At 39.2% G+C, this 288,358-nt stretch overlaps 1 protein-coding gene and 1 non-coding gene across 2 annotated transcripts; both read left to right on the plus strand.

Annotated features, from left to right (window-relative positions):
- The first annotated feature begins 10,227 nt into the window (after positions 1–10,227).
- LOC129241873 (mucin-5AC) lies at positions 10,228–214,932 on the plus strand. The gene is made up of 7 exons (XM_054878450.1): positions 10,228–10,413; positions 152,486–152,669; positions 170,117–171,825; positions 192,597–192,831; positions 193,791–194,563; positions 195,192–195,297; positions 213,418–214,932. Exons 1-7 carry the CDS (start codon positions 10,228–10,230, stop codon positions 213,957–213,959), a joined length of 3,735 nt encoding a protein of 1,244 aa, XP_054734425.1. The 3' UTR covers positions 213,960–214,932.
- LOC129236639 (U2 spliceosomal RNA) lies at positions 21,370–21,567 on the plus strand. The gene has a single exon (XR_008581696.1). It is a non-coding gene; the product is annotated as a U2 spliceosomal RNA (small nuclear RNA).
- Positions 214,933–288,358: the final 73,426 nt, after the last annotated feature.

Here is a 288,358-nt window from a genome sequence, read left to right on the forward strand (position 1 = left end):
ATCTATGTTTGTGGGATAGCAGAGACAGAAAGAATCACTATGTGAAAAAAGAATGGCCTACGGGAGTGCAGTTAAATGTCGGTACTCAAAATATAATACGAACACCATTAATTCAGCCTTCAAGCTATCTGCTACCGCCACTTCACATCAAATAAGGTCTCATGAAACAATATGTCAAGGATGGTGACTGTTTTCAATACTTGAGAGAAAAGTTTCCTGCAATAAGTGATTCCAAATTAAAACATTGAATTTTTAATGAACCCCATATTAGGACTCTATTTCAGGATGCTAATTTTATAGGTAACATGAATGATACGGAGGAAATAATAAAAGTGAAAATTACAGGACAATAGTCGAAGAATTAGTGACAAATTACAAAAATTTTGGATGCTTAATGAATCTAAAATTACACTTCCTAGATTCTCACATCGACTACTTTCATCGACGCTTTCATCAAGACATAAGTGAAATGGAGACTAGGTATCAAGGAAATTGGAGTATCAACATGATGGCAGACTATTCCTGGTTACTCAAAAGAGATATACCAAGAGATAATAACGAACGAAAGAGAAATTCTCTCCGTAGATCATTTGAAAATAAAAGAGTTCGATACCACCGGACAACAGTTTGAAAGTTAGGAAAATCATTCTTCTAACTCTTTTTATACGTCATTTTCATAGATTTTACAATTTTTTTGCATTTTCAGATTTTAATCTTGTATTTTTTTTAATAAAAAATACAATAAAATTTATTTAATTGTGTTTAAAAGATTTTTTCAATTTTTTCAGCAGCAATTTCTGCTATTTTATCCATTTTTTGCTATTTTTGCTATTTTATTCGAATTTTCGCTAATTTTTGGGGTTTTTTGCAATTTACTCGTAATTGAAGGCTGGACGGCCCAAACTGACTTGAAATTCGTTTTCAGCGGGTCGAAAACAACAACAGAAACATACCACTTTTTTTTTGTGTGCCAGTGTAATTAAATGATTCGAAAGGTAAGCATTTCAAGCTTATCAAATCCAGCTTATCAAAATCTCTTTCTCTCTCTCTATCTCTATCTCTCTCTTTCTCTGTCTCTCTCTCTTAGCAATAAGAACTAAGTAGGCAAAATTAAGGCTCTCATCATGCTCGTCCTATCGTATGGCGCAGAAGTTTGAACGACGACAACATCCGATGAAGCGTCCCTTGGAGTGTTTGAGAGAAAGATTCTGTGGAAGATTTTTGGGGATCTGTGGAAGAACCTATAGTTTTAAGCCGACTCCGAACGGCAGATATTTTTCTATGAGGAGCTTTTTCATGGCATAAATACACTCGAAGGTGTGCCACTGCCTGCTATTAGAAAAAACTTTTTCTACATTTTGGTGTTTTACGGAGATTCTAACCCATTCGGCTACGGCGGCAGAACGACGCAAGCATAGCGCACCGAATAAAGATACAGCGGCTTCATTTGCTGGGCTATGTCGTCCCAATGGATACAACAGCTCTGGCTCTGAAAGTATTTCAGGAAGGAAAGAGGAAGGCCTCTTCTGTGTTTGGAGGATCAGGTGGAGAAGGACTTGGCTTTACTTGATGTGTCCAAGAGAAAGAGAAAGACGAAGGATCAGGTGGAAAAGGATTTGGTGTGTCCAACTGGCGCCGGTTAGCACGAGAAAGAAACGACCGGCGCGCTGTGCTAAACTCGGCCTAAATCACGTAAACGTTTATCACGCCAATCAAGAAGAAGAAGAAGTCTAAAGGGCCTACATTGAAGGCAATAAATTAAATGGGAAGGAATGGTTAACAGATATTTCAGGTTTCGTTGAATAATTTTGTGTAATTTTTTGACAGAATGTATGCATAAGGCAAAAGAGTTTAGATGTATGTAAGTACTAATTCTGCTGTATTGAAAGCTTCGAGCGAGTGGAATATAGACAGTTTGTACTGCTTTGCGATTCATTTCAGCAAATTCTGAAAACTTCTCCACCTCTTTTATCACCTTCTTTCTGTTTGCTTGGTTTATTGCTTACATTTGTGTAGTTTTGCTTTTACTGCAATGAGTTTGTCGGAATTTTCTGTTTCAATAAATAATATTTTTTTGCTGTTTGTGTGGCCAATAAAAATATTTCTTGTATCTTTCTCAGGTTAACTTTGTGTTGCGTATCGTTGTGGTGGTGCGCCTGTTAGCATGCAAGGCCTTAGTGTGTTTGCTGCTTCTGTTGGTGGCCGATTGCAATTTACGTGTGTGTGTGAGGGTATGTGCTCATGTGTGCGTTTCGAAATAGCAGGCATCAGAAAACGCATGAACAATTCGAAGCTAGTGTATTTATCCAGACGTGTTTGCACGGATTCAGCGCACAAATTGAATTCTACCTTTCCTTTTCGCTTTACCCTCCTACGTTTCCCTTCACTTTGCCAACAGTACGGAAAATTCAGTTTAGTGTGTAATCAAACGCACTTGCCACAGTCTTTGCCACTTACATGCACTCGTTGAATGCCACCTTTTCGAAGCCAGTAGGAAAGAAGAAATCAATAATCGAAACTAGTTGTACGGCTGCTGTTAAACTACATGCAGATATTCATTCACTTTCTAAAATAAAAATGTGGGTTTTCAATCATTACTAAGTTATGCCAGTTATGATAAATGAATTAACTGGTGGAGTAGTAAGATTTTACCGGAGCATAGTTTGCCTTGTGCATGTATTCAGGTTAAGGTCGCTAATAGTGAATGGTGACTACTGACCAGTGACAAGTGACCAGTGACCAGTGACTAGTGCCCCGTGACTAAACCTCAAACTACCCAACAAATGTTAGTTGACAGTGACTAGTGACTTATGACCAGTGACAAGTGACAAGTGACAAGTTACCAGTGACCAGTGACTAGTGATCAGTGACTAAGCCCCAAAGTAACCAATAAATGTTAGTGACCAGTGACTAGTGACCCGTGACTAAACCTCAAAGTACCCAACAAATGTTAGTTGCCAGTGACTGGTGACTTATGACCAGTGACAAGTGACAAGTTACCAGTGACCAGTGACCAGTGACTAGTGATCAGTGACTAAGCCCTAATGTAACCAATAAATGTTAGTGACCAGTGACTAGTGCCCCGTGACTAAACCTCAAACTACCCAACAAATGTTAGTTGACAGTGACTAGTGACTTATGACCAGTGACAAGTGACAAGTTACCAGTGATCAGTGACCAGTGACTAGTGATCAGTGACTAAGCCCCAAAGTAACCAATAAATGTTAGTGACCAGTGACTAGTGCCCCGTGACTAAACCTCAAACTACCCAACAAATGTTAGTTGACAGTGACTAGTGACTTATGACCAGTGACAAGTGACAAGTGACAAGTGACAAGTGACAAGTTACCAGTGACCAGTGACTAGTGATCAGTGACTAAGCCCCAAAGTAACCAATAAATGTTAGTGACCAGTGACTAGTGCCCCGTGACTAAACCTCAAAGTACCCAACAAATGTTAGTGGCCAGTGACTACTGACTTATGAACAGTGACAAGTGACAAGTGACAAATGACTAGTGATTAAGCCTCAAAGTACCCAATAAATCTTAGTGACCAGTGACTAGTGGCTAGTGACCAGTGACAAGTGACTAGTGACCCGTGACTAGTGACTAAACTTCAAAGTGTCCAATAAATGTTGTCCGTCCGTAAATCTTTATACTAAACTTCCTATACTATATATCAATGACGAAATATAATTTTAGTATTTTTTTTTGGTGCATAGTGCAACTAACTTTTATTTACAGTTTTACGCATCGACGTTCTCAGTTCACCCTCATTTTCCACGAGGGTAAATGATCAAATCGCCATGTTTTACACCAACGTTGTTGAAAGCTCTTCATCCACTGCATGCACAGACACCCACCACCTATGTAATCGTATGGTTGCCTGCAACAGTGATTGAAAATGGCTAGCGGCATTGCAGCTGCCATGCACTCCAAAGCTGCCATCTAAATACTGAGAATGGCCAACATCAACTCTAGTTTGCCACACGCCACGCACAGCTTCGCTTACGTCTTATTGGTTTGCGTAGGGGATTTTGCTCGTGCCCTTTTATAAACTCGTAACTCAAAATTCAACTAAGTCCACTTTTGCTGCTTCTTCATTTAATTTGTGGCACTTCATTCTAAATGTACTTACATATGTATATTGTGTTAGAGATCATCCCCCGACTTTGGCGCCAGCTGTCATGTGTTGGGTTTCATATGCGACGACCGTTCACAGTCGCCCGCACAACAGCCGCCACTCCTGCTGTCGCAAATTCCATGCAACTTGATAAAACTGTCAACTGCAACTTGTTCTCGCGTCAGTTCGTGTGCATGTACTTTCATTTTTTCCTGTTTTCTATATACATATATTTTTTTTTTGATTTTTGGTTGGCACGTCAGGTTGAAGTTTTTAATACCATGCAACGCTTGCGACGTGACACCTCGTGCGCTCAGCGAAAGCACAAAGCTAAAACATGTGCTTTAACTATGTATATGGGCACATGCATACCTACATGCATACATACATGCACTTGGATGACAACAAAGCCAATAGCAACAGCAACAGCAAAAGCTGCACCAATACAGCGGCAGCGAGAAATGTTGCAGTTGCCGAAATTTTCATGGATTATGCGTGTGCAACACTATAGCTTTGCCACTGTTACCGCTTTCTCGTCACTGACTCCTTTTATCGGATTTCTCAGTACTTTTTTCCCATTTTCGTTGCTGCATTCATTTGTCCTAGTCTCGGTGCCATCGTTGGTGGTTTTTCATTTTCCACACGTCACGATGACATCACATGCGCTATGTGTGCGTGCATTTGGATGTGTGGGAGTCGTGGCGTATCACCTTGTCATTTGCATTTTTCGGTTGCTGGAAGAATTCCCTTGTATGTGACTGTAATTTGCCCTTCACTGCTTTCACTGTTCAGTTGGTTCGTTTGTTGATTGGTGTCAGTTTCTGGCACTAATTGTGGGCACTGCCTCGCTCGCTATTGTCAACATTTCTCACCAAACTATTCCTAACCACATACATATACACTTATGCACATACATACGTATCGATTTGCCAGCTTCAAGCCAGCAGGCTAAGGTTTCTTGTGCATTTTTTCTGGATTTGGGCCTCTGTGAAATTTGGGTAGATTCTCTTAAATATAAATTGCGATGCTTTAATATGCCTGCTATAAAACGTTTGACTGATTCAAATCAAAAAACTAAGAAGGGAAAAATAAATGGCAAACCACTTCTGTATTAGAAACAAAATGGCCATAGATTTCGGACACTATTCATAAAATTCCCATCGTTCCACTCTGATGGCTAAAGAGAATAAATAATGAATCTGCAAATTACAGTAATGCAACCAGGAAGCTATGTTTTCGCTTTAAGCTTCGCCTATATGGATTTCGGTCTCCGTTGGGCACCTGGGTCTGGCCAGACGTTTTCGACTCCGGGCATGAATTCAACATATTTCCATTATAACTAACGACTTGAGCTTCCAGATAGCTTCGGAAAATTAAATCTTCTTTCGATTCATGGATATAACTTTTTAAAAAGAATCCTCGAACCAGACGAAAAAAGGCCAGACCCAGGTGCCCAGCCGAAGGTTTTAAAAAAGGTGTCCAACGGAGGCTTGATGTGGGTACGTTGACCAGTACATATCGATGATGGAGAGCTCTACAAGTCAAATGTAAACACCAACGGCATTCCTCACTTGCCTCTAATAGGTGACTAAAAAGTTATAATAATTCATGAAGAAAATGTGGAACTTACAACTGTATTGTATGAAGTAAATGATGTGGGTTGAAAGTGGCGAAAATATCTAGAGTAGAATGGGGTAAGATAGGTATGGGGTCACAATAAGTAGGTGGGGTTTTCGTCGCACTGTTTTTGCGTAGGTCACTCGTCTTATGTGAATTGAATACGTGGTGGGGAACAACGTTCGCGACTGTCATTTCGGCCGTCACCATTGATTAGTTATCCTAGTTCTGGCGTCGTTTAGTTTTTTTGTGAGCTTTTCTCCGACATAGCATTTTTTTTATTCTACGGTGCAGTGCATTTAATGTATGTAAATATTTGTCAGGTGAGTTTTATTTTACGGAGAAAATAATGCTGAACACGAATAATGTGTTAGTTTTTTGATATTTTTGTTTTAAAAAAAATATCGACACGAACATAAAACATGTGCTTGGGGGCACTATAGGTCAGCCGTCTGGGGGCATTATAGGTCACTACTTTTAATTGAATAAAATAAATTTTAATTGTTTTTGCAGCAAAATTGTGCGTAATTATGTGTGAAAAACGCCGAAACGAAGTGAAGAGGACGTAAAAAACGCGATCGCGGCAGTCCGAGATGGCGCTAGTGTTCGATCAGCCTCTAAACAATTTAAAATTCCGTTCGAAACATTACGTGCTCGCGTGATGAATTAAAGAAAAATTCCTAACTTTTATAACATGTGCAGTGTTCATACTTTATAAATAAAAGTTAAAACGTTAATTTCCAAGCCATGTACATTGTTCTTTTCCCCTCACATATAGTGACCTATCGTGCCCCGATTTTGAAAATATCGAAAAACGTATCTTTGTCTTATTGAATGCAGCTTCCAAAATATTTAGCAAAACATAAGTCAGTATAATGAAAATGTTAGCAGATAAATAACCTTTCAAAATCTTGCTTATTTTTCAAAATCAATGCAAAAACACCGTAGCAAGAGCTCTCCAAAAAAAATGACCTATCTTACCTCATTCTACTCTACTTGATAAAAAGAAGTATAGAAGTCGAGAAGTGGTCCTGTCTTGCAATCGGTATTTTGAATACTGACCTCAATTTTCATAAAGATTTGTTTATTTCAAGGCTTGATTATAATACGAAGTAAACTAAAATGTTTCGAAAAATTTTTTTTTTAATTTTTAGAGTCTTCAAAAGTTAAAAAATATTCGCTTCTTTGTAATATCCTTAATAGACTATCCTAAAGTTGCTCCTTTGGACTCCAGACCAGTGTAGTTGTCTTCCAAGCTGAGATCGGCGCTATAGACAAAGCGGCAAAAACGATAAGACTACTTGACTGACCTCCAGCAAACCTTACCATTTTTATCGATAGTCAAGCAGCGACCAGGACACTGGCCTCCATCCAAGATGTGTTAAAGAACTCGCTTATCCAAAAGCACAAGGACACACTTTGTTGGGTTCCCTGGCACTCTGAAATGGTAGGAAATGAAAGAGCGGACGAGTGTGCAAGCCAAAGCTCTATGCTTCACCTTCAGCATGTGGTAAAAGTCATAAGCATTTCTCTAAACGAACTGTAAAATGCGATTGACTTGAGCAGTCTTGGTTCGTGCGGTAACTTCTATTGAGATGATTGAGCTTTGGTTGCCACGTCATAACCATAAACCCACGATTCGTCACCAGTTATGAAAATCAGTCCAACAGAGTCCAACATCTCATTAGCAATGTTCATGCGATGCTGCTTTTGGTCGAAATTGAGCAGTTTTGACTCAAATTTTGCGGCGACCCGTTTCATGCCCAAATCATTAAAAAAAATTAAATGGCACGAGCCAATCGATATGTATAGGTCCTCAGCAACTTCTCTAACGGTGATTCAACGATTGGCCAATCCCAATTTCTTCGCTTCATTAATTTTTTCGTCTGTTGTTGAAGTGCTCGGGCGTCCGGCACGCCGGCACACTTTTCGTCGTTCACATCTTCTCGATCTTCTGAGAACATTTTGCACCACCGATAAACGTTGCTTTGGTCCAAAGTAGCTTCTCCGTATAACACCGCACTGAGTCAACATTCGGAATGCATCTGCGCACTTCATTTCGTTTTTCACACAAAATTTGATACCGGTTCTTTGATCCATCTTTTTGAATAGGTAAAAATCGAAGACGAGCCGAAACACGTGCAAGCAAAGCAGCTGGCAACAATTAACTGAATATTCAAAATGGCCGAACTCGTCGGCATGAGTGAGAGGCATGAATACCAACATATCGCCATAAAAAAATCGAAACTCGAATATACGTAATCTGCGAAAATTCAAAATGCGCGATACTTTTTGAATACACCTCGTATGCACAATAACTGGATGTATCTCAATAACTCGGTGTATCTCACAACAACTTCTGCAGGTAGGAAGGGCTCGAATTCACACATTTATATTTTTGTCAAAGCCTGCTTTTTGGAAACAGGTTTTGCCCAATCTTCTTTTACGAAATGTATTGCCTCTAAGCCATTTATAATTTTTTTACCCGAGCCAGTCTGTCAGCTTACCAAGATGTGCTTAACTTGAAGTTTTTGAGTTTTGAATTTGAAAGTTTCGAGCCACTCCTTGATCTGAAGGCTGGCAAACTGAAGTCGTAATACTACGTAGTAAATATTTCAAGATTCTTTAAACCTATGCCACGATAGAAAGATGCTGTGTTGTCCAGAAACAATAGTATTTTTCTGTTTTGCAACTCGATTTTTCGATTGAATTCCATCAGCCTCCTTCTTCCATCCCTCACTTCACATGTCATCCATGCCTTCTTACTTGATTACCAACTTATAGGAAGTTTTTAATATCAACTGACGCAAATAAAATTGGACGGTAAGCCTTTCCTTTGCTAATTTGCCTCTATAGCATTTTTTAAAGCTAAAGTTTAGTTGGGCAATGCTTTGAAGGAAATGCCTGTCCTGTCAATATTTTACAGCGAGATATGTGCGCAACCAGCGGTAAGTGGGAGGCAACGCAAACGTTTGCAGGTAAGATTATGACGCGACTTCGCCATATTGATTGGGAACGCAAAGCGTTTCAGCAACAGAGAAGGCGGACAGTCTCTGACGAACCGACAACAAGCACAGACGTTTGAGTGAAACACTCAATACAGTATTATACAGAAGACAAGACGGTAGTGAATTAAAATAACACTACTGCAAGCTTTCCGATGCCTCCTTTACTTTGGACCACCTATAAACATAGTGGGAGTAATTGAGACTATCGACGGTGTATAGCCTTCATACGCCTACAGGAGAGGAACCTGGACGCGGGTACCTGTTGTGTCTTCGAACATAAAAGCGGCTCTACCCAGAAGTTATACTTTTGTGGTCCCAGGGTACAACTAGCCGAGGTGTGACGGCACCTTTGAGATGTTTCTGACATTTTGATTTCAACCTCCATAAAAAAAAAAAAAAAAAAAACAGCGTTGATATTATACCAAATTTACTGACTTCATTATTATTTATCTGGAAAAAATATGTTTGCAAGATTTGTTTGGTAAAACTTACCTACTGGCTAATACCCAGAAAAACAAATTGTTTTCTTCGTAAACGTTAATAGTTTAAATTTTCTCGAATATCAGACTTTATCCATGAAGTCTCCTTTTTCCATTTTTTATCTACATATAATACAAAAATTTGTCGGGTTTTCCTTCCTGTCGCTATAACTCCAGAACGCACGAATCGATTTCGACGGTTTTGCATTCGTTGGAAAGGTCCCGGCTCCGTGAGGTTTATAGCATGTAGCCTGCTCAGTTAATTTCATGTGACTTTTATTATGCGCACGTTCTTTCAAACGCTATCTTAAAACCAGTATTGTGTTCACTGTGAAATTGTGAAATTGAAATTAAAGTTATTCGTTTCCTAATAGTTCAATTGGAAACCATCAAATCAACAACGCGTATTGCGCAAACTTTTATTTAACTTCATCTTGCATCACTTGCGCATTCGAACGAATAATCCCGACATGCAAATGACCGATGAAATCTACAATGAGAAATTGATTCTTACTGAGGATCAATGCTTGACTATTGCAAACAAACTACTGATTGAAGTAGGAATGATTGCGCCAAATCGATCGATGCACGATGCATTCAACCAAGAATTAAATCGAGAGCTGCAACACAATGTTGATACATTGCAGGAATTCGGTCGAAATAATGTGCCTTTGCTGAATGAACAGCAAAAACAAGTATACGAAACATTAATGCAAGCGGTGAACAATAATACTGGTGGTCTATTCCTCATGGACGCACATGGAGGAACAGGGAAAACGTTGACATTTCATTGATTTTGGCCACTGTTCGATCAAGATGTGACATAGCTTTGGCGTTAGCATCATCTGGAATTGCGGCGACTCTTCTAGATGACGGTCGTACGGCACATTCTGCCACTCAATTTAAACACAATTGATACTCCAACATGCAATATTTCCCGATCCAGTGCAATGGAAAAATTGTTGATGCAATGCAAGCTCATTGTTTGGGATGAGTCCACAATGGCACATAAGAAATCACTTGAAGCACTTAACTTCACACTGAAGGATCTTCGGCGAAATAACATCTTTGGCGGCTTGATGAAATTGTTGGCAGGCGATTTCAGCAAGACGTTGCGAGTAATTCCCCGTGAAACGCCTGCAGATGAATTGAATGCTTGCCTGAAGGCATCACCTTTGTGGAATAACGTAAAAACATTAATTTGAGAGTTCAACTTCAAAATGATCAAAGTGCTGCACAATTTTTCAAACAATTGTTAGCTGTTGGAAATTGAAAAGCCCCAGTTGATGCGACAGCTGGATTAATTACTCTTACCAACGACTTTTGCCGATTTGCAGACTCTCAATTAGCTCTTATTGAAAATGTTTTCCCCAACATTAGTGAGAATTATCGGAATTATGCTGGGCTAAGTCAACGAGTAATTCTCCCCGCAAAGAATAATGATATATGTACACGCACTGAATTTCACAATTTAATCAAAAATCGATGGCGATTTGGTGACATACAAATCCGTTGATTCCATAACAAATCCCGATGATGTAGTAAATTATCCAACGGAGTTTTTGAACTCTCTGGAGTTACCAAGATTTCCACCACATAACTTACAACTTAAAGTTGGTTCAGTTATTATGATATTGCGTCATTTGAATCCACCGCGACTTTGCAAAGGTACTCGACTAGTGAAAAGACTTATGCCGAATTTGATTGAGGCAACCATTATTAACGGAAAGTACGCAAGTGAAAATGTCTGTATTCCTCGAATACCAATGATTCCGACTGATCTTCCGTTTGACTTCAAACGATTGCAATTTCCGGTTCGCCTTGCGTTCGCAATGACAATTAACAAGTCGCAAGGCCAATCGCTTAGTATTTGCGGAATAAATTTAGATAATCATTGTTTTTCACATGGGCAGCTATACGTTGCGTGTTCACGAGTTGGGAAACCATCCGCTTTGTTTGTGTTAACGTCAGACCAAAGAACAAAAAATGTGGTTTACCAAAGAGCACTTCAATGAAATAGATAATTTGCGGACACGTATAACGCCTCGATTCAGTATTTACTTCGCATTCACTTTCATTTTTTATTTAGAGAAGTTCAATTAAATTACACTTCATTTTTGTAATCGAAATGAATTCATTATTGTTGTGAAATGAAATGAAATTTTTCCTTTTCAAATATTATAAAACAAAAAAATTATTTTTCTTCATCTTTTAATCGCCAAACGAAGCCATCTGGTGGCGAAATCGAGTTCGCCGGGCTTGCTAGTACTTACATATATTTTGTCCGCCTGTGTTCACGCCTTTGGTTTTGTTTGGTTTGTTATGAAAAGAAATCGTAGCATCTTTTGATAAGGGGTTCGGGTCCACTTAATAGAGATTTTTGAGTAAATTTTATGTAAAATAACTCTCCACGGCCGGCCAAGAGAGTGTTCGCTTAAGAGATAATTTGTTTCGAAATTTATACTTAAAACTTGGTATAGGAAAAAATGTTTGCCTAAGTGAGATGCCCATCTAATTTACGTGTCCGTTAGGAGAGGTTTCACTGCATACATGCACATACACATATATGCAATTAGTTCGTACTTCCTTTGTGAAATATTTGGCCAAGCAACTCCTGCAGTATGTGGTTTGCGTCTCTACGTTGTCTCAATGAAATGTTGTTTTTTTTTGTACACAGATAAATTTTCACACAATCCAAATTTTAGAATTTTTCCAACCAAATGTTTGTCGGCAACTTTCGCTTCTACTCTGCGTTAACATACGCACTTATTTTCTAATATCAAAAACAACTTTGCAAAGAGAATTTGAAATGGAAGCTGACTTGGCTCAATTTGACGCATTTTCATACTGGCGCATCCATCTCCAAAAGGAAAATGTTAAAAAGATGATGTGAGAAGTATGTTTTTCTTTTTAGTTAAGTCGAAACTTAGAAAGAAGCCAGCGCTAAGGCTCTCAGTGCAATAGCAGACTTTGCATATTCTGGCATAAGTTTTATTGACGCAATTTCTGGATAGTGACCCACCTCATCCCTTGGGCGCACTCTTACCTAGAAACTCACGGCCGTCTATGCTGCGCTATGATTTTGCTATTTTGCTTTATATTAAAATTTTCTCCTTATTACATTTTATTTATTTAATTTTCACTTTTGTTATTTTTTTTAACGCATCTTGCCTTGAAAATTGTCACTATTGTTATAAATTTGTAAAGTAGCTATGAATAAGCGAAGTTTCACTGATTTCTTTCCAAGTTTTCTGTTTATTTTGCCAGCTCTTCAAGAGGCCCGTGTCGAGCATACAAACAACATAACGTAGCGGAAATGAGAATTTCTGTGGAGTGGCGTGTGAAAATTTGTAAGAAAAAATTTACATTTAAAAAGGTGGCAATCTGTCGCAGCGCCTGACTTGACCTTCCAACAACTTACACTTTGCGCTCATAAACTTTCTTCATATTAGCCAACTGTGCCGCGTTGCCGTTGTTGAGTGCGGATTAGGCTGTTTGTGTATTTGTGCGTCAGACTCAATAAGGCAGCAATGGAAACTTTCTGACAAACGACATTTTAATGAGCTGTGCAAACCCAATTTTGGCTACTGGAAAAATGTTCGCTCGCAAATATATATAAAATATTCCAACTCGAAACGTCACACATGCACACACACACACACACAAACATGCGTGAGAAGTATTACCTAATGGTCGTCCCGCGGGAGGGAAACGGGGCTGGGTTGGGTTTTTAGTGGGTGAGTCGAAAGAAAAGTCTCACACTTTTCGGCTTTCAATGCTTTTTGCCACCTCCATAAAAAAAAACACACACATGCATTCGCACACATATGTAACACACCACTTTAAATGCACTCTAAACTAAATTTTTGGCAAAAACCCACCAAAGGAGGAGCAAATCTGTTTTGACATGAAAAAAAAAACGCAAAAAAAAAACTACTAAAATATAAATTTTTTGTCAAGCAACATTTTGCTGCAACATAATTGAGTGCATGTTGCGGCAGACACACAAACACTCGCACGACATGAATACAAATGGGGTCATAAGTGCTTACAAGAATCGCACGGAACATCGGGCATATTTTATTGTGGCACCACCGATCGCTGATAGTCGCTCTCGCTCTGACATTTCAACATAAAATCCATTAGGTCTCAACAACAGACGTTGCCGTTGCCGTCGTCGTTGATGTGTAGTAGTTGTTGTTGTAGTTGTTAGTGTTGTTGTTGGTGTTCCTGGTGTGCCTTAACTTTTAGTATGCAAAATGCAACAAGTCGCAGCTGTTCTTGCTGTAAGCTGTTTGTTTGTTGTTGTCGACACAGCAAGAAAAATTGCCACAAAGTTGCCTTGTCATGTTGTGCCATTACTGTGTTTTACCTCGCCTCCCTCTTCCTCTGTGACTTCCCATTACAGTTACCCGGCAAACAAGCCGCAAGTGCCGCCACGAACTCTTAACTACTTGCAACTACATGCATGCAAACACACACACACACGCGTATGCATTTATAAGTACAAGTATGTGTATGTGCGTGTGTGCAGTCGCAATATTTTCATGCGTTTGTTGGTATGCTGCTTGTACTCGTGGCGGTGGCATGTCACCAAGAGGGAGGGCTCCTTTTATTTGGAAGTGATTTACATAAAATATTCATATAAAGTCAAATTAAATTCAATTGAATTTGTTGCGCTTTTATGTTGCACTCGCATTCATAACTCACAAAGCGACGCACCCCGTCCTGGTTCATTTCCTGTGCAGTAACTGTTCATAAAGCGCAGTTGATTGTGCTACTTGCCACACACGCATACCAGTGCGTTCTCGATGACTTTGTGACACATTCGATGTTGCATTTCGCCGCAATAATTTTCTCCCTCGACGTGCATGTATGAAGTTGCAAATCGGCGTGCTACTGGCATCTGTGTGTGTGTGCGTGTGGTTGCCTTTGTGAGACAGAACTTATTTTCTTACATTCCACGAGCTTATCAAACTGTGGCACCGCCGGTTTACTGCATAAAAGACATGGAAATTTAAAAAGCACACAAAGAGGTGGTTTTTTTTTAAATGGCAAGCGATTTGTTGCTCTCTAAAGCTAACTAAGAGTTCCAATTTATGTAGATATGCATGAAACTACGGGTGAACGATATGAAGTGTTACCTATTCAAAACACCATAACTTTTTTGTGTGAAATTAGTTTTTATTGATTTCAAAGACAAAATTGTTCAAAAATGATTACAATTTTAACATACGATTCACTTTAGCTCGATATGACCACCTTTTGCCTTGACTATAGCCTTCAAACGGTCAAAAAATGAGTTTCATGCTGCACGAATGTGATCTTGAGGTATTTCGGCCCACTCTCGTATAATCGCTTTCGTCAGCGCATCCATACTGGCATATTATTTAGTCCTCACCTTGCTCTCCAAAGTGGACCAGATGGAATAGTTCATCGGATTTGCGTCTGCCGAATTCGAAAGCCATTGTGTGGACGAAAGGAAGTGTGAAACATGATTTTTTAACCATTCTTGGTTCACACGAGCTTTATGAGACGGGCCCAGTCCTGTTGGAGCGGCCATGGTCTACGACCGAAATGTTTGCATGTCCACGGCTCTAAACTAGCTTCTGAAACATTTTCCCGATAATAAGTCGCATTCACTTTGACACCAAGCTCGATAAAAACGATTGGAGAGCGTCCATCAGCGGTCACTGCGGCCCAAACCATTACTTGCGATGGGAAATTGCTTCGAGTGGCCATACGTAGGCTCAAATTCTCGTATGAGCGTTCGGTAAAGTAAGCACGATCGGTTTGAGTGTTTATGAACTGCTCAATTGGGAAATTTTTTTCATCAGAAAACACAATTTTAGGAAATTCGCCACGTTCGTGCAAGCGCAACAACTCCTTTGCTCTTTCGCACTGAACTTTTTTTGCTGGGGTGTGAGATCGTGTGCTTTTTGGAACTTGTAAGCCTTGACCTTGAGCTCATTTTTCAATATGCGGCGAACGCTGTCTTGCGATATTTTCAGTTCTTTGGCCATTTTTCTTCCACTTCGACGTGGATTTCGTTCAAGTCGAGTCTTCACTTTCCGAACCATTTCTGGCGTTGTTGCGTTTTTTTTTGGTCCACCTCCATAGCGTTTTGCAATGCTACCAGTATCGTTGTAACATTTTATAGTGCGATACAAAAACATTTTATTCACTTTGAGGGGACTGAGCTCACGAACAATGGCTGGTTGTGATTTTCCAGCCAAAAATAGGGTGGGCCATGTAAAATTTGCTTTTTGAATCGGCTATAAAAAAAATAATCAATATTTTTTCAAACCTTTTTTTTTTATTTTGAAGATTGAACATTGTCATATATGAATGAAAAATAATATCGCTCAAATGACTGCCACGACTGGCTTTACAATAGGCCATTCGATCAACCCAATTTTTAAGCACATTTTCGATTGTTTGGGCTCCAATTTCATGAATGGCAACTTCGATTTGGTGTTTTAAAGCATCAATCGTCTCTGGATGGTTCGCATAGCATTTGTCCTTAACGGCTCCCCATAAAAAATAGTCCAACGGGCTTAAATCACAGCTCCGAGGCGGCCAATTGATATCGGAATTTCGGCTGATTATTCGGTTTTCAAAAACGGTAGCCAAAAGTTCGAGTGTAACTTTGGCAGTGTGACAAGTTGCACCGTCCTGTTGAAACCAAATGTCGTCCATGGAAAGAAAAACTCGTTGAGCATGTCACGGTAACGCTCGCCATTTACTGTAACCGCGGCTCCTCGCTCATTTTCGAAAAAAAAAATGGCCCGATGATGCCGCCAGATCAAAAACCGCACCAAACAGGGACTCGTTGTGGATGCATTTGCTTCTCTACAGTAACGTGTGGATTTTCTGAGCCGCAAATCCGACAATTTTGCTTATTGACGTAGCCACCGATGTGAAAATCAGAAAAGAAGAAGAAGACTCACCACTTTGGAAATAGGTTTTCAATATTTCTCAATTTTGTTCAAGCGTATAGCGTCCCATTTCGTAAATGTCAAACCTTTAAGTAAATTATGAACACATTTGACATGTCATTTGTGTTACCATTCTCAAAAAAATAGGTGGTTCAAAAAGCAAAGGCTATATGGCCCACCCTGTATAACGCAACCACACTATTACGTTTGAATTCCATCACATCATATCGTTCACCCTGTAACAGAAGGCGCTAAAGTAGTCCTCCTATCAGAAAATTCTATAAATTTTGCGATTCTGTTTTGACATTTGTGTAGTAAACACATGCGAAATACACGTTAATAAACAATATTACGCTACACTGCTCCAGAACGCGGAATATTGCTGACTATTTATTTGACCAATAATCAGTCGGTGACTTTGGCACAACGTGAATTTCGTCGCAGATTTCCTCGCCGTCCAACGCCTACTGGTGAAACACTGCGACGTTTAGCCGCTCGCCTCGAAGAGACTGGCACAACACGAGATGCTGCCAGGCGTGGCAGACCCCGGAGTAGCCGTTCTGCTGTAGCCGAGGATGCCATGGAAGCGCCGTCGACATCGACCAGACGACGTGCCACGCAAATGGGTATCAGTCGACGGTCCTTACAGCGAATTTTGGTACAAGACTTAAAGATGTTTGCGTACAAAGTCCAGACGGTGCATCAGCTGTTAGCTGCTGATCCCCAATCGCGTCTAATATACGCTCAAGCCATCCTTAATCACCACCAAGAGGAAGATGAATTTTCATCAAAAATAATCATGAGTGGTGAGGCCCATTTCCATCTTAGCGGGTACGTAAATAAGCAAAATTTACGCTTCTGGGGCACTGTAAATCCGCGTGTAACCCACGAAGAGCCATTACACCCGCTCAAAGTCACTGTATGGTGTGCTGTTTTCGCTAGAGGAGTCATCGGACCTTTTTTCTTCGAAGACGTCGCGGGCCAAACGGTTACTGTGAATGATGAGCGCTACAGAGCAATGATCAACGAGTTCTTTTTGCCGCAACTTGATGAATTGGGATTGGAAAACATGTAGTTCCAACAGGACGGTGCAACGACACACACTGCACGTGTGCTGAAGGATGCATTTCCCAGGCGCCTAACCTCCCGTTTTGGCGATTTGCACTGGCCAGCAAGATCGCCTGATTTGACCGCTCCAAACTTCTTTTTGTGGGGCTTTTTGAAGTCGCGGGCTTATGTCAACAAGCCTCAGACTCTTGCAGCTCTTAAAGACAATATCCGTCAAGAATGTGAGGACCTATCGCCGGAAGTTTTGGCCAAAGTGATGGAAAATGCTATAAAAAGGGCTCAAATGGCAATCAACTGTGGCGGCGGCCATTTACATGACATCATATTCTCGACTTGATGTAAAAAAAATTAAAAGACCAAATAAAAATAATCCACAAGAAGAATCAAAGTTTTTCATTTTTTTTTTAAATTACAGCCAAAAATCATCGCAAGGTTACTTTTGCGCCACCTTGTATATGAAACTCTCTCTGCTCTTTGTATTGAACCAAGTATTTTTAAGTCTTTGTTGGGTGCTTCGTATTATACTTTAAAACCATTTTTCAGCACGAAATGAAATCAAAGTTTAACGAAAACGATGAGATGGATGAGGGTTTTTATATGAATTATTGAATTCTCTTTATTTCACAGCGAGCACCCATCTGAGGATCTGTCATATCTTCACACTCAGTTGCACAGCTGTTGCGGCTTTAAAAACTTTGGCAGTTGCATTCAGAGGCACCAAAAGCGCATTAACAAGTTCCCAGCACAAAAGAAAAGAAAGCAGCAGCAACAGCAACACGGACAGCAACAACAAGTGGAAGCACATGTAAAAATATTTGAATAGACATTAAAAAGTTTTGAATAACGATTTGAAAAGAACGCGCGCGAGTCTGAAGCGCTGACAAATAAATGAGAAAAAGTTGCGACACAGCTGCGAAAACTTATTCACGCTGCTACTCGCAGGAAATAGTAAAGGAAAGCATAAAAGAAAAGCATAAGACCATCTGTGAAGGAAATGAAATGAAGGATGTGCCATTAAGTAGTATAAATGATAATGCCAGCGAAATGTTGGCTTTAAGTATAACGGGACGCTGCGTATTCAACTAACTGTGTCGGAAGTCAAAGAAAATCGTTGTTTGCTAATAGTTTAGCGTTGTTAACAAGTTGAAAGGGATTATGGGATATCAAATTGGATGAATAGAATTACCTGTGGCAAAATGTAATCAGAAAGTAGCGCGCGTTTGCATTCAATGCTTGAACAGCGCGCGTAAAGGCAAACTTTGAATTTGATTTTGAGATTTTCATAATTTTGTAAACCATCTGCGTTCAGCAGCAATATATAATAATATTGCAATTTTGAATCCTTTTTCAAACTAACGCCGCTTTTCACAAGGTTTTTACTCACATTTGGTCAGCATACAGACATCAACTTTGACAGATATACCAATCAGAGTAACAGTGGCGGACATTTACACGATTCATTGGCATGCGTCCATGTCAATATGTCAACATGCATGCACACATACATAAATAATATATGTATATATATAACTGTAAATCTGTGCAATAATCATTTGTCAAAATTGACACAAACAGCGACGAATGCAGTGGCAGCACTGAGAGAGGATGTCAGCAACAACAACACCAAACTGCGTAAGCAAAATAATAACTTTAACACGAATGACAACAATGAGGTTAGCTTGTTGGCAGCGAAATGTTTATTATTTTCAATAAATTGCAATTGCAATGATGAGTTTTGACACCCGAAAAGCCGCAATTGCGCGACTATGCAGTTTCTGTGCGGTTCGCCTGCTGCACACTCGCATTTACTGACTCACATCCGCGGTTGATATGCCAGTATTTGCAAATACTCGTACATACGTACACACGCGTACACTCAAGCCCGTGCATGTTTACATATTTATCTTACATGAAAGTGCATATGAAGCGCATTAAAGGGTGGTTAAGTTTCAAGGGCCGGTGTTGATTTTGAATAAAATACAATTTTTTTAGGAAATTATTGTCACTTCTCTTTATTATGATAATATTGGTATGGCTCAATTACGCACGGAACAAAATATCGGCCAAATGGCCGCCGCGGCTTCGGCTGCACACTTCCATCCAATGGTCCAAATTTTCGATGACGCTGAGGCATTGAGGTTCTATGCCGTTAATATGCCGAATTATCTCATCCTTTAGCTCTTAAATTGTTGCTGGCTTATCGACGTACACCTTTTCTTTCAAATAACCCCAAAGAAAGAAGTCCCACGGTGTCAAATCACATGATCTTGGCGACCAATTGTCATAGTCGCGACGTGAGATTATTCGGCCATCAAATTTTTCGCGCAAAAGAGCCATTGTTTCGTTAGCTGTGTTGCAAGTGGCATCGTCCTGTTGAAACCACATATCGTCCACATCCATATCTTCCAATTCGGGTCATAAAAAGTTCGTTATCATCTCACGATGGCGAACACTATTCACAGTCACTGCCTGACCGGCCTCATTTTGGAAAAAATACGATGATGGCGCCGGCCCATAAACTGCACCAAGCAGTCACTCTTTGTGGGTGCATTGGTTTTTCGGCAATCACTCTTGGATTATCATTCGCCCAAATGCGGCAATTCTGCTTATTGACGAATCCACTATACTATTTTGGTCCAGTACATTGCTTAAGATTGTACATGCTTAAGAGTTAATCTTAAGCGTAATCGTAGTATGATTAAGTTCTTTCACTAATTCGTTCGAAAGAAAATAATTTCATTCATACTTCGACGTTATACATTACTGCTGTCAAACCACCATATTTGTTTTATACCAAATAGCTCAATTTAATCTGAATTTACGGTACAGTGTAGCCCGTCGTTTGTTTTCGCGCCACTATCAGCCGAACGCGCGACTCGATGAACAAGAGCGTACGAGCTGAGTGGCAGCGACACACGGACGGGTTCCAACCTTCTTTGTTTAGAGAGAGCCAATATTTACTCCAGGTACATTGCAGTTGATTCATATCAAATTTTTATGCGTGCCTATTTTTTTTTTTTTTTAGTTTTTTAACGAGCGCGAATGTCAACAAATTTTTATTAAGAGTTACAAAGGGAAATTGTTTTTAATTTTTTTTTAGGTTGTGAAATGCGTTGATCAGAACTGCTGCAGCCCACGCCGGAGTGATCTGCATATGATTCTTCACGACCGTTTTCTGCCACCTCCATACCCTATCACTTAGGTTGATTGACGCTTGATAATTCCGGACTTTAAAGAACATGACGGAAAGTCATTTGCTCCATTTCTAATACGCCTACCGATTCAACCGCTGAATGCCTTTATCAGCACGCCTTATGATCTCTATAGCGAAAGTATAGGTACGTGATGATTTAGAGAAAATATGCTGCAGTACATGCGGTATTTACTTCGCATCTATCACAAGAGCTGCAGAGCACAGGCGAGCAGCTCACATTGCACCAGCTAAGCAAGCGCGTATGTACCGCAAAGTGCGACCCTCACGGATTGTCGCAAGACGAGCTAATGAGTTACTGTGCGCAAGCGTCAACGGCTTAGAGTGGCTAGATCAGAACGAAGTTGAAGGAGTAGATGATTTTACTGAAAATCATATGGACATGTGATCCCAATAGTCTCTCTTGAAACCGCGCATGATTCTCCATGGACTAAATTAGAGTAGATATTCTTCTTTTAATCGCAGTAGTTACGATTTAAGTCTTCTACTCGTATTGTAAAATTTTTATTACACTTATAACTCTCAGAAATATTGATAACTAGTCTTAACTAGTCGTAAATAAAAGCACGAAGCAATTTTTTTTGAAGTGAAAACTTCTTTAGAATCGTTGGGAGTGATTTGAGAAAAAGTGAAACGAAAAACCGACCCTCTTGGCTACGAAGCGTTATATTATATGTTGATATAAACGTAGCGACGAACTAAATAACTTTTATTTTTTCTTGTGATTCGAACCAAGGATTTTGGATCGGAAGCTCACTTTGCTAGTCGCTCGACTACCGCGCCATGCTGTCGGCGCTGGCCTAAAAGTTATTTAGTTACGAAGCGTTATATTATATGTTGATATAAATAATTTTTGTGAGCGTGTAATTCTCAAAAGGTTTATTAGAAAATGTATTGACTAGGTAGTTTGTTGGTTGTGTATGGTTATCGCTTCTCGGCCTTATGGCTAAGATCAAAGTGTGGTATCTGTTCTTATCAGCTTAACATCTGATAGATCCTCCATCGGAGGACAACAAATGTTAAACTGATTTTTGGAAATGGGCGGAGTGTTTTAAGGGCTTGCTCCACCTCTGCCACGGGTTGGCCCGGTATTGCAGTACCGCCGGGATTTCAGCCTTGAATAAATACAAGAAGAAATATACTAATACATTTAGCTTTGGTGGGAAGAGACATAAATTTTTATATGAATACAAGTAGACGAAAATGGAAGAAATTTGTAAGTCTGTTTCTTCGGTCCGTTTGGGTATTTTTTTTGACAACATCGAAACCAAAGCATTTGTATCATATTTTATCTATCATAAGCCACTCGTATCATTTGTTGAAATTGAAAACATTGAGGATGAATAATAATAAAATAAAGAAAATAAAATATGAACTTTATAGCAATATTATTAATGAACCTATAATTTCCCGCCCCTAATGCTGCTTTCGTCTCATTCTCTCTCAGTTTGTTTTACGGAAGGTTTCACTTCTATCGCGTCTAACCGTTAGACTGGTATTTTTTCTTTTTACAATAACAATCTAACGCGTTTACATAAGGAACCTACATTTTGAAGTGAGATTGGGGGATGGGGGAGGGGGTTGAAAAAAATCTCACGACATCTCATCAGCGGGGGAGGGAGGTACAGAAAATTGAAAAAAACACCTCACGTAATTTATGGACGCCCCCTTTCCTGCCACCATTCTGACCATTGACGACGCTTGAAATGGTCAAGAGACTTTAGTTCTTGAGTCAATAAGCGTGTAAATGCAACTCTTTATGCATAATGTTCATCAACGACGAGCGTGAGAGGTGCAATTGTTGGGCACGACGACGAGTTGAGGTGGATGGCTCTTCAACCACACCATCGCGAACAGCAGCAATATTTTCTGCAGCACGAGCTGTACGAGCATGCACTGGTGTTTTCACATCTCCTACAGACTTGGTTTGCTCAAAGTTTTGCACAATTTTTCCGATTGTACGCACATTTGGACGATTAAATTGACTGAAAAAATCACGAAGTGCGCGATATGTATTTTGATTTCAACGCCCGTTTTCATAATAAGCCTGAATAACTTTAACCCGTTGCTCGATTATGTGTCCTTCAATGGTTCAAAAATGAATTAGTCTGAAATTAAAAAATATTAATTGAATTTCAAAAACAACTTGACGTTTAGGTGTGGTTCACATTCTACATCGGCCCTTAAAATTTAACCACCCTTTAGTATAAAAATTTGCGCAGCGTTGTGTGTAATATCAGCAGGGATTTGGTTTTTAAATATCCCGAAATTAATTTGAAGCCGTTGATAATAAGCGCCATTTGCAGTTGTATCATACTTAAATAAACACACGTGTGACACATGCATATGTGTCAAATGTGTGCAACTGGCATGCAGTTTTGCCGGGGATCAAGTACAAATGTGCAAAATAATTGGTGGTGAATAACGGAGAGGGCCGGTGCGCTTATGTGGCTTTGGAAAATGTTTAATTGAAAGCGCGCCAGCATAATTCAGCATTTACGTGCATATCTGCGTGCTTCATTAGTAATTCCTATATGGCACTCGAACTATTGCATAATGAGATAGTGAAAATAGATAACCATGGGGAAGAGAGTTCTCAGTATGGGCATATTGCAGTACACTCCACGAGGAGCCCCATAGTCAGCGATTAGTTTTCGACTGAGCGTCTGGCTCTTCAGTCCGTGTAGGGTTATTATTAATACAGATGCGCAAATAAGTTCCCACTGTTTGTCAATAGATGCCGCCAGCAGTGTGTGCTAGTCGATTCTAACATAGCCTAAACGTCATAAATCAAGCCTAGACATATGGGAAACAAACTGCTTCGACACATTAGTGATTTTGTTTTGGTATCATCTACTTTTGGTTTTGTGAAAATGTCTGATTTTGTGCCGAATAATTGTCATTTGCGGAAGCGTTGATTTTCCTCTTTCATTCGAAAAAAACGGTGGCTGAAGCGCATCGAGAGCTACAAAAAGTTTATGGAGATGCTGCTTTAAGTGAAACAACGTACCGAGAATGGTTCCGTCACTTCAAAGACGGTGATTTTAATGTTGACGACCGTCCGCGTAAAGGAAGGCCAAAAACCTTCGAAGACGCTGAATTGGAGATATTGCTTCAGTATTAGGAGTTACCCGCCAATCCATTTCCAAGCGATTGCTTACTTTGGGAATGATTGGGTTCCTTATGAGTTAAAACCAAGGAATGTTGAACGTCACATTTTCGCCTGTGAACAGCTGCTCCAGCGGCAAAAAAAGGAATGGTTTTCTTCATCGCATCGTGACGCGTGATGAAAAATGGATTCATTACAGCAATCCAAAGAAAAAAAGTCATGGCGACATTCACGCTGCGAAGGTTATCCTATGTATTTGGTGGGACTAAGTTGGTGTTATTTTCTATAAACTTTTAAAACCATGCGAAACCATTACTGGGGATTGGTATCGACTTCAATTGATGCGATTGAGTCGAGTACTGCGCGAGAAGCGGCCGCAATACGCGGAGAGGCATGAAAAAGTGATTCTACATCATGACAACGCTCGGCCTCACGTTGCCAAACCCCCTAAAACCTACCTGGAAACACTGAAATGGAAAATCCTACCGCACCCGCCATATTCTCCAGACCTAGATCTTATCACCTCTTCCGATCGATGGCACATGGTCTAGTTGACCGGCAGTTTCATTCATATGAAGACATCAAAAATGGCTTGATCCGTGGATAGCCTCAAAAGATGAAGAGTTTTGCCGCGATGGTATATGAGATCTACCAGAAAGATGGGAAAAAGTAGTAGCCAGCGATGGGCAATACTTTCAATGATTCACTTGTAACCATGTTTTCAGAATAAAGTTGTATTTTCATCAAAAAAACACCGAGAACTTAGTTGCGCACCTAATACATTTTTTTTCTAGTCCTATACTGAAACGTTTTATATTACCAAGTGTTTCATTGGGAGAAACTGATGTGGTACAGTTTGAATGACTTATGATACAATAGTATCTTTAGGCACAGCACATGGGCTCTTAGGCCAAAAGATGTGATGTTTTGACGACAGAGGCGAGCCGCTTAGTTTTGGTGTATGAAAACTTTATGCCAGAAGCTGCTAAGTACACTTGAATAAGTTGTTGAGGGTAAATTGCTGAGGCTGGTTTGGGATTTTTCAAATACCGCATATATCAAGAAATACTTATGGAAATGTACTTCGTAGAAGGTCAATGCTGAATGAGGCCTTTAACACCACATTTCCGTGCGATATTTCCAACCCCTTTTAATTGCATTGAAATCTTTTCCATAAAACACATTACAAGACAAACAAATCACATGAATATGAAATTTTTTTAATGGTCGCTTTTTCGCAAATACGTAGCATTTAGAATTAAAAATGCGTTAGCTGACGTGAAAAAAGAGAACGAATCCGACAAACGCATTGGACTTTCTTGAAAGTCTATAAAAGTCTATTCTTGGCTAAATAGGATTTTTATAAATATTTTGAATATAGAGCCAGTTAGCATCGCCATGTTTTACAAAAATATTTCCTCTAAGGTATGACTCAAATCTGACCATACTTATCTTTTCGGAATATCTCGACCACACATGGGCTGAAAAGCCCTGGCTCTAACAAAGAAAACACGTTTTTTTGTTAAAAATTTGCTCTACTCATCAATGTAATTTCCATCAAGAACAATGCAATCATTGCAGCGTCCCTACAACATTTAAATACCACTTTTGTAGAACAGTTTATATTTTGCCTCAAAATAGGCCTCAGTCTCTGAGATAACCTCTTCATTCGAGCAAAACTTCTTACTGAAAAGCATTTTTTTAGGTATGTGGATAGCCAGTAGTCGCTGGGAGCCAAATGTTGTGAATCCTGTGGATGTGGGAGCAATTCGAAGTTCAATTCAAGTCGTTTTGCCATTATTTTGATTGACTTGTGACACGGTGCGTTGTCTTGAAAGTACGCGAACTCGGCACCTACTTTAAAGAGAGCTTTCTCGTAGTCACCTGCTCATGCAATATAAAGTCAACACGTTTCTTTGATATTTTGACGTTGTCCGCTAACTCTCGAAATTTCACTTTTCTCTACGACCACGTTTGAAGTTAGCAAACCATCGTTTTATTGTTGTGTCTGATGGAGCGGAGTCCCCGTCCATTATCCACAAGACCCCTACTCAAATTTACCAGCGAAACAATTTTTGGAACTTAATATTTTTAAGATTTAAAAAACTCTTCACTGGGTATGAATTCTTGTTCTTCTTGATTAGCGCGATAACCGCTCAAGCGATTCTTTCTCTGCTAATTGGCACCGGTTGGATACACGAAGTGAAGCCAAGCCCGTCTCCACATGATCCTTCCAATGCGCAGGAAGCCTTCCTCTTCCTCTGTTACCACCAACTGGTACCTCATCGAATACTTTCTGAACCGGAGCGTTTGTTTCAAACGAAGCCACAGGATGTTCATTCCCTGCTCTACGTCTATGGCGTCGTAGAGCTCATACAGCTCATAGTTCCACTCACGCTTTTCAACGTGCAAAGGTATTTCCCATCAAGAAGCTATGTATGTAAAATTAAAACACCAAATTCTTTGTGATCCATTGTTTTGAAAATAACAAAAGTAACGTTGCTCTTAGCACAATAACTCACGAACTAATGAATAGAATATCAGCTGTTTTTTAGGGTTAGTACTAACTGAAAGATAGATGTCAATAGGCAATAAACTAGTGCCACCTATGTATTTGGCCCGGGGCTCTTCAGCCAATGTATTATGCCATACGACCACAGATTTTGCATGTCATTTGACCAACTATGAATACTGAATGTACGCCAGCCGACTTAGAGGGCAGTTCTACAAATAGAAATAATCAGTACGCAAAAAAACATTTTGCACCTTCATTCACAGTTGACCTCAAAGAGCCACCACGCATTTAACTGTACATACATATACGCATATGGCCATTAAAATAGGTACGCTGGTTTTGCGTGGTAAGCACCTAAAATAGGCTTTGCGCATAACTCTTGCATTTTAACTAATGAAGTGAAAAATATCGAATGTACCCTCAGGAGCGAATTAGACGGTTCATTTAATAATTAAAAATTAATATGAGTTACTTTCAAATAGGGTCGTGCGAAGCATTACACAGTTAAGGAGTGGAGGCTTATTGACAATCTTCAAAAACAAAAAAAAACATACAAATCTATCGCTGCCTCACTTGAACAGTCCGAAAATGTTGTAAATGCAATTAAGCCCAAAAAAACTCACAGAACGATGTGGTGGCAAAAAGAAAACGACTTGCACTACCGATACTTTAATGGTGACTCTTGTCAAGTGAGATCGTTTTAAGGCAGCAAAGGCCATTGCAGCTGAAATCAACAACGTAGTATCAGTGAGAACTGTACGGCGTCGATTGCACAACATGAACCTACCAAGCAGAATAGCTCGCAAAGTTCCGATGTTAAAACAAGCATTTTTAAGGAAGAGGAAAAGTTTTGCTCAAGAGCACAAGCCATTGTGTGGAGCAGAGGGTATGAAAAAATGGTAAAACATACTTTGTAGCAATGAAAAAAAAAAAAAAATTATTTGGAAAAGATGCTCGGCGAAATTTCGGACGTCTTAAAGGACAAGAGTTGGCACCGCGGTTCACAAGAAAAAAAAGTCAAGCAACGGTGGCGGCAACACAATCGTTACCCGCGATACCCACGTGTCTCGGGACCCATGTCAGCATCAGGCTATTATGTCTACCAACATAGTTCAGCATGGATTTACAGGACTCGACTACTCTTGAAGTGGTTGGGGGGCTGTCTAAGGCCATGAGCGCAGTTTGACTGTCGCTGCAGGCACATATATTTATGTATTTAGATCTGCCTCTCCATCTGTGTTCTACAACAAAGTTCATTACTTCTTGAACTGCATACACCTCCGCTTCAAACACAGATGCATGCATTCCAAGAGCAAAGTGCAGGTTTGTCCCGCTGTATTCCACGTACACCCCAGAGCCGGAACCGTGCTCGGCCCTGGAGCCATCCGTGAAAATGCGAAAACAGGGTTTGCTGGGCTCATTTTCAGAGTTGGACCTCACTTGAGCCTCTGGCAGCACCACACTGTATCTCTTGTCAAGCACGACTCTGGATGGCATGGAGTCAAGGGGCATGGCGAGGATCGTTGCATCGAAGCTCACGTCTACTTTGTTTTCTAATGCCGGACACGCGCCGTACCAATTCCCATTGTGCTTCAGCCTGCAGATGGCCTTCAAGGCCTCTCCATGGATGAAAACATCAAATGGTGGTAGACTAATCAGAGCATCTTATGCCGGGCCTGAAGTAGTCGAAAAACCTCCAAAGCAACAGATGGCCACAGTGCGTTGTAGTCTCGATAAGGTCCTCCTGACTACCACGAGAGAGAGAGTCTACTCATCCAGACCACCGATGCTTAGTTGATAATAAGTCTTATCATAGCCGTGTGGATCCATGGGAACTTGCTAGGAGAAAGGTCCCACGTTTTCCCAAAAACACTCCTGCGCTGCCAGAAGGCTTTCAGTGCTTTGGATTTCTTTGTTTCAACGTGTGATTTCCAGAGGAGTTTGCTATCGAGGATTACTCCAAGTTATTTAATTTCTTTGGATAGCTGGATTGTGATTCCTTTTAGCTTAAGCAGAACATGACCATCAAGCTTCCTCCTTCTGGTGAAGAGGACAATTCCAGTCTTGGTGGGATTTGCCGATAGCCATTCGCACAGCACCAAGTCTCAATCATATCCAGAGTTTTCTGCAGTTTCCTACAGATGTTCATAAGGGGAGGGCTTGTTAATAAATAGGCAACGTCGTCCGTATATGCTTGTGCGTAGACTCCCGAGTCGTTTAAGGTGGTGAGCAGAGGATCGATCACCATGCACCAGAGCAATGGAGACAGCACTCACCTTGAGGGCAGCCTTTATTAACCCCGGATAACACCAGCAGATCTTCCTCCGCTCGCACCGGGACGATTCTTTGCGCCAGCATCGAACGAAACCAATTCACTAGCACCCGGTCTACGCGGTGCCTACTAGCAGAGCTGCACGTACCATCAAAAGTGGCATTATCAAACGCCCCTTCGGTAACTTTTATGCATGATAAGGACCCAAACACTGCTTACTGTTAGTACTTCAATGGCATTTGCAAAATAATGCTAAAGTTAAGGATTTTCCAAGCCAGTACTCATTTAAGACCTTTGGGTAGGTTTAAGATGACAACTTGGAAGCAGACATTAAAAAATAAGAAAGATTTATGGCAAAATATCAAAGAACTATGGTATTCCACTTCCACAGAAACCTGCCGTAGGATTATCTGTTCTATGCAAAATCGAAGACAAGAAGTCATTGACGATCATGGCGCACACAGTGGCTATTGATTAAACTTCTATAATTTAAACAACATTTTTCATAAAATCTCTAAGTTCTTTTTGTGTCTTGTCTATTTCTATTTCGTACCCATTTTAATGACCACCTGCATATTTCATTTTGTTCCTATTGTCACTCGTTTAAGTTTTAAAAGATCCTTCAATTATTAGTGGGTATGGGAATAAGTTTCCGCACTCGTAGAAGAAGTGTCGCTGCTGATGCTATTTTTGGGTTCGCTCCAGTAATGTATTGGTGATTTGAAGGCGTATATGTGAGGTCTCGATCGCAGTAGTTGACATTCGTTTTAAACGTAAATATCCTTTTCTTCCGGGAAAAACAGCATTTGGATTATTACCGTTTAAAGAAAAGTGCAGCTGAAACGTAAACGTGTCGTGTTTCGATCAATATTAACGGTAATCACACTCCATCAAATACAAATTTCAAAGCGTGGCTTGGACGCCTCCAAAGTGACAATTTGGACGTGAGTGATAAAGATCGCGAAGGGGCATCGAAAAAATTCAACTACAACAATTATTTAATCAGGACGTATGTCGAACCATTGATGATATGTCTAAAGAGTTGGATGTTGATAGGTCAACCATCGGTAAACCTTTGCACGCGATGGGAATGGTCCAGAAAGCAGGTCACTGAGTGCCACATCAATTGAAGGAGAGGGATATCGAGAGACATTTGGTGACGTTTGAGATGCCTCTTGAACGGTAGAAAAGAAGGGGTTTCTGCATCGCATCTTCAATGGCGCTGAAAAATGGATCTACTATTATAACCCTAAGCGTCGAAAATGTTGGAGCCTATCAAGTGAACCAGGTCCATCTACAGTGAAAAAAATGTTCTTGCTTCAAAGGATATGTTGTGCATCTGGTGGGATCAGAAGAGTGTCCTCTATTATGACCTCCTTAAAACTTCTGAAACCATCACTGGCGATCGTTACCAACTGCAGTTAATGCGTTTGAATCGAGCTCTCAAAGAAAAGCGCTCGGAATGGGACGGCAGACATGACAAATTGATTTTGCTGCATGACAAGGCCAATAGAAATATTTAGAGGGACTGTATTGGAGGATCTTGCGCCACCTGCCGTATTCCCCAGACATTGCACCTGCGTATTACCATCTGTTCCCCTAAATGCAGTCAGCTCTTATTGGAGAGCGGCTCACTTCTTACGAGAGCATCGCGAACTGGCTCAATGAATGGACAAGTCAAAAGAACACGAATTTTTTGTCAGAGGAGTCAGTATGCTGCCTTAAAGATGGAGTAAAGTTTTAATTTCAAGGCACTTACTTCACATAATATCATTTATTGATTAATTCTTTTAAATTAGCCGTAACTTTGGCTAAGAAAGGACGCAAACTTATTCTCATACCCAATATTTATGTTTGTTATATTAATCTGCGAAATAAAAACTGCATAAAAGGCATTTAATATGTTATTATTAATTTAAAACACTTGTATTTTCCGCATGAACATGAGTGTACCTATTTGAATGGCCGTATGTGTATGTAGAAAATATAATTCAATTACATAAAAAACATCAAATCAATCAAAGACAAAATGAATAAATGAATGGATCCAGCAAAGCCTAGAAAGCATCAACAATACAACCTCATTACGTAACATTACCCACAAATTGAATAACTGACAATTCTGGACATATACAGACACACACAATTGAGCATCCCGTAGGTATCCCCACACGAGCTGTGCATAGCTGCAGCCACAGATGACCAAATGAACAGTTACCTATTCATGCAACAGTTTGCGTAATACTTGGATTTATAAATATAAATGAAGCAAATGTGAGCACAATACATACGCAGATGCTCGTGTGTATGTGTATGTATGTAATTGCAACACAGCTGTTGCCGCTACTGGGCAATAGCAACAAAAGTGAGTGGGTGATCGAATGAATGTGCGTGTATGTGTGTGTGTGTGTTATATGATTGATATGCACAAAATCATGAGTTTATTCGCATTGAACATAATTTTGTGGGTTAAGGTGGCGTTAGGTAGTGCGACTGGCAGGTTGATAAACAAAATTCCTAATTAAAAATGGCAAAAACATTTAGAAATTGTACGAAAATGAAATGAAATGCGATTGAAAGATTTCCCTGAGTATAGTTTTTTGTCATTTATTACATTGGGAATTGAACAAAAGCTATGCCCAAATGCGTAAAAATTTTTCTTTTTTGTGAAAGCACTTCACAATTAATTTCATTGTTTTCTGAAATATTTACAAAATCAGATTTAAGGACATCAAAGCTTTTTTATCGAATTTTCATTTTATTTTATGTGAATAATTTATAGAAAGTAATTTAGCAAGCACTTTTGCATAAAATTATAGAAAAAATTGTATAAAGTACTGTGAAACAATTTCAGTTTTGTTTCGAATTTAATTTTGTGTAAGTCGAAACATGACAAAATGAAAAATCTGTTTTTGGGTACAGTTTTTAAGAATATTATATCATACTACACCAGATTCAGGAGCTAATTCTGGTTCATTACATCTTTGAACTGGTTTTAAGAAGAAAAAGAAAACTACGCGCGCCTTACTTTTTAGCATCGTTTTGGTACTGTGGCAGCTGGACTGCAAACTCTTTGAGAAATGTTAATTTGAAAAATTCGAATTTCCAATAATGCGTTGGGCTTCGTTCGAAATTGCATGAAAAAACTCAAGTCCACATCAAAAATTGTGGATTTTTTATTAGCAAGTTTTGCAAAATTGTAGTTAAAATCGCCCAACAGGGCCCAAAATAACACAATCAATCTAAAAATTCGAGTAAACTATATTGAAAATCGCGAGAAGTGTGATTTCGTCAATACTTTGTTTTTTTCTGTCCGTCTTTGGAATGATTTACCGCTGAAAATTAAATTTAAGTTAATATCAAGTCAAATCCTTGATCTCATTGTTTTTGTGGCTCGATTTTGAAATTATTAAATAAAACACCTTTTCTTAATTTACGACTTCATATTTTATTCCAACCTTTTGTTCCTCACTTAAATTTTTCTGGATTTTTCTAAATTCATTTTTCTGAATTTATCTAAATTATTTTTCTGAATTTATCTAAATTATTTTTTCCGAATTTCTAATTTTATTTTTCTGAATTTTTTCTAAATTTAGTTTTCTGAATTTTTTTATAAATTCATTTTTTTGAATTTTTCTATATTAATTTTTATGAATTTTTCTGAATTTTTCTAAGTTTTTTAAAAACTTTTTCTAAATAAATTTTTCTAACTTTATTTTTCTGAATTTATTTAAATTAATTTTTCCGAGTTTTTCTAAATAAATTTACATTTCTGAATTTATCTAAATTATTTTTTCTGAAATTTTTCTAAAATTATTTTTATGCGTTTTTCAAAATTTATTTTTCTGAACTTTTCTAAATTTATTTTTCTGAATTTTTCTAAATTAATTTTTTCTGAATTTATGTAATTTATTTTTTCCGAATCCATTTAAATTATTTATTTTGAATTTTTCTAATATAAATTAATTTTATTTAACTAAATAATAAAGAAAACTTGAGAATTCTAAATTAATATTTCTGAATTTTACTAAATTAAATTTTTCTCAATTTATCAAAATTATTTTTTCTGAATTTTTTCTAAAATTATTTGTATGATTTTTTTTAAATTTATTTTAATGAATTTTTCTAAATTTATTTTTCTGAACTTTTCTAAATTTATTTTTTCTGAATATATCTAATTTTTCTTTATTTTTTCCTAAATTTAATTTTCTGAATTTTTTTCTAAATTAATTTTTCTGAATTTTTCAAAATTTATTTGAAAACTTTTTCTAAATAAATTTTTCTAACTTTATTTTTCTGAGTTTATTTAAATTAATTTTTCTGTGTTTTTCTAAATTTATATTTCTGAATTTATTTAAATTAATTTTTTCTGAGTTTTTCCAGATAAATTTTTCTAAATTTGTTTTAAAGAATTTTTCTGAATTAATTTTTCTGAATTAATTTTTCTGAATTTTTCTAAATTTTTCTAATTTTATTCTTCTGAATTTTTTCTAAATTTATTTTTATGAATTTGATTAATTTTTCTGAATTTTTCAAGATAAATTTTTCTGAATTTTTCAAAATTAATGTTTTTAGAATTTTTCTAAATTTATTTTTTCTGAATCTATCTAAATTATTTTTTCTGAATTCTTCGAAATTTATTTTAATTGATTTTTCTAAATTTATGTGAAAATTTGTTCTAAATAAATTTTCTTAAATTTAATTTTCTGAATTTATTTAAATTAGTTTTTCTGAGTTTTTCTAAATTTATTTTTCTGAATTTATTTTTCTGAATTTATTTAAATTATTTGTTCTGAATTTTTCAAAATTTATTTTTCCGAATTTTTCCATATTAATTTTTCTAAATTTATTTTGAAGAATTTTTCTAAATTAATTTTTCTGAATTTTTCTAAACTAACTTTTCTGAATTTTTCTAATTTTATTTTTCTGAATTTTTCTAAATTATTTTTTCTGACTTTTTCCAAATTAATTTTTATGAGTTTTTCTAAGTCTATTTTTCTAAATTAATTTTTATGAATTTTTCTAAGTTTATTTTTCTGAATTTTTCTAAATTTATTTCTTTCAAATTTGTCTAATAATTTTTGTAAATTTATTTTTATGAATTTTTCTAAATTTGTTTGTAAACTGTAGTATGTTTTTATCTTTTCTTTAATGCCTTCTACAACAAAAACCATTTTACTACTATGTTCATTAAGATTCCCATTTAATTTTATTGCTATTTTTTATCTATTTAAATATGTAAGCTATTCTTAAGGTCACTGATTGTAAAAAAACCTTTGGTTGTATGTTTGACTAAAATAAAGTAAAATAAATAAATAAAAATAAATATTCGACATGAAATTTACTTTCAGTGGCCACATTAATGTCTATCTTTCCAACTTGTACTCGGTTCTGGGCTTCATTCGTCGCAATGCATCTGAATTTTCTCTGCCGGATACCTACAAACTGCTGTTTACGGCTCCTGTTCGTTCGCACTTAGAGTTCGCTGTTATCATCTGGAGACCTTACGACCAGCTTGCGATTAATGTAATAGAGCGCGCGTAAAAATAATATTTCTTAAGCAGGCATTACTTTTCTTACAATTTGAGTCTGCTGTGCCATCCTATAATTCTCGGCTAAAGCTAATTAATGTTGAATCTCTAGAAAAAAGAAGGACAGTCCTTTCACTTTCGTTTATTTTCAGTGTCAACTGTCCAGTTCTGCTTCCACAAAGAAGTCTTCGCAATGTTTACCCTTTTTATGGGGTAAGCTTCAAGACTAAATTTGCGATTGATGCACCCATTGCTCGCGCACTTCGAGACTATAATTCATTATCCAATTCAAACCTGCTTGATTTCGCTGTATCTATGTAGATCTACTTTTGTACAAATTTTATTTTTAGTTGCTTGATATCGATTGTTTTTCTTTGCATTTTTCTCTAGTCTCTAACGTTATTCGTACTGCTGATTATTAAAATAGAATAAACAAAATAAATAAATAAAAGATTATTCGACTTAACTCTTTTACACCATTTTCTATTGGTCTCAATGGATGGACCATCCCAGTGATAGAATATATGGGGAAAATCAGAAATAATTAAAGATATAGTAAAAAACATTCGCCGCAAGATTGCCGCGATAGAGCGCAAATTTTGGCTGAATGCCTGCGAAGGTTCCTCTAAATGAAATAACATCTGTATGCGTGGACATTTCGGAAAATATTATATATCATTTATCATTGATAGAAAAAGTGTTTTGTAAATGTATGGTTAGCGAATATCTGTCAGTTAACTTCTGATAAAGTTTATCGGAAGATTAGCTGTTGGTTGGACGCTACCCAAAAAAAACTGGCTGCTGGCTGTTGCGCAAATATGAAATATATGTAGTTTTGCTATCATTTAAAAATTTATAAAATGTTTTTATTTGAAGAATAAAGAATTTGTGGCAAAACGGCCTTCTATGTATAAAAATATAATAAAGTTGTAAATGCTATTGCAAGCCTTTCTAAAGATTTCTTTAAAATACTTTTCCAGCGAGAAATCGCTTCCATTCTTGTAAGTATTTTTCGCAGCTTTGGAGTATCAGGGTGCTCTTAGGATAGGTTAGGTAGTGATGGTTGCCCAGAGAATAGGCTCACTTGGACGAAAAAGTTTGGTTAAGTCTTTTTTGGGACACCATTGTAAGAGGGGGAAAAGAGGTGAAGGAAAAGGACTATAGGACGAAAGGGAAAGGGGTGGGGAGGGTTGAGTGTTTGTGGACCATGAACGGTGACTAGTTTGCGGTTGTGTTAGCCTCTTTATGCTGCCGATGAAGTTCGTCAGATTTTTGTTATATCAGCAGGCGCGGAAAAGAAGTGAGAACCAAGATGCTTGAATCTTAGTCCCGCGAGAGCTGGGCAGCTGAGGAGCAGGTGCTGAGATGATTCCACGTCATCCTCCATACAGCTGACGCAAAAAGAACTCGAAGTGATTCCGAGTCTCACGGCTTGTGTACCCCGCGGGCAGGGCCCCGTGAAGATGCCCGCGAAATTTGAGAGATGAGATTTTGTCATCCTCAGAATATCCCTCGAACGCCTTCTATCCAACCGTGGCCAGAAGGACTTCGCGACCCTACACGTTCGTGTACTTCCCCAGCGCTCGCTGAGGTGGTGCAAAGGAGTAGAGCGCAGGAGTAGAGCGCAGGTTGTCAAGGGGATCCCGATCCTCTCCTTTTGTGGGCACACCGCTTCACGGGTCCTTTGTCTGGCCAGCTCGTCGGCTTTGCAGTTTCCAGCAATGTCACCGTGACCAGGTAACCAAATTATTTTTATATCGAAGAATTCTGCTGCAATCGGGAGAGAGACCAGGCAGTCCCTGACCAGTTTCGAATGCACCATAATAGAGCCTAGGGCCCTAATTGGCGCTTGGCTATCGGAGTAAATATTTATCTTCTTAACAGTTATTGCGCAAGTGAGTAGCCAGTCAGCTACTTCTTTAATTGCGGCCACCTCGGCTTGGAACACACTGCAGTGATGCGGTAACCTGAATTTGAGTTTGATGGGGAGCTCTTTGCAGAATACTGCTCCTCCAACCCTACCGTCCAACTTCAAGCCATCCGTGAACAGGTTAACTAGGCGCTGTCCCCAAGTGTTGCCGCCGGTCCACTCCTCCCTTGATGGAATATGGGTGGTCGGGGTGCTCTTAATAAATGATGTAAATTTGGTAGACCGTTTTCGGTTTTTTCTTCTGTTATAATTAACTGTTATAATACAAGTAAAAATACGGGGGCCATAGGTAAGCTCGCAAAGCTGGAAGTGCAAACCTCCAATAAATCTAAATCTAAGCTCGCAAAGCGGCAGCCGCCGTAGCCGAATGGGTGGGTGCGTTACTCCCATTCGGAATTCAGAGAGAAGGTAGGTTCGAATCTCGGTAAAACACCAAGAATAAGAAAATTTGTTTCTTTTTAAATAGTGGTCACTCCTCGGCTGGCAGCAGCAAACCTCCGAGTGCATTTCTACCATGAAAAAGCTCCTCATCAAAAATATCTGCCGTTCGGAGATAGCATAATTGGAAAAAGACTCTGCTGAGTGTGATTGTCATTTATTCGCAATTGACTTTTGTTAATTCTCTTCTAAAATATTCACAATGACCAAACTAACCGGATGTGAGGAAAGCAGCCATAAAGAGAGTGGCCCTAAGAGCAAGAGGGAAGATAATTTTATTATAATTGAAATATCGATTTTTACTGCACATTAATGCGAACCAATAGTAAATAAAGTCAATTCAAAATATTTGCCAATTTTGTATTGTAACTTTCATCAAACTATAGAATTTACAACAGTTTTAGGTGGATTTAAAAGGAAAAAGACAATTAAAGACATGCGCCTTGCTGATTGTTCATGGCACATTTGGCATTTGGCATTCGAAAGTTCACTGCAAATTAAGTTATCAGCTATGTTTTTGTGGTGACAGCAACAACTGGCAGATTACAGTAATATTAAGTTGTGCACTGATACCGGATTCGTTGGCAGTTCTTACTCCCAACGGCTGCTGTAGTCGACAAGTGTCAACAGTTTAACATAACACACGCAGCATAGCATTTATTTGCAAGTCATTCCCAACACACAACAGTGAAAATCAATTCCTTTTGTAATTTTCACTAAATTCTTCCTGCAATTGCATTTAATTATAGCAAATTGACATTTGATGTGTTTGTGCAACTGGCAGCCCGCCGGCACAAGGTGATCCGTACATTCGAGCACATACATCCACACGCACACACACATTTCCGTGCTTAAGCGCATCTGTACGAGTATTTACACACTGTAAACATTAACCAGTTTAGTGTAGACAGCAACGTTAATGCGAACCCTTTGGCTATGATTGTCTATTTGTATGTGCAAGTGAATATAAACTCCAATTGCTTCTCCACGTACGCGTGTATGTGTGTGTGTGTGTTTGTGATGCTGTTATTCATTATCGTACATACTTATCATATTTTATAGAAACTAAACGCTTTACTAATCACTCAACAGTCCACTGGCAAAGTGTCAGGTATGTATGTATATTACTACATGTATTTGTATATGTGTATGTGTCTGTGAATGTATAAGTGTGTATGTATATTTGTGTTTCTACGTATTTAGGGTGACATGTACGTGCCCAAGTGCAAGTGAGTACAATTTCTAAAATAATGCCAACAGCATCGTTCGGTTCGGTGTCACTGGTGTCAACTACTTTGTCACATTACAATACTCCACTGTCATTTACACTTTAATTACGAGTGTTTCGTGCACCGACTATTAACCGAAAAGCATGTCAACATATTGCTATCATCGAATGGGAAAAGAGACTTCAGCAATTTCCGTACACTTGAACATCCGCCTTTAAAGATAATATTGCCATTTAAGTAGTTCGAAATGTACATAGATACGATGAATGTGGAAATAATTCTAACTGCCTACTTACGGTTGATAGTAATTAGAAATTAAGAAGGTATCAGGTCAGTCCATAAGTTCCGAAGTGGTAACTGCAACGTAGAGGATGCCCCGCGCGCTGGTCGTCCTGAAGTCTTTAACTCCGACGACTTGCTCGAACTCGTGGAAGCTGAGCCAAATTTCACAGTCGATATGATAGCTCAGAGGTTAAATTCATCGCATGGAACAGTTCACAGACACCTGATTCAGTTGAAAAAGGTTTCAGAGCTAAAAAAATCGGTTCCGCATAGACTTTCCGTCGCCAACCTTCAGCAGATACATTTTCTGGCAATCGGTTGGAAATTGGATGTAAAACAATCACAAATTGTCTCAGCTGCTGCAACGGCGTGAAAATTAAAGTTTTTGGAACCGTATCGTTACGGGTGATGAAAAACGGGTCCTTTACAATAATCCTCCTCGGAAACGCCAATGGTTAGCTAAAGATGAAACACCAGAACCGACCCCTAGAGATGGCCTTCACCCCAAGACGATGCTCCTGTCTATTTGGTGGGGTATGGCCGGTATTGTTTATTACGAACTTCTGGAACCAAACCAAACAATAACTGCTGATTATTATTCCCATCAGCTATCAAACCTGAATGAGGCACTTAACAAAAATCGACCGTCTTTGTGAATAGACGCAAAGTTTTGTTTCACCACGACAACTCAAGACCTCATACCGCAAGACAAACATTAGGCAAGCTGAACGAGCTCGGATGGGAGCTAATGCCGCATCCACCATACTCCGCGGATGTTGCACCTTGTGATTATCACCTTTTCCGTGGACTTCAATCCCATATGAGTAACAAGAACTACTCCTCAAAAGAAGCTATAAAAAGGGATATCGAAGCGTATTTTGGCTCCAAGGACAAACATTTTTTTGAGCAGGGAATTGAAAATTTGCCGAAACGTTGGGAAGATATTCTAAAAATGTTGAAGGAAAATATATTATTGATTAATAAATACTTTAAACACCTTTTTTATTAATTTTAAAATCACCTTTAAAAAACGCACGAACTTATAGGCTGACCTGATATAATCAATACATACATACCGATCGTGGAGACATGGGTCGTAGTCATCATGTTCATCATAGTTCTACGAGCTCTATCTCAGAGCATAGGACCAAAGCAAAATTTTTGCCATCCATTCTCCTCCCTGTTTCTGCTTTTACTTGCTGCCACGTCTGCTTTTTGGATCACAACTTTTATTTCACTTTCCATGCAATGACACCATGAGCCTCTAGATCTTCCTCGCTTCCGTTGACCCTCGGGATTCCGGTCTAGTGCTTGTCTGCTGATCTCTGTTATGCCTGCCATGCGTAGTGTATGGCCGAGTCACCTCCACTTGCGCTCTCTGATCAGAGACTGACTTGCGCGAGCGGTGTTTGTTGGCATCGTCGATGTAAGTCGGCGTGCGATATCCAATTGTACGTCCACCAAATGCGCAGGATGTACCTCAGGCTGCGGTTTACAAACATTTGCAGCTTTTGTATGCTTTCCGCTGATAGACACCATGTTTTGCAAGCATAAAGAAGGATAGACTTCGCATTTGAGGTAAAGATTCCAAGTTTCGTACGCCCGCTGATTTGTTTGGACCGCCACACTGGTCGAAGATAAGCAAATGCGTTTCTTGCTTTCTGCAACCTTGCGAAAACATCAGTTTTGCATATCCCATCTGCCGTGAATTGGCTTCCAAGATATTAAGAGTTGCTCCCTTTATTAATGCTTTTCCCACCAATATTGGAGGACGCGTCATTCGCCTTTACTGCCAAATATTTAGCTTTCTTTAAATTTACTTTGAGTCCAGCAGTGCTAGAGTTTCTTAGAAGGACGTTCAGTTTGGTTGGCATGTCTGATCTGCCACAATAATTCCATTCTTTCGACATTATCTATTGAAGTCGTTAGAATTTGATCAATGATGGCCAGGAAAAGAAGTGGTGATAAGATGCTTCCCTGCCTCAGATTCCGTAATGCAAAATTCAATATTCAAAAGTCTTGCTTAGCGCCTTAATTAAGTTGACAATATTTTTAGGGACTTCGCTCCGTTGTAGGGCATACCATATAGTACTGCGTTTTAGTCGATCAAATGCTTTCTTTTAGTCAATAAAAACGAGTGTTGTTAGTACTAAATAACAAAACCGTCGAATGGAAATCCGCCATGAAGATGCTTCTCATAAAAACCATCTGCCGCTCGGAAGAAGAAGAACTCTCCATTTGTATGGCAGCATCAGGGCATGCTCCACAAAAGACAATATTTATAAGCTAATGCCGAACGGCAGATATTTTTTGTATGAGGAGCTTTTTCATGGCAAAAATACTCTCGGAGGTTTGTCATTGACTGCCGAGGGGCGACCGCTATTAGAAAACAACTTTTTCGTCATTTTGGTCTCCTCACCGAGATTCGAACCTACGTTCTCTCTCTAAATTCCGCACACAAATATCGTAGGCATTAGTAAAAGGATTATTTGAAAAGGGCCATCTAAAATCGAAAATATTTTACGGTAAACTTGAATATCTGCGAACATTACAAAAGGAAAGCATTTTGATTTTACTTATTTGTATTCTGAGAGTATTAACGCCTAACACAAAAAATGAAATAAAAATATATCAGCATACTGGTAATTCATCAGCAATATCAGCATACCGGCAATGTCAGCATACTGGTTTTCTTTCATTACCTAATCCATGTGTTGTAGGGTTGCCACATATATGATATAAAGTTAAGAAATTTCGCAAAAAATACAGTAGTAAGCAAGAAGAGCAATTAAATGAAAAAAATTATTTCGGTTTATTGCCAAAGAGGCTGCTCGGCTACCTGCAAACCTTCTGAGACCAGAAGCCTTATATCAATGAACTCGGATGTGATTGAAAGAAAAGTCAGCTCCAATTGCCGCTTGGCTGTAGATATTTACTTCGCTGACAGTAGTTACAAAAGTTAGAGCTACCTCAGTTTAAACTACTGCGGTATTCTGGTAGTCTGTACGTGAGCTTGATGATGAGCTCCTCGCGGAATACCCTGTATCAATTTTTGTTCAAGTTTGAGTCAGCCGCAAAAAGGACTTCCAAGTTCTGTCTCCAAGTGCGGCACCTCGCCCAGAATTGCGTTGAGGGGATGTGAATGGAAGCAAGGAGAGTGGGTACTGATCAGTCACCACGGGGGTTAACTCAAGGCTCAAGTCAAATTTAAGTCAAAACTAAAGTCACTTAGTCTGATTGCGACCCGTACAGCGGCATTTTTTTCTGCGATCTCCACGGCTACCACATTCAGCATTGGCCCCATTGAGGGCACAATTTTGGACTTTTTTCAACTTCTTAACCACGTCGCTTTCTTTAGCGAATTCTACGAGGAGTGCGTGAAATTTTAAGAATACATTTGAAACAATAATTCATATACATTCTTATTTTCAAGCCAGATGGTTCGGTTTGAAGGATAAGCTAAATGAAAAATGTCCTAAAGCACACGGCGCAAGATGTCAAAGGCGAAACCCAGAATAAAAAAATTCTTAATTTGTGGTGGATTTCTGTATCCCCAGAAAACCATGCCAAATCACGGTTTGCAAAAGAAAATTGTTAAAGAAAAATAATATAAACTGAAATATAGTGCAGATGAGTCTTTATTAAATTCTCAAAGGTCAAAGGGTTAACTGTTTTCAGTAAAATAAAATGGTTCGGTTACTTCATCTGGTTTGGTGCAAAGTATAAGTACATTAGGCGGGCAATACGCTCGTCCATTCCGTGTTTTTCCTGCATACATCGATCAAACGTACTTTATCATGACAGAAATTTACTCGGATATTTGCTTTTGCTTGCCGATAATCGACCGCTATTAGAGATACAAGGTGAAGTCCAAAATAAACAAGACTGAGCTAAAATGGAAACTACAGAAGCTTTGTTCTGATAACTTGAGTTCATTTATTCCAAATAGTCCCTCTGTCCTCGATGCACTGTCTCGCGCGATCTAAAAGCTTTTCGAAAGAGTGTTTCAGGTCATGACCGGAATGTCCTTCAGGATGTCGGTACAAGCCTTTTGGATGGCCTCTGCGGACGCAAAACGTTTTCCTTTCATGGCCAAATGCAACTTTCCGAATAGGTAGTAGTCACAGGGAGCCATATCAGGCGCATGCGGTGAGTGAATAATGGTTAAAATGCGATTTCTAGTCAAAAATCAGTCACAAGAGCGGAAAGAGTGGATCAATAAGATGGTGTATTCTCATGCAATAAGAGCCAACTTCTACCTTCGCGATATTCAAGGAGATTTCGACAACAAACGTTTCAAAACGGCAAGCTTGAAAATTGCATTGACGGTTTGGCCAGTTGATACGAAGTCCTTGTGAACAATTCCTTTGAAATCGTAAAAAGAAATGAGCATCAACTTGATTTTTGACTTCTCTAAACGCGATTTTATGGGTGGTGACTCGTCTGGGGCCTTCCATTCGGCACTTTGACGCTTAATTTCAGGTTCATGTTGGAAAAAACACTTGTCATCACCAATTACAATGTTGTAAAGGAGGTTCTCGTCTTTTCTCGCCTCTTTAATGAGGCCTTTCGAATGTTGAATTACGAGCAATTTTTGGTTCTCAGTTAACTTGAGCGGAATGAAACGTGTACGGACCTTTAGCCCAATGATCAGTTAAAATATGATAAATCGATGTTTTGGAGATATTAAACCCCCGATTTTATGAATTTCAACAATAATTTCGATTCATTTTTCATAAATTTACGAACGATTTCAATGGAGTTTTCGGTGATTACTGATTTTGGGCGGCCCCTATGTTCATTGTCATTTATATCATCACAACCATCTCTGAAACGTGTAAACCTCTCATAAACTCTGGCACGAGAGAGGCAATCATCGCCATAAACGTTCTTCATCAATTCAAATGTTTCGGTGAATGTTTTACCGATTTTAAAACAAAATTTAATATCAGCTCTTTGTTCGAAACTCATTTTTGTACCGATGACACAAACATACTGACACTTTAGACGCAATAACTTCGCTTGCACCGAACCGAATGTCGCCAAACTTTTATTGCAGTGGAAGTCAACTACGAATGTAACTTTCAACACACTAACTCATCGAAAACATTTTTATGACGTGAGTCTTGTTTATTTTGGACTTCACCTTGTACATTGCCGAAAACGATAATTTAGCCGCTTGGAATTAATTATCTTTCATGTAACACTTAAAATTATAAAATCTTCTGTATAAAAATTCACAACCTAATAATATTTCTTCCCTTCAATACAAAATTTAAAATAAGGAATATAATATATGAGACCGAAATATTTTTGCTCTGTCTTGTATAGGTGATTCTGCCATCAATTTGTTGGTACCTAAAGAAAAACTAACATATTCTCAATTAGACCAGCCATTTGCTCTTACACATTTTAGCACCTAAGCCCGCCAATTAAATTTATTAATTAAAGTTTTGCATGAAAGCAACCGAGGTGTGTGGCTGCCTGCTTGTCAGGTCTAATAAACTGAGCCGCTCATTTGCCATTGCACTTTTCTTTTAGCCATCTTCTTCCAGTCATGCACTAATTTTTGCTGCTTCGAAGTGTGGCAAGAGTTTTTCACACTTTTTACTTTAAGTTTGCTTTCTTTTGCCATTTTTTGCCAGTTTAAATATTTACAACGAATTAATTTCATCTACTTCGCACTAAGTAACACAATTCCTCCAGATGCAGCAGTACTTGGCTTCTCGCTTGCCGCTGCCTTGGGCCGATCTTTTGTTATTGTTGCTATGCACTTAGTGCACTTTTTGCGGGAGCTCAAGTCATTACGAGCACTTTTTTTAATTCTCCTTCGCTTAAGATGCTGGCGTCGATGTAGAGGTCTAAGTGTTTTCCGCACGTTTGTCATTGAGGACGTGGCATAAGTGGCTGAGCCCACTTGAAACAAAGCCAAAATGACACTTCTTTGCCGCTCAATTCGATTCTTTAGCTTTCATTAAAATTTCCCAGTTCAAAATAACACTGAACTATACGCAAAGAGTAAGTCGAGCGCAACCCAAGGGGGAGAGAGAGCTTTAGAACATTTGCAAGTTGGATTTGACTCGCGCACACGAGCCAACAGACAGTCAGATAATTTTGAAGCGTAATTAAAATACAATTTTTATGGAAATTTCGTGCACAAGTGAACTTGTAATTAATTCATCGCAAAATAAATGAGAATTTCTCATAATTATGCTTTGTTCTAAGCTTCGCGAGCGAGTCTGCACAGCGCGACAACGCGACATCGTGACATGGCGACCTTGTGCCAGCGCATCTCTGCTTCTCACCTACCACCACCAGTGGGTACGCGTCGTGTTCGCCATACGCTCCGTATACCCAAATGTTTACTTCTGATTGCACGAGTTGCAGCAGCTGCCGGCAGGCCCAACGGTAGCCCAATGTGTGAAATAATTTAATATCGCCCGGTGCAAAAGTGATTGTTATTAATACTGCGCTACACGTCAGGTTTGCTTGGCGTCGATGTTGCTCGCACTTGTGTGCTTTCCGTTTCCAGTTTGTGCACATATCACTGCACATCGTTAGCATTTGGGTGTAGCGACTGTTTGTTAGTGCGTCCACGAATTTGTTTATATTTTTAACCATTTTTTGTCACCATTTCCGCTCAGGGTGGTAACATCCCCAGCCTCAACGTCACCGCCTGTTGTCTGGCAACCTTTCTGCTTGCTGCTGCTGCCGGCACTGCGTTCATCAGTAGCTGTTTATATGCAGTCCGTCGACGTTTTTTATTTGCCAATAAATGTGAGCTCATTTATTTCAACACCACTTTTTTACTTCATCATCCGACCCCTTTCACTTTACTCTGCCATTCTCGTTTTTTGCTGTGCTTTCTTATATTCCGCAACAAATTTGGTCGCCTTCACTTTTTCTCATAAATGCACAGTGGGCAGCCTTAGTGTAGTGTGTATGTGTGTGGTATGCATACACTTGGTCCTCGGTTTGATTCCCAATTCCCACATTAGATAGCCGAAAATTGTTTCTAATAGCGGCCGTTCCTTGGCCATGAAAAATCGTCTCATAGGAAACTATTCGCCGATCGGTGGCAACGTTGAACTGTAGGTCCAGCCAATAGCGGAACAACACCAATACGCGCACCACAAATTGGTGGATAAGCTTGGCCTAAGCACCTATTAAGGATGTAAATGTGTGCCATGATGCCTTTTATTTAAATGTTCAGATGTGTGTGTGTGTATGTGTTTATCGCTTTGTATGTATGTTCAGCTGCCGGTTGTATCGCTTGACAGTTGCTTTTGCTGTTGTTGATGCTGTTTGTCTTTGCCTTGTTTGTTGTTTTTGTAGCTGTACTTTAGCATGCTGTTGACATTATTGTCGCACAATAAATGTGTGCTGCTTTTTGCGACACTGCATTGTTGTTGTACATATCGTAATTTTGCATTGGACTTTGTGCTGATGACGTCTATTTGCCATGTTTTTTCGTGTACGTACACAAGTCACGATTCTACTGTTGCTGGTGCTTTTTGCATACGAACAAAAAAAAAAAAAAAAACAAAAAAAAACCAAAACAAAAAAAAATACAAATCGGATTAATGGTAAACAATGACTAAAGTTTACTGCACAAATATTCAACTCGGTTATGGATAACAGCAATAAACTTTGCGAATTTGGTTGAATCTATTTTAAACTCTTTCAAGAGTGAAATACAAATACCTCAAACTCCATTTTGCTCTTGCTTGATGGGGTGTGAAAAAGTGCAAATTTAAAATTCCATTAATGGAAATTTTTAATAAAAATTTACAAAAGCATAAGCAGTCAAGTATTACACAAAGTCTTTAAAGAAAAAAGATTCGCTCTGAAAGAAATCGTCTTAATAGGACAGTTGAGACTCAAGAAGTGAGTGCATATGAATGAGCAGTCAAAATTGAAAATATATTAAAAAATATACCTATGAAATGAGATTTTTTTTCAATTTCAAACGTTTGTTAACAAAAAATGGTTACAAATTTAATCTTCAAAATAATAGCCATCGCTAGCGATACATTTTTCTCATCGCTCAGGCAATTTGTGGATGCCGCGCCAAAAAAATTGGCCTTCTTTGGCAGCAAACCAACCATCGAGCCATTTCTTGGCTTCTTCGTGAGAATTGAAGCGCTGCTCGGAAAGTGCGTAGCCGATGCAAGCAAATGATAATCGGAAGGCGTCAAGTCTGGTGAGTAAGCCGCATGCACCAGCGGTTCCCAATTGTACGTCTCCACCAATTCCTGGGTCGCTCTTGTTCGATGTGGCGGTGCATTGTCATCAAAAAAAATTACTTTGTGACGCCAATCGGCATATTCTGGGATCGCACCAAATCATACCACGCTGATCCCAGAAAACACACACATTGCCTTGCGGCCGAAGCGATTTGGGTTTGTCATTGTTTTTGGCTTGTGGCCGGGACCATACGATGTTTCACGCTTGGGATTGGAGAAATTCACCCATTTTTCATCATCCGTAACGATTCGATGCAAAAAAGACTTCCTTTTGAACCGGGAGATCAGTATTTCACAAGTGGTTTCACGATGTCTGGACATCGTCGTTTGAAGACACGAAATTCGACATTTTCAAGAGCGACAAAAATGCATTGTTGTATGAAAAGTAGCAAACAATGAACTGAATATTGTTGACAGATGACAAACGGAAAAAACAAGACATTTGGGAAGGTTTAAAAATACTCCTAGCGAAACCTAAAATGGCTTGCAATACCACATATTTGTTCATTTTTTAAGCTGCTTTGCCTTTCTGCAGCAATAATAAACCTCCATTGATGGACGATAGTAAAGTTTACATCACAAATTGGAGGAAAAACTCAATTCAGAAAATTCGATGTGCCATACAATTATAAATATGCGGACAGCAATACTGCACTCTGTCGATGGCTGTCGGCTGCTATGAATTCAAGAGCTCAGCTCAGAAGGTTATTAGGTCAGCTGGCTCTCTTGTTAACTGCACTTTACCTGGCCTCTCTCTGGCCATTGACTCGCATTGGCTTTCGCACCCATAAATAACAAATTAGTTCAAATTATTTAATTCCATAATTTGTTTTTTTTTTACTGGCAAGCAATTATTTTGAATTCTTGAGCATGTACAATGCTTTCCATTTCGTAATTGAGCCGAACCCTGGAAAAAGTTCGTGGAAAACTTAAAGCGGACACAAATGTGACTCAAATTAGCCACAGAGAAAACGGAGCTAATACTTCTAACCGAGAAGCACATCCCGTTAGAAGTTAGAATGCAAACTTTCTCAAATACGCTAACTACAGAAAGGGTCGTAAAGCACCTAGGCATAAGACTGGACCAAAGACTAATATCTGAGGCCAAATAAAACACGTAGCAGAGAAAGCTCCCAAGATGGCTTCCCTACTCAGTAGATTGATGACAAGCATAGGAGGACCAACCCAAAGAAAACTGGAAATAATGATGGCTACCACACTCTCTCGATCTCTTACACGGAGACGAATGGGCACATGCACCAAAGGCAAAGCTCCTAGCATCAGTACAACGAACGACAGCCCTGATAGTTGTGTCCGCATAAAATAAGGAATATTTCAAACCGAAATATTTTGCTCTGTCTTGTATAGGTGATTCTGCCATCAAGAATGCATCGTTGCGTTCATACAACTCGGCGGCGCGCGGAAATTTCAGTGCTTCGGCAGACGGTCTTCCCATCGCTATAAAGGCAGCTGACCATCATTATTATATTTTCATATGTGTCCAAAATTATATCAAATATTTCAATCGGCATAAAGTAGAATTATTTTTTAATTTATTTTACAAGTTTGCCTGCTCAGCTGACGTATTTTCCCCCCTCTACGGCGCAGCTGACTATTTTTTTTATTCTACTAAATGTCAACAATACACAAAAAAAATTTCAGCCGGTATTAAATGAGTTGTTAAAAATTTTTTTTCGACACGTTTCGCAGCATCCCACGCACGTACCCACCGCTACTGGACCAGCTGACGGTTGATTTCGTCATTCATTGAATGGCGGCTGCCTTCAGTATTAAAATCAGTCGGCATGAAATGATGAGGTCAAAATGACCCCTGGCTCCCGGATTATAATCCCGCCAATTAAATTTATTAATTAAAGTTTTACATGAAAGTAACCGAGGTGTGTGGCTGCCTGCTTGTCAAGTCTTATAAACTGAGCCGCTCATTTGCCACTGAACTCTTCTTTTAGCCATCTTCTTCCAGTCATGCACTAATTTTTGTTGCTTCGAAGTGTGGCACTACACAGTATCTGGACCAGCTGTTCAACTAATAAGCGGCTCCACACCGATAGATTTACATGCGAACGAAAGGGATGGAAGAAGGACCAGACAGTGGTTACATAGAAAATAAACGACATTCATCAGGAGACCGTCACCACCTTTATAAGCTCCCACCTACAACAGATGAAGAGCTCCAGCTTCCCCGTGGGACTCGTGTAACACTGGCGCAACTACGTTCTGGATACTGTAGCAGGTTAAACTACTACATATCCAGAATTGACCCCGACATTCCAAACATATGTCCTGCATGTGAAGGCACGCCGCACAACACTAACCACCGTAGCCTAATGGGTTGGTGCGTGACTATCATTCGGAATCCAGGGAGAACGTAGGTTCGAATCTCGGTGCAACACCAAAATGAAGAAAAAGTTTTTTCCAATAGCGGTCGCCCCTCGGCAGGCAATGGCAAACCTCGGAGTGTATTTGTGCCATGAAAAAGCTCCTCATAAAAAATATCTGCCGTTCGGAGTCAGCTTGAACTTCAGGTGCCTCCATTTGTGGAACAACATCAAGACGCACTCCACAAATAGGAGGGGAGCGCGGCCAAACACCGAAAAAGGGTATGCGCACCAATTATATATATATTCCACAAATATTTCATATATTTCTGGGATAGCAAATACGTTTTTTTTCCTCTTTTAAATAAAATCTATTGAATTAAGGGAAAATGGCTTCACGATATTTTTAATTTTCTTTTTCATCCAAGGCGTTTGTATTTTGTAAACAAAACATTCAAGTATAACAAACTGCAAATTTAGAGGAATTAAGTAAATAAAGTCATGTCGTTCGAATGAATACAGACGCGCCAGTTCTGGAAGTATTCGATGCTGTAGCAGCTGCTGGTAGCAGAGGAAGAGGAATACCGCAGAGAGAACAAGTGGAGAAGGACTTGGCCTTACTTGGTGTGCCCTACTGGTGCGGGTTAGCATGAGAAGGAAACGACTGGCGCGCTTTGTTAAACTCGTTCAAAGTCGCTTAAGTGGTTATCGCAAGAAGAAGAAGAAAGAAAAAATTGTTTACATGCAAAAAAGCTGTTATTTCAATTTAAATGAATTTTTTGCTTTAAACGAATGCAGAAAATTTAAAACAGTGCCGCCTAGGAAATCCACGATGGAGAGAATAATGAGGTGACGCCTATCTTGGTACCGTTACTTTGCTGTCAGCGAATTTGAGAATATCAGCTGATTTTCGCGAGTCATACTAGTAAAATTGGTGATCAGTGTGACCAGATTATCATTTTCGTAATTTGATTTACAATCTATGTCAGAAGAAAAGACCCGTTTTTTTTCTTGTAACTTCTTCGTTCTGCGTTTTGCTGCGTAATAGTCCCACTCGAGGGCTACGACGCCAGTGCTAACTCAGATTAGTGTCTTTCGAAACTTTCCCGTAAACGCAACCAAACAAAAATGAGTGAGAAGTACGCGAAGCGTTTCGAGGTGGTATTTTTAGGCACGCATTCGAAAGGGCCGAAATTATCTTACGTCATGGCTGCAAAAAAAATAAGTGAACAGTAGGCGGGGTCGATTTGTGGGGAGGCAAAAAAATCGCCCATTGCTCTGTGAAAATCATATTCTAGGGATCAAAATAAGAAACTTTGCCGAAGGAACCTTACCTCTACAACGAATTCTGATGTCCCCCAATTTGGGTCGAACTTTTAGTGTCTTTTGTGGGGAGGCAAAAAAATCGCCCATTGCTCTGTGAAAATCATATTCTAGGGATCAAAATAAGAAACTTTGCCGAAGGAACCATACCTCTAAAACGAATTCTGATATCCCCCAATTTGGGTCGAACTTTTTAGTTTCTTTTCTCAGTAAAGGCCAAAAATGGTGATATTTTAAAATGATTGTTTGGGGAACCCCCCAGGGGAGTTCCAGGGGGTATGCCACTTACATGGGTGGATCGGCCGTCCAAAGTTAGTGGGGGTCGGTCATACATTTGAACTCGATTGGATCACTCTAAATGGGTCAAAGTGGGATTTTTCGTTCGACCCAAATTGGGGGACATCAGAATTCGTTTTAGAGGTATGGTTCCTTCGGAAAAGTTTCTTATTTTGATCCTTAGAATACGATTTTCACAGAGCAATGAGGGATTTTTAAAGCGACCCGCCCTAGTGAATATATAACTGGTTTACACGTCCTTTTTGTGCAGCCGTAGTTCGAGGGTACCCACAAATATAACTGGGCCACACATTTCTTGAGCCTGTAGTCGTAATCAAATGTGGAGTTTGTGCTCCGAATGGTGGTGATGTTTGACAATAAACCACAATTTTCACAATTTCATTTCTTTCCCAGCGGCATAGAAAATTTTCAAATGCAATTTAAAATGAAATAATTGTGTGGCACTGACCTTGAATCCAGAATGAATGTACATGTTTTCACTCACTTTAATAGTTTGCTTTTTTTTACCTTAGAATTTTTTCTTCTACTTACTCGATTTCTACTACATTCGCATAGAATTTTTTTATTGCCTTCTCTTTTATTAATATCAGAGTTCACATTTCACCCCTTTTAGTGCAGCTTTGAAGCAGCGAAATATGAGTTTGTACTTTTAAATCGCGAATAGCACTTAGCTTTTTTTATGTTTACGCGCACAAAAGTACGTTGATGGGCTTTTGAGTATTTTGCACAAAGTATGTGATTTTTTTGCCCTTTTGAACTTTGCTGCTCATACTATTTTTCCAGTAATTTGCACGTCAACCAACCCGTGACCATAGACTCACATATTCGTGCACCGAATCCGCGTTTGTGGAAAGGATTTACACACGCGAACATACATTTGAGCATTCAATTATGTTCATAAGTGTGAGAGCTTTTTTGTGGAAAAAGTTTTACGGCTAAAAATCGGAAATTGAATTTTTGAGTTGGTTTCACATGCATAGCACAAGTGGCTCACCATCAACCTGAAGGACCTCAACGCAACTAACTAAAACTAAATACATATATTTCGGGTTGCACATGCACACATACATAAATACATGCAAACATAGAAAACACAAAAACTAACAAATTTTACAATCGTACATTTTTACTAAGCCTATGCATTCATTATTATTCTCCGTTTTAGGAATTCTACGAATACTGAAATGCGACAACTCGCATGAACAGAAAGCCCGAACTCCAGGCGGCGCGAGCGACCAACTCCAACTCAGCTGATAACTAGAAACTTTAAATGTTATGTACATACATTGCAAGCTCACACAAGTACTCAACCAAAGTATAACATTAATAATGATTACTCATGAAATCCAAGCTGCAAAAAGAAATACTTAGTGTCACAAGACAGGTGTAATTAAAAACGGAAGCAAAAAAAAAAAAACAAACGCATTATGTAGGCGAATGTTTTTAATTTAAAAGGTAAAAAAATAAGTCTCGAAATATTGTTCCTATAGCCCAGCGCCATGAATGGATGGCGTTTTTATTAAAAATGCAACATATGCACTTTCCTTTGACTAGAAGAATGCTGTGGCATTTGAGTGGTCAAAACTGTGATTGATTTGCTCATCACCTTGTCACCCTGCAGCAAAAATGACATCATGACGATTCTTCTCATAATAGAATTTAAGCAGAATCCTCTCTTATTCGAAAGAAATTCCAGCACTACGAATAGTTGATGAAGCTTAGCATAAAACTATCATCTGAAAGAGCTGGAACTCGCGTAGTTAGATTAAATTCATTTATTATCGAGTATACGAGGGGTGTCTTTTATATTTCGGGATTAGAGAGAGATTGTTTTTCAAAATATTCTCCATGAAGATCTATACACTTTTGCGTGCGTTTGAACCAATTGTCGAAGCACTTTTGCCACTCTGAATGAGGTACCTCCAAAACATGCATTCTGAATGCCGCAACCGCTTCTTCATGTGTCGAAAAACCTTGACCTCTCAGTTTGTTTTTTACGTACGGGAATAAAAAAAAGTCATTCGGTGCCAAGTCAGGACTATACGGCGGATGACCCATTAATTCGATGTTTTGGGTGCTCAAAAATGCAGTTGTTTGAGCCGGTGTGTGAGAGCTCGCATTGTCCTGGTGAAGAGTGATCCGTCTTTGGCGATTGGTTTTCCTAATTTCTTGGAAGACAACTGGCAAACAAATGGTTGTGTACCACTCAGAATTTACTGTTCTGCGTTGTTCTAGTGGTACGGCTGCGACATGTCCAGTTTTTCCGAAAAAACAGGCGACCATTTGCTTGGAAGTGCTTCGTGCGCGAACAACTTTTGTTGGATTTGGCTCATCTTGAAACCACCCATACAGTCGACTGCTCTTTACTTTCGGGCTCATACGCGTAAATCCATGATTCATCACCTGTCACGATGTCATAGACGTGTTTCGAAGCCCCGCGATCGTATTTTTTGAGCATTTCCTTCGACCAATCGACACGAGCCTTTTTTTGAGCGATTGACAAATTATGTGGGATCCAACGCGAACAAATTTTTTTGACAGTCAAATGCTTATGCAATATTGAATGTATGCTGGTCCCACTAATGCCTGAGATTGTCTCAATCTCACGATAGGTCACATGACGATCTTGCAATATCAGTTCGCGCACAGCATCATTGGTTTTCGGAACAACAACTGATTTTGGACGACCTTCACGAAATTCGTCTTGGAGTGAACTACGACCACGATTGAATTCACCATACCATAGATAAACACTGGTCCTTGATGGAGCTTCATCCCAAAGAAATGAATTAAGTTCATCCATGCAATGTTGCTGAGTTAATCCACGTCGAAAGTTGTAAAAAATAATCGCACGAAAATGTTCACGATTTAATTCCATTTTTGAACCGAGATGAATCTTTTAAGTTACTGTAAACAACCAATAGCGCTTGTATTTCAAAACGTTCTGAGTACGTAAAAGCCAAAAAATGTCAAACTTTGCGATACAGCTGTCAGTTGCCAGATTGCAACACCGAGGTTGCCAAATCCCGACAAATAAAAGGCACCCCTCGTATAATAACACAATCGAATTATTTTAATTTGTACTGCTTGTGTTTTTCTGTAAGAAAAATGCTATTAAAATTGTAAGTTAAAAAAAAAACTTGTATAATAAAAGAAAGACTTTTTTCCGTTTCCTCTCATTCCTTCCCAACAATAAGCGCAATCGCCGATAGTGTGACTAGATGATAAAGAAAGAAAAGCTAATTTTACTTTTTAAAAAGTTTTTATTATAAATAATTATAAACATCACACTTTAATTGAAAAGGCTAAGAAAATGTCAGAAAGAAATAACTAAAACTCCGAGGCTAGAAAAAAAAATGCTACATTCCGTGTCAAAAAAAAGAACCGCGATTATTCGTGAAGTATAAAAGATATATATTTTAAATATTTTTACATGAAATTATATACAAAACTGCGAGCCGCAATTACTCAATAAGCCGTGTAGTCTTCATCGTTGTCGAGTATAGCCTGGCATCTTCTCGGCTTGCTTTGAATCAGCCTTCCTGCGTAGCTCGTCGACAAACAGGACTAGATTTTGCGAACTTGGCGCACGAGTTGTTGTAAATCATGGACTGGCCTTCTGGCAAGATGAATTTTCATAGGTTCCCACACATTTTCAATGGGATTGGCGTCTGGTGACTGGAAACGCCAGTCCAATACTGTGACGCCATTTTCTTGTTTTGTTGTTTCTCAATGTGTTTTTTTGAGTCGACGTTCGATGATGTTGATACTCACATCTATTCCCTGTTTAGCAAAAACTGATCGTGCTTAGCGTAGTCGCAAAGAAGAGTTCCGCTTAAAAAGTTGGACGATCACTTAAACCTGCTTTTTTGTCGTCACTCGCTTCAAGTCGCGCTCGGAAAAGTCATCAACATTTTTGTACACTTTAACCGCTGATTTTACATCATAAAAAACTTTTTTGATTTTTTAATGAATTTTGGCCCTTTCGTATGCGTGCATAAAAATACCGCCTCGAAACGCTTCGCGTACATCTCGGGAAAGTTTCGAACGACACTAACCTGAGTTAGCACTGGCATCGTAGCCCTTGAGTGGGACTATTATGCAGCAAAAAACAGAACGAAATGTTTCTTGAAGTTACAAGAAAAAAAGGTTCTTTTCTTCTGACACAGACTGTATGTATTATTCTCAATAAAACATTTTATAGTATGATATATGGTTTGCCTTGCAAAACCCTTGCCCAACATATCTTCAAACAATTTACCCCTCCACCACTGATATTTTTATGTGTAGAAACAGAACCAGCGTCATTCATTTCATGCAAAATAAACTTTTTACAATATATTTTGGGCATTGTTTTATGATAGTATAATAGCCTTAAAGGACATACAATAAATCCATTTTCTTATAGTACTCTCGATAGTTCCAAAATCGGTATCAGTTGGTAGTTAACGGTGCGTAAAATATAAAAATTTATGTTCGCTCATTTCTACCCGTTCTTGGGGGGTTAAACAACATTAAGCCATATTAAAGCAAGTTTCAAATTTCTATTTTGCCCAGTGCGTGGTTACATTTTCTAAATGCCTTAAGCTACACCAAGCCATTTCTTGAACATCCTTGGTTGACTTTATATTCTATAATGATCGGGGGAAAAACAAAATTCCGGGAAACTACAAAAATGTTCATGCCATTTACAATGTTGCCATACATATAAAAATGTACTAAAAAAATTCTTCTTTCTCATCTTAATTGGCGCGATAACCGCTTACGCGATTTGGCCAATTAGACACACCAAGGGAAGCTAAGTCCTTCCGAACCTGATCTTTCCAACGCAGAGGAGGTACTCCTCTTCCTCTGCTACCACCAGCTGGTACCGCATCGAATACTTTCAAAGCCGGAGCGCTTGTATCCATTCGCTCGACATGACCCAGCCAACGTAGCCGCTGGATCTTTATTAGCTGCGCTATGTCTATGTCGTCGTTAAGCTCATTCAGCTCATCGTTCCACCGCCTGCGACATTCGCCGTTGCCAACGTGCAAAAGTCCAAAAATCTAGCGCAGAATCTTTCTCTCAAACACTTCAAGCGTCGCTTCATCGGATGTTGTCATCGTCCACGCTTCTGCGCCATACGTTAGGACGGCCATGATGAGAGTCTTGTAGAGTGTTAGTTTTGTTCGTCGAGAGAGGACTTTACTGCTCAGTTGCCTACTTAGCCCAAAGTAACACTTGTTGGCCAGAGAAATTCTACGTTGGAGGCTGACATCGGTGTTAATGCTTGTTCCTAAATAAACGAAGTGCTTCACAACCTCGAAATCATAACTGTCAACAATGACGTGGGTGCCGATACGCGAGTGCGCCGACTGTTTGTGTGAAGACAGGAGATACTTCGTTTTTGTCCTGGTGTTCACCACCATACCCATTCGCTTTGCCTCTTTATCCAGTTTGGAGAAGGCAAAACTAACAACGCGGTAGTTAAGGCCGATGATGTCAATATCATCGGCATACGCCAACAATTGTACGCTCTTATAAAATACTCTCCCTGAGCGGTTAAGTTCTGCGGCTCGTACGATGCTCTCCAACATCAGATTAAAGAAGTCACACGACAGCGAGTCACCCTGTCTGAAACCTCGTTTGGTGTCAAACGGTTCGGAGAGGTCCTTCCCAATTCTGACGGTGCTGCTGGTGTTGAGCAACGTCATCTTGCAAAGCCACATTAGTTTTGTGGGGATACCAAATTCAGACATCGCGGCATACAGATAACTCTTTTTCGTACCGTCGAATGCAGCTTTAAAATCGACGAAAAGATGGTGTGTGTCGATTCTCCTTTCATGAGTCTTTTCTAAGATTTGGCGTATTGTAAATATTTGGTCGATGGTAGACTTTCCAGGTCTAAAGCCTCACTGATAGGTGCAATCAGTTGGTTGACGGTGGGCTTCAGCCTTTAACACAATACGCTCGCTAGAACCTTATAGGTGATATTTAGAAGACTAATCCCGCGGTAATTGGCACAAATTGCAGGATCGCCTTTCTTATGGATTGGGCAGAGCACACTTAAATTCCAATCGGCAGGCATGTTTTCATCGGTCCATATTTTGCATAGAAGCCGATGCATGCACCTTGCCAGCTCCTCGCCGCCTTGTTTGAGTAGCTTAGCAGGCAGTCCGTCGGCGCCCGCGGCTTTGTTGTTCTGTAGCCGTGTTATCGCTATTCTCACCTCGTCATGGTCGGGTAGCGGAACGTCAATTCCGTCGTCAACGATTGGGGCATCGGGATCTTCACATTCTCTGTGACATGCGCAGCTATCACTGTTTAGCAGGTTCGAGAAGTGTCCCCTTCATTCAGGAAAGATACAAAGCACCTACACAAGCAAGTACAAATAAAAGGTTTTCCAATAACAGATGTGTGTTACAGGTGAATGGATTGCGCTATCGAGAGATGATTCACTATTTTTTATGATGGAAATTGGATGGAAATGATCTGGACAACGTTTAGTTTCAATAAGACAGCGCTGCGTGACACACAAGCAACGAAACCATTGATCTTTTACAGGAAACGTTTCCCGCCGTGTTATCTCTCGAAGAGGTGATCACAATTGGCCAGCGAGATCTTGTGATTTAACACCTTGTGACTTTTTTCTTTAGGACCACGTGAAAGAGAAGGTCTACGCCAACAGCACAGGGTCGATTCAAGACCTCAAAGATGGAATTCGTGAGGCTATCGGAGGACGTAGGGCAGCCACTTTGCAATTCGGTTATGGAAAATTTCATGAAAAGGATATTGGTATGGAAACGTGGCCGTGGTGGTCATTTGCCTGATGTTATTTTCCACTATTAACGGCATACTTTCCTCTTTTTAATGAAATAAACATCCGCTCGTTTATGTTAAAAAATAACATTTTTCTTTGAATATCAAAATAACACCTCCTATTAAAAAACCCTTTACATATAAGAGGATACGCATTTTCGTTGCTTTCATAACAAATGCATTGATGTGGGTGAGGCAAAATAAAACTGTGGCGCAACTGATTTTAACTGCGGCACATTACGAGTGAAGGGAGTGCGGCTGGTTGTGGAGTCTGAAGGAATTCCCTTGTTGGCAAAACCGCAACACGCTTACGAAAAGTGTTAATTTAAATTGTGCTACGTGCCGAGCATGAAACGCACGCTCAATCGCGCCGACCAATGCAAACTCCGCATTCACCCCGAATGCTGGCAACCTTAGCGCAGTCCCCGAGCATCAAAGCACACGCAATTTTCCACACATTTCTTTTGTAAACATTTCCAACCACGTGGTGGGAGCGCAAAGACTGATGACTGTGGGCTGTTTGCTTGACGCCGCGAATTGGTGCTGTTGAGGTAGGTTCCATCGACGCACACGCTTCACCAGTCGCCGTATGCATGTGTGCGTGTGTGTGTGTTACTTTTGTTGTATATCACATATGGAAACACTCTTAAGCCGTCCGTCTGACACGAGCTGCCACCGACAGTTTTCGTAGTAGGGACGTGAGGCTAGAAGTGACGCGTCTACAACGAATCGATTAGTTTTCATTTTGCATGGAAATTTGAATTTTTCGTTTGGCACATTTTTGGAATCGCTTTGGGTGATTAGAGTGCACTGCTGAAGGATTAATATTTTTTCGCAGAGGTTGAGAGCAGACGTTGGGCGAAAGGGTACGCCCAAATACAATGCCGACATTGTTCTGGCTGTGTGTGTCTAGCAGCTGAAAAGCTATTGCTATTTTTCCGTCGATCTGCTGCTATTATTGCGTTGTTTCGGCTGTTTTTGTATTCGAATTGCTGCACAAATTATTTCCGCACTATGCGTAATTTGTCAATATCGATGAGCTGCGGAAAAAGATGGCGGGAAGGTATAACCTTTTGTTGTAGGGCGTGTTTTTGTTGCATGCAATGAAATTTCCAATCGAACGAGTTATTGAGAATGCATTCACTTGCTGTGCAATATAAAAAGTATAGCAGATTAAATCGCACGTGGGTGTATATGCATATTTTTATGAGCACATAATGCGAAATATTTCTATTTTTACCATAAACCACACAGAATTCATTGGAGGTGTTTGGGTTTGTGCAATTATTACTGTAAATGGCTGAAGGGCAATCTATTCCGTGCAGGGTAAAGTAAAAAGTATTTACATCTATTACTTTTTGAACAATACCACTTTAATTCTAAATCGTTTATCAGCATCCAAATAAGCACAAAGTAATGGAAATACTGCAGTAAAATATTTAGAATATATGAAACTCATATATTTGTATATCTCGCCATTAAGGTTAATAGCTCTATTTACGAGGTAATGAAATTGATATTCATAAAAGGTACAATTATGAAATAAACCGTTTAACAAAATTTGTGCAAAAATGCTAGTATTTAAGTATTTAAGGGGGAACGCCACTGTGAAAATTCTCAAAAATCGATTTTTTTTGCATAAATTGTTAGTATAACTACTCAAGAAAATGTGGTAAAATTTTTAAAGCGAATTTCGCTTTATTTCCGATTTTATGTGCACTTCAGTGAGCGCCCGTCGGTTCGGCCCCGTAGCACTTACGATACGATGCTTTATTTCAAAAGCGTTTTTCTCGAAGGGACTTTTTTTTATACGGTGGCAACGATTTCTCGAAGACTAATGAACCGATTTTAATTTTTTTTTTCAAAATTTTTGTTATTGCATTGGCTATCGTTGTACGTAGCCGATTTTCAAAATTTTTTAAATAACTATTTTTTCAGCCTGTTGGAAATCAAAAAAATGGAGAAAAACACACATCGAGATTCAAATCACCAGCATTTTGTCAAAAAAAAAAACCGATACGTACAACGACAGCCACTATTGTGTAGATTAATACAATTTTTGGTTTTTTGATTTGAGATGATAATTTATTACTGTACACTGCCACCAGACGACGTTATTTTTTTTTTAACTCGTTACGTTTACTTACATAAATTTGTCAATTTTCAATATTTTTTAATAAAAAGTTACATCAACATAGTTTAATACATCTTTAATAAAATACCTCTTGTCCGGTCCTCGAATAATCATTCCTACTCACAAAAAAAAATCCCAAAAATCGACTATTTTTTGACCCCCCACAGAGGCGTTTCCCCTTAAAAAAAAAAATTAAAAAATATTTGAATACCAAAATAAAAAAAAAAGTTGAATAAACAAATCGCATTGTGAAGTGTTGATGCGTCCATGGTTTGGAAGAATAAACAGAACAGGGTTTTCCAATAAGAAGTGTTATCTGAACACTTTTTCCGTAAAAGATCAATGGTTTCGCCCTTGTGTGGGACATAGTGCCGTCTTGTTGAAAATAAGTGTTGTCCAGATCAATACCATCCCATTCCGGCCATTAAAAATCGTTAACCATCTCTCGATAGTGCAATTCATGCACCGTAATTGTTGCTCCAGCTTCATTTTCGAAGGTCCAATGACTCCGCCGGACCATAAACCACACCAAACAGTCGCACGTTGAGGATAGAGAGGCTTTTCAACAATAATTCTTGGATTTTCTGAACCCCAGATCCGGCAATTTTGCTTGTTGACGAAGACACCGAGGTGGAAATGAAAATGAGTCTCATCACTCAAGATGATTTTTCGATGGAATTCCGGATCATTTTTTCATGCATTTCAACGGCCCAATCAGCACGAAAGACACGACATTGCTGATGATCGGCCGGCTTGAGTTCTTACGTTAACTGGACTTTATAAGTCTTAAGACCCAAATATTTATGCAAAATACGGTGTAATGACGTTTGTGGAATGCCTAATTCCAAAGAAAGACGAGGAATGGACACACCTGGGGTTTCTTCAACACTTTCGGCTACAAGAGCAATATTTTTCACTAACTTGTCCCAACTGCTCGAATTTTTTTCACCAATTTCTGTATTGCGCTCCGACAAGGTGCTTCACGATGACCCAAAAATGTTCAAGTTTTACGAACCGTCTCTGCCAAATGTTCACCATTTTTGTAGGGAATTTTAATAATTTCAATGCGTTGTTGAAGCGCAAAAGAAAATTACGGTAAAAGCAATAATAAGTACCCGTGTTTGATGACAGAGGGCGTTCCTGAGGGAGGTTGGTGTTAGCATCATGTGCTGCCATCTATCAAAGGACGGCAAAACAAAATTTCAGCTATTCGAGTAAGGCGTGTTTCGTGATTTTCGCTAAGATGAAAAAAAACAGTAACGTTTGGTAATTCGCTTTTTGTTTTTTGGGTAGGAAAAAACGCGAGGAGATAAAAGCAAAATTAGATGCTGTGTATGGTGACGCTGCGCCATATACGACCACAGTTACATATTAGTTGAACGAAATTTAAACGTGGGCGAACAACCATTTTTGATGAGTAGCGACCAGGACTTCGTTTATTTAGGAATCAGCATTAGCACCGATAACAATGTCAGCCTGTAAATCCATCGTAGAATCTCTCTTGACAACAAGTGCTACTTTGGACTAAGTAGGCAATTGAGTAGTAAAGTCCTCTCTCGACAAACAAAACTAACACTCTACAAGGCTCTCATCATGCCCGTCCTAACGTATGGCGCAGAAGCTTGGACGATGACAACATCCGATGAAGCGTCGCTTGGAGTGTTTGAGAGAAAGATTCACAGGCGATGGAACGATGAGCTGTATGAGCTTTACGACGACATAGACATAGCGCAGCGAATAAATATCCAGCGGCTACGCTGGCTGGGTCATGTCGTTCGAATGGATACAAACGCTCCGGCTCTGAAAGTATTCGATGCGGTACCAGCTGGTGGTAGCAGAGGAAGACTTCACTTCACTTGGTGTGTCCAACTGGCGCCGGTTAGCACGAGAAAGAAACGACTGGCGCGCTTTGTGAAAATCCTGTAAACGGTTATCGCGCTAATTAAGAAGACGAAGACCAGGACGCGCGGCAGACGTGGTTACCGAGGAAATCATTTAAAAAGTCCACAGGATGATTTTCGCTGATCGATAAATGAAAGTGCGCCAAGTAACAGAGGCCATAGGTGTGTCAATCGCAATGGCAATTAATATTTTACATGATAAGTTTGCGATCAAAAAAATTGAAGGCCCGATGGGTGCCGCGATTGTTCCCAAGCAGATGCGGCTGTTAACTTCTATTTTCGCGTCGGGTTGTCACCTTTGATGAAACCTGGATTCATCATTACACACCCGATGAATCTGCTCCAAAGAAGGCGAACACCGTCCCATCGGCCGGAAGGGTCATGGCGACGATTTTTTGGGATACGAACGGCGTCATCTTCATGAATATTTCAGGAAAAGGAAGAACGATTGCTTGACAATACTACAGTGAATTATTGAACCGCTTTTACCAAAAATTGAAGGAGACACGACCGCATTTGGCGAAGAAGAAGATGCTATTTCACCACGATAACGCGCCAGCACTTTCATCGGGAATTGTCGCCGTCAAACTGCATGAATTGAGTTATAAATTGCTGCCATACCCGCCGTATTCATCCGATTTGGGTCCCTGCGCTTTTTTCTTGTTCCCTGACATGAAGAAATGGCTCGCGGGAAAAAAATTTAGTTCAAACGAGGAAGTCATCGCCGAGAATGAGGCGTATTTTGGAGAGTTCGACAAAATGGTAGTGCACTAAATATTTGAAAACTGTCAGTTTCCTCCAATGATAAAAGACAGTAATACATTGGCAAAAAGTGACAAGGACAAGTCAATGGCTTTTACAAAAAATCCCCATCCCAACGAAAATCAATGTGACAATTTGTATACCATTACTGTGGATGTAAACACCCCCATTTCATTCGTTACTATAACGGGGGCCGCCGTAGCCGAATGGGTTGGTGCGTGACTACCATTCGGAATTCACAGAGAGACCGTAGGTTCGAATCTCGGTGAAACATCAAAATTAAGAAAAAGTTTTTTCTAATAGCGGTCGCCCCTCGGCAGGCAATGGCAAACCTCCGAGTGTATTTCTGCCATGAAAAAGCTCCTCATAAAAATATCTGCCGTTCGGAGTCGGCTTAAACTGTAGGTCCCTCCATTTGTGGAACAACATCAAGACGCACACTACAAATAGGAGGAGGAGTTCGGCCAAACACCCAAACAGGGTGTACGCGCCAATTATATATATATATGTATATATGTATATAAAAGAACTATATAAAACGAACAATCTCGTTTGCCGCCTCAAATTGGTAAGTTGCTTGAAAAGCTCATCCTCAATCGATTGACGCCAATTAAGGGGTCGAAAAATTTGTTGCCTTCATATCTATTTGGAAGCCCATAATCATTGTTAGGATGACAGTGAAATCTCGCCTGCTGGAAATCTGGACAGAAAATCGGCATCAAATCCCCGCGAATTGAAATATTGCAAATCTAAGTGGACATGATTTTGCTCGAAATCTTGCCCCATATAGGGATCAAAAACTCGCAGTTGATCATTGAGAAGCCATTGCATCCTCAGAGAGTGGTAGTTTGATGCAGATTTTGGAGCAGTGGCATCATTGGTCCATGTTTCTATGAAAATGCATCTTAAAGCGCCTTGTGGTCAACGTTGAAGGCCACAGAGGCATAATATGTATATGAATTGTTGTGACCGAAAATTGAAGACATTGACTATTCGTTTTAGCATGACTATTCGTTTTAGCAGGTCGGCCCACGAAGCCACAATCGATTTTTCCCGTGCTGAATTCGGTAATCGGGTGATCAGCCCTTTTGGCGATATAATTTGGCGACCTTAGAGCTGCGATTTGGAGCTGTCGTGAAAGGCCGATGTTGTGCAAACCATTCATTAAGAAGAATAGGGCGCATGCAATTCGTGTAATACAGCCATAAAAGGTCAGTAAAGCTTGGAAAACTGGGTTGGCAGGACGCTACTGTGAAGACAACAGAGGCAACCACATTAATGAAATTGTCTTACGTAAATAATGGGAATATTATGGGAAAAATTCGAATTGTGAAAACCGGAAGGTAGGTTTTCAGCATTGATGTTTATTAATTCAGAAGCTTACAACTATAGTCACACAACAATGCTCGTGGCTATGGTGCGTACGTGCGATGGAGAGAATCTTAAGGTGGCACCAATAGTGGAGAATTTGACAATATCAGCTGATTTTCGTGACATCAGATTAGACAATTGGTGATCAGTGTGATCAGATTACTATTTTCGAAACTTGATTTATCAGCCTCGGAGTTTTAATACTTTCTTCCTGTAATTTTCTTGGCTCTTTTAATTAAAATTAATTAGCTAAGCATTTCACTCAGTTCTATTTAGCTTTACTTTTTTATCATTTGGTCCCATTATCGGCGATTGCAGTTATTGTTGGTGGTGGTTATTATTCGTGTGCTATTTGTATGTGACGCTTCTTCGATTTATTAACATTTTTTTTCAAGTTTGTTCTTCTTCTTCAACTTTGGGCATTCAAATCTCTCTCTCAGTACCGCAGTTTTGGATTTAAAAAAGCACTAAAATGCCCATTTAAAAATAAATAGTACCAAAATTACATTGAATTACTTAAAGAAGTTTGCATGCAAACTTTGTCTTTACTTCAGGATCCGACATTCGAAGTGTAACCAATTAAAAAGGCCATACATTTAGTTTGGAAAATTACTTTTATTCAATTCAAAGTAAAAAAAACTTCGAATTCCGGACCCTGTATGTACATTTTTTTAAATAAATGCGTTAGGGTTTGGAAGAGTAGATTTTACTGAAAAAAACGGAGTTTTAAAAATCTATCTTTGCATATAAAACTTATGTTAAGTTGGCCGAAAAAAACTTGTTTGTTATATTTGAGGTTATGTTATAAGATAGACAACGTCGTTATGGCTTTTTCAGCATTATTTGCTATTTTTTGTCTGTTTTTTCTTACTCTAAATACACCTCTGTGGCTTTAATTCGTATTTATCAAATTTAAAGTCTTCTTAAAATTAATGAAAAGGTTTTAAATGTTTCGAAGAGTTGAGAGAAGTAGATATATAATATTTTTGCTTAACCTCAAATGGAGCAAAAAGTGAGATTTGTACTACCAAAACATCAAACTTTATAAGAGTCAACAAATCATTAATAATACTGAAGTTTTCTCAACATAATTTTGAAATACAAGAATGGCCTTGTTTTTTAATCATAAACATTTTTTTATTCACAGTATTGGTAGCTTTAAATTAAAAAGGGAAAAAAGTACCAAACTCAAAAATTTTCGCATTTTATGTATAAAAAGTCACTAAATTTATTGTGCAGAGCAAATGGTTGGCAACACTGCACAACTACACCAATGTGACGTCACGCATTCTCTGATATGCGCAATCTTGTTGCTATCATCTTGGTGCCTACGGCTGAACGATTAAATGCGGAATGGATTGAAGTGCACGAGTGCGATGAGAGAGAAGTTAACGCCACAGCGAAAGCGCAATCCTCCAAAAAAAGTTTAGTTTAGCATTTGTAATTCACTATACCACAAGAATAAACCAATAATGTGCCACAAAAACTTCTTATTCTTCTTCTTAGCGTCGCAGTCCTTGGTGAACCACTGCTTCCTGCACAGCTTCTTGCCATCACTCTCGATTTGCAGCCATTTCCCTCCAGCGTTGCACGCGCATTTTCCTAAGATCAGCTTCCATATCTTCTAGCCACCTTTTCCTCGGGCATCCCCTTTTCCTTTCTCCAATTGGGCGAAGATCTGGTGCCTTTCTCATTGAACGCTCCCTTGTCATTCTAGCCACATGTCCCAGCCATCTAAGTCGTTGAAACTTAATAAATTGTATTCTAGTTCCTTTCTGAACTATGTTTTCCAGTTCGCCACAGATAAGTGCCATTTGTCTGTCTAATCGGACCATAGATCTTTCAGAGTACTCTTCTTTCAAAGCACATTAGCTGTTTTGTCTTGTTAGCTTACAGCGTCCATAGTTCATCAGTGCTTTATACATTTGATCATGAACGGGCCATATATTTATTTTTTTCTGCACTGTGGTTTTTTAAAGATTTGCATGACTATGAAGCCCTGGTCTATCGTCGACTAGTTGGCTCTAAAGCCTGCTTGGTAATCATCTAGTATTTCTTCAGCATATTCGCTCAGCCTTAAATATAATGTAACACACCTTGTACCCTGAACTCAGTAGCGATATGCCTCTGTAATTTCGACAGTTTGCTTTATCGACTTTTTTATGTATCGGAGCAATAATGTTTGCTTACCTGTAGGTAAGGTTTTGGTTTCCCATATTTTTATTATTAGATGTTTGCCTAACTCTATTCCACCATATTTTAGTAATTCAGCCGGTACCCCATCATCGCCAATACTTTTATAATTTTTCAGTTTGTTTATGGCGGTTTTTAAACCAAACAAAAAAACTTATATTTTTTAAGTTTTGTGAATTTTCAACCCGTCTTTATTAATATTCAAAAATATGTTGCAGAAATTTGAATGAATTATTTTATTTCTTCTGGTATTCATTTGCCTTTTACTTAACTGTAAAAAAAAAGTTTGTTTTAATTATTCTACAATTAGAAATATATAAATATTGAACAATGCACTATTGTCCCGTGTAGCTGATATGCTGTGCAATGGTAGTCACGGTTCAATTTGAGGCTTGCATTTTGACCTCATGGGCTTTTGTGCGCGTGTAATTGTAGTATATTTTTTATTATTCCAACAAAGAATCATAACAAGTTACTTTGAATTAGTCTCTTTGGAAACTGGCACTGAAATGGCTTATTTAGATTTAATATTTACGGATTATCACTTTCAAAACGCACCTCTTCTCTAAGGTAGACAGTCTCAACGCTTCTTGGCGGACAATACGGAGTTAGATGGTGCGAAAAGTGATAGCGAAGAAGTTGAATATAATTACCCCTTTGTTATCCGAAAACATTTGTTTACACTTCGTATTGCTATCGCTGCATAAGTAGTAGAATGCTGAGGACATGAAATTAGTTCTTTAGCACGGCTACGCCACTTTGCAGTCTCAATTGTTGCATTGGCTCTTACATTGACTTATAAAAAATAAAATTTACAGACTTATAAAACAGGCCATTCCAATTAATCAACACTGTTTTGTTTCCTAATTTGCAATACACACAAATGTGGAATACTCAAATGACTTTCATTGCAATTCATTAGATATAATCCAAGGATTGTAAGCCATCAAGTTTTGTATCACTGCCCTAAGGGCATTTTTCGTTTAACTATTCTAACAAGTAAAAACTCGCATTTTTGTAAAAATAATATCTTCTATTAAATGTCTTAATAATGTCATGTACTCATACATACAAATGTGTGGACTGGAACATCGCAATTTCTACTGTTCTAGCGACTTGTTAACTTTTTTTTCTTTTTGATGCAATTTTAAACGAAACTTTTTGCTAAGGGTGACAACTTAATAAGCATTCTTCGCACCTTGGCCACAAACTGGTAAAATATTTGCGCTAGCAAACATAACTATAAACAAACATACAGGCATACGAACATGAAAATTCAGAGGATGTCCTACAAACACACTCGCAATGTCTGATAGAAACGTAGAAAATGAGAGAAGTTTTGGCAAAGAAAAGACAGAAATTTTTTCGCTCCGCCAGTACTCTGAAACCGTTTGCAACAAACAAATGTATGTAGGTAAGCAAAGCGGCAGTTAAAAAAAACGAAATAATGGGCAACCTACTCTAGTGGCATTCGGTACACGGAGAATAGAAGACTGAATGAGAGGCGTATTTTTTTGGAAAATAATAACCACTGTTGAACTGATTGCGTGACTTATATTTAATATACCAAAGTTTGGGTAGCTAAAAAGTGTTTAAGGGGTTACAAACGTCCAGCAGCGCCAAAAATGCGCTAAAAGAAAAACTGTTTTTAGAAGGGAACAATAGAAGTAAATATAAAAAATAAAAATAAATACAGGACTGCCCATATTCGACGGACCCGACGGATTTCGATGACTCTTTGGGCCCATTCCAATCGACGAGGCTTGTCCGCAGGTAACAATCTTTGCGTCAATTGAATCTTATACGGGAATAAATGCAAATTAGTGCGGATAATTCGTTGTAAAGGGGTCCGAGCTATGCCCAACTGCTGAGAACGGCGATTTTGGGTTGTCCTTGGCGACGCATTGGTCGGTTTTGATTTGGCCTCTTTGGATTAGAAAGAGCATCACCAGTCGAAAACCTTTCGTACAAACGTTTAATGGTGTTCTTAGAAGGCGCACTTTTCACATTATTTCATTTTTTATACGCACGTTGAGTTTTTACAATTTACTTCTTTTGTTGAATGTAAATTTCAACAATTTGGGAGCGCTTGCGTGGCGTGCACTGTTCCATGGTAAAAATCTGCTTGGACTGACGCTTCGAACGCGGTATGTCATTAAGCAATCTGATGTCTCTGTCAAAATATACAGGGTTGCCAGATGGGACCCATCGTCGAATATTGGCAACCCTGTAAAATACTTAGACTTTATAAAAAATTTATTTTAATTTTCTTTACAAAAATTAATATACTATATAAAAAATCACGTGACCCAAAGTACAGTGAAAAAAAGTTGCTGCTCGGTCTGCACCATTTCTCCTTGAAATGTTGATAGATCTGAAATAAAGTTGAAGTTATAGCCTTTCGAGCCGGATTTTTGAATTTCGAAAAATGCAATTTACGGCATTTTAAAATGAAGGTATGCGTTTTACGCCATAAATGTCACACTTTAATTATGTTTATAAATTTTTTTAATAAAAATAACAAAAATCAAATCTATAGAGAAAGCACTTCCGATTATTTAAAAAAAACCGCATTAAAAATATTAAAAACTGTATGAGTTAGCATGCAGCCCGTGCCGGAAAAAGTAGTTTCGGGAAAAACGAGTTTAAAGTTTGAGGTACAGGAGCGCGAGGACCACTCTCTACCTAGTTAATGGGCTGTAGAAGCTATAATAATGGGAATTTCCGCATGAAAATTTCACAGTCTATTCTTAAGATTCTATATTTTCGAAATATCGAAAAAAGTCGATTTGTTGAAACGTGTGTAATCCCTTAAGGGGTTACATGGGTTTCGTGGGTTTAAAAAATCGATTTTTTGGCTTATTAATTTCTACAACATCTCAGAAATATTATCCTAAATTTTGAAGTCGATCCGAACAATAGTTTCCGAGATACAGCCTCTACTCAAAACATTAAACGCGTTTTTCTCAGAACCATGTTTACAAAGTCGGTTGTCAAATGTTCTCGAAAACTACTAAACCGATCTTGATGAAATTTTACACACGTGTTCGAGACTCGTGCTTGGACGAAGGACTTTTTTTTCAATTACAACTATTAGAAAAAAAAGCAAAATGTCAAGCAAATTCGACCGAAATTTTAATTTATTTGGAAAAATGTCTGCCAATTTTTATTTTTTTTTTCTTTCCTCCGTTCAAGCACTAAAACACTTATTTTTGTTTTTTCATTATGCTGACAACGCGGACGACCCTTTTTTTCGAGGGGTCACCGGGAATGACGTCACAATGGAGGAGTTTTAAGTTTTTTCTTTTGAAAATTTTAGAAATTATTCTTTAAATATGTATCTATAAGACAGAAGAAAGTTTGAATTATATAAAAAAATTTTTACATAAAAAAAATATTGAAAATAGGCGTTTTTTTAACCGCCGAAACCCATGTAACCCTTTAAGGTAATCAAATTTAGTTACAATAGTTTCTTCGACTTGAAATATGAGCAAACTCTAATATTTTATTTTCCTTGAAATTTCAGTTTTATTGGTGGTTTTAAACCATTTTTTAACTCCAACTATTACAGTGTGCATCGTCTTTTATGTCCGTATGAAACCATTGAATAACTTTGAAAAAAAAAAACAATTAATTTGTATAAGTGAGGTATTTTTATTTGGTTTGATTATTTACAATTTACTAAAAATATTTTTTGATATTGTAATCAATCAAGTGGCCACCTTTATTAGCAATCACAAACTGCGATCTTTTTCCTGCGTTTGTCATCACCTTGTCAAGCATTTCGGGTTTTATAGTGTCGATTTCGGCACGGATGTTTGCCTTCAGCTGGTCAATAGTCTGCGGCTTGTTGGCATAAACCTTACATTTCAGATAACCCCACAGAAAGAAGCCCGTGGGGGTTAAGTCAGGTGATCTGGAGGTCAGTCGATGTCGCTTCTTTTTAACACTAGACGTCCCGGTAGTTTTCGTTCAAGAAACTTAATTGTTGCATTCGCAGTGTGGCATAGCGCACCGCCTTGTTGAAACCAGTAACCGTCTAAACCTTTCTCACGCATTTGCGGGCATCCATCGACCGGTTCGTTTTTTCGGTAAAAATATGGCCCAATGATGGTTTTGACGCAAATGCCGGCCCAAACAGTTACTTTCCGGTCATGCAATGGCGTTTCATGGATCTCGTGTGGATTCTCAGTTCCCCAAGTGCGGCAAATTCGTTTATTCACGCTGCCAGAGAGATTAAAGTGTGCCTCGTCAGTCATTAAAATTTGCTTCCAAAAATGGGGTTCAGCGTCAACCATTCGAGCGACTGTTTGGTCGTATTCCAAGCGACGCGAATGGTCTGTCGGCCATATTCTTTGTGTCAATTGCACTTTATACGGAAACAAACTTAAATCATCCTTTAAAATGCGCCGCATTGTGGTTTCACTGACGGCAAAATGCTGAGCGCGACAACGACACGACACAGTTGGCTCCTGGGCAACGCTCTCCCTCACTGCTTCAACAAGTTCATTGGAACGTCTTGGTCGTTGATGAACGGCATGTTGACGATCTCCTGCCCGTCCCGTGCTCAAAAAAAGTCGACACCCAACGACGAATAGTATTGTCAGACGGTGCCTGTTTGCCGCGATACTTTTTGCGATATGCGCGTTGAGTTAGAAGAATAGAACGACTATTTTCGATGTATAGCGTCGCTATTTCAGCGCGTTGTTTCGGTGTAAAGCGATCCATGGTTGAAATTGTACTGAATAGACGTATCACAAACATGTATGTTGAGGTCGATCGGTTGGTAAAGGACAAAGTTATTCAGCGTTTACATACCGACATAATAGATCGGGCAGCCTGTATTTAAAAAAAATGTTTGTGTTTTTTTCACACAGAAAGCATAATTTTGTTTATTTTGAAGCATTTTTTTCTTAATTTACTGCAGCTACACTTAAAGTAATGAGTTGGACCGAAAGCAGTTTACAAAATCAAATATCCCCTCCCCTCGGCTAAGTGTCAATATTATTTCTTGCATTCCTTTATTGGTGTCTCCTCTAAGTCAAAGCTCAAGCACAAATTTTTATATATAATTCGTGGTTTTTTTTTCAGTGTATGTGGTAAAGTAAAATAAACTATTTCGCTAGTGTTATGTGGATATGTCGTACGCTAGTTTTGCTCACCAGCAAATGTGCCTGCAAATGTGACCGAATGCATTTTAGTGTTGCTAAATGCATTTGGCTGCATTCCGAAGATTTCGTTCAACTTCGGCAGTTTAAAGGAAATTGAAATATTGACTGATTTAGAAAAAACTCCGCTCCAACTCCAGTTTCTATTTGGGATCCGTCGGTGAAAACAAAGGTACCTACGTCCGCGCAGACTGTTCCGACCTTCTCATCCAGCCTGCTTGGAAATACAGCCCTAGCACAACCCCCAAAACTCAGTTTGCGGATAGAGAGCTCTGTACGATATACACAGAATGAAGAATAAATCTGCCTCAAAATGCTACCATGTACCTCCAAAGGCCAACCTCCTTCAATCTCATAGCGCTGTGAACAGCAGTAGATTGAAGTTGAAGATCAACGGAAAGTAAGTGCAGAATGATGTTAAGGGTGGCAGTTTTGTTTTTTGGCGGTGAGGGTTGGGTTAAAAATGCCTTCGCACCATATACATAGTAACTGTCGCTACGACGTGTGTGGTGAATCCACTAAAAATATCCCTCCTCTTCTCTTGGATTTTTCCCTTCATCCCGGGGCTGCCTCCGCATTACTTTGAGGTAGGGGGCCAAAACGGCGTCCTAAGAAGGACACTTACTTACTCACCCTGCGTCCAGGGTCGCCTGTTTTGAGAAACCTATGCTACATGCTCTTCAGCATAAGTTTCCATTTCACGCTGCCTTTTTCGGATAGTATCCTCCACGAAATTTGCGACGGCATTCCATTTTTCTTCGTCTATCATCATTTTCTCGATCATTTCTTAAGGTGTAAATACACCAATTGCTCGTTGCGCGTTCCACCTCTCGCATTTAAAGAAGGTGTGCTGCACATCATAAGGGTGGCAGTGGGGCATATTCAAGTGATGCCAGTACATGCAGTTCTCTGCACTCTCTATAATTTTGTGGTGTTACAGCCCTTCCGAAGAGCTACCCACCAAACTTGGCAGAACCACTAAGTTGTACATCCAGCGTATGACACGTGGCTTGAGACCTAATTTTTTGCTGAACATAGATTTGCAGGAGTAGAAAGCTATAGTGGCCTTCTTAGCTCGATTTTTGATCTGCAGCTTCCAATGGAGCTTGGGTACAAGTATTACACCAAGATAACTGACTTCCGGCGAGAGTGTAAGAAGCTGGTTGCTTAAGCTAGGAAGTCTAAACGGTGGAGGTTTGTACGTTCGGTTAAATAGCGTCAATTCCGTTTTACCAGAGTTGACTATGACCACAACTGGCAGCCCATTGAATGAGTATAGCCAATACTCCTTCCAGAATTTTAGCCATGACTGAGGGCAAGAGTACTGAAATCACTTGTAACGGCCGTCGTCTACTGCGTCTTGTAGTGTGGCCACTAAAACGATCCCTCCTCTCCTTCTGGGGAGACACCCTTCCCGGAACTGCTTTCTATATTACTTCGGGAGGGCCCACATCGGCATCCATACAGGACCAATTCTATTCACCCACGTCTGGGTCCACCATATTTGTAGCCAGCTTTCATGCTATAGGCTCGTCTTCTTGTGTCTTTATCTGTGCGGCTTCGCTTTGTTACACTGTCAATCTTTTTTTTCGTTCCATATGTCCTCGCGTTCGAGCATTCTGCTCCCTCAGAGCATTTATTACCGCGAGCCAGCTGTTAAAATCTAATCTGTTAAAAAACGTATGTTCAGTGTCATTGCTCAGCACTTCGCAGTATATGCCCATGGAATCGGTTACCTTGCCCATGCGGTATAGGTATCTCCGGATGTGTCCGTGGCCCGAGAGGAACTCAGTTAAGAAGTAGCTACTAGCCGAAGGTGGGGGTTAGGACAGCACCCAGCGGTGTTCCCCTATGCACAGCTCTGGTCTTTGGACTCTAGTGAGTTTGGTCCCTCCTGCTACACCAATAATTTGCTTCCAGAGACAAATAGGCCTTTCTACCTCTATTATATTTAGTACAGTGGAAATTGACTCAGCTTTAACATTATTGAAAGCGCCCGCTGTGTCTATAAAGACTGTCCCAGTGAATTGTTTCCCTTCCAAAGATTTCTCTACAAAAAAAGAATATATTTTCCAGAGAAACCAAATACGGCAGTTTGCTAGCAAAATATTTACTTAGTCCCAAGTCACATGTGTAAGTCCGAAAAGTTCGAAATACTCAATACATCTACAATTTTTTACCATGCCAATAAAGGCAATTTTGTGCAGAGATTTTCATAGTCCCTTCCTTAAGCTAACAGCCATCATGCCAGATCATGTGGTTTGATTCGATGGAGTCGTCGCGTTGAGTCTGAGGTGTTGAAGAGTTTGTTAGCTTCCTCATTCATGTGCCTTTGAAGCCTGAGGGAGTGGGCTTCTGCTTGTTTTTTTAATTTCTTCAGCGACTGTAGGAATCTTGAGGTCACGATGAATATCTTCACTACAAACGAACGAAGGTGAGTTGAGAATATCTCGAAGGATTTTATTCTTGAGTCGTTGAAATATATTTATATTACTTTGACTGGCGCAACCCCATAGTTGCGCGCCATAGGACCACACAGGCTTTATAATTTGTTTATATATAGATATTTTGTTATATATGGATAGCTTTGATCTTCGTCCAATTAACCATTTCTCTTTTATTATCCTCAGATGGATTTCATGCCGTTTAAGTTTTATGTGCGTCTTCCATCGAAGCTTAGCATCGAGCGTTATGTCAATGTATTTTGCAGTGTTTGCATGTGGGCACCTAGCAGTATTATTGAATACTGATTCCCTTTTTTGTTGGTGAAGTTTATATGAACTGACTTGGCATTGTTAAATTGTATGCGCCAAATCTTCGTCCATTCTTCAATAGCTCTTGTTGCAATTTGAAGTTTGGCTGCAGCTTTGTCAGTATTTTTTCCAGTTACTAGGATGTCGTCGGCAAAAATGACGATCAAGCTATTCGGGTGTGTCGGCAAGTCTCTGGTATATAAAAGGCATTTATTTCTTCAAGATTAGAGTACTCGTTTCCTTGTTTAATGCGAAAGTAGCGTTCGCTCAGATACGACTTTAGGAGGGCACAAAAATCATTTGGAAAGCAGGTATTTAGTTTGTTATTTAAATCGACATTTATTATTTAATAAATTTTTTTATTTTAATTTAATTTATTTTCTATTTATCCAGTATAATTTTTAGTTACCTATTTTAATTTTTATTTAACAAATAAAATTCATTCTACAATAAATACCACATAAAACAAATTTTCAAAGTTTGTAAAAGGTCGATAAAAAATCGAAAAATATTCATGAAAATTTCAAACCTTTTAATTAGAACGTACAATAAAAAATTTGTTGCGCATATTGCAGGCTTAAAGTAGCTCAAAATTTTTTTAATTTTTCTCCCACATTTTTTTCATACCGCGCATTTGTTGTGGCTTCAGTGTTATCTGGTGCATTATTTACAATATTTATTAGTAGAAATTTCTACATTCCAATAGTATTTAATTTTTGTCAAAACATTTTGTGGGAAATACTTGCAAATATATTGCAAATAGTAGAATAATTATTTGTTTTTTTGTAAGCTTTTACTAGTTTTGTATATTTGTCGTCAACTTTATGAAATTTTTGTTACAATTTTGCTGCAAATTTTCATTCGAAAATTTAAGTAAATGAACCATTAATTTAATTACAGTAATTCCTAACAACTTCTATTTGTACTTGCTACCGTAAATATTGAAAATTCAAAACAAGTCAAAGCGGTATTCTCTAATCACGCCATGTGGCAACACTGCCAACAAATGCTCTGTTAAAAATAGAATTAAAAATGCCAGGTATTTCTACTTATGGAGCTCTTCACCAGCTGCAAAACGTTTTTATTTTGTAAATATTTAACGCATGTGTGGGTGTCTATGCCACTAGTGAAGGTAACAGGCTTGTTTGCTCGTTGCCTAAACAGCACAACTCCGCTTCAACTTTTTTCAACATTTGCCACTTCTTTTTTCCTTTGTTTACGGAATTGGATGTTGGCTAACTCCCAGCCAACAGCCAACTTTTCGAATGCTTTATTTTTCCCCTCAATTGCTCTCGTACTCTGCGCTTACCTAAGCCAAGTGGGCCAATTTACGCTTCTCCCCTTTAAAGGCTTTTCGACAGCCCGTTATTCTGACATACTTGCCGCGAGCTATTCGTGCACCTTTTTGTACTTTCGCCACAGTGACGTTTTAATAACCTTATTTCAGTTCGTAAATTTTATCTACTCACACATCGCTACTCCAAATAACTCGTCTGCCAACTGTGAGTGTTTTTTGTTGTAGAGCGACGTTAGTGTAGTTGGTGGTTGCAATTGCGAAGGCCACTTCTGCGGTCTGAACTTTGTCTGCATAGAAATACAAGCGTACGCTAGCATCCACTTAAGCTTGTGTGTGTGTGTGTGTGTGTGTGTGTTTATTTGCGAAAGTGTTGCCATTGAGGGCAGTGAACAAGATCCTTTCCATGCTGTTGGTTTAGTGTGAGTGACCGCCAATATCGTGACAATGTGGTCATCAGCGCAGTCAGTGAGCGATGTTGTTGTTTCAAATCGCTGATTTGGTGATTGGGAGTGTACATGTGTGTGTGTGTCAATTTGCGCTGCAATGTGTTACACGTTTATCTTCTCACGTTTACCTATCAACTCTCCCTTCCATATTTCACTACGTTTTGCTCAGCACTTTTTTATGCCAGCGTTACTCACTCTGGAATCCTGCTTCATACGCTACGCCACTTGCTCGCTGAACTTTCAACTTGAATCATTCATTAGCAAGCGATTTGTTGTTGTTGCTCGTTCAACATTTTAGTGCCACTGTAATTGTTGTTGGGGAAGTGGGTTAGTCGTTGCGGTGAAGTAGCACATCAAAACCAGCGCTGATCATCGCTTTTCTAACAAAATGCGCACTCTGCGTCTACCGCCGCCTGTTGTTGTACGTGGCGTGCAAAATAAGCACTGGCAACCAGTACGCAACGTACGGCTAAAGTTCCGTTTCCAGTAGCTGTGTCAACAACTCCTGTTAGAAGTAGAAATTAAAATTAGTTTAAGTCCTGCGGTAGTAATTGGATTTTGAAAAGTTGTTTACTGGTTGGTAATTTTCGGAAGATTACAACTTTAGTGCAAATTGTTTTATAAGCAGGACACGTTGGCGTTTAAATACTATGTATAACTAGCAGTTGCTGTGGGGGTTCGCGCGAGGCAGAGACGAACAGTCAGCTGAGAATCGATGAAACGAAAATCACGCTTTTCACTATCCATTTTTTTGCCACAAGCAGTGCTCGTGTTTTGGTTAGTTTTTTTTTAAATACCTGGCAATAGTTGTTGGTGTTGCGTCATCCCGCGTCAAATATCCTAATCTACGAACAGCAATGAAACCTGAAAATAAATACAAACTCAAAGCAGCCAAGGAAGCCTCAGAACTAAGATTTAATTGACTTTCATTCCCTTCGTTAACGGCAGCTGGAACTCCTAAGTCACGCCTTTAAACCACTTTCATGCCACCGCTAGTCTGCATGTAAACCCAATACTCTTCTGCAATGCGCACGGAATACACACACAGCTGGGCGTAATATGTATTTGTTAGTAAAATAACTTTTGATCTTCTGCACATTTGTAATCAAATCCAAACAATTCCCAGATAGAAGGACTCGCCCATGAATGTCTGCTTAAATGAATAAATGCATATAAAAACACGTTTAATAAAGGGAATTTATTTATTTGTTTACACACACATACATATATACACGCACACATGTGTATGTAGAAATTATTTTTAGCACACATCAACGTACACAAATGCACGCTCATATCCTAAAGCTTAAATTAAATTATAAAAGAAGATTTTGTGCTAAGTTCCAGCTACGAAGAATAAAAGACAACATAGCAACAAAAACAACGCGAATGAAAACAAACTTAAGGAAAAATTGCAATGCAAATAAAGCAGCAGGCAAGCAAAACCACCAACAATGCACACAAACAAACGACGAAGTAAATAAGCAGCACAGAAAGCCCGAGAAAATACCACAACTTTGGCAGTTGTAGAAAGAAAAACATGCCTGCCAACAACAAGGATTACCACAATAACACACATTCATGCATAAGTGTGGTTAAATAAGAAAGCCATACGTCCCAAGCCTACCTTTTATTCTGACAAAAACCAAAAGGTACACACACACACACGCACCCACACACAAGCAAGGGAGCAGTGAACAAATAGAAGCATATTCTAGGGCGCTGTATGAACGGCAATCTGAACTGGCAAAGCAGGCGCGCTGGCTGGGACGGGCGGCAAGCAAGGCAGAAATTTACATGCATGCAATAGAGTTTCAGGGAATTCGCACCATATGCACATACCCACTTACATAATAACGTACTTGAGTGGAAAACGAAAGTTAAATCTTAACAAACGTTAAATCTGTGAGTAATTTATCTTTGAAGTTTTCCTTGTCGCCGGTATCACTGCACACTAAATCTCGCTGGGCACACTCAAGGAGAAATGTGAGGCATACATAGCCAATGGAAGAATTTATTACTACCGCCAATATAAATAAATAATAATAAATACTAGGCAAGAATATACGTATAAATGATGTAAAAAGATGTGTGTACATATAAAAATCAAAGGCAAGGAACATTTTTTCTGACTAGCTTGGGAGGCTGTGGTCAAACTCTGAGGGTATTTCTGCCTGAAAAAACATTCTAATAAAAATGTATATATGATACTATTGGAGATGACGGAGGAGAAGCTCTGCAAGACGCCTTATTTGGGCATATGTATTGGTTCTATAACTTAATTTGAGGATTTTCTGAGAGTGGCGTTACCAATATAAAATCGCAACAGGTCATACATTAACTAACGTCATTGTGAAGCATTATTATTGCGCTTTATTTTTCAGTATGTGTCATTTCGTTAAAATGTAAACAATATTTTTTTTGTAGCCATCAACATGTCAACTTTTGTGCCAACAAAACGCAATTTGTGGGAAGCATTACTTTTCTGTTTCAATTGGAAGAAAAAAGTAGCTGAAAGTCATCGATTGCTGTGTGAAGCTTATGGTGAACATGCTCCATCTCAACAAACGTGTGAGTACTGGTTTCGACGTTTTAAGAGTGGAGATTTTGACTTGGAAGACAAGGAACGTCCAGGACAGCTAAAAAAGTTTGAAGATTAAGAATTAGAGGCATTACTCGATGAAGATTGGTGTCAAACTCAAGAAGAACTAGCAAAATCATTGGAAGTCACTCAAGCAGCCATTTCAAAACGTTTAAAAGCAGCCGGATTCATTCAGAAGCTTGGAAATTGGGTTCCCCATGAACTGAAGCCGAGAGACGTTGAAAGGCGAAAATGCATGGCCGAATTGCTGCTTGAACGAGATAAATTGAAGTCGTTTTTGCATCGGGTTGTGACTGGGGATGAAAAATGGATCCATTATGACAACCCTAAGCGCAAAATATCATACGTGAAGCCCGGACAACCAGCGAAACCGACGCCGAAGAAGAATATTCATTGCGCCAAGGTAATGCTCTGTATTTGGTGAGATCAGAAAGGTGTGATCTATTATGAGCTGTTGAAATCGGCCCAGACGATCACAAGGGACCTCTACCCAACACAATTGATTCGTTTGAAGAGAGCAATCGCCGAAAAACGGCCGGAATATGCGACCAGGCACGAGGCGATAATTTTACAACATGATAACGCTCAGCCGCATGTTGCTCAACCGGCCAAAACATATTTGGAAAACAGTGGATGGGAAATTTTACCTCACCCGCTTTATAGCCCAGACATTGCCCCGTCCGACTACCATTTGTTCCGGTCGATGCAGAACGCACTCACTGGAATACGATTCACTTCAGTTGAGGGTATCAAAAATTGGCTCGATTCCTTCTTGGCAGCCAAGCCGGCGCAATTCTTTTGGGACGATATCCACAAATTACCAGAAAGATGGGAAAAAGTAGTGGCTAACGATGGACAATACTTTGAATAAAATATATTGTACCACCATACATTTTTATAATAAGCTTCAAATTCACTCAGAAAATCCTTCAAATTAAGTTATAGAACCAATAATATGCAGGGTTACGAGGAAAAGTCGTCCAGGATACTTAAAAATATTATTCTAAAAATTTATCAAAAATTAAGTCATCGTTGAAATTCATGGAATCGAAGTTGAATATCTCCAAACAATAGATTTATCGCATTTTAACTGATCATTTGGGCTTATGAAAGGCCCGTGCACGTTTCATGCCGCACAAGTTAACTGAGGACCCAAAATTGCTCAGAATTCAACATTCGAAAGACTTTATTAAAGAGACGAGAAAAGACGGGAACTTCCTTCACAAAATTGTAACTGGTGATGAGACGTATGTGCTTCCAATATGAACTTGAAACTAAGCGTCAAACTGCCGAATGGAAGGCCCCGGACGAGCCACCACCCAAAAAATCGTGTTTGGAGAAGTCAAAAATCAAGTCGACGCTCATTTGTTTTCACGATTCCAAGGCAGTTGTCCACAAGGAATTCCTGTCAACGGACCAAACCGTCAATGCAATTTTCTAACTTGGCGTTTTGAAGCTTTGTTGCATTGCATTCGTCGAATTCGCCTTGAATACCGCGAAGGAGGAAACTGGCGCTTATTGCATGATAATGCAACACCTCGATCGATCCACTCTTGTGACTGGTTTTTTGACTAGAAATCGCTTTTTAACCTTCAATCACTCACCGTATGCACCTGATATGGTTCCCTGTGACTTCTACCTATTCGGAAAATGGCATTTGGCCATGAAAGGAAAACGTTTTGCGTCCGGAGAGGCCATCCAAAAGGCTTGCACCGACATGCTGAAGGACATTTCGGGTTCCGGTCAATGATCTGAAACACTCTTTCGAAAAGCTTTTAAATCGCGCGAAACAGGGTATCGAGTTCAGAAGGGACTATTTTGAATAATTAAACTCGAAGTTATCAAAACAAAGCTTCTGTCGTTTCTAGTTTAGCTCAGCCTTGTTTATTTTGGACTTCACCTTGTACATGCATTTCTCGTAAGTACTTTGAGAACACTTACTTTTTCTCTTTAGAAATTCATGACGAGCAGTAATTTAGTTTTATATTTATTAACTGAAGAATTATTTTTTACGGAATCCCCTTGAAAGCAGAAGGACTGCACTGTTGAATAATAGACTAATAATAATAATAATAATGACTAATAATTGACTAAGTTTTGTTTAGGAAAAGCTCCAAGCTTTAATATTATTCCAAAAATTTAAAAATTAAATATAAATATGTACGTGCGCATATAGATTTATTGGGGAATCGAAAAATTCGTAAAGAATCAATGTTTTGTTGCTGCTCTTCTGCCAACGCAAAGTTCGGCCATACTTTGTGCTAACGATTTTCCTGCTCTGTAACCTGGAAATTAGTGACACAGACAAGGTAATCGCGCCAGTATGAAACAACGATAAGTGGAACGAACGAAGCTGCGCGCGAGTTAACCAGGCAGGAAATAATTCAAAGTGAAAAGATGAAAAAGCCAATGAGAAAAAGTTTGCCTGCGGCTACGCTTTCCGGCACAAATTACCCAGCAAAGTGAATTTTTCAGAGCTGCTCTTGTGGAAAATTAACCAAAAGTAGGCCGCAAGTGAATACGCATTTCAGCTAAATAAATTAGATTTTAAAAAGACAAAATATAAATAAACAAAGAAATGCGTAATTGAAAATGTCATCACATTAATGAAATATTTAACATTTCGCAGAGTAATTAAACGCTGAGCGCCGAGTCGATTACAGGCGAATGTTCCCTGCATTGTGGGCCTGTTGTACTGGGCCCAGCAGAACGCTCTCAAATGCGCAGCGCAATCAGGATGTTTAAGCAGGTCTAGGCTGGCCCCTCATAGGCACAGTACATATTTACATATGCACTCAAAGAGGAGACTTTAACGCATTGTTTTTCAGATCAGCTTAGTAGACAAAAATCTTTTCTTCTTTACATTAATGTTTATTAAGAAAAACACATCGCTCAATTGCAAACTCCTAAAGAAAGCAGAACTTTCAGTTCACGAAACAAATCAAAAACAAAAGACCATAAAGAACGGACGTAAAAACAAATGCAAATAAACAAAATAACAGAAAAAAAGTAGTGCATACTCGTGTGTACATAAGAGTGGGCGAGAGAATAATAACGGCATTTGTTAAAGCAGTCTTAGGTTGCTCGTGCTTGTGCTTGTGCTGGTGCTGGTGATTGGGATGAGCAGCGAAAGTGAATTTGACTTTGAGTGAAACGATGACAAAGAAGACAGTTAAATGATTAAACAATTACTGCACACATTTGCTTGAGCAGTTAGAGAGCGAATGAGAGCAAGAAAAGCACATCCGTAAGTGGATTGTTTGCCTGCGACACACAGCTACGTAAATTAAGTTATACAAGTCCACATGCAGAGTCAGTTATATGGCTAGCAAATGTTTGTGCATGCATGTATGTATGTAGATTGTGTATGATTGTGTAGTTGTGTGAGATTGTGTAGTTAAGAATGCGCAGATATACCTATACAGACACAAGTACACGCGCATGCATGAGAGATAATAATGAACGTGTCATTTCATTTTGATGACACCTGAATTGATGTAAACAGATGCGATTAGCTCAAAGAGATTAACTCGCACACTTGAATGGGAATTTTTGCGTATTCATTTAATTCAGCTACTGCAACCCGATACAAAGTTTTCAGCATTCAATGCCATTCTACAAAAGTCACTTAATTAAATAAAGAGTTCAAGTGCGTTAGATAAATGCGTTTAAATTAGTAATTTCTGTTGGATGAATAGTCGTATGGGTGCTGGAAACATTTTCGATATATTTGCAAGTATTCTGCCGAATTCATAAATACAGCGCACGCTCGATAACGTGAACGCTCTAAAGCGTGAACACCCCAAAATGTGAACAAACATTTTTGTGCATTGACTACTCTAAAACGTGAACAAACCCAAAAAGTTCTATAACATGAACAATCAGCGTTACAATTATTTGAATGTAGTTTACATTGATCTCAAGTAATTCTGAAATTGGGGAATCACCTAATTATAAAATAGGCATTTTATTCGTAATTTCATGTAAGGAGTAAAATATTTCAGCAACGGTTTTGGTTTTGCAAAGAGTGTTTCGTCTTAAGTTTTGTGGTGAAAATGAGTTAAAAAAAAATCGTGTGCTTGACATTAAAACAAAAGGATAAAATTCTCGGCTTTTTAAAAAAAGGCTCATCTGTGACGATTTTAGCAAAGAAATATAATGTTGCTAAATCAACAATTTGTAACATTTTTTTTTTTTGCCTCCTTTATTAATTACACCTGTCGTATGACACTAAATAATTCTTTCTGCAGCTTGGATTTTATAACATTAATCATTATCAATATTACATTTGGGTTAAGTTTTTGTGTGAGTTTACAAGTGTAGGTATGTGCATAGCTTTAAATTATTCTAGTTATCAGCTAAGTTGGGGTTGGTCGTTTGAGCCGCCTAGAGTTTGCCCTTTCTGCTGTTGGGAGTTGTCGCATGTCATTATTGGAATGGTTCATTAAACGGACAATATGATTTGTGCTGCGTTTGCGGATGATTTCTGCTATTGTTTCGATGTTGAGATCGCGATGAATGTCTTCGTTTGGGATGTACCAAGCTGCATTGGTTATAGTTCTGAGTATTTTTGATTCTAGTCGTTGAATAATGTTAATGTTACTTTTGCTTGCAGTACCCCAGATTTCTATGCCGTATGCCCAGATTGGCACAATCACAGTTTTGTATATAAGTATTTTATTCAGCAATGACAGTTTCGAGCGCCTGCCAAGTAGCCAATATAGTTGTCGGAATCTGTTTTTTACCTCATTTCTTTTCATCGTAATATGTTCTTTCCAGAGAAGTTTGGAGTCAATAGTCATTCCAAGGTATCTTGCTTTGGTGTCTATTGGGATTTGTGAGTGGTTTATTGTCAGATTCTTGTATCTTACTTTCTTGTTGGAATAAACTACATGAATTGTTTTGCCGCTATTGATTTGTATACCCCAAGCATTAAACCATGTTAGTGTTTTGTTCAAAATTTGTTGTAACTTGTTTGTTGCTGCTTCTAAGGTTTTATGAGTTGCCAATAAGACAGTGTCATCTGCAAAAGTTGCTATCATGTCGATACTTGCAGGCAGGGGAATATCAGCTGTGTACAGCACATATAGTACAGGCCCTAGTACACTGCCCTGGGGTACACCGGCTTCCATGAGTTGAATATTAGAGTATTTGTCTCTATATTTCACATAAAAGAATCTGTTTGCTAAATAGCTTTTCATTAACAAATAGTAGTCGAGTGGAAGATACTGTTTAAGTTTAAATATTAAACCCTTGTGCCACACGCTGTCGAAAGCTTTCGCCACATCAAGATACACAGCAACACATGTATTTCTTTTGTCAATTTCTGATAATATTTTATTTGTTACTCTATGTACCTGTTCTATTGTTGAGTGTTTTTTACGAAATCCAAATTGGTGTGAGGGAAATAAGTTTCGCGCCTGTAGTATGGGGTCAAGGCGGTCAAGTATAAGCTTCTCAAGAAGTTTAGATAATGATGGTAATAAACTAATTGGTCTGTATGAAGAAGCTTCAGAGGCATCTTTATTAGGTTTGGGTATTGCGATGATTTCAGCAACCTTCCAAGGCAGTGGAAAATACTTCATTCGTAATGCTGAGTTAAATACATTTCTTAAGTACAGAGTTGCTTTGTCAGGTAACTCCTTTAGAATCCTTCCTGTGATTCCGTCATATCCTGGGGATTTATTTACGTTAATTTTTGTCTCAATTGCTATACGAATTTCTTTTGAAGTTATTTTCTTGATTGGTATGTTATGTTGATTTGTAAATGTTTTTTTAAAATGATCAGCGAGTATATTTGCTTTTTCTTTTGGTGTTTTCGCCCAAGAATTTGTACTTGTCCTTAGAGGGGGTTGGTGCATAACTGCGTTTTCGATTTTTTTGCAGGCCTTCCATAGTGTATAGTTTGTAGCTCTAGTAGCTCCCAGTGATGCGATATATTTTTCAAATTTTTCGTCCTTGTCCACTTTTAATATATCTTTAATTTCTTTTGCTGCTATATTCAGCCTTTTTTTGATATCTGGTGAGCGTGTAGATTGCCATTGTTGCCTTAGTTTTCGTTTTTCTCTGATTTTTTCCAAGATTTTATGGGGCAATTTGTGTTTGTTGTTACTCATCTTGATTATAGGTGTGGAAGTTGTTGTTGCATACACTATACTGTCATTGAAGTATGCGATTGCGGAGTCTATTTCTTTTTCGCTCTTTAGGGGGAGTTTTACGTTAAGGCTTTGCTCCATAATTTCACGAAAATAGTTCCAGTTCGTATAATTATTGTAAAATTTATGTGTCTTGTAGTTTAAAGCGAGAAAGCAAGTGATTTTAAAATGCATAAACAACACGTATTGTGGACCTGGAAATAGAAAAACACTGCGTTCTTCAGAGTTGCCCAAAATGAAGAGAGCTCTTTATCGTTGATTTATCCGAATGCGAGATAAAAACTGGCCAGTAAGTGCTCTAATGTTGATAGAGAAGGCAAAAACACTGCATGCAAAATTTAAAGGAAATGAAGCAAACTTCTTCGCTAGTAATGGATGGCTCCAAGGATTCAAGAAGAGGTACGACACTCGTCTTCTTAAAATATCAGGCGAAAAACTGTCTTCGCAACCTCAGCTAGTGGATCCGTTTAGAGAAAAACTTAAAGCTAATATGGCCGAATTGGAGTTGTGCAACGATCAGTTATATAATGCTGATGAGTCGGGGTTATTCTGGAGACTTTTGCCAGAGAAAACGTACGCGTCAAATTTGGAGAAGAGAGCCTCTGGAGTAAAGTCCGAGAAGCAGCGAATCACGTTTTTATGCTGTTCAAACGCCACTGGATCCCACAAGCTTAAGCTTTTGGTAATTGGAAAGGCGAAGAATCCACGCTGCTTTAAAAACTTTCAGTGCCCCATCGACTATAAGAACTCGAAATCCGTCTGGATGACGTCGGCTATTTTCAAGCAATGGTTGCATGAGTCATTTGTTCCACAGGTGAATAATCCTTTTAAGTTTTGTCCGATTTTTAAGGTTAACTGGTTGTTTTTTAAGGTTACATCATTTTTAAAGGAACGCTTTACCAATTAAAGCTCGTCTCCTAATCGACAACGCTCCTTCTCACCCAAATGAAGCTGAACTGACAATGGAGATTGGGCAAATTTCGGCAATGTTTATGCCACCAAACGTTACACCCCTCATTCAACCGATGGATCAGAATGCAATAAAAATCACTAAGTTGCATTACAGAAACAGCCTTCTAGCTTCAATAGCAGCGACAAAGTCTGATTTGCTAGAGTCGTTGAAAAAAAATTAACTTAAAAACAGCTATAAATCTTTTGGATGCGGCTTGGTTTCGTGTTGGTGAAGCAACATTAGCTAAGTGATGGAACAGTATTTTAGATTTTGCGGTAAACAATGACGATCCCGAAGATAATGTTCCGTTGGCGGTTTTAAAAGAAAAATGGGAAGCTGAACTGCGCACCTTGATGAGCAACATCGTCTATCTCCTTAGTAGTTTAAATCCTTAGGTTCGTTCGTGTTCGCAGATATGCTCAAAGATGTGTATGTGGGTTATTGAAAAAGCTTTTTTTTATTAAAAAATTCTGATTGCATTCACGTTACCAGCCATTCATGAGTGGAACGAAGATATCGAGGAGGGCAATGCAGATGACGATCATCAATAAGAGGTCAAATCCGATGATGACGGCGTATCAGAGCAACTGGAGAAAATTAAGCCTACTGAAGTAGTTGAAATTTTCAACAAGACGTTAATATGGGCTGGTCATGAAGACGTCGATCTAAATGATATGAGTGTGCTAAGACGGTTAAGGGAGAAAGCTGTGCTTCAAGTTTTAGAAAAACAGAAGATACAAAAAGAGATGACTGATTGTTTTAAATAAAACCATCGTATGACTTTATTTTCAATTAATATGTAACGAAAACAAGAAAAAAATGTGAATTTAAGTATTTACTTAGTCTTTTTGGGCATTCCCTTAGAATTAGTTCACGTTATCGAGCGTGCGCTGTATATTTCCCCTATCCACCTACAAGCGCATCCGTACGGCAACTGCAAGTTTCAACTGATAGCGAACATGTAGCGTGTCACGAAAAATAATACTAGGAAATGTTTTATTCCAGGCCCTCAACATCCTCAGTTTACCCTCATCTCAATCCACGACATTTACAGTAGTACGAGTAGTAGCTCCCTATCTACGCCGGTGATGCACTTGCTTGCATATGAGCCACACACCAATGCAGTCGAAGCCAACGCGTGGCTACAATTCCCAAAAGACGGCAATGAAGAATTGAAATAAATCTTTCAATTTCACGAATGATTGGAAAACATTTAAAATTATTGAGACGCACAAATGCATGCCGACAATTTACACATACATTCATATAAATATGGTATGCCAGAGACCACTAACACCAATTCCTGTAACTTCGGCGGCAACGAGGATGTTGGGCAGACAGAGAGTGTGTAAGAGAAATTTTGCGGCGTGCACCACATACCAGCAACAACATCAACACAACGCCGCACAAGGCAATAAATCTTCGAATCGCAGGATGGTAACTAACGTGCGCCAACTGAATTTTTACAGAGTGGTATGCCACATCGGGTTTCGAAACTAGGCACTGCCTGATGGCCCGGTGGACAATCTTCCGCCTCCTTTTTGCTCCCTATGCCGCTTCACAGGTTGTTACTCTTATAAATTGCAGCTTTGCTATCTTAGCTGAGTGTCTGCCTGTCTGTCAGAATGTCCGTTTGTTCACTCATTCGCTCATTCATTGATTCAGCTGACGGATAATCTCGCACTGCGACGCTGGATAGAAAGCCGAAATAAGTAAGGCATAGTCGGGTAATGGAAGTTGCCTTTGTATTTTTTACTTATTATGGTGTGTGTGTGTGTGTGTACATACCTATTTATGTATGTATATGTATGAGAGTGGCTGTGCCCAACTTCCACTGAATTCGAAATGTATTTTCATGGTTCTTCAATTTCCATATATTAACGACAATTGCGTCTACACCGAAATGTAATGGATGTGTGTGTGCCTTAATGTGAAGCAGTGAAATCGAACGTAAATGTTTGGAATTACCGAAAAATGCATACATATATGTGTGGGAAGTGAGTGGATAGGATTATTGTGAATATTCGGGAAGAGGATGAGGGTGGCAAATAGTGGTAAAAATATTACTGTCGTCATACGAAGGCAATAAATTTCCACATTCTGCTCAAAATTCTATGCAAATTTGTCACAGATAAATTTCCAAAAAGTATGGAATTGAGATGAAAATGCCAAACTATTTTATAACTATTTAAATATTGCTTTAAAGATTATTTTTGTGCCACTTTAAAGGAATTATTCTTTAAAGGGTTAAATACAATAAGAAGGCAGAAAAAGCGAATTTTTCAGAATTTTTTCTGAGAAATCTTTTAAATTTATTGACTTAAAAATATGTACACATATTGTGTTATCTTTTAACTGCATTTTAGGACTTAATATTAGTAAAAATATTTATTTGAAAAGGAGCTACAGCTGATCTCCGGGAACTCCTCTAAAAACAGACGTTTTGCGGTAACCACTATATCTCTGAACTGGATCCTTTAAAATTAAAAAACCAACAGGTTTCGTTAAAGTAATGGTAAATCTAGTAATTAATCGAAGGAATAAGCAACATGAATTTATTGACATTTTTTTGACGGTTTCTCAAAAACAAAAAATCGACTTTTAGTCAAAGTTTTTGGCTTTAAATTGCTTATAAAAAAATATTTATCGGTGAGAAAAGTCTTCAATTAATTACTAAAAAATATATTTAAGAAGATCGTGTTAAAATTTGAGACTAACCGGTTTAGCCAATTTCGAGTAATGTTGCCCACCGACTCTGAAAGCACCATTTTGAGAAAAACGCGTTTAAAGTTTGAAAAGCACTTTACATAGGATAAAAAAATTGTTTTTATCTTACATGGAATCGTCTATTCTAGGACCATATAATACACCCTCCACCGCTCCAGCAACTTCTAATAACTCGACCTGATGTTGTGTGCGGGCCATTCTTCCATCTCGGGTGCTCGCACGCGCTCTGAGATCGGAAATGTTCACGCGCTGCTCATCTTCTTTTTCGGCATATGAATGCGCATCGGGCCCAAGTGTAATTCCTATTGACAGCTGCACCATAAGTTTCCGGCCTTGTACTTCCAAACACTCTGAAACGCCTTTGGAAAAAGTTCGCGTAACTTCGAAAATATTCACAGGAACGATATTAAATTTTCTGTGTGTATTCTTAAATATATGTACATTAAGAAAATAAAGTTAAAAAAATCGATTCTTTGAGTTCTAACTGTATATAACCCCTTAAGGTTTGCTTTTCAAATCAGTGTGCGTATGACATGGGAGCTTGAATCGAAAAGAAAGTTTGGGTTACTTTTTTTAATTTTTCCGCTAGCTAACGATCTTGATATTAATTTTTTCCGTAAATTTAAATAAGAAATATCGACAGTAAATGAAAAATTACAAAATATTACTATTTGGAGCGCCATTGGGAAAACAACACTTTGGCTTATGCCCACTGAATTATATCTACCAAACAAGCAGAATATAAAAAAAATAGTATCTTCTTTTCCTGCAGTAGTTATGCACTACGCATATAAAAATTGCTTAGCTAAACAACCCACGTAGAAAGTAAATTTACTCTCGCTTTACAATGAAGCGAAAATAATTAAAATCGTAATACCCTATGATCTGAAAGTACGGGAAATGTTTAAATAAAACAAAACAGAGCTAAATTTCAGGCAAATTTAATTTATCTCCTTCGAAATATGACCCGTCTGAAGCAACATACACATGAGCCAACGCTTAACCCAGTCCTCCAAGTACCCCTGGTAGGCCGACGGAGAGATGGCCTGCAGCTCCTTCGTCGCATTCTCTTTGATTTCCTCTATTGACTGAAATCTCCTTCCACGAAGTGGTAGCTTCAACTTGGGAAACAAAAAGAAGTCGCACAGGACCATATCAGGTGAATACGGTGCTTGTACGATGGTATTTACTTCGTTTTTGGTCAAATAATCCAGCTCCCAATTTGGGCTCGATGCGACGGCGTGTTATCATTTCCGGCCGTTTGCGATGCAAACGCTTTAAAGATAGATTAAATATATTCTTTATTGACCGTCTGGCCCAATGGAAGGTACTCATGGTGCACTACGCCTTGGCAATCGAAGAACACAGTCAACATCACCTTCCCGGTACTTTTTGATCATAGGGTATGTTGTTTCTCCCATGAGCAAACATAGATGTAGTATATTAACCTCTGTTTTCCTCAAATAATTTTGTTTGAGCTATTTGAAAATTCCATCTATAAAATTATTTACTGGTAGAAAAAAAAAATATAATAATAGAAGAAAAAATCAATCGACGTAAAGTAAGTATAGATTTGCATACCCAAAAGCGGACAATTGTAACAATTTTACGCTGATGGCAAATTTGACACTAAAGTTTCAATTTGCAACACTGGTCAGTTGAGGCCATCGCTTCATACGCCGTTTAGAACAGGCAACTTGCCACATGCCACTTGCAATTACAATGCAAGAGCGCTAAAAGTCAGCATATACATCTCCATGTACAGGGTACGTTTTATGTTCCCAGGTACTTTTGATTTAAGTGTCATAGAGAGCGGCCTTTAGTAATTAATTGTGGAGCAGATAAAGCATCAAGGAGTTATTAAAACAAAGAAAAAAAGGCGAACTAACTGTGCAATGAAAAAAAAATTGCAAGACTTTTAATTAGTCATGCATCTTATAAGTCAACCTATTGCCGTGTAATGCATAATTTTTAAAATCGCTATAAATTAGTAACTAAAGTAAAGCTTGGTAAACCAGGCAGAGTTGTGCTGACTGCCCGAGTACCATTCAACGCCTTCGTTAAGTTCAGACGCATCCACTTGACCAGCCATATATTCCATATATAATTTTAAAAACCTGATAATGATTTAATAAAATATAAATTACAGAATTAAACTTTTTTAAAAAGAAAAAAAACACAACCTGGAACATAAAGCGCACCCTGTATATGCATATATTGATCAAAAAAGAGCCATTTGGTTGCAATGACTTTTTATCGCTTCGCATTATTTAGCAATACTTTTCTATCCTAGTGCATTTTTTCTTTTCCATTGCACACAAATGTGAGTAGGTGTGCGTTTCCAAAGTCAAATCAGCACTCACTTCCTCGCTTCCAAAAAATGCAGCTGCACCGGGACAGGCATGAGCGGGATGGTGTCCCTGGAGGAAGCCGGCTGACCGCATTGGCTGCTCTTTTCCGGAATTTGTTTAATAAATTACTCAAATCATCATAGGCGGCATTTGATATGCCACGTGAGGTTATGAGCTCCCATGGGGGCTTGGTGGCAAAATTTGCGATGGTACGAAATGCCACTAAACTTTTTTGTTGTTTTATTAAAGAATTTGCTGGAAATATGTTTTTCAATTTAAACTTTTAATAACTTTTATTGACTTCAGCTATACTGGACAGTGGTGCACGAAATATCAATATATAGAATAAGTAGTTCGCCTACCTGGATGGTCGTCTACCTGGTAAACGGTTGTTTTCTTTAGAGTATCACTACCAAAACAGTTTCCCAACATTTTTAAGGTTTTTGCACCATTGAATCCATTTGTAACGCAAAATTTAATACAGATCTTGCTGCTGAATATTAAAATCCATTTTTCAAACTGAAAAAAAAAAACGAAAATATGTGCACAGGTTCAGGGCGGCGTAACTTTTACAAATGTTAAGCATTGGGGATAAAATTTTAGTAGGAATGTTAATCATAGATGTGGCAACCTAACAAAGGTTAGGTTAGATTAGCCTGGTTGGCATTAAGCCACGCATAGACGTCTTGGTCCCTAGCGATACCAGATGGAGACCGACCTCTATGAATACTGAAAGTAGACATCATGTGGGATGTCAGCGCTTTTGGCGAATCTAAGCAGAGCTGGGAGATCCGCTTTTGAGACGTCGTCCGGACCCTCACACAGAGGGGCTCCCAGGCATTTGAAAGGTGTTCTAAAGATTCCTCAACCTCCTCTCTGCATTTCCTGCATTTGTCTGTGCTAGCAATCCCTACCTTGTGCGCATGTGCAGCCAATGGATTATGACCTGTCCGCATACCTATGATAGTTCTGTAGTCCTTTCGCGAGAGCGTGAGCACGATTGAGTCAGATTTTTGTACTTTGTATTACATATGACTTTTCCTGTTTTGCAAGTGGCTTAGTCCACCTACCTTTCAACAGTGTTTTCATGTAGTCGTCCATTTCGTTGTACATAGTATTTAGCGGTTTTGGTATGTCGTTCTGTTGCTCAAACGGTAGTCTAACAGCACTTTTTGCTATCTCATCTACTATTTCGTTTCCTTTGTGACCAGGTACCCAATAGATACGCAGCCTACTGTTTGCGGCTAGCCTTTCTATAGCCTCTCTGCTCCGTTGAACATTTTTGGACTTAATAAAATATGAGCTTATTGCTTTCATTGCCGCTTGACTGTCCCCGCATATATTAATTATTGAGTTCTTTCTTTCCCACAGCAAAAACTTATGCTTGGAAAATACTGCTGTGGTCTGGTAGCTTGATAGGCTGCCTTATCCCTAGCTTTGAGCAGTAAGTGCCCGCTCTCACTCCGCCTAAAGTTTTAGAGCCGTCTGTGTAGATGTGAAAAGTCCTATGGCCAGGCTTCATCCCTTCAATTGTAGTATGAAACCTTCTCCCCCAATTAAAGCACGGAGTCATGTAGTTGTGCAACCTGAAATCATTTTTCCTATTGAGCTATGTCCGAAGGTTCTACAGATGAATACTCCGGCAGCCACTAACCTCCCCGCGGATTTCACAGTCAGATTTTCCGCCATAAGGTCAATAGGTGGCATGCTGAGTATCATTTCCAGCGCCGCCATTGGAGTGGTTTTCATCGCTCCTGTTATGCACAGAGCAGCGAGTCGCTGAATCCCCTCCAGTGGCATTAAGTATGTATGTCAGTTTTCTTGTCGTAGTCCACCATACGAACCTAACAAAACACAGAACTGAAATTAGTTGTTTGAAGAACTTTTTGATGAAGAAAGTGCACTGCCTAAAGGAACTAGAACAGAGGAACTTATTGACAAGTTCTTGACAAATTATTTTCTATTGAAATTCATAATTTTTTTAGGAAACTACAGTTTTTTCTCCCGAAAAAATATATACATCAAAGTTTCAAGAGTTGTGCAACGGACGTACAAAAAAATTTTCAGAAAAATTTCGAGTTTGTAGCATTTTAGTAATAAAATTCAAGCTTCAAGTAGCTCTAAAATCTAGTAATTTTTGGTATTTTTTGTTTTGCTGACTGAGTTGGGAGTTTTCTGTCATTTGGAAAAAGTTCACAAGTGAGAAAAGTACAAAAATTAAAAATAAAATACGAGTTTTTTATTCAATAAAATCGATATCTACGCTCTGCAAAATACTGCTTCTCAGTTAACGTTTGTGGGGCTAGCTTTAGGAGCAGCCTGAGATGCCTATTGTATTGTATTAGCAAGATGCCAAACTTGAATCTTCACTAACAATTTCACCAAAACTGTCAAATCTTCTCGGAAAAATTGCTGTAACTCCCTCAATTTTGCTCTGATTGGCCTGAAACTTTGGCATATATACTTTCAGTAGAATTGTCATAAGTCGCTCAGCTTTGCCCTAATTGGCCTGAAATTTCGGCAGGTAATTGTGGAAGCGTCAGCCTTTCTAGATATGCAAAAACCATGAAAATCGGTTGGAAAACAACAAAACTGTCTAACCTCCACGGTAAAGTTGCTGCAACTCCTTCAAGTTTGCTCTGATTGACCTGAATCTTTGACATATATCCTTTCAGTAGAATTGTCATAACTCGCTCAGCTTTGCCCTGATTGGCCTGAAATTTCGGCAGGTAATTGTGAAAGCGTTAGCCTTTCTAAATATGCAAAACCCTTGAAAATCGGTTGAAAAACAACAAAACTGTCAAATCTCCACGGTAAAGATGCTGTAACTCCCTCAATTTTGCTCTGATTGGCCTGAAACTTTCACATATAACCTTCCACTAAAACTCGCTCAGCTTTGCTCCGATTGGCTTGAAAATTTGGCACGTAGTTGTAGAAGCGTCTACCTTTGTAAATAAGTAGAAATCATGAAAATCGGTTGTCAAACACCAAAACTGTGAAATCTCCTCGTGCTGAGCGACTTCTGGGTCAATTGTAAATACTTTGTGGGACTATTAATTATAGAATATTATTAAAATCAGACGCTTCTGATCATCCAAAAAGTGATGTGATGAAGGGGTCAAGTATTACTCGAAACAGAAGTATTTCATGAATATTTTTCGCAAGACGTATAAATTATTTCACTTTTATGGCAGCGTTACTCTGAATAATGCCAAAATAAAACCTCATTTACGACAAGTAAAACAATTATACTATTGATTTAAGCTCATACAACCTCAAATTTGCGTTTCTCTAAGTTCCAACCAAATTACTTTCCAATTGCTTTACTTGAATCCGACCTTTTTTTGATATAGAACGGCTAGTAAATGAAGACAAACACGATTTAGAATGAAATACCATAATTCACTACAGTTCTAAAAAATGTTAGTGCAAACCGGAATGTCTGACACTTTACTACGATTATTTTGAGAAAGTGATAAATGGCGGCTGGCCAAATAAAAAGTTTTCGTTCTAAACACACACAAATGCACATTCGCGTAGACGAAAAGTAACACGTCCCCTGTAGGAATAACTGCTGGTTTTGAACTATTTGATGTGCCTTCAGTGAAGTCGGAACGGTGGCTTATACTCGTAATAAGTAGTGTGAAACCTACAAATTTCATTGTTGGTGAGTTTTTGCAGCATCTGTTGCCATGCGTCTTGATAATGGGAGTTTTATATAGGGGGTTTTTTAAGAACTTGAGAACTTAAAATGACAATACAATACATTAAAAATATTGTTGAAATTATTTTTTTAGTTATATTCTGGTAGATAAATTCATGGCATTTATTTTTCGAATATTATTTATGGCATATGTCCGAAGCGGTTTCGAGTTACATGGCCCATCCGATCAACACTGTTTGCCATTTTTGGTGGTCAAACCGAGGTTATCGATAGTACTCATACAGCTGAAAAAATACCCGATAATTTTTGGTTGTCTCCTGTCGTAGAAAGTTGTCAGTTTTTAGCAGTCAACATTGGGTCTTGAGGGTGATTCTGTATGACTCAGTTCTTCACATTCTGCTAATCAACGAATCTTAGTTTGAACGCAGAGTGGAAGCCAAACCGAAGGTGAAGGTAATGCCGAAGCCGAAGACGAAACACAGTGCAGTAGGAAACCTATGAAACACACCAGTGTGCAAGCGAAGGCGAAGACGAATATGAAACTGAAGTCGTTGCTCAAGCGGTCGACTTGAAAGTGTGCGCTACTGTTTTCAAAGTCGAATCGCTGCTCTAGAGAATTGTTTACATTTTATTCAATTGTTCGCCACTGTGAAATAAATGCGAGTTACTTTTGAAAAATGTGATTACTGAACGAGGAATTGATAGCGGCTATTTTTCACATTCACTATGGAATCAGCAGAATAAACATTTTCCCAACCGATGTATTGTTGAATGAATTTGGAACGAAATCGAAATCGAAACGAAGGTATTAAGTCAAATGGCGAAGGCTTTTAGCCAACAAAGTAAGTAGTAATAGAAAAAAATGGTTTAAATTATTATATTTATTTAATCTTCCTAAATGTTATTCATATTTCTGTTGCGACAAACATAACTGCGAAAAGTGTCTCTAACTGATCGACCTATTTTCTTTCAACTACCTATTCTACCCACTTTCTTTCAACTTCCTTTTCGTCCCTGTTTTCCACTATTAATAAATTTTTCTCCTTCCGCAATATGGGATTCAAAATCTTCCAGACCCATTATAGCATTATGTACAGGGTGAACGATATGAAGTGTTACCTATTCAAAACACCACAACTTTTTTGTGTGAAATTAGTTTTTATTGATTTCAAAAACAAAATTGTTCGAAAATGATTACAATTTTAACATATATTCACTTTAGCTCGATATGACCACCTTTTGCCTTGACATAGCCTTCAAACGGTTAAAAATTGAGTTGCATGCTGCACGAATGTGATTTTGAGGTATTTTGCCCCACTCTCGTATAATCGCTTTTTTCAGCGCCTCCATACTGGCATATTTTTTAGTCCTCACCTTGCTCGCCAAAATGGACCAGATGGAAAAGTCCATCGGATTTGCGTCTGGCGAATTCGAAAGCCAAAGGTGTGGACGAAATGAAGTGTGGAACATGCTTTTTTAACCATTCTTGGTTCACACGAGCTTTATGAGACGGTGCCGAGTCCTGTTGGAACCTCCATGGTCTACGACCGAAATGTTTGCGTGTCCACGGCAAACATTTTCCACATAATAAGTCGCATTCACTTAACGATAAAACGATTGGAGAGCGTCACTGCGGCCCAAACCATTACTTGCGATGGGATATTGTTTCGAGTGGCCAAAGGTAGGCTCAAATTCTCGTATGAGCGTTCGGTCAAGTAAACACGATCGCTTTCAGTGTTTATGAACTGCTCAATTGGGAAATTTTTTTTCATCAGAAAACATAATTTAGGAAATTCGCCACGTTCGTGCAAGCGCAACAACTCCTTTGCTCTTTCGCACCGAAATTTTTTTGCTGGGGTGAAAGATCATGTGCTTCTTGGATCTTGTAAGCCTTGACCTTCAGCTCATTTTCCAATATGCGTCGAATGCTGTCTTGCGATATTTTCAGTTCTTTGGAGATTTTTCTTCCACTTCGACGTGGATTTCGTTCAAGTCGAGCCTTCACTTTCCGAACCATTTCTGGCGTTATTGCGGGTTTTTTTGGTCCACCTCCATAGCGTTTTGCAATGCTACCAGTATCATTGTAACGTTTTATAGTGCGATATACAAACATTTTAGTCACTTTGAGGGGACTGAGCTCACGAACAATGGCTGGTTGTGATTTTCCAGCCAAATATAACGCAATCACACTATTACGTTTGAATTCCATCACAGAAAAAAAAAATTCAGCTAAACTGAGGCGCAAATGCTTTTGATGGCTTATAAACAATATATTGAACTGTCATTAGAACAATTTTGACGTTGATGTCATGAGCTGTTTTACAGATACAAGCAGTGTGAAGCTGGTAACACTTGCAAATAGTTTGAACAATGATGTCTGCAGTAATCGGAACTGTTTCTATAGACTTTCAAAATATCCTTCACTTTGAATTCATTATACCAAAAGTCGACACGTCCTCTTCCTCGTGATAAACGCGAATTGAAGTATTAATTTTCTACTGTCGTATTTATTCTAGAATAAGTCAAAGTACCCAGTCTAATAGAAGAAATGATTCATCGGCTGTCAGAAAAGCCACAAAGATTTCAGTATTCCTCCGCTACTTTTTTAATTAGCCTCGGTAGGCTTTGCCATAGGTAATGGTTCCAAAACTTCCATTTAAACGCATTTGAAAAGATCTTCAGCTCCTTCAGCGAATTCTCCTTAATGGCCTCTATCGATTTAAAGCGGCGGTCGCGGATTGGGAATTTAACTTTTGCGAAAAGGAAAAAGTCACAGGTGGCAAAATATGGTCAATACGGTGGTTGTTCGATGATATTTGTCGAGTTTTGGTCATAAAAGCGTTTACAATATGAGCCTTGTGAGACGGTGTGTTGCCATGGTGCGAGATCCATGAGTTTTCTTTACACAAATTGGGTCGTTTCCTAAGCACATTCTGTCGCAAACGTTGCATAACTTCCAAATAATATTCTTTATTTACCGTAGACCCATTTGGAACGAGCTCTGAGTGCACAGCTCCTTGATAATCAAAGAAAACGAGTAGCAGGACTTTCACTTTTGACCATTTCAAGGTATTTTGGGTTTCGGCTCATGTGAATAGCGCCTTTCAGCCACCTGTTGACTGGTTTGCATGTCAAACTCATATACCTACTTCTCGTTGCCTGTTATGATGCGCTGGATAAACGTTGGGTCCGAATTCACTTGCTCAAGCATGTCTTCAGGGACCTTCTTCCGATGAATTTTTTTAAAGAAATTCAACTGTCTTGGAACGAGTCGAGTAGCCGCGCGTCTCATGCCCAATTGATGCTGAAAAATGTTGCGAATTGATTCGTGAGACACGCTAAGGTCAAGAGCTACCTCCCTCAAACTTAAATGAGGGTTTTCCAGCACCGTTCCCTTGTCTTTGTCGAGGTTTTCATCCGTTGAAGACGTTGATGGGCGACCAGATGGGGGCAAATCGGGCCAAATCTTCCATGACTTCTCGCCCCTCTGCACAAAAACCGTATATCGTTCGTAGACCCGTGTTTTTGATAAAGCGCCATAGGCTTTCTGCAACATTTTCAACGATTTGGCACACAAAATTAGAGACCAAGTCGTCGTGGAATCTGACTCAACAGAAACCATTTGAAGAATTGAATGATATTGAAGGCGAAGCTAACAACAACAGTAGAGATATGAACATTTATTAAAAACCGAACAATCAAAGTGGAAAGGGAAATAGCGCTATAAACAGCATGAGTACTTTTGAAGGAGAGGCTCCCTGTACTTCACACAATGCAAAAGTAAGAGCAGTAATGAATTGAATAATGAAATAATTAACATCGAAAAAAGAAAACTTGAGCTATTGGAAGAAAAATCAAAAAGGAAAATACAAATTGATGATGAGGGCATGGCTTTCTTTGTAATTCTGTTACTATACTACAATTTTATTTCGTTGAGAAAATGGATCCAGGCCAAAAACTTCATTTATATAAAAATTAGGGTTCAGCGCCACAACACATAAGCTCATACGTGCAGGCGCCAGTCATTCAGGAATCGGAAGATCAAATACACTATGTTTCAATTAATTAAAATAAGCCATCTTGGATTAAAAAATTGTGTGAATGGGTTCCTATCTCATTTTCAAATGGGGCCGCACAGGGCAAGGACTACTTTTCATAAAGTATATTAAGTATTTTGATTTTATGTGGTTTAAGGAGCTACACCTTATCCCCCTCCGCGAACAACCCCACAATCAGTGGGAAAATAAGTAAACATGGTGCTATAAGTACGACATCTGGTGATGCTCTTAATGCCATTCTGAACTTGCAACCTCTAGATCGAAGGAAGCAATGAAGGCGGCGTAAACGGAGTATGCGGAAATAAAGAAAGCACTGGCCACTGTCAGATACACCACCAGTTGTCGGAGCAGTGCACAGTGTTCTCGATGACAGTGGACAATCGGGTGCCTTTCGTTAGCTTCGGTAGGAAGTATGATGTTTTGATCCAATATAGAGATCAATGGTAAAGTTCAGAGAACCTACTAACGGGCTATCAGCACACTTTTTGCAACGACAGATTCAAACCCAGTGATGGTAGCGTATATGGATGATACTTAGACGAAAACACTAAGTGCTCCTATGCCACAGGACAGATGGCCACGGTGTTCTTTACGAAAGTCTATGTAAGAGAACCAAACAGGAAAATAGCGAGCTTTCTCCTAAAACTCAGCCCAAAGGACCTGAGAGTAGTGATGGGTGTAATCACAGGGCACAACGCCTGTGGTCGGCATACGTATGGCTGCCATGGGAGTCGCCGACAGCCTAATATGCCTATCCCGTCTTGAGGATGACGACGCTGCAGAGCATTTTCTTTGTAACTGTACGGCATTTTCCAGAATCAGCCTTAGGATATTGGGTTGCGATATACTGCGTATGGATAAAGTTCATAATCTCCCTCTGCTGGATCTCTTAAGATTTATCAATGAATCCAAAAGATTTGTGGAAGAGTGACCTCAAACTAATTTTTGCGCCTTACCACCCACATTTTATCTTTCCTGTTTCTATTATTTCTACTGAGATCTATCCAGGTGTAGTACAATGGTTTGCTGACTGTGTGCTTGGACTTGTCCAACACCACACAAATCTAATCTAATCTAATCTAAGTAAACATTTCCCATTTGGATAAAACAAACAATCTTTCAGTAGCTATGATGGGAGTTTCATTGGAATTCGTCCAGAGTGTTTCAATAAAAGGCTTAATTTTTGACAAAATGTAATAAAGCGTATTAATTGAGATTACTGAATATTCGAAAAATGTTAGTTCGTCTTGCCATAACTCTTCATAAAAGTGGTGGAATTCGCTCGCTTCCGTTCTGGAAAGCTGCTCCTTGCTCCGGTCGACCTATCGTTGAAAAAATCGATGAAACTATGGAAACCAGGACCGTCACATAAGCTGCCATGACATCGCCAAGGCACTAAACATTCATCATTAAACGGTTTTGAACCATTTAAAAAGGCTGGTTACAAAAAGAAGCTCGATGTTTGGGTACCACATGAAATGTCTGTGAAAAATTTAATGGACCGAATTAACATCTGCCATTCTTTGCTGAAACGAAATGAAATCGAACCATTTCTGAAGCGAATGGTAACTGAAGACGAAAAGTGGATCAAATACGACAATAATGTGCGAAAAAGATCTTGGTGCAAGGGTGGTGAAGCTCAAGAAATGGTCGCAAAGCCAGGATTGACGCCTCGAAAGGTTATGCTGTGTGTTTGGTGGGATTGGAAAGGAATCATCCACTATGAGCTGCTGCAGCCTGCTCGAGCGATTGATTCTACACTTTACTAACAACAACTGATGAGATTGAAGCAAACAATTGAAAAAAAATGGCCAGAACTGATCAGCAGAAAGGCCGTCGTCTTCCATCAGGGCAACGCTAGGCCACATACATCTTTGATGACTCACCAAAAACTGGGAGAGCTTGGCTGGGCAGTTTTGATGCATCCACCATATAGCCCTGACCTTGCACCATCGGACTACCATTTGTTTCGGTCAATGCAGAACTCCCTTAATGGAGTAAAGTTGGCTTCAAGAGAAGTCTGTGAAAATTACTTGTCGCAGTCTTTCGCCGAGAAACCACAAAAGTTGTACACTGATGGAATAATGTCTCTAGAAGAAAAATGGCAAAAGGTGGTCGACCAAAATGGTACATATTTGGTTTAATAAAGTTCATTATAAATTAAAAAAAATAATGAGTTGAAGTTTGATTAGAAATACGAAAAGACTTTTTCGACTACCCAATATATATATATAATATTTGGCGCGTACACCCTTTTTGGGTGTTTGGCCGAGCTCCTCTTCCTATTTGTGGCGTGCGTCTTGATGTTGTTCCACAAATGGAGGGACCAACAGGTTTTTTTAAGCCAACTCCGAACGGCAGATATTTTTTATGAGGAGCTTCTTCATGGCAGAAATACACTCTGAGGTTTGCCATTGCCTGCCGAGGGGCGACCGTTATTAGAAAAAACTTTTTTTTCTCTTTGGTCTTTCACCGAGATTATTTTAGTTAAAAAAATAAATAAATCATTGGCGCGTACACTTCTGTTACGTGTTTGGCCGAGCTCCTCCTCCTATTTTTGGTGTGCGTCTTGATGTTGTTCCACAAATGGAGGGACCTACAGTTTCAAGCCGACTCCGAACGGCAGATATTTTTATGAGGAGCTTTTTCATGGCAGAAATACACTCGGAGGTTTGCCATTGCCTGCCGAGGGGCGACCGCTATTAGAAAAATGTTTTTATTAATTTTGCTTTCACCGAGATTCGAACCAACGACCTCTCAGTGAATTCCGAATAGTGATCACGCACCAACCCATTCGGCTACGGCGGCCGAAACGAAACGAAAAAACGGTTTCTATTAAGAAACAATTGTTCATCTGAAGAGGAATCCTTTTTATCTGTGATTACATGTCGTTCGTCTTCCACTATGAACTGGCGAGTGTCCGCAACACAAGCAATTTGTTGTTGTTCCCATGCATGTACGAGGAATGCTGCTGAAGTGACAGTCCTTGGCCGCCTATAAATCCGTACCGGTTACGTAGAACCGCCTGTCGTGGGAACGATAAGCAATTCGTCTTCGACTTTGCTTCCTCTCTGTATGCAACCTTAGTTTTTCATGCAGGGTTCATAGAGTAAATATGTATGCTCAACTGCCTTAGATAATCGTGCACTCACACATCCATACGCATATGTGTATAACTTTGTGTCTGACAGGACGAGACAAGGAAAGTCGAAAGATTGTTGATGATATGGCCAAACTGATGATTGCGATGTGAAAGTGTGGCCAGTGAAAGAAGTCTTACTATGCTGTTGACTTTTATCGATATGGAACGGAGCTCAGAAGCTGAAGGGGAAAAATGCATTGCTGCTATCACCACAGCAATAGAAATAATAGCAACAACGAGTGTGAAAATAATAGCAACCTACATATGAGGAGCAATAAGGGAAATGGCGCTTAGAACTCTTGAATAAAAGAGAGGAACAAATTTCGATAATAAAAACTAAAAACGATGGCAGAAAAAATTGTACTGAAATGTGACAGACACTGTGACTTATACTTCCTTATTTTTTCTTGCTGCAACTACAGTGTTTTCGGGGGAAAAATAAGTACCGTCCGTCCTCTTATTGAGTCGACACTATGATACTGTCAATTCTCTGTCAAGTATTCGGGCAATCGATCTGTGTGTACTTCCATATACATATAAGTATGTGTGGTGATGGCCATATGAGTACATGTATGTGTGCGTATTTGACCTATCAGGTGGCCGGCGACACCAAATGCCAAATACATTTGTGGGTGCTGGGAATTTTGAACATTTCATTGCATACTTCATGGCGTAGAGTGACTATTTGATTTGCAAGAAAAGTTTTGGGCAGCGTGGCCTTGTATTCGAAAGTGTGGTAAGAGAATTCCGAACAGCGGGTCAGTCTTTCTTTGGCACATTTAGTCGATTCGATTTATTTTCGATATAATATCTAGCGAATTGGCGTAACGATTGGTTTGCCCCACGACCTGCTTCTCCTCTCTCCGGCAGATTTACACAGTGCATAGACAACGACACACATTACAGGCACGGACAAATATACCAGACATGCGACACAGTCGTTGACACGCACGCAGACAGAATTTATGAACATTTGGCGCGTACAACTAGCAGCCTGACGGCGAAACTGGTTTCATGCCAGCTACGGCACGCCCACCAATCGGTATTTTGCTGCATGGCGGAATTACGAGGCGCTGACTGACTGGCGCAATGCTTAAGTGAGCTGTGTCTGTTTCCATCAGTAATCGTTGAGTGTTCTTTTGACTTGCACAATACACACACACACTTACACTCGACTATGGCGCACTTTTATATTCACTTACCCTTTGACGCTTTGAGAGAAGATAATAGGTCAAAGGAAAAATATTTGTAAATTTTGAAAATAATGAAAGTTTATGCATGTCTTTTTAGGAATCAAAAAAATTATGACTTTATTTACTTAAAAAGTTAAAGGCAGTTTTCAGTTTCACTGAACATTTTTTCATGTCAGCTAAAAGGCTAGGTTAGCCTGGTTGGCAATAAGCGACGCATAGACGTTTTGGCTCCTAGCGATACCAGATGGAGACCGACCTCTATGAATACTGAAAGTAGACATCATGTAGGATGTCAGCGCTTTTGGCGAATCCAAGCAGAGCTGAGAGATCCGCTTTTGAGACGTCCTCCAGACCCTCAAACAATGCCAATTCCAGGCATATTAAACACGTTTTTAATAATGCCGGACAAACGCACAGAAGGTGTTCTAAAGTTTCCTCAACCTTCTCTGCATTTCCTGCATTTGCATACCTATAATAGTGCTGCAGTCCTTTTGTGAGAGCGTAAGCCCGAATTGAGTCAGTTTTTCGTCGTTAGTTCTACATATAACTTTTGCTGTTCTGCCTGTGGTCAAATTAGTCCACCTAGCTTTCACTAGTGTTTTCATGTAGTCGTCCATTTCGTTGTATACTGTATTTAGCGCTTTAGTATGTCTTCTCTACTATTTCGTTTTCCGTAATGCCTTTGTGACCGGGTACCCAATAGATATGCAGCCTTCTGTTTGTGGCTAGTCTTTCTATGGCATCCCTGCTCCGCTGAACATTTTTGTACTTAATACAATATCAGCTTATTGCTTTTATTGCTGCTCGACTGTCCACGTATATATTAATTATTGAGTTCTTTCTTATTCTTGTGTAGGCTAGCTCCGCAGCTTTCCCCACAGCAAAAACTTCCGCTCGGAAAATACTGCTCTGGGCTGGCAGCTTGATGGACTGCCTAGTCCTTAGTTTTGAGCAGTAAATCCCCACTCCCACTTCGTCTAAAGCTTGAGAGCCGTCTGTGTAAATGTGAAAAGTCCTATGGCTAGGCTTCATGCCTTTGTGCGTCCTCCTCTTCAATTGTAGTATGAAACCTTCTCTCCCAATCAAAGTACGGAGTCATGTGGTCTGTGCAACATGAACTCCACTTTCCTATTGAGCTGTGTCCGAAGGTTCTACAGATGAATACTCCAGCAGCCACCAAACTCCAAGGCGACGTTTTCTGTTAAGACAAACGCGCCTCGAAATTTCCCACTGAAAACTTAATTTAAGTAATAGTACTGTGACGGCTGCGTAGCCAAATGAATTGGTAAGTGACTACCATTCGGAATTCGGTGTATGTTGTTTCGGAGAAAGTTTTTTCTAGTAGAGATATATTTTTTCCATGAAAAAGCTTCTAAAAAAACCTGCTAAAAAGTCGGCTTAAAACTGTAGATTCTTTCACTTGTGGAAAAATATCAAGACGCACAGCACAAATAGCCTCCTATTTGTGGAGCTCTGCCAAACACCCAATAAAGGGCAAAAGGAAGTATATGCAACGGAAAGATGTGTAAACTTGCCAGAACGGGAAGAGTCAATCTTGTTCGAAAGCTAAGCACATACGAAGACCCACAGGTCCAATTAAGCAACTTCCAACTGGTGTGTAAGCTTAACTGAGTGAAAAGAAGCATCAGCAAGGCGTCATTGCTCACTCTGAAAAAAGACAAGGGAGATCATGGAGAACTATGCTGGAATTATCTCTTAGATTTGAAATACTTCAGAACACTTTCAATTTCTTATAACCGAAAAAGCTTTAAGCACTTTTCATCTTGCCTGATCTTGGGCTAGAGATTTTGCAGCTGAGCTATCAGCTGAATGAACTGAGTATTTATTTGTGAGAGATCTGTTGGCCCTGCAATGTGGAGAGCAAAAGTGCGCTGTGCTAAGGCACAAACCCAAAGAAAGCTGGGTGGCAATGTGACAACAGACGGCGCGAAGATTTCCAAAGACTTAGAATCATAAGGGCATTCTTTTACCCCCGAAGGAGGCATTACTGATATTGAGATCGCACTGCTCTATTTCAACTAATAAAATCATAATAATCACCGCCTATGAACTACTCATTTCCAGCTGGTGTGCAGCAAAGTGCATGTTTCGAATTTGTGATTTGATTTGATTTTGATTTTCGCAGAAACCGTCTCAATGTGCAATTTCATGCAAGTGTTAACTGTGATTTGCGCCACCCGCTTGCCGCTGCGAATGTCAACACGGCATTTCTGTTCAAAAATAAAGGAAAACAAATACAAGCAGACATGAACGAAAATTGTAAAATCAAAAATATTTTATGCGTGCTTTTGCAGTAGGAATTGGAGATTTCAGCACCACGTAGACTTACACAGACACACTCATACATTCTCATGTATAGAAAAGTGTTCGTGACAAATGGTGCGCACAACTTTGAAGTTTCCATTTTTGAAATTCAGGCGCGATAAAGTGCACAAAAGAGCCATGAGGTGAAATAAAAGTGGGAAGCAAGCGATTGTTATAATCTCTTTGGCGGTGCAAATTCGTCGGTCAGCCATTCTTCAAAATTCCAACTGCAGTGCATTAATCGCTCGTAAGCCAGTTTAAATATGCCGCTTTATCCTCTTAAAAATCACAACCGCCATTTACAATGTTGGCATTTTAAATGAAGGCAAAAATACTTGTGTTGCGAGTTAAATAAATTGCAATAAGCCGCTACAATGCTTTAGCGAGTCGACGGGCCACACACGCGCAGGATAAGCAGAGCATTCATAGCATTTGCGGCTAATTTGAATGGCCTCCAGAGAGCGAAGAGTTAGTTAAACAACTTCATTTTTAATTCTACTTTGATTACTTTTGCCTTTTACGTAAATTACCTTGACTGTCGTAATGCATTTATTGCAATAATAAAAAAAATCTTTAACAACTACAACAACAACAACACGACGATGTTGAGAGTAATAAAACAGAGTGGAAAAAGGGTTAAAATAACAAAACTAAACAGGGAAAGGATAAGCGAAACTTGAATAGCTTGCCGACCTGATGCCGCAGCAGTACCCAACAGCCCGCTGGCGCCGGCCGGCCCACCGTGCAGCCTCGGCCAACTTTCATCATTAGGCCTCTGGGAAATTTTCCGGGCACTTAAGTTTTTCCACTTGCCGATGCTGCCGATGCTTTAGATGTTATATGCTGCCGTCGGTAGTAATGGTCATTGTTGTTGCTGTAACTGTTTGCCACGCACCCTCCACCGCTGCCTCCATCAATCCTTTCGTATTGTTTCGCGTCTTTGCTGGTTGTTATTTTTTCTTCCTTGGTTTGCTATGCTGGCGTTTCCATTTTGTTTCGTTCTATTGTAGTTTTTTTTTTTTGTGCTGCTTGCAATCTTTTGTTTTAGGCGCTTTGTGTTGCCAACATATTTTTCAAGCTGTCATTTTTGACTTGCCATGACCGTCGCGGTCTCTGCGGCACAGCAGCTGCTGCTGATGTTGTTGCTGTTTTAGCGTGCTTCAAATGCAATTTCCGTGGTGAGTCAACATTCAGAGTGGAGGTCGGGAGGTAAGTCATGGAAATGGAATGGCTAAACCTACTGCTCAAGTTCAGGGTACCACCATCAAGTTTGACTTTGGCGTGCAACAACAAACAATCTAAAGGAACAATAACTAAAGCGAAAGTCAAATACGAGTGCACAACATTGTGTATGTGTATGTGTACGTAATTGTTTTGTTGTAGGCCTTCCAACCGCACCTCCCTCGCCGAACCTGGCAATCGAAAAAAGGAGCGATATTTTTATGATTTTGTTCTGCCATTGTTTACCAGTTGCGCTGCTTGTTTGCCTTATTTTTTTCTATACGTCATTATTTTCCGCCCTTTTTTGTTCGTTTGCACGGAAATTGTTGCAATTTATTTTATTGCATTTAGGTTTGTTTAGTTCATATTTCGCTATTTCACCGAGTGCTGCTATTTGCCCACTTATTTAGTTTGTAGTTTGATTTGGTTCGTCAACTTTCCCTATTTGTTGCGCTGCTTTTTGCTTTCCAATTTTTTTCTTATTAGATATGAAAACTTTTTTTTTGTTATTTCTGTTTTCTAATTTAACACAGTAAATGCACAAATTTGATAAGTTTTATTAGTACCACAAGTGGCTGTGAACTTTTTCGATTTACTTCTGACACCGGCCACCAAATCACTTGGCAGAACACAACCAGGAAGGTTGTATCGAAGTACTAGACCCGTTGCATTAAAAACTTCAATAGCTCCCAAGGGTTGTTGTAGATGCGCATACTTTTTGGAAGTGATCAAATTGGAAAGAAAAACAACTTAAATAAATGTTAATCGTTGGAAGCAAATTACAATTGTTAAAAATACATTGCAAAAACTTTTAATGAAAAATTCGAAGAACTCCGTCAAGTAAACCTAAGGAAAGGGTTTCACGATTAAAAAAATTATTTTATCTAAGTATACGTGGTATACTCTATGAACAAAAAGTACCGGGAAGGTGATGGTGACTGTTTTCTTTGATTGCCAATGCGTAGTGCACCGTGAGTGTACCTCCTGTCTTCAAACAAACAGTCGGCGCACTCGCGTTTCGGCACCCACGTCACTGTTGACAGTTATAATTTCGAGATTGTAAAGGACTTCGTATATTTAGGAACCAGCATTAACACCGATAACAATGTCAGCCTTGAAATCCATCGTAGAATCTCTCTTGCCAACAAGTGCTACTTTGGACTAAGTAGGCAACTGAGCCGTAAAGTTCTCTCTCGACCAACAAAACTAACACTCTACAGGGCTCTCATCTTGCCCGTCCTAACGTATGGCGCAGAAGCGTGGACGATGACAACATCCGATGAAACGTCGCTTGGAGTGTTTGAGAGAAAGATTCTGGACCTTTGCACCTTGGCAACGGCGAATATCGCAGGCGATGAAACGCTGAGCTGTATAAGATTTACGACGACATAGACATAGCGCAGCGAATAAAGATCCAGCGGCTACGTTGGCTCGGTCATGTCGTCCGAAGGGATATAAAGACGCCGGCTTTTAAAGTATTCGATGCGGTACCAGCTGGTGATAGCAGAGAAAGAGGAAGGCCTCCTCTGCGTAGGAAAGATGAGATGGAGAAGGACTTGGCTTCACTTGATGTGTCCAATTGGCGCCGGTTAGCATGAGAAAGAAACGACTAGCGCGCTTTGTTAAACTCGGCCAAAATCGCGTAAGCGGTTAGCGCGCCAATTAAGAAGAAGAACAAGAGCACCATGAGTACGTTCCTTCGGGCCAGACAGTCAATAAAGAATATTATTTATCTGTTTTGAAGAATTTGAGAGGTGCTGTACAGCGCAAACGGCCGGAAATGTGGGCAAACATTTCTTGAATTTTGCATGATGATAACGCGCCGTCGCGACGACCCCATCGTACAAGCACCGTATTCACCAGATATGGCCCCATATGGACTTCTTTTTGTTTCCCAAGTTGAAGCTACCACTTCGTGGAAGGAGATTTCAGTCATTAGAGGAGATCAAAGACAATGCGACGAAGGAGCTGAAGGCCATCCCTTCGTCGGCCTACCAGGGGTGCATGGAGGAGTGGGTTAAGCGTTGGCACATGTCTGCCGCTTCAGGGGGGTCATATTTTTTAGGAGATAAAATAAATTTGCCTGAAATTTAACGCTGTTTTGTTTTATTTAAACATTCCCGGTACTTTCTGATCATAGGGTATACTGGCATATACGAGTATAGCATTGTAACTGAATAGCTTGTGGGAGTAGGAGCTCCGAGAATTGAGTTAGTATTATTATCGGTGCTTCTGCTTGTGTTCGTTTACGGTTTCATTTATTTGAGCTGTATTTCTTACAAGGTTTGTTGGCGCACACCAATGCAGTCTGGCGTAGAAAGCAGAATTTCCAAAGCCAAGGCACCTTTCGGCACTCTTACATTGCTCAGGAAAAATTATAACAAAGCTACCCACACCAAGTTGCGAATTTTCAATTCGTGTGTCAAGCCCATCCTGCTGTACGCAATGATCACAAGGCGGCTCCTAACGTTCATTCATTGATACAAGCGCTGCATAATGCGAATTTTCTGGACTCGAACTATATCTGAAATTTGCAGAAGGAGATGACAATAGATCGGACACATCCTGAGGAAAAGTGACGACAACATCACAAAACAGGCGCTGCTATGGCACCCCTTCCAACAGGCAGAACGAAGTGTAGGCAGACCACGAACCATCTGGCGTCGTTCAATGGAGGTGGAAATGATTTTAATTATTATTATTTAAAATCTCATGTAACGATAGGCCCAAGAAGCATGCTGGTTATTGATAGAAGCTCGTGCTGTGGCAAAGTGTTTTCATTTACAAAATGTTATTGTTCACACAGACGTCACATCCTCGCTCTTGAAAGAGAAAGACATCTTCTAGTATTACATAAATAAATTGTTTATTATAGATGTAAGCTTTCTGAAATGTCCTTGATAACAAGCACATACCAACTTAATCAAAAATTCCTAGAACAACCGCCAGTTAACGTTCAAGTCAACTGATTTCAGTGTTTTTTTTCACATCTGTGATTAATTTGTAACGTCATCGCTTCATATTTGTAAACGTTACGCCGTCCAAAGTAAGTCTACCTCTGCACATATTTCGAAAATAGATTCAGTAGTTTCCAAAAATTTTGGAAACTTGGGAAACTGTTTCGATAATGAAACATAAAACAGCCCTTTACGAATGGCATGAATGCTTCAGAAGATATCGTGAGTCCATCGCGGATGATGAACGTAGTGGCAGGCCGTCGAAATGGAAAACTGATAAAAACATCAATGAAGTGAAAGAAAAGTTGAGCAATACCGCAAACTAACTATCAGAGAGCTGGTTTTCTCTGTGTTGCTGCAAAGTTGGTCCAAAAAGACATGAATTTCATGCAAAAAAGGGACCGGGTCGGTATCGCCAAAGAGATGATTTCCAAGCCTGAATCCGACCCAACATCCATCAAACGCATCATTATTGTAGACGTGACGTGGGCCTATGAGTACCACACGCAATCCAGGCATCAAGGGAGGTAGTGAGTGAAGATCTCAATGAACTAAAACCAAACAGATCTGGTCGTTTTCAGCTAAGAAAGAAAGCGATGCCCATGGCTTTTATGGATTACAACGGTGTTGTACACCACGAATTTTCGCCAGAAGGTCAGACAGTTAATGAGGCGTTTACGTGAAGCAATTCGCTAAAAAAGAGAGGATTAGTGGGAAAACAACTCGTGGATTTTGCACCACAAAAACGCACCGTCGCACAGTACAATCATAATTCGGAATTTTTTACCAAGAACGCAAAGAACACAGTGTTGCCATTTTAGTGATTTTGGAGCTAGATTTAGCTCTTTTTTTTTAAATTGCTCCAAAATTTTGGATTTAGCTCCTAGCTCTTTTTTTAGCTCTTTTTAAAATGAAATAGTTCTTTTTAGCTACAAATATTTTAAATATTTAAACAAAATAATTTACTACTCTTTGTACTTAAATTAATTCGACGTGTTTTTTTTGTTGCCGTGTGGTAACTCCTGTAGCCATGAACGATTTATATGTTCTATAATCGATTAGTTTCAAAAGTATCATACCTAATACTATTGGCGCATTTTCACTTAAAAACGCGCAATGGAGAGGTAAGCCTTTTTTTATTTTTCTAATTAATAATACTTTAAGATCACTTTTTACTTATGCAGATTTATAAGCAAAAGACTGCCGACTGCCGCCAATGAGGGTTCTGACCATGAATGTTTGGCAAAGCAAATAAGGTAAAATTTTTGTTATTTTGTTTAATATAAAAATAACCTCTTTAATGCTTATAGGAAGTACGAGCAAAAACCGCGATCTACATGGCTTCAAGACAAAAGATTCAGGAAGTGGTTGATCGAGACTGGAAAAGGTTTGCAATGTAAGTACTGCCACTGCAGCTTGAAATCCAAATTACACGGCCTTATTCGTCACGCTGCCACAAGCAAGCACATAAATGCAGCTTCGCCATTTATGTCGGGCTCTCAGCCGACAATTTCATTTATAAAAAAGCAAGAAATGGAAGTACACAGAGCGGAATTGGCCAATGCGTTATTCATCGGAGTACACACTTCAATTAGAGTGGTTGACCACCTAACCATTTTGCAAAGCGGGATATTTTCGGATAGCAAAGCTGCACCCAATTTGAAGCTACGAAGATCAAAGTGTAGCGCTATACTTAAAAATGTGCTAAGTCCCTATTTTAAAAGTTTGCTAATGGCTGATCTCAAAGATAATAAATTTAGTCTAATTATCGACGAAGCAACAGACATAACTACAAAAAAATATGTGGGCATTGTAGTCAGATACTACAGTAACTCATCGAAAGTTTTCGTTAATACTTTTTTAAAACTCGCGGAGTTGGAAAAGTGCACGGCGGATGGCATTGTGTTAGCCATTTCCAATACATTAAAGGAATTTAATTTAAGTTTTGAAAACATGGTGGGTGTAGGAACAGATAATGCTAGCGTTATGGTTGGGGTTAATAACGGAGTCATTACTCGACTGAAGGAATTCAATGCCAATATCAAACTCGTTCCTTGCATTTGTCACTCAATACAACTATGTAGCTGTTTGTGCGGCTTCGAAATGTATGCCAAATGAAATCGAATTTATAATTTCCGAAACCTACAACTGGTTTTCAAAATCTTCGCTGCGACAAGCACAATACGAGTCTCTATACTCTACCATTAACGATGGTATGTGTCCATTAAAAATTACTCGAGCGTGTGAAACACGGTGGCTGTCAATCGAACCAGCAGTCAAAAGAATTGTTGATCAGTGGTTGGAACTTAAAACTCATTTTGGCATAGCCGCTTTGAATGAATCATGTCACAAAGCCCAACTTCTTTCAAAAATGTACACTGATGAAAATTTGGCATATTTCCAGTTTTTAAAACCAATTTTAAGTGAAGTGCAAAAAGTGAACAAACTTTTTGAAAGTAACATAGCTGACCCTATAAAATTGTTTTCCGAAGTTGTATATTTAATTTCAAGCTTGTGCATCAGTATAGTGTCACCTTCTGAAGATTTCAAACCTTTAACGTCTGAATTAGACAATTTTTTTACTCCTATTCCTTACTTTCATTATAATTTTGAACAATTTATTCGACAAAAAAAAAAAAGAAAACACCATAAATGAGAGCACAGAAAACGAAATTCGTAATATTTGTCGAAAATTTATAATGAAATTAATTGAACAGTTGAGGCAACGTTTGCCACATAACATAAATACTTAAAAAAAAATGATTTTTTTTCCACTGAAAATACTCTAAAAACAATAAAGCCTCAAATTTTTGATTACTTTGAAAACGAAAAAAATAATTTCAATATAGATGAAATTACATGCTTGGAAATGCAGTGGCGCAACATACATTTATATGATTGGAAAAATGTGAACAATACTTTAGATTTTTGGATCGAGGTTAAGGAATATAAAAATTCTGTAAATGATAATCCGTTTAATGAACTGGCAAATTTTGTATTTTCTCTTCTTGTGCTACCACTTAGCAACGCTGAAGTTGAAAGAACTTTTTCGATGATGAATTGCATTAAAAATAAACAACGCAATAAAATTAATTTGGTTATGTTAAACACTTTGTTAACAATAAGATGTGGGCTTAAGAGACTTAATAAGTGTTGCCATGATTTTGTCATAAAAGATGATCTCTTAAAGTTGATGAGAAATGATATATACGACTGCAACAATAATGATGATATTGTAGAAGATTTTTGTGGTAATGAAGAATTTGATATATTTTGATATATTTAAATTGATATGTTATATCGTTACACTTTATTTAAAAAAAAAGTAAGAAATGTATTTTTTTCATTGTTTTCCATACATAAATGTGTTCCTAATGAATTCTTTAAAGTACAAGATTTATTTAATGTGATGTTTAATAGACTATTTTTTTTTTTGTTTCTGCTTTTGCAAATAAATGAATATATGAACTTTTTCATAAATTGTTATTACTGAATTGTTTAAAAATAATTTTAATTTTTGTAAAAAAATAAAATATGTGAATATATAAATGTGAAATATAATAAAAGTCACTGAACAAATTTTAGCTCTTTTATTAGCTCCAAAAAAAAATTTTTGGCTCTTTTTAGCTCTTTTTTTTGACAAATTTAGCTCCAACAGCAAATTTTTTCTGGCAACACTGAAAGAACACCATCCAACAGTCACCGAACTCACCTGATATGGCTCCCTGCGTTTTCCCTCTGTTTGATCGAGTCAAAAAACCGCTAAGGAGAACCACTTCGGCGTTTTTACAGTTCAAAGGAAGTAATGGAAAAATCGAAGACGGCTCTGATGGCTAGACCGAAAGTAGAGTTCCAGAAATGTATCGAGAGCTGAATCCGACGCTGGCATAGGTGCATTGCAGTTGATGGGGAGTACTTTGGAGGCGATAGTATCCCTTTTGAGGAATAAACCTGGTTTTTGAATTTTTTTTATTACATACATACTTATATATTCCGGGAACTTTTTGATCAAGGCGGTATGATGTACAGACATATTCACAAATATAAGTGGGGTGTGTACAACTTTTTTCTTACATGCATGGATCCAAACTGATGACAAATCGATTGAATATTTACGCTTATGCCCTTACGTGATGCATTGCTTTTAGATATATGCACGTATGTATGTATGGCGATAGAAGCCGTAAAAGTAATTGCGGAAAAGGCAATTGAAGGCAAGCGATGGTTAGGAGGCGCAAAGCAATATTGCCTGGTAGTAATAGGACTATGGATAAGTTCGTGCGGTTTTACAACAGATGGCGTAACTTGATTATTATTCCATCGATCCACATTTCCAAACATTCATTGGAGAGCTACTGTCGTAAGGCACAAACGTCAGTATAAGTTTTTTATTTGAAGCGTAAACAACAATATTTTTACCACACTTGAAAATGTCGAATTTCGTGCCAAATAATGTGTTTTTGCGGGGAATTCTTCTTCATTATTTTAATATGAAGAAAAAAGCAGCCGAAAGTCATCGTATCTTGGTGGAAGTTTATGGTGAGCATGCTCTAGCTGAGCGAACGTGCCAGAAGTGGTTTGCACGCTTTAAAAGTGGTGATTTTGGCTTGGAAGACGAAGAACGCGAGGGTGCGCCGCCAAAGTTCATGGATACCGAATTGGAGGAATTGCTCGATCAAGATCCGGCTCAAACGCAAGAAGAGGTTGCAAAAACTTTGGGAGTTGATCAATCAACCATTTCCAAACGTTTAAAAGCCATGGGAATGATCCGAAAGGTAGGCCATTGGGTGCCGTATGAATTGAAGCCAAGAGACGTTGAACGCCGTTTTATGGCATGCGAACAACTGCTTCAACGGCATAAAAGAAAGGGTTTTTTGCATCGAATTGTGACTGGCGACAATCCAAAACGTCGGGCAACGTATGGATACCCTGGCCATGCTTCAACATCGACGTCGGCGCAGAATATTCATGGCCTGAAGGTTATGCTGTGTATCTGGTGGGACCAGCTGGGTGTTGTGTATTATGAGCTACTGAAACCGAATGAAACGATTACGGGGGATGTCTACCGACGACAATTGATGCGTTTGAGCCGAGCACTGCGAGAAAAACGGCCGCAATACGCCGATAGACACGACAAAGTTATTTTCCAACATGACAATGCTCGGCCACATGTTGCACAAGTGGTCAAAACATACTTAGAAACGCTCAAATGGGATGTCCTACCCCACCCGCCGTATAGTCCAGACCTTGCGCCATCCGATTACTATCTCTTCCGATCGATGCAACATGGCCTGGCTGACCAGCACTTCCGTAATTACGATGAAGTCAAAAAATGGATCGATTCGTGGATTGCGGCAAAACCGACCGAATTTTTCACAAAGGGAATCCGTGAATTGCCAGAAAGATGGGAAAAAGTAGTAGCAAGCGATGGACAATACTTTGAATATTAAATTTGTAACCATTTTACGTCAATAAAGTTTCAAATTTCGAAAAAAAACGCACGAACTTATTCATAGTCCTATTAACATTAGATATCAAAAACGCGTTCAACAGTGCGAGATGGATAGACATCCCAGCCATCCATCCAGATGGATAGACATCCCAGCCATCCATCCAGATGGATAGACACCCTATCCATCCATGCAAGTGCCTACCTATCTACAGCATATCATATCCAGCTATCTGTCTGATAGAGTGTTACGTTACGACAGCGACGCCGGAATCGTTGACTACGAGGTCACAACTGGCGTGCCACAAGGATCCGCACTAGGGCTGCTCCTGCGAGACATTATGTACGACGGCATTTTGCGGCTAAAGGTACACAAGAGCGCATCATTCGTTGGCTTCGCGGACGATATATCAATCGTTGTAACCATTGTCAGAGGTGGTTAGGCGCGAACGGTCTAAAGCTAGCTAGTTGAAAAGACCAAGATTAGAGTTGGGGACAGCATCATCGAGTCAAAGCCATACGTAAAATACTTAGGCGTCTTGGTAGACCATCGAATTAGCATTCGAGACCGCGACAGCAGCCCTGGCTAGAATAATGGCGAATATTGGAGGACCAAGACAGCAGGCAAGACAGGTCCTGGCTGGAGTAGTGAGGTCTATCCTCTTATATGGCGCGACAGTTTGGCGCGATGCATTCCAACACGCTTCATACGTACGAAGCAGTAACTCCACGTACCGCTTGTTTGCACTTAGAGTCTGCTCTGCCTTCAGGACAGTCTCAGAAGATGCGGCGCTCATCATAGCTGGTCTATGCCCACTTGACCAGATAGCGCAGCAGACGTGCGAAATGAGACGCATGAGGGACAACCAAGCCCAATGCGACCACTGAGCACTGAGCAAATCAATAAACCGCCGCTGCATGGACCAGTGGCAGACGCGATGCGGCAATGCAAATAAAGGCAGGTGGACCCACCGTCTCATCCCCAACGTTGAAGCTTGGCTCCAGAGAAAGCACCGAGAAGTAGACTTCTAACTCAGCCAAATCTTAAGTGGTCATGGCTGCTTTAAAGCGTACCTTCATTGCTTTGGACACGAAGAAAGTCCATCTACGAGCAGTGCACACCAGCAGGTGAGGCGGACGCAGAGCATGTGCTTCTGACGTGTCCCCGCTTTAGAAAAGCAAGGGCTAGACTGGAAGACAGCCTTGGCAGCGGCATCACGCCCGAGAACTTAGTGTCACTGATGCTGAAGAGCCAGGACAATTGGAGCAAAGCCCAGCACACGGCTGCTGAAATAATGCAGCAACTCCGACGTAGCATATCAGGCAAGGAGTATGCCTGAACGCCAAATAAGACCCTGAAGCAGCAAACCTATCCAGAGATGAAAACGCAGGTAAACTGGCGATATCACTATTAGAAACTAACTTTTCTATGGTAACGAGCTGTGACATGGGGGGAGGGGGCATACAGATCCGACAGGGGTGGTTCTCTTCAGATATGACCTAACAGTGGTGGTAATAGGCAGATGCAGCTTGTGACATTTTGCATTAGACCAGTAACTGACGTTAAGTGCAACGCTCAAACCGCCTCGCGATGAAATATTTGACGGTTGTACCGGGGGAATCGGTACTTCGACGGTAGGAGGTTTAGTTCGGGTTAAAGTCCCACACTGAAGGGGTAAGGCTTTCGATACTTCCTTCTCATAAAAAACAAAAAAAAAATTATGTATGTATGTATGCATATTTTAATCCCGTCGGTCTGAAGTTTTAGTTCTAATTTATGCAAGACACATGTAAGTGTGTGTGTGTAGGTAATCACTCGCTAATAAAATCACAGCACTGCATAAATTATAATTAAAACTTTACATTGGCGTAATTAAATATAGTTAATTAGCATTGCTTGTAAGCTGCCTCACGTCGACTTCATAAATGTTGATTTTTAATCTTACTGTGGTTTTCTGGAATCAAATTATGCAAATACTTGCCCTGCTTCTTGAAGGTAAAACCAATGATTTGAACAAAAAAAAAAACATTTAAAAAAAATTGAAGTATAATTGCAGCAGCAGGTGTGTTTTCTGGAGTTGGCACTCTTTCGTTAAAATGTTCGATGTACGCGTAAGCGCATATGCACATCGCAGCTAATTAAGACACACACACACACACACACACACACTCGTACAAGTGTGCTGAGCGCCGAATGAATGGCAATGTATTTGCAAGCAATTAGCGAAATATTTTCTCATCTCTGGCACGACAGCTGCGTGCGTGAAGTTTATCAAAAATACTGGCAAAAATCAAGTGATTATTTTGTATTCCTTGTACTACAATTCCAATCTACCCTTTACACTCTTCACAGCCCGCAAGGCGGTTGAAATCAAGCGAGCCGCGCATTGACGGCAACGTGGTGCCCGCACACACACATACAAGCACAAATGTGCAATTGAGATGGTAATTAATTTTCGGATTCTACTGCTAAGTCAGCTGAAAATTTTCGAAAATATAGTGTTGTAGAAATTCGCAGGATCTTGGCTGCTTTGCGTGTTTTGCTGTCGTGCCGCTGTCGCTGTCGCTGCCACAATTTTCATTGGCAAAAACAATTCAATGCTGGTAGCTGCTCTATTTTTCTCGCTTGGGTAAGCTTGCTGTGCTGTGCTGTTGATAGATATTAAAATCTTGCTCTCCCAACAATTACAAAGCAAACAGTACACAAGTTGCAAAAACAACAAGAAAAGCCGCAATAAATGAAAAACAAGCAGCAGCAGCAACGCATAATTGTGGAGCATCTTTATCACATCCTGCAATTTGTTTCCTGGCATCGTTCTATGCAATGGCACGCCCTACCAAAGCTTTGCTTTTAACGGCCAAGGCTGACTGCTCAGGCTCCGTTCTACCGCCCTGCTCCGATATGCGTTCCACTCGGCTGTTTCGCATGACAATTGTCAAAAATATTGTCAACACGTTTGCGCTTATTTTTCATTCGCTGTGCTGCTGTTATTGTTATTGTTAATTTGTTGTAAATTTCCTTTTCGGATTGCAATTAAAAACTGTCAAGTTGCGAATGTGCGCGCAAACTGCGTCACTGTGCCAAGGCGAATCGAACCGTTGTTCCGCACAATGGCCATGCGGGCGGAAGGAAGCGTTGAAGAGTTTTAAAATTGGTGTGGCGATGGGCGAGACGCCTGAGTTGAAGCAGCTGTGCGCGCGATATTAATTAGCTGCCACAGTCGCCAGACATTCCCCAGTGAAATGCCTCTGAATTTTTAAGTGCCTAGCAAAATTCCAAATGCTTTTCAAAATGGTTTTGAATTGATTGTAAATATTATGTGTGTGTGTGTGTGTGTGTTGGTGTTGTAGTTATTTATAAGGTGAAAGAGCTTTGTGGAAATGCTGACTATGTAGAAATTTATTAGATGTTTCCTGTAATTATAATACCAAATTCCGGAGCTACAATCACTCTGTATGTAGATGGGTGTGTATGCATCAGTGAAAGCCTAGGAAAATTAAGAATCAAAAAAGCAAAAGTAAGCTTTTTTCAGCGCCTCGAGACTGTTGAATCTTTAAGATCAGACCTTGCTCTGCAAAATGGCCCAAAGAGAATAATCCATCGGATTCCCGTCTGGTGAATTTGAGAGCCATTGTGTGGACGTTATTAAGTTCGGAAGGTTGTTTTTCAGCCATTCTTGGTTCACTTGAGCTTTCTGAGGCGGTGAAGAGTCCTGTTGCATCGTCCATGGTCTGCCACCGAAATGTTTGTCTGCCCACGGCTTCAAAGTAACCTCCAGAATACTTTCCCGATAATATTACGCATTTAACTTGACGCCAGGCTCGATGGAAACGATTGGAGAACGCCCATCTGCGGTTACAGCAGCCCAAGTCATTACCTATGGCGGGTAATGCCTCCTGGTGGGCAATCAAGGACTCAAATTCTCGTATAAACGATCGGTCAGATAAACCCTATCGTTTTGGGAGTTCACGAATTGCTCAATTTGAAAAATTTTCTCGTTAGAAAACACGATGTTCGGAAATTGACCACTTTTGGCCAAGCGAAGCAACTCCTCTGCTCTCTCAAATCTGACTTGTTGCTGCTTTGGTGTGAGATCATGCGTCTTTTGGATCTCGTAAGGCTTGACTTTGAGATCATTTTTCAGTATGCGGTGGATGCTACGATCAGATATTTTCAGTTTTTTCGCCATTTGATTGGCACTTCGTCGTAGATTTCGCTTAAGTCGCTTCTTCACTTTTTGAACCATTTCACGTGACGTTGCAGTCTTTTGATGACCACCTCCATAACGTTTCGCGATGCTACCAGTATCATTGCAACGAGTAATGGTGCGATAAACAAAATCTTTATTAAGTTTAAGGTACTCGAGCTCAATCGCTGGTTGTGATTTGCCAGTCAAATATAATGCACTCACACTATTACGTTTGAAATCCATTACTGATTTTGTTTTTTCACGTTTACTCTCGGCAAAATGATTCCGTGCGCTCGTTAACAATACTCTAGACTGTCATTTAGCCAACTAGCAGACAGGTGATGCCGAGGCGAGCGGTCTGAAGTTGGTTACGCTTCGAGTGCTGGACCTTGTAGTTCTAAGCGTTTATTCGCACAATATTATTATACACAAAATTCGCTTAATTTTAAGGTTCCTAAGATTCGTGCGTCAAATTCTAATTTGGTACGCGGTCCCTTCACTGTTATTGTTACTGTATTCGTGCATTTCGTAAAATTGTGCATCGAGGCAGTTCGTCTACAGGGTTACATTATACTTTATTACCCAGCCAAGCGTTTGGTTCCAGCGATGGCTCTCATATTTTTTTATAACGCGTACTTTCAATCGTGCGCCCTGAGCCCTCATAGTCATCACCTCAATTTCGTATCGGTCAAGAGCTAACACTCTTCAATTTTTGCATGGCTCAGTGGTCCCATAACACGATTTTTTTTTTTCAAGTTGACGTTCTGAGATGTTAGACGCATTCTGAGTCTAACGCTTCTGTGATGAAGATTTATACTCACACTTTGAAACCCGTCAGCACGGTAAGTCTCATATGTAACCATCCGACTCAAAATCTTAGCAGGCGAAAACTGCGCACCAAGTGCTGAAGTGCTGTTAAGTACTTTACCTGCGTTCTTGTATTAGGAACCAGGCTCCTCAGGATACAACTTTGGCACCGCTGTTAATGAAACTTAGTGCATCTGCTTCAGCTGTTCATTACCTCGCTTAATGTAAATTATATAAGAGCAAATATATAATTGGCGCTTACACCCTTTGTGGGTGTGTGGCCGAGCTCCTCCTTATGAAGGGTGGTTAAGTTTCAAGGGCCGGTGTTGATTTTGAATAAAATACAAGTTTTTTAGGAAATTATTGCCATTTCTCTTTATTATGATAATATTGGTATGGCTCAACTACGCATGGACTAAAATATCGGTCAAGTGGCCGCCACGGCCTCGGCGGCACACCTCCATCCGATGGTCCAAATTTTCGATGACGCTGAGGCATAATTGAGGTTCTATGCCGTTCATGTGCCGAATTATCTCATCCTTTAGCTCTTGAATTGTTGCTGGCTTATCGACGTATACTTTTCTTTCAAATAACCTCAAAGAAAGAAGTCCAAAGGTGTCGTTGACGTTTAGGTGTGGTTCACATTCAACATCGGCCCTTGAAATTTAACCCCCCTTTATATATATATAATTTTTGGCCGAGCTCCTCCTCCTATTTGTGGCGTGCGTCTTGATGTTGTTCCGCAAATGGAGAGACCTAGAGTTTCAAGCCGACTCCGAACGGCAGATATTTTTATGAGGAGCTTTTTCTTGGCAGAAATACACTCGGAGGTTTGCCATTGCCTGCCGAGGGGCGACCGCTATTAGAAAAATGTTTTTCTTACTTTTGGTGTTTCACCGAAATTCGAACCCACGTTCTCTCTGTGAATTCCGAATGGCAGTCACGCACCAACCCATTCGGCTACGGCGGCCGCCGTAAATTATTATTATTATATTTAGAATGCTATTTGAATATCCAATAGAAAAATAAAAAATATTTAACTTGCATTTGCACAAAAATTTTGAATTTGAAACTGCATGCTATGTATGCCCGAGTTCTTTATTAAGCCACTTGTATATCCATTTGTGGAACAACATCAAGACGCGCACCACAACTAGGAGGAGGAGCTCAGCTAAACACCCAAAAAGGGTGTACGCGCCAATTATATATATATATCCTTGTGCAATAAATTGAGTTTCTTATAGACTTCTTCATATGTCTCTTTGTTTGATACCTTGCCAGCCTTTGGAATTGAATGCTTTTGCTTCTGAGCTTTCTACAGCTGACCCATCTATGTCGTATTTTTGTCCCGTCATGTTTTATTGCACAGTCCAAATATTGCATCACCAAAGGAGACATTCTATCATACTTTTTCAATGTCATGGCAAGCGGGTTGAATTTGGCGGCAATTTGGAAAGCCATTCACATGAAATAAACTTTCCACTTTTTGAGTGCCTGAAACATTGCCAGCTTCTCTAATTGGTACGAGTGGATCTTCGTCTCTGCTGCCTTAGTATTCCGACTCACGTATTGGGCTGGACGGATGTGTTTGTTCTCGCTGTCCTTCTGTAGAAGTTCGGATGAATAGCCTCGGTTAATGCTTTAGGATACTACAGGAGAAAAACTTGTGCGCCAACAAAATCAGCTGCGCTAACTGCTACTATTTGCTGCTTTCCACTAAAAACTAATTTTTTATCACAGCATAGCAGTTCAGTTGGTGGTTTGGAGATCACTGCATGTGCCGCAATAAATCGACGAAAGTGTGATTTAAGATCTGCGCATTTATCATAAAATAAAATATACGTAATGTGAATATTGAAATACATACAAAATAAGTATTGAAGGTACGCGCAAGTATTTTATGGAATTGAGTGGATAGAGAAGTTAAATAAAGATTATTCCTTTGTAATTACTATGTTATATGTATTACAACAATTACCATAATTGGTCCACACTTTATACTGACGGTTCCAAATATGTAGATGTACTCGCCTTCAGCGTTGTTTACGAAAATGCAACACTATCTACCGCCTTATTACCATATTATGCATCCGTTTTCACAGCCGAGGCAACTGCCATCTATAATGCCTGTAAAATAGCAGAAAAAAACGGAGGAAAATGGCTTATCTGCAGTGACTCCCTTTCAACTTTGACTTCAATAAAAAACATAAACAACAACGATATATTGATATCTCAAATCAGATATACGCTGATATCAAACCCCGAAAAAATAAAGTTGTTTTGGATCCCTAGCCATATTGGAATACGTGGAAACACCCTAGCAGATGCAGCACCAAAGCTTGCCACCAACTCGCCATTACACACAACATACAACTTTAACAAGGTCGACCTAAAAAACGCAACCAACAAAGCAAATCAACAGCAAATGACACAATGATCGCAAAACATAAACCATTATTATAAATGCATTAATCCAAGCTTCATCCCTCCAATCTTCCCAGCAACAACCACAAGGCGAAACACGATTATATATACCTGTTTTCGGCTTGGACATACACGCCTGACCCACAGTAACCTCTTTCTAAACAACAATCAATAAAACCACGTTTGTCAATTCTGCAACGAAGAGATACTTTCTATCAAACACATAATTACAAATTGTAAAGCATTGCATTCAATAAATGATTCACGAATATTAATATAATTATATAAATACTTATGATACATAAAGCTGATGGCCTAGCCGCTAATGCTTTAAAATCATTGTGATTGTAATTAATTACTTGTCCAATTTTAAATAAAAAAAATATAAAAAAAAATATGTATGAATTTAGGTGCTGCTGAGTAGAAAATGTTGCTGTTTAATAAGTTGGAGCAAAACACTTTAACATAATTTAACATAGGATACGTTTCTCGCACTTTCTCACTACAAGAATTGAAAACGAAGTACACACATCCGTACGCAAAATCAACACAATGACCTCGAATACTCGCTGAAAAGAAACCTAATCATGTAAACATTATCGCATGAAAGTGAAGGTTTGCGCCCACACCCCTTAAAGAGTCGAGTAAACTTTCGATGGCAAATGATAGCCTCATTACATTTATAAACATACATACACTCATGTTGTGTTGTGTTGTGTTGTGTTGCGTTTGTGTCCGTCAGCAAGCAGACACTTATACATATACGAGTACACTCTACCACGTACGAGGGGTGTTCAAAAAGTATCGCGAATTTTGAATTTTCGCGGATTCATATATTCGAATTTCGATTTTTTTGTGGCGATATGTTGGTACTCATGTCTCTCACTCATGCCGACGAGTTCGGCCATTTTGAATGTTCAGTTAATTGTTGACAGCTGCTTTGCTTGCACTTGTTTCGGCTCGTCTTCGATTTTTACCTATTCAAAAAGATGGATCAAAGAACCGGTATCAAATTTTGTGTGAAAAACGAAATTAAGTGCGCGGATGCACTCCGAATGTTGACTGTGTCATAGGGAGAAGCTACACTTTGGACCAAAGCAACGTTTATGGGTGGCTCAAAATGTTCTCAGAAGGACGAGAAGATATGAACGACGAAAAGCGTGTCGGACGCGCGAGCACTTCAACAACAGACGAAAAAATTGATGAAGTGAAGAAAATGGTATTGACCAATTGTCGAATCACCCTTAGAGAAGTTGCTGAGGGTCTAGACATGTCTATTGGCTCGTGCCATTCAATTTCTTTCAATGGTTTGGGCATGTGACGGGTCGCCGCAAAATTCGTACTAAAACTGCTCAATTTCGACCAAAAGCAGCATCGTATGAACATTGCTAATGAGATGTTGGACTCTGTCCGCGACGACCCAAATTTGCTCCAGAAGGTCATAACTGGTGACGAATCGTAGGTTTATGGTTATGACGTGGCAACCAAAGCTCAACCATCTCATTGGAAGCTGACGCACGAACCAAGAACGAAAACAGCGCACCAAGTTCGGTCGAATGTGAAAGTTTTGCTTACCGTTTTCTTCGATTGCAGAGGCGTTGTGCATCATGAGTTCTTGCCACAGGGTAAAACGGTCAATAAGGAATATTACCTGCAAGTTATGCGCAATTTGCGCCAAGCAATCCGCCAGAAACGCCCGAACAAAAATTAGCTTTTGCAACACGATAACGCCCAACGCCCCTGCTCATACATCGTTGCTTGTGCGCGACTTTTTGGCCTGAAACAACACACTAATGATGCCACAGCCACCGTATTCCCCAGCTCTGGCCCCTGTGACTTTTTCTTGTTCCCGAAACTGAAGAGGCCTATGAAAGGACGACGCTACGCTACGATTGACGAGATAAAGACGGCATCGAAGGAGGAGCTGATCAAGAAAAAAATGATTTTTTGAAGTGCTTCGAAGATTGAAAAAAACGTTGGCTCAACTGCATAATATCTCACGGGGATTACTTTGAAGGCGACAAAATAGATATTAATGAATAAATAAATAATTTTTGAAAAAACACAAAATTCGCGATACTTTTTGAACACACCTCGTATATGTAGGTATAATAACTACAAGCCAATGGTTACTCGCAATTGTGTTCGTAAGCGAGTTGATGTGCTTATCCTGATTTACGCATTTGAGCTGATTTGAATTTGCTAAAATGTTCAGTAGATGCCATTACTGCCTCTCAGACTCCAACCGCATATGCAAATGTGACGAGAATTCCCAACAGATTTGAGTGTGGGTGTTGGCATTGGAAGTGTGAATGTATTGCGAAGTACAAAAAACAATGGAAATGGATTTGCAGCAAACAGGAAACTATTTGATGTGCTGCTTCCGCCGAGTTGTCGTTTGTGCTTTTTTCTGTAGGAAAAAGGGCTTGCGTTGTTCTCCCACCACATCGGCCAGTTTAAAAAAATAAATCTATACGAAATGTAATTTTAAAAATTTTTCTTTTAACACTTCGTTCGATACCTTTTTTTAAAACCTTCGGTTGGATACACGAGTCAGGCCTTTTTTGTCCTGTTCGATAATCCGTTTTAGACTCATCCTTCTATCCATAAATTAAGAAGCTACCAAGAAGCTAAGGCAGTTAGTTATAATATAAATATGTTCGATTCACATCCGAAATCAAAAAAGTTTGGCCCGAAAAGCGTTAAACTTTAAAGTTTTGGATTTCATCATGCATCGTCTTTTTCACGATGATCTCTTAATAATTGTTAGCAAATACATTATAAAAGAATCCTACATAAAAATAATGCCTACAAAAAGAGCTCACCTTACTAGCACCTATACAAAATTTGGTCGGATGAAGGCATATCCCCGCTTGGAATTTAAGTGTGCTCTGCCCAATCCATAAGAAGGTTGATCCTGCAATCTGTGCCAATTATCGCGTGATTAGTCTTCTAAATATCGCCTATAAGGTTCTAGCGAATGTATTGTGTGAAAGGCTGGAGCCCACCATCAACCAACTGAGTGGACCTTATCACTGTGGCATTCGAGTTGGCTATATACCGCGATGTTTGAATTTGGATTCCTTTTAATACCAAATGGGCTTTTAGATAGGGTGATTCGCTGTCTCCTTAACCGGATGCTGTAGAAATCGTGCAGAACTTAATGGATCAGGCACAATTTTTTGTAAGAGTGTACTATTCGTGATGATTCATATCATCGGCATCATCGCCTTCATTTATTTAGAAACCAGCATTAACACCGAAAACAATGTTAGCCTTGAAATCCGATGCAGAATCCCTCTTGCCAACAAATGTTACTTTGAGCTAAGTAGACAATTGAGTAGTGAAGTCCTCTCTAAGTGTCTCATCATCGCCAATGCGCTGTATGAGCCTTACGCCGACATAGACATAGCGCAGCGAATAAAGATCCAGCGGCTTCGTTGGCTGGGTCATGTCGAGCGAATGGGTACAAGCGCACTGACTCTTAAAGTATTCGTTGCGGTACCAGCTGGTGATAGCAGAGGAAGAGGAAGATCTCCTCAAAGAAGGAGAAGGATCAAATGTGTTTAACTGGCGGTGGTTAGCACTAGAAAGAAACGACTGGCGCGCTTTGTTAAACTTGCCCGAAATTGCTTAAGCGGTTATCGCGCCCATCAAGAAGAATGAGGTCTTTAAATAGTAATAACCTCTGAAGCCTTTGAAGCCTTCTGAAGTCATTTGAAAATATTTTGTTTTAAATGTAGTTTTTGAATCTTTAAACCTATTTTAACCTATTTTAATTGCCTTTTGGTGAGGCATCTTTTGATATTTTCCATCTCCGTAACTTCTGTGAAAAAATGTGAATATTTTTTGAAGTCGATTTCCGTCCGTGAATTTATACCAAGTGCAACCAGGCTTGCGACCAGTGAGAAGTATTGAGATGTAAGCCAAGCTCTCCAGTATTTAATTAACGAATCAAAACATATTTTTTTATTGAGGTTGACACTCCAGAATAGGCGAATTATAGCAGGCAACGGATTAAGCAAAAGCAACCGAGATGCGCTCATTTCACTTACAGCTCATTGAAGCATGCCAAGTCGACTGTTTCTTTCAAAAGCCCTATAAGTTGCAAAGGCATTATATTGAATGCTGGCGCATGGCTTGGCTAATTATTATTTAGTAAAAAATAGGATTGGCGTACTTTTAGTTAGGTTAGGATAGGTTGGTATGGTTGCCGAGGGAATGGGCGCACTTGGACGAAGAAAGATTCGTCCTTTGTGCTACCATTATGAAGGGGTGAGGCGGGAGAGAAAGACCGATGGGATCAAGGGAGAGGGCGGGGAGAGGTGGTGCTGGGATAGTTGGGAGCGTGCGGATTACGAACGATGACTATGTTTGCGTCGACCGCTTTATGCTGCTGATGAAATTCATCAGATTTTTAATGTCAGCGCCAGCTATATCAGCAGGCTTGGCAACGAAGTAGGAGCCAAGAGGCCTAGATCTTAGCCCCCCAGAGCAGGGCAGCTGAGGAGAAAGTGCTGAGATGGTTCCACCTCATCCTCCATACATCCAGCGCAAAAAGGACTCGAGGTGATTCCAAGTCTCACAGGATGCATTCCTCGCGCATTGTGTCCTGTGAGAGAACCCACGAGATTAGAGAGCTGATATTTTGTCAGCCTCAGAAGCTCACCCGAGCGCCTCCGGTCCACATGTGGCCAGAAGGATTTCGCGACCTTACACCTTTGTGTACTTGCCCAGCGCTCGCTGAGTTGGTGCGGCGCCCATCTTTCCAGGAGCAGACCGCAGGTAGTCAGGGGGATCCCAATTCTCTCCCTTCGCGGGGAATCACCTCACATGTCCCTTGTCTGGCCAGCTCACCCGCCGCTTCTCGCAGAAGACTCCTCCGCCAACCTTTCCTTCCAACTTCGATCCGTCCGTGAACAAGTTCACCAGGCCCTGCCCCCAAGTGTAGCCCTCCGACCACTCTTCCCTTGTACTTTTAGTAGAGAGGGCAATTTTTAGATGCCATTGTCTGCTGTGTAAAAAGCTAGATTATATAATGCAATCGGCTTAAGTTTTCAGTAAACTATTTCATAATCTTGTAGAGATTTTCATACACGTATTCTAGGCGAATAAAATAAAAATAATAAGTAATAAGAAAATTGCTGAAGTCACATAAACAACGCATCCTGAAGATGGTTAACCCTAAAGCACACAATTTGAAAAATGACAAATTCACACAAATGAGCCTCTGAGGCTCATATATAAGAAAAAGTAAATATATTGATGAAATGGTATTTTTATAACTCAAATCTTTATTTCATGAAAAAAAAAAAAACATAAATTGACAAATTTTTATTCATTACATATTTAATTCATTTATTGTTTTCGCAATTTTGGCAAATTTTGGTTGTTTGAGAATGTTCATTACAGACGTTTTTGTTACAAATTTTACAACATTGCTTTTGCATTCTTGCTTTTTTTGAAGGGCAAATATAGCAACGTTTTCTTTTATTATTGTTGTCATTGCTACTTACAGGCAATACATCGTTGCGAATTTGCAAAATATCTGAAATTGCGCTTTGTGTCTCCATTCTCATGTGTGGTTTTTTCTGCCTTTTCAATATCATAGGTTCCACTAACTGCTCACAAAGTTCTCTGAGAAAAAGGTGTCGACGGTTAGACTTTCCGCTGTTCCATAAAGAATTTTGTTTTGTCCATATAATGTATGCTGCAATTCCTGCTGCATCCAACATATTCATAAAAAATGCAAGAGGCCAACGGTTCGTTTTGCGTTTTGTCATGTATTCATGTACAAGTTGGTCGAATGTATCAACACCACCCTTGGTTTCATTATAAAACATATTTATTTCTGAAATATTTTTTTCACCGTTTTTTAAAATATTGCATGTGTGATGCATTGTTGACAAAAAAATAACTGCCTTGCCGACTTTTGGAACATGTGAAGCAATAGTTATATCTTTCTGAAAGCCAAATATTGTAGATGAAACTGCTCTTTTTCTGTTGGGCAAAAATTCAGGCGGGATGCAAGCCTTATTTTTTCTCAAAGTTCCAACGATAGTGAGTCCTTTACCAAGAAGGTTTTCTGCTAATTCTTTACTTGTGAAATAGTTATCCATTGTTATATTTCGGTTTGTCCCGTAATAGGGTTCACAAAGTCGTTCAACGACATTTTTAGCAAGGCCAACACTTCTCGTATTTCCTTCTTTTCCTGTATAAGGAATTCCTCGAAGAGGATATGCGTTTTTGCTGTCACACAGCCACCAAATTTTTATGCCGTATTTGTCAGGCTTAGAAGGAAGATACTGAATAAAGCAACAGCGGCTTCGACATGGCATGAGTTGTTCATCGACAATTAAACGAACGAACTCTTCTTCTTCTTCAACAGAGTTTTCTAAAGCCTGTGCAATTTGTGTATCACTAAGTTTAGTTTTCGCCATTTTCTATAAAAAAATATGTTTTTTTGAATTATTTTCGATATGAGAATCTCGGAATTATGAATTTTGTACTTACCAAGATAATCCAAACGAAATGACGAACGTTGTACCACTCAGCAATTATTGAAAATAAATACAAAAATTTTCGAACGTACATAAACAATGTCTATACAATGATCAATATTCCGTTAGAGATTATCAAAACAGACGGTAGTTATATCAACCGTTATGAATTTTTTTTTTATAATTATTATTACACAAGTTACTGACACAATCAACGTATTCTTTTTTATTCGAACCAAATTTGCATTGACATAAATTTTTGCAATTGAAATAGCATAACAATAACCCAAAAATATGAAGGAGCTCATTAGGCACATACGTGTAAATGTGTAACATTTATATTAAAAATTTCTTTTGAGATTAAATATATTTATATTTTGAAAACTAATAACACTAAATTAATTAAGGAACTTATATTGAAGAATACCAAAAAGATGAAAGACTTTTTTTTAAAAGCCATGAAGAAACTGCAGTCATGATATAGATTTGAGCCTCAGAAGCTCACTTGTGTGCTTTAGGGTTAATTTTAAACTAATAATAATAACGAACTGACGCATATATTTTTGAATGTTGGAAATACTAAGATTTCCCGTGTACGTCTTCATGCTGTCCTACAAGTGGAAAGACCTACCGTTTAATGGGTTGGTGTTTAATCGGAGGGTTGGCCACTATTAGAAAAAGTTTGTTCAGGTCTCTAATGAGAGTCGAACTCATGCTTAACGGGATAGATACCTGTAAACGGCCATATTTTCCCTGATTTTCACTAAAATTATTTAAAATAAAGAAGTTTATTCATACAATAAAATAATATAAATTTTTTTTTATATTAATCATTTAAAATTGCGGATCATCTACACGCAATTCTTCCAGGAAGGTCACAACGGGGCTTCTCAATCGGCGGGCACAGTAGCATCGGCGTCAGTGACCTAAATACAAAAAGCCAAAAATTTTTTTGTTTATTAATGTCATAATTTCTATATGAATTAAACAAATCTGGAAAAAAGGAAAAACTTGTGGAATAAAAAGCTCCAAAAAAAAAAATTAGTTTTGAGGCGAATTTTCCTACTATTTTTGCTTCGAAAATTATTTTTTCGAAAAATTTTCGAATTGTAAATTCACATAAAAAGTAATATCATAAAAAAGATGTGTGCAAAATTTCAGGGACATCGTTCAATAACTTTTCGAGTTATCGTGTACGCCTATACGAAAAATATAGTTTTGAGAAAAACGCGTCTAAAGTCGTCACGGTTGGCGATCTATAATATAAGATACGTATACTTAAATTTACGTTCTAAAATTTTTTTTTTACATATTCTCAAAGGACTATATTAACATTTTGTGAAAAATTTTTTTTTTTTTTTCGAAATTTTACAGGTATCTGTCCCCTTAACTGTGGGCATGCCATGCCCAACCAAATAAGCTGATTCATTAGCTTATTCAAAATGCAAATTTCGTATTGTATGTATTCAGATTCCTGTACTTGTTTTAGTTTTGAAGTATCGACTCGCGATAGAAGTAGCAGATGAGTGGCAGCGTATTAAATAGAGCAGCACTCATATAAAACACTTGAAATGGGCATAGAAAAGCTGGGCGAAGGTAACACGCAAACGGCTTCTGGAGCATCATTAAAGCTGATAACAAAAAAGCCCGTATCTGCTGTTAAGAAGTCAAGAGGGAATGCGTTGGTGTGGGTTATTGCACTTACAGCCAATAACTATTTTATAAAGGAGTGATATATTTACAAAAGTTCAAGGTTACTGTATTACTATACTTTTTGTTTAATCTTTAATCAAACTTTAATGGCCGCTGTAAAATTAAGAAACTAGTGGAAATTGCTGCACTCCATGTTCGAGTTGCTGCACATTCTTGCGACTCAAAGATAATAAAATTGAGTGTAATTTCGTTTTGCAAATAAATTCTGGCGCAATGTGAGCTTGGAACCTATAAGAGCTTATTTATAAACACGGCAAGTAATTAAAAGAAATGCTTAAAACTATTTAACTTTATTATTATTATTTTTTTTTTTGCAGAAAGGAAGCAAAATTATAAATTTCCAGTGCAAGTTATTTATTTATATTTTTCCTGCAATTCATAATTTGATTAATGACCTAGGCAAACTGAGATCAGATAATAAAATTGGCGCTGGAAATTTAATTATCAAATAGAGCCTGGCGTGTAAGCTGCAATCCAGGCACTGAGTTCAGGTACAATAACCTCTAAGGTGGTGGAACAAAGCAGGAATAGCCTTAAACGAAAACCATAAAGTTACCTTAATCTGGGTCCCGGGACATCGGAGCATCGAAGGCAATGAAAAAGCGGATGAACTGGCAAGAGGGGGATCTGCCATGAACAACGTTCTTGCAGAATCGGAATTCACACCACTGGGTGCAATCAAGAACGCAACCTCCACAAAATATCAACGAATCGCGAATTGTAGATGGAGAGACCAGACGAAATGCAAAATTAGCAGAACGTTATGGCCCACCTACAACCTCAAGCAATCGTCGACATTGATATAAACATAAAACGACGGGACGTCTGGAGACTAACGGCAGTCATAACTAACTTTTGGTCTATCGGAGAACAAGCAACCAAAATGCGCATCCCTCACAACATATACTGTCACAGTTGTAAACAACCGGAGAAAAGGGAAACAATCTTCCATTTCCTCTGCGAATGTCCTGCCCTATGGAAGGATACAATGTTAACCCTGGGTAAACCGCTGTTCGAAAGTCTGGAACAGCTGTCCGGCTTAGATGTCAACAACCTAATAAGGTTCCTGAACCGCACAGACTGGATATAGTCATGCTGTAAATAACTGGTAAACAAGTTGGTAACGAGGATATGACAACAAAATGGTGCGGAAGCGCTAGTTGGATTCTGAAAGAATCACCACTTAAACCAACCAACCAACCAGAACCTGGCGCTACTCGAACCTACACTGCGCATAAATCTATCAATTGGTCAAGCTATTTAACTGAAAAATGTATCAACTTCGTCCATTCCATTATCCTTTGGTGTTCCCACTTTTCAGCCGTGTTTATTTAGTTTATGTTAGTGAGGCTAATTTCAAATATCAACCAACTTTCACAACTACATTCAGCTACTTACAGTCTGTCTGACGAAAGCTTGACCGGCAAAATTCACACTTAGAGTTCCGTTAAACGCAAATTTAAATGCTGCAAAACCGGCGTCTCCTTTTCGCAATACGCGTTGTCAATTTTTTAGTTGAGTTCCGGGCTTAAAAATCGATTTGAAGCCGTATTCCTATGTACAGCAGCAAATATTTTGAAGAAGTCGATGATATTCATGAATACTTGACGACTTCGTCGGACGAGATCCACAAATTCTACCTCTCAAAAGTAGGATCAGAAGATTATTGACTTGTTTGTGGCAAAGCCGAGCTTATCATTGGGCGAAGCCGAAAAAGTTTTATGAAAAAATGGTGCTAATTCATCCAAAGACACGATTCAAGGAGTTTTAGGTGCAGAACACCTTATCGACGCAACACAACTTCGCCACATAGACCAACCCCAACCCCCGAACAAACCAGCAGCTCTTGGTCCCTCGCACAGTCCGTTCCGTGTGTCAGACGAGAGTACCTCGAAACCTGACAAGGTATAGCTGTCCGGTCAGGCGATGCCAAAGGGCTTGCATGTGCTAAGGTAAATTCAGAACGGAATTAGACAAACGCAATAACAGCGGTCGCCCCTCGGTAGGCAATGGCAAACCTCCGAGTCTATTTCTGCCATGGAAAAGCATCTCTTAAAAAATATCTGCCATTCAGAGTCGGCTTTAAAAACTCTAGGTCCCTCCATTTGTGGAACAACATCAAGACGCACACCACAAATAGGAGGAGGAGCTCGGCCAAGCATCTAGCAGAAGTGTACGTGCCAATTGTTTATTTATTTATTTTTTTTTTTTCACGGGTAAATCTTTGGGCGAATTGTTGCATAGGTCAGTCCTGGTCAGCAGAACACCATAACCCGATAACTGCGACGAACTGTTAAGTTTCATGTTAAGGGCTACTTGTCGGAAAAAGGATTTGGCCTCCACTTTTGTTTAGCGCCAATTGAATGCACTTTTGATACATAAAATTTATCAAAAAGCAGTCATGCCATCAGCCGATATGTATTTGGAACAACTAGCTAACGTTGGATTTTGCAAGAAGGCAACTATCCCAAGCACTGAAGTCGACGGTGTGTAGAGTAGAAACACGCAAAATGGGATTGAAAAGATGGATTGGCCTACACAGTTGCTACATGATAATTGTATTGCTCACCAGTTTGGTTCGACTTAACTATATTACTAAACTCAGATTGGATAAAAAGCACATCCCCTTTTTATATGTTAGCACTGCATCTTCATCCGTTCATCCGATGTCAGAAGCTTTAACTCTTCATTCAAATTAAATTTTATTAAAATGTGCGCAGGTATACACCTTTACGTGTTTTTGCTTAAATGAAAGTTTGCATAGACTTTGTTGCTGTAGTAACTTACTTTGTTTGTTAAGTCGAGTGCGCTTTTGGACGCTTTTCCAGTGGATGTGCAGCGCGACTTAGACTTCTGCCCAAAGCGCCTCTGAAATTCTATTAAGCACGCACACATACGCATATTCACTTGATGACCACCCAGGCCTAGATGCTTAAAAAAAATGTTTAATTGCTGTCAGAAGTGCTTTTTGCTCTTGATCTGCTTCAGAACTAAAATATTTTTTTTTGCTGTGGCGCAGTGTGGGCTTTTTATACTGAACACCTTTTGATTCTAAAATTATTTTATTTTTATTTTGTTAATTTTGTTTTTTTAATTTTATTTGTGGCCGCCAGACTGCACTTGCCTGCTCTGGTTTTGTATTCTCTTGTGCTTTTACCGTTGTTTCCCGCCAACTTCATGCAATTGTTAAGTGCTATTCCCCAGCGTAAGTGAATGCTCGCATATTTTATTTATTATTTTCACTTCAGCACTTTAGCGATTTGTGCAGGGTTTTGCAAATTTTCGCATAAAATATAACCTGCAAAAATATGTATATTTATATTTAAAAAGTTTGTAGCAGCCCAACAAGAAATCTTATACCTAGCTGATCACAACTTTTTCTGAAATTCACAAAGGAGCAGACATTTTTTGTGTTAACTATTTACTTATTCATTACGGTTACTTACCCAGTTTGTAGAAAAGTTTTTAGTAAATTATTTTATTAAAACACTATTGAAATCATTTCTTTGTGACAACAACTATTTCTGTACTCGGTTACTCACTAAAACATTACGTCCTTTATACAAAATATTTCTTTTAACCACTTCAGTTTCACAAAATGGCAGTTTAAAGATTTTTTCTTATGTTAAAATTAAGTGTTTTTTTAACAAGCACAACATTTTCATTCATATATTCCGCTACATTGCCCATTCTAATATTAAAAATCATTTTTTTTTACGCTTAACCCAATAAAACTACCCAACGCACGCAAGCGCACCATTATGATTTTCCTAATGAACCTAATTGATCTATAACGCAGTTTTTGATAATTTTGAATTTTACTTTCTAAAATTGTATAACATCGTTTGCTTCTGCTGAAATTGACCTCTTTTTTATATTCGCTCAACATTCTTGTCTTGGATTAAATCGTACTTATTACTTGTCTCAATAGCATTCATCGCGACCTCAGGTGTCCCCCAAGGTAGTATCCGCGATCCCCTAGGTAGGTGAAATGGTTGATGTGCCAGTCTGGCATTCCTCAAGTAGCACTAAAGCGCCGTTTTGATGTCATTATGAGACCTCCAACAGGCAGATATAATGGAGAAAATTTATGGGATTTAGGTTGGTGCACAGCCCTAGTGACCTCACCCAGTGACCTCAATAATTTATCCAGTTCCCCTTTAACAACTGTCAGGGGGATGCCGATGACCGGATAGAAGGTCTCTGAGAGCAATTCAGTCTTCTTCCTGGCAAGCTCATTACCAATTTCATTTTCCTCTATGTTCCTATGTCCTGGAACGTAGATCAGAGAAATGTTAACTGCACACCCAAGAGATTTGATCTCCACCTTACAGGAGTTTACTAGTTTGGTTCTGCACCATGGCGTCGTCAGAGCTTTGATACCGGCTGGAATAACGGACAAAATTTTAATATCTGCCTCGTTCCCACGTTTCCTAAGCACTTTGAATGGCTGCAGAATCGCAAAGACTTCTGCTTGAAAAACACTAGCAGTATTCGGCAGCTTAAAGATGATAGATAAAGGGAAGGCTCATTACTTTTCAATCAAACCCTGTATAACACCGAATTCAAAAGCCCGCATGTCGACGCGAAACCTTGGCTGATTTAGAGAAAACCCCTACTCCGACTCCCGATTCCATTATTGAAACGTCAGTGAAGACAGAGGTGCAAACTTCGGTGCAGATTTTCTCTCGATCCAATCGCCTATTTGGAAAGATTGCCCTAGCACGGCCTAGTTTGCGGACAGAGAGATCTGTTCGAAGTTCGAAGAAATACGGTGTTAACTGCCCGAAAAAGCTACCAGGTCCCTTGAGAAATTGCCTCCAGAGGCCAACCTCCTTGAACCTGATTGCACTTTGAACTGCGATGGAAATAACGTAAAAGTCGATGGGAAGTAAGTGCAAAACGACATTCAGGGCAGCACTGGGGCAAGTTTTACATGCTCCGCTGATGACAATGCATGCAGTCCTTTGCACCCTTTAGTACTATTATAGCCCTTCCGAGGAGCTTCCCACCAAACCAGGCATCTATACGTTAAAATAGGCAAAACCACTCCGTTGTACATCCACAGCACGACCTGTGGGTTGAGTCCCCATTTTTTACCGAACATAGATTTGCAGGAGTAGAAGGCTATACTGGCCTCTTTTACCCGATTTTCTATGTGTAGCTTCCAATGGAGTTTGGAGTCAAGTATCACTCCAAGATATCTAACTTCCGATGAAAGCGGGGGTACGCGGTTGTTTAAATTGGGAAGACTGAAGGGTGGAGGTTTATATTTTCTAGTAAATAGCACCAGCTCTGCCTTCCACAGATTTTTCCACAGTCCCCGCGGTCCCCTATTTTTGATCTTCTCATCAGTGATATTTGCCTCAAATTTACTAATTTCTTGCTTTACGCTGATGGGCTTAAAATATGTGCAACCATCACAGACTTACGCGACTCAGCCAATCCGAAGATTATGCTTAATATGAGTAAATATTCCCACTTTGCATACTTCTTATATTAGTATTGCTAACTCTGTCTTACAATCTGTGAACCAATTGAAGGACTTTCATATTGTATTTGATACCAATCTGACATATATAAGCCCTGCCGATTAAACTCCTTCACACTCCTATCCGATCTTAGCTTTTATCCGCGAAACTGTCAAGCATTTACGAACCTTTACACACTTAAATCTCTGTATTGTGCATTGGTTAGGTCAAGGCTGGAGTACGCGGCATTTATTTGGAGGCCATACACAAAATTTCAATCTAACCGCATTGGTAGAGTTCACAATTTTTTTCAAAAATGTGCTCTTCGCTCACAAAATTTCTCACTAGCACTACTTTCTTACTATTCGCGTTGCCAACTAATTCGCCCTCGCACGCTTGAGGATAGATAATCCATTTTAGCGCGCTCATTTCTCAGTAACATCATAAATAGTTCCATCGACTGCCCTTCTCTTTTAGAAAAGATCGCTTTCAATGCTCCCTCTGAATTCTTCGCCATTCAGAATTCTTTAAAATTGCGTTTCTAAAAAAGCATTGCTGAACTAAACTTAAGTAGTCTTCCATGCATTTTTTCTCTACGCCACATCATTAGTATTTTATCTTTGCTCAGATATTTTATATTTGCCTTAATTTTAAGATTGATCTACATTTAGATTTTAGTACTTCAGGGCTTGATCACACTTTAGTATAAATATAAGTAAATGTGTGTATGTATCTAATCTTACAGACTTGTTCTTGTAATCATAGACTTAAATAAAACAGTATAAGTAAGATAGATGGACAGTAAGGTTTTGTAATAGGAATAAAAACAAGTATTTTGTATTCATTTTGTAAATTTAGGCGTTCTTTGTTTAAATCCAAATTTTGTAGAAATTCTTCTTGCTCGACCATGCTTTTTCCTTTGGCTTTTGGTCAATCGATAACTCAAATTCTCGTATTAACGGTCGGTCAAATAAACCCTATCGTTTTGGGCATTTACGAATTGCTCAATTTGAAAAATTTTCTCGTCAGAAAACACAATGTTCGAAAATGGATCGCTTTCGGCCATGCGAAGCAACTCCTTCGCTCTCTCAAGTCTGACTTGTTGCTACTTTGGTGTGAGATTATGCGCCTTTTGGATCTTCTAAAGCTTGACTTTGAGATCACTCTTCAGTATGCGGCGGATGCTACGGTCACATATTTTTCATTCTTCACGTTTCGCGATGCTACCAGTATCATTTCACGTTTGAAATCCATTACTAATTTTCTTTATTCGCGTTTACTCTCGACAAAATGCTTGCGTGCGCTTGTAAACAATATTCAGGACTGTAATTTAGCCAACTAACAGACAGCTGGTGCCCGTGCATTATTTTCGTGAGAAGTCTGAAGCTGTTTACACTTCGAATGCCGGACCCTGTAATTTCACGGCATTTATTTTTTGAATATGCTATCCGCCGTATGTCCAATTTTTGACAACTTTTTCCAATAAACATGAATAATAAATCTAAATGAGCCTAATCAGCAAAAATGCGTCGCAAATGATGGCCATTTAGCCTCAATTCTTGCACGAGCTCTATTTTATATTCACGTAAGCCAAGATTCTTGCGTAACAGTTTTCACGTAGTGGAAGGACAAAGGCCAACAAGTTGAGAACGACGACAAATCGAGATTTCGGCGCCTTCTTCAATACTTCGTGAACAGAATTATTATTTTTTGTTTTTTGTCAACTTCCAACTTTTGTAAACTTCCACCAGTTAGAAGCGCTGTTCTGGCGTGAAACGCTTCACGATGACTTCCCGAGCCTTATTCAACTGAAATACCAATCAGTTATCGATATCAATCGTTGCGGCCGAAAAAGTACCCTATATATACTGCGCTCGTTGTTATTGCCATTGGTTTGTTTTTCTCAATATTAGGTTTAAGTCTATTGCCAGCTAATATTCATTTATTGAGCTGACTTGGCAACTAATTGCTGAGAAATAGCTTTTTAGTCGAGCATTTCATATAATAGAAGGTTATGGCATCGGACCGCACTCAGGTGGTTGGATTGTAGATTTAATTATTATCTATTTAAATGTTAGTGGTATTTGAACACAACTGATTGGTTTAAAAATATTGCCGTTAAAGTGGGCCTAAAGAACTTATTTCATAACTAAGGCAAATTAATGCCTTCTTGCAAAATGTTTACTTACTCAGCAGTATACATTTTGTACCCTTCAACGTAAGCCTCCAACTTACAATTCACTTATGACAGCGATTTTTCCAATCGTCGAACAAATTGGAAAAGTGCACTGTAACCAGATTGATCTATTGTGCGCCTCTAATTACTTAGTTATAATTATTTAGTACACCGAGGAATCGAACTATTTCCTTAGGAGGGAGCAATTGTAGGTCTTCCTTTTCTAGTAAGAACGAGCCCAGGATTCTGTGTTTCCTGTGGCCTGATGCCTCACAGTTGTTGAATAAGAGTTCCATAGAATCCTCTTCATCACAGCAGAACCTGCATGATCTTGTACTAGATAAGCCTATTGTGTTTAAGTGTTTATTACAGGCAAAGTGACCTCTGAGTGCTACACAGAGTAATCTGGTGCCCTTTTCATCTATGGTTAGAGCAGATTTTGCTTTCTTGGCATTGAAGTTCAAAAACTTTTTGGAGTGATTTAGGCCGCTTGTGCCATTCCAGTGTTCCCTGATTTTAGTTTGGATCAATTTTTTGGTTTCCTGTTTTATATTATTTTTGTTAGAGCCGAAAAATGGGGTTCTTCAAATAAATAGCCCTTCTGCCCATTTTTTCCCATAAAAGTCTGCCTTCTCGTTTCCTTCGTGTTCCTCATGTTTTAGTACCCAAATAAGTGAGACCTGATTGTGAGACGCCAGTTTGTTGAGCGCATTGTCACACTCTATTAGGACTTTTGACTTGAATGTGAAGCTATTCAAAGCTTTCAGAACCGAATGGCTGTCCGAAAGTATTTTAATTTTTACTTTCTCGAACCCTCTTTTGGATATGACTTCTACTGTTTTCATTATGGCGAAGAGCTCCGCATGGAAAATCGTGGTATCTGTACTTAGTGTTAAGGGTTTGTATGTTCTAGGCCCCTCGATTCCTGCTCCTACTCCTTGGAGCGCTTTGGAACCATTTGTGTACCATTTTTCTGAGTCATCATTTAGCCATGTTGTGTTAGAGTTCCACTCTTTGCTAAACGGGACGATAACCTTGTATCTCTATAAAATTGAGTACGGCTTCCGTGTGGTCATTCGCCTATGTTATGCATACTGCATGTTGAATTCCCATGATATTGAGGTTCCCAGTAAGATCTCCTGGTTTAAGTTTTTCTTTCATATGATAAGAGAGAGCTTGCATAGTAGCTTTCTCTTGTATTGCTAAATGTAGTGCTGGTAAATTTATAAGTGTTTCCATGCTAGCAGTTGGGGTAGTTCTCATGGTCCCTGTTATGCTTAGGCAGGTCAGCCTTTGTAGTTTACACAGTTTTGGATATAGTCGTAGTTTGATTTGTTTTAACCCACCATAATGGTATCCTTACTTTTTGAACATACCTCGTACATACATACATTCATACACCCATTTCAGCTTCTATATGTAATATTACACTATTACACAAACAGTCAGTGAAAAACTGGTTAGTGAAAAAAATTCTTTTTTAATATTTGTGTTTGTTCTGTCTGCAAAAGCCTTATCTGAACTGCGAACTTGTCAATTTGTAATTTGAGTTATAAACGCGTATTGTACAACCCAACTTCCTACAAATTCTCGTTAGGTGGAAGAATCATTTATAAGAGTTCTAATTTCTAATGTCAATAATTATTGAGCCTGAGGAAAACAATCCAGTTAAAGCGGTAAGAATTGTTCAACAGAACTATCAACGTACTCAATCAATATTACGGGAGACCTATTTGAAATTGAGAGCGTTCGATTGAGAAACGCTGACGCACTTCCTCTCACCTGTTTTCGCAAACTTTCACTTAATTTCGCCTCATCAAAACTCTCCTTCTGAAAAACATGTGATTGGTTCTGAAGTGAAGAATCATTCAAGGACTCGGTAATTCCACAAAAAGCATATAAAATGCATACTGATGAAATCAGAATTGCACAAACTTTCTGCTGAATTTTTCTTTCACCTAATGAAGAAAGTTTCCGGCTATTTAAATTGACTGTTTTTAATAAAAATAAATAATTAATTTGCGACAGCTGAATTTTTTTACTGTCAATTTCACGTTGATAGTTATTGGGGCTTAATTCTCCTGTTTGTTGGAAGAAAGGTTGAGAAAGGGAACCTATCTTCTGAACTACCCACTCAATTAAAAACAGCACATACATACATATACATATGACACGTACAGTAGTGTCTGAGTGTCTCTCGAACAAGAAACTTAGTGAATTAGCGTAATTTCCACATACATGGAAAAGTTTCAAATTGTACCAAAATTGGATTGTACGGATATGTCGCAAGAGGAGATGTGAGTGAGTGTAAGTATTCACCATAATTCCTTTGTGGCAATTATGGCAATGTGTGTGTGAGTGCGTGTGTATTGCAGGCAAATCAATTTCAAAACTTTAAATTTGTCTTTTGATTCTCTGTCGGCGCTGTTCCAAATTATGCAAAGTGTCGGCATATTATGAATCGCTACGTTGTTGCTGTTATTGCAGGACCTACTGTTTTGTGCTGAGTTGACTTTGGGCGAATATTAGGAGAATTGTGCTGGACAGCTGGCGGCAACCACATGGTAATTTGGGCAAATCAAATTTGCACCACCAGGTTATGGAGCGAAGAGAGGAAGTCTGATTGCCAAAGAATATTAACTCTAAGAGTATTTGATTTGGATTAGTATCGAATGCGTGTTTGATTTTCACAGTCTGGTTCACTGGTTTTTATTTTATATTCGAAACAAAGCGTTTGTTTGTTTCTTAAGTATGAAAAATGTTTTTACATATGTATGTATTTATGTATGTGTGTATGTGTATTAAGTTTTTAGTCTATGTTTAAGTAATATAAGTAGCTCTAAATAAGGATTAAATGCAACATTTTTGACATTAGCTTGGTTAAATAATTCACTTTTAACACGCAAATTACGACTCTGCACTTGAATGCGTTTATCACGACGAATAAAATCAGACGAGATGAGTTGTTAGCGCAAAACTTTCAGCTTCGCTTTTTCAGTTGCCTTAGACAGCTTCGCAATTTGATGTATATTTTTATGAGCATATGTATGTTGAAAAATCTTAAACTGGGCGAGTCAGCATATCGCTTAGTGCTACGTCACGTTTCCTATACATTAGTATGTGTGCATATGTATATGAGCCAATCCATCTGGAATCAGATAGACCAACCTCGTCGAAAATTTAATTTGCAATAGGCAAAAACCGACAAAAGCCTTCGCATTCGCTCAATATCTTTCAGATGTTTTTCAACCCCTTCCTAACAAAAGCTCAGAAGGCGATAAAAAAATACGTGTATCCGCTTCCCTCAATCCTTTCCGTTTCTCAAATTTACTTGGGAGGAAATAAAAGGCACATGAGCAATGCTTTAAAGCCTCACAAAGGACCGGCATACGGTTTCATAATGTGAAAAAGTACTGAAAGAACTACCTACTTGCGGCTTTAAGTTTGTCACGTATATTTTTTTATGTATTTTCCAATGCAATGGAAAGTATCGAGTATAATCCTAATACCTAAGCCGGGAAAACCCATCGATATGGCATTTTGGCCAATAAGTCTGCTTCTTGTTTAATCGAAATCGTTCGAAAAACTTTTACTAAATCGGCTCAACGCAATAATTGCACTGCAAAGAATTCTTATCGCTAGGCGTCAGCTTGGATTTAGGAAACATCATTCCATCATCGAGCGGGTAAACTCTGTATATATTTTCGCCAGCGAAGCATTTGAAAATAGGGAATACTTTGTTGCCGTCGTCCTAGGCATAGCATCAGCATTTGACAAGGTATGGCACGAGGGCCTGCTATACCAACTAAAAATGAGTCTTCCTCATAATTTTTTCATGCTACTAAAATCATACCTATGAAGCAGATATTTCCGTGTTAAAATAAATGAAGAATTTACCAATCTCTATGAAATCAGTGCAAGCGTGCCGCAGGGAAGTGTTCTGGGACCAGTACTTTATATATTTTTCACTGCCGGGCTTCCTTAAACAGCAAGCACACATACAGCTACATATTTATGCAGATGACACTGTAGTAATGGCTAGAAATATGCATGCTTCTATAACTTTTAATCAACTTCAGCAAAACCAAAAGTTGGACGAAAGATTTGTCAAACTCAAATTCAGGTTACCGGATCACTGCAGGGTAGCAGAGGAAGCCGCAGTCAAAGAAGCAGCTGATTGGCTACTCACTTGCGTAATAACTGTTAAAGAAGTAAATATTTACTCCGTTAACCAAGCGGCTGAGTGGGCTCAATTACGTTTGATTCGAAACTGGTCAGGGAATGCCTGGTTTAAGTCTTTGATATAAGTCGCATCTGGGTACCTGGTCATAGTGATATTGCGGGAAGCGGACGAGCTGGTCAGTCAAGGGACCTGTGAGATAGTTTCCTCGCGAAATGATAGCATTGACATTGCCGCTCTACTCCTACGATGGCGGCAATTCAGTGAGCGCTAGGCAAGCACGCAAACTTGTAAGGTCGCCAAATCCTTCTGCTCACTTATGGATCGGAAGCGTTAGGGGGATCTTTTGAGGATGATAAAATATCAGCTCTCCAACTTCGTGCGTGTCTTCACAGGTTACTCGATGCAAGGTATGCATGCCGTGATACTTGGAATCACTTCGAGTCCTTTTGCGTCAGCTGTGTGGAGGATAAGAAGCACCTGAGCACCTTCTCCTTAGCTTCGCTGCTCTCGTTGGTCTAAGATTTAGGCATTTTGATTCTCACTTCTTTCCTACGCTTGCTGATATAGTAAAATTCGGATGTATTTCATCAGCAGCATAAGCGATTAACACAACCGCAAATCAGTCACCGTTCGTAATCCCCAAATACTTGCCTACTTCGCCATAAATCAGAGTTTTCAACAATAAGCTGCTCAAGCAATACTGGAAGCAATGTGAACATACGGAGTGCAAATCTGCGGCTCAGCTGCAAAATCAAATCTTGGCATCATACGGATGTTCCAGTCAAAAATACTGCGCCTATATGCCAAAGCGTCATGGTTTGTCTGCAACGGTATAATTCATCGTGATTTTGGAGTGCTATGGGTACATGAAGAAATTGGTAACAACAGCATGCGATATAACAACTGGCGTGCTAACCATCCAAATCTTCGGGCGTCAAACCTTGCATACGAAACTGACGTCACACGCAGGCTTAGAACTTGTAGGCTTACTGCCATAGACCTTCTGCCGCGAAGATTTAAAATAGAAAATTTAAGTAATGAACTCCATTGTGACTTCTTATACAAGTCATCTTTTCAAAATTTTAACTAAATGTAATACCGACTGTTATGTATGCCAGACTGTATTGAATAAATAGAGTCAAAAAAACCAAATAAGAATTGCAACATACGAATTATTTTTAGACTATTTTGGGAAGAAACGTATTTTTTTCTTTGCTTGAATTTAACGTCTTCAGAAAAATCAGTTTCGTTTTCTCGCGTGCATAACCGAATTTTTCATTTATTCCCAATCACCGTTTTATTTCAGCATCGAAAAACTTCAAAGCTCCATGGATTGGATGGTTTTTTTCTTCATCTCAGCTATGGTTCAGAAAAAATGTTGTTGACAATTTGCATATTAATTTTTAACAATTCTGGAGGTTGGTTCTATATGTAGAAGTCCACGCAAGTGGGGAAAGTTACTGATCGCCATTCACTTAGGAGTGGCCTGGACGATTCTTCTGCATATGGTTCACGCAGCTCACAACTCCCGGGATTAGCCGAAGTATTCTCCGGGTAGCTTCCGAACACCCGTTCGGGAGTGAGCTAACGAGAGAAGGTGAAACATTCCAGGATAGCTGGTTGTGCTCTGGGTTTGGGACCCACCACTTAATTCTACCAGAAAGACCGGGGCGTTTTCCTGTAAGGAGAAAGACGAAGATCTGGTGACCGACGTTTCAGACAGGGTGTTAGGGTTAGGGATGTCGTGTGACTTCTTTAACCTGATGTTGGAGAGCATCGTATGAGCCGCAGAACTTAGTCGCTCAGGCACAATTTTTCATATATCGACATCATCGGCCTAAACAACCGCGCTGCTAGTTCTGCCTTCTCCAAACTGGATACAGAGGCAAAGCGAATGGGTCTGATGGTGAACGAGGACAAAACGAAGTACCTCCTGACATCAAACTAACAGTCGGCGCACTCGCGTATCGGCACCCACGTCACTTTTGACAGTTATAATTTCGAGGTTGTAAATAAAAGATTTCGTTTATTTAGGAACCAGCATTAACACCGATTACAATGCCAGCCTTGATATCCATCATAGAATCTCTCTTGCCAACAAGTGTTACTTTGGACTAAGTAGGCAAATGAGTAGTAAAATCCTCTCTCGACGAACAAATCTAACACTCTACAAGGCTCTCCTCATGCCCGTCCTAACTTATGGCGCAGCTTGGACGATTACAACATTCGATGAAGCGACGCTTGGAGTGTTTGGGAGAAAGATTCTGCGTAAGATTTTTGGACCTTTGCACGTTGGCAACGGCGTATATCGCAGGCGATGGAACGATGAGCTGTATGAGCTTTACTACAACATAGACATAGCATAGCGAATAAATATCCAGCGGCTACGTAGGCTGGGTCATGTTGTCCGAGTGGATACAAACACTCCGGCTCTGTATTCGGTACCAGCAGGTGGTAGTAGAGGAAGAGGAAGGCCTCCTCTGCGTTGGAAAAATCAGGGGGAGAAGGACTTGGCTTCACTTGGTGTGTCCAATTAGCGCCGGTTAGCACGAGAAAGAAACGACTGGCGTGCTTTGTTAAACTCGGCCAAAATCGCGTAGGCGGTTATTGCGCCAACTAAGAAGAAGATTTAACAATTTTAAAATTAGATTTTTTTTAAGTCTTTCGCCGTTGTCATATTTTGGCACATTTATGTATAAACATTATTTTATGTAAGTGTCAATATACTGAAATTCGTGTTTACAAAGATATGAATTTTTGGGCATTGTAAGACATTTTTTGAATTATTTCATGTAACAGGAACTTGAATAACGTGGATACTAATAAATATTGGTGTCGAATGATGTATGAAAAACGCAAACCATTGTAATTTAGGAAACGTTAAATTTTTTTGAAAATCTTCCATTCTTTAAGTATTTTACCGAAAAGTTCATAAACCAATTCCTGTAAGTATTATTGCAAAACAAATTTTCGACAGGGTCGGCCTGTATGATCAGAATTAGATTGACCCATACATGAAATCATCATTAAATCCACTTACTCGCCAGTAAACTAGAAGAACTGATTTCGTTCGATTTGACCCATTAAGTTAAGCTTAGTATTTCTCAGCAAGCTGAGCGCTCTGGAACATTGCAAATATGGCCCTACCCATTGCCAAAACTTTCCTATTTAAATAATAGCAAAACTTATGTGTCGTAGCTATGTAAATATGTCAGCCTAATTAATATAAGTACAATTATGTGACACCTTGCATCCTTGCATGCGATTAGCTCTGAGGGAGAGCAGATAAATACAAACACAGCCACTCATGTCAAAAATCACGACAACACATGAAACATTAGGTTGGCATAATAGCCAAACACTGCACAGAAGCCAACACATTCTGGCTCTATCGGGCCTCCGCAACGGCCACACTGCTGCAGCTGCAACCGCAGCCATATTCAAAATTTCACAAAGATAAGCTCAATTAATTCAAATTTATTTGATGCAGCGCCGGTTGACCTCGCCCTCCTTGCCACACAGCGGGGCACACATGGGCGGATGTGAATTCTGTAAACATTGCACAGCAACAATATGGCGTGCGGCACATGAAAGCGGGCAGCGCGCACAAAGTCGACAGTAGCAGAAGTGGCAGCTTTTAAAGAGAGGATGTTGAAAGTATGTCCGGTCGGCTGGTTAGTGACTGTTTGGCTTTTAGGTTGTGCTGCACTGATGGTCCAACGGTAGAAGTCATTCATGCCAAGAGCAGACCACGCCGCATTAGCCACAACAAGTGCTGCATGACAATGGCAGCAAACAACAGCGCCGATGCCAACAGCAGCCACCGACAGTTATCGGCTGGCTTAAGCGCCTAAGTACTGGCTACGAAAGGTAAGAGTACATATATAGGCGGAAGCAAGGGCGGATGCGGATTCAATTTTGAATTCATGAATTTGCATTTCTACCTACCGTGACAGTAACGGCGCTAATGCCACCGTCAGACAGGATGCATACTGCCACGTTAGCATTCCGTTACTCGCATGTGCGTTCGCACGACTAAGGGTGCAAGTGTTCACGTTTGCTATTCAAATCGAGACGTGAATGCATTTTTTGGCTCTTTTGGTGACAAAGCAACTCTGCACACGTGTCACCCTTACTTTTGCCTGCCACCTAAGTGGGTAGGGAGTTCGCTGGCTATTTACATGCATTAAAAAACAACAAAGGCAGCGTGCATCTGGCGCACAATCGCATATATTTATAAACTCATACACGGCAATTGAATTTCATATGCGCCGGTTCATAATTTCATACTTACAACAGATGTCACGACCCGTTGCAAGGTAGTGGATTTAGCGGAAGCCGATTGAGGCACGCGTCATGATGGAGGTTCTGTCGGCAGTGCTTATGGTTTGCTACTGCGGCTGCTTGTGTGCACTTTCTATCGGTTTTATCTGTTGTAGAAGCCGTTTAATGCTTTTTGCCTGCATTGGGCAAGCCTTTCGTGCTGTTAACGAAAACTGCTGGCGTACAGCTTCAGAGAGAGAGAGAATCAGAGAAAAATAAAGAGGGAGAGGGAGCGAAGTTGGTAATTAAACAAAGTACAAAATGAATTGGGTCACACCAAAGTATATCATACCACATTTCAAATTTGCATAATGCGCTTTGATAATACTTCTTAACAGTAATTTTCAAACTTTTGGATTTTTTTTTAATGTTCCCAGTTTCGTTGGACTGCCTTCTTGAGAAATTAAAAATAACGATATTTTGTTTAAAATTTACTGGTGAACTTACTTTCCTGTGTAGAATTTAGAGAAATACATATACTTAGGTGCGGCTACTAAATAGCGAGGCTGGCGCTACGGAGGTAGCTTGCGTCACCATTAAGGTGGCATAATTGAAGAAAATTTGTGCAAAACCCCGTATTATGATTGAGTGGATTTTTCAATCTAATATGCAATTCGGATTTAGACTAAAAGCTGCACTTTGAAAAAACTTAATTCTCTATTAATCCGCTACGCGACACATTGACAATTTGCCCGAAATGACCACAACCAAAGCCTTTATATAGCTTCCATTATTTTTTACGACTTACTGACACTTATATGCCCAGATTTCTTTTACTTTCAGAGAAATTTCACTGCAAGTTCACAAAGTAAACTAAAATAAAAGTTATTTTCTATAGCATAAAGTTAATAAAGTTAGTTGTTTTAATATTATTTATTGTTATTTCTTTTTCGCCTTCAGTATCACAATCTACTGAATGGCTTTGCTTGATATTATGCCTCTGTACATAACATAACATTCCACTGTTAACTTAACAGAGACGGGAGAAAACGCCCCAATTGTTAAAAGCCACACCAAAGCGCATACGGGGAGAGCAGTTTACGCTACGCTGCTCTCTTTGACAGAGTTTTTTTTAGCTTATCACTGTTAAGGACCCTAACGCACGTGCTATGTCTTGTATAGCTAACAGTTTTGAAAACCGTATACCAATAACGGCACCAAAAGGTGCTGCAGCCGATTGTTACTATCAGTGAACGACGAACAGCTCACGCTGCAGTATCGCTACGCGCAGAAAACCAGCGACGATTTTGGTTTCTGAATATACAACCAAAAAATTACAATAGCAAAAATAACGGTAGTAAATAACTGTCTCGTGTACAATAATAACATGATCGTCTTCTGGTGTTACGTATACGACACGGCGGCCGCAATGAGATATACATTTCGCCAGTGAAGCAAATACTCAGCGGCTTTCCGTGGTGTGCGGAAAGTGGGTGAAAGTGGGCATTTTCAATATTAGCTGGTACTATTGGTATTTGTATCTGGTTTGTGTCAACAGTGAAAATAGCGCAATCAGCGCGTTAGTCCACTCTTAACTGCAATTTGCAGATTTTTTGTTAAACACAAAATTTGTGCAACGTTTAGTGTAATTTCTACCGGTGAAATGTGCTGATGTGTCGGTTGTCCATGAGGATACTCAAAATTATATTAAATGGTTTTTTATGGGGGAGCTAATAAAAAGAAGCAAAATTGTTTTGGTAACAAAATTCAGTAAAAACAGTGAACAAATTCCAATAGACTTCCATGTAAAAAACAACAATGAAAAATGCGCTAAAAAATCAAAAGTTAACATTCAAATTTAAATTTTATATGCACACATACATACATGTCTACTGTTAGGCTAATTAAAGATTTTGCTATAGACTTTGAGTCCGTTGCATCCAGCATTTTTGTGTCAACGTTCCATTTGCAGTTAATTAACTTTCAGTTTAAAAGTATGTCAAATTGAATAAAAGGAATACATCCAACAAATAAATCACGTCAAACAACCGGCTGATTGGAAATATAAAATGCACGAAAACGAACTGAAAATCACAGACCCAAACACACACAGATAAACCAGCACAGGTACAAAAAGTGCTCGAGCAGCTACATAGAAGCGCATTTACATGTGTAAACATTTGCAAAAAACAAGCAGCCAGACATACATAAAATCATTCATTCATGTCATCATTGACGAGAGTTGCGACAGCCAAGCCGTATCCCATATCAGAAATTTGTTTAATTTTCCATATAATGCCGTTTGCTTCTTCATTTTCTTTTATTTTCGGTTTTTCCCTTTCGGTTGTCATCATTTTCGCTTGGCATCGGTCAACAGCAGCAAATCACCAATAGTAGCGGCAGTACCACAAGCGTTTTCTCCTTCCCTCTCTCTTTCGATCCACAGTAGCTACTTTGAGTTGTAGCCTATAACGAAAAACCGTAGCTATCATCGGTCACATTCGCTGGGAGCTGGGGGGCTGCTGACGTGCGTATTAGGTAGTGCCACACAAGCTTTGTCAGCAAGGATAGTCAGCCAACGACCGACTGCTTGTTCGCAATTGTTTATCATTCCGCTTTGTGCGCCATTGAATTTCGAGTTTGTTGGGTTTTATTTTGGGTTTTTTACTTCCATTGTTATTGTCTTTTTTTGGACTTTGTGTACTTCAGATCTTTCTAATGTCAATCAGAATCTCTTTTAGTTTTTCTTTTTTTTAACTATTTTGAGAGTTTTCTTCCCTATTCTTCTTGAAAGTAATCACCAAAATTGCCCAATTGTAGTTGTTGTAACATTTAAATCAGTTTTCCACAACATTTTGTCAGCAATCTGCTTCACAACCTTACAGGTGGGGTGAATAATACAAAAAGTATAGCTTAGTAAGAAATTTTTGTACAGTAGAGAAAATAAAATCGGTCCAGCTGATTAGACAATAACAAATTTAGAAAGTATCTAACTCAGCAGACTAAATTTATATGGCCTTATGTCTGTTAAGGATGCAACATAAGCGGAAATTTGGGATCCCGGAAATTTTTCGGGATTTTATGAGGGGCTTTTTGCCATTGACTGCCAAGGGGCAACCGCTATTGGAAAAAAACTTTTTCTTCATTTTGCTCTTTCACCGAGATTCGAACCTATGTTCTCTCTGAACTCCGAACGGTAGTCACGTACCAGCCCATTCGGCTACGGCGGCCACCTTAACTAAACTGATTTTAAAAATAAATTAAGAAATTGAGGAAATCCAAAAGTAATAAAAGAAGGGCAAAATTTGATACTGCTGTAGATGTTAGCCATAGAACTATTCCTTAACACTGCTGAGCTGTTTGTAAAAATATATATATATGTGCAGATATGGCGAATCTCACAGCTTCTACCCTATTCAATGCTTTGTTTTAGTTTGATTTGTAAGAATTTTTAAACAACAGAAGCTCCGCTCAATGCGACTGAAAGAGTTGATTTATTTTCAAATATTAGTGATGCAGTTCCCAATTCAAATCAATTTGCGCAGTATTTTATTTTTTTATAAATTGAAATACGTTTCTGGGGAATAGAAAAGTCTTTATTGTTAAAAAAAACTTTATAATAAAAAATGTTTACTTCTTGCGATTCGACACTTAAACTATTTCGGGATTATTATTTTAGGGATCATATAAATTAGTCCCGGGATTCGGGGACTGACATCCCTAGTCTAGCGGCCTCGGTAGTCTAGCGTAAGAGCACTAGCCTGCCATCCCAGAGGTTGTGGGTTCGAGTCCCACGCAAAGCCAATACCTTATCCATTCTATCCAAAGTCAGCGCATTACTTGCATTGTGGCTGCTAAAACAAACGCAAAAAACAAAAATAAAAAGACACAGTTACACACTGCATCAGTGGCGCCAGCAAGAGGAAGCGAGCGGTCGTGATAATAGCGCAGACACATCAAATTTAGCGAAGCCCTCAACTATCTGCGCGATCCTTCTGCAAAAAAATGTGAAACACAGATGGCGCTCCCAGCAGTAAAGAAGGCGTTGCTCCTAAGCAACGACAGGTGGGCATTTCCACCACTTAGGACTGGTAGCGGCAGGCTAATCAGCTACCCTGCCAAAAATCAAATAACATAGATTAACGAAACCAACGCAAGCCAAGTTTTGTCGAGGCCCCTTTGCTCCCGGGGGGAGTGAACAAAGAAAAAAAAAGAGTTCCTAAACTCAGTTGATAATTTATTATTAGAATATATAAACATAGCTAAAATACATAATCTTGGAAAAATCAAACATTGAGTTCGCATTTAATTAAAAAAAAAAAAAAATATATTGAAAAATGTATTGAAATGTAAGCGTTAGCTTAAATAATTTTGGACCGATTTTTTTGCTTAAAGGTGCATTACTTGACAAAAAGTTGAGAGCATTATGGAATAAGGAGTATTTCACGTTGATATTATTTTTTTTTGCTAGAAAATCTTTTTAGTAATTCAGATTAACCCACTAAAATAACTTTGGAGGGCTTTAGTCTCAAATGTCAATAAATATGCCATTCAGATGCATTGAAAGATAATAAGCAATGGATAGTCGTGTGGACTGAATAACTTTGAATGGGTAGTATTGGAGTAATATAAGGCTGTTTTTTTTGTTAAGCTGTGAAATATGGTTCCAAATCCGCAAAACTATTCGGCCTTTTAGCGCCTCAGTCTATGTGCATTGTCTACACCTGGGCTAAGGATAAATAGCAGCCCTTGCGAATGGCCCTCTTAGACAAATATTCGAAATTTGTGAGTTGTGATACAATACAGGGGCAGATGAAGCGAAAGGAGAAGGGAATGAACCAAACAGGTGGAACCAAACAGGAAGAAGGGGCTTTGGATTAGAGTATGACGACCAACGGTGACAATTTACGTTCGTATGATCCGCTTCAAATTACTGATGAATTTTATCAGGGGTGCTATATTTAAATCCGCAGGTTCGCAAAAAAGTGAGAGCCCATATGTCATAGCCTTTGCCGGACAAGACCAAGACAGCTGAGAAGAAGGTCTTGAACTAGTACTACCGCGTCCTCCAGACAGCTTCTGCAGAAAGTACTTGAAGCAATTCCAAACGTGTCCACAACGGAAAATGTCCGGTAAGGATACCAAGCAAATTCGAGCACTGCGGCTTTGTTAGTCTTAGAAGTTCCCTTGAGTACCCCTGATCTTCTGGGGCCAGAAGAATCTCGCAACTTTGCTCATTTGCTCACTAATCCAGCGCTCGTTTGGTTGACGTGAGACCCATCTTTACAGGAGCAGACCACAAGTTCTCAAGGAAACCTCAACCCTCTCAGTTTGCGTTTAAACCATCTCCAGGTCTTCTGTCTACCCAGCTAATCCCAGCCTGTAGTTTCCCTCTATGCCACTGTGACTGGGTACCCAAATGAGGCTTATATCGAAGTATTCCGATACTGTCCAGAGAGAGGTCAGGCATTCCCGGTGTAATTTCGAACGCACAAATAACGAGCCCAAGCCACTAACTGCCGCTTGGCTGCCGAAGTAGATATTTATATCTTTTACAGTGATTTTTGTTTTTGTTTGTCTGAGCAACTAGCAAGTACAGCACACGGATACATTTAAGTCCATTGTACTGCACTCAGATTCCCTTTTAATTTGCTTAAAATCTACCAGACCTCTGAAGAAATCTAGTAGATCTTGCGGGGCCAAGGAGCCAAGGTGTTTGCTTCTTAACAAATCAGTGCCAAAGACCTCAACCCTGATTCGAGCAAAAGCGAGGCAGACACACAGAAAATGCTCTCTGCCGTCTCATTCTCCTCTCCATCAGCTGGGCGGAATGCACTGTAGGAGATGCCCAACCTTTCCATGTGCTTTGCCCACAGAAAGTGGTCCGTCATCAGTCCAATCAGCCGCCCGCACTCCCTTCAGCTTAATGACAGAAGGATTTGCGCCAGTCAGTCGAACATGACAGGTAACATCAGTTTAGTCCATCTGAAGTAATTACAGAAGTAAGCAACCAATCCACTTCTTCCCTAATTGCGGCTACTTCTGCTTAGAAAACACGTGCATTGTTTAATGTGGTCATGAAGCACCGAAAAGAAATTATCTTAACATGTTTTATTCTATAAAGGTTTATAAATTTAAAATTTTTTAATCAAACTTCAAAAGTTTTTACCTCTTCCATATAAACAACTAAAAAGTTTCTTTTAATGGCGTTAGTAGTTACTTTTGAATTCTATCAAAGGAACCAAACTGTCTTCTTTCGCGATCGCCAGTGTAGATGTTCACATTTCTAAGAACGAAGCTCATCACCGCTTCAGCCTGCATATGTGTAGTGAACCATTTGAACCAACCGGGCGTATGAGTGTCTTCTTCTTTTCGCTTGACTAAGTTACCGTATAAATAAATTTCGTTAGAGCAACAACAACACGTGTAACATAAGTAGCCCTGCATAAATACACAGAAAATAGCCGAAAAAAGAATAGCTGAAAATAAACAATTGAATTGAATAAAATGAAATCAAATACAAACAAAAATCACCAAAAAAGAAAACAAACAGCGACAAAAAATGGTTGAAGTGCTGGTTGTCTAAAAGCGAAAGAATTGGAGCGAATGAAAGTGAAAAAAAACGAAACTAAACAAATCATAAATACACAGACTCTGAAGAATAAACGCCCTCGAAGTGCTTGCATGTGAGTGCAAATGGGTGTGTGCGTATGTATGTGTGCAGAGGATGTTAACTTTGGCGCTGTGCAAGAAACACCAACGAAGTTTCGAAAAGGGTGCAAGTAGAGCAACAAAAATAACGAAATGCGAACAGCTGCAGTATTTCTGGCAGAATTGGCAACAGCAAAAGCAACATCAATGAAATCATCATCAACTCTCGTACCAACAACGCGAATAGCAACACTCAAGGCATTGGCAGTGCTCCACTAACTCAGTCAGGCGGTAATTCAGTCAGTCGGTCGTTTGTTGCACAAACATACATATGTATGTGGCATACGTTTATTTCAAATAAATATTATCAAAAAGCAAACTGAAGTATAATCGAAATCCGCCGATTTTCCAGAGGCAACCGGGCGACCAAAATTGTGCCAATACATACAAACGTAAAATACCCATACCCATTCGTATTGACAGGCGCGCGTGTGCCAAATTTCGAAACAAATTCATGCCCAACTTATTCGTTAGTGTATTCGTCTACGAACTGTGCGCAAGTTGTCAAATCGCAATAGTTTGTCACCGCCAACCAGAAGAGAGCAGCGGCAGCCTTTTCTTCATATCCTCGAACGCAGAACAAAACATTTAATGGATTTGAAAAAAATGCAGACTTTCATTTGGAGTATTCTGTTTGGCCTTTTAATATTCGTTCCTGGTAAGTTTCAAACTGTTGTAAACAATAACAACTACAACATTTTTTTATACTGCCGAAAGGCAAGCTCAAATAGAACTCGCTGAAAATTATAAAATAAATTCCGTTTAATTTTTTCAATTATTTTATAACTACTTCAACCAAATACATATGGAAATGCATCCATATGTGCTAAAGGTCAGTGAAACCAAGTACAAATGGCTAGTCGATTAGGAGTAGTTGAATAAGCGAAAGCAAAACAATCCATTTAGCATCGTCGTATAGCCAAGTATTTCGCATTAAATTGTAATCCTGTAGTCAGTCGCCATCTCTTTAGTCAAATTATCGTTTCGTGTTTTTGGCAGCTGCATTATGATACTGGCATTTGAACTATGAAAATATGTAAGTTAGGGACATGAGCTGGCTCTTCATGTTTTAAAAAAAGGCTATCTGAGCAAAAAAGAAAAAACAACTGGCCTTAAAGTAAATGTCGAGAAAACAATAGTACTGTACCTTAATGGCACCGTATTGGAGTCATTGGTAGTGGGTGCAAAGGCCGACTTTGTTTTGCTAATTCTGCATTTAACATCCACTTCAGCACCACCGACTGCGGCGATCATGCAGCCATGGTAACAAAATTTGTCAACGCTTTAAGGGGGAGTCTGGTTTATAAGGTCAAAAAAATCAATTTTTTTTTTTTTGTTTTAAGCGATTCCTAATATATTTCAGAATATTCACACAAAGTTACAGAGCCTAATTCTCAATATTTCCGTAGATACAAAGTTACGCTATGACCGGACAGCTATAGTAAAAACTTTACCTTCTTTTCTCGACTTTTCATTTTTATGATTTCTTTGAATTGGCATACATCAATGAAAAAAAACTAATGAACCTTTTGAAATAAATCATAGCTTGTTCCCTTTAGTATTAAATTCTCATCTATTTGAAGTAACAAAATAGATAAACAAAATTTTTCAAGATTTTTATACCAAGTTGAAGTGAATTTTTTTTTTTATAGAAAGGCATTTTTTTCTTTAAAACCTCCAAAAAGTTGAAAGTTTCGAATTTCTCTCAGTTTTCTCAGTTCATCTAGAATAAAAAATCATGATAATTAGAAATCCATTTGAATTTTTTGCTTTAGATAATAATTACGAGTTGTATCTTGTACGCAAGTTGGAAACTCCAGCGTTGCAGCGCTCTACTAATTTCTATGTTAAACTTTTTTTTTCAACTTATTTTAACCAGTACACAAATTTTTTATACTTTTTAAATGTTCATTAAAAGATAGCAAAAACTTTGCAGTGCTAAATTAATTTTTTCCTTAAAAAAAACATCGCAAAGAGAGATTTTTAGACCTCATAAACCAGGCTCCCCCTTAAAGCGTTGACAAATTTTGTTACCATGGCTGCATGATCGCCACAGTCGGTGGTTCTGAAGTGGATGTTGAATGCAGAATTAGCAAAACACAGTTGGCCTTTGACATCCCCGCTCAAATGTAGCAAAACAGTGACATCGCTCTTTGCACAAAGTGTACATATTCAACTCCAGTATTAAGGGATTAGGGGTAGTCAGAAGTCCGAAAAAATTATGATTTTCAATAATTTTTTTTGCTAGTAAGTTGCTTTTTTTACAAAAACAAAAACATAGCATTTTTTAATCATGTTACGACTTGACTTTAGCTAAATTAAAAAAAAATGGATAAATGTCTTCAGAAGTCCCTTGCGGTGATCATCACAAGTCCTTGGAAATTCATCTAAAATCAGTCGGACAAAAGAAATTAGTTTTATCAATGGATAATCTTGTGCCTGATCGAAGCTTTTGTTTTCAAAATTAATATAACAATATGGCGGCCCCAGGAAATATTTTTCAGATTTTCGAGAAAAAAACATACAGTTAATTGTTTAAAAAACAATTTTAATTTTCGAAAAAAAAAAATCCTTCGATTAGGCACGAGTTTTTTATGTTTTTCAAAAGCAGTATACATTTTATTGAAATCTTCCAAGCGGTTTTTAAGTTACAGTGATCACCAGTTCAAAAAACATACAGGGAGAACGATATGAAGTGTTACCTATTCAAAACACCATAACTTTTTTGTGTGAAATTAGTTTTTATTGATTTCAAACACAAAATTGTTCAGAAATAGAGTTGTATTTTGTTTAATAAACACGGATTGTCCTGTTTCATTAGGAACATAAAGGCCGATCTCCGCAAGGAGAAATGGTCTAGAAATCGACCCTGTGCGCAATTTAATCATAAATTTTCAGTATTTTTCTAATTTCCAGAATATTGATGAACTGTAAACGTTTACTGTATTGGCTGGTTTAAAAGTTACATTAATATTCAGCATTTATTGTTTTACCAGTTTGCAAGTAATCCACAAACAAAATTTCTTTCGCATCCCAAAAAACTGATGCTAGCAACTTCCTGGCCGATTTGGAAGCAATACACATATGCCAACGATTAGTCCAGTCATCAAAGCACATTTGAAACGCATTTGAAGAGATCTTCTTCAGCTCCTTCAGCGAATTTTCCTTAATGGCCTCTAACGACTCAAAGCGGCATCTGCGGAGTGGAAATTTAAGTTTTGGGAAAAGGTAAAAGTCACGGGAGGATAAATCCGATGAATGCGATAGTTGTGCGATGATATTTGACGAGGTTTTGATCAAAAAAGTGTGCACAAAATGAGCCTTGTGAGACGGTGCGTTATCATGGTGCAAGATCCATGAGTTTTTTTTACAAATTGGGGCGTTCCCTACGCGCATAACTTCCAAATAATATTCTATATTATTTACTAGCAAACCCGGCCCCCTGCGCTGGGCACACTAAAATAGAATAGGTATGGTTTAGAACAGAATATATATGATTTTCATATTATTTATTTCTTTATTCTTTATTCAAGCGCTTTGGCATAAACAATATTTTTTGTTCTTCTATTTGTTTTTGAGTAAATATAAAATATAAATTGAAAATCAGGAAAAAAGAAGATTGTTTTTAAATTTCAAATCAACGCATATGAATAACTAAGAAACAATCGTCTTTTTTCCTGATCATCCATGAATTTTTCGTTTCAATTTATATGTTTTATTAAGCATTGGAGCTTTTTTAACCATTATCCATTTATATTTTTCAAAAAAAAAAAACGAAAAAAAAATTGTTTTCCACGAACACATAATTTCATTCGGATTTCACATTAAATTCTCAAATTTCGTAAGAAATTATTCACTGTTCCAAAATCCACTCCAAAAAAATTCACAAACAATTTTTACATGTTGCACTTACGTTTTTTCCTTATGGCATCCAAATCAGAAAGAAATATTGACACATTGTAACTCACACTGTCAATTTGACAGTTCAGTTCCGCCCCAAGCGTTAAAAAAGTAAGCGACATTATGGCTGGTTCAAAAGAACGCTGTACCCGTTGCCAGTGCTCCGAATTACAACCAAACTTTACGAAACCCATTTTCAATACTTAATTAACAATGTGCGTAAGTTTGGTTTAATTCGGTGCAAAGACACGGCGGGTCCACGTTTTGGAATATCTTTCGAGACCCTAGTCATCAATAGGTTTGAAAATTACCCCCTATTAAAGCACTTATCAACAGCTTTCATTTGATATCCATATTGTACAAACACATTCTAGGGTCCACGTTTTGGTCTCTATCTCGAGACCCTAGTCACGGAGCGGCATGAAAAATACTCTGTATTAAAGCATTCACCAACAGCTTCAATTTGATATCCATATTGTACAAACACATTCTAGGGTCCACGTTTTGGTCTCTATCTCGAGACCCTAGTCACGGAGCGGCATGAAAAATACTCTGGACTAAAGCATTCACCAACAGCTTCCATTTGGTACCCATATTGTACATACACATCCGAAGGTTACCCGGGTCCACGTTTTGACCTACATATATCTCGAGCCCTATTTCCAAAATAAAATATAATCCATGTTACTCGTGGATGATGTAGCTTTCGAATGGTGAAAGAATTTTTAAAATCGGTCCAGTAGTTTTTGAGCCTATTCATTACAAACAAACAAAGTTTTCCTCTTTATAATATTAGTATAGATAGTATAGATTATTAATAATATTATATTATATATTAGCACCATTTGGAATGAATTCCGATTGCACAACTCCATGATAACCAAAGAAAACGAGTAGCTGGACTTTCACTTTTGACCGACTTTGATGTGGTTTTTTGGGTGTTGGCTCATATGAATAAAAATATAAAAAAAAATAAATAATTGGCGCGTACACTTCTGTTAGGTGTTTGGCCGAGCTCCTCCTCCTATTTGTGGTGTGCGTCTTGGTGTTGTTCCACAAATGGAGGGACCTACAGTTTCAAGCCGACTCCGAACGGCAGATATTTTTATGAGGAGCTTTTTCATGGCAGAAATACACTCGGAGGTTTTGCCATTGCCTGCCGAGGGGCGACCACTATTAGAAAAATGTTTTTATTAATTTTGCTTTCACCGAGATTCGAACCAACGACCTCTCAGTGAATTCCGAATGGTGATCACGCACCAACCCATTCGGCTACGGCGGCCGCTCATATGAATAGCGCCATTATACCGTCTGCTGACTGATTTGCATGTCAAACTCATACACTCACGTCTCATCACCTGTTATGATGGATTGGATAAACATTGGGTCCTAATTCACTTGCTTCAGCATGTGTTCAGTCACCTTCTTCCGATGAATTTTTTTAAAGAAATTCATTTCTCTTGGAACGAGTCGAGTAGCCACACGTCTCATGTCCAATTGATGGTGTAAAATGTTGCGAACTAGTCACAGGCTACCCCCTTCCAACTTAAATGATGGTTTGGTGGTTTTCCAGCACCATTTCCTTGACTTTGTCGCCGTTTTTATCCGGGCAAAACTTCCACGACTTCTCGGCCCTCTGCAAAAGCCTTATACCACTCGTAGACCCGCGTTTTTGATAAAGCACACTCGCCATAGGCTTTCTGCAAGATTTTCAATGATTCGGCATACAAAGTCCCGTTCAAAACACAAACTTTAAGACAAATTCTGTGTTCGATATTTTTATCCATAGTGAAAAACGCAGAGCACACCTGCGGTTGACTGATATAATTAAATGCCAAAAACGAGCTAACTGACAGATCAGGCTCAAACTCTGCGACACTATAGAGGACAGTTGCACTAACATTCCAGAAAAAAAAAATTTAGACATATATACATAGTATGTGTATCGCGCGCTTTTTAAATGAAATTTTGTTGACAGAATGTAAATTTTGCTGAGAAAATCGCATTCGAATGTGTTTATGTTCCATAGTTAGCGAATGCTGCACCCGTTGTGCACACAACTTTCTGAAAACCAGTAGTTTAGCTAATACTAGGGCTTCTTCTAAGTCTCTTTCAGTTACTCGTTGATTGTCCAATACGATTTCCTGTATTTTTTCTATGTTCTATGGTGTTTTTGCTGTTTTTCGACTTGCGTGACGTGGATTGTCATCAAGATTTATACGACCACGTTTAAACTCAGCAATCCATATTTCTACTGAACTGATTGAAAATTCTTTATACCGAACGTTGAAAGTATTCTTTCATAAATTTTCTTTGCTTTTAAAACTTCCAAAAATAAAACTTCAATAACTTGCGCGACGACCTATTCACGAGCCTATCTCGCCATATTCATGTTTGGACAAAAATTTTCATCGCGTATCAGACTCGTTAGAGCACGGCAGGGAGTTAAAGAAGGAATTCCGTACTTTCATTAGATGTTATAATTATTTTTTGACACCCAGAAGCGAGGCTGGGACAGTCATATTTTAAGTACTTCAACCGTTTCAGTTTATATTCTTCTTTTCAAACAATTTAATATTTGACTATACTTTCTGCAACCTGCCTAGTATTTCTAACTATTTATATCAGGTATGGCCAGCCTTATGCTGAAATTGATACACTTATGCAGGCTCATTTTTATTTTCAGCAGGTAAACCAGTGCTTTTCTTATAAAATTTTTTTGCTTCAGCAAAAAGCGAAAATATTTCGGAGAGTGAGGTGCCTGTGTAATGCATATTTTTGTCATCTGATCCAAAATGAATATTTTGCACAAAAATTATTTTATTATCATAAGGGCAGTTGTCACACTAAGATTAAATAAGGAGTGCACCGATAAATTTAGGGTTGCAGAAATACAGATAAAGTAAGTGGAAGATAAAAAAATTAATATACCACCCCAGATTTTAAGCATAGTAAATACCTGAATACTAAATGGAAAAATAATATCTCAATAAAAAAATCGGCTATGTTACCTTATTTTCTACATTTTCAGCGAATATAAATTCGTGGAACAGTTTAAGCCGGCGCCAAAAATAAGCATATTTTAAAAAATTAAGAAATGGAATTGAGGATTTTGGAGCTTTGCTCTGTTTATTTAGGTCAGCCTGTGCTATAGCAACCTTTTAAAAAAATGTTTCCCTTTTCCAACCGCATTAAGTGCCAGCAAATAAATTACTATACATGAATGTAAATATTTATGTTGCTATGTTGTATTTCAGTCTCGACTACCTTCCCTTCTTACTTAATAAACGAAACAACCTTTTACTGCTGCTCGTTGTATTTATTTTATTTAATGCGGAGCTCGTGAATTTTTTAAATTTAATTTTTATTAAATATTTTCTAAACGAAATTTTGTTAAAATTCCACCCCAACATAAAGTCAAATCTATGCACACACGTTGAATGACATTGAATACCATAGTAGAACTCTTACGTGGAAAAGTAGTTGCTAAGTTCAGCCGAAAATTTTCCCTAAAGCAAACCGCCTTTCCTTCATAATATGTATTTGGATTTATACACAGCCAGAGTTTAAGAGCATGAAAGAAACACAGCGAACAATAGCGCGAGCGCGAACTATCAACTTGAGCCAATATTTACCAGCAATATTTCCACCATCAAGCAACAAAGGTATCTATCAGCATTCCACAATTAACGACGATATCAAAATTCGTCAGCAAGCACTCGGTGGCCGTCATACACGCCAACCACAGGCCACACTCCATTCACCAAATTAATCGGTGGACCAAATTCGATTAAATAATGCCATGGCCAGCAGAGGAAAACTACAAAAGAGCAGAGGAAGCGTAATTTTCCGCATTGCAATCGTGCAACATGACTTAAACAGTTTTATGAAGATTGGCCAGGGGTGGTGCGGAAACGTCACGGGCGAATCGTTACGGCTGCCGTACATAAAATGTGCGCGTAATTCAAACTTTTCGCCCCGGAAAATTGTGTTAAAAGCGCGAAACTTTATTTCAACATCTTCCAGCATTCGAGTTAGCTGCTGCTGCTTTCCATCGACACGCCTCATTCGATGCCGCTCCACGCTACTTTGCAATTTTCGAAGCGCCTTGCATTGCTTAACTTGGCGGTGATGTAAACATCCAAGTGCCGCTCTCCGAACTCATATAAAAGTGGTAGCAGTACAACAACAATGTCAACAACAACGTAAATATTGTGCAAATAATAACAAAAAGTTGAAGAACCATCGAAGAATTAGCAACAAATAAATAATTTTTGTAGAGTTTGAACGGAATAAGCCGACTTGATTACTACTCTTCACGGCACTTTGAACTTTGGCAAAAAGCAAACTGAAATTTCAGCTGAAAAGTGCAATGCGAAGCTGAAGTTACTGCTAGTAAAAGAGCGTAAAAGCTGTGTAATATAAGTGAGTGAGTGCTTTTCATTAAGCGCATAGTTGGATTAAAGAGGTTAAGGTCGGCTTAAAGTTAAATGGGGCACAAGTATTAGTGGAATTGTAGAGCAAGTAGAGGACTAAACATAGTCGGTTTTGTAGCGGGAGGAAGGTAAAATTCATCAAAAGTTTCATTTTACTATAATTTGAAGTGTTGGAAAGTCGGGGTGCATTGGGGAAAATTTGTCAGCTGGCTTTTATGCCCATTCTCACTAAATGTGCATATCATAGATATTTTCCTTGTAATTTTGCTCTACCATTGCAAACGCAATGCGAAATTTTGTATTCCCTTACAAATGCATCATTTTTAATACATAATTTATAATTTTAAAATGTAAAATGAGAAAAGTTTAAAATGCTGTTAATATTTATTGTCGAAGAAGAATTTTTCTTTCGAGACTACATGCAATGGGTTTCGATTTTTCTTGATCTGAGTATTTGCAGAACCTTACTTGAATCTTATTAGACAATTTGTTTTTCTTGTTCACTCCGCTCGAGAGCATAGAGTCTCGACAAGACCCTTCCATCCGGCTCTGGGTTGTTGTTTTTGCGCCGTCCCATGTGATGTCGGCATCTGCTAGGTCACGCAACATCGACTTGCGCCAAGCGGTCTTTAGACAAATGCGATCTCTGCTCTCTTGTCTCAGTCCAGTGCCATTCTCGTGGTGCCATCTGGTGGATCTCTAAGCGTACAGGGTTTGATTGAAAAGTAATGAGCCTTATTTTTTTAAGCAGTTTTATTAAACCTTTCCGCTTATGCAACTAATATTCTTCAAAATAGGACCCTTGAGCATCAATACACCGCTGGTAGCGGTCCTTCCACTGCAGGAAACATTTTTTAAACTCATCTGCCGGAATCGCGTTCAATTCGGCTGTAACAGTTTTTTGGATCGCCTCGATGGAGTCGAAACGCCTCCCCTTCAGCTTTCTTTTCAGGTGCGGGAACAAGAAGAAGTCCGGAGTGGACAGGTCTGGGCTGTAGGGAGGGTGGGGAAGCACCGGAACCCCCATCTTGGCCAATACTTCACAACTCTTTTCCACACGCAATTGCTTTTGTTCATCAGTCAAAACCTTTGGAACCAATTTGGCACACACTTTGCGCATTTTAAGTTTTCCGGTCACGATTTCCCGCACATTGTAATAAGTTAAATTTAACTCTTCACTGATCTCACGTAGACTAGCACGACGGTCAATGTTCAAAAATTCACGAACCCGGTTCACATCTTCGTCTGTTTGCGTCGTCGAAGACCTTCCAGATCGCTGTTCGTTTTCGACGTCCTCTCTGCCTTCCTTGAACGACTTGTGCCACCGTTTTACCTGGGCACTGGACAGAGATTGGTCCCCGTAAGCCTCCTTGAGTAGCCCAATGGTTTCGGTACTCGCTTTGTTTAGCTTTACGCAAAATTTGATCGAGTAACGATGCTCCAACGATCGCTCCATTTTCGCCACTGCAAAATCCTAACACACTTTTAAAACAGCTTTCACGCGCGGAGCGCTGTTAACTGCACCGCTGTTGGCAGCGAACTGGAACCGATTTCTAGTGGAAGGGCAAGGTCCAACGATCATTTTCCCCCACCAGCCGATTCGGTTGATCGCTTGGCAGACGCTCCGCGCGGGAAGGCTCATTACTTTTCAATCAAACCCTGTATGCCCTATCGCCACTTTCTGCGTTTGATTTGCCATAGAATGGATTCCTCATTAGTTGATCTCCACAGCACGTCGTTGCTGCTGATGTTCGGCCAAAATATAATATACTACAGATGATGCGGAGGTATTTGTTGACGAAAGATTGTAGCCTCGGTGTGATGATGTTAGACACCAGTCATGTTTCACTTCGAGAGACCAACCATGTTTCAACAATACGGATTATACACGTGAGCTGAATATTCGCAGTTTAGAGCGTCTGGAGATTTGAGAAATCGGTCAAACTGTATGCATTTGCATGCACGCCGCCCATCTATATCTATAGACAAAGTCAACAATTTAGAATACGAATAAAATGATGACTTATAAAACACTTCCTCCTGGCAAGAAAGATATGTATAAGTACCACAGTATGAATATTACAACCAACACAATAGTGCATAGGAAAAAAATGTTATTGGTGAACAGCACCGTTTGACCGATCTTGAAAGATATTTGCACAAAAAAAGTTCAAATCTTCATATTGTTATATAATAACTCAAGCACTTTGGCGAATATAACTAAATGAAAATAGCGGCCTAGCGTAAGTGCACTAGCCTACCATCCCAGAGGCTCTGGGTTCGAACCATACGTAAAGCATGGTCCTGGTACTTTTGCAAATTTACCTACTTTCCCAGTTTCTAAAAAAAAAACCAAAAAAATCTCATGCCTCAACCCCAAAACTTTATCTTTGCCATCCCTATTGCCGCACAAAAGTCAACGCATTATTTGCATTGTGGCTGCTAAAACAAGCAAAAAACAAAGATAAACACACAACTACACATTGCATCAGTGGCGTCAGCAAGGGAAAGCGCGCAACTGCGGTAATAGCGCAGACACAGCAAATTTAGCGAAGTCCTCAACCATCTGTGCGATCCTGCTGGCAGAAAAATTTGAAACACAGATGGCACTCTAAGCAGGCATTGTTCTAAGCAACGCCGGTTAGGCATTCCCACTATTTAGGACTGGTAGCGGTAGTGTAATCACCTACCCAGTCAGAAATCAAAATAGATTAACGAAACCAACGCAAGACTGATTCTTATCGCGACTCTATGCTCCTGAGTGAGTGAACAAGAGGGGGGAAAGAAAACTAAATAAAATAAGCATAAAACACTTTGTTTCTAGTAACGGCTAAAATTCAGTAGATCTGAATTAAGATAAAATATTAACCAGAACATCAAATTTCGCTATTTGCTTAAGCTTTGGAATTAAGTGCTGCAATTCAGGTAAATTCATTGACAATATGCGAGAAATTTTAGGAATACAAATTTTCAATACATAGCCGCTGCGCCTCTACTACCACTTAAACGAATTGGATGACATTTTCGTGTCGTACCAAAATTCACATTAAACAATGACTTCTTCAGAGAACAGAGCCATCTGGCGCATCTTCTGAGCATTTTCGGCGACAAAAATTTTAACAATTCCTTCTGCAGTTTTACCAAGAAGACCATTAAATAATATGAAAGTTCAAACCCTCCTATTGATACCCCCTTTTTATTTATTTCTCAGGACATATTTTTACCGCTGTTACTGTTGCTGTATTGGCATAAATATTTCTTGTTTTTCGTGTTTGTCCAAAGTCCACAAGCCCAAAGCCTCAGTCTCAACCACCTGCATTAGTTTGGTTATTGACGATAGTTTTTGTTGTTATTGCGGTATTTTCGTATTGGCGTGTGCCCTTCTACTCCCCTGCTAGCCGTGGCAATTTACAGGGGATCTTTGTTTCCTTTGCGCGTGTATCGCATCGGTTCTGTTGCCGCGGGTGTGGTAGTTTTACGCTAACTGGTACATCTCCACTTGTGCGTGCTTGCCCGCGTGTGGCGAGCCAATTTTCCGCATGTTCCACTCATAATTATTAACAGTGTCACCGAATTATTGCGTACAACGACACTGCGAAGATAACGTGGCAACTAATAGTTCCAGTGCAACCACCCACCCACCCACTCGTTGACTCCGCAAGTGCACCACTACTCAGCATTGCCCCTGGCACTGCGTTAGCAAACCAAACCCACTGCATTTTCGTTGTAGAAAAGCCACACGCAAACTTTCGAAATTTATTCATCAACCTAATAAAAATCCGTGTAAGTGCCAATGAAATGTGATGTTGTTGTTGCTGCTCTAACTCGTCCTGCGCATTCTCGCTGAGCATGTCTTTTTCCCCATGGAGGCTGTTGTTGCTTTATGGTTGCTGCTTTATGGTCTTACCTAGGTATTCGCCTCGCTATTGTTATTGTTGTTCCTGCCCTGTGTTTATGTGATCATTCAACTCGGCTGGTGTTTTGCCGCCTCAGGGTATGTCGAGGGTATTTAAGTGGCCAGCAGCATTGTGGCCTTCACATTCCATCTAAAGGGTCAACGTACGCTTTGCATAAAGACAATTTTCGTGGCGTCATAATTGTCGATGGTTTTTGAATATTAGGAAGCTGCCGATGATATTGAAAAGTATCGATAATACTAATAATTCTGTATCTGTAGTGTCCCGGATGACCGACATTTCCGCCTAAAAGATCTTTTATGTCCGAAACTATCGCTGGTATTTAAATACATCTTCATCATTGGCTTCTGCCATCGTATATGTCGATGTTTAATCTATCCATGGTCCAATTGCAAAACTTTTCTAATAGGTGGCACATTAGTTTAATCAAAGATGAGGAAAAGCATTGCGAGTCGCAAATTTTGATGCTGTTAGAACTTTGGCAGCCGCCGTAGCCAAATGGGTTGTGCGTGACTACCATTCAGAATTCAGAGAGAACGTAGGTTCGAATCTCGGTGAAACACCAAATGAAGAAAAAGTGTTTTCCAATAGCGGTCGCCCCTCGGCAGTCAATGGCAAGCCTCAGAGTGTATTTCTGCTATGAAAAAGCTCTTCACCAAAAATATCTGCCGTTCGGAGTCGGATTAAAACTGTAGGTACCTCCATTTGTGGAACAACATCAAAATGTACTCAGAGAAGGAGGAGGAGTTCTGCCAAACACCCAAAAATAGTGTAAGCACGAATTATATATATACATATAAGAAACGCGCCACTTACATTTCAGCCAACTATCAGTATTTGGTGGTTTTGCAATAGATATTCGATAAAACAAGTGAGCAATTTTTTTAAATTCAAGAGGAAATAACTCGTGAAGTGGAATAAAATTACATCTCTCTTTCTTTTATCTTCATTAATATTGAAATAAAATTTTTGCTGCTCTTATTTTTAAAAACATCTTAGGAAAGTAGTCAGCATACTGATTGTTTTAAGAAGAACGCAACTTGCTATTCATTTTCGTAAATTAAAACCAGCTGAAGAAGTAAAGTGAATCAAATTTGTAAATGCGAGAAGCGGCCTGGGTGACCCTAATTAGCTGTAATTTCACGTGACACTCAAACGCACTACTTACTTACTTTCACTTTCAGGATATGGAGGGTTCTTTCGACATCATTAAATTGTACATAAGAAGCTAATTTGACTGCGCTCTTATACTGAGCTCATCTGCTCTATGTTGGTGGTGTGCGCGTGCACCACGGCGTATACTTAATATTAAGTGGAATATGGAAAGACTTTATGCGCTTACATTATAAGTAAATAACATACCCATTAAAAGTCAACAAAGATTATTTTTCTTCATAAAGACGAAATGTATTGCGATGTCCTAATGAATTATCTGAAGCTTAGGCTTGTCCACAATAATGAAAGTAAATTGGTCCAACTTTACCGCGTGGCTTCTTATCTACTTTTAGTACCGAATTAACATAGCAATGAATTTTGTGGTAGATGCGCCATTCCAACTATAAGCTGAGAGTGTCCTATTACTTGTTTATTCGAGCATGAAATCTTCGCAATTAGTATGCCTTAGATAAATCTGGGGAAACCTAAAACTGAAATGACCAAATAATTTGTAAATTTGTATTGAGTTTAGTTATAAACATTAACCTGAGGCTAAAAGCCTTGGTGATTTGTATCTTAGTTGAAAGGTTATTAATTTTTTCGCATCAACTCCCAGGAATGCCACTACCTTAGACTTTAGAATAGAGTTTAAGGTAAAGTTCCGAACGCGACAGGAATGGAATTTAAATTCAGTAGTCTAAGAAAATACAACTGCATTTTACACTAACGGATCGCAGATAGATTGCGGTGTCGGCACCGGTGTATATTCGGAAGGCCTCGAAACTTCAAAGTCATTTTTTCTGGGGAATTGGAATAGTAAATTTCAAGCTGTAGTACGCAGGATAAGGGAAGCTTGGACGATAATTAGAAACCATCCACGGCAACTATCGGAAGCATGTATTTTTTCAGATAGTCAAGCAGCAATCTTAGGTTTAAAGTCAACCCTAACCAATTGAGAAATCGTCAGACAATGCAAAGAACAACTTAATGCCTTAGCGTTCACGACAGACATCACTCTCATCTGGGTATACACGAGCATAGAAGGAAACGAGAAAGCTGATAAACTGGCAGGACAGGGTCATCCCATAACGTATCCGAAGCGGTAACAATAGGCTGTCTCCAAGGCATGCGCAAAAGGCTAAGGAAGCAAGCCGTTGATAGATTGGTTAACACGGAGATATGCAATATAACTAAACAAACGTGGCCCATTTTCAACAAATGCAGAACTGATGAGTTGTTAAGAAAGCCACGAGCAGACATATTCAGAATTACGATAAAAATAACCAGCCACTGGCCTTTGAGAGACCATACTAGGAAGATGGGGTGGCCGTGCAACAATCGATGTAGAAGCTCCAATCAAGAAGAAACGCGGGAAACAGTGACCAAGTCTGAGTGATCTCTGACATAGCATGTGAAAGCGATTCTCGTTGGTTAACTTGAAAGAAATGGCAGTAAAGAAAATAAAGAGTTTTCCAATAAGAGGAGAGGTGTTATTTTGATATTCAAAGAAAAATTCTATTTTTTAATATAAATCATCGGATGTTTGTTTCATTATAAAGAGGAAGGTATGCCGTTAATAGTGGAAAATAACATCAGGCAAATGACCACCACGACCACGCTTACAGGACAATATCCTTTTCATGACATTTTCCATAACTGAATTATAAAGTGGCTGCCCTATGTCCACGATAGCTTCACGAACTCCATCTTTGAGGTCTTGAATTGACCCTGGCTGTTGGCGTAGACCTTCTCTTTCATGTGGCTCCAAAGGAAAAAGTAAGAAGTAGTTAAATCACAAGATTTCGATGACCAATTGTGATCACCTCTTCGAGAGATAACACGGTCCGGAAACTTTTCTCATAAAAGATCAATGGTGTCGTTGCTTGTGTGGCACGTAGCGCCGTCTTGTTGAAAATAAACGTTGTCCAGATCAATAGCATCCGATTCCGGCCATAAAAAATCATTAATTATCTCTCGATAGCGCAATCATTAACCTGTAACACCTGTTATTCGCAAACCCTTTAGACGACATTGGCAGATTTAAAGTCACATCAAGAAGGTACGACTAAAAGGTTCTCTTCAAGAAGTTCGAAAAAACAGTGGCTCTACAAGTGGTATATCAAAATGGCATCTTTTGTGCTAATTGGGCCTGGACTTTGTCACTCGGACAACACCTCCATCGCCATTGAAATTCCCAACTTAAGCGACAATTTGACAAAATGATATGCTCTTGTAAGTATCATTGATTGCTCGTGATTTCTTGGCCAAAAAGCAAAACACCATAATCTCGTCTTATCCTATGTATACTAAGACATTTTTCCATTCACTTAACTGAGAAGACCCATGAAAGGATGACAATTTACCACGCTTGAGAAAATAAAGACTGGATCGCAAGTCGGGCCAAAAGATGCATATCATAAGAGCTTCGAAGGGTTAGAAAGCCGCTAACGCAAATGCTGATATCTCAGTGTGTTTCCTTCGGAGGGTACAAAAAATATTTTGACCTATGAATAGTAATATTTTCAGAAAAAGATATTTTTTTTACAGACTTCGTATACCAGTTTTTGATAATGGTGTAGCAACTCAAAATTGGCTCTTAAAGAGTGTCAAAATCTCACAAAATATTATATTCTACTAACGTTTTGAGGTGTGTCGCACCTTTTCAAGTCTCGAAAAATAAAATAAATTTTAAACAGATTTCAAAGATTTTAAGCTTTATTTTTGCAACTTTTTTACTCAAGTTTAATGATAACGATTTTATTGATAATAATAACCATAATATAAATAATAAATACCAAAAACCAACACAACGCAGCACTCACAATGCGAGCTCGTCGCTGACCAACTTGCAAGAGAAGGTACCTGTATGCCAAACATAAGTAATTTTATGGGAGTACCTCTCACAACTTGTAAGCTTCTTATTAAGGACGCACTAATCAGTTCTGTAAATCAAAGATGGATTAGTGTCGATACTTGTCAAATTGCTAGGCAAACTTGGGCAAGGCTAAATCTACGTCTCTCCCAGAATATTATAAAATTGAGTATACTTCAAATTAGGACCTTAGGAGGGGCCCTCATAGGACATTGTCTCATAGGAAATCATGCAAGGAGATTTAAGCGTTTACAAGCATGATTTCTGTCGTAGCTGCCGAAATGAGGAGGAGTTGGAAACAATTCAACATCTTTTTTGCACATGGCCAGCGCTAGCCAGAAGCAGCCGATATTTGAGATACTACTTCTTCATGAATATAGATAATCTATAGACTTTAGGTATCAACAACCTTTTACGCTTTGTCAAAAGCTCAGGATGGTTCAGTATGGAAAGGGAACTGTAGCCCAGCCCCTGCGGCTCACAGTGGACCCATTTCGTAGTCTAAGTGGCATCGCTGTCTCTATGTGCGATGCGGTTGTCACAAAACCCAACCTAAGTGTAATGCTAGAGTATAAATGTTTTCTTCTGTAGCCCTTCTATCAACAGTAATCACCACAAAAATGTTAAACGACTGCCTGAACCTTCTAAAGACCTTCAAAAAAAATGGTGTAAATCATTTAACTAAAAAAGGGGCAAACACATTAACGAATTTCTCAGAAAGTGGTAGGAAAATAAATTCATTGACCACTGACGAAATTCTATCGGTCAGCGACAGGTAAAACAACTCCTAAAGCCGGGCAGAGGAATTTCTGATAAGCTACTTTCGCTCTGCAGGTTTTGAGCCTCTCTGTGGATTTACAGAGAGCCACATTAACAGATTTCTGAGGAGGTCGGAGAAGAGGAAATTCGTTGAACACTGGTCAGTGACAAGGGAAACAATTCTTAAAGCCGGACAGAGGAATTTCTTATAAGTTACTTTAACTCAGCAGAGTAGATTTAAGACTCTTAACTGGTTACCTTACAAGTCACAGTAGCCCGAGATATCACTTAAAAAAAAATAGGTCTCTCTGAGACCATCTTCTGTCGATTATGTGATATGGACACTGAAAATTCTAAATACATTCTTTGTAAATATCCTGCGCTTGGCAAACAAGGCTACATGAACTTGGTAGTACGGCCGTGCATTCATATAAATTGTGACAAAATAAGCCCCAGAATGTGCTAAGATCTTAATAAAACCTTGAAATATAGGGTACTTGAGCAAGTTTTGTGCAATAGACCTATTTTGGTCGCAGTGCGCATTAGCCTTATAATAATAATAATTACAATAATAAAGTATTTCGTACTATTTTGTCATTTAAAACAAACATTGCAATTTAACCCTCGTTTAAAAACATAAAAAAAATATTTAAAATTAATTTGCTTAATATTTTATTCAATCTGCCAACATTTATGTGTTGCAAATTAATTCAATATTGATTAGAATTGAACTTTCGCATTTTACTTAACCTCTTTTGCTTACTTAGCGCTGGTGATACTTTCATTTTTAATAGTAATTTTCAAAGATTCAAAGTTAATTACGTATTCGGTTAAGCTAGGGAGTGGTCAGTTTTGTCAATAGTTCAAGAAGCAGTAATTTTTCCACTACCAGCTTAGGCCTCCATCAGTCAAATGCTCCGCCACTTTTAGCATACATTAAGGCAGGCCACTATTCAGGTTAACTGGGCGGCTGGTGGGGGTGAATGGCAGCCACTTAATTCTACTCATTCAATTGCCCTAAGAAAAGGACTACAATTAATTTATATTCACTTTTATCTTGTCATAGGTTCGACATTAAATGCCATCGAGAGCACAGCAGGGACGGCAACGAAAGTGGTGGCGAGTTCACTAATACCAACAGTGTCAGCAAGAGCAATAAAAGCAATTCCGATAGTAAAAACAAAAAATGTTACTAGCACATTAAAGGAGAATATAGCAAGTCGAGAAACTGCTACGGGAGTAGCATCGTCACCGTTGACTTCTCATAAAGCGACGACGGTGCTGAGGACGCATTCAATTAGCCCAACTGAAGGTGGTGGGTTAGTGGTAGAGGTAGAAGTTACAGCTAAGTCATCAATAACAAGATCAACAAAGGACGAGCCGCTAAAGGACGAAGTCGTCGCAGAAAGTGCTCGAGGATACGTGGTTAGGACGGCAGAGGGGGCAGTAGCCGCTGCTGATTACAAATTTGCCGCTGAGTTTTCTACTACACAAATTACAAGAACAACTGCAAAGGCATTACAAGCAGAATTCACAGAAAGCGATGTGACAACAGCAGCCGCACCCAAAGCATTCAGCGGAAGTTCAGTGCAATCAACAACAAAAGTTGATGTGACAACAAAGCGAACAAAAGCATCATTAAGTCGCACAGTGACAGCTGATAAGAAGGGTGGCCGGAGGGGCGCAGGTAGGAAAGGTGAGAAAGACGGAAGCCGAGTTAACTCAATGGTGGCCAAGTCAACAACAGCATTCACACCAGTAGTGGCAGCAGTGACCACAGAAACAACACCAACATCAAAAACTGACGCGGCCTTGGCTTCAACGACAAGCGAAGCGACAACAATAGAGTCGCTGTCAGCAGCAGCCGCTGCACAACTGGTTGCAACATTGTTTCCGATAACAACGATAACAGACGAATACACGCACCGGAGTTATCTACAAAGTGCTGCTGACAGCATGCGAACCCATAGTCGGCAAAGCACTAATAGCAGCATATACAATTACAATATTGACAACAACAAAGGCCTCCTTAAAGCACAAGAAGGCTATAACAATTATGAAACTAACGACGATTCCAACATCGAGCACACCAGTAGCTCACATCTACAGCGACGACAGCCACAGCAGCAACAAACCCACCCTTTGCAGCGCCCAAAGATACGAAAAGGTGTCAGTGCCAGCAACAACAATAGCAAAATCTTCTCACCCAATGGCAATAACAATTACTTCAGTAGTGAAGAAGGCGCTGCTATCAGTATGCTGTCGATGCAGCAACAACAACCACTGCGCCAACTACGCCAGCAATACACCCGTCAAGTTCAACAGCAACCACACCATTCAGAAACAATAGCACCGCTGACACCATCACCAACGACAGCTGCCGTTGGGCCAGGCATTGATAACAATTTGATTATCAACGATATTTATTCTAAACAGAACGTGTCGAATTCGAACAAACCCACGGCACTGAAAAATAAGAAGAACGCACAGCAAACAATGCTATCATCTGCGCCCAGCTCTAATAGCGCGGTGCTATCAGCAGTGACGACGAGGGCTGTTTATGCAGCAGCAGGGGCGGAAGTTGCGGCAGTGGGGGGACGCGAGGAAGTAAACATCACTACCACCGCGTCGCCGTTTCCCACAGTGACAACAACAACAATTAGGTCAACCACTAGACGTCCAAAGGCAACGACCACACCGCGACCAACTCCCTCCGTCGACGACTACCAGACAGTGATCAGTCAGGCTGGCACTCACGCCTATCTCCCGTGCAATGTAAGTTAAGATTTATATAGCACTACGTTTTTTCTATGCACAACTTAAGCTAAGTAAGGGTTTTAGCAATTTGAGCAATGGGATGAAAGGTGACCTGCTTCTACGAAAGCAGTTCCCTCAAAAGCGCTTGCGAAAAAATATGCCTTTTGATTTTTAAATGTTTATGGGTAACGAAAAACTCGGGCTCAAAAATTATTGAAGAATGAAAAAAGTTATTAAATAATAAAAAATTGCACTGGTCAACAAAATTCCAACTTTTGTCTGATGATTGAGGTGCATCACTTGAAGTTTACTAATTTGACGTCGCTGATACTGAATATAGGTTAGGTTAAGTTGGTATGGTTGCCCAAGGAATGAGCACACTTGGACGATGAAAAACGGATTCGTCCTTTGTGATACCATTATGAAGGAGGTGAGGGGAGAGAGGAAGATCGATGGGATGCAGGGAGAGGGCGGGGAGAGGTGATGCTGGGATGGTTAGGAGGGTGGGTTAGAGTGTGTGGATTAGGAACGATGAGTGTGCTGCGTTTGCGTCAACCGCTTTGTGCTACTGATGAAGTTCATCAGATTTTTAATGTCAGCGCCTGCTATATCAGCTGGTGCTGCAAAGAAGTAAGAGCCAAGATACCTAGATCTTAGCCCCGCCAGAGCAGGGCAGCTAAGGAGTAGGGGCTGAGATGATTCCACCTCATCCTCCATACATCCATCGAAGACCGCAAGTAGTCAGGGGGATCCCAATTCTCTCCTTTCGATGGGAGATCACCTCACATGTCCCTTGTCTGGCCAGTTCATCCGCCTCGCAGTTGCCCGCAATGTCGCTGTGACGAGGAACCCAGATGAGGCTAATGTCAAAGAATTCGGAAGCAGTCGAAAGTGAGGTCTAGCACTCCCTAACCAGTTTCGAATGCAGTGTAACTGACCCGAGGGCCCTTATTGCCGCTTGGCTGTAGGAGTAAATATTTACCTTCCTGACTGTTAGTACGCATATGAGCAGCCAATCAACTGCCTCTTTGATAGCGGCTACCTCTGCCTGGAACAGACTGCAGTGGTCCAGTAAACTGATTTTGAATCTGTTGGAGAGCTCCTCGCAGAAAACTCCTCCGCCAACCTTTCCTTCCAACATCGATCCATTCATGAACAAGTTCACCAGAACCTGTCCCCAAGTGTAGCCTCCGGTCCACTCTTCTCTTGATGGAATATGAGTGGAGAAGGTTGGACTAAGCGAGGGTATACACTGATCCGTTGACAGGGGGATGAACTCGAAGTTTCTAAGTATGCTTGAGTGCCCATAAGTGAGGTTGAGCTTATAGCCCTAGCCCCTCAGTCTGGTTGTGGTATGTGTAGCGGCAATTCTGCCTGCGATGTCTGGGGGTACCACATTTGCGTTGAGCGCTAGAGTAGAAGTCGTTCGAAGCGCCCCACTGATTCTAATGAGTGCCGACCTCTGAACTCTCTCTCCAGCTTCTTGACCAATGTCGTCTTCTCTAGTGAGTTCCACCAAACTATGACTCCATACAACAAAATAGGCTTTACAATAGTATTATATAGCCAAAAAACAACTTAGGCGAAAGGCCCCATCTTTTTCCAATTGCGCCCTTGCACCCATACAAGGCTATTGCTGCCTTCCTCACTCTTTCCTCAATATTGGACTTCCACGTAAGCTTGCTGTCAAGGATAATACCTAGGAACCTCACCTTCTCAGAAAGCATCAGAGGAGCGCCCCCTAGTGAGGGAAGTTGAGCTCCGGGTATTTTATATTTCCTCGTAAATAAGACGAGCTCCGTCCTAAGAGGATCCACCGACAGGCCGTAATCCGTTGCCCATCTAACAACTGCGTTCAGATATCCCTGCATCAAGTTATACAGAGTATTCACCAATTTTTCTCTAACAATTAGTGCCACGTCATGACTACTATATTATACTGAATATACCCTCAATTAATTTGTGACAGCTCCTGTTTACGAGATATACCTTTCGTTAATAATTCATTGCTTTTTATTACCTGTTTGCTAAAAAATTAAAAAAAGGTTTTATTATTATAATTTGACACGACATCCTCAAGACGAGTTTGTGTAAATTATCCGAATCAATTTTGTTTCATTTGCGATGAGTAAATACCGATTAAATGTGCCAGCTATCGTAATAGAGGTTTACGAAAATTACTTTGGTCACCCGATGGAAATCAAAAATAAGCCTTAATAAGGATTCCCCAAAAATGCATGCAAAATATGCGTTGAATTTCTACGTTTGTGGACAAATAAGAAAACAAATAGATTTAGGTACGAAGTTGCTATGGACTGTAAGGAGCCCGTGAACCACCACAACGACTGTTATTTTTGTTTGGTTAGGCAAATCAAACGCAAAAAGTGGCGATGGATAGGTCACACACTGAGAAAATCACCAGATAGCATCCCGAGGATGACACTTGACTGGAACCCGCAAGTGAGCAGAATTCGCGGTCGACCAAAAATCACTTGGAGAAGGTCGATGCTGCGCGAACTACCAGATAACGGCATCTCCAGGGACGGTGCAACAACAACAGCACAGAATCGTGTACGATGAAAGAGTCTTGTCGAGGCGCTATGCTCCCGAGAGGAGTGAACCCTTGAGAGGAGTGTAACCTTAAGAATTAGAGTTCAGAATAATTATATTGAAGATCGCTTTAGCTCTATTATGTTGACACATACACATGTGAATGTATTGTTTTGTTGCTTACTTTTTTTGAAAATTGAATCCTAATATTTTCATATGAAGATATTTCATAGGTTCACACGGTGATTTAAAGGTGTTAGATCATCCCAACCATCCGATTTATTATTTATTTATCTGATCCTTGACTATCTAGTTAAAGACAATGATCCATCAGAGACTATATTCACCAATGCTGATGACCTGATCAACCTCGCGGAAAATAAGAAGTTCTAAAAGAAGTTTTCCGAGCACTCCCAAAAATTCTTTGCATTAAAGATCACTGAAAGCAAAATAAAATACTTCGGAAGACTTAACACGTTGAGTAAAGTTCCAGACCTTACCATTGGTGATTATAAATTTTAAAGCGTGTATAAAAATAAATACCTAAGACTGCTTCTCAGTAGAATGGATGGTACAACAACTGCTATCCAAGACCGTGTGCAGCTGCGATATTTTGCCCACATTAAACTGTTAAGGTGATTGAAGAACGAAAACCAAAATATACGAAACACTGATTGGACCAGTGGCAAAATATGAATGTGAAGCGTGGACACTGAAAGCAGATACAATTCCACAATTACGCACATTGGAAAGAAGAATACTGGGTCCAGTACGAGAAGAAAATGGTCCCTATAGCATCAGGTATAATAAGGAGCTTGATGAAAACGTCGCGCGCTTTGTTAAATCGCAGTGCATCCGATAACTAGGAGACGTTTGCAGAATACCAGATGAAACAATACCTCGCAAAGTTTTGGATGCACGCATGTATGGTGAAGGGGCCGACCGCGTCGAAGATCGCTAGACGACGTTGAGGATGATTTAAGAGGAACAACTATTTAACGCAGTACGGTTATAGACCGAGATGCATGGAGAAAAGTTGTGAAGGAATCTAAAGCTCGCACCAAGCTGTAGTGCTATGCATGATAATGATGATGATATCAACCCAAAATGAAGCAAAATAAAACAAATTCGATGCATTCTTCAGTGTCCCTATGACCAAGATGAAAAAGCGGACCCGATGGCCAACAAATTGTGTGATGCTTAAGGATCCAATACAGTGTCGAATACAATAGCAAAGCGGTGGTTTCAACTGTTCTGTTTTCTTTATACACATATAAAAAAAAATAATTGCCGCGTACACTTCTGTTAGGTGTTTGGTCAAGCCTGTCCTCCAATTTGTGGCGTTCGTTTTGATATTGTTCCCACAAATGCAGAAACTTACAGTTTTAAGCCAACTCCGAACGGCAGATTATTATTATTATTTTTTTTTTTGAGGCGCCTTTTCATGGCCGAAATACACTACGACCGCTGTTAGAAAATCCTTTTTGATTTTGGAGATTTGATGCACGGAGATTCGCACCTACGCATTCCCGAATGGAGTCACGCACCAACCCACTCGGCTACGGCAGCCGCTACACTCAAGTATTACCTACTTCGATACCTATCAAGTAATCTTAAATATGTTAATTTCATCATCGAGATAAAGCGACGTCTAATATATGCCTATTTTTGGGCTCATTTGTCAATATTTTTCAACTTGTTTTCCTTTTCAATAAATCTTACGATTTGGTATTGTATTAATTAAGTCAGAATTTTCAAAAAATTGGATCTTTGTTTTTGCATTTTCTTAAAAATTTGAAGTGAATCCGATAAATACTTTTCGATTTATTCAACAATTAACGACTTCTCGGGTTTTTTTGTTATGAATGTACAATTTAATGTATACCTATATCAATACACCTAAATATATATAGTTTTTACTACTATATACGGGGCTCGCCATCTATATTTCGGATTTGAACTAGGTATTATTTGAAGAATGGCAACACTTAGATATCATCTGATTTGACAGAAAATTAGTTTTATTCTTCCGCTGAACGAAAATGGTTGTGTATACGCTCAAAGAACGCTGGGAAATATTGCGACATTACTTTGAAAATCATGGTAATGTTGCAGAATGTGTACGTAAATTACGTACGGCAATGGGAAGAAAAAAAGCACCGAATGAAGCGTATGTGCGTTACTTTGCGAAAAAAAGTAAGAGAAACAGGGTTGCTTATGGACAAACCAACGCGTGACCGACCAAAAACCGTGCGTACACCCGAAAATATTGCTGCTGTGGCCGAGAGTGTTCGTAAATCACCAGGAACATCAGTTCACCGTCGATCTCAACAATTGGACATTTCGGAGACATCATTGAGACGAATTTTGCGTAAAGACCTTAGTATGATGCCGTACAAAGTCCAAATTGGTCCAGTTGTGTTCCATCATTAACCGGAAGGATTGTACTTCAAAATAAAAAAAACAGTTTGGAAAAATATTGAGTAATTTCTTTTTTATAGCATTTTTAATTCCGTTAAGTTATATGGCGGACCCTTTATAATTATAGATAGTACAAGTGCTGAAAAATATTTTTTTGTTGTCAGTATGTCTATAGTCGTTGCACTGAGCACTATCGACTGTGTTAAAATAAATTATATTTTAAGTAATTTACCGTGGGACGTGATTCTAGAAACGTTTCAAGAATACTAGTTGTTCTATCGTACGAACACTTGCATATATAGCTACTTGTATATTCAATGAAGGTATGAATTCATTATTGGTTATAATGAATACACTGGAACTTCATTGTGGACCTAATTCTCATCGGTATGCTGAAAAAATGGATGCTGCACGTATGAAAGTGGCAGATAAGTGCGGTTACGATAACACTCGAGAAGGTAGATTGCTACGTAGACAACACCAAATCGATATTTTGGAAGCTACTATGACTGGGCTGAATGGCTGAAGAACTGCTATTGAAAATCGTCATTTTTTGGGCTTCTGACTACCCCCAAACCCCTTAACTAGATTTTAGTAAAATATGTATCAAATTAAAGGTTTGAAAAATGAACTATAGATCCGTGGATCTCCCGAAAATATTTGGAGCAAATGTTGAAATACCCATAGGAATGGATTTTTTAATGTAGTTTCTTAGAAAAAATAAAATAAAAATGGTGAAATTCCTCCTATCAATGCTCTCCTGTTTTTTTCAAGCAATACTTACCAGTGGGCCTCCGCAGTATGGTCACGACTTTGTGAATACATTTTTAATACAATACTCGCATAACAGAAAGGGGGGTTTGCCATCATTCAAGAATTCCGTTTAAATGCAACAAACTTAAAACCGAGCAAGCCACACGAGCCACCAGCCCGCAACGGACAAAGAACAGTCAGCATCACATTTATGAACATTTGCAGTGAAAAACTGAAATACGAATGTTATTTTTCATATAGACTTTGCCTTTTATCCTTTCCATACAAACTTGGCCACAGTTCACAAGTAAACTTATAGCTAAAAAATGATCCACTCGCTACGCCAGAGGATTGCAGAGCTGTGAAAGATAGACTTGAGAAGGAATGAAATGAGCGACTGTCGGAAGTTGAGAAGTAAACTCGCTTACAGCCGTTGGTTATTGCAAACATACAAAAAAAACACTTGCTCTGCATTGTGTGTGTGTGTGTGTACGAGTGTGGTTATTTGGTTGGTTGCCGACGTCAGTCAGTGTATTTACAGTATCAATTTCCCTGACTGCACGCCACACTGACCCAAATCCGGAGCATACAAAAGGACCTGCTGCCCGCACCAAACCGTACGTTTTATGCCCTCACCCATACACACAAATTCACAGGGATTGCTGAAAATGCATGCGTTCATGTTTTACTCGTAAACATGCACAAAGATTTTAGTTGGAATTTTGTGCGCGGCACGCTTTGATGCACAACCAATGCCATGCTGCCGAGCTCTGTAGCTTGCAGTTCGTTGTAATATTCGCAACCACCATTTAAGAGTGCTTTCTTGCTTTCTTGCATTTTTGTATTATTTAATATTTTATTTTTGTTGCACGCCACCACTTGCAACCACTCACATACTCGGTCGGCTTTCGTTTTCATTTGCGAGCCGCACATTTTGCTCTTTTAATTATAATTCACTGCTTTGCGCTTAAAAGGAAAATTGTATTAGTTCAAGCGCCGGCCCTTACACCCTTTACACGCCTTTACACCCAAAATTAAAAGTTTAGTCGGAGTAATTAAGCGCTTGTAACTGCCTCCTTCCACTCGCTAATGCAAGTATTTGATATTGAGCGCGCGGTGTTTGCGTGTGTGTGTGTGTGGTGCTTGCGAGCTCACCTTTTACGCGTTAGCACCTGTGGATGTGCAAAATGGAGGGGCTGAAAACGGTCGAGGCGAGATGAGGGTTTCGTCTTACGCGTATACAAGTCAAAGAAGATTTCTTTTTGACAATTTTTTTTACAGGTATTTCATTTGGAGCTACTCTATGTGTCCGAAGAAGGGAGGCTGCATTCTTTTAAAATAACCGCAAGTAGCCATGGGAATAGAAGAGTTTGGGCCCTTTCAGCTAGGCGAAAACAAATGCGAAATGCGACGGTTGCTGTCGCTTTATTTTCGTAATCAAACCACTTTCCAATTAAAAGTTTTGTAAACGTTTTAGCAGAAAGCAGCAGAAGCCCAAAATCATAATAACTTAAGCGTTGCCATGAGAAATGGGAATAGTGGCAGAGCAGCGACTATGAAAATATGATATTAATTGCAGCGCGATATTCATGGTTTGTACGACTCACTCGGGAATGCAGCGGCGCTGTAATATTTGCAAGTCTCTAGATTGGAGCGGGAGATTGAAGACTGCTCTGCTGTAGCAAATTGCGCTTTCCTATTTCATTTTATCGCGTTTGCATTGCAAAATGAGATTCAAACGTTGCAAACTTTTAATTTCATTTACACTTTCGCCTGTCGGCTTCTTCTTCCGTTCCGCTCAGCTAGCATGATAAGCATGAAATACATAAAAAACAGAATATGCACAGCATCAAGGAGCGTTAAGTTTTTAAAGTTTAGGTTTTCAAAGCTTTCTCATTACACGCTCCGAGATATTCAGACGGATAGCAGAGCTGTATTGAGCGACATGCGTGAGATAGGTGAAAAGTGAGCTTCAATTACGTAACTAATTAAGTTTATTTTTGTTGTTGCTTCAGATTCAAAATTAACGTAGAAGTGGTATTTGCTCGAAAGAAAGGTGAATTCTTATTTTTCTTAAAAAAATTGTATTTATTAATTAACAGTTGCTTTGTCTTCCCATCAAATTCTCCACCCCGATATGCCAGTGTGGCTTTTCAATCCTCGAAATACTTTTGTTAAGCACTTTCTTATATGGACTGGAGTTCTTTCTTCGGACTGATTCTTTCATGGAACTTTTCAGTGTTAGGAAAATCGCAGGCGGTCACGGTGTTTTTGAAAAAAAAACATACAGATTATTTGGGCAATTTTATTAGAAGTAAAAACTCGCTAAAGACGTCTGTTAAAAATGAATTAAAAATACTAAATGGCTTCTAATGAAAAAAAGCTTCAGCTTTTTTGAACAAATCTCGTCACTCCCACTAAAAATAAACCGTTCTAAATAGTACAGGGTGTCCGGTAGTGGAATTAAGTTTATAATTCAAAGTTTCTCTCTAACTGCTGAGCGTACGAGCGGGGAGAGACCACATTCGTTTCCTTATACGTGCGAACTATTCAGTCGAGTTCCGCAGTATTTCAAGGCTAACGATTCGTGTGCAACTGATCGTCGTAGATTTTGCTCCCGTTGCAATATTTAATGTTCTCGAAATCCCACAAGTGAAGATTTGAGTCGCTCATCGGTGCGAGAGTTCCGGGCAACAACTTCAGTGGCTCAAGGAAATTATTCAACTCGCCGCTACAAATTAGCCCCATATCCGCGTCAGATCTGCGCTAGAGAGCGTCTATGCGGGGTCTTCCAAATACCATTGGACTGGAAATATTGAGGAAGGATCTTATAATCCATCACTTCAAAGTTCAAATCGTTCAAACGCTTACGCTTAACTGTTCCAATTTGCATAAAAATTTCTGCGAGGCAATGTTGGAGCGATTTCGTGTGGTAAACAGCGTCTTTTGGGATGATGAAACACATTTTCATTTAAATGAAAAAAAATTACCATTATTGGTCTTCCAAAGAACAGAACCCACTTCACAGTTCCAAAGTAACAGTTTGGTATGCATTTTTAAGCGGTAAAATAATTAAGCCATAGTTTTTTGTAAATCGTCGAGGGCAAGCAGTTTCTGTGGACGTTATGAAAAAACATCCTGCCTTCAATACACACAGATGAGTTCAGCAAGCTGACGCTACGCCGCACACGGCTAGTGAGACCACGGCGATACTGCGTGGTTTCTTCTCTAGCCACCCAGATCGTTCGATCTTATCCCTATGGTCTCAAAAGTAAAGTCTACGAAACCGCAGTATACAAGGTGATGTCCAAAATAAACAAGACTGAGCTAAAATAGAACCGACAGGAGCTTTGTTCTGATAACTTTGAGTTTAATTTTTATAGTCCCCTCTGGCCTCGATACACTGTTTTGCGCGATCTAAAAGCTTTCCGAAAGAGCGTTTCAGGTCATTGACCGGAATTTACTTCAGGATATCGGCACAAGCCTTTTGGAATGCCTCTACGGATGCAAAGCGTTTTCCTTTCATGGCCAAATGCAATTCCCCGAATAGGGAGAAGTCACAGGGAGCCATATCAGGCGAATACGGTGAGTGATTGAAGGTTAAAAAGCGATTTCTAGTCAAAAAACCAGTCACAAGAGTGGATCGATGAGATGGTGCACTCTCATGTAATAAGCGGTATTCAGGGCGAATTCGACGAATGCGATGCAACAAACGCTTCAAAACTCCAAGATAAAAAATTGCATTGGCGGTTTGGCCCGTTGGCACAAACTCCTTGTGGACAATTCCCTTGGAATCGTAAAAACAAATGAGCATCGAATAGTCGTCTGGGGCCTTCCATTCGTTACTTTGATGCTTAGTTTCAGGTTCCTGTTGGAACCATCACGTTTCATCACCAGTTACAATGTTGTAAAGGAAGTTCTCGTCTTTTCATGCCTCTTTACTAAGGTCCTCCGAATGTTGAATTCTGAACAATTTTTGGTCATCAGTTAACTTGTGCGGAATGAAACGTGCACAGACCTTTCGTAAGCCCAAATGATCAGTTAAAATGCGATAAATCGATGTTTTGAAGATATTCAACTCCGATTCCATGAATTTCAATGATGATTTGGGTTCATTTTTAATAAATTTACGAACAGTTTCGAAGGAGTTTTCGGTGATCTCTGAAACGTGTGAACTACTCATGAACTCTGGCATGAGATAGACAATCATCGCCATACAATTTTTCATCAATTCAAATCTTTCGGTAAACGTTTTACTCGTACCGATTTTAAACAAAATTTGATATTAGCTCTTTGTTCGAAACTCATTTTTGTACCGATGACACAAACATACTGACACATCTTACGCAATAACTTCGCTTCCACTGAACCGAATGTCACCAAGCTTTCACTGGAAGTCAGCTAAGGATGTAACTTAAAACGCACTAACTCATTAAAAAGATGGCGCCATCATAAACATTTTTATGACGCCAGTCTTGTTTATTTTGGACTTTGCCTTGTAGTTTGGACCCAGCGACCAGCTCAGTACTAAAAGAAAATATCGTACCACTTCTTCAGCGAGTGGTATGGAGTACGAAGGCCAAATTTTAAGAGTGCAGCCAACGTAACTACAACAAAACAGAAATCCGCAATTGTCTTTGTAATACGTTTTATCATTAATAATGCTTTTTAATTTAGCTCTGTGTGTATATATGCTCTTCATGGTATTCGTGTACCTTTGAGAAGTAAATGAGATTTTATACACTTTGCTTAAAGCAACATTGACTACATTTTACTATTCGCGACACGTACATTTATCTTGAAAATATGAATATCGGAATATCAGCCACTGCAACTATGATACAATTTCGCGATAAATATTGGAAATAAAAAACTGATTGACTCATGATTAAAACTTAAGTGCATCAACGCAAAGCCTGTAGCAATCCAATTGGAATAAATTAGAATACTGCAGCTTACATACAGGAACACCAGCAAACTAAACGCAAAAAACAAAATTCGGAAAATTGCTTACATTATTAATTTTTGCTGATTTAATCGGCTTATTAACAAAAAAACTCAAAAATGGTTTTTATACCAAAGTCAACTAACAAGCTTTAGTAATTTGAAGCGATGAAATTGGCCCCATACATTTACAGATGATTTAAGGAAGAGCACTTTTTTCAGATCCAAAAATCGAAATTTGGCCATATCTACGACCTGTGCCGTGTTCATATTGTAATAACAAGGGGAATCACAATTTTGAATCATAGTATCAAAAAATCGTATGCCATGCGAATCGTCCCAGTCTCTCATAAATCCGTTTTTAGATTTATGTTTTTGTCACCCAATTTATGGTGTGCATCCTGGTAGACTGGCAAACTGAATGCAGAGCTGCTTTGATATAAATTTGATAAATGAAAAAACATTACGAGCGTAAATATGTAACCCTTTTCCATTTTTATAACCTCAAATCAAGAATTTCAGAAATGTAGGTTGGGTTAGGTTGACCTGACTGCCTGAAAGCCATCACATAGGCCTATTGGTCCTTAGTGGTACCAGATGGAGCTTGACCTTTACGTTTCCTTGTAGTAGGCTTCTTGTAATAAGCCTGCGTCTTTTGCGAGTCTAAGTAATCTCTTAACCTCTAACCCTGAGTGACATTCTAACCTCTCATACTGTAGAGCTCCTAAGCATTTCATTCGGGTTCTAGCTAATGTAGGGCAAGAACATAGAAGGTATTCTAGAGTTTCCCTCTCTCCTAGTTCATTGCATAATTAGAAATGCCGTGTAAAACTTTCCCACAAATAACGGTATTTTGGTAAATTCGATGTGAATAAACCATTTTCATCATTTACAAGAGAAGATAAGTTTTATTTTTGTATTCTATTGGAATTAATGTATAAAATTAATGTAATAAAGTTTACCATAAGACCGCAATGGACCCTTACAAAACTAATACTCGCAGTATTGAAGATAAGCTATCCATGGTTCTTAAATTTTTTTAGCTGAAACAGCTAGTTCGAGTCTCATTAGCCACTGTTAGTATTGTTTTAATTGTTGTCAAAATGAGTTATCCAGTGAAGCGCACGTCGATTTTCCTAAGTGCCAAAACTGCAATCCATTATATTTAATAATTTTTCAAGGCCAAACATTTAACCCTAATGTCTAAATCTTTGCTAGACGAGAGCAGGGCAGCTGAGAAGAAAGTGTTGAGATTATTACATCTCGTCCTCACGACAGCTTCTGCAGAATGGCAGTTTCACCGCATGGACACCTAACGGGCAATACCCGGTTAGTCTACCCACCAAACTCGAGATGTGTGGCTCTGTTAGCCTTAGCAGTTCCCTCAAGTATCCCCAATCTACCCGTGGAAAGAAGGATCATGCGACCCTGCACGTTTGCGCATTAGCCCAGCGCTCGCTGAGTTGACTCGATGCCCATATTTCCACGAGCATACCACAGGTTAAGAACGCCAATCCTCTCATTTTGCAACGAAACTGTCTCCAAAATTTCCAACCCACTGCTTCCTTAATTGCGGCTACCTCCCCTTGGAAAACACTACAGTTGTCCGGAAGCCTGAATTTGAGCTTGATGGGGAGCTCCGCACAGAGTTGATGCAGTTCTGTTGAATTTATCCCAGAATCAGAATTTACAAAAAATAGTTCATCTTCCTTCTCTCTTCCATATGGAAAACAGTTCAATTTTACAATTCAATGACTTTTTAATAAATCCAAAAAATTAAGTCAATAAGAAAGTTTAACTTCTCGCTTTCGCCGTCATCGCAAAAGCCTATAGGATGGAGCTATGCCGTACGATTCAACAGATCGTAGGGATGATTCATGGGATAGTTACAAAAATTTTAATCTGAGGATTTCTTAAATAGTTGACTTCACTTCATAAGCTCAATAAATTTCATATTATCATAATTGAAATATAACTTAATAGTCCACCTATATTGAACTCCGAAAAAATACACTCCATATTTTAGCTCACTTGTAATGTGCGAGAAGTGTTGTTATTTGAGTTCTATTACTATTCGACTCTCTGTTAAAAGATGAGTAGCAAAGTGGTTCGCAATTGGCGAAATTATTAAACTTCTGAACCAGATATCTGCTTGACTAATTCAAAACTATTTTTTTCCCTTAACCACTTTCTTTGGTTGCTTTCTTTGTGGTCATATAAGGAGACAACTCAAATTTGTTTTTATTCCAAAAGCGGGAAGAAACTCACATACCCATCCAAAAAACTTAAGACCGATATCTCTTTCTTCGTTTCTATTGAAAACTTTCGAGAGGTTGATAGAATTTCACTAAAGCCTAACTATAGTTAGAAATCTTATCTCCACGTCACAACATGCAAAACACAACAAAAGGGAAATCGGCAGAGACAGCTCTACATAACCTTATTTACACGGCAGAGAATTCACTGCACAAACAGGAATTTAATTTATTATAGCCGATTTCCTTGATATTGAAGGGGCCTTTAACAATGTTGAAGGGGGGGGGGGGGGGGGGGGGGGGGGTACAACAGCACTCACTAATCTTGGGGTAGAACCGGGCTTTGTAGGCTTCATTGCAAAATGCTAAATAGCAGAATCGTTGAAGCGAAACTAGGAGAATCGGTGCTCAGGAGATTGGTAAGTAGAGTTACACCGCAAGGTGTTAAGTAGAGTTACACCTTGCAAGAGAAGGTACTTGTATGCCAAACATAAGTAATTTTATGGGGGTATCTCTCACAACTTGTAAGGTTCTTATTAAGGACGCGCTAATGAGTTCTACAAATCAAAGATGGATTAGTGTCAATATAGGCAAACAAGGCCATTGCTAAATATACGTCTGTCCAAGAATATTATAAAATTGAGTATACATCAAATTAGGACCTTAGGAGGGGCCCTCACAGGACATTGTCTCATAGGAAATCATGCAAGGAGATTAGGCGTTTATACGCATGATTTCTGTCGTAACTGCAGAGATGAGAAGGAGCTGGAAACAATTCAACACCAACACCTCCAGCCAGAAGCAGGAACCGATTTTTAAAATCCGACTTCTTAACGAATGTAAGTAGATAATCTATACACTTTAGGTATCAACAACCTTTTATGCTTTGTCAAAAGCTCAGGATGGTTCAGTATGGAAAGGGAAATGTAGCCCAGCCCCTGCGGCTCACAACGGACCCATTTCGTGGTCTAAGTGGCATCGCTGTCTATATCTGCGATACGGCTGCCAAACCTAACCTAACCTAACCACTTTCTCGAAAAGTTTTGAGCACGAAGACTACAGTTTCTCAATGACAGCAAGAGCAAACGCAATCTTCAGAGGCGGTCAATAAAAGCTCTTGAGGAACGGGGCAGGGTAAAAAGCCCTTCTCAAGGCGTTTAAGTTATTATTCTGGATAGAAACAAGGTTCCTGCTTGGAATAACAATATTTCTTTCAATTTCTCCATTCTATTTCTCACAAGTTTTGTGAGAAATATCGTCACTTACTTCGTATGAAGTTTGGGACTCGAGATTTATTGGCCTTCCACAGTCTGAGCAGATGCTTTTTTGTAATGACTGACTTCAAATAAAATGGTAAATGGATTTCTTGGTTTCAAAGACTTCTATCTAAAACGCTTGAACTGATTTATTCTATTTTTTCTCAAATATCCACCTACAAATAGTGCAAGTAATAAAATGTAGATATGTTTCTAGAGCAATAGGTGTGCACAGGTCATGAAAACAAATCGTACATCCACACAATTCCTTCCGCTTCATAGTAATCTTCATTAAGCGGTCAACTTTATCATCGTCGTAAGCGATTCCGTAAATACATAAGCATGCAATTTTATTGTTACGTGCTTGCTGGCTACATTTTTGTTCCACTTTTAAGTAAAAGTCAAGAGTATGGTGTAAATAATGACACTGGCACTTATTTAAGCTGCTGGTGCAAGTGATTATGCCGATGAATATGAGGATGCGAATATGAGGATGGAGGTAGACATGAAGAAAATATTGTAAGGGCAAAAACCGAAACGCTTATCTCACTATAGATAAATGTTGCAGTGTTGCTTTTATTGGTCCTTATTCTTGTACTAGCTGTCTCCCATTCTTTGCGTCACTGGCTTTTGTTACTTCAGCGCAAATTTAATAAACTCTCATCTTCTCACTTCATCCTGCTGGAAAGTTATTTCGTTTGAAACTGGTGCGTTTGTATGCCATTGTGCCTACAATACGACATCATTCAAAAGTCTGTCAATGTTTTTATGTGCTAGTACGGATATGAAGAGCCCGATTTTCAATCACTCCGCTGCATACATCCGGCTGAGTTTGAGTAATGGCTTAGAATATGTTGACAGTGCGGACATCCATCGATTGCAGATTGTGGCCGTGGTGTCCAATTCACGTCATCTCCGCGTGATAGAGCGCAGACTTCAATCGTTCATAACAAATTTTTATTAATTGTATGTTTTTTCTGCTTCTTGATGTTTCCCACAAATGGAGAGACCTACAAGTTTACGGCGCCTCTGAATGGCAGATTGTTTTTCATGACTGTTTTCCATGTATAATCGGACGGATAATAGAATCCTAATAATAGGATATTTTTCCATTGCCTGCCGAGCGGCGACCGCTTTTAGAAAAAAAACTTTTCCTATCATTTAATTTTTTGTGCCCCGGGTCTCGAAGCCGACCACAGCGGAATGATAATCACGTACCAACGCATTCGGCTACGGCAGCCGTGCACAAGTTCCCGAGTATAATTAAACGATGTCAGCTTGCTTCGAACTATTACGTTCCTTAACTGGTTCGCTACTTCAATTAATGGATTCAGCTCACTCCAATATGTTATTGCTTTTCCCAAGAAACCCTCTGATCTCTGCAGTTTTCATAAGACAAGAACCGACATTCCACCAAACTTCGTAAATTAGCAAATTTCCACTCCTTCCAGCGCGATAAGCGCTTACCCGATTTTGACTGAGTTTAACAAACTGCGCAAGTCCTTTCTTTATCTTGCTAACCAGCGCCAGTTGGACATACCAAGTGAAGCCAAGTTCTTCTCCACCTGATCTTTCCAATGCCCAGGAGGTGTTCCTCTTCCTCTGTTACAACCAACTGCTACCGCATCGAATACTTTCACAGCCGGAGCGTTTGTATGCATTCGGACGAAATGACCCAGCCAACGTAGCCGCTGGATCTTTATTCGCTGCGCTACGTCTCTGTCGTCGTAAAGCCCATACAGCTCAATGTTCCACCGCCTGCGATATTCGCCGTTGCCAAAGTGCAGAGGTCCAAAAATCTTGCGCAGAGTCTTTCTCTCAAACACTCCAAGCGTCGCTTTATCGGATGTTGTCATCGTCCAAGCTTCTGCGCCATACGTTAGGACGGGCATGATGAGAGCCTTGTAGAGCGTTAGTTTTGTTCGTCGAGAGAGGACTTTACTACTCAGTTGCCTACTTAGTCCAAAGTAGCACTTGTTGGCAAGAGAGATTCTACGTTGGATTTCAAGGCTGACATTTTTATCGGTGTTAATGCTGGGTCCTAAATAAACGAAGTCTTTTACAACCTCGAAATTATAACTGTCAACAGTGACGTGGGTGCCGATACGCGAGAGCGCCGGCTGCTTGTTTGATGGCAGGAGGTACTTTATTTTGTCCTCGTTCACCACCAGACCCATTCGCTTTGCCTCTTTGTCCATGTTAATATCATCATAACGATTGTACGCTCTTATAAAATATTGTGCCTGAGCGATTAAGTTCTGCGGCTCGTACGATCCTTTCCAATATCAGTTAGCAAATTTAGTTTCATGAAATCTGGAAACGCCACAGCGGCATCGCGATAATGTAAGTAGTTTTTTGTAAGTGAAAGAGAAATTTTAATTTAATACTTCGTTGGCAAAGACAAAAATCATGGAAACAAGATTGCGCCCATCAGCGAGTGGGTCACATCGTACTGGTCTAGTTTTGCAGTTTTGCCAACCCTTTGCTCATCTGATCAACAATTGGACTAGGGTGACGTCAAGAAAATCAGCTGATAGTGTCAAATTCACCAAGATCAAATTAACGATACCATTACTATTTCCATCGTGTAGAATACCTATAAGTTTTGAGAAGTTTTCTTAATTTCTGCTACTCCGCCCACAAGCTTGCCCCGTCCGACTTTCAGAAAACTGCCAGGTAGCAATGACATTCGTTTTCCGTACGCAGACTTGGCAGTTAAAAAGATTTTTTTTGCATTCTGCCTAATTTTAAAAAAACTATTTACAAAACTGAAAATAAGCAAACTTCAAAAGAGGGTACACCCAACCGGCTGTAACAAATTAAATGCTTCAACTTATCCATAGTAAATAATTTTTCCGTCCTAGACTCTCAGTGCTACCATTTCATAATATTTCATTTTGGTCATTATGTGATTTGCAACAACATTAAAATGAGCTTGGACATTAAAAAAAACCGTCGTTGACATCTCTGACGAACAACAAGCGAAATACAACCGGCATCGAGTAACTATAGCATCTAATCATGACATCGTTCAGGGCAACACCCAACAATGCAATGGACGACATAACAAGAACACAGTCAAAGGCTATCAGTTGACCCGTCTGCAAACTACTCACACAGAGCAAGCAACCAACAAATAACAACCAGCAACAGTGCTCGACTGCGAAAAAAAACTGGCCCATCCGTTCGGCCACCCAAACGTCAGCTTAGCCTGTGCGCCTGTCAGACTGCATGCGTTGAACTTCACTGTCATTGTCGTGTAACATAACTGTGGGTCTCACATGCTGGGCCATCGGTCGCTCTTCGTGTGTGTGAGTAAATCATAGTCCTGCGTCCCTTCCTTGCTAGGCCACCACAAATGTGCACATTTTGTGTTCTTCTCTATCCCCATCTACGCCTCCATAAGTAGGCCAATAGATTGTTTACTCGTGCGTATGTGTTGGTTATTTCCGCCACCCACTCCATTGTGCCATTCACTTCGAATTCACCGACGCTTGGTAAACACCCCGCATCTCGCTTGGCAAATGGCTAGCGTAGCCTAGCTTTATAAAAATTGCTTCTAAATTATTATTGTCATTATTGGCAGCAATGAATTGGTGTTTTGTTGTTGTCGTCCGGCTGGCGCTGGGTGTCACTACGTGCGCTCATGAACTAAAATGCTGCATTTTGTCATTATATGCGGCTGACGGTGGCGGGTGGCGGGTGGCGTTTGATAGTTGCTGGGGTAGCACACAAATAGCTGCAATGAAATAAATCTATGGCCATGAATTTGATGTACGCACTGGCTTGAAATGCTATTTTTGGTAAAAACCCATTTATGTAACTGGCCAATATATTATCAAAATGCTACAAGTATACATCTAGATATGAACGAGTATGTGCGTGTGTGTGTAACTACACGTGACACGTCATGTAAGTTTATAAACCTCTGGCATACATGCCACCTTGATCAAAAAGTTCCCGGAATATATTCAGAAAATTCAAAAACCAAATTTATTACTCAAAAATGATATTATCGGCTCCAAAGTTCTCCCCATCAACTGCAATGCACCTATGCCAGCGTCTGATTCAGCTCATTTGACTTCTCCGTTATTTCCATCGCAGCTCAAAGTGCAATCAGGTTAAAGGAGATTGGCCTCTGGAGGCAATCTCTCAACGCACATGGTACCATTTTCAGGCAGTTAACACCGTATTTCTCCGAACTTCGAACAGATCTCTCTATCCGCAAACTAGAGTTTGTGCAATCCTTGCTAGGGCAATCTTTCCTAATAGGAAGAATTGGATCGAGGGGAAAATCTGCACCGAAGCTTGCACCTCCGTCTTCACTGACGGGTCTAAGATGTAATCGTTAGTCGGTGCAGGGGTTTTCTCTAAATCAGCCAATTTATCTATCTCCTTTAAACTGCCGAATACTGCTAGTGCTTTTCAAGCAGAAGTCTTTGCGATCCAACAGGCATGCAAAATGTTTACAGAACGCGGGAGCGAGGGAGATATTTACATTTTCTCCGATAGTCAAGCCGCGATCAAGACTCTGACGACGCCATGGTGCAGAACGAAATTAGTAAACTCCGCTAAGGAGGAGTTCAAATCTCTTGGGTATACAAGTAACATTCTCTGATCTGGGTTCCAGTACATAGGCGTATAGAGGGAAATGAAATTGATGATGAGCTTGCCAGGAAGGGAACTGAATTGGTCTCAGAGACTTCCTACCAGGTCATCGGCATCCCCCTGTTAAAAGGGAACTGCACAAATAATTGACAAAAAGATGAAGCTCCATTTCTTCATGTGCTATTTCGAAAACCCTTTGGCCTCAATACGATATACGAAGTACTCAGAAAGTTCTTTGTCCTCCTCGCCATTCAATTTCCAAACTCATAGCTGTGTTAACCGGTCACTGGACGATCGGCACACACGCGGAAAAGCTAGGGTTACCATTTAACCCCCATTACCGAAGCCGTAAGGACCTTTCAGAGAAGGAACTGTTAAGCACTTTCTCTGTACATGTCCGAGTTCGGCAGCTAGACAATTAAGGTCACTTGGCGCTCCTTTCTTCGACAGCCTGGGGCAGTGCGACAACCTAAATCCAATCAATCTCCTCCAGTATATCAACAGCTCTGGTTGGCTGTAGATATCTACCTGTTGGTGGTCTCATAATGGTATCAAAACCACGATTCAGTGCTACTTGAGGAGCGCCAGATTGGCACTTCAACCATTTCACCTACCTACCTACCTTGATTCAGCTTTCGAAACATTTCTGGAACACTATTTTCGATGTAGCCATCAAAGACGTCTTCGATTTTTCCTTTATTTCCTTTGAACTACAAAAACGCCGAAGTAGTTCCCTATAGTGGTTTCTTGACTCGATCAAACAGAAGGAAAACGCACGGCGTCATATCAGATGAGTTCGATGACTGTTGGATGGTGTTTTTTGCGTTCTTGGTAAAAAATTCCGAGGTGCAAAATCCACGAGTTGCTTTCCCACAAATTCTCTCTTTTTTGGCGAATTGCTTCACGTAAAAGCCGCATAGGTCTTATTAACTGTCTGACCTTCTGGCGAAAATTCGTGGTGTGCAACACCGTTGTAATCCATAAAAGCCGTGTGCATCGCTTCCTCTTTTGACTGAAAACTACGAGATCTCTTTGGTTTTGGTTCATTGAGATCTTCACTCACTCCCTCCCCTAATGTCTGGATTGCATGTCGTACTCATAGGCCTACGTCTCGTCTCCAATAATGATGCGTTTGATGAATGTTGGGTCGGATTCAGCCGTGAAAATCATCTATTTGGCGATATCAATGCAGTTTCTTTCTTCCAGGGAATTCAAGTCACTTTGGGACAAACTTTACAACAAGACGGCACAAACCCAAATCATTAGCGGCAATGTCCTGAATGGATTAATAAGCAATGTTCAAGTTGGATGCCAGCTCTCTGTTGGTCTGATTGTTAATTTGCCGTTATTGATTAACTTTTCTTTCTCTTTATTCATGTTTTCATGAGTTTTCGTTGTCGACGGCCCGCCACTATTTTCGCCATCCTCGACGGACTCACGTTCTCTTCTGAAGCGTTCATGTCCCTCATGACCATTGTTATTGTAGAGTATCTTTATCGATACAGTTACTGATAAAAACATGTACATCAACAGTATCCCAACATTCCTAAAGTTTCCGCAACAGTTAATTCATTTTTAGCGCAAAATTTTAAACTCGTTGTTGTAAATTCAAATCCATTTTTAAAAAATCGAAAACAGGCGCGGAGGTAGATTTACTGGACGGCGATACATTTTTTGTAGGAATGTTAATCACAGATGTGGTAGTCTAACAAAAAAAAGCATAGCTCAAATCAGTTGATTTAAAACGTCACCTGGCGGTTGTTCCGGGAACTTTTTAATCCTGGTGGTAAGATAAAAACAAGTAAAAATGTGTCAGATTTTACTCCTTTGCACCAGTTTTAACTACATTTCCTGCAACAACTACGTATGAATTAGGGTGAGATTTTTTTTAATTTACTTCATATTTCGATAGCGGAAAGATTCACATTATATTTTATTGCTCGCACACTTCATTTTGCACTGATATCAGAAATTTATGCTCCGACTTTTTTTTTTTGAATAGGTGAAGCAGTTGGTGAAGAAACCCATATCCTGGCTGCGCGTTCGCGATGGACACATCTTGACAGTCGATCAGACAACCTTCATTGCTGATCAGCGATTCCAGTCAATTTTTGCACCAAATCCGGAACGCTGGTCGTTGCAAATCAAATATGTTCAACTTAAGGATGAAGGCACCTATGAGTGCCAGGTGTCTACAGAGCCAAAATCAAGTGCAATTGTCACATTACGAGTAGTGGGTGAGTATTGATGGAAATTTTAGCAAATTGAATTGGTGGCAATTCTCTATACATGGACTAATTTCAGAAGTAGAGCCAAGAAAATTGAATGTAGTTGTAATTTATTTTTTAATTCACTCATCGTTAGCTCTACAAATAATACAGGCGAGTTTATATTAAACAATAATAACAAAATGTTGCATCTCGTGGACGATTCAGCCTGAGTTCAGATATCACTTGCGTTTTTCTTTGCTTCTGCTGATCCTAATAAGAAAGTGCATTAAAATCGTTTCCAGAGTTTATTCTTCCCTCGTTTGTGGTATAAACGTAAGCGCGTAAAGCTGCACGAATTTTCTGGACAACTTTCCATTTGAAGTGCCTCAGTTTATTTTTCGCATCGGTCAAGCCTTTATCTACTAAAAATAGGGCGCCATACATGACATACTTACAATGTCTTTCAGATAGGAGTGGCACTTATCCACAATAAACTCGCATACTTCATTATTTTCGCTTTGCTATCACATTTAGAGCTGGCTGAACTGACGTCGTGAGTCAGTCTAAATGGCTTCACAGTGAGAGAAATTTATTAGCGCACATGTAAATTTCCAAAATTACTTCCTACAGGGTGTTTAGTTATCAATGTTCGCTATTCAGAATATGCAAATTTATATTGACCGAAAATCCATTATCTAAATTTCCTGCATAATTTTGCTTTATCTTCTGCAAACACTTCTCATCGCATCGAATCAATTTCACACGAAAACACTGATAAATTAACAAACACTCACACACCGAAACAATGCAAATACGCATAAAATCAAAAACTAATGTATTCACACATACACACACACACACACAACCATATGCAAATGCATCCGTCGTTTCATGGTTGGCCGCACGGAAATGTATGCCTTGACAAATACCCCCCCCGTTACGCCATACATTGGCCGTTGCTCACTTTTCGCTGCTCGGCGGTGCAGAGCCGAGAACGGAATTGATTGGCGAGCCCACACGTCACGTCAAGGCGGGCAGTCAAGTGAAGCTGCGTTGCATAATTAGCCAGGCGCTGGAGCCGCCACTTTTTATTAATTGGTTCCACAATCAGAAGCAAATTTATTTGCACAGCCGAAGAGGTTGGCGCACCGAAATCGAACGCATCGAATTACCGTTAACGGAACCCCCAACAACGACATCGGCCACTACTACTACAACAACAACAACAACAACAACAGACGCTACAACGACAGCTTCCACCACGACAATGACATCGCTAGCCACTGCAGCTCAAGTCGAAGGTGCGACAACAATTACTGGCCCAGCAGATGCGGTGCCGGCGGCATCAGCCCCAGCCACTTCAGCCCCAACAACAACAACAATACACTCGCTGGCAAATGAGTTTGGCAGCTACAGCGATATTGCGCACACAGGCACCGACACGTCGGCAGTGCAGGCGACAGGAGCAGCAAATGTGAGTGGTGAGGATATAGGCTTGGCAACAACAATGCCCGCAGTCAGTGTGCCACCTTCTGAGGTGGCGGCAGACGGCGAGGCAAGTGCGCTGGGCGTTGGCAATAGTTTTGCCTTTGGCACTGGCAACACCACTTCATCACTGCTGGCAGCCATGGCGGCGGCAGCGGTCACCATGTCAACAGCAGTGCCAACCATAGCAAAGACAATGCTTTGGCCGCAAACAACAGCAATAATAACCACAGTGAGCACAACGCTGGCGGCTGTGGAGGTACGACAAATAACGGTAAGTTACTTTAAAGAATTTTAATTGATAAAGTTTGTATGAGACAGGAAATAAATTGGTTCTGCGAAATTCGGCCAACTTCATAAGTGCTTGCACCACCTAAACGACAAACTGTGTGCGTTGTAATGCGTTCCCATGGCATACGCATAAACATTTCACTTGAAATTAAAATCAAGATGACCCTAAAAACCTTAAATTTAAGGAACCTGAAGGGTTAAAAAAACAGTTAAGCACGATTTATTTCATGGGAAATTTTCTATAAATTAAGAAAAAATTTCAGCATCGCACTGAGCTATGCAAACATTACACGCAGTACGTAGAATTTATTTTTGGCAACCTCGCATTCCATTCACGGCAGGTTGACGTAGTTGCATGTGCCTCTAAATGTGTGTATGTGCGCTTGTGCATCTGCTCTACTGACATTTGCCTTTTCACTTTCAATGTCTATTTTCCTATCAATTTCGGTGCATACGAATTCCGACAAGCCACTCAAGCACACATCTCCCACCATTCAATTACCAACTACAAATATTTCTACATGAAACTAAACTAAATACAACAAAATCTGTGTGTTGAAGCAGCTGCAACAACAACTAGTACAATGTTTATCTTTCAATTTCAATTACAGACGGCATCATTAATAATACCATCGGTGGAAAAGCAGGACTCCGGCAATTACACTTGCAGCCCCTCCAACAGTGCGCCCAAAACTGTTGTCCTTCACGTGCTGAATGGTAAATTTCATTTTATTCGCAGATTTCAGTCGCTCTCTCCATATCTCTTTCACTACGTACATTTGGTGCTTTAGTAGCTTTTGCTTTGACTCTTCTTTAATTTCGATTTTGTTTGTTTTCGTTTTTTTTTCAAATCGCATCTCTACGAACTAAATCGAATTAAATTTATTTCAATCAGTTCGTTGTAGTGGCGCTTTGAATGTGTTGGTTCGTGTTATATGGTGAGGGGCAAGTGAACGAGAAACTTGCCATCATGCCACAAAATGCTGACATATTTGTGTGCGTGTGTGTATTTGAGTGAATGTTTGTGTAGTGGAGCGCATTGAATTGGATTGAATTTTTATTTTAATTGAATTTGTTTGCTATCACGCTGGCATTTACATTTCATTTACATTCACGGGCAAGTGTAATAAGCGTGCATTCACCCGCACATTCCCCCATATACGTATGCAGGTATTATGTATTTGTGTGAGTGCATTTAAATGTGCAGCTTGCGTTTGTCTGGCAAACCCACGTGTTTGCATTGGCCGCACGTGCCGTTTGATTGAAATGAGTGTCAATGCATGTGGCAGCTACATGCGCGGAAGCTCGTCAACAGTTGCGTTAGGTTAGTATGCATATGTGTGTGTGTGTGTGTGTTTTCACATGACATATGCATTGGTGTCATTTGCATTGCGACACCGACTATCGAACCGTTTTTGGTGGCATGTTCGTTATGTGCTTCGCTCGCCTCGACGGATACTCACAAAATTTGCATAGAAAACTAAAGCGGGCAGGTGGCTGCATTCGATATTTCGATGATTTAAATGGTAAAATTACGTATAAATAACGTACACTGGACTGAACAACTACATACATACACACATATGTGTGGTTACGTTTTCTAAAAGGCTTAGTATTTATTCATGTTGGCGCAAGGACCGACAACAAGCGTCCACGGTGCTCCTGGATCAATGGGCGCAGTTTGGCAAATATTTCAAATACTCAGATGGAGTTGAGAAAATATGGTACTAAAACCAAACTGAATTCTATAAATGCAGTGGTTTATAAATACTAAAAGTACAAACATTTGATACTGATGCTTTCCATTTCAATTCAACCGGGGTATTCGGGTCATGTTCTTCGATTTCGATGTAACTCAAATATGTTGCTCTCTGGTCAAAATAATGAGACACGTATTTTTTTGTTCGCCCGAAAAAATTTTTTTTCAAGCTTTACCGGCAATTTTGTTTTTCAGCTCAAAATCGATTTTTTTTTTAAATGCTCATAACTTAGTCAAAAATGAACCGATTTTAATAATTTTGGGTTCAAAATGATCGTCATTACTTACACGAGCGATTTCATGTAGAAAAAGTTGCAAAAAAGTAGTTGAACATTTTTTATTTTACCACTCGAAGCAATTTCCCATCGCAAGTAATGGTTTGGGCCGCAGTGACCGCTGATGGACACTCTCCAATCGTTTTTATCGAGCCTGGTGTCAAAATGAATGCGACTTATTATCGGGAAAATGTTTTAGAAGCTGCTTTAGAGCCGTGGACACGCAAACATTTCGGTCGTAGACCTTGGACGTTCCAACAGGACTCGGCACCGTCTCATAAAGCTCGTGTGAACCAAGAATGGTTAAAAAATCATGTTCCACACTTCATTTCATCCCCACAATGGCTTTCGAATTCACCAGACGTAAATCCGATGGACTATTCCATCTGGTCCATTTTGGAGAGCAAGGTGAGGATTAAAAAATATGCTTGTATGGATGCGCTGAAAAAAGCAAGAATGGGCTAAAATGAATATATGTTAAAAATGTAATCATTTTTCAACAATTTTGTCTTTAAAATCAATAAAAACTATGTAATTTCAGACAAAAAAGTTATGGTGTTTTGAATAGGTAACACTTCATATCGTTCACCCTGTAGATAAATAATAAAATTTCGGGATACAGTCTGTGTCAGAAGGAAATAACCGGTTTTTTCTTGCTACTTCGAGATATATTTCGTTCTACTTTTTGCTGCATAACAGTCCCACTCAAGGGCTATGACGCCAATGCTAACTCAGGTTAGTGTCGTTCGAAACTTTCTCTTCAACGCAACCAAACAAAAATGAGTGAGAAGTATGCGAAGCGTTTTGAGTATTTTTAGGCACGCATTCGAAAGAGCCGAAATTATATGGAAAAGTGATTAAAAACTCAAGAAAGTTTGCTGTGATGTGGAATCAGCGGTATAAAGTGTACAAAAATGTTGATGACTTTTCCGAGCGTGGTTTGAACCGAGTGACGACAAGAAAGCAGGTTAAAGTGATCGTCCAACTTTTTAAGCGGCGCCCTGACTACGCTAAGCACGATCAGTTTTTGCTAAACAGGGAATAGATGTGAGTATCAACACCATCGAACGTTGACTGAAGGAGGCGAACATATCATACCGTCCCACATCATCAAAATCACTGCTTTCATAAAAGCATATTGAGAAAAAACAAAACAGTCACCAGACGCCAACCCCATTGAAAACGTGTAGGGAACTATGAAAACGCATCTTTCCCGGAAGGCCAGTCAATAATTTAAAGCAACTCGTGCGCCAAGTTCGCAAAATCTAGTCCTGTTGGTCGACGAGCTACGCAGAAAAGCTGGTTCAAAGCATGCCGAGAAGATACCAGGCTATACTCGACAACGATGAATACTATACGTCTTATTGAGTAATTGTGACTCGTGGTTTTGTACCTACTTTCATTTAAGGTAGTAGTCTGGTAACTTATTTTGAAAATTTCGAATTTCGGTTTTTTACATATTTTGAAAGTGCGATATATTGGTAATATACTGTACAAATTTTAGACCGAAATTCGAAATATTGACGAAATTATAGCACATACATGAGCGCGGCTCAATTGCTAAAACTTTAAACGCGTTTTTCTGAAAACAACGTTTTTCCGGATGGCCGTCGTGAAAACAAATTTTCTATCTAACGGATTGAGCTGAAATTTAGATATGTTTTTCTACACATCAATAGTTCTGGCGGGTAGTAGATTTAATTTATTTCGTCCCTAACTTTCCATTTTTTAGTCCGATTTTCACTTTAAAAAAAGGCAATTTTCTTACGAAGTCCGCCATTTTGTTATTTTTTGTCAAAATCATTTGATCTTACTACCCGCCAGAACGACAAGCACACTGATTAATAAGCAATTTGTTTTTTCTGTTTCAGATGACCACAAGTGACGAAATCACGCCGGCCAGCCACTGTACTTCTTTTTTTTTGCCACTTGCTGCAGTGTACAAAAATAGTATCAAAACATTAAAAAAAAAAAAAAATTTTTTGTACACCTTCTGATACCTTTAATAACATATCAGAAAATCAAACCGATTGAATTTTATTTTCCCTTCCAAAAAATGTCCCAAACATGGTCTCAAAAAACGTGTAAGTTACCAGACTACTACCTTAAAAAAATTTTTAAATATATATCTTTTATACTTCATGAATAATCGCGGTTCCTTTTTTCTAACACAGAGTTACGGTTTTTGTTTTTTTTTTATGTTTTGCAAATGCGAGTGTGGTTGCCTTGTGATTTTTTGTTTTATCAACGCATCCTATGCAATCCACAGAGCCGCTATAATATTGCGACAAGTATAGTATGTAAATAATAATACTAACAAGAACTTTTAATTACTTTTTTTAATCTTAAAATAAATGAATACCAAAATGAGTACATGAACGAACGACATATAAGAGAAAAAATAAAATTTATGCTACTCGCTTTGCATGAGGTCTGCGACTGTTATGCGATTTCACCGTCTTTGCGTAGGATTCAGCTCAAGTAAGCTGGAGCAGCCACGTTGGCATGGTCTTGCAGACGCAGTTTGTGAGCCGTGGCAAAATGTTTCGTCATCTCAGAGTCAGTTAACATGCCTAGATTACTATCAAGATCACTGTTTCGTATGTAGTATGGCGCATTTACTCTGTTTAGAAGAACCTCGTTCTTCAGACGTTACATGGAAAGGATTGATTGATTTGTGTTCTGTATTTTTCAGAGAAAAAACTATGAGGGCTGATTTGCTCCTGTTTAGTTTAATCTTCCATTTTCTTGGCTCAGGAGGCAACTTGGTTGACAGTTTCTTAAAGCTTAGTAGCAGCACCTTCCGATATTCGCTGTTGCCAACATGCAAACGTCCAAAAATCTTGCACAGAATCTTTCTCTCAAACACTCCAAGCGCCAAGCTTCTGCTCCATACGATGCTCCCTTGTGGCAGCAAAAAATCTAACACCCAAACTTTACCAACCTTCATATCTGTCTAAAGCAAATTTAAAACGCTAAATGGCTGAAATTGGCAAAATAAGTTGGGTCATGTAAAGTTACTGCGGATATTGCGTATAGGTGGCAGCAGCTTTTATCGAAAAAACTGAACGCAACTAAGCATTTTTAACTAAACAGTGACCGAAATAGCCGATCTAGCGAGTTTTCATTAAAGTTTAAAGCCAAATTTTTTTTTTTCCTTTCCTTACCAATACTTCATTTAAGGAAACAGTTTCATCTATTCCATTTAGTTATTTATATTAACCTACAGTACAAAGGGCCTTACAAACTGCATACAAATATGGCAAATAGAACTCCTTGGGCAATTAAAATATTAAAAATTACTATAAATACTACTTTAAACTATTAAGTTAAGAATTTTTACAAAAGTTGATTTAAATAAAGTGAAGTCAAGATCAGAAATAAAAAAACGCATTAAGTTCCCGAAGCGCACGAGTAATTGGTGCCTAGTAATGCACGTATAGTTCTAAAGTTTTCCCCATAGAAAAGACGGAAATTGCATTAAAGCTGACACATTCGCGTAACACCATGGAGTTTACCGAATATTTAATGAAGTATTGAAATATTGAATGAAGTTGTGCCTAAATCTTGTGTCCTTGCCATATTTTTTAATGTCTGGAAAGTATTTTACAGCCGCATACATATAAGTCAAATGGAAAGTAGAATGCCATGGACTGAAGATGGCCACAATATCCGCACTTACGCTAAATCAACAGAACCAGAAACAAAAAAGATTTCAATGAATGCACACAGCGAGTGGAATTTGTCACACGTTTGAACAGACCTTCTTCTTGATATCTACCCCAAATCCCTTTCTTGTGGCAAGAGCAACATACGAGTATGTTCGTAGTTATATATTTGTGAGTCTTATGGCTCAAGCCGACCAGAACTTATTTTATGAAAGATTTAACAAGCTCACTTATGCTAGCGCTTAACGTTCCTAAACAGCAAAGCGTTAGAATCGCTTGGTAGTGTATAGGAAGTTATGGCTTAGGTTAGGTTGGACTTGGCCTGGTTGGTTAGGTTGGTTGACCTGTAGGTCGCTCATAGACCAAAATATTGATCCATGTGTTTGTATGAAGCATTTAAGAACTTTATATCGTATTTTGTCTTTAATACACAGTTTAGATAGGTAGGTTGGTCATTTTTTGAGCTGTCCCGCTTCCTAATGTTCAAAATGATGTAGAACATAAGCAGTTTATTCGTGTTTTGCTAAGTGCAGGGCAGTGACAGTGTTCCAGAGTTCCTCTTTTGCTCCTTCGATTCTGTTGTTGTTTTACAACTGATTTTCAAAACTCTTACATGGTTGGAAAACCTGGAGCCTTGGCTATTGTGCAATAGAAGCTTCACGACAGTCGGGGCAAAGGTGAGGGAGTTATGGCACTTTTAATGAAAGAGGATATTCAGGGCGTTTGATGGCTGCCTGACTGTCAATGTGAAAGTTTATTTGAGAGTTCGAAGATGTGTTCTCTATGGCTAAGGCTGCTGTTTTCGGTGCTGCTTAGATCTCACATGGAACACACTGCAGTAGTCCGGTAATTGTACAGGAAGATATATATCAATATTTTTATAAATAGGAGCATAAATGTGATTCCAATAAATATCTAGACATTGATAATTGAGAAGAACTGCTTATGTCAGCAAACTAGCACACATATTCTTCTTCCTCTTCTTAATTGGCGCAATAGTCGCTTACGTGATTTTGGCCGAATTTAACAAAGCGCGCCTGATCTTCCCAACGCGGAGGAGGCCTTCCTCTTCCTTTGCTACCACCAGCTGGTACCGCATCGAATACTTTCAGAGCCGGAGCGTTTGTATCTATTCGGACGACTTGACTCAGCCAACGTAGTCGCTGGATCTTTATTAGCTGCGCTATGTCTATGTCGTCGTAAAGCTCATACAGCTCATCGTTCTATCGCCAGCGATATTCGCCGTTGACAACGAGCAAAGGTCCAAAAATCTTGCGCAGAATCTTTTTCTCAAACACTCCAAGCATCGTTTCATCGGATGTTGTCATCGACCACGCTTCTGCGCCATACGTTAGGACGGACATGATGAGAGCCTTGTAGAGTGTTAGTTTTGTTCGTCGAGAGAGGACTTTATTGCTCAGTTGCCTACTTAGCCCAAAGTAGCACTTGTTGGCAAGAGAGATTCTACGTTGGATTTCAAGGCTGACATTGTTATCGGTGTTAATACTGGTTCCTAAATAAACGAAGCCTTTTACTACCTCGAAATCATAACTGCCAACAGTGACGTGGGTACCGATACGCGAGTGCGCCGACTATTTGTTTGATGTCAGGAGGTACTTCGTTTTGTCCTCGTTCACCACCACACCCATTCGCTTTGCCTCTTTATCCAGTTTGGAGAAAGCAGAACTAACAGCGCGGTTGTTAAGGGCGATGATGTCAATATCATCGGCATACGCCAACAATTGTACGCTCTTATAAAATATTACGCTTGAGCGATTAACTTCTGCGGCTCGTACGATCCTCTCCTACATCAGGTTAAAGAAGTCACACGACAGCGGTCACCCTGTCTGAAGCCTCGTTTGGTATCAAACGGCTCGGAGAGGTCCTTCCCAATTCTGATGGCGCTGCTGATGTTGAGCAACGTCATCTGGCACGCGCATATTGGCGAGCATTATTATTTGGTCTAGAATAATGTATCGATTGAATTTAAAAATTCTCATTTAAGTTTTTAAAAATAAGTTACATTTAAAATGAAAAATAAAGCCTCATTAACTCATTTAATTAACCTGCATTAGCAAACGATTTTACAGCCTTTTGATGCTCCTGAAGTTACTCACATCATGAGCTCACACACACATACACACATTTGCCATATTTTATTCTCGTTTTGCAGATGTGTGAGCGTGAAAATATTTACACATATTTTAAGACAATAATTCTCGCGTTGTCATTGAAAATGTGTTTAAATATCAAATGTCATGTCAATATTAAAACAAAATTTGTATAATTCATGCGGCGAGAATTACATTAAAAACACTACCCACAAAGCAACAAATCAATAACGCGAATCTTTGTTAGTAGTCCCCACGGCTACGCAAATCAAATTAAAAATGCATTTTTCGGACAAGAGATGAAAAATGAAATAAAATTCCATTACAACACTTTATAAATAAATTAATTTATATAATTATAGTTAAATATGCCACTAACAGCAATGGACAGACTACTTTGAACATTTCCCGGCAAATTGAATCAACTGCACACACAAAAGCACAGCAAACCAGCTCGACACGTGGCATACAATGCGCAATATGTTGCATGCAACATAGATAGGCACAACACACATAACCACCTGCCATGCTGCCGGCAGGTATGGCTGCACAAAAACCAAATTAAATACAGTGCTGGAGCATTGAAGCGTAGCATAAAAGTCAATTGTGTGGCGTGGCGCAGTGGCGACCCCCGCCCACAAGCCGACATTTTTGGCAGACACGGATTTGCGCATGCATCTGTACGAGTGTGCATGCAAATTTACATCTGCATGCAAACCAGCTCAAGTGCGTGGAAATTATCACTAGCGAGCAAATAGCCGGATGCGTAAAACTAAGTAACCGACCGTCGAAGCTGCCGCACATCCTCTCTGCATGCGTGAGAGCGAAAACGGACATAAGTATCTCCATTAAATTCGCCAATTATCTGCTAGGTTGAACTACCTGCAGGTGCCACCTGGGCACAATGAGATTCATTACCTTACAAATAAATCAATTTTTACTAATTTAATATCTTATCACATGAAAAATGATGGCATTGTTTGCCACAGACGTACATACGTATGCACATTAATCCAGGTGAGCTGTCGATGGCGTAAAGCGACACTAAAGTAATGGTTTTAAACTCGCCTCCTTTGACTTAAAATGTCACTTTAAAAGTTACACTTTTTCATGTGTGGACTTAAATTACAGGGTTGGATTGAAAAGTAACGAGCCTTATTTTTTTTAAGCAGTTTTATTAAACCTTTTGGCTTATACAACTAATGTTCTTCAAAATAGGACCCTTGAGCGTGAATACAACGCTGGTAGTGGTCCTTCCACTGCAGGAAACATTTTTTAAACTCATCCGCCGGAATCGCGTTCAATTCGGCTGTCATAGTTTTTTGGATCGCCTCGATGGAGTCGAAACGCCTCCCCTTCAGCTTTCGTTTCAGGCGCGGGAGCAAGAAGAAGTTCGAAGGGGACAGGTCTGGGCTGTAGGGAGGGTGGGGAAGCACCGGAACCCCCATCTTGGCCAATGCAGAGCAATTACTTTTGTTCATCAGTCAAAACCTTTGGAGCCAATTTGGCACACACTTTGCGCATTTCAAGTTTTCCGGTCACGATTTTCCGCACATTGTAATAAGTTAAATTTAACTCTTCACTGATCTCACGTAGACTAGCACGACGGTCAATGTTCAAAAATTCACGAACCCGGTCACATCTTCGTCTGTTTGCGTCGTCGAAGACCTTCCAGATCGTTGTTCGTTTTCGACGTACTCCCGGCCTTCCTTGAACGACTTGTGCCACCGTTTTACCCGGGCGCTGGACAGAGATTGGTCCCCGTAAGCCTCCTTAAGTAGTCCAATGGTTTCGGCACTCGTTTTGTTTAGCTTTACGCAAAATTTGATCGAGTAACGTTGCTCCGACGATCGCTGAATTTTCGCCACTGCAAAATCCTAACACACTTTTAAAACAGCTTTCATGCGCGGAGCGATGTTGACTGCACCGCTGTTGCCAGCGAACTGCGACCGGTTTCTAGTGGAAGGAGAAGGTCCAACGATCATTTTCCCCCACCAGCCGATTCGGTTGATCGCTTGGCAGACGCTCCGCGCGGGAAGGCTCATTACTTTTCAATCAAACCCTGTAGTCTTTCTTCAGGCTTCTTACTGAATAATTGCTTGCTTTCGAAATATAAAAGAGATTTTTTATAACAACTTTGAAATAAGAAGAAGAAATAGCCCATCCGCTGATTTAACTGTAAAGCTAAGCAGCAAAAAATTTACACTGATGCACAAAAATTGCTGCTCCTCATAATTTTCATAACTTTTCGAGCGTTAAATGAAGAAAGGGGGCCGGCCACCAATTTACAAGTGGATCTGTCACAAAAGAAATTAGGTAGCTGACACGAAAAAACGGATGTTTGCACTACAAGTGTAAACTGACAATTTTCCATTCCATTCCAAGTGGATAAGACGTGAAGTGGAAACGAATGCACTCATGGCTCATACTAACGAAATCACTCCACTTAAACTTCCCCAGAGCTCCAATTGTGATGTTTACAGCAGACAATAACCGAATTCTCAAAATCCAAAACCTGTTGAGAGAAGTCAAGCAAGATGGGAATCTAGTCATGTTGCGGGATCTAAGCATATCTATGTATATCAGAGCAGCGAGAAGCCGAAACTTTCACGCTCATTTTGGTTTCATCAACGACAACTTACATCTGGCGAGAGTAGTGCTCAAAACCCCTCACAATGGCCGGGCATGAACTTTTTCGTATATTTTCGAGCAGAAATTAAGTCGATCGAAATATTGCGATTCTGAAGCTCTAATCCCGACATAAAGGGTTTTCCAATAAGAGGTGTTACTTTAATAAAAGATCAATGGTTTCGTAGGTTGTGTGGCGCGTAGCGCCGTCTTGTTGAAAATAAACGTTGTCCAGATCAATGCCATTCAATTCCGCCCATAAAAAATCGTTAATCATCTCTCGATAGTGCAATCCATTCACGGTAACTGTTGCTCCAGCTGTATTTTCGAAAAAGTAAGGTTCAATGACTCCGCCGGACCATAAACCGCACCAAACAGTCACACGTTGAGGATAGAGAGGCTTTTCTCAACAATAACTCTTGGATTTTCTCAGCCCCAGATCCGACAATTTTGCTTGTTGACGAAGACACCGAGGTGGTAATGAAAATGGGCCTCATCACTCAAGATGATTTTTCGATGGACTTCCGGATCATTTTCATGCATTTCAACGAACCAATCAGCAAAGACACGACGTTGTTGATGATCGGCCGGCTTGAGTTCTTGTGTTAACTGGACTTTATAAGCCTTAAGACCCAAATCTTTATACAAAATACAGTGTACTGACGTCTGTGGAATACCTTATTCCAAAGAACGACGAGGTTTGTCACCTGGGTTTTCTTCAACCCTTTCGGCTACAACAGCAATATTTTCGATATTCGGCTGTTCTTGAGCGCCGTGCGCGGGTTTAATTCTTCACATCACTAACTTGTCCCAACAGCTCGAATTTTTCACCAATTTCTGTATTGCGGTCCGACAAGCTGCTTTTCGATGACCCAAAAATGTTCGAGTTTTACGAACCGTCTCTGCCAAATTTTCACCATTTTTATAGTGAATTTTAATCATTTCACAGCGTTGTTTAAGAGGGTATCGTTCCATTTTTATTAATGGCGTAGTTTCTACTTGTCAAATATCGAAAAACCGCAGCAAAAGTGACGTCTACCGAAATAGCGGGCTATTCAAAATAACACCTGTTATTGGAAAACTCTTTACATTCCAACTTCTTATTGTATTTTGTGAAGCTCGTAAGCATTTCATTCTTGTTCTATCGAATGGAAGGCATGAACATAGAAGGTGTTCTAGAGTTTCTCTCTCTTCTAGTTCATTGCAAAATCTGCAGCTATCATTGATTATTCCACCTCCTGTCCTCTATCCGTCCTTTCATGTCCGCAACGATGCCATTATAGATCGTCTTTAAAATTTTTAATATGTCGTTTTCTTGTTCAAATGGCATGTAAACTGCGTTCTTGGCAATCTCGTCCACAATTTCATTTCCAGCAATGCCCTTAGGTATGTCCGGACACCCATTAGATTTGCAGCCGTCTGACTACGGCCATTCTCTCTAAGGCTTCCCAGCTTTTACGAAAATGTTTAAATGAATTTTCATACGACTTTATTGCCTTTAACGCTGCTTGGCTATCAACGTATATATTTATTTTGGTGTTGCTCGTTGTCTTTGCGATTGCGAATTCTGCAGCCTTTCCTACAGCAGACACCAATCTGCTTGAAAGATACTGCAGTGATCAGGCAACTTGAACGGCTACCTGAAACCTAGCTCGGTGCAATAGATCCTTGCACCTACTCCGTCCAACATTTACGAGCCGTCAGTAAATATATTAAGCGTATTGGAGCTAGATTAGATTTGTGGGGCGTAGGACAAATCTAAGCACTCAGTCCGGAGACCATTGTACTACACTCGGATAGATTTCATTAGAAAAATAGAGATAGATCCGGAAGAAGAAGAGTATGAACTTTATCCATTCTCAGTATACCGCAACCCAATATCCTAAGGCTGATTCTGGAATACGCCGTACAGTTACAGAGAAAATGCTCTGCAGCGCCGTCATCAGGATTGGCATATCGGGCTGTCGACGACCCCCATGGCAGCCATACGTATGCTGATCACAGGCGTTGTGACCTGTGATTACACCCACCAGTACACTCAGGTCCTTTGTGCTGAGTTTTAGGAGAAAGGACGCTATTTTGCTGTTTGGTTCTTTCACAAAGCAATTGGCTACTCTGCACGAGTTCAACCCAGACCAACGTCGTCTATGGGCAGACCTCATGAAGCCGTCAATCCATAGTTGAATCGATGCAGAACTTGCGGAGCCTTCATTAGCCAGCTTATCAGCTAACTCGTTCACTGTAATACCACAATGCCTAGGCACCCAAATAAGACTAACTTTGTTGTGTTGATGTTCAGTTTACTGTTCAGTTTTGCCTTACATTCACCGACAAACTTCGAAGAGTAGCGTGGGTTAACAAGGGCTTTCAGTGCAGCTTGACTGTCACAACAATTGGGGCTAGGTTTCATTCCTCTTTTCAATCCCTTTTCTTCTATTATTGTTCGGAACTTCCTCACCCAACTGTATTTTGGAGTCATATCATCTGTATTGGCCCTATAACCGTTGGAGTAGTTCTCATCGCCCGTGTTGTGCAAAGTACACCAAGATGTTCCATGTTTCTCATAGGTAATTTGTATATTTGTATATCATTTTCCTTAGCGTGGTCCACCACATCGTAAAGTAATATTGTTTTTACTACTGCCGAATAGCACCAGTACATTATGGGGTTGCAGGGATAGTCAGTGGCCCGAAAAACTGATGATTTTCAATAATTTTTTTTTGCTAGTCAGTTGCTTTATTTTACAAAAATAAGAACATAGCATTAATATATCATGTTTCGACGTGACTTTAGCAAAATTGCAAAAACAAAAATGAATAAAAGTTAACGCGTTTGTGTTGAGCCCGTTTCCTCAGAAGTCCATTGCGGTGATCATCACAAGTTCTTGGAGATTCATCTAAAATCAATCGGACAAGAAAAATTAGTTTTATTAATAGATAATTTTGTGTCTGATTGAAGTTTTTTTGCTTCAAAATTAACAATATGGCGGTCTCAGGAAATTAATTGTTTAAAAAAAATTGAGGTTTTTGAAGAAAAATATCCTTTAATCAGGCACGAGTTTTTGTGTTTTTCAAAAGCAGTATAAATTTTGTTTAAATCTACGAAGCGGTTTTTAAGTTACAGTGATCACCAGTTCAAAAAACATAGTTTTGAGAAAAACGCATTTAAAGTTTTGCTATCGAGCTCCGGAGAGCCCGAGCACCCTTTGTTAATTATTGAATAACTCGAAAAGTATTTGTCGGATTCACTTCAAATTTTTACACAATATTTTAAAGATATTATGTTATAAGAAGATGCAAAAAAAAATTTAATTTTTTTAAAATTGTGATTACCCCTAACCCCTTATTTGAGATAGACCCAATGTAACGCCCAGCATCTTTTTACGGGCTTACAGTGCGTTACTGGACTTTTCTTCTTCTCCTATATGTTGTACTTCCATTATATAATATCATAGTTGGATATCCAAAATTACTCTGAGGTACTTCGTTTTGTATTTAAGAGTCAGATCTATGCCGTTCAGCTTCGGAGAATACCGATTCGGAATCTTTTACTTTCTGGTAAAAAGTGCTATAAGTACTAAACAATTTTTTTTTTGTGTTTGGATGAAAATTAAAATGGCTTTGTTTAGGTTTCTAATATTTTTACTTGTCAATATAACCACAAAAAATAATTATTTACTTCATAGAAAGCAGCCTTCAAAACTATAGTTACAAATTAAATGTAGTCTCATGTCATGGATGCGCCCTGTGTTTTTGACTTCACGTAAATGTACGCGGCTGTATAGGCCTTAATTAAATGCAAATGGAATACGAGTAAAATGTTGCACAATAATTTGCCAGTCGAGTGAGTTGATAAAGGCCGCGAAGAGCTGTCACGCTGAAAGCCACAGCATTAAGGGCATTAAGTCAAACCGCTGCAGCTTACAACAACAGCAAACAAAGCAACAAACCAACTGGCGAATGCACTTACTTTCCTTTTCCATCCCTGCTCTGTCTTGGACATCACCGCACCGCAGTGATCAGTGGCTCCCTGCGTCGTCAATCGTCAACATTTCCCACCGCCCATTTTCAGTGCAACGCCGATTCGACGCTGAGCGAACGTGTTAACTTCTGTGACATTTATGAGCGCAGTTAAAACCAATTTTTAATAATGTTGCCGATACATTGTTGGTTTTTCTGTTGTTGCCGCTGATATAATAAAAGTCACTGCCGATAAAGAAATAAACGCCAGCAGATATTAAATTATAGCAAATGCAGTGTGAGAGTATCCACAAATTGACATTAAATGCTTGCATATTTTTAAGTGTGTACTCATATATGTATGGGTGTGTGACTGTCGCTAGCAGTTGGCTGATGCGTGCCACATGCACGCATTGGAGCAATAAACATGAGTTGCTTGGAAAATTGGTCATATCAACGCATTTGGTTGCTGTGGAAAAAAATATGCGAAATTAAATTATTTGCAATACTGGAAGCGAAGCGCTAAAACAGCTAAAGCTGTAAAAAGTTGCACCTTTTTGAGTAGCGTAAAAAATATATATTTTTTTGGTAATAAATGCTTTCAATTTGACATTTTAATTTACACAACGGCGGCATATAAAGAAATACTTGCAGGTGCGCATACGAGGTGTGACCATTAAGCTGCGGGGATTTAGTTATAGCTCGATAAGTGGCAATACTGCTTGAAAGGTAGACACTTCTCGGAACTTAATTGCCAGACCTAGTACACCATCACTTTTTTTTTTTTTTGCTTTTTTGCTTATGCTAAATAAAAGCTTTGACATTTAAATCTATTAATCCTTTTTTTAAGCGCACTTTTTTTAATTTATATAAAAGTGTTTATTATTTGCTCACATAGATGCAATAATTTGAAATATGCAATTATTTGAAAAACAACAACAATAATGCAATTATTTGAAAAACACTTTCACTTTTTTTGTATTAAATTTTAGACCGTAAATAATTTTAAATTACATTTTTCATAAACGCGTGCAACTAAAAAGAGAGCTTGCCTGCCCTTTTGAAAATTATTGCGCGGGAGAGAAAAAATTTGTTCTTTTTTACTTTTGCGGATGTATATCCAAACTCACACACTGAGCTGCTCCTCAAACATAGAGTTTGCTTTGATTTTCTTCCACCTGAGATCTTCAACTGCTGTCGAACGGCAAATGAATTTTGTGAGCAGTCGTTTTAGTGGCGCCAAATCACTAGAAAATATTTTTCTTTCATTTGAGAGGTCAGGTCGGACGTTGAAGCCAAAACAAGCCGAATAGTATCCAAGCACAAACCAACCGACTACGGCATTGGATCCTATCCTCATTTGTGATTGTTATTGAGGTAACTACACTATGCTAGGTGGCTGCCGTAACCGAATGGAAGAGCATGAATTTGAAACCCTGGGCATGAAGCACTAAAAAATAGCAAAATGTTTTTCCAATAGCGGGCATCACTCGGCAAGAAATGGCAAGCCTTCGAGTGTAATTCTGCTATGAAAAAACTTTTCGGAAAAAAACATTTGCCATTCGGTGACGGCTTGTGGAAGAACATCAAGACGCGAACCGCAAATAGATGGAGCAGCTCGGCCAAACACCCAATAGAGTCTGAAAACGCTATGCCAATTCAACGCTAGTTGTGTAAACTAATTCAAGACGTAAAAAACTCAACTCACTCAGAACCGGAAAAAAGTGTGATACCCTAAGATCAGAAAGTACCAGGAATGTTTAAATGAAATAAAACGGAGTTGAATTTCAGGCTAATCTATTTTATCTTCTTCAAAATATGACCCGTCTGATGTAAGGTAGGTAGGTAGGTAAGATGGCAAGAGTACCCCAGGTAGACTTCAAGTAGCACTTACGTGCCGTTTTGATATCGTAATGTGGACCACTACCTGTGAAAAGATTAAAAAATAAATAAATAATTGGCGCGTACACTTCTGTTAGGTGTTTGGCCGAGCTCCTCCTCCTATTTGTGGTGTGCGTCTTGATGTTGTTCCACAAATGGAGGGACCTACAGTTTCAAGCCGACTCCGAACGGCAGATATTTTTATGAGGAGCTTTTTCATGGCAGAAATACACTCGGAGGTTTGCCATTGCCTGCCGAGGGGCGACCGCTATTAGAAAAATGTTTTGTGAAAAGATTTAGGAAAGAGAAAACCGTCTACAGCCATCCAGTGATGTTGATGTAGTAGAGGAGAGAAAAGGTATATACACTGAAGAATTTATTTAAGCCATCCCCAGACAGCACGCTAAGGAATCTCAAGCGCCTAGCCGCCAGAGCCGGACATTTGCAGAGTAAGTGTTCCCCAGTCTCTTTCTCTGGAGGATCCCCACAGCTGCTGCAATGGGGGTTGTATGGAAGCCCAAGCTCCTCCGCATGAGTTCCGATAGCCCAGTGAGCAGTAAACACCGCAATGAGTTTGGAAATTGAATGACGGGGGATTCCAATCACTCTAAGCGTTCTGTTTCTATCGCACTGATGCCATAGTGTTTTCGAAATAGCACACGATGAGACAAACCTCCATCTGTCTTGCGCTTTTTTTATAAAGAAATTGTGTAGTTTCCCTTTAACGACGGCCAAGGGGACACCGATGTCTGAAAAGGGGACAGCTGGAACCGGTTCTGCCGACCCCTTCCTGGCAAGTTCATCGGCAATTTCATTTCCCTCTATATTCCTGTGCCCAGGAACCCAGATAAGGGAAATGTTTCCTGCACGTTCGAGACGTTTGAGCTCCTCCTTACAGGAGTTCACCAGAAGAGAGCTGCAATACGGCGACGACAGGGCCTTGATCTGATGTCTGAAGCAACAAACATGTGCCAACGTTTATCCCAGTTCTCCATGCACCCCTGGTAGGCCGACGAAGGGCTGACCTTCAGCTCCTTCGCCGCATTCTCTTTGATCTCCTCGATCGACTGAAATCTCTTTCCACGAAGTGGTAACTTCGACTTGTGAAACAAAAAGAAGTCGCACGGGGTCATAACAGCTGCATACGGTGCTTGCACTATGGTATTTACTTGGTGTTTGGTCAAATAATCCAGCACAATTTGAGCTCGGTGCGATGGCGCGTTATCATCATGCAAAATCCAAGAATTGTTTCCCCGATGATCCGATGGCGCTAAAAGGACACAGATGTGTGTCTATGGACCGGTTACCACGTGCGCGGTTCGTTTAAATTAAACATTCCCGGTACTTTTTGATCATAGGGTATTTCATTTCACAAATGTTTTTTGCCTTTTCTTTTAAATCATACATTTACATTAATTCCGCACACAGGAGCTACTGACATGCACAGACACTCCGCCACTGCAGCCACGAATTTACGTCAAATAAATTAAATAAATCTTAAATTCCTGGCTGCTGGCTGCTGCTACCTATGTGCTTCCTTGAATACACAAGCATTAACATACTGACATACCCACACACCATTCCCGCTCTATATATATATATGTATATATTAGGGCGGGTCGATTTAAAAATCGCTCATTGCCCTGTGAAAATCATATTCTAGGGATCGAAATAAGAAACTTTGCCGAAGGAACTATACCTCTAAAACGAATTCTGATGTCCCCCAATTTGGGTCGAACGAAAAATCCCACTTTGACCCATTTAGAGTGCTCCAATCGAGTCCAAATGTATGACCGACCCCCACTAACTTTGGACGGCCGATCCACCCATGCCAGTGGCACACCACCTGGAACTCCCCTGGGGGGTTCTCCATAGAATCATTTCAAAATATCACCATTTTTGGCCTTTACATGAGAAAAGAAACTAAAAAGTTCGACCCAAATTGGGGGACATCAGAATTCGTTTTAGAGGTATGGTTCCTTCGGCAAAGTTTCTTATTTTGATCCCTAGAATATGATTTTCACAGAGCAATGGGCGATTTTTTTGCCTCCCCACAAATCGACCCGGCCTAATATACATAAATAGAGGGTTTTCCAATAAAAAGTGTTATTTTGATATTCAAAGAAAAATGCTATTTTTTAATACAAATGAGCGGATGTTTATTTCATTATAAAGAGGAAGGTATGCCGTTAATAATAACAGGCAAATGACTACCACGACCACGCTAACAGGACAATATCCTTTTCACCGAATTGCAAAGTGGCTGCCCTATGTCCTCGATAGCTTCACAAATTCCATCTTTGTGGTCTTGAGTTGACCGTGGGCTGTTCGCGTGGACCGTCTTTTTCACCTGGCTCCAAAGAAAAAAGTCAAAAGGTGTTAAATCACAAGATCTCCGGCCATAAAAAATCGTTAATCACCTATCGATAGCTTAATCCATTCATTCATAACACCTCTTATTGGGAAATCCTTTATATGTATGCATGTGTGTATGTATTCATACGCTTGCTTTTATAATCAAATGCTTTATTTGCACTTTACTGCCCTTAATTTCAGGCGAATACTCTGCCTCCGCGATAACTTCAGGTGTCAATGGCAATATTATTATTGGCAACTACCGTAAGTGGCTCGGCGTTCTGCTACTGCTACTCCTACAACATTTGCAACATAAGTTCGCCAATTCAATTCCGGTTCTACTGCGAACTATTGCTTCGGTGACTTTGTTGTGCATTTGGCCACAAGCAGAACGCCGCACCAACGCCGAATCAACTAAAACAGCAGCGACACTCAGCATTAAGGCCCCATCCACCAATCTGCAACAATTGGCAAGCACCAGAAGCGATGGAAGGGAAATATGCTCGTTGTGTGGCGGACAGAATGGCCGTAGCACTTGCCAGCAACGGCACGACCGGAGCCATGACAACAAGCACAACAAAGGTGAGCTCCCCACAGGCACCAACACCAGCAGCAGCAGCAACGGCGGTAGCAGGAGTGCAAGGCAGGCGCGCAATGGCAGAAATTGTGATCACAGCATTTGGAGCATTGACTGGCAAACCGGCTGTACGCTACGTTTGCTAGCAATAATGGAGAAGACTTGAGCGGGACTGCGCTTACGCCGTGTTTATCTTTAGGATGTAGGAAGCAATTTAGTGCGATAGCTCTATAGTTTAACTATTGTAAACGAATGTGTTTGGTGTGCCAATGAAGGTGCAGTGAGCGCACAAATTCGCGAAATGTAAGATGCTCTCTCCTGTTAGCGGCGAAAATGGTTAGTATGTACTCCTAAGGAAAAAAATCATGCAGCATCGATATCTGATATCAATTAAGAGATAATTTAGTGTAATTTAGTTAAGAAAGAATATTAAAAATACAGTTTAAAAAATAATTTTATAAAATGTAATGTATTAAGGACATTTTTCCGAGGAGAATTTTCGGACCTGATTTCACTGATTTTTTCTATTGCGAAATATTAATTGTGGCTTTGAGTATGGCTATTATAATAGGAAGTACGTCGAATCTATAATAAAAATAAATCAAATGCAAAACAGGCGATTTTGAACTCACAAAATACAACAAATGCGCTAAACGCTGAAAAAAACCATGAACGAAATACGTAAATCTGCAGACCACAAAATCAGAAGCGAGTACGGGAAATAGGAAAATAACCATATTTGGTAGAAGTATTTAAGTGAATGTGAAAAAAGCGAATGGTAAACAAGATAAACGGCTAATAAAAATTAACTAACAACATAGCTGCTTGTAAGCCATTTATGTACCTTAAATGGGCCACTTGAGACGCTCGCACGCACACACAAGCAAAGCAATACACACAAGAGCTCTAGGCAGGCTGTGCATTTCAGCTCTTTGCTAACAAATTACTCAATTGTGCACAGCAGTAACTCATTGCTACGTAGCACGCAGTGCAGGTGATTATGCCTGTCGAAAGGACACACGTTGCCCGAATGCCGGCGTACTAATTGCAGTTTTACGTAACAAAGGCAAAGCTACTTACACACACACACATACACACTTATGTATGTATATAGATAAAGGCATCTGCTGCATATAGTTTTATCGAATTTATGCATTTATTTAGCATATGTCGGCTTTTTTTTTGGCAAACGAACAATTAAAATGCATAAATAATTAAAATTTACAGCAAATGTCAGATGGCGTTGACACATAAAAAGGTTTTTGTTGGTGTTCTTTTTTTGTGCTTTTGCTTGAATAAATCCAAAATGAGCATTGTGTAAAATCACGAGCAGTTCCACATACATCCATACATAGCGCACATGCATATGTGTGAGTGTTGCGTTTTGGTTGTAAATAAAAATACGCCAAATTTCAGATTATTGCTGTGGTTACATTCTGGAAACGAAATCAAAACATTTACATGTAAGCAAGAATTTGTTGGCAAGCACAAAAAATGTGAAATAATATTTTGTTGATTTTGCTAAAACTATTAAAAGGTGAGCGCACACAAGCAACACACAAACGTTTTATATGAAAGTCATCAATTCCACTGCATTTGCGTTCTAATACTCAATACTTGCGCATACATTTGTGCTCACACACACACACGCGCACATTCACATATGCAGCCATTGTACATACTTTCGTGTGTGTAATCAGCCACACGAGTGTCGTTGAGTTTGTTGTTGTATGTAATTCGATTTAAAATGCGTAAACTATTCGCCTACTAACTACTTAATTAATTCATAATAATCCGCATTAAATTTTCATCCTAATGACAACAACATAAACGGAAGAGCAGTAAGTGTTTAAGTGCAGATGACACCGTTGCTTGAGAGAGAAATAGAAATAAATCAATAAATGAGAATATACAAATAAAAAGATGCATTTGTCAAAAAACCACAATTTATTAAATAAAAATAAATTATTAGATAACAAGACTGACTTTTATTAACCCGCTACGGGCTGATTATTTTTTTTTTTAATATAAAAAAATTTCTGCAACGGTTAACAGTTTAAATTTTTTTTTTTACAATATAGGGGTTATATACCGTTAGAAGGCCGAAAAAAGCGAATTTTCCAGAATTTTTTTCTGAGAAATCTTTTAAATTTATTGATCTATGATACTCACATTATGCTATCTTTTAACGGTATCGGGTCAGTCCGTATATAGGTATATATGTATATTATATAATTGGCGCGTACACCCTTTGTCGTGTGCCTCTTGATGTTGTTCCACAAATGGAGGGACCTACAGTTTTTTTAAGCCGACTCCGAACGGCAGATATTTTTATGAGGAGCTTTTTCATGGCAGAAATACACTCGGAGGCTTGCCATTGCCTGCCGAGGGGCGACCGCTATTAGAAAAATGTTTTTTTTCTTAATTGTGGTGTTTCACCGAGATTCGAACCTACGTTCTCTCTATGAATTCCGAATGATAGTCACGCACCAACCCATTCGGCTACGGCGGCCGTAGTCAGGTCAGTCCATAAGTTCGTACGTTTTTTAAAGGTGGTTTTAAAATTAATAAAAAAGATGTTTAAATTATTTATTAATCAATAATATATTTTCCTTCATTATTTTTTAGAATGTCTTCCCAACGTTTAGGCAAATTTTTAATTCCCTGCTCAAAAAAATGTTTTGTCCTTGGAGCCAAAATACGCTTCGATATCCCTTTTTACAGCTTCTTTTGAGGAGTAGTTCTTGTTACTCATATAGGATTGAGGTCCACGGAAAAGGTGATAATCACAAGGTGCAATATCCGGAAAGTATGGTGGATGCGGCATTAGCTCCCATCCGAGCTCGTTCAGCTTGCCTAATGTTTGCCTTCCGGTATGAGGTCTTGAGTTGTCGTGGTGAAACAAAACTTTGCGTCTATTCACTAAAGAGGGTCGATTTTTGTCAAGTGCCTCATTCAGGTTTGATACCTGATGGGAATAATAATCAGGAGAATCTTCTTGGGGTGAAGGCCACCTCTAGGGGTCAGTTCTGGTGTTTCGTCTTTATCTAACCATTGGCGTTTGCGAACTGGATTATTGTAAAGGACCCATTTTTCATCACCAGTAACGATACGGTTCAAAAAACTTTCATTTTCAAACCGTTGCAGCAGCTGACAGCACACGTTCACTCTCTGCTGAAGGTTGGCGACGGAAAGTCTATGCGGAACCCATTTTCGCAGCTTTGAAACCTTTCCCAACTGAATCAGGTGCTGTGAACTGTTCCATGCGATGAATTCGACCTCTGAGCTGTCATAATGACTGTCAAATTTGGCTCAGCTTCCACGAGTTCGAGCAAGGCGTCGGAGTTAAAGACTTCAGCACGACCACTGCGCGGGGCATCCTTCACGTCGCAGTTACCACTTCGGAATTTCGAAAACCACTTTTTCGCAGTCCTTACACTCACGGTATCCTCTCCGTGAACAGTGTTTATTTCTGCAGCAGCAGTTGTTGCATTTTTACCACTTTTATAAAAAAATACAAAATATGCTTCTTATACGCGTTCGAAGATTCCATTTTATTTTTTAGCAACACGTGCTTCTATCCGCGATTAAAATCACTCGCTGAATGCACAATATATCAAAGAAAATATTAATAGTTCTGCTAGATTCCGCGAATAATTTTTTGTATGCAAAAATCGTACAAAAGTGAAACTATGGGTAAAATATGCACAAACTTATGGACTGACCTGATATTAGTAAAAATATTTATTTGGAAAGGAGCTACGGCTGATCTCCGGGAGTTCCTCTCAAAAAAGACGTTTTGCGCTGATCGCTGTATCTCTGAACTCGATCCTCTGAAACTAAAAAAACCAAACAGATTTCGTTAAAGTAAAGTTAAAGTAAATCTAGTAATTAATCGAAGGAATAAGCAAAATAAATTTTTTTGACAAAATGGCTGTTTCTCAAAAAAGAAAAACGATTTTTACCAAAATCTCGGCCTTAAATTGTTTATAAAAAAAAACGTATTCAGCGGTGAGAAAAAGTCTTCAATTAATTACTAAAAAGTTTATTTAAGAAGCTCGTGTTAAAATGTGAGACTAATCGGTTTAGCCATTTTCGAGTAATGTTGGCCACCGACTCTGAAAACACCATTTTGAGAAAAACGCGTTTACAGTTTGAAAAGTACTATACATAGGATATAATGTTTTCTTTTTAACTTACATGGAATCGTCTAATCCAGGACCGTATAATACACCGCTTCGGTAGCTTCTAATAACTCGAGCTGATGTTGTTTGCGGGCCATTCCTCCATCTCGGGTGCTCTCACGCGCTCCGTGATCGGATATGTTCACGCGCTGCTCATCTTGCAACGTTTCCCCTTCTGTGCATAAATCCTAAAGCGTGAAATCCCACAAAATAGTTTGACTTTTGGAACTCCTTTACACCACTGCTTTTTTCAGCGCACTCTGTTGTCCGAAAAAGGTGGCCAATGAAATACTTCATCCTTTGGCACGTTTTGTACAGGAAGTATGCGTTCGGTTTCCTTTTTTTCTTCTAATCGCTTTCTATATAATATAATTTGAAACAGGACCATCTCTTTTCCTACGAGTTCCTCTGCGCTCCTGGCATTGCCAGTTTTCAATTCTAATAAAAAATATTGACGCTTGGAAATCATAGATTTCGTTGAACAATCTCCTTTATATAAAGCCACGCATTCACCACTGATCAATCTAGTAGATAAAACATTATACGATGGCACCATTTACTTGATCGAATTTTTATTCGGTGCAATTCTAGCAAAGAGTCGACCAAATCTACTCCACCCAAGTGTTGAATGAATAACTTAAATATATTTAGGTATATATTATATATTAATTTATATCTGAAGTGTCTAGGAGTAGAATGCAGATTATTGCAATTAAAAGTTACTCAGCAGAAATAATACGAATCCTCCAAGAGCAACTACAGAAGAAAGAAGAACAACTACAAAGAAAATGCAGGTAAGAAATACCTTTACAAATGGCAATGAAAACAAACAAGTAAGGAATGCTAAACTTGGTAAAGACTAAGTTTTATAAACTTTGGGAAAATTTTATTTGAGCTGGCTATTAATTTTTGGAATCAAACAAACTCAGACGCAATGAGAGTTCCAGCTTGTAACAACAGATGAGCGAGCAGAAATTTAGTCTTAACATATCAAAAGCAAGTGTGATTTTTGTCCGTTTTCAATAATAAAGGGTCTTTCAAAAGTGACGCCTAGATATCAGAAGTGAATAATTCCGAGAGGGTGCCTTTTTGTATGCTATTTTTGACATTTGTCAGTATTTTAACCATGCTTTCTTCTTTTTAATTGGCGTGATAACCGCTTACGCGATTTTGGCCGAGTTTAACAAAGCGCGCCAGTCGGTTCTTTCTCGTGCTAACCGGCGCCAGTTGGACACATCAAGTGAAGCCAAGTCCTTCTCCATCTGATCTTTCCAACGCAGAGGAGGTCTTCCTCTTCCTTTGCTACCACCAGCTGGTACCGCATCGAATACTTTCAGAGCCGGAGCGTTTGTATCCATTTGGACGACACGACCAAGCCAACGTAGCCGCTGGATCTTTATTCGCTGCGGTACGTCTGTATCGTCGTAAAGCTCATACAGCTTATCGTTCCAGCACCAGCGATATTCGCCGTTGCTAACGTGCAAAGGTCCAAACATCTTGCGCAAAATCTTTCTCTCAAACACTCCAAGCGTCGCTTCATCGGATGTTATCATCGTTCAAGCTTCTGCACCATACATTAGGACGGGCATGATGAGAGTCTTGTAGAGTGTGAGTCTTGTTCGTCGAAAGAGGACTTAACCACTCAATTGCCTACTTAGTCCAAAGTAACACTTGTTGGCAAGAAAGATTCTACGTTGGATTTCTAGGCTGACATTGTTATAGGTGTTAATGTTAGGTGTCCATATGCTGGTGCGCCGAACAGGAAATACTTCGTTTTGTCCTTGTTCACCACCACACCCATTCGATTATCCTCTTTATCTAGTTTGGAAAAGGCAGAACTCACAGCGCGGTTGTTAAGCGAGTCATCCTGTCTGAAACCTCGTTTGGTATCAAACGACTCGGAGAGGTCCTTCCCAATTATGATGGCGCTGCTAGTATTGAGCAACGTCATATTGCATAGCCGTATTAGTTTTGCGGGGATACCATATTCAGACATTGCGACATATAGGTAACTCCTTTCCGTACTGTCGAATGTGTCTTTGAAGTCGACGAAAAGATGGTGTGTGTCGATTCTCCTCTCATGGATTTTTTCCAAGATTTAGCGTATTGTGAATATCTCGTCGATTGTAGACTTTCCAGGTCTAAAGCTACACTGATAAGGTGTAATCAGTTGGTTGATGATGGGCTTCAGCTTCTCACACAATACGCTCACTAGAACCTTATAGGCGATATTTAGAAGATTAATCCCGCGATAACCATGGCTGCTTATACGAAAACACAACGCGTCATCAGAGAAGACATATCGTGAGTCGGTTCTTTGGACGTGATCCCGCTTTTTCAAGCAGAATCATCTTTAGTGTTGAAGCTCATTTCACACGGAACGGTTTAGACAATAAACAAAATTGCTGCATCTGGGCAAAGGAAAACCCTCGAATAATTTCAGAAAAATCATTACATCCATTAAAATGTACTCTTGGTGTAGTCTTTGGGCTGGTGGAATATTTTACCCGTTTTTCTTTGAAGATGAAAATTAAAGAGCTGTTAACTGTCAATGGGCATTGTTTTAGAGCTTGAAGAAATAGAGAAAGAAGATCTTTATTTTCAACCGCATGGAGCCACAAGTCACATAACATGGAAAAATACTGCATTATTGCGATATAAGTTTACAGGCTGATTAATTTCACGCAATGGCAACCTGGATCATGCAATCTTACTCCGTTAGACTATTTTTCGTGAGATTCTTTGAAAAACAAAGTCTATCTGAAAAAGCCAACAATGATTCAAGAGCTGAGGTACAACACCCGGATAGAGATTGTTGAACTCAATGCGATAATGTTGAGAGAGTCCTTGAAAATTTTAATTCTCGGCTGACTGTAGATTTGCCCATGATAGACATTTAAATGTTGTCATTTATCGAGTAATATTTGCCACTAGCGGGTATGGTTATACCTAACAAAACTAGTATAACTCAATATTTTCAATTCTCTTTGAAGAAAATTTTATTAGACCGCTTTCTAACAGAGAACCTTTTGCTGCTTGAACTTGCCGAATTCTATATTGATGTTCCCGACGCCTTCAAGTACCTTGAAATTGTCAGTTTCGACCCTAAAGTCAACCTCAACATTCAGTAGAGCGCGAACGACGTTGACAGAGCACGAGCATCACATGTAATGAGTTGAAACAACAAATGTTTCCTCCGTGAACGCGGTCTTGCTAATGCTGAAAACAGTGAACGACGTACGCAGTTCCTTACCGCAGTCCCTTACCGAGCACAAAACTCATCTTGTAGAGAACAACTGCGTTCTTTTAGTTACATATTTACACAATACATCGGTTTGTGTGTGTATGTGTTTGGTTGTATCTACACAATGTTGCCATTGATATTTTTCCTTACACACTTTTTCACAGATCCGCGTTATCAGTTACAATTTTTCATTGTTTAATAAACCAAAGCCAAAAACCAACAAATGCAAATAGTTCATTTATCTATAATTAACTTTATTCATCAGTGTTTTTAAGTTATTTTAATAAAAATTAAAATTTTTCTAAGTTTATTTTGTAAATGACTTCGAAATGTACTGCTTGGCAACACTGTGTAGTGAGAGAGCAATCAGCTGACAGGGTTCTACGGGAATTTTCAAAAATCGTGAAATAAAATCTACCATACTAGGATACGGAAGAAAGGAATTTTTCATTTACATGAGGTTCTTAGTAGTTTGATCGTAATAGCTGACAGGGGACTGCGTTTACGTCGGTCAGTGTTTTCAGCATTAATCCTATCTCGATTCCTTACGCCATTATGTGAACCAACAAGTGCGCTCGGGTATAAATATCTGAACGAAATACTTTGCACTTAAATATGTGTAGGTCCACAAATCTTCCGCCTAGCCCGCAGCAAAAACCAACCCAAGTATTTACAATCCTTAATCTAAGAATCACACAGACACATTTACACGCATATCTTTGGACAATGTTTAATTGTTTACATGTCAATAACTACAAGCAATTTCTGTATAATTAAATTTCTGTCTGTGGTTTTTCTGATGCAAATGTGGAAGCATAAATAAGAAATGACGAAAACGTGAAAGTGTGCAAGCAGATAACTCTTTTCGACCAACTGTGCGACTGCTTTTGTGTTGAATGCCACAATGTGTGCGCTTGAACCCACAACTCACTTAGAACACACACATACATACAAACCTGTATTTCGCCATATTTGAGTAAGTGGCTCTGTGCTTCTACACTTCAAAATTTCACCTTATTTGAACATCTCCTCCATATACGGACTCGTATCTTCCAACTGTGAAATAACATAAAAGTTTGTACGCGCATGCAGTGGTTCAACTGTGGTTGTTGCTGTTGTGTGTTACTTCTGATGAGGCGGGAGAGAGGCGGTGCGACGTGATGCACACGTTTACACACTCATTTGCTCACTCACTCATTCACTGCATTCACATTTTGTTAGTTGAGCAACAGCTTTCCACTTAAATACTTGTGCTTCAACACAAAACTAAATATATTAAATATTCATTTGTTGACCACAAGTGTTCATGTAATGGCACCAAGTAGCGTATGAGTGTTGGGTATGGCAACAACTTCACCGACGTACACTCAGCACCAAAAATCTTCGTACAACCTTGTTTCCAAAACATCCGAGGAAAAAACAAAAAATCTTTTCTGAGGAACAAACAGCAGAAAGTACGCGTTAAATTTTACTAACAAACAATATAAATTAGGCGAACAACATTTTTACGGATTACATGCAGAACCGCTTAATTCAAAAACCACATAATTAAGCGTCAAGCATGAAGATCTGCCTTAGACTTAAACACGTAGAAGTTAATATATTAGTTGACACATACCCACATACAAATAAATAACTGCTTAGGAAAACGTACGTAAGCTATGACATTTTTCAAGTAAAGTCAGAAAAATAAATTTAGAAAATTGAAAAATAGCTGTCAAGTTGAATATTATAAAGTATAGGAGTATATCATTTTAACATAGTTTTATACGTACGACAAATCTGATAAATATTACCCTCATCTTGTCGAAAATCGACTATGGTTTGCCAATATACGGACACTGCGCCAAAAGTAACCTAAAGCTAATTTTCCCAACATACCCCGCGGCCGTATGTAGAAGCATTCGAGCCTTTCCAACAACTCTGATACAGTACATATTGGCGGAAGCAGGGCTACCCAACATTCCGGAGAGAACATAATACATCACAATGAGGTTCATCACAAAGCTTCTCTATTGCAACATTCTACATGACGCCACTTCATTACTATTTGCTGCAAGTAAAGTGCAAGTGCGAACGGCAGATATTTTTTATGAGGAGCTTTTTCATGGCAGAAATACAGTCGAAGGCTTGCCATTGCCTGCCGAGGGGCAACCGCTATTGGAAGAAAACTTGTTCTTCATTTTACTCTTTCCCCGAAATTTGAACCTACATTCTCTCTGAATACCGAATGGTAGTCACGCACCAACCCATTCGGTTACGACCGCCGCAATATACAATGTCATAAAATTTTCATCAACAACTAATGAAAAAACAAACATTTGTTCGGTTGGCAAGTCCACAATATCAAATATCATGAACATGAGAAACAAATCACCCTTTATTTCAAGTATTCGGAGCATTTTAATTGAGCATCAAAATAAAGTCAAAATAATGTGGATTCCTGGCCATGTTGGTATTAAAGGGAACGAGCTTGCGCCGACCAAAAAGCTAAGGCTACAGCAATGGAGCCGTTGCACACATTTGATTGTCTGTTGAAGAAGAACATCTACGGATTAATTAATAAATACATATTTTGAAGCAAAAAGAACTGAGGCATGGAGAGCAGTGCAACACCATTACACAAGCTTAAATACAACTGGCAGTAAGCCCCACTAGCAATCCATATGCCGCACCAAGGACATCACTGCATTCAGCCGACTTCGCATTCCAAACACCCCGACTTCGACACACAATCCGTACACACTCGCGCATTTTAAATGGTGAGAGGCCACCTCCCTGCCCGTACTGCACCCTGTCAACATTAACAATCAAACACCTTTTGGACGACTGCACGCATTTCATGAATCTCAAGATCACAAGTTTCAACAACCATCTTCCATCGGAAATACTAAGGACTCCTTCTCAGGAAAATATTGAAAAAATTACAGATTACTCAATTAGAGCGGATCTGAGAAAATTGATTTAAACCATAAGTCTCTTAACTCAAATATCTATGTAAATAAGCTTCCGCATATCCTATGAATTTACTTCCCACATTACTTAATTTCTTAATTAATTCATGTGTCGATAGTGCTTAATATTCTTTTCCAGAAAATTATCTGTCTAATAACTTAACTTTTCCAGTCAAAAAATAATCTTATTAGAGCAGTGAGCCGTAAGCACTGGCGGCTAGTGCTTCTTTATTGTAAAATACTAATTTATTGTTATTTTTCATACATTAAATAAATAAATTTAGAAATGGTCAGAAAAATAAATTTAGAAAAATTCAAAGTGGTCAACAAAAAGTCTGAATATAATGTGAATTCAAAATTAAAAAAAAGTAGTTTTAATTAAAAACTTAAAAATCAAGCCACAAACACAAGGCGATTAAAGATTTGACTTCATATTGACTTATATTATATAATACAGACAGACACTTTTTGATCGACCTTGGTCAGAGTCCCTAAAATGGGCCATGCTTAGCTTTTGTTGCTCTAACTCTAGAAAGATAGCTTATGTACGTCGCAAAGGTGCCCGTCCATTAAACGAATTGCTGTTAATTTTTTTTCATTAGCGTTCTAGCGATTCTTGTTTGAAAGTATTTAAAACACAAAAAATTACAGTAAGATTGCATATTATTTTCAAAGAAAGAGCGAAATGCAAAAAAATCATTGGTCGAAGAAAACGAGGACGGCCACGAAAGAGATGGTTATGTGGCGCTGAATCAGATCTTAAGGGGGAAACCGGTTTAGGAGACCGAAATTTATGTGGCCTTCGTGAATTTTTTGAGCAAAGAAGTAATAATCAGAAATTGTTTAAAGTTGGAGGGTATTTTACTCATATTTTTAAGTGCACTTTAAATTCTTTCAAACCATTTCCGCCGGAAATAGTGGCGTTAGAGCGTGTTGTCCATGGACGATCGCCATCCGAGTATCTTGCTGGTGGGCATTCCTGAAGTTGCAATTTTTCTCCGTAATCAACAACAATTTTATTTTCGTTAACAACATGTTTCCTAAGAATATGAACCTAATTGTGATAAAATAATATTGAAAATTGCATATCTTTGAAGCGCTTGAACACAATGTAATTTTTTCATACCACATTTTTCATCTATTTTGCTTAAAAAATAGTTTTAATGATAATATCCCAGAATTTGGATTGAATAAAGAATACTCCGAAAAAAAATTTATAATGATTGGTCGATAACTTTTTGAGCTAGATGGCCCACCAATTGAAAAAAGTAGTTTCGAGAAAAACGTCATTCTAACTAACGCGCGCTACGATGCGGAACCGACGGGCAGTCACTTAAGTGCTCATAGAAACGGGAATAATGCGAATTTCGCTTTAAAATTTTTACCAGATATTCTTGAATAGTTATACTAACAATTTATGCAATAAAAAAAGTCGATTTTTTGATAACTCTAAACTGGTTGGCCCCCTTAAGAAAATAAATGTTCACAACTGGAGAGATGAAACCATCTTCAAAATAAAGTGGATGAAAATTGTTGATGAAGCCATGATCTACCACGGATTGCGAAGCCAGAGAAGAAGAGGAGAAGATTTAAATTTGGGTTAAATTACACGCGTTAGAAAATCAGGCATTTCTGAAACGGCCTAAAGCTAAATCATTGTGTTCCAGCCGCTGTGGCTTTCTGCGCAGCATTCAGCTATAAGGCTCGACTGCTACTATTCTAGCTTAAGAGCTCTGTTAGCCAAGATTTAGATTTTACTGACTTTTATAGAACCTAAGGGATGTTACTCAGCACGTCACCACAATTGCATCAGCGATATTATTTTCGCTTCGACGCGTTTCCATATGTTTTACATTTGTACGAAAAATCTATTTAAATGGTACACTTGGAGGAATATTATTTAAAATAAGTAACTAAATGATATGGCAGCACGAATCTCTCACTTTTCTCAATTTACGTAAAATATATAACTTAGGAATCTAAAAAGCTCTCCATGTTTTGTAAGCTAAGTGCAGCTTAGGCTAGCCTGAAATGCGTTTGCTGGTATGGTAGGTTGGCCTCAGCTATGTAAAATTATGTCTAAACCTTGGCTAGAAGGGCTCCAAGCAAAAAATGCATACAATTAAATGCGTCTGCTTACCTCTTTCGCTCTAAGTGATAGATATAGATATATGTATCAGCATCATTTTAAAACTCGAAATGTATCTAACGCTAGAATCCCGCTATTTTTTACACACTGACGCCCATCTTCGTCGACTCGACAGTGCCTAATTTACAGGGTCCGGCACTCGAAGTGTAACCAACTTCAAACCGCGCTCGCAGCGGGAACGGGCATCAGCTGTCTGTTAATTGGCTAAATGACAGTCCAGAGTATTGTTTACAAGCGCGTGGAATCATTTTGTCGAGAGTAAACGAGAAAAGAGGAAATCAGTAATGGATTTCAAACGTAATGTGTGATCGCATTATAATTGGCTAGAAAATTATAACCAATTCAAATTGAGCGATTCGTAAGCTCCCAAAACGATAGGGTTTATTTGACCGACCGTTCATATGAGAATTTGAGTCATCGATTGGTCACTGGAAGACAGCACCCGCCACAAGTAATGGTTTGGGCCGCTGTAACCGCAGAACCTGGCATCAAGGTAAATGTGAAATATTATCGGAAAAGTATTGGAGGATGTCTTGAAGCCGTGGACAGACAAACGTTTCGGTGGCAGACCATGGACGTTTCAACAGAACTAGGCACCGTCTCCCAAAGCTCGAGTGAACCAAGAATAGCTAAAAAACAACGTTCCGAACTTCATAACGTCTACACAATGGCTCTCAAATTTACCAAACCAGAATACTATGGATTATTCTCTTTGGGCCATTTTGGGAAGCATGGTCCAAACTGAAAGATTCACCAGTCACGAGACGCTGGAAAAAGCTATTGTCCGCAAGTGGGTCAAAATACCTGCAAGTCACATTCGGGCAGCTTGCGATTCATTTCTGGATCAATTCAATGCCATGGTTAAGGCAAAAAAAAGGTGGTCATATCGAGCAAAAGTAAATTGATTCTTAATTTTGTATTATTTTCACACATTTTTTACTTTGAATTGAATAAAAGTAATTTTCTAAACTAAATTTATGGCCTTTTTAATTGGTTACACTTCGAGTGCCGGATCCTGTATATTAATTGCTTTATTCAGTTTTTGAATTCATATTTTACCTAACAGATTATAAGCGGAAAGAAGAAAAAAAAAAACTCGTTGGTTCATTATTATATCTTTCGGTAGAAGGTAAAGTAATCTATTTGTTAAAAATTATCGGTATAATTAGAGATTTTTTAATCAACCTACTGATACATATCCACCCAATAGCGCCGCCGAGGGGTATTTATAAAATTTCAGGTAAAATAAATCAGAAAAGTTTTCTTTACCCCAATAATCAATTTTTTCATTTATTTTGCCTGAGATTTTATAAACACCCTGCGAAGTATATATATAGAAATAAATTAAATGCCCCTGTTAATGGAAACTTTAAAATCATATTTCGTCTTTTACGCTATATATCTGTAGTAACGAGAATAGAGACAGGCCACAACCTCTAAAAATGGACGAAAATCTATGAAGCAATCTGTACTTGCTACTAAGAATAAAAAGTAAGAAGATGATGTGCTGTGTGAGAGCTGTCAAGTTGAACACTCTCAAACTCCACGGGACGCGATGTTCTCAACGTGCAAGCTTCTGCGCCATGCACTAGGAGGGGCATGATTAGAGCCTTATAAAGTGCAAGTTTTGTTCGTCGAGAGAGGTATTCACTACTCAGTTGCCTACTTAGTCCAAAGTAGCACTTATTGGCAAGAGAGATTCTCCTTCGGATTCCCAGGCTGACATTGTAATCGAGGTTAATATTGGTTAATAAATGAACGAAGTCTTTTACATCCTCGAAATCATAGCAGTCAACAATGACGTGGGTGCCGATACGCGAGAGCGCCAACTGTTTGTTTGATGACAGGAGGTACTTCGTTTTATCCTCCTTCAGCACCAGACCCTCTTAAAATATTATTACACTTGTTTAATACTTTAAGATTTGTTGGCTTCATAAATATTTCGCAAGTAACATAGGTAACAACTATAGCTTGAAAGTTAATTTGTTATTCAGGACAAAAGAGTTGAGAGAATCAGACGTTTTTGCCTACTTCCGTTCATCCACAGCAAGTAGAGTGAATCGTTTAATTCGACAAAATGAGGCTGGAAACTATTTTCCATTACTCTTCCGCAAAAATAGTATTGAAAGTTGCCAGCTTCGCTATTGCCGTTGCTCCTTAGCGATCTTAATGTTGTTGGCTCGTGGGCCAATGTTATCACACAAAAAACGCACCAGCTAACCATTCGCCCAAGCCACTACTCCAGATGACACAATTTTTTTTTGGGGGGGAACATAAAAAAGTCAGTAACATTCATATGTGGGGCACGCTCCCACTAAAACAGACCTCCCCTCTTCGGCTGACCTCCACCTCGGGACCGCATTTGCACTACATCGAGGGTGGAGCCGTGATTGTGGATAACAACCACAAAAGAAACCTGCGTCCAGGCTCTCTACCTATGACGCATGGAGGTTATATGTCGTTGTAAGTCTCCATTACTCCATAAAAAGTAAATGGAACTTCGAAAGTGTGCCGTAGTGTCATGTGCATTACCGTCTTGTCTGCATGTGATATGGTCGTGAGACCTCCTCCGGATCACTGTTTCATGTTAACTGTAGCACTTGTTGGGAGATGCAGTGTGATCACACGCAGCACAGGGCGTTAATATTATTTTGCTCTAGCTGCCGGTACTGAAACAGCTCTATTTTCGGCCTTTCTTCGTCCTGCTTGTATAGCGTACGCAATACTTGCTTGAAAAACTTTCATGCAACATCCCAGCAATGTTTCGAAATGCACATACTGCCAGTTAAATTAGTCTCACTTGGCTGTCTTCCAAGGGTAATGGATAACTCTTCACATTCTCTTGCGAATCTTGGACAGTAGAAGAGTACGTGTCGCGCGTCTTCAACCTTCTCTGAGCATGTAGGGCAGAGTGATGAAGCGGAGAGACCAAACCTATGCAGATAATAGTGAAAGCACCCGTGTCCGGTCAGCATCTGGGAGAGGAAGTAATCCACTTCTCCGTGTCTTCAGCGTAACATTCGTCAAGTGATGCCATTCGCTGTGCCAACTTTTGGTCCCTTGTAAGGTTTGCACCTTGCCTTGGATAGGGACGGTTTAGTTCACGTGCACGGATATCCAGTGGAATTTTTCGCGCAGTCACGTAAATTGCATCATCTGATACTGTCCGGTATGCACAGGCTACTCGCAAAGCACTCACCCTATAAACCTGCCTGGCCCATCGTAGGTATGTTTCTCGGGCTCGGGACCAAATGGGAGCTGCATATAACAAGATGGAGTCTGTCACAGTAAATAGAAGTCTCCTTCTTGCACCTTGGGCTCCCGCAATGTTCACCAGCAACCGAGGTACCGAATTTCCCACCAATATACCTTTTGTTTGACGAGCTGATACATCTTACTGAACCGACATAGTTCCACCCAAGTCTAGCCAAAAAGGTCTACACAAATAGTGTAAAAAATGAATCTGGTCTAATCATACTTCCGATAATCGGACTGACTTTTTGCCGATAAAAGGCGAAAGTTTACCACATTCTTATTGGCGAAGCCGCAGAGCTAAAAATTATGCTCAGCAAATTATTCAAACTTTCACAAGGCTACAACGTATAAGTTTGTTTGCTTCAGTTTGTAATCAAAGCCAAAGTTACATACCTATTGAAGCACCCACTACGCGTGTATGTGTGAGTGTAAGTCTTTAAACCATTAACTGTCCAGATAACGGAGTATGCTTAAATGAACACATTGTGGCAAGGCATCCATATGTGAACTGTGCTCGCGCGCGCTCAACTGAATACCAATTCAGAAGTCACACAATATTCGCTGACGGAAAAAGGAAACGAAAAAAGCGAAGTAAATGAAAAACATGAATTTTACGCTGAAAGCGACAACATTAGAACTAAAAAACTGTGTTTACAATGTGGCGTAGATTTTTGGTAGCCATGAGTCGGTGGGGTCCCCAACAGTGGCACAGAGTCCGTGACCTAGACAACCAAATACGCAGACCTGCCCAACACCTTGCACTTTTCATAGTTAACACGTATGTACACGTGGATGTATGTATATATGTACACATGTACAGTACCTGGCCATTGAATTATGACCGATGGCATTTTTTCTGACAACTTCAAATATCAGGTAAAATTTTCAATCTAATTTGGGCTTTTCCAAATAAAAAAGGGTATTAAGGGATTTTGAACCTGTTCTTAGATGTTTTACGAATTTAGAAATTTAGAAAAGGATCAGTTTTTTTGCTTATAAGTGAAGAGTTAAGTGTGTAAGTGCCAGTGCGAATTAATTCGATCTTGTGTGAAGAGCATAAAAAACTTATTGAGATCGTCTGAAAAGTGAAAGAATTGAGTAGTGAATATTAATATATCTAAAATATAACAGCAGTAAGTACAAAATGTTGTATGTAAAAAAATGTTAGTACAGATGCCATCCAACGGGCGTTGCTAGACTTAGAGGTGAACAATTGCATCAGTAATTGGGGCATTTCTATGCTAGAAACCAGGATCATCAAAGCTAATATGGGTAATATCTGCATAACCAAGAAGGTCCACAGGGGCACTCCACAGGGGGTTATGCGTTATTAGTAAAGTCTAAACAAAACTTAATAGAGGTGGGGTAAAAGCGGTGGCGTACGCTGATGATGTGGTGTTAATGGCGTCAGGACTGTGTCCTAATACGATCAGTGGGATCATGCAAAGGGCGTTAGGTGAGCTTAACTCTTGGGCCACAGGCTGTGGCCTAGGTTTAAACCCACGTAAAACACAACTTAAGCTTTTCACCACCAGATATAAGGTACCAACTTTTACCCTACCAAACATTAACGGACAAACTCTCTCACTATCACCCAGCGCAAGTACGAGTAATTCTGGACTCCAAACTAAGCTGGAAATTAAATGTTGAAGAACGGGTAAGGAAGGCAGAAATTGCTTTATATGCCTGCAAACGTATGCTTGGAAGAAGATGGGGTCTTCAACCTAAGCATACATTATGGCTGTATAAGACGGTTATACGACATATTTTATCGTATGGTTCGGTAGTTTGGTGGAAAGCTCTAGGGAGAGAGTACAATACCAAATTACACGGCAGAATACAAAGATCAGCCTGTGCAATAACGGTCGGTGCAATCAGATCATGTCCTAGAGAGGCTCTCAATGCACTGACACACGTTATTCCAATAGACCTACATATTAAGAAGACAGAAACCATGAGTGCATTTAGGTTAAATGAAGCGGGTCGGCAAAGAATCCGTGAAAACCACGCCATCCATGGCTTTGGACATCATGCTACATCTGCCACCCCTAGATCTCTTCTGCAAATACTCAGCGGCCTGCTCCGCTTTAAGGCTCAAAGCGAGCTCACAATGGAGAACTGTCACACATGGACATTCAACCATATTCGACTCCTACACGGTGACTGTGATTATCACCCTCCCATTCTCTGCTTCGAAAGGAATTTCCTAATGAAAATCCCTTCTAGACTGGAATGGCTTGAAGAAGATCCTACACCCAACACACCCGTTAAGATCTACACGGACGGAACCAAAATGGACACCGGTGTAGGATCAGGGTTATTTTGCGAAGAGCTTTCTATTAGCGAATCTTTTAAATTACCGGATCACTGTAGCATTTTTCAAGCGGAAATAAACGCTATTCATGAAGCCTTAAAATGGTTAAAGATAAACAGAGTGTCATCAGCCAACCTGCCCTACGAGCGCTGGATGCATTCCAAACAGCATCAAGAAGTGGCTTACGTTGTCGCCAATCTCTAAATGAGATGGTCAAGCAATATCGCATAATCTTATGCTGATTCCCAGGCCATAGAGATATACCAGGCAACTGTAGGGCAGACCAACTTGCACGAGAAGGTATCTGTATGCCAGACATAAGTAATTTTATGGAGTTACCTCTCGCAACTTGGAAGCTTCTCATTAAGGATGCACTAATCAATTCTGCAAATCAGAGATGGATTAGCGCTAACACCTGCGAAATTGCTAGGCACACATGGCCAAGACTAAATTTACGTCTGTCCAAGAGTATTATAAAATTGAGTATACCTCAAATTATTACCTTAGGAGGGCCTCACAGGACATTGTCTCATAGGAAATCATACAAGGAGATTAGGCGTTTACACGCATGATTTCTGTCGTAGCTGCACAAATGAGGAGGAATTGGAAACAATTCAACACCTTTTTTGCACATGCCCAACTCCAGCCAGAAGCAGAAAGCGATTTTTAAAATCCTACTTCTTAACGAATATAGATAATCCTTACACTTTAGGTATCAACAACCTTTTACGCTTTGTCAAAAGCTCAGGATGGTTCAATATGGAGAGGGAAATGTAGCCCAGCCCCCGCGGCTCACAAAGGACCCATTCCGTGGTCTAAGTGGTATCGTTGTCTCCATGTGCGATGCGGCTGCCATCTTACCTATCTAGTCTATTATAGCGACAAACTCAGTTAATCTCGGTGAGAACTGACTACATCGTCCCGACAGTAACTTTCAGTAGGAACTTTGCCGCTCTCTTTCCATCTAAGGAAGAATGGGATAAGGGATTCTCTCTAAGCAATTTCGACACTACAGTCTATACAGATGTCAGTAAAATGTGCTACGGTGTTAGAGCTGGTATATATTCTCACAGACTTAAAATTGAGAAATCTGTGCGTCTCCCTAGTGCCTGCAGTGTCTTCCAGGCGGAAGTACTGGCAATTGAGCAAGCCTGTAGGCTACTAATCAGATATTTCTCTTTTAATGGCAATATCGCTATTCTTTCGGATAGCCAAGCTGCAATCCAGGCTTCGGCTACTACAACATCTAAAGTGGTGGAACAAAGCAGGAATAGCCTCATCATCTTGAGTGAAAACCATAAAGTTACCTTAATCTGGGTCCCGGGACATCGGAACATTGAAGGTAACGAAAAAGCAGATGAACTGGCAAGAGGGGGATCTGCCATGAACAACGTTCTTGCAGAATCGGTACTCACACCACTGGGTGCAATCAAGAACGCAACCTCCACAAAATATCAACGAATCGCGAATTGTAGATGCAGAGACGAGACGAAATGCAAAATTAGCAGAACGTTATGGCCCACCTACAGCCTCACGCAATCGTCGACATTGATCAACATGAAACGATGGGACGCCTGGAGACTAACGGCAGTAATAACTGACTTCTATCGGAGAACAAGCAGGCAAAATGGGTATCCCTCACAACAAATACTGTCGCAGTTGTAAACAACTGGAAAAAAGGGAGTTAACCTTCCATTTCCTCTGCGAATGCCCTGCCCTATGGAGGGACAAAATGTTAACCCTGGGCCGACCGCTGTTCGAGAATCTCGGACAACTGTCTGGCTTAGATGTCAATAACTTAATAAGGTTCCGCACAGACTGGATATAGTCATGCTGTAAATAACCATTAAGCGAGTTGGTAACGAGGATGTGGCAACAAAATGGTGTGGAAGCGCTAGTTGAATTCTGGAAGAATCACTACTTTAACCAACCAACCAAAGTACTAAATATACATATCTTTTGAATTTCTCACGTGGATTATCCATTTTTTGAATCTAACCAGTTTTTTTTTTGAAAATGGCCCGAAGTCGGATTTGACATCGGGACAAAAGCAACAAATTGCAACTTCACAGAGACTTCGACGCGGCATATTGGAAAAAAGTAAGCTTAAAAAAACATTTTTTCCTTTGTCAAATAGCAGTAGTAAGAAGTTGTGAATACTCACACTTTTTTGTGGTTTTGTTTTTCTTCTTACAGAACATCTTTCAGCGCTGAAGATTGGAAGCGGTCCCAAAAACAGCAAGTTCTGTTCGCAGAAGAGCCGGAGAACGATATTCTGCAGATTGTGTGCTTCCAACGGTCAAATACCCCCCGCCCCCCCAGTGTTAGGGTTTGGGGTTGTATAAGCTCAAAGGGACCAGGTGGTCCGCTACATTTTGTTGAGGGAACAATGCGCTCTGTCCAGTACGTGGACGTGCTGGAAAACGTTTTGCTGCCATATTTAGAAACCCTGAAGTGTCCGAGAAACGAATACACTTTATTTAAGATGGAGCTCAATGTCACACATCCAGGATGAGCATGAATTGTCTGAACTCAATGGAAATAACGGTTTTGCCATGGCCTTGCCGGACCTTAACCCCATCACAAATTGTTGGGCATACCTCAAACCGGCAGTATACCAGCGCAATAATACCACAATACAACAGCTTAAGGAAAACATCGAAGATGTGTGGTATAATGACCAAAATCTTAAGATGAAGATAACACAGTGCGTAGCCAGCATGCCTCAACGAATTGCGGCCGTCTTAACAGCAAGGGGAGGAGGCACGAAATATTAGCTTAAAATAAATATTTTGAATGCAAAAATATCAAGAAGCTTTTAATAAAACCAAATATGTGAGCTTTTTTAAATGCTTTAAAACCGTTTGCTTTTTATTCGCTCTCAAAGCCATAAATATGTAATTTTTATCATCGGTCATAATTCAATGGCCAGGTACTGTACATATGCATGTATGTATGGATGTATGTATGTATGTATGCGCGCATTGTCTTGACGAAGGTTATCATGTGTGAACGCACAGTCGTAGCGAAAAAAGCTGGGTGTCGAGCGAAGAAGAAGTTGTAGATAAATGTCACTTACATTGCTGATGATTTAGTGAGTGAAGTGTTTTTTGATGTAGCAACATGCAACAATATGTTACACTTAAGCGTTAATAATGCACTTTTTACGACAAAAACTTACACACACACACGCGTTTCAGCGCACCGTCGCTATTCGTCCCTCTGCAATTTTCGTGGTCTATGCAGCTGGTAGTTTCCCAAGTCTGCCTTGCTGGGTTTTGAAGTCGTCGATGATTTGGCGCTCACAGCACCGCACCTCTGTGCTTCGCTAGAGCTCACCTATGCTCCTTCGTGTGCTGCCACTAATGTCGCCAACATCATCACTTTTATTGTTGTTTTCGCACTTTTTTGCTTGTTCCTGGTACAAAATTATAAGCAGCTGTGGCTGTTGCTATTACGATAACAGCTACTGTTGTTATTGGTGTGAAAGTTGGGCTTATGTGCACACACGTACGCACGCATAACTTTAGCCATTTTCCACGATTTCATTGGTTCATTACACTAATGCCATGATTTTTAAATTGCCACCGTCTAACTGTAACAAAAAAAAAGCAAGCAGTTGATCCAACAACAATAAAAACCCGACTTGTGCACCGAAAACTATCGCGTGTTCGCTCCTCTACACATACATATGCACATGTGCAAGTGATGAATAACACCTGAAACATGCATTCCAACTGTTGTTGCAGTAGAGAGTTCGCACGCGTACGTATGTATGCACGATTGTGTTGCAAGCGCAATTTGTAACTTTTGCCCCTGATTTTTGAGTGTCGGAACACCTTTTTTAGTCCTCTTGTCATGTCCCATTTTGCAAACGCAATTACGAAATATATATTTATGTTTATATGCAAGCGAGTATGCGTCTACATGTGGCAGCAAGAATGCAATAAACGCGAGCCAACTTCTGTGGTTGTTGCTGCATGCATATTTGCATAAAATATGACATGTTTCATGGTATGTCACTCACGCAAATATGCATTAAAAATTCCCATAAAAGTGCTCCAAAAGTGCCGGCACAACCTTTGAGGGAGCGAATATGAATTTGCAATGCTTTGCAACAAAGTTTTATTCAATCAAACAGTAATTGGTATATAGGTATTTAACATAAATACATATGTATGTGTATCTGAGAACACTGTAAACTAGTATGTAAATCATTGATATAGATAGGGCCAAGCTTTAAACCAAGTAAATCACCAGTAGCTGATATTTTATTAATGCACAAACTAATAAATTGGCTAATTGTGAAATGTGTACTAATTTAGAATTCTTTAACCCAAAGTTTTTTCAATCATTGGCCGCATGAGTTATTGTAAAATTATCATATTTGAAGGCATTCTAAACGCCAGGCCCCCAAACTACCTACTAATGTTGTTGTTGTAGCAGCATAAACATTCCCCATACATGTATGAGAAATGCTGCTGAAGTGACAGTCCTTGGCCGGATATGAATCCGGATCGTTCCGGTAACGTAGAACCGACTCTCGTGGGAACGTACCTACTAATCTACCCCACCGATGTGGTTTCCATGTCAAGGCTTACTGGATCCAATCTATTTCCTAACCGCTGTTGCAGTTAAGGTTATACCGATGCAACTTGCTGGTACGCAACTTTAATGTAAGTCATCTAAAAGCAAAATAGTGCTAGTAATGGAGATGAAATCGGCTATGCTGAATTTTTTTTAGATGGAATTGGACTGACCGCATTGTTTCCATGAAACGCATTTTAGGAGGTCATGTTTCCGAAAACATATTTGATTAAGTTGTTCATGTTTTATTTGAAGAAAAAAAATACAATATACAACAAAAAATTATCCATTAAATTTCAGTACACAGTCTGTGTCAGAAAAAAGGAACCGCGATTATTCATGAAGTAAAGGGTGGGCCATGTAAAATTTGCTTTTTGAATCGACTATAAAAAAAACGAATCAATATTTTTTCAAACTTTTTTTCTAATTTTGAAGATTGAACATTGTCATTTATGAATGAAAAATAATATCGTTCAAATGACTGCCACGACCGGCTTTACAGTAGGCCATTCGATCAACCCAATTTTTAAGCACATTTACGATTGTTTGGGCTCCAATTTCATGAATGGCAACTTCGATTTCGTGTTTTAAAGCATCAATCGTATCTGGATGGTTTGCATAGCATTTGTCCTTAACGGCTCCCCACAAAAAATAGTCCAACGGGCTTAAACCACAGCTCCGAGGCGGCCAATTGATATCGGAATTTCGCCTGATTATTCGATTTTCAAAAACGGTAGCGAAAAGTTCGAGTGTAACTTTGGCAGTGTGACAAGTTGCACCGTCCTGTTGAAACCAAATGTCGTCTATGCCATCCTCTTCAATTTTTGGAAACAACTCGTTGAGCATGTCACGGTAATGCTCGCCATTTACTGTAACCGCGGCTCCTCGCTCATTTTCGAAAAAAAATGGCCCGATGATGCCGACCAAAAACCGCACCAAACAGTGACTCGTTCTGGATGCATTTGCTTCTTTACAGTAACGTGTGGATTTTCTGAGCCCCAAATCCGACAATTTTGCTTATTGACGTAGCCACCGATGTGAAAATGAGCTTCATCAGAAAAGATGATTTTTCGGTAAAAATGCTCATCTTCGGTCAAACGATTTTCTGCCCATTGAGCGAACTGAAAACGCATTGGATGGTCATTAGGCTTTAGTTCTTGCACCAATTGAACTTTGTAAGCTTTCATACCGAGGTCTTTATGCAAAATTCTCCTCAAAGAAGTGTGTGAAATGTTCATTTCTTGAGAACGATGACGAGTTTAGGTTGTTGGATGTTCACGCACATTTTCGGCTACAGCAGCAATGTTTTCGGGTGTACGCAGTGTAGGAGCATTCACGTGTGGTTTAATCCATTAACGATCCACTTTCACGAACACGATTAAGAAATTGATCCACAAACTGTTTTGTTGGCAAATCTTTTTTTTGGAATTTTTTTTTTCAAATTTCTCACAGTTTAAGTAGAAGACTCACCGCTTTGAAAATAGGTTTTTAATATTTCCCAATTTTGTTGAAGGGTATAGCGTCCCATTTCGTGAATGTCAAACCTTTAAGTAAATTATGAATACATTTGACATGTCATTTGTGTTACCATTCTCAAAAAAATAGGTGGTTCAAAAAGCAAACGCTATATGGCCCACCCTTTAGAAAAGATATATATTTTAAAAAAATTTTACATGAAAGTATGTACAAAACTACAAGTCGTAATTACAGAATAAGGCGTGTAGTATCATCGTTGTCGAGTATAGCCTGGCATCTCCTTCATGCTTTGAACCAGCCTTTCTGTGTAGCTCGTCGACAAAGAGGACCAGATTTTGCGAACTTGACGCACGAATTGCTTTAAATCATTGACTGGCCTTCCGGCAAGATGCGTTTGCATAGTCCCCCACACATTGTCAATGGGATTGGTGTTTGGGAACTGGGAGGCCAGTGCAATACTGTGACGCCATTCTCTTGTTTTGTTGTTTTCAATGTATTTTTCTGAGAGCAGTGGTTTTGATGATGTGGGACGGACGGTATGATATGCTCGTCTCCTTCAGTCGACGTTCGATAGTGTTGATACTCACATCTATTCCCTGTTTAGCAAGAACTGATCGTGCTTGGCGTAGTCACAGAGAAGGGCCCGCTTAAAAGGTTGGACGATCACGTTATCGTCACTCGCTTCAAGCCACGCTCGACAAAACAACAAACTTTTTTAATTTTTTAATCACTTTTGCAGTCGCAGCGTTAGAGAATTTCGGCCCTTTCGAATGCGTGCATAAAAATACCGCCTCAAAACGCTTCGCGTACTTCTCACTCATTTTTGTTTGGTTGTTACGGGAAAGTTTTAAACGACACTAGCCTGAGTTAGCATTGGCGTCATAGCCCTTGAGTGGGACTGTTATGCAGCAAAAAGCAGAACGAAATATATCTTGAGGTTACAGGAAAAAAACCGGTTCTTTCCTTTTGATACAGACTGTACTGACAGACTTTTGGAAGGATATTCCCAGTATTTTCGATTCTACAGCCGTTTTAGCTACTAGAGTCAGATTCGTCACGCGACAATGGTCGCATTTAAATGGTCAAAACTTAACTCAATTATCTCAAAACTATTTCTTTCGGCCTGGTGTTGTCAAACAAAAACAAACAAACCATTCAACCGAATCGTCTGATATTTTAATATGTTGTTCACAACATCAATGACTATCGCCCGCACTAGAATCATATTATTATTTCAATTATTTCGTATTTTTTTTGGTTAAAAACCTGAAAAAACACGATTTTTAGAGTGCCAAATTCAAAACCGCGCCATTTTGTTAAACTTTTTTTTTTGTTTTTTTTTTCAGCGGGGCATAGCTACAGTCATACTGATTAATAGTTTTTTGGCTTTTGTGTTTCAGATAAATAGAAGAGCCAAAATGGACAACACCGGCCAGGTCCGATTTGTCGGGAGAGTCAACTTCAGCGCCATTTTTAAAATTATTAAAATTAAAAAAAAATTTCATGTTTGTATGTAAAAGAAGTTAAATAAAAATCTTAAAAAATTTAAATATCATTTTTCATTTTTTTAGTGTCAATTTTTTTGAAAAAATAACAAAATGGCGGACTTTTGAAAAAAAGGTATGCTTTCGGATGGAAATCAGACTGTAGTATGGAAAGTTTTCCTATTGTAGTACCTGCCAGAATGGCAAGCCTACAGAAAAATAATCAGTTTAACTTTTTCGTTTCAGATGCCCTGAAGAGCCAAAATCCTGTTGATAAGGCATCTATCTTTTTTTAAGACGCTTACTTTGGTGCCACACTACTACGAAAAAATATGTCAAAAAAGAAACAGAAATTGTTTTTGTATACTATTTGATGTCAATAATAGCATACTATATAATCAAAACGATCGCATTTTATTTTCTTAAAAAAAATTCCTAAAAAATATCTATAAAATTTAGTATTTGACCAGACTACTACATTAAGTGATCAATTTTAAGGCAAAAGAGATCTAAATATAATATTAACTCAAGCGCACTCAAACGCCTTAGGAATGGAGTCCATTTTTCTTCTTTTTTTAATGGTACGAATGGGTGTCTAAAAAATACCATATCTTTGCGAAAATAAGTTAATTCGAAAGCCAATAAAGTTATCTTCCGAATGACGTTCAAAATTTGTTTTATTTTTTTTATCAGATACTCAAAACGACCGAGGAAATTAAAACAAATGAAAAAAATATATTTTTTTGACATTTGTCGACAACCGACTATCTAATCTTAAGAGCGCACCAAATTTATGTTATTATTTTGGGAGCTTTTTTTGCTTGAACAAAATATGTAAAAATTGGATATTATGGATCAAAATAAATTCACTCCTAAGCATATCAATATTCACCTTCTATGTGGAAAAATGCCACAGGTAAAATTCGGTGTTCAGTAGCTGTAGTTCTAAATATCTGGCAGAAAGTATCACTGAAAACCATTAACTCTGCCTTTTTATTGAGCGAATTTAATTTGAATTTGTGAAGGACAAGTAATTGCGATGCCGTCAAGTTACTCAGATAGATTTATTTATGAAAAACTAGTTCCATGTTTTTTTTTTTAAACTAATCTCAAATTGTCATATGCAAAATAAAAATCAACACATACTTGCATATGCGCACGTATGGTTATATTGGATTATTAGTCGCCGCTGCGTCAGTCACTTTAACTTTGTTACATTCTAGTTGACATCTTGGCATCATGACATGGCTTCAAAACCGGACGAAGCTGTCAGCACAACTACAGAAACCCACCAAAAACGAGCAGCCGGCAATGAATTGAGGAAAACTTGGCTGCGCGTTGTTGTTGTTGAGGTGGTTGAGCATTTCTGAGCTGAATAATTAGTGACCAGCACCGTTTTAATACCACTATCTCGTGTGATGATGATGTTTTTTTTTTTGTCCAAGTCAGATCCATTTAGTGAGGTCCAAGCATAGCAGCAAATCCTTTATCTCGATGTCTGAGATCTCCTTAATTCGCTGTAGGAAAGGCTTACCGAAGGATCGGAGTCGTGCCCTGGCTAGTCCCGGACATTCACATAAATAGTGGAAAAGACTTTCCTTCGCCCCTTCCGCTTGACAGCTTCTACAGATAGGATTCAAGGATAGATTGAGTTTAGCTGCATGATCCCCTACTTTCCAATGTCCTGTAAGGGTTGCAGTGATGCGTGAAATGTTTGGCTGCGCGTAAGTTTAGTTTTTTTTTTTTTGCTAGATTTAAATAGTTTTGATGACATTTCTGTTTTATTTCTTATAAATTCTATATTGAAAAAAAAAAAAGAAAATAGACTACCTGCATTTGCTACGAGAATAAGCAACACTGCAAAGCTTTTACTTAACCGAAGCACTCAATTTCTAACCATTTATTATCGAAAACACATTCTGGCTACATAAAAACATTCTACTTAAAGAGGACTCTGAGAGGAAAAGGTAGACGGTCTTTAGATAGGGTCTTATCCCCGCTGTTGTGGTTAGTAGTTGTCAACAATATCCTTACCAAATTCAACCGAAAGGGAATTAAAGTAGTGGCGTACGCAGATGACATAGTGTTCATGATTTCAGGAATATTTCGGACCATAATCAGTGAGATTGTGGAAGGAGCTCTGGAGCTCAGCAATTGGACCAGAAACTGTGGTTTAAGTGTAAACCCGAACAAAACTGAACTGATGCTATTCACTAAGAAAACCAAGGTACCAAACTTTAATCCCCTAAAACTAAACGGCGCTAGTCTTACGCTAACCCAACAGACATAATACCTAGATTTTATCTTGGATCCCAAACTCAGCTGGAGATCTAACGTAGAGTACAGAGTAAATAAAGCATAGCAGAATATAGCACTTTACACGTGTAAGAGAAGGTTGGGTAGAAAATGGGGATCCACCCAAAACTATCCAATTGGTCCTACACAGCCATTGTAAGGCCAATACTAGCATATGCGGCCCGCAACAGAAAAGAAATACAACCAAACCAAACTGAACAAGATATGATACAAAAAACAGCGTGTATCTTAACTACAGGAGCGCTTAGCACCAGTCCTACTGAAGCGCTCAATATACTAACTCATCTATTACCATTAAACTTACATATAAAAACAATCGCTACTTGCAGCACGGTGAGACTCAGAGACACAGGAAGCTGGACAACAAGTTCGGTCACAGCAAGATCCTCCCATAGGGACCCTTGCTGCTCAAAAACAACTCAGACTACACAGTACCGACCTTAACTTCGAGAAAGCCTTTACGGTACGTTTTCCAACGAGCGCCAAATGGAGCAAAGGGAAGGTGATTGAAAGATACGATATTGAAATCTGCACTGACGGTTCATCTTAGAATTGTGGTATGGAAGCTGGTTTCCATTCGGAGCCACTCAACCTATCTTAGTCAATTCGACTTCCTGACTATGCCAGCGAGTTCCAGGCAGAACTTTTAGCGAACAGAGAAGCATGCAAATCACTAGAACTCTACAAGAAAGTTGGTGCAAGAATAGTTATCTTTTCAGACAGTCAAGCGGCTATCAAGGCCTTAGACTCTAAATCCATTTCATCCAAACTAGTCTTACAATGTAGAGAGGAAATATGTGGGTTCCCGGTCATAGGAACATACGGGGTACTGAGATAGCAGATGAGCTAGCAAGGAAAGGTTCGACACTAGAAATAGCAGAGGCGGCGACAGTCTCACTCAACACATTAAAAGCATCCATTGCATTAGCCGAAATAAGGTTTAAACAATTAACTACATGTATTACAACAAAAAACACATGGCCGTCATACAAAATCCAAAGGACGAATCACCTGTTAGGATGTTCTCGGCCCAACATCTCACTCATCACTGCAACCCTTACAGGCCATTGGAAAATAGGGGATCATGCAGCTAGACTCAATATACCCTTCAATCCCATCTGCAGAAGTTGTCAAGCGGAAGGAGGAGCGAAGGAAAGTCTTTTCCATTACTTATGTGAATATCCAGGGCTAGCTAGGCCACGACTTCGCTCCTTTGGTAAGCCTTTCTTGCAGCAAATTAATGAGATCTCAGACATCGAGATAAAGAATTTGCTGCTATACTTGGACCTCACTAAATGGATATGACTTAGGAGCAAAAAACAAAAACAAAAAAAAGCATCATCACACGACTGCAATGGTAATTAAACGGTGCTGGTCACTTATTAGGATTATTTCAGTGGAAATACTCAACCACTTCAACAACAACAAAAGGTAGACGTATTTACATACACATGTGCCAAGGTTCTGAAGAAGTTAATGCAGTTCTAATGATCTTCAAGTAATTTCAGATGTCCAGGGATCATACAAAATATCCAAAAAGGTCACTATCAATAAATAATTTGCTTACATTTTGCGATTCGATATACATACATACATATGCACATACATATTTGAAAACTACGAACTTTTCAGAAAGCAAACATAAATATAGTTTTGTCAAGGAGAAAATGTTTAGCTCTGCACCAACGGGGACATTAAACGGCAAACAACAACCGGCCACCGAGAGGCTGCAACAGCTGTTAACAAAAAACTTTCAATGCTAATAAACATGAACCGAACAGCATGTCAAGCACGTTGCCGCCCCGCTCTGCCCGGCTCATTCTTTCAACGTACACAAACTTTAACCCATTCTTTCACTTAAGTTCAACAGCTTCACTACATATGCATGCACATGACTGTACATACATACATATTTATACTAGATTTGAATTTTTAAGAAAACAAGCAAAATATTTGCAAACAAAAGTTCTCTAGGAGTTTCGGTGTATTGCACAGCTGTTCACTGCATCAAAATTGCTTTATGATGGAGTTATGAATTATTGCTTTGCATAAATTAAATAATTTGTATTACTTTATTTTGTTAGTCAGTCAATTGCTGATACTCAACAGTGCGGCTGTGTGGCAACAGTTGTTAATGGTGTTGATGGATTACGAAATGTTGCCGTATTAAAATTTTTGATATGCCGGTTATCCAAATATTTTATTTTCCATCACATTTTATCAGGTAGATGGGTTAATATCTTCTCAACTAGAAATATTTTATTCACTTCCTCCAGCTGAAGGCACACGAATATAAATGTATGTGTGTATGTATATTCATGCATAAACGTATTTATATTGACATATATTTCAAAAACAAATAATTGAATAACTGTAATAAAACGGAATAGATAATCATTAGTAGAATCAATTTTGATTTCATTTATCCTTTCTATTAAATGCATATTTCGAGCAAATTTATGCCAATCAGAATGGCCTACTATTGAGTAAATATTCATATATAGGTATATTTACATGTAAAGGGTGGTTAAGTTTCAAGAGCCGATGTTGAATGTGAACCACACATAAACGTTAAGTTTTTTTTTTTTTTTGGCTGGCGAAAATCCTCCACTGAACCCTCCCCGAGGGTGCCAGCTGGTAATAAGTACCACAGTTTTCCTATTTTCAGGAGGTACTTAGCTAAGTTAAGGGTACTATGGGTAGGGTTCGATACTCCTCAATAGTACAGCACTACTCAAAGTACCTTTAACGTGGTCGGGGGTGAAGGGCTGGATTAAGGTGTGATGCGACCCGTGCCGAGAATCTGTCAGGCTTGGGGCCCTTCTATAAAATAACCAAGTCTCGAACGGAGCTTACGGATAACTGGCGCCCTCCGTAATAATTAGCCTTACCCGTGTAGTTCGGAGCTATGCACGGGCGGACATCCTTTCTCCGACACTCGTGGGTCCAAAATGCAAGCAGACTTTAAAAAAATAAATAAAAAAAAGGAGATCGGTCCTCCCTCTAATAGACCGACAGGAACTAACAGTTCCGCAACAAGAGCAACGGTTGCACCGAGCTCAAAGAAAATGCCATCCATCGGCTTAATAAGTCGATCAAAACACGCAACGACAGCCTCAGCGAAAGCTAGGACAGCTGACACGTACTCAGGACTGGACACAGGTCCAAGTACAAGTAGGGGGGCACTGGCCCGGCAGTCAACTGCGATTCAGCCCCCAAAAACGGTCCCGACCGGAAGCAATGCTACTGCTAGCTCCGGTACCGAAGGATGGCCGCTTGTGAGGGTGGTAGACCCAGCGAAAGCGAGCTACCAGGATCGCAGAAACGCGGCTAGGCTCCTAAGGAGGGTGCACGAAACTCACCCAAAGGAAAGTGAAATGACACAGGAGTTGAAAGAGGCGATTGATAGAGCGAAAGCGATCATCCCTGATTTCAACCCTGAATTCAAGCCAACACAATCGGCTCCGAAACGACAGCGGTCCTCGGAGGAAAATAAGCCAAACGCAAAAAGGCACAAATCAATGGGCGTGACGCCCAGAAGATCATTTGCGGATGTTGCAAAAGACCGCCTGATCATAGGAGTCCTGGACGAGAACCACCCAGAAGGTATGATTCTGCATTGACATTTTTTAATTCCAGACTAACTCAATTTGAACCATAGAAAGATACACAATCGAGCAAAGCGTTCACGTTATTCAGGCTTATTGCGACGCTGCGGCGGCCATTTGGCCAATATTTTGTCCCATACGTAATAGAGCTATACCAATATTATCATAATAAAGAGAAGTGATAATAATTTCTTAAAAAAATTGTATTTTATTCAAAATCAATACCGGCCCTTGAAACTTAACCACCCTTTATATACATATGTACGTAAGTATGTATGTACATATATTCATGGCATTTATCTGAAGTTGATGGAAAAGAATGCTTTGCGGGAAAGCCTAGAACTGTCGAGGAAAATACAATAGTTCTTTTGTAACGGATATTAAACGATATTCCAAGTTCATATTTCCAGTCCATATTTGGTATTTATTTGAAAAATTAAGGTTTGAAATGAAATGAAATTAAAAACACATTAAAATGTATTGCAATTCGATTTATGGAAACTTTGATCGATTGAACCAGTCTATAAATTAGATGCACTTTATACAGACTTTTCGAAAGCCTTCGAAAAAGGGGACCACTCAATACTTTCGTATAAGTTGGAACACCATGGAATTAAAGGAAATCTCTTGAAGTTCTTCGCCAGTTTCTTAAAAGCTAAGAAACTACACGCCAAAATTGGACCTATTGCGTTTAAAATCATAGTAAATGCAAGTTCTTACACAAGGTGAAGTCCAAAATAAACAAGACTGGCGTCATAAAAATGTTCTTGACAGTGATATCTTTTTATTCAGTTAGTGCGTTGGAAGTTGCATCCCTAGCTGACTTCCTGCACAGTGAAAAAACTTGGTGACATTCGCATCGGTGGAAGCGAAATTATTGCGTCTAAAGTATCAAATGTTTGTGCCATCGGTACAAAAATGAGTTTTGAACAAAGAGCTAATACCAAATTTTGTTTTAAAATCGATAAAATGTTTACCAAAATATTTGAATTAATGAAAAAAGTTTATGGCGATGATTGTCTATCTCGTGTCATAGTACACGTTTCAGAGATGGTTGTGAGGGCATAACTGACAATGAACAAAATCAGCAATCACCGAAAACTCCATCGAAATTGTTCGTAAATTTATCAAAAATGAAACGAAATCATCATTGAAGTTCATGGAATCGAAGGTGAATATCTCCAAAACATCGATTTATCGCATTTTAACTGATCATTTGGGCTTACGAAAGGTTTTATTCCGTACAAGTGAACTGAGGACCAAAAACTGCTTGGAATTCCACATTCGAAAAACCTCATTAAACAAGCTAGAAAAGACGGGAACTTCCTTTACAATATTGTAACTGATAAGGAAACGTCGTGTTTCCAACATGAACCTGAGACTAAGCGTAAAAGTACCGAATGGAAGGCCCCAGACGAGCCACCACCCATAAAATCGCGTTTAGAGAAGTCAAAAATCAAGTCGATGCTCATTTGTTTTTACGATCCCCTGGGAATTGTCCACAAGGAGTTCGTGCCAATGGGCCAAACCGTCAATGCAATTTTCTTACTTGGCGTTTTAAAGCGCCCGGAATACCGCGAAGGAGGAAGCTGGCGCTTATTGCATGGCAATGCATCATCTCATCGATCCACTCTTGCGATAGAGTTCTCAACTAGAAATCGTATTTTAACCACCTACCTGTTCGAAAAATTGCATTTGGCCAGGAAAAGGAGAACACTTTGCGTCCGTAGAGGCCATCCAAAGGGCTTGTACCGACATCCTGAAAGGCATTCCGGATTCCGGTCAATGACCTGAAACACTCTTTCGAAGAGCTTTTAGATCGCGCAAAACAGTGTATCGAGGCCAGAGGAGATAAGTTATAAGTAACTCGAAGTTATCAGAAAAATGCGTTTCTATTTTAGCTCAGTCTTGTATATTTTGGACTTCACCTTGTATATATACTATACATATTGAATTTCATAAGGCAAATCAATATTCATTAAATGAGGAGTAAATTGAAAAACTTCAGGCTGAGGTCGATGACATTATTGAATCGAATGGGGATGATGGTGCGATTGACGAACTTGAGTCTGACATGGGAGAGCTAAGTGAAGACGAAAATTCTTCTGACGATTTTTCTTCAGACGAGTTCGATATCACGTTGAATATTTTACGTGCAATGTCTAATATTATATAATCACATTTTCGAAAACTATTTTACGTGGAAAAAGTGGTCGACGCAAAAAGCTAAGTCTCATAGATACGGGCAAAATGTGGTTTATCAAGTGCGTGGCCCTATTGTGAACCTATTACAAGTTCTCAAACCTTTTATAACGAACGGTATAACTAGAAAAACTATTCAGTAGACCAACATCGAAATCAACTAACGCTAGTTCATTTGTTCAAATAAAAGAAACAAAGGCTGAGGAATTTGTAGCTTTGATTGGTATGTTACTGCTAGCAGCTGTCACGAAGGATAATCCTCCCACAGAGTGTAGAGTTATTTCAATCGTCCTACCCAAAAGCTATAAGGTAACTGGAGGAGTTCCTCAAGGCTCTATACTAGGCCCGGCTCTGTAGAATACCATGTATGATGGAGCGCTACGCGTTGAGCAGCACGAATAAGCAAGTATTATTTGGTATGCAGATGACCTAGCTGTGGTGGTCGTAGGGAAAACGCTAGAAGAGGTGTCAGGAAGGGTAGATGACACCATCAATAAAATTAGGCAATGGTTACAATCGTCTGGGCTAAGACTAGCAAACCATAAGACCGAACTGGTTCTCATAAGTTCTCGTCGAAAAGTTGAAAACCTTGAAATAAAGGTTGGTGGTCACAATATAACATCAACAGATACCATAAAATATTTATGGAGGCGTGATGATCGACAGAAGACTCAGTTTTAAAAAGCAGCTGGAATACGCAAGCTCGAAAGCTGCAAAGTCCTGCGCGGCCTTATCGCGACTGATGCCCAATGTGGGTGGACCTGTTGTCTTGGTAGCATTGATAGAAAGCGTCTGCAACTCGATCCTGTTTTACGCTGTGGAAGTGTGGGGCGACGTAGTGAAATATCCCAGCTACTTGGAACAGGCTAAACAAGTGTACAGATTATGCATTTTTAGAATCATTAGAGGCTGCAGGACCATATCTGACGAAGCAGCAGGGGTAATAGCAGGAAGAATCCCCCTCGATATAAAGACCAAATGTATGGAAAAAAATACCAGCATACAAAAAACGCGCGGATAAATGGTAACGAAGCCTCACTGAGAGACGCCGTACAGAGGATCGATGATATCGCTCTGGAAAATTGGCAAACCAAATCGAACGATAGTGGGAAGGGAAGAACCACTTTTACTATGATCCCCGACATACAGACATGGATCCGGAGAACACATGGAAACGTTATTTACACAGTTTTTTAAATGGGCATGGTTGTTTCAGGTAGTATTTGTACAAATACAAGCACACAGACTCCCCATTTTGCCTATACTGGCAAAGAAAATATAAAACTCCTGAGCTTGCCCTGTTAGAATGCTCTAGATTTGATGGACAACGAAGCACGTGGCGCTCAAATATCGGCGAGAACTTGACAGCTGCTAGCCTAGTACAATATATGCTAGAATCTGAAAAAACGTGGAACTATGGTTGTAACGTAGCTTCAACATTTATGCGAAGACTGAGACATGATGATAACGAACGCAGACAAATGAGTAAATAAACACATCTTAGAAGATTCCACCTCCCAGGTTCGAATTCCAAAAAAAGACAAATTTGCTCTAATGAGGAAGGTATGGGAAATTTTTATTGGGTTCTATTGTATATGACTATATATGGAGATTTGACAACTAATCAAAAGACAATTGCGCAATTTGCCCAGCATTAAAACTGCGAAATACTAAATCTTCAAGTCAAAGAAAACATCAAGAACCAGCAACTGAATTCTGCGGGACGTCTTTTTGTCATTAAGCGACCAAATTAAATGTGGATTACAAAATTCCCGTCATAGAGTTATTTCTACTCTTATTGGCAAACACACACACATACATCCTAAAGATATGAATTGATGATTTTTCAGCTTTAATACACTTTTGAATGACTCTGCTGTATTATTATGAAATAGGCTTTGTTATCATGACATGGGAGTATATGCGAGATGTCGGCTATTTTTGAGGGAAGCACTGATGAGTTTGGTTTCGTTTATTGAACATACATGCACACATACATAGGCAGATGAGAATCCAAGTAAATCAATAGAAAATACGTGACGATAAAGGCAGGCTACATAAATTGTGAACGGAAAAGCCATAAATACTCACATTTCTGCCCGTCCGTGTGCGTTTGTTGAGATGGAAGAAGCAGAAGCACTACTCGTAAACTTAATATCCCAGACATGCTCCAGGTTGTTTGTGAAAGCACGCACAAAGTTAGCACAACTCCATATGCATGTGTGTGTGTGTGTAGATCCATGCAAATGCGAATGATTGCAAAGTTGTTGAGCTCGTGTGTGTGGACTCTTGTTGTTGTTTCTGCTAACGCACCAAAGTTAATTTCAGCTGCTGGGGATAGCTTGAATGAATGTACGTATGTATGCATGTATGTCTATCGCATTTAACTAAGGCTATCATATTAAAACAAACAACAATAATAGAAAACCAATTTACACGCATACATATAGGATTTGTAGGTATGTACGTAGGTGTGTTAACTTGTTTGAACGTATCTGGCTGCTGTGGTATGTCATTCCTCTCATTATATTCGGTTTAGTTGGATGTGTGCTCAGAACTATTTGCCTTTTCCTATAATCATAAACACATATGCATGTTCTATGCCCATTACGATACACATTTGCGTATAGGTATGTGCGGATCTGAAGCCGCATTATCCACAATCTTAGGCGAGCCACAAATACACAACAAATCATAAAAATCGGTTCAAATTCGTTTCGTCACACTCTGAGTATCGGTTAACGAATTCCATTTCACGTTGTTCGTCGGCTTTAAACATTGTATAGGTAGGTAGGTAGGTATAGTGGTTGTCGGTTGACACACCTAGGCCTGCTGTAGGCCCATTGTGATACCACCAGGGCTGTCCCCTCTCCTCACTCTACATTGTCGTCATTGAACCAAACTGTGGCTTTAATATATCTAACAAGGCTTATTATTTTTATATTGGCTACTTCTGCTACTTCAGAAAGAACGTAGGTTCGAATCTCGGTGAAATACCGGTCGCCCCGCGGCAAGCAATGGCAAGCCTCCGAGTGTATTTCTGCCACGAAAAGGCTTCTCATAAAAATATCTGCCGTTGGGAGTCGGCTTGAAACTGTAGGTCCCTCCATTTGTGGAACAACATCAAGACGCACACCACAAATAGGAGGAGGCGCTCGGCCAAACACCCAAAAAGGGTGTACGCGCCAATTATATATATACATATATACTTCTGTCAAGTTATTCAGGGAACTTTTTCCTAAAATATTGAACCTTCTTCTCTCCAGAGCCATGCACCCGCATAGAAAGTGTTCTATAGTCTCTTCTTCTTCAATGTCGTTACAGCTTCTGCAGTAGGCCCAGTCTACTGGCATGCCTACCAATCAGACAATGCCCTGTTAGGACCCCGAGAAGATTTCTCATGTTCTTCCTATTCAATTTCAACAGTCGATTTGTGCGGCCCATGTTCCATTCTGTCACGCCATTCTACTTTTTGCACAGGTCAGGGACTGAGACCATAGCCTGTTGGCAGCACTGTGTATTTGTCTATAAGCAGAGGTATAGGTATGTTTGCTTTGTCTGGTTGGATCGGTAATGTGGTATCCAATCTCGCTAGTTCATCTGCTTCTATGTCTCTATGACCCGGAACCCAGAACAGGTTTATTACAAAGTACTGTGATAGTTCTGTCAAAACGTCGATACATTATTTTACTGTCTTCGAGTTAATATTAGACGATTTTAAAGCTTTCAGGGCCGATTGCCTCTCTGAATATATGTAACAGGTGATTTTTTAGCTATTATTTTTTTAAACAGTTGGTTTAAACAGCTGACGCACGTTTCGTTTTTTTTTTCTCACTGTCAAACATTTTCAGTTTGGTATATAACTTAACGATGAATCGTCTTACAAACGAACAACGCTTGCAAATCATTGAATTTTATTATAAAAATGCGTGTTCTGTTAAGAAAGTGTATCGCGCGCTTCTTCCATTTTATGGTCAGTTTAATCGACCCACTGAAGCGGCTATTCGAGCTTTTGTGACTAAATTTATATTAGAACAAAATTCACATTATTGAACATCAAACCACCAACACCACTCCCACTTACGTAGATAAGCAGAATTGTCGATTTTGGAGTGAAGATCAGCCAAAAGAATTGCAAGAGCTACCAATGTATCCAGAACCAATGTATCACAGTTTGGTGAGATTTATGGGCTGGAGGTATCTTTGGACCGTACTTCTTCAAAGATGCTGCGAACTGCTGCTACCGTGAAGTGATATCCAACTTTTTTTTTTTGCCCAAAATGCAAGAGCTTGACTTGCATGACATGTGGTTTCAGCAAAACGGTGCCACATGCCACACAGCACGCGTAACAATGAACTTGTTGAGAGGCGAGTTCGGTGAACATTTTATTTCACGTTCAGGACCTGTCAATTGGCCACCCAGATCGTGCGACAAAACGCCTTTAGAGTATTTTTTGTGGGGCTATGTTAAAACTCATGTCTATTCAGACAAGCCTGCTTCAATTAACGCATTGGAAGACAACATTAAAGCATTTATATGTGAGATACCGGCCGAAACATTGGAAAGAGTATGCCAAAATTGGACTAAGCGGATGGACCATTTGAAGCGCAGTCGTGGTCAACATTTGCATGAAATAATCTTCAAACATTAAATTATATGGACTGTACTATCGATTTGAATAAAAATTTCATGCATTTTTCTGAATTTTACGTGTGTTTTTTTGAAAAACTTTCCTTTCGCTCTTAAAAAATCCCCCTTTATGTATCTCTTGTGGTGAGAAAACTTTTATTTAGGGCTAACAGGCCTTCCCTGATAGCCAGAATGTATATGTATTAGGCCGGGTCGATTTGTGGGGAGACAAAAAAATCGCCCATTGCTCTGTGAAAATCATATTCTAGGGATCAAAATAAGAAACTTTGCCGCAGGAACCATACCTCTAAAACGAATTCTGATGTCCCCCAATTTGGGTCGAACTTTTAGTGTCTTTTGTGGGGAGGCAAAAAAATCGCCCATTGCTCTGTGAAAATCATATTCTAGGGATCAAAATAAGAAACTTTGCCGAAGGAACCATACCTCTAAAACGAATTCTGATGTCCTCCAATTTGGGTCGAACTTTTTAGTTTCTTTTCTATAACTCACTTAAATTAATTTTTTCATTTACATATGTTCTGACTAAATAAATGTCTTAAGAGAAAAAATAATATTATTATAATTAAATAATAAATATTATTATAAATAAATAAAAATAAAGAAAAAACATAGCCATTTAGCTGATTTTTTCATGTAAAGGCCAAAAATGGTGATATTTTGAAATTGGGGGACATCAGAATTCGTTTTAGAGGTATGGTTCCTTCGGCAAAGCTTCTTATTTTGATCCGTAGAATACGTTTTCACAGAGCAATGAGTGATTTTTAAATCGACCCGCCCTAATATGTATACATGGAACGCTGAAAGAAAATAATTCCCAATGCGTTCCATGGCATTTATTTGTTTCTTCAATAAATCTTTCCTTTTTTCTTATCATTGCGCACATGTGTACACTACGAGGTTTCAAAAGAAATGACAAAAATCGTTAGCTTCAATTTGTTAAATACGAGAATCTCCTTCAACCGATTCTAATGATTTGTTGCGTGTTTGTGGCCCGCTTAAAATCAATCCATATTTATAAGTAGGAATTCAGTTATAAACAGATATTTTTGTTGCAGTTGTGTGATGAAACAGTAGTACGTGATAGTGAAATTTATGTATGTCCAACAGCTGTGGCCAACAATTCCTCACAGTTGGCCAGCGCACAAGTCAGTTATGGCCAACAGAAGACCTCCAAAGTCTTCCTTAACGAATAGATATGCCAATCAATGCTGAATAATTAATTTTTCAAGGCCGCCTTAGCCGAATGTGTTTTCACGTGACTGCCATTCGGTTGGTTCCGAGTTCGCTGCCGCCTTTTGAGACATGAAATAAGAAAATTTGTTCTAAAAGCGATCGCCACACGAGAAGTAATGGCAACACTCCTCAAAAAAGATTATCATGAATAACCAGCTATTGTTCGAAGGCTGTATGTAACTCTAGATCATTTTTATTAATCCTATTTTTCGTTTATTTCAACTCTAAATCATAATTATAGTACGAACCACTTAGAGCTAATATGGGCAAGTTGCTACAGATAGTTGAAGAAATAAATTAAAAAAAAAGAGTTTAGAAATTTATTTTCCAAACCTTGTTTCATTATTTCTTAAAGCATCAAAAGTATTCCAGTATTTGTATTTGAGTACTTAAGGTGCAGTGCCAATGCAGGCTGGCGTTGCTTACTTGGTTTCGATAACCGTCAAGTATGAATAGAAACCGACTAAAATATATGAAATGAAACCAAATGACAGCTTTGCTGAAGGGCTTTGAAAGGCTTGTCATACAACGAAGTTTCAAATAACTCAATGTGATATTTGCAGTGCTTTTGACATTAGGAGTTGAACACCCTATCTTTCATTTAATTTAATTTGGTTTAGCTTCATTTGAGAATTTTATGTTGCAAGCAAAGTGGAAGCGGAGTCGAAGATAAAGTCGTTTCGTTACTGATAGTAGCTCAGAGCAGTAGTAAAAAAAAATGTAAATGCCTTCTGTAGTTGAAGTACGAATTTTAGCAGGTAGACGAGTGATAATGCGAAAACAACAAAGGGTTCAAACTCTTGAAAATGCAGGCTGGCGACACAGGAAAAAGCTAAATAAATGCTCGGTTGATGAGTAATTAAAGCAGCTGTTGCCTGCCACAAATATATAATATAAAAATAGAAAAAGCTTCTAAACCACTGTGATTTGCTTCTTATCTCGTACGTTTTTATTATTAAGAGGGCAGATACCTCTAAACGGCCTTATTTTTCCTGATTTTCATTAAACTTATTTAAAATGAAGAAGTCAATATATTTTTTTTTCAAAATTGGCATACAGTTTTTTTTTTAATCATTTAAAATGGCGGATGCACACTCAATTCTTCCAGGAAGGTCGCAGCGGGGCTTGTCAATCGGCGGGCATTGTATATTAGCATCGGTGTTAGTGACCTGAATACAAAAAACCTACATTTTTTTTTTTATTAATGTCATAGTTTCTATATGAATTAAAAAAAAAATGGGGGGAAAAAAATTGCGGAATAAAATGCTTCAAAAAAAAATTAATTTTATGGCGAATTTTTCTACTATTTTTGCTTCGAAAAAATTATTTTTTCGAAAAAATTTCGAATTGTAAATTAAGAAAGAAATTAATATCATAAAAAAGATGTGTGCAAAATTTCAGGTAGATCGGTCAATAAATTTTCGAGTTATCGTGTACGCCTATACGAAAAATATAATTTTGAGAAAAACGCGTCTAAAGTTTGAATACATGACAATTCAACCTCTCCCAACGCTCGAACGCAAAGAATAGAGTGACACGGTTGACGTTCTATAATATAAGAAATACTTAAAAATTTTTTTTACACATTCTTAAAGGATTATATTAACATTTTATGAAAAAAAAAATTCGAAATTTTAGAGGTATCTGTCCCCTTAAAAGAAAACTTCGCATTATGTGTTTACAACTTCTAATTAACATCTTAATTCAAAAATGTACGATGTGTGATTGAATATTGACAACATCTCTGTTTCCTATTATGAATCATCTGATTGTTATGACAGCCTTCAAAGCGCCCATTTGGCCAACAAAGCAAGTACGGCAAGCAAAGCCAACACCTTCATTAGGCCAGCTCCTTATTCACGGTGCACATTAAAGCGATAGCAAATGACCACTGTAGTGTTTTCCAAGCGAAGGTAGCCGCAATTAAGGAAGCAGTTGATTGGTTGCTCACTTCGGTAATTACCGTTGAGGAAGTAAATATTTACTCCGACAGTCAAACGGCAATGAAGTCTTCGGCTCGTTGTTTCTGCGTTCGAGATTCGTCGGTGAATGTCTGGCTTCTCTCTCGATTGCATCCGAATACTTCGATATCAGGCTCATTTGAGTTTCCGGTCACAGCGGCATAGAGAGAAACTGCTGGGCTGATAAGCTGGCTAGACAGAGAACTTTGGAAACGGTTTCTTAATAAGAGTATTGGGGTTCCCTTAAGAACCTGTGGGCTGCTCCTGGAAATATGGACCTCGAGTCAACTCAGCGAGTGCTGGGCGCAAACGTGCAAGGTCGCGAGATCCTTCTGGCCACGGGTAGATCGGGAACGCTCAAGGGAACTCCTAAGGCTAACAAAGCCGCAGCTCTCGAGTTTGGTGGGTATCCTTACCGGACAGTGTCCATGCGGTGAGACTTGGGATGTCTCAAGTCCGTTCTGCAGAAGCAGTTTTGAGGAAGAGGTGGAATTATCTCAACACCTTCTTCTCAGCTGCCGTGCTCTCGTGGTTTAACGTAGTAGTCTGGTAACTTACACGTTTTTTGAGGTCATGTTTGGGACATTTTTTGGAAGGGAAAATAAAATTCAATCGGTTTGATTTTCTGATATGTTATTAAAGGTATCAGAAGGTGTACAAAACAAATTGTGTTTTTTTTTTAAATGTTTTGATACTATTTTTGTACACTGCAGCAAGCGGAAAAAAAAGAGGTACAGTGGCTGGCCGGCGTTATTTCGTCACTTGTGGTCATCTGAAAGAGAAAAAACAAATTGCTTATTAATCAGTGTGCTTGTCGTTCTGGCGGGTAGTAAGATCAAATGATTTTGACAAAAAATAACAAAATGGCGGACTTCGTAAGAAAATTGTCTTTTTTTAAAGTGGAAATCGGACTAAAAAATGGAAAGTTAGGGACGAAATAAATTAAATCTACTACCCGCCAGAACTATTGATGTGTAGAAAAACATATCTAAATTTCAGCTCAATCCGTTAGATAGAAAATTTGTTTTCACGACGGCCATCCGGAAAAACGTTGTTTTGAGAAAACCGCGTTTAAAGTTTTAGCAATTGAGCCGCGCAAGTACGAGCCGCTCTCATGTATGTGCTATAATTTTGTCAATATTTCGAATTTCGGTCTAAAATTTGTACAGTAAAAAACCGAAATTCGAAATTTTCAAAATAAGTTACCAGACCTTAAATATCATACATCTAGTGAAGTTCATCAGTAGCTTTATGGGGCCAATAATGAACGTAAATTAGCCACCGTCGGCGTCGTCGTAAGTGGATGGTCATCATTCCCTAATCCCAAGGTCCCTTCTTCCTTTCCTTCTCCTTTCTACTTTCGCCTGTATATACCATGCAACAGACGAATTTTGAATATTTGTTCAAGTGGGCCCCAAGCAAGGGCAGCCATTTACCCTAACCTAACCTAAACGATATGTACCGCTGTCGTACAAGTTTGGCACTGTTTTTATCGCTTCCATTCAACTTCCACGTCATATTCTGCTCCTAAAATGGGCCTAACTCAATTCTTCATCCTGGTGATGTATTTGATGCCACGAGCAGCGGTACAGAAAGTGTCCTTTCATAGCAGTTAAGCAAAGCTGGTCGGTGAATTTAAACCTAACCTTACTTCGATTAGATCTAACTGCACAACAAACTACGAATTCTACCTATTCTTGTACGGCTTAAGCCTCCTCGCTGTTTGGTCGGCCAACTTTAAGAGAGCCACAGATATTTGGTATGCACACCACGAGCGCTACTTTAGTGTTCCATCTCTAACCAACAATGGCATCGGCTTAGTTTCATTCATCTTTAGGTTTCGCGTCCGGTTAGACTCGTAAGTACCAAAATTGCGATTTACACACAAAGGCATAGGCATCTGAAATTGTGTGGGCGTGTATTACACATACATACATACATAGTAATAATACGAGTAATAATAGTGCATGTATTCATGTATTTATACACACACGGACGTGGTTAAGTCATTTAGTAATACTTCAGACTGAATTATTAATTATCTGCCAGCATACACACATACATAGGCATATGCATGTACGTACACAATTAATATCCTCATTTAAGGGGTTGCTAATTTTCCTCATTTATACATATTCGTACATACATACATACATACTTACATGGTGATTGGGGTATTAATTAAGAGCAGCCATATCAGCCAGAACCGGGATCATCAACGAATGAGGGGCAAATAATAAGCTTTTCCTCAAAATCTTGTAGAACTAACTGCGTTCATGTTAAATGGTTCATTTTCACTAGTTTTATTTCAATAAGATTAATCACATCTAACTTCAAGTAAGTGGACTATTTAATCAAGTAAAGAAGACCTGTTTTAACCTGAATAATTTCAGAAACCAAAGTATCAGGTCAGTCCATAAGTTCGTGCGTATTTTACCCATAATTTCACTTTCGTACGATTTTTGTATACAACAAAATATTTGCGGAATATAACGGAACTATTTATATTTTCTTTGAGCTTGACTTGTTTACAGTAGCACAGAAAACAAACTATGTGACATATCACGCTGAAATTTGCCATGTAAGCTTATAAGAGTCCTACCAAAAAACAAAAAATTTATTTTTGCCATATGTCATCCGCGGACCGTTTTATTGATAACGTCTCGTTCATATTTGAGCAAAAGGTATTGTGCATTCAACAAGTGATTTTAATCCCCGATAGAAGTACGTGTTGTTAAAAATAAAATGGAATCCTCGAATGCGCATAAGAGGTATATTTTGTATTTTTTTTATAAAAGTGGTAAAAATGCAAGAACTGCTGCTGCAGAAAAAAACACTGTTCACGGAGAGGATGCCGTGAGTGAAAGGACTGCGCAAAAGTGGTTTTCAAAATTCCGAAGTGGTAACTGCGACGTGGGGGATGCTCCGCGCGCTGGTCGTTCTGAAGTCTTTAACTCCAACGCCTTGCTCGAACTCGTGGAAGCTGAGCCAAATTGACAGTCGATATGATAGCTCAGAGGTTAAGTTCATCGCATGGAACAGTTCACAGGCACCTGATTCAGTTGGTAAAGGTTTCAAAGCTGGGAAAATCGGTTCCACATAGACTTTCTGTCGCCAACCTTCAGCAGAGAGTGAATGTGTGTTCTCAGCTGCTGCAACGGCTGAAAGTTTTTTGAACCGTATCGTTACTGGTGATGGAAAATGGGTCCTTTACACCAATCCTGTTCGCAAACGCCAATGGTTAGATAAAGATGAAACACCAGAACCGACCCCTATAGATGGCCTTCACCCCAAGAAGATTCTCCTGTCTATTTGGTGGAATATGGCCGGTATTGTTTATTATGAACTTCTGGAACCAAACCAGACGATAACTGCTGATTATAATATTATTCCTATCAGCTATCAAACCTGAATGAGGTACAAAAATCGACCGTCTTTAGTGAATAGCCGCAAAGTTTTGTTTCACCACGACAACGCAAGACCTCATACCGCAAGGTAAACATTAGGCAAGCTGAACGAGCTCGGATGGAAGCTAATGCCGCATCCACCATACTCTCCGGATATTGCACCTTGTGATTATCACCTTTTCCGTGGACTTCAATCCCATATGAGTAACAAGAACTACTCCTCAAAAGAAGCTATAAAAAGGGATATCGACGCGTATTTTGGCTGCAAGGACAAACAATTTTTTGAGCAGGGAATTAAAAATGTGCCTTAATGTTGGGAAGACATTGTAAATAATGAAGGAAAATATATTATTGATTAGTAAATACTTTAAACATATTTTTTATTAATTTTAAAACCACCTTTAAAAAACGCACGGACTTATGAACTGACCGATAAAGAAAACCGGTTTTAACCTGGATTATTTTAGAAACCAAATTAGCAGCTGATTTAAGAAGCTGAATTGAACCGCTGCATTGGTCTGAAAGTGATGGGTTCGCTAAATAAATACTTCTCGGTCGTGAGTCAATAAATATAATAATAAATGGCATGCCACCGAGTACCTTTCAAGCCATGAAAATACACGAAAAAACGCGAATCACAAATTTCACTATAAAGTCGATCTTAGTTTATATTTATTCGTGACATTGTTCAGGGGCATATTTACGGCTTGTTTTATGAACTATCGCCTATGAATATCGGTCGTGCTCGGAAATTCGACCAATAACCATTTCCATTGTAATAAATTGTTTATGAATGACTTTTATCTTTGCCTTCTTTTCAGTTTCTTTATCAGTCTCTCTTTTGTCTGAAAATATTGTTCATTCTGCTCCAAAAACCATATAAGTCCATTTTTCACACTTTGTGAAAATTAAAGAAATTGCCCCTCCTCAGAGTATTGTTATCTTGCCGCGTTGAGGAGGTAATGATCCTGAGAGCGAAGCCGGCGGTAACTTAGCCACTGGTATGGCCTGCCAAGCCGGTAAAGATTTTCACACTTTTTAAGCAGAATTTGTAAAAAAAAAATTCGAATATTCAGCTTTATATCCTATTGAATTTCGGTATAATAAAGTGTAAGCCCGAAGTGGCTCTAAATTCGCATTGATTTTTTGAGAATTATTTTGCTGATGGTGTTGGGTATTTTCTTCCATTGAAAAAAAACGAGTATTCCGTTGTATATACAGGGTCAGGCACTTGAAGTGTAACCAATTAAAAGCACCATACATTTAGTTTGGAAAATTACTTTTATTCAACTCAAATTAAAAAATATGTGAAAACAATACACAAAACTATAATCCATCGGATTCGCGTCTGGTGAATTTGAGAGCCATTGTGTGGAGGTTATGAAGTTCAGAACTTTGTTTTTTAGCCATTCTTGGTTCACTCGAGCTTTGTGAGGCGGTGACGAGTCCTGTTGAAACGTCCATGGTCTGTCACCGAAATGTTTGACTGCCCACGGCTTCAAACTAATCTCCAGAATACTTTCCCGATAATATTTCGCATTTACCTTGACGCCAGGCTCGATGAAAATGATTGGAGAGCACCCTTCTGCGGTTAAAGCGGCCCAAACTATTATCTGCGACGGATGTTGCCTCCTGGTGGTCAATCAATGACTCAAATTCTCCTATGAACGGTAGGTCAAATAAACCCTGTCGTTTTGGGAGTTTACGAATGCTCAGTTTGAAAAATTTTCTCGTCAGGAAACACAATGTTCGGAAATTGACCGCTTTCGACTAAGCGAAGGAACTCCTTTGTTCTCTCAAGTCTGACTTGTTGCTGCTTTGGAGTCAGATCATGCGCCTTATGGATTTTGTAAGGCTTGACTCTGAAATCATTTTTCAGTATGCGGTGGAGGCTACGGTGAGTTATTTTCAGTTCCTTCGTCATTTGATTGGCACTTCGTCGGGGATTTCGCTCAAGTCGCTTCTTCACTTTTTGAACCATTTCACGTGACGTTGCCGTCTTTTAATGACCACCTCCTTGACGCTTCGCGATGCTACCAGTATCATTGCAACGAGTAATGGTGCGATAAACAAAAACTTCATTTACTTTAAGGTGCTCAAGCTCACGAATAATCTATGGTTTTGATTTTCGAGCCAAATATAATGCAATCACACTATTACGTTTCAAATCCATTACTGATTTTCTTTTTCCGCATTTACTTTTGGCGAAATGCTTCCGCGCGCTTGCTAACAATACTCTGGACTGTCTTTTAGCCAACTAACAGCGGTCTGAAGTTGGTTACACTTCGAGTGCCAGACCCTGTGGAGATAATGCACAAGAGCTTCAGAAAAAATAAACCTTTCAAAATTCATAGAAAAATTATTAAATTTTAATGACGGAGAAATAGATTTTCAGAACTACTCCAACAGTCCATGTTATATAAATATTAGACGCAGAGTTTTAAGTATTTAAATTTTCCTCCATCTTTGCCTTTATCTTTGATATCTTTATTTTAATTTTTGCCCTTATCCCTTTTCTCAACTAAGCATTTATCTCATCTTTGTATTTAACTAAATCTAATCCAAGTCTATAAATATAAAAACCCTGTATTAAAATACCAGTAGCTAGCAATGCGAAAAGTAAGCAGACAAACTACCGCAGCTACTCATTACTTACTGGTGGTAATCAAGTTCAGTGCTAGTTGGTTCGAATGCAGGGAATCGCTTTGACTAATAAACGCCAAGCTTTTAGCTTAAAGTTCGCGCTTGACTATCACTTGACATATCTGCTTTTAGGCGTTCTTATTTCCACACACATACTTCTGCACGCATAAAGCACCCTGCAGGGAACGGAGATCGTTCTGAGTTAGAAACTTCACTAAACTTCGGTTGATCGTCACTAGCCTGGCGGAGAACTAGTCTACTTGCCTTGTAATCAATCGGCGAATGTAACTTTAGTATGACCTCGGAGGAAGTCAATTTCCAGTCCAGCATTACCATTCATCAGCGTCCTCACTTGTACTGGTAAGCTAACTATCATATTTAGTGCCAGCGTATTTTGACATTTTGAAATAACCTCCCTTTTGTGCCAATGGGTGATAAAGCGGAATTGAAGTGCGAGTGTTTCATTCAACAATAACAGAGTAAATCAATTTACAAGTAGTTTTTATAAAATATATGGTTCTGTAAAAAAACAGACCAACATATAAAACTTTTTCATTATTTTTCTTTTAATAAAGCTATTTCCACCGTTAAGGGGTAACACCACTCTACACGCGTAAAATAAATACGATTTTTAAAGAATTTTTTTGTATAGAAAGAAAGGGAAAACAATCATTCTGATTTGGGAAGTTATTACTTATATACTAAAATACAAAACTACAAAGTTTGATCGAAAAATTTTACAAAATGGCGGCACTGGAGACATTTTTGTAATGTGGTTTCTCTTGAAGGAGCTCCGCGGCACGTAGCACAGAGGGTGCAAATTTTAATCTGGAACAAAGAAACATTTTTTTTCTTAATCTAGATAAGAATAGCTAGAGAAACACGTAGGGGATTTAAAAAATATTTATTTTTGTGGAATTAGCAAGCATTTGAAGAAAAAAACTCTATTTTGGACTAAAAAAACGGCACTTAAATAATTATAACAATCGTTTAAATTAATCAATCGAAAATCCCCTACGCTCTTCTCTTAGGAAGGTTATTATACAGACGTAGTGAAAAACCTGATTAAAAATATTTAAAATTGTTTGAGTTATGCTGCGTGCCAATTTCAGAAAACGCGTTTAAAGTTTGGAAATTTGGAGAAATCGTTAGGTAGCAGTCACTAACGCTTGGTTAAAAGCTTAAAATGTTTATGAAATAAACTTCGGTAACGTATAAAACTTTTTGTTCTGTATTTTAAAAGGTTCAAAGAATTTTTTAAGCTTATAAAAAAAAAATCAATTTTTTGAAATTTCTACAGTGGTGTTACCCCTTAAGCTAATTTTTTTTCAACGAGTTATTAATTCATGCAGTAAAAGGTTAATGGGGTTTTTCAGCTATGAAGCAGAGCCTTTGGGGTCTGAAACCTGCTGTGGTCCTATGTATATACACAGCACTTATCAGACCAATCATCATTTACGCCTCTGTGGTCTGGTGGCGACGGATCATTGTTAAGCCCACACTCTGGGAAATATACAGGTTGCAAAGATGTGTATGTTTATGCATTACGGGTACCATGAGTACAACCTCCGGCGATACTCTAAATGCTATGCGTGATTTGCTCCCCTTGGATCTTAAGATACAACAGGAAGCAATAAAAGCAATGTGTAAACTCCATAAATATGGTTTCTGAGAAGAGAAATCTTTAAATTAAATTGGCAACTGTTTTCCAAACGGAAATTTTTGCCATCCTGAAAGTAGTCGAAGGGATAATCAAGAGGGGATTGAGCGGGAAACAGATTGGAGTTTTCAGTGACAGTCAGGCTGCACTGAAGGCCCTGAAGAACGCGAAGCAAATCTCAAAGATTCTTAAATAATGTAAGAAGAAGCTTTATTCTGTCGCAAGACAGAACAGACTTGTACTTATATGGATTCCAGGACACTCCGGTTTTCAAGGAAATGAAATTGCCGATGAATTGGCCAACCGTGGATCAGCGGTTCCTCCACAAGGGCCAGAGCCAATAATCGGAATCATCTCCGAAGGAATCATGAATTGGGTCAGCAATTATGTATGCAATTTACATAAAGAACGATGGCCGGTCTAGAACGCTGCAAAGTTTTTTTTTTGACAAGTCCGAACAGAAAATTGTCAAACTTTTCACTAAAACTTGGAAGGAAAGACGTTCGGTTGATGCTCGGTATTAATACAGGACACACAAGACTAACTACCTCTGTCTCCGTTTCTATTCTTTCCTATCTCTTTCTCTGATACTTTTCTCTTTTCCTCCTTGAGTATCTACCCCTGATTAACTCAATTAATGTATCTCTAACGAGATGACGAATAACTGCTAACTACCTTTGGTCGCTCATCTAGCAGCCACTCAAAAATACATAGTTATTTCGTGTTTGTGAGGCGATTCGGTGAAGAAAGTTATAATACAGTGGGGCCGGCATTAGTACGTAAAAGCAAAATTTGTAGTATTTTAAAAATTATTTTATTAATATTTTAAATAAGTATTTCAAAAAAGGTCTATAGATGCATCGAAGTTTGAATAGCACCACACTTAAATACATTATCCACAACTTTCCTATGAATTTCTGCATAGTCCATTCCTGGCCCAAGTTCATGTAATCTTTTTAAATGACATAAGGCTGTAGTGAAAATCCCATCGGATGTAATGAAATAAATTACAGCATGAAAAGTGACTTCATATTTAATAAAAATTCAAACTTTTTTTTTTCCTAGTTCACTCCTCTCGGGAGCATAGGGTCTCGACAAGACTTGCTCACATTGGTTTCATTAATCTATTTGATTTCTGACAGGGTAGATGATTAGCCTGCCGCTTCCAGTCCAAAATAGTGAGAATGTATACCTGTCGTCTATTTGGAACAACGCCTTCTTACTGCTTCAAGCGCCATCTGTGTTTCACATTTTTCTGCCAGAAGGATTGCACAGATGGTTGAGGACTTCGCTAAATTTGGTGTGTCTGCGCTATTACCGCGGGTGCCCGCTTCCTCTTGCAGGCGCCACTGATGCAATGTATAACTATGTGTTTTTCTTTGTGTTTGCTTTGTTTAGCTTGTTATAAAGAGTGGTTAGATTTCAAGGGCCGAGGTTGAATGTGAACCACACATAAACGTCAACGACACAGTTGGACTTCTTTCTTTGGGGTTATTTGAAAGAAACGGTGTACGTCGATAAGCCAGCAACAATTCAAAGATCAGATAATTCGGTACATCAACGGCATAGAACCTCAATTATGCCTCAACGTAATCGAAAATTTGGACCATGGGATGGAGGTGTGCTGCCGAGGCCACGGCGGTCATTTGGCCTTATTTTGTTCCATACGTAATTGAGTCATACCAATATTATCACAATAAAGAGAAACGACAATAATTTCTTAAAAAATTGTATTTTATTCAAAATCAACACCGCCCCTTGAAACTTAACCACCCTTTAGTAGCCACAATGCAAATAATGCGCTGACTATTCTACAGGAGTAAGGATGGAATGGATTGAGGAATGAGATTTTTTTTTTAAGTAAAATTCAAACTTATATTTATAATATTGGCTAGACAAATGGAATCGCTGCTCTTTTTTGTTTTTGTGTTTCTCATAGATTTTCCTTTAGTAAACAAAATGATAGCACGAAAACAACTCTCAAAAAAATGCCAAATAAACTTATATGATTTTGAAAATATGGTTTATCAAATACACGACAAAAATATGTTCGCCACCGGGAGTGAGTCGAATTTGTAGAAGAGGTGAACAATGCATGCGTGTACCTACACATGCACCTATGGAATCACTCACTACTCCAATCACATTCTCTCCCATTCGCCAGCTCAATCAATCAATCGTCAGCGACAGCGGTGGTGCGAGCGAATTGCCTATGCATGGAGCTACGTATGTATGTAAATAGAAATTGGTTTGCTTTGCAATGCGTTGCATTGTTGCCAACTTGTCTGAATCAGCACTCACTACATCACACGCACTAATCGAATATTCCAATATGTCGCCTCCAACTTACCAACTAACCAAGTGACCGCCGTGCGTTGAAGCATATCATTCCTTCGACAAATTTCTATCCACTGCGGTGTGGTTGCGAAGTTCATGGCAATTTCGGTTTTGCGCATTCCAAGTCGAATTAAATACTTGGTGCCACTCTTGAATTCTTGTGTCCAATTTGTACATACGTCTTTGGCCAAAGTGCAGGACAGCCATTTTGAAAATTAAGTGGAAAATGCCAGCCATTGAGTTTCTTTTCGGTGTCTCTTGATTTTATTCATTAGAAATTAGCTTTGTCAGCGAATATAAAGTGCGTTCCTCGCATTTCCGTTTTCAGTAAATTGTTCTTAATAAAATACTGGCGCATACATCTTTGAAAGGCTTCAAGCCAAGCTTCTTCTGCAATTTGTGACTACGTCTTTTGTTTGCTATAAATAGGCAGAGTAGTGCAAAAAGCTGTAAAAAAATAAATGTGTGATCTTTTGATAGTTTAACTCCGCGAGGGTATCAATCCCAAAACTAACTGCCGATTTGTCACATACAAGACACCCGTTTTCTATTTATAAAGCTATAAATTCTTTGTTATCTATTTAGAAATAAAATCTAATAAAAATAATTACTTTTGCAAACTTATTATCATTTGTGAACCTGAAATCCTTGAATGATTGTTTTTCTTCAGGAAAAGCTACCAAAACGAAAAGTCGTAAAAAATGGGCAGAAAACGGATGACGTTTTTGGATGCGGATACGGTAAGATTTGTGGATTCCCAACTCGAAATCCAAATATTGTTCTTTCTCACATACTTTTAAGCAATTCTCACCAAGTTCAGCAAAGCTCGCCCTCCAATATTTCGCTTTTTAAGTGGCGCTAATTAGACGGTTAAAGCAATAACAAGTGAAGTGTTTTTCCACTTGATTTTTCCAACGTGGAGGGGCCCGTTTTCGTTCTTTGTGAACGCAAGTAGGTACCGCATAAAAAAACTTTCAAGGATGTCGCGTTTTTATCCATTCGGACGACTGAATCTAACTAGCGGGTTGTAATTTTTTTTTTTTTTTGTCGGGACAACTAGCAAGTATAACACTCATACACAATTCAGTCCACTGTACTGCACTCGGATTCCCTTTTAATTTTCTTCAAATCTACCCGACCTCCGAAGAAATCTGAGTGGATCTTCTAATGCCAAGGAGCCAAGGTAGGCGCTTCTTAACACATCAGTTCCAAAGACCTCAACCGTGATTCGAGCGATGGCTCAGCAGACGCACAGAAAGTGGTCTGCCGTCTCATCCTCCTCTCCACATGCTGGGCAGAGTGCACTGTCTGAGATGCCTACCTTTACCATGTGCTTCGCCCACAGAAAGTGGCCCGTCATTAGTCCAACCAGCTGTCTGCAGTCCTTCCTGCTTAATGACAGAAGGATTTGCGACAGTCGGTCGGACATGACAGGTAAGATCAGTTTAGTCCATCTGCAGCCTCTCTCAACCTGCCAAGCTCGCTTGTGGGTTGTAGTAACCCATTTGCTAACCATGGCTTTGATGGCTGCGGGAGAGAGTAGCAGAACGGGCTCCGGGCCAAAGAAGTTGGCCTCAGAGCCCATCCTAGGTAAGGAGTCAGAGGTCTCGTTACCCACGTGTCCGGGACCCATGTTAGCATCAGACCATTAAGCCTACCGATTTACAGGACTCGAATACTCTGGAGGATTGCCCAAAGATAATAGATTTACCAGGTTTGGCCATTAACTATGGTGAAAAAGAAAATTGTTAGAGGAACTTCGGCTGTCATGTCACAGGGAATACGGCAGTCGAGTTCTGCACGATCAATTCACATGGTATTCCCACACTCGACCAATCAGTCGTTGACCAGATGGCAACGAAGTGACATTGTGTTGACTTTTTTTTATTTTTGTATATAACCAACACAGCTTCAGTTTTTTATAAACACATTCCATGTGACCTCAGCTCATCGGCTGATTCTGCCAAATTCGCTCAGAGCCAAATAACGGTCTGTTATGATGATATACTGAGTACTTTTATGGCTTCGCTTTTGCTTAAAATACCTTCACTTCAATAATTCTACAGGGTAAACGATATGAAGTGTTGCCTATTCAAAACAACATAGCTTTTTTGTGTGAAATTAGTTTTTATTGATTTCAAAGACAAAATTTTTTCAGAAATGATTACAATTTTAACATACATTCGCTTTAGCTCGATGTGACCACCTTCTGCCTTAACTATAGCCTTCAAACGGTAAAAAAATAATTCGCATTCACTTTGACACCAGGCTCGATAAAAGCGATTAGAGAGCGTCTATCAGCGGTCACTGCGGCCCAAACCATTACTTGCGATGGGAAATTGCTTCGAGTGGCCATACGTAGGCTCAAATTCTCGTATGAGCGTTCGGTCGAGTAAACACGATCGTTTTGAGTGTTTATGAACTGCCAATATGCGTCGAATGCTGTGTTCGATATTTTCAGTTCTTTGGCCATTTTTCTTCCACTTCGACGAGGATTTCGTTCAAGTCGCGCCTTCACTTTCCGAACCATTTCTGGCGTTGTTGCGGTTTTTTTGGTCCACCTCCATAGCGTTTTGCAAAGCTACCAGTATCGTTGTAACGGTTTATAGTGCGATACACAAACATTTTATTCACTTTGAGGGGACTGAGCTCACGAACAATGGCTGGTTGTGATTTTCCACCCAAATATAACGTAATCACACTATTACGTTTGAATTCCATCACAGAAAAAAAATTCAACAAAACTGAGACGCAAATGCTTTTGACGGCTTATAAACAATATATTGAACTGTCATTAGCTTTTGGAATGTATATAATCATTAAATCAATAAAAGAAATGAAAAATTCAAGACCACCTTAAAAGTGTAATTATGATGTCATAGCGCAAAACTGAATCGAAGGCAACAATTTTAGCCCCTGACAAATATGCTCTTGACATCGAAAAAGGGACAGAACTGAGCTAAAAATCATCGAAGCTAAAAAGGTATATGAAGCTTTCTAGGAAGTGAAAACCAAATACAATAAAAATCGGTAAATATAACTTCGAAACGGTGGAAACATGACTTACTTCCACTTGTGCGGCAGGGTATTATGTGGATGTATACGAGTATTTTATATCTGTCTGTATTAATACTTGTTCGCATTAGGCTAAGCTATACATTATATTTAAGTATATACCCGGGTTAAGCTTCAAGTTGAAATGAACCCTGTACAATAGTTTAAGAATTTGTGTCTAGTCCTTAAGTTATGTGTGGCTTTAGGCGAAAGACGCCTTGTTGTACACACGAAAAAGAACATTCGGTTTCTAGCGAGCGAGGAAGACGTCTTTTATTGATTTTATCATAACTGTTTTCTGAGCCCTTCCACCGTAAAAAAAACTTAAATTTTGCGAATAGGGACGCTACAAGTGCAGAGAACTATTTGCTCCTCCAGCTTAAAGCGTGGCGCACGGCTGTTTGCCTCTACGCGAGCGAAGCAAAGACTTCCCTCGCTGCACGGCTGAATGAGTTCTTAGCTGAAGTGCGCGACATATGCCCGGAAGACACTGAGGCAGCGACGGACGGAACTATGGGTTGGGAGAAAAGCGGTAGCAAAGTTTTGTTATCACCTGACAACGCCATTGATGCAGTAAAAAAAGTGCGAACGAAAAAATTAGTGACAACGGTGAGAATAGTAGTACAGATGCGAATAGCGGAAAATGTGCGAATAGCGATACAAATGCGTACAACGGCAATAGTGAGGATAACGGCAATGATGCGAACTACGATGGCGAAGAAGATAACGGCAACGGTAAACAACCACGCGAACCAGTAGAAGGAGCAATGACATACTGTACATGCGAAATGAAATATTTGGTCAGCAAGTAACGGGCGGATGGTACCGTATTTAGAAGTCCACGCAAGTGGGGAAAGTCACTGGCTGCCATTTACTTGGGAGTGGTCAGGACGATTCTTAGATTCATATGTTCCAACCAGCTCACAACTTCCGGTCTTAGCCCAAGTTTTCTCTGGGTAGCTTCCGAACACCTGTTCGAGAGCGGGCTAATAGGAGAAGACGAAGCAACCCAGGATAGCTGGCTGTGCGCCGAGTTTGGGACCCACCACGTAAAAATACACCCACCGCCCTCTCTCCCTCCTTGAAAATGAAAGCAAAGCCTGGGATGAGAACTGCTTATCCTGATGACGACCCCTGCAAACGAAGTAAGGACTATGATTTGAAGATATGCAGCTGGAATGCCCGGTCTCTTAATGGGAAAGGTGCCACTGTCCTGTCACTACTATTAAAGAGACACGATGGACGGGGCAAAGCTAGAATAGTACCTACATAATAGTCTACCACAGCAGCCATGTAAAGGAGAGCAAATTCGATGTTGGATTTGTTGTGAACCAAGGACCCAACATCGGCTCGGATCAATACCTTGTTGCAGTCACGCCTCTGTGCAGCAAGAAACGTACATCTAACTACGCAAAGAATGTTCGACATCGAAAAGCTGCAATCGCAACTTACAGACAGAATATTCGCCACTCGACTCTCACTCCTGCTTTCAGAGAGTACTGCCCAACAAATTGGCTTGCACGAGCAATAGAACAACATTTCTCGTTCTCTAGGTAACGCCGCCGAAGAAGAAATTGGATCTCTGCGAACCCTAAAAAACAATTGGTATGACGAGGAATGTCTTGCTGCCGCCGAAAAAAGGATGCTGCATATGGGCCACGCTGCGATCGGGCGCAACGTGAGCCATGTGAGATCGCTAGCGGAAGCTGAAAAAGGAAGAGAGATAACACTGTGTGACAAAAAAAAAAAAATTCAATATACTTTTATGGAGACCTAGCACAACTTGTGGCTATAGAAAAACTAAAAAAAATGGTATAGGAAAACTTTCCAATACACCCCCAAAATCTCATTTTATGGCCATAAAACCGTTTTTCAGTAGGTTCATGTGAAGAATAACTCCTAACTTCGCCAATTTCCTTCCGATTTCGAATTTGCTTTTTTAGTTCGAAAGAACAAAAACAAGCCTTTTTGACAGTGTGTCGACAATTTTTCTGAAATGACAACTGACGAGACTGTAGACGGAAGTATTTGGAATCTCAACTTTGACATAATTTTTACGATATTATCCGATATTGAGGATTTTTTTTAGTACACTACTGTTATAGTAAATTTAATTTTGCGTCGAATGAGCTATATTTAACTGTAATTGAATTAAAATTAATAGAGTTGTGTGAGTTTTAAGATTTTATTTTTTTTTTGTACTAATTTGGTATGTAGGCATCGAAGCATGAAAATGATAACAAATGTCATTATAAACACATAATATTTATTGGAGTATTGTGCAGTGCAGCATTGTACGGTATGGTACGGTGCGGTACGGTGCAGTACACAACGGAACTGGTTCCAAACTTAAAAAAGCATTGGAAACGGCCCTTTGGAGTTTAGTATGGTACGGTACATTTGTCATTCTCTTCATCAGTTTTGAATACTTCTCTGTAAGAAATTCGATCATCATCATTCATCTGAAGTCGTCATCAACTAAATTCCATTGTTTAAATCGAGAAGCGAGCGTTTCAGACTGTCTTCCCGATAGAAGTAAATCACGAGAAAGATCCTGAAAATCTAAATTTGATACAATGTGTCGTTCTGAAGACTTAGAACCAGACGGAAAGTACTCTTCAAGTACTCTTTATTGTTATCAGTTTGATCATCATCAGCAATGAGTTGTACTTCCTTCAGTTCATCACCTGCAGTTGAGTCAATCATATCGTCCAAGACTACGGGGTTCTTAACAGTTGCAACATCAGCATACTTTATGTGCTTTCGAGTTTTATAATGATGACCGTTTACGTCCGTTTTACAAAAATAACAATCATCTGGTTTATGATAAGGCTGATGATGCCACATCATCGGAGAATATTGAGAAATTCGACTTTTCTGGCAACGTTTTGATATATCTCTTGAATTTCAATGAAACAAACAATAAAACTTTGACGTTTTAATAAGGTTAAATTATAATAACAAACTTCTTTTGTTAATCAATGTACAGTGTGAACTTTGGTACACTTGGGAGCTTTTTCATATTTCTATTGAAAAAAAATGTGCTATAATATGTCAGATATTTTCGTAAGTTCTAACCAGTTCTGTTGTATGCAGTACAGTGTACTCTTATGTATACATATACACTCCAATAAATATTACGCATCTATAATAACGCATCAAAACACGTCCTTATTCCCATTTAGCGTAAGCTATACCTACATACCAAATCAGTAAAAAAAAAATAAAATCTTAAAACTTACACAACTCTATTAATTTTAATTCAATTACAGTCAAATAAAGCTCATTTCACGCAAAATTAAATTTACTAATATATAACAGCAGGGTACTAAAAAAAATCCTCAATATCGGATAATATCGTAAAAATTATGTCAAAGTTGAGATTCCAAATACTTCCGTCTACAGTCTGGTCAGTTGTTATTTCAGAAAAATTGTCGACACACTGTCAAAAAGGCTTGTTTTTGTTCTTTCGAACTAAAAAAGCAAATTCGAAATCGGAAGGAAATTGGCGAAGTTAGGAGTTATTCTTCACATGAACCTACTGAAAAACGGTTTTATGGCCATAAAATGAGATTTTGGGGGTGTATTGGAAATTTCTCCTATACCATTTTTCTTAGTTTTACTATACCTACAAGTTGTACTAGGTCTCCATAATAGTATAATTTCACTGTCGCACAGTGTAATCAGAGATTAGACAGGATAAAGAAACGAGAGACCGAAATACCTCAGTGCAATAATCTTGAAATGCTGGCCAATACGAAACACGCCCGAAAACTCTACCAGAAAGTTCAGCAGCTTACAGCAAGTTTCAAGACCGGATAAGTAAACAAACAAAATAAATGATAAATATCGTGAAAAACTAACTACTTTAAAGAATTAATTAGAATTAAAAAAATGAGCTTGGTATTGAACGGTTACTGCCGAATGCAACTAAGGTCGATATCGAGCCAAGGGAGGGGACGGTTGAATAGTGTGGAATTTCGCATTGACAATTCTCCCAACTAAACATATTTTTTCTAATAATTATCGCCATTGCTTTTTCCACCTAACTCCTTATAGTCGAAACACTGTGCTTCCCAACGAAAACCATTGTCACCTGCTTGGACGCGAAATACTCACACCATCCCAAGCGTGCAGTGTCTCTCGATGATTCAGGTGAGCTGATTGGCGAACGGAAGTTTTCTGCAAATGCGTACCATCTTAGTACGAGTGTGTAGATGTAGATGTCCGTGCGTGCTTTTACTTTCCTGCGTACACTGGTTTTCTCGATTTCTGTTTGTTTTGCAAGGGACACAAGGCAAAGTTTTCTGTTCAGATTCGCATGTATGTATGTATGAATAACGCTATGATTGCCACGTAAGGAACTTCGAGTGATGTGAGTAACATCAAACAATGAAAAGAATGTGTGATTTGCTTCACGAAAAGGAAACTTACGTAGGAGCTTAGTAATGCTTGTTTGTTCAAAGTTTTACCCAACAATTTTGAATATTTCTAATTGCTAATAAAGGGACACATAGAATATGCGACAAAAACATCTGTTGAAAGTAAGGGAAACCAATTGAATAGTCCAAGTAAGCTGGTGCTTCTTACATTTTATCTCGTTGTACTCCGTAGCTGCCCGGTAGTCGGACTAGCTGGTGCGTGAGCACTTCTAGGAAGTGGACTGCTTCGAAACCCCGGACAAGAAACACCAAATGACAGAGCAAGTTTTTTCTATTTGCGGTGGGTCGTCGGCAGGCAACGGCAATCCTCCGAGTGCATTTCTGCCATGGAAAAGCTCAGAAATTCGGAAGCGGCGTCAAACTGTAGGTCGCCCTATTTGTGGGAAAAAATCAAAACGCACAGCACAGATAAGAGGAGAAGGAGCTCGACCAAACATCTGAAGTAAGCGCCAAATAAATATGCACGTACGAATGTACAATAAGTAAATAAATAGTCAAAACTTGTCAATATGTGGTGCACAATTTATTTTAAGGCTGACTCTAAAGTACCTTCAGGTAAAGTATCTTCCTAAGGCCCTCATCCATGGGAATTTATTTTCAAAATCATTGTTTAGTGAAAAATTGCTCCAGTTACGTAATAGTTCTAGGCCTATGGCTTTTCGAGCAGCTCTAATCCCTAGGCAACTCATCAACATCAAGGCACTTTTTGGTGAGATTTCCGTACCTAAGTTTTTTGAAACTGAATATTTTGCCTGAATCTTGTCATCAATGCAGGCAAGTGATTAGCGCCTTTTTGGACTGGTTTAAATCCGCTTTCATTTTCTGAAGGATTGCTTATATTAAACATGATTTCCAAATTTTACAAAGAGATAAATGTGTTTACGTAAATGTATTTCACAGAAATATGAGGGAAAACGGATTTTTTTGAGTTAATTAAAAAAAACCAAAAGAAATGGCTTAACTAAATAATTCTCATTTCTGTTTTTCTAGTCGGATTATTTATAGAATAACAGAAACTTGTAATCATTCCCTGGCATAATTTGCACTTACCGCTTTTCAGTTTCATACCTGACCTGATCTTTTTTTGTTGAACTTGAATGTGTCCTGCAGATTTGTTTTTACTGAAAACCTTGCTTTGGGATTTATGCAAAAGAGAATATTACAGGGTGAGGTGTTACCAACTTCACACTGCTTGTATCTGTAAAACAACTCATGACATCAACGTCAAAATTGTTCTAATGACAGTTCAATATATTGTTTATAAGCCGTCAAAACCATTTACGTCTCAGTTTTGTTGCATTTTTTTCTGTGATGGAATTCAAACGTAATAGTGTGATTGCGTTATATTTGGGTGGAAAATCACAACCAGCCATTGTTCGTGAGCTCAGTCCCCTCAAAGTGACTAAAATGTTTGTGTATCGCACTACAAACCGTTACAACGATACTGGTAGCATTGCAAAACGCTATGGAGGTGGACCAAAAATAACCGCAGCAACGCCAGAAATGGTTCGGAAAGTGAAGGCTCGACTTGAACGGAATCCACTTCGAAGGGGAAGAAAAATGGCCAAAGAACTGAAAATATCGTAAGACAGCATTCGACGCATATTGGAAAATGAGCTCAAGGTCAAGGCTTACAAGTTCCAAAAAGCACACGATCTTTCACCCCAACAAAAAAAAGTTCGGTACGAAAGAGCAAAGGAGTTGTTGCGCTTGGACGATTGTGGCGCATTTCCTAAAATTGTGTTTTCTGATGAAAAAAATTTCCCAATTGAGCAGTTCATAAACACTCAAAACGATCGTGCTTATTTTACCGAACGCTCATACGAGAATTTGAGCTTACGTATGGCCACTCGAAGCAATTTCCCATCGCAAGAATTGGTTTGGGCCGCAGTGACCGCTGATGGACGCTCTCCAATCGCTTTAATCGAGCCTGGTGTCAAAGTAAATGCGACTTATTATCGGGAAAATGTTTCATAAAATGTCTCATAAAGCTCGTGTGAACCAAGAATGGTTAAAAAATCATGGTCCACACTTCATTTCGTCCACACAATGGCTTTCGAAATCGCCAGACGCAAATCCGATGGACTATTCCATCTGGTCCATTTTGGAGAGCAAGGTGAGGACTAAAAAGTATGCCAGTATGGATGCGCTGAAAAAAGCGATTATACGAGAATGGGCCAAAATACCTCAAGATCACATTCGTGCAGCATGCAACTCATTTTTTGACCGTTTGAAGGCTATAGTCAAGGCAAAAGGTGGTCATATCGAGCTAAAGTGAATCGTATGTTAAAATTGTAATAATTTTTGAACAAATTTGTCTTTGAAATCAATAAAAACTAATTTCACACAAAAAAGTTATGATGTTTTAAATAGGTAACACTTCATATCGTTCACCCGTACTTTCAAGTTAATGAATGTAGGACGATTTCATAAGAAATTACATGGACTATAAATGCAATAATATTGAACTCTGATTGTGTTTACTACGAAATATGCAAACAACACTTCCACTGAGACGGCAATAAACGATCCACGAGAGTTATTTTGCAGTACTCTCCATCAGCCTGATGCACAGTGGTCGAAATGGTCGATCTAGCGGCGTTTAATTCCTAGCTTAAAGAAAAGGAGCGTTGCATAAATTTTGTTTGGTTTATTCCCATACCAAGCATAGTTGCTGCAACAATAAAAAGAATGATTTTTAAAAGTTAACATTATAATTTTTTTAGTCTTTTTCTATTCTTACTATTTACTTTTTTTATATTTTGCTTTGCGCTTGCTGCGAAAGCTCACAGCTGTGCGAATATTAAAAGCAAAACAAAGAACTTGACAGTGCCATAAAAATTGTAATTAAACGGTTCAAGAGTGGCTTCCACTCTTCTTTTTGCGAAGTCTTAAGACATATCTTACGGATAGATATTGCGCAGTGATGGTATGTGGGGAAAATTCCCTGCATGTAGGGATTTTTGTCGAAAAATGTGGGTTTAGGAAAAAAAAGGACAGATTTTTTTAAATACTATTATATAAACGTAGAGAATTTTCAAGAAAAACTGAACAAATTTTAAAATAGCGGAAAAATTAAAAAAATCCATTTAAATTAAAAATCCGCAGTAAGATTTTAGCCAAAATTTTTTTCCTTATGGCAGCATACTTTGAAAAGCGTTAATACGGCAACATTGCTATTTTTTTCTTCGTTAACGCTAAAGCGATTTTTTCTTCACGCAAACTTGTTAGTTGTCCTGCGTTTTCTGGTGCTTTCCACTTTTGAAGTAAGTTTGCAATTATTTTAATCTTAACTTTTTTTATGTTTAAAATGCATATATTTTACAGAAATGAGCTCCTCCTCTTCAAAAGTTCAATAACAAGTGGCTTGACGACGACAATTTTAGTGGCTGGTTGGAAGCTGTGGCTAACGATCCATTGATGCAAATGCGCTGCGTGCGACAAAGTTTTGAACTGCGACAAGTCTGATTTTCAGAAGCTCGCCGAAGCAAAAATGCACCAAAAAATATGAAGGCAATAAAAAAGACACCTAAAATAAACAGTTTTTTAAGAAAAAGCCGAGTAAACCAAATGGTTCCAGAAATTTCGAAATAAGATTGTTATGTTTGTTCGCTGAGTATAATGTCGCGCTGCAAGTGGTGGACTATTTAACCCAACTCAAAACAGCACCAAGTTCAAAACTTAAGCAAATAATTCAATTTTGACGTTGCAAGTGCCTCATCATAGTGTAAACACATGAGAAAAAAGTGGGAATTTTGTAGGGAAAATTTTTTGTAAGGAAAAGTAGGGAATTTTTTGGGCTGTGTAGAGATTTTTCGAAAAATCAATTACCATCACTGATGTTGCGTTCTATATATCGATGGTGTGTTGTCAAACCACTTTGTTGCTACTTCAGGTGCTTCAAGGCTTCAGGCTTCCCTAAGGAAGCGTTTTAAGGCAACGACTGTTTGTCTTTTTTTTTTTAAACATTAACAAATATATTTCTTACTCTAAGTTTGTGCTCTATGCCGATGATTTGAACATTTTTTCAACCACTGGAGGCTCATCGGACGCTCTCAGACTTCAGTATGATTCGAACAATTTTCACCGATGGTGCGTAAGATAGCGTATCTTCCTATATATTAAGAAGATGTTTTCAGTTAACGTTTTCGGGCGTCATGGTTTTAACACATCCTACACTTTTTTTTTTGTGGGTTCAAAATGCCTTCGCACTTACAGCGGCCGTCGTCTACTGTGTCGTGTGGTGTGGCCACTAAAACGATCCCTCCTCTCCTTCTGGGGAGACACCCGTCCCGGAACTTCTTTCTATATTACTTCGGGAGGGCATCCATAAAGGACCAATTCTATTCACCAACGTCTGGGTCCACCATATTTGTAGCCAGCTTTTATGCTATAGGCTCATCTTCTTTTGTCTCGATCTGTGTGGCTTCGCTTTGCTGCATTGTGTCGGGGTCAATCTTTTTCCTGCAATACGTTCTCGATGTATTTCTTTACCGCATTCCAACTGTCCTCGCGTTCGAGCAGTTTGCTGATTATGTTGCTCGGTTTGCGATGTCGCCAATCTGCTCCCTCTGAGCATTTCTTTCCGCGAGCCATCTGTCACAACTAAAAAACGTGTGTTCAGCGTCATCGCTCGGTGCTTCGCAGTATATGTACTTGGAATTGGTTACCCCGCCCATGCGGTGTAAGTATCTCCGAAAGTATCCGTGGCCCGAAAGGAACTGAGTTAAGAAGTAGTTCACTTTCCCGAAATTCCTTTGGACCCATTTATCAATTGATGGAATAAGTTTCGCCGTCTATCTGTCACTCGGTTCAGTGTCCCATCGGCTTTGCCAGCGCAGCACGGCTTGGCATCTCCGTTCTGAGAAGCCGTTCCTACACTTTTAATAACAATGAATTGCAAAATGTAACAGAGTTCAAGAATCTTAGAGTTATATTCGACTCTTACATTTCTTTCAGTGTTCATATTAACTTCGTTCTTACTAAATCACAATCAGTGCTGGGCTTCATTCGTCGCTATAGGTACATCTGAATTCTCTGATCCATATACAAGGTGGTGCAAAATTAGTTACCCTATTGGAAGATAGTAAATTTTTGCCGTCGTACGTCGATCATATTTGACACTTGTGAACTGTACATTTGCAATTTACAAACAGTCAAGCAATGGAGTACGTAAAGGTTAAATAAAGATTTCCATCACTAAAAATTATGTTAAAAAAGCAGAAATAGTAGTGAATACCATAATAAAATTTATTATTCGAAATTCAGTACTTCTGTTTTCAGGTATAGTACATCATCTTCAGTGTTTTGTTTAAATTTTTTAAAAGATGTACTATGAATACTTTCATCACGTTCCGCTGTTTTCGGATTGAACACATTCTTTCTTTTCACTTCTTGACTTATTAAAATTTTCAGATCTCGGAAGTTGTCTGGAAACCTTTCTAGGATCACGTCCCATGGTAAATTACGCTCCGAAGCGCCCGAGCGCCCCTTGTTAATTGTTGAATAACTCGAAAAGTATTTATCGGATTCACTTCAAATTTTCACAAAATATTTTTAAGATATTATATTTTGAGAAAATGTAAAAACAAAGATCAAATTTTTTGAAAATTCTGACTACCTACTACTTCTAACCCCTTAGATAGTAAAAAAAAGAGATTCAAAAACAAAACTGAATGACTAATTTTGCGCCACCTTGTACATATAAATTGCCTTATACGGATTTTGGGACAATGCAATTAACATTTAGAGCCCTTATGACCTTATCTTTCGATAAGAAGAATTGAAACTGTACAAAAAATAGTTCTTATCTATGAAATTACTCTTTTTTTGTAATTTCAAACGTTTATTAACAAAGATGGTTACAAATTTAATCTTCAAAATAATAGCCATCACTAGCGACACATTTTTCCCATCTCTCAGGCAATTTGTGGATGCCGCGCCAAAAAAATAGGCCGTCTTTGGCCGCAAACCAATCATCAAGCCATTTTTTGGCTTCTTCGTGAGAATTGAAGCGCTGCTCGGAAAGTGCGTGGCCCATCGATGCAAACAAATGATAATCGGAAGGCGCCAAGTCTAGTGAGTAAGCCGCATGCACCAGCGGTTCCCAATCGTACGTCTCCACCAATTCCCGGGTCCCTCTTGTTCGATGTGGCGATGCATTGTCACATTGTCAGTTCATGCGGCACCTATCTTTCGACCTTTAAAATCATTCCCATGTCTTTCAAACGTTTGGAAATGGTTTTTTGGGTCCCTCCCAACTGCTCTGCCATCATTTCTTCCGTTTGACCATCATCTTCATCCAACAATGCTTGCAATTCGGCGTCCTCAAACTTTTTCGGTGGCCGGCCACGCTAAAATCACCACTTCGGAATTTTTCAAACCACGTAAAGCACTGTGCTCTACTTAGAGCATGTCCACCATAAGCTTCTATAAGCATTTGATGAGCTTGAGAAGCGTTTTTCTTCAATTGATAGCAGAAAATCAATGATATCCGCAAATCGTAGTTTGAAGGCATGAAATTCGACATTTTTAAGAGCGACAAAAAGGCATTGTTGTATGAAGCGTAACAAGCAATGAACTGAATATTGTTGATGCTTTCCATTTCAGTTCAACCGGGCTATTCGGGTCATGTTCTTCGATTTCGATGTAACTCAAATATGTTGCTCTCTGGTCAAAATAATGAGACACGTATTTTTTTGTTCGCCCGAAAAAAATCTTTTTCAAGAGTTATCGGCAATTTTGTTTTTCGGCTCAAAATCGATTTTTTTTAATTAATATATATAAGAAAAATTTTTTTTTAAATGCCCACGAACGACTTCATGTAGAAACAATTGCAAATAAGTAGTTGAACATTTTTTATTTTTCATAAAACAAAAAGTGCGAAACAGGTTTCTTACTCAAAAATTCATTACTCAAAAACAACTTATTTTAGCTACTGGGCATTCAGGTCAATTGAAGTTTGAGGTGTTCTCTTGATTTGGAATAAGTTATTATATAAAAAAAAAGAAAAAATACACATTTCGAAAAAATTTCAATTTTTTTTTCTCTTTTGCTAAATAAAAAATTTTCAACTACTTTTTGTTTCTACATGAAGTCGCTCGTGTAAGTAATGACGATCATTTTGAGCCCAGAATTATTAAAATCGGTTCATTTTTGACTAAGTTATGGGCATTTAAAAACAAAATTTTCTTATATAATTAAAAAAAAAATCGATTTTGAGCCGAAAAACAAAATTGCCGATAACTCTTGAAAAAGATTTTTTTCGGGCGAACAAAAAAATACGTGTCTCATTATTTTGACCAGAGAGCAACATATTTGAGTTACATCGAAATCGAAGAACATGACCCGAATATCCCGGTTGAATTGAAATGGAAAGCATCTGTTGACAGATGACAGACGAAAAAAACAAGGCATTTGGGAAGGTTTAAAAATTCTCCTAGCGACATCTGTGGACTAATAGCTGAAAGTCTCATTTCATAGGTATATAACTGGTAAGTTTCTTACGCTTTGAAGCTCCTGTCCACTTAATGATTCTCGACTTATGCTAATTAGGTTAGGTTAGGTTATGGTGGTAGTCAGTCTGTACGACCAACTTACTTAGACCTTACAGGTACGTTGTGATCCCACTGTGCGACACAGGAACATCATTTATTTATTTTCGTGAGAGAATTTAAAAAGTTTCTCGCTAGAAAACCTTGTCTGGTTTTAGCTGATTTTATGTTAACTACTCTGGACTCTCTCGAGGAGAGAAGGACAGTTATTTCAATGCAATTAAAGCCATCATTGATTGTCCGGCGTTACTCGAGCTTATAGCTTTAATGCTTCGCATAGGAGCTTTGGCAGCTTTTAACCTTTCCATGGATAAAACTTAAAGACTTTATTTGCTGGTAGTGCACCCACTGCTCGTGCACTTTGGGAACTTAACGAGTTATTTAAGGAGGGCCTCTCATCAGCGGCTTCAAAAAATAGGTGTTTTTTCTCAATTTTAGGCCCCCGTTAATTCTGACCTTAGCTTTGCTTCATTTATGTTAAATTTCGTAGGAATTCTTAACTTAATTGTTTAAATTGGTGTTTATATATATTTTGATGTTTTAAGTGTCCAAGGAGATCTGCTTATCATATTTGTATGTAGTCCGTAAAGTACTTTGTAGTATAGATAAATATAAATAACTAAATAATAAATAAATAAAAATACTTCTTTAGATTAGTATTGGTTAGGAAAAGACAAATACATTTGGCGTCATTCCACAACTTTAAATATTAATCAAAACCCGCTTGATCGGCCACTTCGGCCACTGTGCGACGGCCCGCTGAATGCAAGCAACACAATCACCTGCTACTAAATGCTTTTTCATTACACATTTCTCCATTACTTCGCCTGCTGAATGCGTTTTTGCATTTTCTTTTGCTTTCTTCGCCACTCTCGAATTACTTTTGCGCTCAAACCAGTCACATGATAACAGAGGCAGTGACGTCGGCATCAAAATCAACAGTTTCACAAACATGCACGCATGCGTCAAGCGGTGGCCGCTTCCAGCTCGCTTGTGTGCTGCTGGAATTTCCACATGCGATGACTGCGCTCTGAGCAGCACTTGAGCAGCAACAGCAGCGACAACAATTTCTACTGCAACTTGTTGCTAGTAGCTGGTAAATTTCTTCGCCAACACTCCAAACGTAGTTGGCTTAATCGCTTCTTCGGCTTTGGAATGTGGGTCAGGCTATATAAAGCCAAGTTCAAGGCGATCGCTGTTTCAGACGAAAGAAATCGCTTGTAGCTACAACACGCAAGCGCAGAAATAGAGAAAGCAGCAAGCTGACAACCAAGTGTGGATAGTGTAAAGTTACCAAACGCTGATCAAATTGTGTTCTACGCGAAGAAATTATAAAAGTGTACCTTCAAGATTCTGCAAGAAATTGAGGCGACCAATTGCAGTAAAGTGAAAATTCAAAAAATTCTCAAAAGCAAAACGCGCGGCCAATTAGTTACGCTGTATTTTGTTTCTGCTTTTTGCTGAACATTTCCAAAGTGTTCTGATTGGAGTGAGTGGCAGTGCAACGAAATATTCTAAATTACAAGCGACGAGCTGATCGAAGCAACTGCAGTTAGCAAACGCAGTTACGGTAAAACTGTACAAGGAACAAGTTGCGAATTTGTGCCACTAACGAAGCGAGCAAACCAACTATCGGAATCAGGTGAGATTTATGTCTGCCGCATAGAAGTTATTTGTAGTTGTTCATAGGCACCAAATGTATGTAAATGCGGTTCAACATTGGTGCACTTGGAGTCATGCAACATTGTTGAATTTTGATGCAGTATGCAAAATAAGTGTTCAAATGCGATAAGCGATTAACTGAAAACTTTTTAATAGCCACGGCTTGACCTCAATGAAAGCAAAAGAAAAAACAAAAAAGGAGGAAATTTCGCAGAGTTGGTGTCAATGTTTGACAGATATTAATGGAAAATAGTTGCGCTGTTACTGAAAAATATTAAAAACAGTGGCATGAGAAACTGGTTTTGATTTACATCTATACTCTTACATATAAGTAAATAAGTCTAATTTCATTTGTTCGAAAATTTTCGACTCCAAATAAACGCTTAGCCACAACTTTCACAATTCGTCTTCAAATAATAGGAGCTCGTCTATAAATGGTATAGGTAAACAAAGTCCAACGCCACGCACCCATCAACGAGGGTCCTACACTGTCTATCGGAGGCGTATTCCCGCTAAAAGTATTTTTTCGCCAGTCTTTTATGACACCCTCAAAAAATACTTGGTATTGAAAATGAAGAAACATTAAGAGTAATTATTCCGATAATATGATGGTTTTATTTCCAATAAAGAGATTTTTTTTGGAGCAAAATATCTTACAAATAGCTGTTGATGAAATTTTCGGCATGGAGCCGGTCCATCCATAAAGCATCAGATCTTTTGGTTACGAAATTATTATTATTATTTCCTTTCAAAAAATATCAAAAGAAGGAAATCTAACAAATAAATCCTGCTGTAGTGGGATCAGTAGTGATCAAATGTGTTGAAGATACCGTCCTTTACGAACCAGCCCTTCAAAATGCGCACTATTTCGGCAGTGGGTTTCCACAATTTCTACGCACCAAGGAAAAACGCATTACAATAAAATATGCGACTATAATTAGTTATCCAGGGGAAAAAGGAATCCATTACTTTCTTGGTTACCTGAATATTTATAAATGGGCAAAAGTTGCAAACTCGAAATTTAGAACTACTAAAACATAAATGGAGAGCCCAATCTTCTAAAACTAATCCTATGACTTAGTACTTAGGTTTAGCTGACAATAACTTGTCTCGGATGATCCATATGCTCAGTTTTGTACCCGTTTCTGATTGGTGTCAAGATATATACAGGTCTTCTTACGAGGTATCTCTTGATAATAATAATAAAAATTGGCGCTTACTCCCCTTTTTGGATATTGACCGGACTCCCTCTCTTATTTTTGGTATGTGTAGGCTCCACGAACGAAGGATCCTACAGTTTTATTTCACCACCAAAGGACAAATGGTTCTCCACGAGGAGCTTTTTTTTGACACAAATGCACTCGAAGGTCTGCCATTGCCTGCCTAGAGGCAACTACCATTCAGTTGATCACGGATTCGAATCACACTGTGTACATGAAACATAAAGTTATAGAAAAAGAGCAGTCACTACTGCCATCCATGATGTTGTAAACAATTGAAAGCGAGAGGACTCATCTTCTCACTTCGAACAACTTTAAGTTAATCAAAATCAAATGTACTGATATGTAGGAATCGCAAATGGCCAGCAAATGAAAGTATTGAATAATAATAATTTGAGAGTGAAAGGGTCAGTGAATTTGGAGCTATTTTGCCTCCCAAACTGTAATACCGAGTAAGCTTTCGTCAGCAAACTGGGTTTTCAGGGTTGTGCTAGGGCGATATTTTCAAGCAGACTGAATTGGAAAGAGGGAAGACTCTGCACGGCATAGACACCTCCATTTTCACCGACGAATCTAAGATGGCCGAGCTCCTTCTGCTCTTTGTGGTGTGCGTTGTTCCACAAATAGAGGGGCCTACAGTTTCAAGCCGACTCCGAATGGCAATATTTTTATGAGGAGTTTTTTCATGGCAGAAATACACTCGGAGATTTGCCATTACCTGCCGAGGGTTAGGTATATATCAGCTAATATTTGTAATGTTTTTCAAGCAGAGGCATGCAAAATACTTAGGGACCGCTGTTCGGAGGGAGACATAAACAGCTTTTCCGTTGGACAAGCTGCGATCAAGGCCCTGTCGTCGCCATGTTGCCGCTGTCTTCTGGTCAACTCCTGTAAGGAGAAAATCAAACGTCTCGGATATGCAGAAAATATTTCTCGTATCTGGTTTCCAGGGCATAGGAACATAGAGAGAAATGAAATTGCCGTTGAGCTTGCCACAAAAGAGTCGACAGAATCGGTTTCAGTTGTCCCTATCTCAGATATCGGTGCAGGTTACGTTAAGTAGTAATGGTTGCCCAGAGAGTGGGCCCACTTGGACGAAAGAAGTTTGGTTCATCCTTTGGGTTACCATTCATTACAAGAGGGGAAAAAGAGGTGAAGGAAAAAACGATAAATGAGTCCTCTCGTTTTTTGTTGAATATTTGTGGACTATGAACGGTGACTAATTGCGCAAGGAGGCACCGTTGTTAAATGGAAACTGCACAATTTTGTTCTTAAAATGCGCAAGACAGCTGTATTTTTTCTATATTTCAAAAACGCTTTGGCTTCAGTCACTTAAAGTACTGGGGATCCATCGCTATTCAATTTCCAAATTCATAGCGGTATTCACCGGTCACTGGGAATTGGAACCCAGGCAAAGAAGCTTGGACTTCCGTACAACCCCATATGCAGAAGATCACCCGTAAAAAGATAATGTTGAACACTACCTTTGCAAATATCCGTGCATAGCGGCTGAGCGCTTGATGTTCCTTAGTGTGCCTTTCGGGCATAGCCCGTGCCAGTTCTCCAGCCTAGATCTCGTTTCTCTCCTCCACTACATACATCAACAGGGTTGGTTGGCCGAACATGGTTTTTCTTCCTTTAAGTTGTGTAACCCTTCGCAGGTAGTGGTCCACAGTGTGGTATCAAAGCGGCACTCTGAGTGCTACTTGTAGTGCACCCGTGGTACTCTTGCCATCTAACCTGCTGGCCTGCCTAAGCTTTCGAAATAGTGTGAGGTTGGCAGATATTATGAGGTTTCAAATACGTGACTTTAAAGCACATTTTGATGCTTAAAAAAAGCCGAGAACTAACACGCCATACTCCCAGAGCATCGATGCCCTTTTGGCACTCAAGTGTATCATTTGGTTTCGAAATTTTGGTAAATTTCATTTTCACTTTTAAATCATCAGCGTAAATCAAACATTTGCGAAACAACAGCAGCGATTTATGTCATTTATAAGCAAATCAAATAATAGCAGTATAAGTATTGAAATCGAAATTTGAAATTTGAAAAGGTCGAACCAAGGAGCACCAAAAAATTTGGCCGCTCCCAAAACACTCACGCTAAAAAGCCCATTGTATTTAGAACTCTGAAAAGAGGATAGATAGTCCAGGAAGGAAGGATAAAAGTATCAGAGAAAGAGATAGGAAAGAAGATAGCTAGGCCCTAGTATACTCCAATGGGGAACACTAGGAAACGCGAGGGAGCTTTAAGTTTAAAAATTGTTTACGACGGGTTTTTTAAAAGTTATGAATAATAGAATTTATAGCATTCGAATACTTATAAAGCACATTAACCCTTTGATGGCAGAATGCACGGATATTGTCAATCTCTGTGTCTCAAAGTAAACAAGAACCGATGGCTCCCTCAGCAATCAGGAAAAGCATCGCAAATCAGTTTTTAAAATTGGGTTTTGTAGCTTAGAATGCCTAATACTATATGATAAAATATTCGAAAATAAAGAAATGTTCGACCCTTAAAAAAAACAAATAAAATTAAAATCCAGGTGTGGTTAACCCATTTTAAAAGCTCGAATATAAAAAAAAGTTTTCGACTCTCAAAAAAAAACTAAAAATCCAGGTGTGATAGACCATTTTAAGGGCCAGATTCAACGCGAAAAAACATACAGGAAATACTCCCAATAGTTCTTGTAGCTAATATAACACTCGCAGCCCTGTGTATTCAGTCTTACCGTTCACTCTCTGTGAAGAAATCTTGCCCATAAATTAAAAAATAATACAAAACTAAGACGGGAAGACTGTATTTCATGCTGGTACACATGAAAGAACTTGTTCCTCCCAACCCCATTTTCACTCTCACCATTTCTAACCCCACGCGATAGCAATTTTCGGACCCAAACCAAACCAATTGCATATGAAAATACTCATGTAGAGTAGTAAAACCCCAACTGGGCTTTGCTCTACCGGTTCACAATTTTTTTTTAGAGTCTATTAAAGTATCGCAATATTGATCAAATGCCATATTAAATACTATGTTAAATCCAGTACAAATATTGATTTTTCTTAAATTTCGTCTCAGAAGACTTTTAGTAAAATTCAATGATACATTTTTTTGTAGAACATTATAACCTGTTAAATTCCACCGTTATGTGACTATTTAACAAATTTTTTCAAATAATGCTCAAAAGTCCTCTTAAACTGGGATTCCTTGGAAAATATCACTAGGAGTTGTCAAAGACATTGAGCACCTATGGGTTAAACGTACTTGAAAAAAAAAATGTAACAAAAACGGATTTAGGTATGTATTTCATGTATTACATATCACATAAAACTCTGAGATGTTTTTGGCGGAAAAAGAGCTGGGCTCTGAAAAACCCACCCGTTTAATTTATTTAGCTAGTGATGCTGAATTTAAGCTTAGAGGCAGGGTTGAATTCGCTGTTTTTCGGAGAATATATTTCCGAATCGCTATCGGTGTCTAACTCCGCGCCTTCGAATACAGCTTTCTCCCACCAACAAATTTCAGCCAAGACTACATCCGGTACTGTTTCCCCTTGTATCTAGTAAAGCTCTCAAGTGGTTATTTGACTACTTTCGACTCTTTTTTGTGAGAACTTTGCAAATTCTTTCGAGTCTAAGCGATTGCTGACTTGTAAACCAACCCTCGGCGCAAAATCAGCAAATATTGGTGGTGTAAACTAAATCTAAACTACTTCCCGGAATGGTGGACTATGCACTCTCGCCTATATTTGCCATTACATCGTTTACGACCCTCCTACCCTGAAGGGAAAAGTGGGAACGGGACGATGTGAGACAGGACGTGTCCATCCATGTATACACAGATGGATCAAAGCTCGAAGGCGGGGCGGGCGGAGGTGTATATGCCGAACATCTGGGGATCTCCTTCAGTTTTCGGCTCCCCGACTACTGTAGTGTATTTCAGGCTGCACTGATGGCAATAATGAAAGCCGTGACACTGGTACAGTACGATGCGATACCTGGAGATGATATCTACATTTTCATTGATAGCCTCCAAGGTAGCCAAGAAATGTCGCGCATCTCTTAGCTGATAGCTGAGTCATTTCAGCTACATGTAACATGGATTCCTTACCATCGCGACATTGAGGGTAACTGTAGAGCCGATGAACTAGCGAGACTCGGCACTAAATTGACTGATAAGTACATAGATAATGACATAGGAATACCCTTACAAACTTGTAAGCTACTCATCCTTGAAGAAATTGTAAAGAAAGCAAACGAAAGATAGCGCAATGAAGCCACCTGCAAAATCGCCCGTCAACTGTGGCCGACTCTAAATGCTAAGCGCACAGAATCTCTGCTAAGCCAAAATAAACACAATCTTAGCACAATGATCTCAGTCATAACGGGGCACTGCCTAATAGATAGACACACCCAAAGGATGGGTGTGCAAACACATGACTTCTGTAGAAGTTGTCTGGATGAGGACGAGGAAGAGACAATGTCGCACCTACTGTGCCACTGTCCTGCTCTATCCAGACGCAGGTTTACTATTCTGGGTGAATAATTTTTTGATGGGTTGGAAGATCTCAGTTTTACAGAAATCAGAAATATTTAAAAAATTTTTGAAAAGCACACACTGGTTTTAGGAGAGATAGGGCAAGCTCCCCACGCGGCATCACAATGGGCTATGAGCCTGAGCGTGTCCCACAGGTCAACCACTTCAACCTAACCTAACCTAAACTAAATAAACTTTGTAAGATCCAATCGATGTGGCCAAAGACCCGAAGCTACAATTTTTTTTTATTGTAAACTAGGAATTCATACGCTTCAAATATAAAAAAATTGCATACGTACTTTCACCTTTTCTTGCGATTCTAAAACTCATTTTTCTTTGTTAGTAATATTTTGCAGCCATATTCAAAAAAGTTTTAATTTTCTCTTAAAATATTTTAATTTATTGAAAATAAACAACCGCAGAAATTTAGCT

Source organism: Anastrepha obliqua, chromosome 1, assembly GCF_027943255.1.
Source record: "Anastrepha obliqua isolate idAnaObli1 chromosome 1, idAnaObli1_1.0, whole genome shotgun sequence".
Lineage (NCBI taxonomy): Eukaryota > Metazoa > Arthropoda > Insecta > Diptera > Tephritidae > Anastrepha > Anastrepha obliqua.

Excerpts from the sequence above, each read along its gene's own strand:
- LOC129241873 (XM_054878450.1), top strand. The coding sequence starts at position 10,228 with ATGGCACATAAGAAATCACTTGAAGCACTTAACTTCACACTGAAGGAT. Across the intron at positions 10,414-152,485 it reads CATCACCTTTGTGGAATAAC|TGTATTCGTCTACGAACTGT; the intron begins GTAAAAACATTA and ends CTTATTCGTTAG. Across the intron at positions 195,298-213,417 it reads TGTCCTTCACGTGCTGAATG|GCGAATACTCTGCCTCCGCG; the intron begins GTAAATTTCATT and ends CCTTAATTTCAG.